At 41.2% G+C, this 288,358-nt stretch overlaps 1 protein-coding gene across 1 annotated transcript; it reads left to right on the forward strand.

Annotated features, from left to right (window-relative positions):
* Window positions 1–5,036: 5,036 nt before the first annotated feature.
* Window positions 5,037–229,645, forward strand: ZC3H7B (zinc finger CCCH-type containing 7B). The gene is made up of 23 exons (XM_053721231.1): window positions 5,037–5,188; window positions 17,760–17,820; window positions 17,902–17,941; window positions 18,455–18,652; window positions 35,262–35,420; window positions 35,501–35,581; window positions 36,662–36,721; window positions 38,677–38,719; window positions 51,029–51,207; window positions 57,779–58,025; window positions 65,756–65,802; window positions 70,159–70,291; window positions 70,582–70,743; window positions 150,543–150,742; window positions 152,364–152,464; window positions 194,601–194,782; window positions 194,972–195,039; window positions 197,450–197,592; window positions 197,715–197,820; window positions 211,175–211,283; window positions 211,994–212,127; window positions 225,657–225,820; window positions 227,782–229,645. Exons 2-23 carry the CDS (start codon window positions 17,768–17,770, stop codon window positions 227,972–227,974), a joined length of 2,802 nt encoding a protein of 933 aa, XP_053577206.1. The 5' UTR covers window positions 5,037–5,188; window positions 17,760–17,767; the 3' UTR covers window positions 227,975–229,645.
* Window positions 229,646–288,358: the final 58,713 nt, after the last annotated feature.

Here is a 288,358-nt window from a genome sequence, read left to right on the forward strand (position 1 = left end):
TTACTATCCTGCTGGCTATATATTACACATTACACTACTAATCCACTGGCTATATATTACACAACACATTACTAGCCCGCTGGCTATATATTACACATTACTTTACTAGTCCACTGGCTATATATTACACATTACATTACTAGCCTGCTTGCTATATATTACACATTACTAGCCCGCTGGCTATATATTACACATTACATTACCAGCCCGCTGGTTATATATTACACATTACATTACTAGTCCGCTTGCTATATATTACACATTACATTACTAGCCCACTAGCTATATATTACACATTACATTACTAGCCCGCTTGCTATATATTACACATTACATTACTAGTCCACTGGTTATATATTACACATTACATTACTAGCCAGCTTGCTATATATTACACATTACATTACTAGCCCGCTGGCTATATATTACACCTTACTTTACCAGCCCGCTGGTTATATATTACACATTACATTACTAGCCCGCTGGTTATATATTACACATTACATTACCAGCCCACTGGTTATATATTACACATTATATGACTAGCCCACTGGCTATATATTACACATTACATGACTAGCCCACTGGCTATATATTACACATTACATTACTAGCCTGCTGGCTATATATTACACATTACATTACTAGCCCGCTGGTTATATATTACACATTACATTACTAGCCTGCTGGCTATATATTACACATTACATTACTAGCCTGCTGGCTATATATTACACATTACATTACTAGCCCGCTGGTTATATATTACACATTACATTACTAGCCCGCTGGCTATATATTACACATTACATTACTAGCCTGCTGGCTATATATTACACATTACATGACTAGCCCACTGGCTATATATTACACATTACATTACTAGCCCACTGGCTATATATTACACATTACATTACTAGCCTGCTGGCTATATATTACACATTACATTACTAGCCCGCTGGTTATATATTACACATTACATTACTAGCCTGCTGGCTATATATTACACATTACATTACTAGCCTGCTGGCTATATATTACACATTACATTACTAGCCCGCTGGTTATATATTACACATTACATTACTAGCCAGCTGGCTATATATTACACATTACATTACTAGCCTGCTGGCTATATATTACACATTACATTACTAGCCAGCTGGCTATATATTACACATTACATTACTAGCCTGCTGGCTATATATTACACATTACATTACTAGCCCACTGGCTATATATTACACATTACATTACATTACTAGCGTGCTGGCCATATATTACACATTACATTACTAGCCCGCTGGCTATATATTATACATTACTAGCCCGCTGGCTTTATATTACACATTACATGACTAGCCGCTGGCTATATATTACACATTACATTACTAGCCCGCTGGCTATATATTACACATTACATGAATAGCCCTCTGATTATATATTACACATTACATTACTAGCCCGTTGGCTATATATTACACATTACATTACTAGCCCACTGATTATATATTACACATTACATTACTAGCCTGCTGGCTATATATTACACATTACATTACTAGCCTGCTGGCTATATATTACACATTACAATACTAGCCCGCTGGTTATATATTAAACATTACATGACCAGCCCACTGGGAGATGATGGCATTAATGATGCTAGGGAAAATGGAGTGCCAGCTAAAAGAAAGGGGAATTAGTGTGGCGAGGGGGTGCTTAGGGAAGTGGGGTGCTAGCCGCATAAGGGGGCATTAGTGAGGCAGAGGGGGGTGCCAGGAGAACTGGAATGTCATGAAAAGAAAAGGGGCATTAGTTGGATAAAAACTGCAAGAGGAAGTAGATTGTCACAAGAGGAAGCTGACAGGGCAAGTCTAGTGTCAGCAGTAAGGGGGGCATAAAGTGTGCCAGGGAACTGTGGTGTAAGTGGTAGAGTGGCTGCCAGGGCAAGTCTAGTGTCAGCAGTAAGGGGGGCATAAAGTGTGCCAGGGAACTGTGGTGTAAGTGGTAGAGTGGCTGCCAGGGCAAGTCTAGTGTCAGCAGTAAGGGGGGCATAAAGTGTGCCAGGGAACTGTGATGTAAGTGGTAGAGGGGCTGCCAGGGCAAGTCTAGTGTCAGCAGTAAGGGGGCATAAAGTGTGCCAGGGAACTGTGGTGTAAGTGGTAGAGGGGCTGCCAGGGCAAGTCTAGTGTCAGCAGTAAGGGGGCATAAAGTGTGCCAGGGAACTGTGGTGTAAGTGGTAGAGGGGCTGCCAGGGCAAGTCTAGTGTCAGCAGTAAGGGGGGCATAAAGTGTGCCAGGGAACTGTGATGTAAGTGGTAGAGGGGCTGCCAGGGCAAGTCTAGTGTCAGCAGTAAGGGGGGCATAAAGTGTGCCAGGGAACTGTGGTGTAAGTGGTAGAGGGGGCTGCCAGGGCAAGTCTAGTGTCAGCAGTAAGGGGGGCATAAAGTGTGCCAGGGAACTGTGGTGTAAGTGGTAGAGGGGCTGCCAGGGCAAGTCTAGTGTCAGCAGTAAGGGGGGCATAAAGTGTGCCAGGGAACTGTGGTGTAAGTGGTAGAGGGGCTGCCAGGGCAAGTCTAGTGTCAGCAGTAAGGGGGGCATAAAGTGTGCCAGGGAACTGTGGTGTAAGTGGTAGAGGGGCTGCCAGGGCAAGTCTAGTGTCAGCAGTAAGGGGGGCATAAAGTGTGCCAGGGAACTGTGGTGTAAGTGGTAGAGGGGCTGCCAGGGCAAGTCTAGTGTCAGCAGTAAGGGGGGCATAAAGTGTGCCAGGGAACTGTGATGTAAGTGGTAGAGGGGCTGCCAGGGCAAGTCTAGTGTCAGCAGTAAGGGGGGCATAAAGTGTGCCAGGGAACTGTGGTGTAAGTGGTAGAGGGGCTGCCAGGGCAAGTCTAGTGTCAGCAGTAAGGGGGGCATAAAGTGTGCCAGGGAACTGTGGTGTAAGTGGTAGAGGGGCTGCCAGGGCAAGTCTAGTGTCAGCAGTAAGGGGGGCATAAAGTGTGCCAGGGAACTGTGGTGTAAGTGGTAGAGGGGGCTGCCAGGGCAAGTCTAGTGTCAGCAGTAAGGGGGGCATAATGCTTGCAAGGGAACTGTGGTGTAAGTGGTAGAGGGGCTGCCAGGGCAAGTCTAGTGTCAGCAGTAAGGGGGGCATAAAGTGTGCCAGGGAACTGTGGTGTAAGTGGTAGAGGGGGCTGCCAGGGCAAGTCTAGTGTCAGCAGTAAGGGGGGCATAAAGTGTGCCAGGGAACTGTGGTGTAAGTGGTAGAGGGGCTGCCAGGGCAAGTCTAGTGTCAGCAGTAAGGGGGGCATAAAGTGTGCCAGGGCACTATGGTGTAAGTGGTAGAGGGGGCTGCCAGGGCAAGTCTAGTGTCAGCAGTAAGGGGGGGGGGGCAGAAATTGCTTGCAAGGGAACTGTGGTGTAAGTGGTAGAGGGGCTGCCAGGGCAAGTCTAGTGTCAGCAGTAAGGGGGGCATAAAGTGTGCCAGGGAACTATGGTGTAAGTGGTAGAGGGGGCTGCCAGGGCAAGTCTAGTGTCAGCAGTAAGGGGGCATAAAATGTGCAGGGAACTGTGATGTAAGTGGTAGAGGGGGCTGCCAGGGCAAGTCTAGTGTCAGCAGTAAGGGGGGCATAAAGTGTGCCAGGGCACTATGGTGTAAGTGGTAGAGGGGGCTGCCAGGGCAAGTCTAGTGTCAGCAGTAAGGGGGGGCAGAATGCTTGCAAGGGAACTGTGGTGTAAGTGGTAGAGGGGCTGACAGGGCAAGTCTAGTGTCAGCAGTAAGGGGGGCATAAAGTGTGCCAGGGAACTGTGGTGTAAGTGGTAAAGTTGCTGCCAGGGCAAGTCTAGTGTCAGCAGTAAGGGGGGCATAAAGTGTGCCAGGGAACTGTGGAGTAAGTGGTAAAGTTGCTGCCAGGCCAAGTCTAGTGTAAGCAGTAAGGGGGCATAAAGTGTGCCAGGGAACTGTGGTGTAAGTGGTAGAGGGGCTGCCAGGGCAAGTCTAGTGTCAGCAGTAAGGGGGCATAAAGTGTGCCAGGGAACTGTGGTGTAAGTGGTAAAGTGGCTGCCAGGGCAAGTCTAGTGTCAGCAGTAAGGGGGGCATAAAGCTTGCCAGGGAACTGTGGTGTAAGTGGTAGAGGGGGCTGCCAGGGCAAGTCTAGTGTCAGCAGTAAGGGGGCATAAAGTGTGCCAGGGAACTGTGGTGTAAGTGGTAGAGGGGCTGCCAGGGCAAATCTAGTGTCAGCAGTAAGGGGGGCATAAAGTGTGCCAGGGACTGTTGTGTAAGTGGTAGAGGGGCTGCCAGGGCAAGTCTAGTGTCAGCAGTAAGGGGGGCATAAAGTGTGCCAGGGAACTGTAGTGTAAGTGGTAGAGGGGCTGCCAGGGCAAATCTAGTGTCAGCAGTAAGGGGGGCATAAAGTGTGCCAGGGAACTGTGGTGTAAGTGGTAAAGTGGCTGCCAGGGCAAGTCTAGTGTCAGCAGTAAGGGGGGCATAAAGTGTGCCAGGGAACTGTAGTGTAAGTGGTAGAGGGGCTGCCAGGGCAAATCTAGTGTCAGCAGTAAGGGGGGCATAAAGTGTGCCAGGGAACTGTGGTGTAAGTGGTAGAGGGGCTGCCAGGGCAAGTCTAGTGTCAGCAGTAAGGGGGGCATAAAGTGTGCCAGGGCACTATGGTGTAAGTGGTAGAGGGGGCTGCCAGGGCAAGTCTAGTTTCAGCAGTAAGGGGGGGGGGCAGAAATTGCTTGCAAGGGAACTGTGGTGTAAGTGGTAGAGGGGGCTGCCAGGGCAAATCTAGTGTCAGCAGTAAGGGGGGCATAAAGCTTGCCAGGGGAACTGTGATATAAGTAGCAGAGGGGCTGCCAGGGCAAGTCTAGTATCAGCAGTTAGGTGGGCAGAATGCTTGCCAGGGGAACTTATGTACATGGCAGAGGGGCTGTCAAGAGTGAAGCTGCCAGGGGAGGAGGAGGAGGAGGAGGAAGTGTCAGGATGTCTCTCTAGGACCCATCAGCAGGAGCTTGAGATGAAGGAGGAGCCTCTCTGTTTCTCTGCTCTGCCCTGTCTGAGACCTGGAAGCGAAAGTAAAAGCTGCACACATGGGAGGAAACTGCAGCTAAGCAACATATGTGAGGTTAGCCAGGCTGCCAGCTACCCTCTACCGGCTGCCTATGTGTCCCCTGCCAGCAGGGCCACAGCACTCACCAGGGTAAGGTGTGGGATGATGCCAGTGCTGCATGTAGCAGTCAGTAAGGGGATGGCATGGTGGTGATGCCAATGTTGTAAATAGTAAGGGACTGGCATGGTAAAGATGCCAATGTTGTAAATATTAAGGGGCTGGCATGGAGGAGATGCCAGTGCTTCGGGTAGTACACCGTGTGAGACTGTTATAAGAGTGATAACAGTACTAAAGTAGCTGATGCCTGTGCTGCAGATAGCACAAAATGAGATGCTGGCATGGAGCTGAAGATAGTTCTGCAGGTAGCACAAAATGAGATGCTGGCATGGAGCTGAAGATAGTTCTGCAGGTAGCACAAAATGAGATGCTGGCATGGGGCTGAAGATAGTTCTGCAGGTAGCACAAAATGAGATGCTGGCATGGAGCTGAAGATAGTTCTGCAGGTAGCACAAAATGAGATGCTGGCATGGGGCTGAAGATAGTTCTGCAGGTAGCACAAAATGAGATGCTGGCATGGGGCTGATGTCAGTGATGTAGGTAGTACACAGGGGGTGGCATGGTGCTGATGCCAGTGCTGTAGGTAGTACACAGTGAGAGGCTGGCATGGTGTTAATGTCAGTGCTGAAGGTAGTACACAGGGGGTGGCATGGTGCTAATGCCAGTGCTGTAGGTAGTACAAAGTGAGAGGCTGGCATGTTGCTGATGCCAGTGCTGTAGGTAGTACACAGTGAGAGGCTGGCATGGTGCTGATGTCAGTGCTGTAGGTAGCACACAGTGAGAGGCTGGCATGGTGCTGATGTCATGTTGTAGGTAGCACACAGTGAGAGGCTGGCATGGTGCTGATGTCATGTTGTAGGTAGTACACAGTGAGAGGCTGGCATGGTGCTGATGCCAGTGCTGAAGTAGCACACAGTGAGGGGCTGGAATGAGGCTGATGCCAGTCATATCGCATGGGTACTACTGTATATATTGCTATAGAGAGAGTAACGTTATATAGAGGAGGAACAAGTTATAGGCTGCGTGTTCCGGTCGGTGAGCTCGTCTCCTGGCGGCGCTTGCTTTGTCCGGCTAGGGCGACAGCTGTCCCGCATGAACTGGTCACGCAAGTCCGCGGATGTGTAGGCCGCTATTAGCACTTTGACCGACATAGGAACTTGTGAAATTAGCAACAGAAATACAGACTTGTCTCCGGCTCACTAATACCGTGAGAATAGAACCCATTTACTTTTCTTAATCTGACAATGTGTTATTATACTGTGAAGAACACGGAAACAGCGGGTTATTTTAGTCAGGTTGTCTTATAGAACATGCTCTGTCTGTCACATATACATTACCCTATAGATATTGTCTATATAGTTCTGTGTATAAAACTGTCACCTCTGCTGTTGTCTAGTAACAAAGTGATAAATGTGTATTTACTTATGTGCACAAGGCTATACCCCCCCCCCCTACTAACTGTAATGTCTGCAAATCATAGATAAACTTATACCCCCCCCCCTACTAACTGTAATGTCTGCAAATCATAGATATAACTAATACCCCCCCTGCTAACTGTAATGTCTGCAAATCATAGATAAACTTATTCCCCCCCCCCCCCCTACTAACTGTAATGTCTGCTAATCATAGATAAAACTAATACCCCCCTACTAACTGTAATGTCTGCTAATCATAGATAAAACTAATACCCCCCTACTAACTGTAATGTCTACAAATCATAGATAAAACTAATACCCCCCCTACTAACAGTAATGTCTACAAATCATAGATAAAACTATTACCCCCCTACTAACAGTAATGTCTGCTAATCATAGATAAAACTAATACCCCCCTACTAACTGTAATGTCTGCTAATCATAGATAAAACTAATACCCACCCTACTAACAGTAATGTCTACAAATCATAGATAAAACTATTACCCCCCTACTAACAGTAATGTCTGCTAATCATAGATAAAACTAATACCCCCCTACTAACTGTAATGTCTGCTAATCATAGATAAAACTAATACCCCCTACTAACTGTAATGTATGCTAATCATAGATAAAACTAATACCCCCCCTACTAACTGTAATGTCTGCTAATCATAGATACAACTAATACCCCCCCTACTACTAACTGTAATGTCTACAAATCATAAATACAACTAATACCCCCCTACTACTAACTGTAATGTCTACAAATCATAGATACAACTAATACCCCCCCTACTACTAACTGTAATGTCTACAAATCATAGATACAACTAATACCCCCCTACTAACTGTAATGTCTACAAATCATAGATAAAACTAATACCCCCCCCTACTAACAGTAATGTCTACAAATCATAGATAAAACTATTACCCCCCTACTAACTGTAATGTCTGCTAATCATAGATAAAACTAATACCCCCCTACTAACAGTAATGTCTACAAATCATAGATAAAACTATTACCCCCCCTACTAACAGTAATGTCTGCTAATCATAGATAAAACTAATACCCCCCTACTAACTGTAATGTCTGCTAATCATAGATAAAACTAATACCCCCTACTAACTGTAATGTATGCTAATCATAGATAAAACTAATACCCCCCCTACTAACTGTAATGTCTGCTAATCATAGATAAAACTATTACCCCCCCCTACTAACAGTAATGTCTGCTAATCATAGATAGAACTAATACCCCCCCTACTAACTGTAATGTCTGCTAATCATAGATGCAACTAATACCCCCCCTACTAACTGTAATGTCTACAAATCATAGATAAAACTAATACCCCCCTACTAACTGTAATGTCTGCTAATCATAGATAAAACTAATACCCCCTACTAACTGTAATGTATGCTAATCATAGATAAAACTAATACCCCCCCTACTAACTGTTTAATGTCTGCTAATCATAGATAGAACTAATACCCCCCTACTAACTGTAATGTCTGCTAATCATAGATACAACTAATACCCCCCCTACTAACACTAATGTCTGCAAATCATAGATAAAACTAATACCCCCCCTACTAACTGTAATGTCTGCTAATCATAGATACAACTAATACCCCCCTACTAACACTAATGTCTGCAAATCATAGATTAAACTAATACCCCCCTACTACTAACTGTAATGTCTGCTAATCATAGATACAACTAATACCCCCCTTCTAACTGTAATGTCTGCTAATCATAGATACAACTAATACCCCCCCCTACTACTAACTAATGTCTGCTAATCATAGATACAACTAATACCCCCCCTACTAACACTAATGTCTGCAAATCATAGATAAAACTAATACCCCCCCCCCCTACTAACTGTAATGTCTGCAAATCATAGATAAAACTAATACCCCCCCCCCTACTAACTGTAATGTCTGCAAATCATAAATAAAACTAATAGCCCTGCTACTAACTGTAATGTCTGCAAATCATAGATAAAACTATTAGCCTTCAGAAGGTACAAAGATTGTTTAGCCCTTTGCGTACAGTTAGATAACAAAGTTATTATAAATGGCCTAAATTCTTATTAGTCGATGCACAGTGTACACATTTAGCCCTGTGTATTGTGTACATGTTACTATGGCTATTTAGACTACTTAATCCATGTAACAGAAATACATTCATGTCTCTTGAAAATCTATCTCTCTGTCTCTCCCTATGTTTTGTTTAAAATCGCTGCTCCATCTGAATCAAGGAAGAAAAATGTTGGGTTTCATGTCCTTTTAAATCAGGTTGGGACATACTTTGGTCAAGTGACCAAATAGAATGTCCTGCTACCCAGCAGGCTTTACCAGTGGGAAAGGTTAGTTACACGTTCGTTTTGCCAGCAAGAGTCTGAGTCTTTGAGAGAATTAGATGTATCATTTATAGTATTTAATTTAACACCTTAAGGACCGGGCATTTAAAGGGACATATGCACTCATTTTTTCTTTGCATAAATGTTTTGTAGATGATCTATTTATAAAGCCCATGAAGTTGTTTTTTTTCTTAAAAATGTATAGTTTTGCTTATTTTTAAAGAACATTGCTCCGTTTTTCAGACTCCTAACCAAGCCCCAAAGTTTTATGAGAATACCATCAGCTACCTACTCCAGCTTGCTCCTGTTTGTGTAAAGGGTCTTTTCATATGCAAAAGAAGGGGGGGGGGAGGGTCTTATTTGCCACTTGCAGTGCGTTTTCCAGCTACCTTTTCAACAGAGCTAAACTGAGAGCTTCTAAGTAAGTTTTTAAACTGTTTTATACTGGATTTTTATATCAGTATCTGTGCATCTTATTCTTTATAGTAGTGTCTATTACATGCAGTTATATGAAAATGAGTGTATACTGTCCCTTTAAGACAAAAACTTCCCAAAAAGATCAGAGCATTTTTGCCATCACTACATTTAAACAGAAATATAGCCTTTTTAATATCTACCTATCAAAACTATATATATATATATATATATATATATATATATATATATATATATATAGTTTTGATAGGTAGATATAAAAAAGGCTCTATTTCTGTTTAAATGTAGTGATGGCAAAAATGCTCTGATCTTTTTGGGAAGTTTTTGTCTTAAAGGGACAGTATACACTCATTTTCATATAACTGCATGTAATAGACAATACTATAAAGAATAAGATGGCATTTAGCATTTAGTTTCTCACTGAAATTATTTACAAACAGCTTGTGCAATCATGGCACAAATGGTTGTAAATGCTTCTATGGGATCCCCTTTGTACAGAAATATCAGACATATATGGCTTTGGCATTGCTTTTTGGCAATTAGAAGGCCGCTAAATGCCACTGCGCACCACACTTGTATTTATGCCCAGCAGTGAAGGGGTTAATTAGGTAGCTTGTAGGGTTCATTTTAGCTTTAGTGTAGAGATCAGCCTCTCACCTGATCTCTCCCTAACCCCCCTCAAACAGCTCTCTTCCCTCCCACACCTTACAATTGTTTGTAAATAATTTCAGTGAGAAACCTAAAATTATGAAAAAGTTAACGGTTTTTTTAATTTGATCGCATTTGGCGGTGAGATGGTGGCATGAAATATACCAAAATGGACCTAGATCAATACTTTGGGTTGTCTACTAAAAATATATATATAAAATAGCATAATCTCAGAGTGAACTCAGAGTGGACTGCCTTAAGGGCATAACGACCCGCGTCGTACAGGGTACGTCGCTGGTGGTTAAGGGATAGGAAAGTCAAAACAAAATGATATGCTCTATCTAAATCATGCAAATGTAAAAACACTTTTAAATGAACTTCTATTTTCAAATGTGCTTTGTTTTGTTGAAAATGAATATGCATATATCCTACGATAGTGGGAGCTGCTGCTGATTGGTGCCTGCACACATTTGTGTCTTGTGATTGGCTAGCTAGATGTATTCATCTTGCTGCCAGTAGTGCAATGCTGTTCCTTCAGCAAAGGATAACAAGAGAATGAATCAAATTTTGATAATAGAAGTAAATTAGAAAGTTGTTTAAAATCGTATGTTCTATCCGAATCACAAAAGAAAATGTTGGGGTTTTCTGTACCTTTAGTGACTTATTTATTTAAAATAATAACCCTAAATAGAGCCTTATAGAACCCGGGCAGTAGATTGTACCAGTGGATGCTGTTTGTAAGAGAATTTGAAAAAAACTCTCTTACGTTTGGCTCAAAAAGAAAGCTGGAATCTACTGAATGGTATAAAAAGGTATCATTTAAAGGGATAGTCAAGTCAAAACTAAACTTTCATGATTCAGATAGAGCAGCAATTTTAAGTAACTTTCTAATTTACTCCTATTATCATTTTTTTCTAAGTTCTTTTGATATCTTTATTTGAATGTAAGCATAGGAGCAGGCCCATTTTTGGTTCAGAACCTGGGTAGCGCTTGCTGATTGGTGGCTTCATTCAGACACCAATCAAAAAGTGCTACCCAGGTGCTGAACCAAAATAGGCCTGCTCCTAAGCTTACATTCTTGCTTTTTCAAATAAAGATACCAAGAGAACAAAAAAAATTGATAATAGGAGTAAATTACAAAGTTGCTTAAAATTGCTGCTCTATCTGAATCAGGAAAGTTTCATTTTGACTAGACTATCCCTTTAAGAGGAGTGTCTGGGAAAAGGAGTTTAGAGGCATCTTGTAAAGAACAGTGTCATTTTGGGAACATAGACAGTTCATAGATCAAATAGAACAAGTGATTTTTAAGAGACTTTTTTTCATTTTTTTTTTAGTTATAAAATGTATTTTTCTTTGATATCCTTTGTTGAAAAGCATACCTAGGTAGGCTTATCAGCAGCAGAGCACTACTGGGAACAAGATGCTGATTGGTGGCTACACACATAGGCTTCTTGTCATTGACTCACCTGATGTGCCCAGCTATATCCAACTAGTGCATTGCTGCTCTGGAGATTACTCTTTGTAGGTGTTAAACACATAATTAGAGCATGCATATAGCACATGACAGTGTTTTAGTTTTGTGACAATATGTCACAGCCCACTTTAAAGAATGTGTTGAAAAGAAACGTTACTGAAAAATGTAGGATTTTTTAGAAAATACATTAGTGGGTTTTTATTGTGTTGGGCATCAAATTTACATAGTAGAAACAAGGACGTTAAAGGGGCATTAACTCAAAAATGATCATCTATGTCAAGTAACAGCTATTTAAATTCAAACAAATATACTAATATTAGTTGTGTTAACACCTGTTAATGTTCATTGACCCATAAGTACTTCCTACTAATGTTCAATTAGCACTAAGTGCCTGTCAGCCAATGAGCATTAGCAGGAAATGCCTGTCAGCCAATGAGCATTAGCAGGAAGTGCCTGTCAGCCAATGAGCATTAGCAGGAAGTGCCTGTCAGCCAATGAGCATTAGCAGGAAGTGCCTGTCAGCCAGTGAGCATTAGCAGGAAGTGCCTGTCAGCCAGTGAGCATTAGCAGGAAGTGCCTGTCAGCCAGTGAGCATTAGCAGGAAGTGTCTGTCAGCCATTGAGCATTAAAGTGATGGTATAATCAATTTTTCTTCATGGGCCAGGTCGTATGCTTACATTCCTGCTTTTTCAAATAAAGTTACCAAGAAAATTTGACAATAGGAGTAAATTAGAAAGGTGCTTACAATTGCTGCTCTATCTGGATCATGAAAGAAAAAATTTAGGTTCAGTACCCCTTTAATTCATCCATTCTAATTAAGATACACTATAACTTTTTAATATATCAATGAAATTCTAATAACCCATCCATTTTAAAGTAGTTTTATTTTGTTTTGTTTTTTTGTGAGCTAACTGCTTGAACTGTTCTCCAGTCAGCACTCTAGCCACAAAATAGAATTGTGCGAATGCTGTATGGCATGAGTGCCGATTGGAGAACAGTTCAAACTCACAGCCAATGAGCATTAACTGCAAGTACCAGCCAGCCAATGCGCATTAACTGCAAGTACCAGCCAGCCAATGAGCATTAACTGCAAGTACCAGCCAGCCAATGAGCATTAACTGCAAGTACCAGCCAGCCAATGAGCATTAACTGCAAGTACCAGCCAGCCAATGAGCATTTACTGCAAGTACCAGCCAGCCAATGAGCATTTACTGCAAGTTCCAGCCAGCCAATGAGCATTTACTGCAAGTTCCAGCCAGCCAATGAGCATTAAATGCAAGTACCTGCCAGCCAATGAGCATTAAATGCTAGTACCTGTCAGCCAATGAGTATTATTACCATAATGTAAACAACTGATACAGCTTTAATAGTTTTAATTTAAATACAAAGCTTTTACTTAACTTTTTAAATGAAAATAAATCACATTTAGAATGTCTGAGTTGTGCATGTTGCTATTACGTTTTGTTTTTTTCTAAATAAGTTGTTGACTCAGGTAGTGTTGCAGTAGCCCATGGGCACCGCTGGCCATTTTTCTTGTATGCCACCTTAGGCAAACATGCCCAGCTTCACCATGTCTGGTCTGCGGGCGCATTCTCTTACAGGGGACCCTTTTGGTTAAGTGATGTAACTTTAAAATACACTTCATATGCTCCTTATATTTTTGTGTTCAGATACACTTGACTGTTCCATTCAGCCAATCAGAAACTGTACTGGGAAATGTATCAACTTTGCTTTAATTAGATCTCTAGTTTGGGTTGAAAATGTGTTCTAGAGGGGCATCCCCAGACTAAGGAGGTTGACAAGGAAGAAGGTGGAAGTTAAATTGTGCCTATGGGTACCAGCGGTGGTAATTGTGGTCCTTTATTAGTCACATCACTTTTTAGAATACCATAATTATAAAATAGATTTTTAGGGATCAAATTAGCTCATTTGATCTTAAAGGGACAGTATACACTCATTTTCATATAACTGCATGTAATAGACACTACTATAAAGAATAAGATGCACAGATACTGATATAAAAATCCATTATAAAACTATTTAAAAACTTACTTAGAAGCTGTCAGTTTAGCTCTGTTGAAAAGGCAGTTGTAAAGCCCACTGCAAGTGGGAAATTAGACCCTCCCCCTCCCCCTTCTTTTGCATATGAAAAGACCCTTTACACAAACAGGAGCAAGCTGGAGTAGGTAGCTGACGGTATTCACATAAAACTTTAGGGCTTGGTTAGGAGTCTGGAAATCAGAGCAATGTTATTTAAAAATAAGCAAAACTATACATTGAAAAAAAAAAAAAAAAAAAACTTTTATGGGCTATATAAATACATCATCTGCAAAACATTTATGCAAAGAAAAAATGAGTGTATAATGTCCCTTTAACTGAAAGGGATATAAAAGTAGAAAAAGAAAGTACTAATATTTAAGGGCATTTTATTCCACTATTGCTTTACCCCTGCAAAGAGATTGAACACTTAGTTAAAGGGAACTCACTGAACCCAAATTTTTTTCTTTCGTGATTTAGATAGAGCATCAAATTTTAAGCAACTTTCTAATTTACTGCTATTATCAAATTTTCTTCATGCAAGAATTTAAGTTTAGATGCCGGCCCATTTTTGGTGAACAACCTGGGTTGTCCTTGCTGATTGGTGGATAAATTCACCCACCAATAAACAAGTGCTGTCCAGAGGTCTGAACCCCCCAAAAAACTTAGATGCCTTCTTTTTCAAATAAAGATAGCAAGAGAACGAAGAAAAATTGATAATAGGAGTAAATTAGAAAGTTGCTTAAAATGTCATGCTCTATCTGAATCACAAAAGAAAAAATGTGGGTTCAGTATCCCTTTAAAGTCAGTTCCAAAAGAGCAATGTACTATTGGGAGCTAGCTGAATACATCTAGTGAGCGAATGACAAGAGGCAAATGTATGTTTTCACCCATCACCAGCTTGCTTGCTTCCAGTCGTGTAGCATATGTACATATTCTTTTTTCAACAAAGGATACCAAGTGTACAAAGCAAAATTGAAAATAGAAGTACATTTAAAGGGACACTGAACCCAAAAAATGTCTTTCATGATTAAAGCAGAGAATACAATTTTAAACAACATTCCAATTTACTTCTATTATCTAATTTGCTTCATTCTTTAGATATCCATTGTTGAAGAAATAACAATGCACATGGGTGAGCCAATCACATGAGGCATCTATGTGTAGCAACCAATCAGCAGCTACGGAGCCTATCTAGATATGCTTTTCTGCAAAGTATATCAAGAGAATGAAGCAAATTAGACAATAGAAGTAAATTAGAAAGTTGTTTAAAATTGCATGCTCTTTCTAAATCATGAAAGAAAAAATTTGAGTTTCATGTACCTTTAAAAGTTTGCTCTGTCTGAACCTTTAAAGTTTAATTTGGACTCTTCTATCCCTTTAAATGAGCAATGCACAGCCGCTTCTGTTTAGCACACTGCCGATGAGCTATCTGGTAAGGCTCATACACATAGCTGGCATTCACCAGCTGTATCTCACTCGGCACACCTGATGCACCATCTTTGTATTTTAGCCCTTTGATGGCTTTTACCAGGGCTTGAACAATATATGCAAAAACTAGGACCCAGCAAAATAATCTAGGTGACGGCTATTTTGTGGGAGATTTTGCAATGAAGAAGCTTGTATATCAGGGGCGTATTTAGGTTTTGTGCTGCCCTAGGCACTCAAAATTCTGCTGCCCACCCCACCCCAGGTTTAAGGCCATTTTTTAGACATAATATTTTTGGGGCAGGGTGTAAAAAATAAAAAAAATGTCTTTTTAAGTAGATGTTCACCAGGGCTTGCATTCACTCTGGTCACACACACACACACACATATATATATTAAGACAATATTTTGCAAGTCAGATGATTAAAGTGTTTATATCAGAAAAAAGTATCCTTCACTGTATGATAGTTTGTCAGTAGGTAGTTGTTTAACCTTAAACATCTTTTTTGGTGATTGACAGTTATTTAAGCAAAATATCTGCTTGGATAAATATGTAATGAATATACAAACTGGCCTTTAGTGCTTCTTTTGGACTCATAATTATATATATATATATATATATATATATATATATATACATCATACAAGCATCTAAGCTTCTTCTTGGCAATAGAGCACGCACGTTTAAAGAAAAATCCCATTTACTTCTATTATCAATTTTACTTTGTTGTTTTGGTATTATTTGTTGAAAAGCATATCTAGGTTAGCTCAGAAGTTTGCATGTGTCTTGAACACTATATTGCAGCAGTTCCTTTAGCAATTTTTATACTTTATAACATTTGATTAGCATTATACACTCTGGCATTAAAGGGACACTGAACCCAAATTATTTACTCCTATTATCAATTTTTGGACAGCACTTTTTTATTGGTGGATGAGGTTGTTCACCAAAAATGGTCCGGCATCTAAACTTACATTCTTGCATTTCAAATAAAGATACCAAGAGAATGAAGAATATTTGATAATATGAGTAAATTAGAAAGTTGCTTAAAATGTCATGCTCTATCTGAATCACAAAATAAAAAATTTGGGTTCAGTGTCCCTTTTAACCCTTTGGGTGCTAAGCACTTTCCCACCTGGGTGCTAAGCACATTTGATGGTTTTTTAATTTTACATTTTTAATTTTTTTTATTTTTTTTTACTTTTTTTATTTTCATTTCAGATCCCCAAGACTTATACCATTGGAAAGGTGGTTAGGTGATTACCTTTCCAACGGTGGGTCTTGGGGGTCTGTAGCTGCTTAGATGCCTGAGATACAGGCTTCTAAGCAGCATGCCCCCTTTCCCTATATTGTTCATTGTCTTTTTTTACATAAAGTTGCGTGGTGACGTAATTACGCAAAACGGGAAGCCACAGCGATGCCTGTCACTCTACAGGCACGATCGCCGGGGTAGGAGCGGGTGGGGGCCCCCAGCTCTCCCTCAAGGTGAGAGAGTGCTAGCGACGGCTCTGATCCGTCGTTGGCACCTGAGTGAGAAACCCTACGATGTCTCAGAGCCATCGTTAGTACTCAAGGGGTTAATGTCATTTTTTGCCAACTATTATAATCATCTAAATATTAAGGAGTTGGGTAGATATTAGGAGCTGTGAGTTCCTGGCTTAACCCTTAAAGGAACATAAAACCCCAAAAAAATGATTTCGTGATTCAGATAGAACATACAATTTTAAACGACTTTCCAATTTACTTCTATGATCACATTTGCTTCATTCTCTTGGTATCCTTTGTTGAAGGAGCAGCAATGCTCTACTGGGAGCTAGCTGAGCACATCATGTGAGGCTTTTATAATTGCATGCTCTCTATGAATTATGAAAGTTTAAAGGGACAGTAAACCTTAAAAATAATGTTATATAATTCTGCACATAGTGCAGAATTATATAACATTATATATGTGCAGAATTATATAACATTATATTAGCGCAAACGCTGTAAAACCTAACATTCCCTTATAATTTTTAAAAGAAACGGCTGTTTTACAGACCCGCTCTCTGTGATCTTCTGAGCGGGTCTGTTTGTTTTACACAGCGCATCGGGCCAGCTGTATAGTCACAGCCCGGCCTGACCGCGCCATTATACTAAGCGCAGCTCGCTCCTGCTGTCAGACAGAGCAGGAGTGAGCTGCGCTTAGCATAATGGCGCGGTCGGGCCGGGCTGTGACTATACAGCTGGCCCGATGCGCTGTGTAAAACAAACAGACCCGCTCAGAAGATCAGAGAGCGGGTCTGTAAAACAGCCGTTTCTTTTAAAAATTATAAGGGAATATTAGGTTCTACAGTGTTTGCACTAATATAATGTTATATAATTCTGCACTATGTGCAGAATTATATAACATTATTTTTAAGGTTTACTGTCCCTTTAATATTGATTTAGTGTCCTTTTTAAGAAGATTTTGTCTGTGTAAATGTGATGACGTTTAATATATGAAAGATAATATTAATAAAAAAAGATTCTATTGAGGTTATGAAAAATAATGTATGAGAAGGAGAGTCTGGTGGTCTAGTTTTGCTTTGTAGGTAATATTTATTAGTTGCATTCACGCGGCAATGAAATAAGAGCAGATCCCACATTATTAGAAGACCTTGACATTCCATTTTTATGCCAAGAAGACTCCTTAAAGCACCAACATTGTGATTAAAATAGGAGCGTCCCTGAGCTGTCCTTTTAGATTGTCACAATTCCAGAGGAAGCGTAAACCTTGCGTGACACGGCACTGTATAATCTTCCTGTATTTATTTTTTGTAAAGGTGTTCGTATGGCGAGACAAAAAAGAATAGAAGATATCGAGAAAGGATTGCAGTTTATTCAGTAAGTGATTCACATTTTGTATGAATAATAGAACAAGGGCCGACCTCACTGTGTCTCATGCGTCCCTCGTTCATTTCGCAGGTCCACCATCCCTTTCCATGGAAGTCAAACTGATTATGAGGTATGTTTGCTTAACGACGCCTGCTCAATTCCATATGGAGCATAATTTAATGCACGTTTCTGACCTGATTTGTTTTGCTTTTCTTAGCAACCATAGTTCTTGAAAAGACCACAAGTTTAAAAAAAAAAAAAAAAGAATAAAATCTCTTGCTTCTATTTTAACATATTGTCTAATAGAGATGGCTGCATTTTTAAAAAAAATAAAATAAAAAATGGTATAAATATAGTTAGGAATCGTGACTTCTGTGTCCTTTTCAACCTTAGTATTTTAAAGTTTTACCAGGAATAAACAACCATGAATTAACCCCTTGACTGTCTAAATAGCTCTGCAACACAATATGTAGCATCACATGGCTGCCTTCTATGGCAAACAAGAGGTTAAACTAAGACATGTAATGCATGTTGCCTCTGTTGTAGACCTGAGAAAAAAATAGTTTGGTGCAGACCCTTGTTTCTGTACAGCGAGACCTGAGGGCTTGTTCGTTAATTTGTCTCTTTTTTTTTTTTCCCCCAGAACTTTCTGCAGGATCTAGTCAGGAACCTGTTTGCAGAAGGAAATGACCTGTATCGGGATGGCAACCCCAAGCTGGCATTGGGGCAATACACTGAGGGACTTACAGTGGCAGAGTATGCTGCCTCTGAAGACCTGATTATCAACCAGGAACTGCTGTGTAAACTTTATGTTAACCGCTCCTGCTGCTATTACTCAATGGTGAGTGGACTTGCGAGCTGGGGCAGCCACAGTAAAGCTTTTATTAGCAAGTTTGTTGTCTACGAGTGCCCCTTAATCATTTTCCATCTCTGTATGACCAAGTCTTGAACCATTTATGTAAGAGCATGCTTATATTTATTTTCAGAATGTCACAATTCTCAGAGTTGAACCTCATTTGCCATTTACCAGCCCATTCTTCTAGCTTTTAAAAATCCCCTTGCACAGCAACTATATCCTGACCTAATCACCTTCCACAATTGAATATCATCTTTAAAGATATTAATGTTACTCTAAATGACTGCACCAATACTGAAGCTTGAGGGACCCCACTTTAGATAAATTTGCTACAACACTTTACTCACTGATTTCTTCTACAAGATATGACGAGTCCACGGATTTCATCCTTACTTGTGGGATTTATCCTCCTGCTAACAGGAAGTGGCAAAGAGTACCACAGCAGAGCTGTATATATAGCTCCTCCCTCCTCTCCACCCCCAGTCATTCTCTTTGCCTGTGTTAGTAATAGGAAAAGGTAAAGTGAGGTGTTAGTTTTAGATTCTTCAATCAAGAAGTTTTTTATTTTAAAATGGTACCGGTGAGTACTATTTTCCTCAGGGAGAAATGGATAAAGACTGAAGACATTTTTCTGCCCTGAGGTTGATGATCTTAGCAGATGTTACTAAGATCCATTCTGGTTCCCACAGAGTTTCTGAAGTTAGTGCAAGAAAAATCTTCAGTGTGGAGAACGGTGTCATGCTTTAAGCAACATTGAGGTATGTTCAGTCTTTTATTTCTGAGGAGACTTGTTATATCAGAATTGGCTGACATTTGTTTCCCTGCAAAGGAAGGGGTAAGCAGTAGACCTATATGAAACTGAGGGTGTTACTGAAAGGCCTATTTGTTTTTTTATACATATTGTTATTTACTTTGGCAATATTTATATTGGGGCTTGACACTGGGAGAGGCAGCTTGTTTTATGTATTTTTATTATTCAGGGCTGCAGTTTTATGTTTTGAGATCGTATGTACTGGGGACCACATGGCTTTATTCAAACCGCTTCCCATGCGGTTAGTCAGTTTGTAGATGCGATGTCCATGATGGGCGGGGCCTATTTCACGCGCTCAGACGCGCAGTTTCCTCTCACTAGGAAGGCAGCAGGCATCGTCTCCGGTGGGGCCTAAAGTTATTTTCCAGTCACCGGATCGTTGTTGAGTCTAATTTTAGTACCCTGAGGGCAGGTAGGCGCCACAGCAGGGCTGTGGTGAGGTGCAGGGGCTGTTTTCATTATTTAAGTATATTTTTTGATTAAAAATGTCTCCTTAAAGGGTGATTTCACTTTTGCTCCTAGGGTGCAATAATTTTTGGAAAAATTAAACTGTTATTTACAATTGTTTAGCGATAAGAACGTTTTTAGGGCAGTTTGAAAAAAAAAATGGTTGCGCGTTTTATTTCTTAAAGGCGCAGTACGTTTTTTTGCAAAAAGGTTTTTTTGAATCAAATAAGGAGATTTATGACTATTGTGGCTATTGCTAGTCTGTTACATGTCTGAACTTGAGGAAACTCCTTGTTCTATGTGTTTAGAAGCCATTGTGGAACCCCCTCTTACTTTGTGTACCTCTTGTACTGAAAGGGCCTTACAATGTAAAAAGCATATTTTATGTGAAGAAAGTGTGCCTAAGGATGATTCTCAGTCTGAAGAGATTCAGGATATGCCATCTAATTCTCCCCAAGTGTCACAACCATTATCGCCCATGCAAGCGACGCCTAGTTCCTCAAATGCATCTAATTCTTTTACTCTGCAGGCTATGGCTGCAGTTATGTCAACTACCCTTACAGAGGTATTATCTAAGTTACCAGTGTTACAGGGTAAATGCAGTAGGACAGGAATTAATGTGAATACTGAGTCCTCTGATGCTTCGTTGGCTATTTCCGATATGCCCTCACAGGGATCTGAGTTGGGGGTCAGGGAAATTTTGTCTGAGGGAGAACTTTCGGACCCTGGAAGTATGTTACCTCAGACAGATTCAGACTTTATGTCCTTTAAATTTAAGCTAGATCACCTCCGCCTGTTACTTCGGGAGGTATTGGCGACTCTGGATAACTGTGACCCTATTATGGTTCCACCAGAGAAATTGTGTAAAATGGACAAATATCTAGAAGTACCCACTTACACTGATGTTTTTCCGGTTCCTAAGAGAATTTCAGAGATTATTAAGGAGTAGGATAGACCGGGTATTCCGTTTTCCCCCCCTCCTAATTTTAAGAAAATGTATCCCATTTCAGACACCATTCGGGACTCTTGGCAGACTGTCCCTAAGGTGGAGGGAGCTATATCTACCCTGGCTAAACGTACAACTATTCCTATTGAGGACAGTTGTGCCTTCAAAGACCCTATGGATAAAAAATTAGAGGGTCTTCTAAAGAAGTTATTTATTCATCAGGGTTTCCTTTTACAACCAACAGCCTGCATTGTTCCAGTGACTACTGCAGCGGCTTTCTGGTTTGATGCCTTGGAAGAGTCTCTTAAAGTTGAGACCCCCTTAGAGGATATTTTAGATATAATTAAGGCTCTCAAGCTAGCTAATTCTTTTGTCACAGATGCCGCCTTTCAAATTGCTAAATTGGCGGCTAAAAATGCAGGATTTGCCATTTTGGCGCGAAGAGCGTTATGGCTAAAATCGTGGTCTGCTGATGTGTCATCTAAGTCAAAGCTCTTGGCTATTCCTTTCAAGGGTAAGACCCTATTCAGGCCTGAGCTGAAGGAAATCATTTCTGACATTACTGGAGGTAAAGGTCATGCTGTACCTCAGGATAAGTCTGTTAAGAATAGGGGTAAACAAAATAATTTTCGTTCCTTTCGGAACTTTAAAGGAGTACCCTCTTCTTCCTCTTACTTCACAAAGCAGGAAGGGAATTTTGCTCAGGCTAAGTCCATCTGGAGACCCGACCAGGCTTGGAACAAGGGTAAGCAACCCAAAAAGCCCGCTGCTGTTACCAAGACAGCATGAAGGAGCGGCCCCTGATCCAGGACCGGATCTAGTAGGGGGTAGACTGTCTCTCTTTGCACAGGCTTGGGCAAGAGATGTTCAGGACCCCTGGGCACTGGAAATTGTGAACCACGGGTATCAACTGGAATTCAAGGGATTTCTCCCAAGGGGGAGATTTCTTCTTTCAAGATTGTCTGTAGACCAGATAAAAAGAGAGGCGTTCTTAAATTGTATAAAAGACCTCTCTATTATGGGAATAATTCGTCCCGTTCCAATACTGGAACAGGGGCAGGGGTTTTACTCAAATCTCTTTGTGGTTCCCAAAAAAGAGGGAACTTTCAGACCCATTTTAGATATCAAGAGTCTAAACAAGTTTCTCAGAGTTCCATCGTTTAAGATGGAAACTATCTGAACAATTTTACCAATGATCCAGGAGGGTCAATATGTGACTACCGTGGACTTGAAGGATGCATACCTTCATATTCCTATTCACAAGGATCATCGTCAATACCTAAGGTTTGCCTTTCTGGACAAACATTTTTAGTTCATGGCTCTTCCCTTCGGGTTGGCCACAGCACCCAGGATCTTCACAAAGGTTATAGGGTCCCTTCTGGCGGTTCTCAGGCCGCGGTGTATAGCAGTGGCGCCTTATCTAGACGATATCTTGATTCAGTCGTCGACTTATCATCTAACAAAGTCTCATACAGACACAGTGTTATCCTTTCTGAGAACTCACGGTTGGAAAGTGAATCTAGAAAAGAGTCCCTCAGACAAGGGTTCCCTTCCTAGGAACGCTGATAGATTCTGTAGCAATGAAGATTTTTCTGACGGAGGTCAGAAAGTCAAAAATTCTAAATACTTGTCGAACCCTTCAGTCCAATCCTCAGCCATCAGTGGCCCAGTGTATGGAGGTAATTGGATTGATGGTGGCAGCAATGGACATCATTCCATTTGCTCGGTTTCATCTCAGGCCACTGCAACTGTGCATGCTCGGTCAGTGGAATGGGGACTAAACAAATTTGTCTCCTCTGTTAATTCTGGATCAAGAGACCAGAAACTCTCTTCTTTGGTGGTTGTCGCCGGATCATCTGTCCCAAGGGACGTGTTTCCGCAGACCCTCATGGGTGATAGTGACAACGGACGCCAGTCTTCTAGGCTGGGGTGCAGTCTGTAATTTCCTGAGAGCTCAGGGTGTATGGACTCAGTTGGAGACTCTACTTCCAATCAACATTCTGGAATTGAGAGCAATTTTCAATGCGCTTCAGGCGTGGCCTCAGTTGGCTTCGGCCAAATTCATCAGGTTCCAGTCGGACAACATCACGACTGTGGCTTACATCAATCATCGGGGAGGAACGAGGAGTTCCTTAGCGATGTCAGAAGTATCCAAGATAATTCAATGGGCGGAGACCCACTCTTGTTATCTGTCAGCAATCTATATCCCAGGAGTGGACAACTGGAAAGCGGATTATTTAAGCCGTCATGCTTTTCATCTGGGGGAGTGGGAACTCCATTCGGAAGTATTTGCCTCTCTGATTCTTCGATGGGGCAAACCGGAGTTGGATCTGATGGCGTCTCGACAGAATGCCAAGCTCCCAAGATACGGCTCCAGGTTGAGAGATCCTCAGGCCAAACTAATAGATGTCTTGGCAGTGCCTTGGACGTTCAACCTGGCTTATGTGTTTCCACCGTTTCCTCTCCTTCCCCGGGTGATTGCTCGGATCAAACAGGAGAGAGCTTCAGTAATTCTAATTGCGCCTGCATGCCACGCAGGACTTGGTATGCAGATCTAGTGGACATGTCCTCTCTGCCTCCGTGGAAACTCCCAGTGAGACAGGACCTTCTCATTCAAGGTCCTTTCCATCATCCAAATCTAATTTCTCTGTAGCTGACTGCTTGGAGATTGAACGCTTGATTTTATCTAAGCGGGGTTTCTCTGATGTGGTCATTGATACATTGATTCAGGCACGTAAGCCTGTCACTAGAAAGATTTATCATAAGATATGGCGTAAATATCTTTTCTTCTGTTATGTGTGATCAGTCCACGGGTCATCATTACTTCTGGGATATAACTCCTCCCCAACAGGAAATGCAAGAGGATTCACCCAGCAGAGCTGCATATAGCTCCTCCCCTCTACGTCACTCCCAGTCATTCTCTTGCACCCAACGACTAGATAGGATGTGTGAGAGGACTATGGTGATTATACTTAGTTTTTATAACTTCAATCAAAAGTTTGTTATTTTACAATAGCACCGGAGCGTGTTGTTGCCTCTCTGGCAGAGTTTGAAGAAGAATCTACCAGAGTTTTTACTATGATTTTAACCGGAGTAGTTAAGATCATATTGCTGTTTCTCGGCCATCTGAGGGAGGTAAAAGCTTCAGATCAGGGGACAGCGGGCAGATGAATCTGCATTGAGGTATGTAGCAGTTTTTATTTTCTGAATGGAATTGATGAGAAAATCCTGCCATACCGTTATAATGACATGTATGTATACTCTACACTTCAGTATTCTGGGGATGGTATTTCACCGGAATTACTCTGTTAAAAGTACACTAAACCTTTTAATAGGTATTTATCATGTTAAACGTTTTTGCTGGAATGTAGAATCGTTTGCATTTCTGAGGTACTGAGTGAATAAATACTTGGGCATTATTTTTCCACTTGGCAGTTACTTGTTTTAATTGTGACAGTTTCGTTTCTCTCTCACTGCTGTGTGTGAGGGGGAGGGGCCGTTTTTGGCGCTCTTTTGCTACGCATCAAAAATTTCCAGTCAGTTACTCTTGTATTTCCTGCATGATCCGGTTCATCTCTAACAGAACTCAGGGGTCTTCAAACTTCTTTGGAGGGAGGTAGATTCTCTCAGCAGAGCTGTGAGACTTATATATTGACTGTGATTAAAAAACGTTGCTCTGTAATTTTTATTTTCAAATTTAATTATTGTTAATTTACTAATGGGAACAAACCTTTGCTAAAAGTTGTGTTGTTTTTAAGGATTGAGACTATAACTGTTTTTCAGTTCATTATTTCAACTGTCATTTAATCGTTTAGTGCTTCTTGAAGGCACAGTACGTTTTTGTTAAATAAGATTGTAACCAAGTTGCAAGTTTATTGCTAGTGTGTTAAACATGTCTGACTCAGAGGAAGATACCTGTGTCATTTGTTCCAATGCCAAGGTGGAGCCCAATAGAAATTTATGTACTAACTGTATTGATGCTACTTTAAATAAAAGCCAATCTGTACAATTTGAACAAATTTCACCAAACAGCGAGGGGAGAGTTATGCCGACTAACTCGCCTCACGTGGCAGTACCTGCATCTCCCGCCCGGGAGGTGCGTGATATTATGGCGCCTAGTACATCTGGGCGGCCATTACAGATAACATTACAAGATATGGCTACTGTTATGACTGAAGTTTTGGCTAAATTACCAGAACTAAGAGGCAAGCGTGATCACTCTGGGGTGAGAACAGAGTGCGCTGATAATACTAGGGCCATGTCTGATACTGCGTCACAGCTTGCAGAGCATGAGGACGGAGAGCTTCATTCTGTGGGTGACGGTTCTGATCCAAACAGATTGGATTCAGATATTTCAAACTTTAAATTTAAATTGGAAAACCTCCGTGTATTACTAGGGGAGGTTTTAGCGGCTCTTAATGATTGTAACACTGTTGCAATACCAGAGAAATTGTGTAGGTTGGATAAATACTTTGCGGTACCGGCGAGTACTGACGTTTTTCCTATACCTAAGAGACTAACTGAAATTGTTACTAAGGAGTGGGATAGACCCGGTGTGCCGTTCTCACCCCCTCCAATATTTAGAAAGATGTTTCCAATAGACGCCACCACACGGGACTTATGGCAAACGGTCCCTAAGGTGGAGGGAGCAGTTTCTACTTTAGCTAAGCGTACCACTATCCCGGTGGAGGATAGCTGTGCTTTTTCAGATCCAATGGATAAAAAATTAGAGGGTTACCTTAAGAAAATGTTTGTTCAACAAGGTTTTATATTGCAACCCCTTGCATGCATCGCGCCGATTACGGCTGCGGCAGCATTTTGGATTGAGTCTCTGGAAGAGAACCTTAGTTCATCTACGCTGGACGACATTACGGACAGGCTTAGAGTCCTTAAACTAGCTAATTCATTCATTTCGGAGGCCGTAGTACATTTAACCAAACTTACGGCTAAGAACTCAGGATTCGCCATTCAGGCACGTAGAGCGCTGTGGCTAAAATCCTGGTCAGCTGATGTAACTTCTAAGTCCAAATTACTTAATATTCCTTTCAAGGGGCAAACTTTATTTGGGCCCGGTTTGAAAGAAATTATCGCTGACATTACAGGAGGTAAGGGCCACGCCCTGCCTCAAGACAAAGCCAAAGCTAAGGCTAGACAGTCTAATTTTCGTCCCTTTCGGAATTTCAAAACAGGAGCAGCATCAACTTCCACTGCACCAAAACAGGAAGGAGCTGTTGCTCGTTACAGACAAGGCTGGAAACCTAACCAGTCCTGGAACAAGGGCAAGCAGGCCAGGAAACCTGCTGCTGCCCCAAAGACAGCATGAACCGGGGGCCCCCGATCCGGGACCGGGTCTAGTGGGGGGCAGACTCTCTCTTTTCGCCCAGGCTTGGGCAAGAGATGTTCAGGATCCCTGGGCGCTAGAGATCATATCTCAGGGATACCTTCTAGACTTCAAATTCTCTCCCCCAAGAGGGAGATTTCATCTGTCAAGGTTGTCAACAAACCAGATAAAGAAAGAAGCGTTTCTACGCTGTGTACAAGATCTGTTATTAATGGGAGTGATCCATCCGGTTCCGCGGTCGGAACAAGGACAAGGGTTTTACTCAAACCTGTTTGTGGTTCCCAAAAAAGAGGGAACTTTCAGGCCAATCTTGGATTTAAAGATCCTAAACAAATTCCCTAAGAGTTCCATCGTTCAAAATGGAAACTATTCGGACAATCTTACCCATGATCCAAAAGGGTCAGTACATGACCACAGTGGATTTAAAGGATGCTTACCTTCACATACCGATTCACAAAGATCATTACCGGTATCTAAGGTTTGCCTTCTTAGACAGGCATTACCAGTTTGTAGCTCTTCCATTCGGATTGGCTACGGCTCCAAGAATCTTCACAAAGGTTCTGGGTGCCCTTCTGGCGGTACTAAGACCGCGAGGAATTTCGGTAGCTCCGTACCTAGACGACATTCTGATACAAGCTTCAAGCTTTCAAACTGCCAAGTCTCATACAGAGTTAGTTCTGGCATTTCTAAGGTCGCATGGATGGAAAGTGAACGAAAAGAAGAGTTCTCTTTTTCCTCTCACAAGAGTTCCATTCTTGGGGACTCTTATAGATTCTGTAGAAATGAAGATTTATCTGACAGAAGACAGATTAACAAAGCTTCTAAATGCATGCCGTGTCCTTCATTCCATTCAACTCCCGTCAGTAGCTCAATGCATGGAGGTGATCGGCTTAATGGTAGCAGCAATGGACATAGTTCCCTTTGCACGTCTACATCTCAGACCGCTGCAATTGTGCATGCTGAGTCAGTGGAATGGGGATTACTCAGACTTGTCCCCTACTCTGAATCTGGATCAAGAGACCAGAAACTCTCTTCTATGGTGGCTTTCTCGGCCACATCTGTCCAGGGGGATGCCATTCAGCAGGCCGGACTGGACAATTGTAACAACAGACGCCAGCCTACTAGGTTGGGGCGCTGTCTGGAATTCTCTGAAGGCTCAGGGACAATGGAATCAGGAGGAAAGTCTCCTGCCAATAAACATTCTGGAATTGAGAGCAGTTCTCCATGCCCTTCTGGCTTGGCCCCAGTTAAAAACTCGGGGGTTCATCAGGTTTCAGTCGGACAACATCACGACGGTAGCTTACATCAACCATCAAGGAGGGACAAGAAGCTCCCTAGCAATGATGGAAGTATCAAAGATAATTCGCTGGGCAGAGTCTCACTCTTGCCACCTGTCAGCAATCCACATCCCGGGAGTGGAGAACTGGGAGGCGGATTTCTTGAGTCGCCAGACTTTTCATCCGGGGGAGTGGGAACTTCATCCGGAGGTCTTTGCCCAAATACTTCGACGTTGGGGCAAACCAGAGATAGATCTCATGGCGTCTCGCCAGAACGCCAAACTTCCTCACTACGGGTCCAGATCCAGGGATCCGGGAGCGGTTCTGATAGATGCTTTGACAGCACCTTGGAACTTCGGGATGGCTTATGTGTTTCCACCCTTCCCGCTGCTTCCTCGATTGATTGCCAAAATCAAACAGGAGAGAGCATCAGTGATTCTAATAGCGCCTGCATGGCCACGCAGGACTTGGTATGCAGATCTAGTGGACATGTCATCCTGTCCACCTTGGTCTCTACCTCTAAGACAGGACCTTCTGATACAGGGTCCATTCAAACATCAAAATCTAACTTCTCTGAAGCTGACTGCTTGGAAATTGAACGCTTGATTTTATCAAAACGTGGTTTTTCTGAGTCGGTTATTGATACCCTGATACAGGCTAGGAAGCCTGTTACCAGAAGGATTTACCATAAGATATGGCGTAAATACCTATACTGGTGCGAATCCAAAGGTTACTCCTGGAGTAAGGTTAGGATTCCTAGGATAATGTCCTTTCTACAAGAAGGTTTAGAAAAGGGTTTATCGGCTAGCTCATTAAAGGGACAGATCTCAGCTCTGTCCATCTTGTTACACAGGCGTCTGTCAGAAAATCCAGACGTCCAGGCCTTTTGTCAGGCTTTAGCTAGGATCAAGCCTGTGTTTAAAGCTGTTGCTCCGCCATGGAGTTTAAACTTAGTTCTTAACGTTTTACAGGGTGTTCCGTTTGAACCCCTTCATTCCATTGATATAAAATTGTTATCTTGGAAAGTTCTGTTTTTAATGGCTATTTCCTCGGCTCGAAGAGTCTCTGAGTTATCAGCCTTACATTGTGATTCTCCTTATCTGATCTTTCACTCAGACAAGGTAGTTCTGCGTACTAAACCTGGGTTCTTACCTAAGGTAGTCACTAACAGGAATATCAATCAAGAGATTGTTGTTCCATCCTTGTGTCCAAATCCTTCTTCAAAGAAGGAACGTCTTCTACACAATCTGGATGTAGTTCGTGCCCTCAAGTTCTACTTGCAGGCAACTAAAGATTTTCGCCAAACTTCTTCCCTGTTTGTCGTTTATTCTGGACAGAGGAGAGGTCAAAAAGCTTCTGCTACCTCTCTCTCCTTTTGGCTTCGTAGCATAATACGTTTAGCCTATGAGACTGCTGGACAGCAGCCTCCTGAAAGAATTACAGCTCATTCCACTAGAGCTGTAGCTTCCACTTGGGCCTTTAAGAATGAGGCCTCTGTTGAACAGATTTGCAAGGCTGCAACTTGGTCTTCGCTTCATACTTTTTCCAAATTTTACAAATTTGACACTTTTGCTTCTTCGGAGGCTATTTTTGGGAGAAAGGTTCTTCAGGCAGTGGTTCCTTCTGTATAATGAGCCTGCCTATCCCTCCCGTCATCCGTGTACTTTTGCTTTGGTATTGGTATCCCAGAAGTAATGATGACCCGTGGACTGATCACACATAACAGAAGAAAACATAATTTATGCTTACCTGATAAATTCCTTTCTTCTGTTGTGTGATCAGTCCACGGCCCGCCCTGTTTTAAGGCAGGTAAATATCTTTTAAATTATACTCCAGTCACCACTTCACCCTTGGTTTCTCCTTTCTCGTTGATTCTTGGTCGAATGACTGGGAGTGACGTAGAGGGGAGGAGCTATATGCAGCTCTGCTGGGTGAATCCTCTTGCATTTCCTGTTGGGGAGGAGTTATATCCCAGAAGTAATGATGACCCGTGGACTGATCACACAACAGAAGAAAGGAATTTATCAGGTAAGCATAAATTATGTTTTTTGGTGTGAATCCAATGGTTACTCATGGAGTAAGGTTAGGATTCCTAGGATTCTGTCTTTTCTCCAAGAAGGATTGGAGAAAGGGTTATCAGCAAGTTCCTTAAAGGGACCGATTTCTGCCTTGTTAATTTTGCTTAACAAACGTTTGGCTGATGTTCCAGACGTTTAGTCTTTTTGTCAGGCTCTAACCAGAATGAAGCCTGTATTTAGACCAATTGCTCCACCTTGGATTTTGAATTTAGTTCTTAGTGTTCTTCAAGGGGTTCCGTTTGAACCCATGCATTCCATAGATATTAAGTTGTTATCTTGGAAAGATTTATTTTTGGTTGCTATTTCTTCTGCTCGGAGAGTTTCAAAGCTTTCAGCGTTACAATGGGACTCGCCTTATCTTTTTTTCCATTCTGATAAGGTGGTTTTGCGTACCAAACCTGGGTCCTCCCTAAGGTTGTTTTGAATAAGAATATTAATCAGGAAATTGTTGTTCCTTCTTTATGCCCTAATCTTTCTTCTAAGAAGGAGCGTCTGTTGCATAACTTAGACGTGGTCCATGCCCTGAAGTTTTACTTGCAGGCAACTAAGGATTTCCGTCAATCATCTTCATTATTCATTGTTTATTCTGGAAAGTGTAGGGGTCAGAAAGCTATGGCTACCTCTCTTTCTTTTTGGCTGAAGAGTATCATCCGTCTGACATATGAGACTGCTGGACAGCAGCCTCCTGAATGAATTACGGCTCATTCTTCTAGGGCTGTGGCTTACCCATGGGCATTTTAAAAACGATGCTTCTGTTGAACAGATTTGCAAGGCTGCGATTTGGTCGTCTCTTCACACTTTTTCCAAATTTTCCAAATTTGATACTTTTGCTTCTTCCGAGGCTGGTTTTGGGAGAAAGGTTCTTCAAGCAGTGGTGCCTTCTGTTTAGGTTCCTGTCTTGTCCCTCTCTTTCATCAGTGTCCTGTAGCTTTGGTATTGTATCCCACAAGTAAGGATGAAATCCGTGGACTCGTCATATCTTGTAGAAGAAAAGTAAATTCATGCTTACCTGATAAATTAATTTCTTCTACGATATGATGAGTCCACGGCCCACCCTTTTATTTTAAGACAGATTTAGGTTATATTTATTTTTTGTAAACTTCAGTCACCTCTGTACCTTTAGCTTTTCCTTTCTCTTTCTAACTTCGGTCGAATGACTGGGGGTGGAGAGGAGGGAGGAGCTATATACAGCTCTGCTGTGGTGCTCTTTGCCACTTCCTGTTAGCAGTAAGGATGAAATCCGTGGACTTGTCATATCGTAGAAGAAATTAATTTATCAGGTAAGCATAAATTTACTTTTTAAACCATTTGTATATCTAGGAGCTAATATCACCCGTTATGTGTCTCTTTTAAAAGTCTTTGCAAAATCCAAGATGTTTTGAATACAAAAAGGAAAAACGATGGCACTACTAGGGTTGTTGCCCTAAACTGTTATAAACAATAGAACCGCGTATTGTGTAAAAAGGTATGGAACGCAGTAGGGCGGGTGCTGTACATAGGAAAGGAGAGAAACAAGTGGCAGATTCAGTTTGGAACTGAACAAGGATGTACTATTAGCACTCAACAAACCATTCTTGCTAAAAAATATATGTGAGAACAGCAGATACGTATCAAAAGTCTGATTAAGGACAAATTAAAACTCAACTTTTTTATTCTAAGTTATAATAAAAACAGGTGAACACAGAATGAAGAAAATGACCTAAAAATTAAAAACACAGTAACGTGAAGTCCACCGGGCCTCAGAGATATATCAAAATTAGAGTAGCATATGGAGAAAACCCAGAATCTCTGGGTCTCGGGTCAGGACCCCAAAGGTAAAGCAAATGTACAAGTAACCTGGGGAGTGTTCCGTCCAGAATAATACAGTCAAAGACGGGAGAATATATATATTCACTCAAAATGAGGTGCACAAAAACAAGGTACCAAGCGACAGATGAGAGTATACTCTCAGAGGACCACACTCAAGGGTGCTAGACGTGTATTATGTGAAGATCTAGAAATGGTGCTACCAGGTTGAGAGTCCACGCACATTGTCACAGATATATTCATTTACTCCCCCACCCTCTTTATCATTTTTATTGAAAAGTTGCCACATTTGTCACAAATTGATGTCTTGACATTATTACATTTTCCCCTCCATCACACTACACCGTTCCTTTCATGGATACACATTTCTCTGTTAATGTAATTCGTTTGGTACGTTTTCCTTTCCCGGTTGTGGTGCCGATATTTGTAGATGATATTCATTCCATCTCTATTTCCCTTGCACACAGTCTAGCTGATTGGGACTGCACCCGATTAACAATGATCCACTGTCATCTGTATAAATTCCTTTAGTGGATAAGGTTTAGATGGAGAAACATAGATCACGTATGCTTAATGATCCGAAATTCACACTTTGATATGTTTCAATCATCTACCTTACTTCTAAGTAGGAATCACTTTTAGATACATTAACTGTCGTCCTTCGGAACTGTAATATTGCTCCAACATTTTATCTCCAGCACAGTATTACCTTCTATATTAGTCACGAACCTGTATCTTTCATATTAGCTCTGTGCTTTAGGAAGGGGAATATTTATTATATCCTGCTAGGACGATGGCACAGTACAAATCTTTGCGCATTGTACTTGATATGACTTACTAATGTTAGGTTGTCATGACAACATTCCTTACTAGGCTTTTCATTTACGTAACAGCCGTGCCCCTCTGCTTGACCTATCAATGTTGAGCATGTATTCCACCTATGGTTGTGATCTCTCACTACGACACATCCCACTTTTCAGCCTATAATAGTCTGAAGTTTAGGCGGCCACCCCACCTTTGAAAAAGCCAAGTGCGAAACATGTTAGGGGGAGTAGAGACTTAACCGTCTCGCTCTGTTTGTTTTAATCTAGCAGTAACGGTCCTTGGGCTAACTATATATTATACTTAATAGAGTTGCTCTATATGTAATTTAAAATTGGATATTTATTTTGTTGACGGCTATCGTATTTTACTTGCCGTATTTAGCACGATAGTATACTTTAATTGTAAACCGGTTTTCCCGGTATTGGGGTGATACAACAGCAATATGCTGAACGGTTATAATCATACAGCTTAATGAGGCATAACTTAAAACGATTATACCCTATGATTGTATCTATCTAGCACAATACCTGGTACCTGTAGATGGTTATAACACTTTTAATAAAGGGTACATATAGAGGGTACTGCTCTAAGATACCTCAATGGGATTTATCAACTGGTGGCCAAATATTCAACAGATTATATCCGCTTAACTATTGATTAGTGCATTGTGAGGGGAAACTCAGGACGGGTTATAGCCTACATGTATTTATCAATATCAGCATTTAATGAGTAACCGTACCACAGTACTCTCAAAGGATATAGCTCATAACGATTATACAATACGTTTGTATTTATCTAGTGTATCATCCGTTATCCGTGGAGTACTAAAATACTACTAATATATGATACATACGTTTGTATTTATCTAGTGTATCATCCGTTATCAATGGAGTGCTAAAATACTACTAATATATGATACATACAGAAGGTACCATTCTCAGACAGAATAATTGGCTACACTAATCAGTGGCTAATATTAAAGTGACCACATCCGCTTAAATACCTGACTATTGGAGTGTGAAGGGAAACTCAGGACGGGCCTCTACCTAGATACATTTGTTACTATTAGCATTTAATTATCGACCGCAGTGCAGCGCCCACAATTGGCGCTTCCCAGCACACAAGTAAAAGCACACTGACTATTTATGTCACTTTATTCAACGGGTTATATCCATACTTTTCCAACAATTTGACCCCGCTTCTCAGCTAACACAGCGATATATGAATAGAATTTCTACTAATCTACTGCATCAGACTGTGTTTTATAAACGCATTATCAGAAAATCCAAATAACAGTATGTGCGCTTGTTTCTGAGTCACCCATTTTTAGTATCATTACAGTTGGTTGTGCATATCCTATATAGGATTATATTACTGAAGTATCTGAATAACGTCTGTGTATTAATGGTATAATTCGAATACACTTCAGGATTTTAGTCCGCGGAGTGCACTAAGACCATTTATTATTAATATATTGGCTCCCTTTCAAGACACTCTAGTACTATTTCTAGCGTAAATATATTCTATGTATCTACATGACCACCCAACCATTCATATGAAGTAATCCCCGGCTTGTACAGAACCTGTTTATTATGTATATACACTTGTACCATATATAGTTAAGTGTATTTTTGTTACTAATAAATGCTATCCTGGTAATTGATGTGCAGGACACCGTAGCACTCTAGAGGTTTATCTGTATATAGGTAATCTAACCTTAGGTGCTGGACGCTACATTAGCCAGCCTAACCTTTGACACATTCAGAACGCAGGGCACCAGATCCATTAATGAATGTTGGATTTCTCACTCAGCAGCACATTTCAAGATCCCTATATATACTATAGATCCAAGCCCCTCAAGTGTAGCCTTCTGCAAGTATACTCTCATTTGCTTTTTTGCACTGTGTCATTGTAACGTACATCTCACTCATTTTGACAATCTATGAGCAAGACGTTATAGTACTCCAGAGGCATATTCGCTTATAGTTAATTGTGTTTAGAGGCTGGACACCTCATTAGCCAGCCTAACCTCTAACAGACTTAAAATATTGGGCACTAGATCCATTAATGGATACTGGACTCTCAACCTGGTAGCACCATTTCTAGATCTTCACATAATACACGTCTAGCACCCTTGAGTGTGGTCCTCAGAGTATACTCTCATCTGTCGCTTGGTACCTTGTTTTTGTGCACCTCATTTTGAGTGAATATATATATTCTCCCGTCTTTGACTGTATTATTCTGGACGGAACACTCCCCAGTTACTTGTACATTTGCTTTACCTTTGGGGTCCTGACCCGAGACCCCGAGATTCTGGGTTTTCTCCATATGCTACTCTAATTTTGATATATCTCTGAGGCCCGGTGGACTTCACGTTACTGTGTTTTTAATTTTTAGGTCATTTTCTTCATTCTGTGTTCACCTGTTTTTATTATAACTTAGAATAAAAGTTGAGTTTTAATTTGTCCTTAATCAGACTTTTGATACGTATCTGCTGTTCTCACATATATTTTTTAGCAAGAATGGTTTGTTGAGTGCTAATAGTACATCCTTGTTCAGTTCCAAACTGAATCTGCCACAAAATGTGTCTGTATTTATGTACCTATGCGCTTCCTCATGGAAGGTAAATCAATTGATTTTGCATTAATCTATTTTTCATACCATGCAGATTGTCACTTATGATTTTGTTTTGATAAATATAATCCTCCGCTGCCTAACTTCCTCTTCAGAACTACTTATGTCATGCATACTGGTGTGTCCACTCCACTTCTGTTCTAAATACAAACAGTAATTGGTGGCTAAACATATATACTGTTGTTGATTGTCTCGCCAGATGTATTCAGCTAGATGTAGTAAGCACTGCTGCTCTGGAGATGGCTTTAACTATGTGTTTAACTCTGATGCAATAATAAATGCTCTAACACATTAAAAGTATTTACTTGTATATATCCCTTTAAAGTCCACATAACTATTAGTAATTGTATATAAAGCTAGCTACGATAGCACACCATTCACGTTCAGTACAGACCTTATGCTATGTAATTTGGGATTATTTACAAACAGAGACTGTTCGAGAAAACGCTTGAAGACTGTGATAAAGCTCTTGGCTTGGACAAGGACAACATGAGAGCGTTGTACCGAAAAGCTAAAACTCTAGAGCAGCTCGGGAAGTATCAGGATGCCTACGACTGCATTAGCCACAGGCTACTAGCCCTGGTGCAGGTACTTATAATGTGCATTGCAAATCTGTTCTTACTCACTGACGGAAATAATAATCTGCTGCTGTTTCATCGTATATGCAGGATGAGAATGTTACAGAGTTGGCGCAGGAATTGGTGCAGAAACTGGGGTTGAAGCAGCGCAAGGCGTACAAAAGGCCGCAGGTATTGGGAGCTGGCGCCAGGATTTGTCTGACCTTAAAGGGACAGTAAACTGTGAGACTGTAATATAAAATGTCTAATTACAAACACTCTGTAATATACGTATAATATTTATCCCCCCACCCCCCTTTCCTGTAATTTATGGCTGAAAATTGAAAGAGCACATGACAGCTTCACAAGCCACATATCTGTCCCTGATTTGTAGTTTATCTTTTCTACTGATGCCAAACAGAGATTTTGTTAACATAATGGATGTGGCAATCTCAGATAAGGCAAAGTGGTGAGTGGAGTCTGACTATTGAATAACAATTGCAGCAAACAAGTTGTTACAGGTACAAATCCCCAATTCCAGACTTTCACAGATATATATATTTATTAAAGCAACAATGGTTATCTTTCTGATTTAAAGTCCTGTACTATCTTTTTGATGGTACTTTGTGTGCAAAATTATTAAATGACATTACGTGACCTTAAAGGGACATGAAACCCAATATTTTTCTTTCATGATTCAGATAGAGCACAACATTTTAAACGGCTTTCCAATGTATTATCAAATTTGCTTCATTCTTTATGCATCCTTTGTTGAAGAAATAGCAATGCACACTGGTGAGTCAATCACACAAGGCTTCTATGTGAAGCTACCAATCAGCAGCTACTAAGCCTATTTAGATATGCTTTTCAACAAAGGATATCAAGTGAATGAAGCAAATTAGATAATAGAAGTAAATTGCAAAGTTGTTTTAAATTGCATGCTCCATCTGAATCATGAAAGAAATAAAAAAATTGGGTTTCATTTCCCTTTAAGGTTACATGTACGACATAAGATATTGTTGTTTACCGCATATCCAGCTGTCACATTTTAAAGATGCAAAATACAAATATTCTAAAGTTCCAACCTTATCCGGTCCCAAGCAGTTTGGGTAAAGAAATTTGTACCTGTGCTCTGTTCAGACCCTGCTGATATGGTAATCTATTGAAGGACTAATTACAAGGGGATTATTGTCGTGCACATGCCTGAACTCTTGTGCACTCTCTTACGGTGTCATTGCTACTGTAGTAAAAAGAATGTGTGCTTCTTTACAGCAAGAGCTAGAAGCTATTGGGATAATCAGTAACGGAACCTCAACATCTGGAGGAAGCCAGGTAACATTTCCCTGTCACAATGAATGTGCAACAGTCATTTGTTGTTTAGTAATACAGTACTAGCTTGTTGTGAGGTCAGCTCCTGCCCAGCCCGTGCCATTTACTGTTCATAACCTACTGCAGCATCATACGTCATGTTCACAAAATCACATTTAAAGGGGCAGTCTAGTCAAAATTAAACTTTCATGATTCAGATAGGGCAGTAATTTTAAAAAAACTTTCCAATTCCCTTTTATCGCCAAATTAGCTTTGTTCTCTTGGTATTCTTTGTTGAAAGCTAAACCTAGGTAGGATCATATGCTAATTTATAATCCCTTGAAGGCCGCCTCTTATCTTAGTACATTTTGACAATTTGTCACAGCTAGATAGCGCTAGTTAATGTGTGCCCTGTAGATAACGTTGTGCTCACTTGTGTGGAGTTATTTGAGTCAGCACTGATTGGCTAAAATGCAAGTCTGTAAAAAGCACTGAGATAAGGAGCAGTCTGCAGAGGGTTAGATGCAAGGTTATCACAAAGGTAAAAAATAAATTAATATAACTGAGATAAGGAGCAGTCTGCAGAGGCTTAGATACAGGGTAATCACAGGGGTAAAAAGTATATTAATATAACTGAGATAACGGGCAGTCTGCAGAGGTTTAAATACAAGGTAATCACAGAGGTAAAAAGTATATTAATATAACTGAGATAAGGGGGCAGTCTGCATAGGCTTAGATACAAGGTAATCACAGAGGTAAAAAGTATATTAATATAACTGAGATAAAGGGCAATCTGCAGAGGCTTAGATACAGGGTAATCACGGGTAAAAAGTATATTAATATAACTGAGATAAGGGGCAGTCTGCAGATGGTTAGATACAAGGTAATCACAGAGGTAAAAAGTATATTAATATAACTGAGATAAGGAGCAGTCTGCAGAGGCTTAGATAGAGGGTAATCGCCGAGGTAAAAAGTATATTGATATAACTGAGATAAGGAGCAGTCTGCAGAGGCTTAGATACAGGGTAATCACAGAGGTAAAAAGTATATTAATATAACTGAGATAAGGAGCTGTCTGCAGAGGCTTAGATACAGGGTAATCACAGAGGTAAAAAGTATATTAATATAACTGAGATAAGGGGCAGTCTGCAGAGGCTTAGATACAAGGTGATCACAGAGGTAAAAAGTATAGTAATATAACTGAGATAAGGGGGCAGTCTGCAGAGGCTTAGATACAAGGTAATCACAGAGGTAAAAAGTATATTAATATAACTGAGATAAAGAGATAAAAAGTATATTAATATAACTGTGTTGGTTGTGCAAAACTGAGGAATGGGTAATAACGGGATTATCTGTCTTTACACATAACAATTCTGGAGTAGACTGTCCCTTTAAGATCTTAATTTGGTCCTTTTATAAAATACTGACATAGTGGTGTCAATGTAATATTTAGTAACTGTAAAATATCACCACGTTATTACCACAATGTTCGTGTCGTCAGTCAGACTTTCCTCTTCCCAGTCTGTGCCTTTTGTAAGCCGATGTCCTCCTGTGATACTATGTGCTGTGCAATGTGGTACAAATCTGTCAGTTAATCTTGTCATATTTCTTTTGTCACCCTCTTCATGCCGTAGACTGTCACAGGGTCAGGTCTGTCAGTGCGTATATAGGTACATGCATTTGTAGTGTTTTGTTTTTTTAAGTTTGGGAAAGTGAGTTAGAAAAAGTGTCTATAAACTGTGTAAATGAGGATACAAACGCTACCTATCCAGATATGCTGAGTAACTTGCAAGTGTCGTGCGCTGTATGCATAATATTGTTGCAAACCTTTGCCAGTAAAGTCACACAGTTTTAAAGATCACGCAATTTTATTCTGCTTTGTGTAGCGGCTGTGCGTAGCTCTACAGACCCGCTGCTAAATCTTAAATGTGTTTGTGAATAGAGGGCGAAGATGTCATTTGCTTCTTTTTCTTTTCCAGGCTTCGTCTAACAGCTTGGGGACCTTGGACGACATTGAATCAGGTTATTGTGCTATTTGTAATCTGCTACCAATGTCTTTACCCACCTGTTTTGAAGTTGAATTAACTTTCCTGCCTGGGTCATTACAAAATGATTACAATGTTTCATACTCAATAGGAAGTTATTTGACATATTTCCTTTAAGATTAAAGGGACAGTAAAGTAACAATTAAACTTTCATGGTTCAGATAGAACTTACAATTTTAAACCACTTTCCAATTTACTTCTATTATCAAATGTGCTTTGTTTTATTGGCATCCTTTGTTGAAGACTAAAGCTAGGTTAGCTGATTGGAACATAGGAGCGTTCACATGTTTATAGCAGTCTATGGCAGCAGTGTTTGTAACTATGTATCACATTGCTATAAATAGTGTTGCAAACACTGCTGCCAGAAAGCTAGATACACATGCACGCTCCTGAACTCCCATAGGATAACTTTAACAAAGGATACCAAAAGAGCTAAGCAAAATTGATAATAGAAGTAAATCTGTTTTAAATGGAATGCTCTATCTAATCAATTTAATTTTGACTTCACTGTCCCTTTAAGTCTGTGATGCCGACAGAACCGCTTGCGAAATCATATGTATCCCTTGTGTTTCCTGTAGCAGATCCTTAAATAACTTGTGTCTTTCTCTGAGCTGCGTGTCATGAGTTGATGCTTATACACAGTGCACCAGCTGCAAATGGCAGGTTAAACACAAAGTAGTTTTATTTAAAGCAACAGTCAACACCAACATTGTTATTGTTTAAAAAGATAGATAACGCCTTTACTATCCTCAGCTTTGCACAAGCAACATTGTTATATTAATTAGCTTTATAACCTTTACACCTCTAAATGTCTTCCTGTTTCAAAGCCACCACAGACAGCCTCTTATCACATGCTTTTTTCTTTTTAAAGACACGATGAGTCCACGGATTTCATCCTTACTTGTGGGATTTCACCTCCTGGTCAGCAGGAGGAGGCAAAGAGCACCACAGCAGAGCTGTTAAATAGCTCCTCCCTTCCTTCCCACTCCAGTCATTCTCTTTGCCTGTGTTAGTAAGATAGGAGATGGCAAAGTGAGGTGTAAAGATTCTTCAATCAAGAGTTTATTATTTTTAAAGTAGTGCCAGTGAGTGCTACTTTGTTCTGGGGTGTAGCCTAGACCTGATCAGCCTCTACAGTAGAGCATTTGGTGGCTTTAAAGCAATGGGAACTTGTGGGACATAATTCTCACTGCGCCTCCTATACATGTTTGCTGCCCTAATACAGATAGCCTAAGCACATTTTAACTGAGGTTAATTTTAGTCCACAGTGCTATGGGAGGGAGAGGACCGTCATGCTGGACGGTCATGCTGTCGCACAGCATTCAAGCTAAGTGCTAACTTTATTATTTCTGGGGACATCATTCTCTCAGAAGAAAGTGAGCACTGCATTACATTCAATCACAGGGCAAGGACATTGCTTTATTGATGTACATAGCGATGTCATTTTTAACACTATTAATAATTTATTGGATTGTTCTGCACAACAGAAATAAAATGTTCTTTTAAAATTTAAGGAGACGGTAACATTTTTTTCGGTGTAAATTTTATTAAATGAATTGCGGCTGTTTATTTGTTATTTCATCCTTGTGACGTAGGATGGTACAAAAACACACAAAAATTAGTTACTTTAAGATTTAAAGAGACAGTAACATTTTTGTTCTGTGTTCGTTATCATAAATGCATTTTAGCTGCTTATTTGTTTATTCATCCCTTGTGACTGAGGATGAAACAAACACACACGAGAATAGAGTTCCTTTTCAGATTTAAAGGCACAGTATTGTTTTCCTTTGTGAACAAATTATTAAAATGTATTCAAATTTATTTTCTCTGGCCTAGATTTAGAGTTCGGCGGTAGCCGTCAAAACCAGCGTTAGAGGCTCCTAACGCTGGTTTTGGGCGCCCGCTGGTATTTGGAGTCAGTGATTAAAGGGTCTAACGCTCACTTTACAGCCGCGACTTTTCCATACCGCAGATCCCCCTACGCCATTTGCGTAGCCTATCTTTTCAATGGGATCTTCCTAACGCCGGTATTTAGAGTCGTTTCTGCAGTGAGCGTTAGAGCTCTAACGACAAGATTCCAGCCGCCTGAAAATAGCAGGAGTTAAGAGCTTTCTGGCTAACGCCGGTTTATAAAGCTCTTAACTACTGTACCCTAAAGTACACTAACACCCATAAACTACCTATGTACCCCTAAACCGAGGTCCCCCCACATCGCCGCCACTCGATTAAAATTTTTAACCCCTAATCTGCCGACCGCCACCTACGTTATACTTATGTACCCCTAATCTGCTGCCCCTAACACCGCCGACCCCTGTATTATATCTATTAACCCCCTAACTTGCCCCCCACAACGTCGCCGCAAGCTACTTAAAATAATTAACCCCTAATCTTCCGACCGCAAATCGCCGCCACCTACGTTATCCCTATGTACCCCTAATCTGCTACCCCTAACATCGCCGACCCCTATGTTATATTTATTAACCCCTAATCTGCCCCCCACAACGTCGCCGACACCTACCTACACTTATTAACCCCTAATCTGCCGAGCGGACCTGAGCGCTACTATAATAAAGTTATTAACCCCTAATCCGCCTCACTAACCCTATCATAAATAGTATTAACCCCTAATCTGCCCTCCCTAACATCGCCGACACCTACCTTCAATTATTAACCCCTAATCTGCCGACCGGAGCTCACCGCTATTCTAATAAATGTATTAACCCCTAAAGCTAAGTCTAACCCTAACACTAACACCCCCCCTAAGTTAAATATAATTTTTATCTAACGAAATAAATTAACTCTTATTAAATAAATAATTCCTATTTAAAGCTAAATACTTACCTGTAAAATACATCCTAATATAGCTACAATATAAATTATAATTATAGCTATTTTAGGATTAATATTTATTTTACAGGCAACTTTGTAATTATTTTAACCAGGTACAATAGCTATTAAATAGTTAAGAACTATTTAATAGTTACCTAGTTAAAATAATTACAAATTTACCTGTAAAATAAATCCTAACCTAAGATATAATTAAACCTAACACTACCCTATCAATAAAATAATTAAATAAACTACCTACAATTACCTACAATTAACCTAACACTACACTATCAATAAATTAATTAAACACAATTGCTACAAATAAATAAAATTAAATAAACTATCTAAAGTACAAAAAATAAAAAAGAACTAAGTTACAGAAAATAATAAAATATTTACAAACATAAGAAAAATATTACAACAATTTTAAACTAATTACACCTACTCTAAGCCCCCTAATAAAATAACAAAGCCCCCCAAAATAAAAAATTCCCTACCCTATTCTAAAATACAAATATTACAAGCTCTTTTACCTTACCAGCCCTGAACAGGGCCCTTTGCGGGGCATGCCCCAAGAATTTCAGCTCTTTTGCCTGTAAAAAAAAACATACAATACCCCCCCCCCAACATTACAACCCACCACCCACATACCCCTAATCTAACCCAAACCCCCCTTAAATAAACCTAACACTACCCCCCTGATGATCTTCCTACCTTGTCTTCACCATGCCAGGTTCACCGATCCGTCCTGGCTCCAAGATCTTCATCCAACCCAAGCGGGGGCTAGACATCCACTGAAGAAGTCCAGAAGAGGGTCCAAAGTCTTCCTCCTATCCGGCAAGAAGAGGACATCCGGACCGGCAAACATCTTCTCCAAGCGGCATCTTCTATCTTCTTCCATCCGATGACGACCGGCTCCATCTTGAAGACCTCCAGCGCGGATCCATCCTCTTCTTCCGACGACTAGACGACGAATGACGGTTCCTTTAAGGGACGTCATCCAAGATGGCGTCCCTCGAATTCCGATTGGCTGATAGGATTCTATCAGCCAATCGGAATTAAGGTAGGAATTTTCTGATTGGCTGATGGAATCAGCCAATCAGAATCAAGTTCAATCCGATTGGCTGATCCAATCAGCCAATCAGATTGAGCTCGCATTCTATTGGCTGTTCCGATCAGCCAATAGAATGCGAGCTCAATCTGATTGGCTGATTGGATCAGCCAATCGGATTGAACTATATTCTGATTGGCTGATTCCATCAGCCAATCAGAAAATTCCTACCTTAATTCCGATTGGCTGATAGAATCCTATCAGCCAATTGGAATTCGAGGGACGCCATCTTGGATGACGTCCCTTAAAGGAACCGTCATTCGTCGTCTAGTCGTCGGAAGAAGAGGATGGATCCGCGCTGGAGGTCTTCAAGATGGAGCCGGTCGTCATCGGATGGAAGAAGATAGAAGATGCCGCTTGGAGAAGATGTTTGCCGGTCCGGATGTCCTCTTCTTGCCGGATAGGAGGAAGACTTTGGACCCTCTTCTGGACTTCTTCAGTGGATGTCTAGCCCCCGCTTGGGTTGGATGAAGATCTTGGAGCCAGGACGGATCGGTGAACCTGGCATGGTGAAGACAAGGTAGGAAGATCATCAGGGGGGTAGTGTTAGGTTTATTTAAGGGGGGTTTGGGTTAGATTAGGGGTATGTGGGTGGTGGGTTGTAATGTTGGGGGGGGGGTATTGTATGTTTTTTTTTACAGGCAAAAGAGCTGACATTCTTGGGGCATGCCCCGCAAAGGGCCCTGTTCAGGGCTGGTAAGGTAAAAGAGCTTGTAATATTTGTATTTTAGAATAGGGTAGGGAATTTTTTATTTTGGGGGGCTTTGTTATTTTATTAGGGGGCTTAGAGTAGGTGTAATTAGTTTAAAATTGTTGTAATATTTTTCTTATGTTTGTAAATATTTTATTATTTTCTGTAACTTAGTTCTTTTTTATTTTTTGTACTTTAGATAGTTTATTTAATTTTATTTATTTGTAGCAATTGTGTTTAATTAATTTATTGATAGTGTAGTGTTAGGTTAATTGTAGGTAATTGTAGGTAGTTTATTTAATTATTTTATTGATAGGGTAGTGTTAGGTTTAATTATATCTTAGGTTAGGATTTATTTTACAGGTAAATTTGTTATTATTTTAACTAGGTAACTATTAAATAGTTCTTAACTATTTAATAGCTATTGTACCTGGTTAAAATAATTACAAAGTTGCCTGTAAAATAAATATTAATCCTAAAATAGCTATAATATAATTATAATTTATATTGTAGCTATATTAGGATTTATTTTACAGGTAAGTATTTAGCTTTAAATAGGAATCATTTATTTAATAAGAGTTAATTTATTTCGTTAGATAAAAATTATATTTAACTTAGGGGGGGTGTTAGTGTTAGGGTTAGACTTAGCTTTAGGGGTTAATACATTTATTAGAATAGCGGTGAGCTCCGGTCGGCAGATTAGGGGTTAATAATTGAAGGTAGGTGTCGGCGATGTTAGGGAGGGCAGATTAGGGGTTAATACTATTTATGATAGGGTTAGTGAGGCGGATTAGGGGTTAATAACTTTATTATAGTAGCGCTCAGGTCCGCTCGGCAGATTAGGGGTTAATAAGTGTAGGCAGGTGTCGGCGACGTTGTGGGGGGCAGATTAGGGGTTAATAAATATAACATAGGGGTCGGCGATGTTAGGGCAGCAGATTAGGGGTACATAGGGATAACGTAGGTGGCGGCGGTTTACGGAGCGGCAGATTAGGGGTTAAAAGTGTAATGCAGGGGTCAGCGATAGCGGGGGCGGCAGATTAGGAGTTAATAAGTGTAAGGTTAGGGGTGTTTAGACTCGGGGTACATGTTAGGGTGTTAGGTGCAGACTTAGGAGGTGTTTCCCCATAGGAAACAATGGGGCTGCGTTAGGAGCTGAACGCTGCTTTTTTGCAGGTGTTAGGTTTTTTTTCAGCTCAAACAGCCCCATTGTTTCCTATGGGAGAATCGTGCACGAGCACGTTTTTGATGCCGGCCGCGTCCGTAAGCAACTCTGGTATCGAGAGTTGCATTTGCGGTAAAAATGCTCTACGCTCCTTTTTTGGAGCCTAACGCAGCATTTGTTTGAACTCTCGATACCAGAGTTAAATTTATGGTGCGGCCAGAAAAAAAACCCGCGGAGCGTTAACAGCCCTTTTACCGCCGAACTCTAAATCTAGGCCTCTGTTTGAATCTACTCCCTCTATGACGATTGCTGTTTGGGAGTCTGTTAACAATGGCCACACATTTCTCCTATAGTTTCCGTCGAAATTTTATGGCCCACATGCAGTGCCCTGCGTTCCTGCACACTCCATTCTATATTTTCCACAAGGTGTAAGCATTGCTAGATGAATTGCTATCCTAAAGAGTTTCTCCATGTTACTGAGAATCTCAGTTTCAGATGGAATGGTACCTTAGGCATTCCCTATGTTTACAAGAATGTTTCCCATAGCCGACTCAGCTAAGGAGGCTGAACGACATTCCTTAGGGGGGAAGGAGTAGTTGCAACTATCCCTACGAGAAGTTCTTTACCCTTAGAGGATAGTCCTATGGAATGGGACACCAGGGTTTATAATGGCAACCATCTGTGTACTTTGCTACCGTCGCTAGTACAATGGCATATTGGCTTGATGTGTTGTCTGATGCTATAGTCAGTAGCTTCCCTGGATAAAATCCGGGACTGGAGAAAGGTTTTCATATGGCTGATTCCTTTATTTCAATTTCTTCCCTTCCAGTTCTTAAACTGGGAGCATAGGTGGCTCTGTTCTGGTTCTTGGGACCTTATGGTTAGAGCCTTGTTTTACGGATATATGTTCTAAAACTAAGATTTTGGTGGTTCCTGGCCAGGAGCAAACTTTGTTGAGACCTGGCTTGACGATAATTACAAAAGAAAAAAAACAAAAAAAAACACATAGCCTGCTGTTGAAATCAAAGACAGCATGGAGAACATGCCCCGGTCCGGAATTGGATCTTGTGGGGGCTGACTCTCAGTTTTTCACTCAAGTTTGGTTTCAAGCTTAAATGTTTTCCTCTCAGAGGCAGTTTCTGCTTTCAAACTTGTCTGAAGATCAGACAAAAGGAGAGTCGTCCATACGCTGTGTGGGAGACCTCTCAGACCTGGGAGTGATGGTTCCAGTTTTAATACTGGTACAGGATCTGGGGTTACCGATCAGGTTGTGGTTCTCGTAAAACGGGAATCCTCAGACCATTTTTTTAAGAAGGGTACTGTCCTTCGGGATGGACACTATTAATTTGTGCCATTCCTCCCTTAATCCTAGAGGGTCATTTTAGGACAACGGTGGATTAAGTACAAGTGCCTTCATGTGCCGTTCACCAGAATCATCTCAAGTTTTAGGGTTTTATTTACTGGACAAACACTTTCTATTCGGGGTCCTTTCGTTCTTGCCATAGTTCCGAGTTCTTACGGAGACTCTGGGATCGCTATTGGCGGTGCTTCAGTTAGGGGACATTGCAATGGCGCCCTATCTGGCTAATGTCCTTTTCCCAGCGTAATCCTTGTAACAAGCAGGATTTACACGGACATGGTGTTATACTTCCCGTGATCTCATGAGTGGAAGGTGTCTTTGGACGAGTGTTCCTTAGTCCCAAGCACATGGGTAGTTTTTCTTAGGAATCATGACTAATTCCATATCAATGAAGGTTTTTCTGACTAAGGTCAGGAAATTAAATTCTATCAATTCTGGCCTAGACCTTCAGTCCACTTCTCGGCTTTCAGTGGCTTAGTACATAGGAGTAGTCGGACTGCTGGTGACGGCAAGGGACAATAGCCGGACAGGTAGCTCAGCATGCTACGGCGCTGTGGCTGAACTCTGTAACAACCCAAGGGTTGCAGGTTCAATCTCCTGTGAGGTCTACTCTACCTTTCGTCCTTCCAGGGTTGATCAACTGAGCAGTGTCTTGTGACCCTTACAATTCCGTTTGTTAGTTCCACTTCAGGTCTATGCAGTTAAGCATACTCAAGCAATGGAAAGGAGGCTATGCGGATTTGTCTCCTCAGTTAGTCTCTGGATTACCTATTCCAGGGAATTTGATTTAGCTGAGTGTGGACTCTGGCAGAGTCTGTTCTTTTTATAGACTTCCTGGAACTAAGAGCGAGCTCAAGGCTCTTCTGGTCTGGCCTCAGTTGGCTTCGGCCCAGTTTCATCTTTGTTCAGACGGACAATATGTTAACGCCAGGGTGGAACGAGGTGTTCCTTAACCAGGGCTAAGGTGGCCAAGATTATCAAGTGGCAGAGGCTCATTCTTGCTGTCTGTCAGCGGTCCATATCCCAGGGGTGGACACTTGGGAAGCGGATTTTCTGAGTAGACAGACCTTTCATCCGGGAGAGTGGGAACTCCATCCGGGAATATTCTCCAACCTGATTTTCAAATGGGGTCGGCTGGAGTTGGATCTCATGGCTTCTTGTCAGAATGCCAGGCTTCTGGGATACGGGTCCAGGTCTAGGGCCCCCAGTCCGAGCTGATAGCTACCTTGACAGTTTCTTTGGTCCTTCAGCCTAGTATATCTACTTCCCCCGTTTGTGCTTCTTCCCGGGTGATCATATCGTATGGGAGGAGGCATCAGTGATCCTCCTCGCTTCTGCGTGGCCTCACAGGATTTGGTATGCTGATCCGGTGAACATGTCATCTCTGCAACCTGGACACTTCTGTTGAGGAAGGACCTCTTATTCAGGGTCTCTTCTTCCACCCAAGTCTAGTTTTTCTGAAGCTGATTGCTTGGAGATTGGATGCTTGATCCTATACAAGCGAGGTTTCTCTGATTCGGTCATAGATACCTTAATTCAGGCATGTAAGCCTGTAACTAGGAAGATTTACCATAATATGGGGCATAAATATCTTTATGGTGTGAATCCAAGGGTTGCTCATGGAGTAGAGTTAGGATTCCCAGTATTTTGTCTTTTCTCCAAGAAGGATTGGAGAAGGGTTTATCAGTGAGTTCCCTAAAGGGTCAGATCTGTTTTATCTATTTTGTTACACAAGCGTCTGGCAAATGTCCCAGACGTTCAATCCTTTTGTCAGGCTCTGATTTGAGTCAGGCCTGTGTTTAAACCACTTGCTCCTCCATGGAGTTTGAATTTAGATCTTAAAAGTTCTTCAAGGGGTTCCGTTGAACCTATGCATTCCATAGATATTAAGTTGTTATCTTAGAAAGTTTTATTTTTGTTGCCATTTCTTCTGCTCGATGAGTATCTGAGCTTTCGGCATTAGAGTATAATTTGCCTTCCTTTATTTTTCATTAGGATAAGGTGGTGTTATGTACTAAACTTGATTTTCTTCCTAAGGTTGTTTCAGACAAGAACATTAATTAGGAGATTGTTGTTCCTTCCTTGTGTCTTAATTTTTATTCTCAGAAGGAACGTCTTCTGCACATTTTGGACATAGTCCGTGTTTTCAAATGTTTTTTTTTTTCAAGCGACTAAGGACTTTTATCAATCGTCTTCTCTGTTTGACATTTTTTAAGAGAACGTAAGGGTCAGAAAGCTACGGCTACCTCTTTCCTTTTGGTTGAAGAGTGTCATCTGTTTTTGCATATGAGCTTGCTGGACAGCAGCCTCCTGAAAGAGTTACGGTTCATTCCACCAGGGCTGTTGCTTCCTCATGGACATTCTAAAATGATGCTTCAGTTGAGCAGATTTGCAAGGCTGCAACTTGGTCTTCTCTTCAAACCTTTTTCTAAATTTTACAAATTTGGTACCTTTGCCTCGGCTGAGGCTGTTTTTGGGAGAAAGGTTCTTCAAGCAGTGGTGCCTTCCGTTTAGGTTCCCTGTCTTATCCCTCCCTTTTCATCCGTGTACTATAGCTTTGGTATTGTATCCCACAAGTAAGGATGAAATCCGTGGACTCATCGTGTCTTTAAAAAGAAAATTAAATTTATGCTTACCTGATAAATCTGTTTCTTTTTAGACACGATGAGTCCACGGCCCGCCCTGTTCTATGAGACAGGTTATTATTTTTTTGTGAAACTTCAGACACCTCTGCACTTGGCTTTTCCTTTCTCTTCCTAACTTCGGTCGAATGACTGGAGTGGGAGGGAAGGGAGGAGCTATATATACAGCTCTGCTGTGGTGCTCTTTGCACAAGTAAGGATGAAATCCGTGGACTCATCGTATCTAAAAAGAAACAAATTTATCAGGTAAGCATAATTATTTTTTTTTCTATTCGCTTTTCACAGCAGGGGACTGCTAGTTCATGTGAGCCATATAGATAACATTGTGCTCATGCCCGTGGGTTGTGTCAGACACAGCACTGATTGACTAAAATGAAAGTCAATAGATAATAAATAAATAGTCATGTGATCAGGTGGCAGTCTGCAGAGCCTTAGATACAAGGTAATTACAGAGGTAAAAAGTATATTAATATAACAGTGCTGTTTATGCAAAACTGGAGAATCGGTAATAAAGTGATTATCTGTCTTTTTAAACAATAAAAACATTTGAGTTGACTGTCCCTTTAATACACAAATGCTTACACAGTTACACTGCCCTATTCTAGTCTGCACTATCACACACATGTATAAACATTTTACACACATATATAAACAGGCGCACAGTGTCACACACGTGTATAAACATATCACACACAGTGTCACACACATGTATAAACATATCACACACATGTATAAACATATCACACACAGTGTCACACACGTATAAACATATCACACACAGTGTCACACACGTACAAACATATCACACACATGTATAAACATATCACACACATGTATAAACATATCACACACATGTATAAACATATCACACACATGTATAAACATATCACACACATGTATAAACATATCACACACAGTGTCACACACGTATAAACATATCACACACGTATAAACATATCACGCACAGTGTCACACACGTATAAACATATCACGCACAGTGTCACACACGTACAAACATATCACACACATGTATAAACATATCACACACGTATAAACATATCACGCACAGTGTCACACACGTATAAACATATCACGCACAGTGTCACACACGTACAAACATATCACACACATGTATAAACATATCACACACGTATAAACATATCACACACGTATAAACATATCACACACGTATAAACATATCACGCACAGTGTCACACACGTATAAACATATCACGCACAGTGTCACACACGTATAAACATATCACACGTATAAACATATCACGCACAGTGTCACACACGTATAAACATATCACACACGTATAAACATATCACGCACAGTGTCACACACGTATAAACATATCACACACAGTGTCACACACATGTATTAACAGGCATATGCAGAGTCACACACATGTATAAACGGGCACACGCACTTTCTGGCACAGCCTGTTTAGTTGCACAAGACATACATCTATGTTTCTATCTGTGCAGATTTACCCCAGGACCCCCGACTCTTCCCATCCTCCCCTGGCAGGGGGAGTTGACTGTCCCTTTAATACACAAATGCTTACACAGTTACACTGCCCTATTCTAGTCTGCACTATCACACACATGTATAAACATTTTACACACATATATAAACAGGCGCACAGTGTCACACACGTGTATAAACATATCACACACAGTGTCACACACATGTATAAACATATCACACACATGTATAAACATATCACACACAGTGTCACACACGTATAAACATATCACACACAGTGTCACACACGTACAAACATATCACACACATGTATAAACATATCACACACATGTATAAACATATCACACACATGTATAAACATATCACACACAGTGTCACACACGTATAAACATATCACACACGTATAAACATATCACGCACAGTGTCACACACGTATAAACATATCACACACGTATAAACATATCACGCACAGTGTCACACACGTACAAACATATCACACACATGTATAAACATATCACACACGTATAAACATATCACGCACAGTGTCACACACGTATAAACATATCACGCACAGTGTCACACACGTACAAACATATCACACACATGTATAAACATATCACACACGTATAAACATATCACGCACAGTGTCACACACGTATAAACATATCACACACGTATAAACATATCACACACGTATAAACATATCACGCACAGTGTCACACACGTATAAACATATCACGCACAGTGTCACACATGTATAAACATATCACACGTATAAACATATCACGCACAGTGTCACACACGTATAAACATATCACACACGTATAAACATATCACGCACAGTGTCACACACGTATAAACATATCACACACAGTGTCACACACATGTATTAACAGGCATATGCAGAGTCACACACATGTATAAACGGGCACACGCACTTTCTGGCACAGCCTGTTTAGTTGCACAAGACATACATCTATGTTTCTATCTGTGCAGATTTACCCCAGGACCCCCGACTCTTCCCATCCTCCCCTGGCAGCGACTGTCTCAGTGATGGGCTGGGTACAGCTCTGTCACCTACTCCTGTGGGCTACCCCATGGCAGCAAACAACCTGAACGACTTTGACTGTGAAATCCTCGATGATGAGCTCGATACCTTACTAGACTCAAAAATGGTGAGAACTGTTTGTTGCTACCGTTGTGACACTGCAAATATAGCCATTATTTTTCTCGGGTGCAGATGTTGGCTACGGTACCATAAAATACAGGGACATTGGCTAAAGTTACCGGCAAATTATCACTGAGGTTCACTATCAAATAAAAACATATTGTGAAACGTGCATTTAAAAACGTTCTATAGTGTGTATGAAAGAGTCCGCAAAATAAATTTAGTGAAAGGATCTGTTTATAAATGTAACATACCTATGAGAGCTTGTCATGATCTTGCTTGTCAATTTATTAAAGGGACAGTGCACTGTAAAATTGTTTTTATGTTAATGTATTTGCAATGATTTGTTATACCAGCTGTATAAAATGTATGAGAAATTGCATCTTCAGGTTTATTTGTGTATATGAAATTGCTGGTTTTGTGCTTTTAAACAACAGCCTATTACAATGGGTTGAGCTTCAGGTAATATCAGATCTCATTATGTTATCACTTTTTGTACACACACACTTGCTTCCTTATCTTATATCTGTTTGGAAAATTAAAGCTCAATACATAGAGACAACAATGGGGAAATTATCATGTTATTACTTAACTATCCTGCACCCCACTGGGAGTGTCATTTCTTTTGCTGGCTGTGTTTACGTAGGCTATTCAATAGCTGAGACTCCAGTATCAAAACTTTCAGTATAGGTTGGGAACCCATAAGCTAAATCAGCTATTTCAAAGGCCAAAATAGGGATAAAGGGGCTACTTGTAAACAATTTAATACACTCCAGCAGGTAAAATGGATTATTGGGAACAATTTAAACGGGAGAACGGGTGAACTGTCGCTTTAAGAGAAGGAACGTGTTTAAAAAACAAAACAAAAATAAACTAAATACATTTTGAAATTCACTCTTAAAGTGAAGCAAAGAGAATTATTGACAACGTCCCTATAGTTTTCCTTAGATCCTACTGCAACTTGAAACTCGCTGGACTTTTGTACTAAAGAATGCCATATTTGTTATTATGTGTGTGTAATATCAGACAGGCTTTCTTTGCAATACATTTCGCTGTATAATGTGCCTGAACAAGTTCATCCAAATTGCACCATTAACATACATGTTCCTATTTATTTAGATTATTCAGACAGAGTTTAAATATTACTTCACAAGTATAGGAAATATATATCGAAGATAATGTTTGTTACAGATTTTCTTTCTATTATATTTATATAGATTATTGTAGATACACAGATTTGCGCACTGCTCCGGGAGAAAAAAGCCGCAATATTAGATTAAAAAATGCCATCTTTATTTTAAAAATCCTAATAAAACAAATCTTGGATCACAGCCTCCACACTGTCAGAAGCTTTTCATCCCCCCGCTACACTTGTTTACTGATGACGCATTTCACAGTCCACTGCACTAGTTTACTGATATGATGCAGTTTCATGCCCCCACTACACTTGTTTACTAATATGACACGCTTCATGCCCCCACTGCACTTGTTTACTGATATGACGCGTTTCATGGCCCACTGCACTAGTTTACTGATATGACGCGTTTCATGGCCCACTGCATTTGTTTACTGATATGACGCGTTTCATGTCCCACTGCACTTGTTTACTGATATGACGTGTTTCATGCCCCCACTGCACCTAATCACTGATATAATGAGATGTTATAAACTTGAAGTATCACAAACTAATCATCTATAGATAAGCCTGCAAATTATTATCTTGGTACAAACAGAAGTAAAAATAATATATGAATACGTGAAGTAAATTGTTCATCTCACATCAATGTGGAAACTGAGGGTTTGATGATTCTCTGTTCTTCTCAGGAGCTGCAGTGCGTGTGGCTTCTGAGCTGGACATGTGTTTAACACCTTTGCTGTGGTTAAACACCTATTAAGTTTGGGTCCTCAATGTCAAAAATTAAATGCTCTAAAATGTTACATTTGAATATCACTTTAAAGAACCATTAAATACAGTAGAATTGTATAGTCCACAAATGCATAATAAAAAGACAATGCAAAAGTACTTTTATTTTCCTTCCCTCTGCATCATGTGACAGCCATCAGCCAATCACAAAATGCATATACAAATATAGTGTGTACTCTTGCACATGCTCAGTAGGAGCTGCTGCCGCAGTTTGTGTATAAAAAATATTGTGCACATTTTGATAATGGAAGTGAAATAGAAAGTTGTTTAAAAAGTTTGTGCTTTATTTGAATCATGACCGTTTCATTTTGCAAAATACACACAAGTTCCAATTTTATTTCTGTTCTCAAATTGTGCACAGTCTTTTTATATTTATGCTTTCTGAGGCACCTACTGAGCATGTGCAAGACTTCACAGTGTATATGAGTCTTTGATTGGCTAACAGTTGTCACATGATACAAGATATAAGGGAATGAAAGAGAACTGACATTTGTCAGAAAAAAATCTACTGCTCATTTGTAAAGTAAATTCTATTGCATTATCTCTTTATTACACTTTTGTAGATTATGCCATTCTACTTTCTATTAAAGGGACATTAAACACATTGAGATGGTAATATACAATGATAAATCGAACATATAAAATAAAATCTGCAATTTTACTTTCATTATTTATTTTGTCCCCTTTTCCTGTAATTCCATTCTGAAATTGTGAGCTTTTCAGTTTCTGTTAGAAATGGAAGTGCAGAACACTGTTATATACCACACAGCCATTGGCTGCTCACTCTAGTGACCTATTTATAGCTGTCCCTAATTGGCCACAGCAGAGAAGGTAACCTAAGTTACAACATGGCAGCTCCCATTGTTTTATAGACACTAAAACTTTACACTTATTTTGTCACTAAACAACTAATGAAACTTAAAAAACACATCTACATGTTATTCTCAGAATAATCTTTTCTTTCAATACATCATTCTATCTAGCGTTTATTTAGTGTTTAAAGGGACACTGAACCCAAAAAAAATTTTCATGATTCAGATAGAGCATGAAATTTTAAGCAACTTTCTAATTTACTCCTATTATCAATTTCTCTTCGTTCTCTTGCTATCTTTATTTTAAAAGCAGGAATGTAAAGCTTAGCAGCCAGCCCATTTTAGGTTCAGCACCATGGATAGTGCTTGCTTATTGGAGGCTTACATTTACTCACCAATAAGCAAGCATAACCTCTCAACAAAAAATGGGCTGGCTCCTATGCATCACATTCCTGCTTTTTAAATAAAGATAGCAAGAGAACAAAGAAAAAATTGACAACAGGAGTAAATTAGAACGTTGCTTAAAATTGCATGCTCTATCTGAATTCTGAAAGAAAAAAATTGGGTTTAGTTTCCCTTTAATGTCCCTTTAAAGCTATTGCACATATCATCATTTAAAACTTTGTGTTTAAGTAGAATGCAGGAAAATAATGTCCCAAACAGACTGTAGATGAATATCTTTTTATTTTCTGTTCCACCACTGCACATTGACATGTAATGAAAGGCACATTCTATTTTATTACAGCATTTTATTTGCTATTCCTTTTCTATTTATTTGTCCCTTTTTTAAATACAAAGCTGAGTTCCTGTGCTACTCCAGATGAGGCTATAGGTGGTTAGCCAATATGGAGCCGGCATACACACGTATGGTCCAATCGCTGGCTCTAGCCTCATGTGGAGCAGAAAAAGGTTCCAATAGTGCAGCATTTACTATGTGTTTAAATCCTATTAAAGGTTTAAGCACTTAGTCAAGGAAGGATTTAAAAAAAAAAAAAAAAAATACTGTAACAATATTTAAAGCATTTATTTTACATGATTGTTGCTTTAAGTGCACCTTTATGTCTAAAACTGTTTTGGGAATATAGTTTTTTTTCCATCCTTTTGGTTCGGTTTGCTTTTGTTCTGTAATTTTCCCTTTAATGATCTGTTTTATTTATTTTCAGTGTATACGGTGTACCATTTAAAGGGACATACATATCCAAAAAGAGAATTCTGTGATGTGTCAGTTATTTGCAAGCAAAAGTGCAGTAATAAAATGTTCTATGTTTTTTTTTTTTTAAAGGGACAGTAACATCAAAATTAAACTTTCATGATTTAGACAGAGCATGTCATTTTAAAGGGACATTCCAGCCAAAATTGGAATCCACATGGATGCATTTCAGCTTTGAATATAAGCATTTGTCTAATATACATGTATTTGTATTCTAAAAAAAAGATATAGCTGTTTCAAAAGTGTATGCACCGTGCACCAGCATTTTAAACACAGCACTTGCTCAGAGCCTGAGGTACTTGTACATCTGGTAATGACTCAATTTGTTACTTGCTGACCTTATACAAGCCCCACTGGTGATCTGAACTGCTGTAGTATTTAAAATGCTGGTGTACTGAGAATATCTAGGTATTCTTCACATGCACGTGCAGAGAAAAATGTTATCACTAAAACAGTGATAAGTTTTACTAGAAACATTTTGCCAATACATTTATACTGTAAATATGCTTCTATTCAAAGATGTTATTCATCTATGTGCATTTAAATTTGACCGGAATATCCCTTTTAATAAATTTCCAATTTACGTATATTATTTAAATTACATCAGTCTCTTGGTATAATTTGTTGAAAAGCATAACTAGGTAGGTTTAGGAAGAGCAAAGCATTACTGGGAGCTAGCTGCCCATATATGCCTCATATCATCGGTTTACCAAATGTGCTCAGCTAGCTCCCAGTAGTGCATTGCTGCTCCTTCAACAAATGATACACATTTATTTAAAGTCATCTCCAGAGCAGCAATTCACTTGTGGGAGTTAGTGGATCACATCTGGTGAGCCAATAACAAGAGGCATATGTGTGTAGCTAGCTCCCAGTTGTGCATTGAGCCTACCTAGGTATGCTTTTCAGAAAAAAAAATCATTCATAAAACAAGTAATTCGTAAAGTCTCTTAAAATTGCTGCTCTGTCTGATTCACGAATGTTTAACTGTTAAAGGGACAGTCTACACTTTAGTCACCTTAAAGTCTTACTTTAGATTAAGCTGCACATAGCCCCCTGCACCCTTTCTATATCCTGCAGCAGGAACAGTAGAAAAGTTATTTTAAAATGATTATTGTTTCTGGTCACTTTGAAATGGCTGCCAAGCTCCACCCACTGATGACATCACAATTTGGGCTGCATTAAAGGCTTCACTAGTTACAAAAGACTCACTAGTTAGATTCAACAGACTGTCAGTGCTATTCAGCAGAGTGCCTAGATGCATGATGTCATCAGTGGGCGGTGCTTGGCAGCCATTTCAAAGTGACCAGAAACAATATTCATTTTAAAATAACTTTTCTACTGTTCCTGCTGCATAATATAGAAAGGTGCAGGAGGTTATTTGCTGCTTAATCTAAAGTAAGACTTTAAGGTGACTAAGGTGTAGACTGTCCCTTTAAGCTTTTTTATTAATGCTTTGCATCTCCTTTTAATTCTGCAATGTGTTGCTGTTTTACATAGTTTAAAGGGATAGGACATTTATAATTAACCTTGCATGATTCAGACAGAGCCGGTCATTTTAATATGCTTTTAAATTCACTTCTATTTTCAGATGTGTTTTGTTCTCTTGGTATTCCTTGTTGAAAAAGAATACGCAGATATCCTACACTAGTGGGAGCTGCTGCTGATTGGTGCCTGCACATATTTGTCTCTTGCGATTGGCTAACTAGATTTGTTCAGCTAGCTACCAGTAGAGCAATGTTGTTTTTTTAGCAAAGGGTAACAAGAGAATGAAGCACATTTTATAATACAAGTACATTTAAAAGTTGTTTAACATTGTATATTGCATGTCCTTTAAAGGGATATGAAAACTAAACATTTTCTTTTATAAATCAGATAGAGAATACAATTGTAACCACCTTTCGAATGTACTTCTATGATCAATTTTCCTTCATTCTCTTGGTATCCTTTATTGAAGTAGCAGCAATGCACTACTGGGAGCTAGCTGAACACATCTATAAGCCAATGACAACAGGCATATATGTGCAGCCACCAATCGGCAGCCAGCTCCTAGGTCTACCTAGATATGCTTTTCAGCAAAAGGGTACCAACAGAACTAAGCAAATTAGATAATAGTAAAAAAAAAAAAGTAAATTGGAAAATTGTTTAAATTTATATGCTCTATCTGAATTATGAGAGAATTTTTTTGGGCTTCATGTCCCTTTTAAAAAAAAATGATTATAAATATTTTGGAAATGTATTTGGCACTTATGTAGGTCCCAGTGCTATTGTGGTTCTTGTTACATCTCCAGAGGTTTTAGCTATCTGTGCTCAGCCGCTGTGTGCTTGTTTAAAGGGATACTAAACCCAAATGTTTTCTTTAATGATTCAGATAGAATCATTAAAATAAGCCGGTTCCTAAGCTTACATTCCTGCTTTTTAAATAAAGATACCAAGAGAGCGAAGAAAAAATTATAATAGGAGTAAATTAGAAAGTTGCTTAAAATTTCTGCTCTGTCTGAAGAAACATTTGGGTTAAGTGTCCCTTTTAATAGCGTCTTGTGTAAATTTAGCTACAGAAGGAAAATAACCTTTTCCCCCTTTACCATTACTTGTAGCCTGTGTGTGTAACGCTCCGGTATATTCTCGCTTACAGTTACAGACAAACATTGCAGCCAGCACAGTGCCTCAGCTGATACCAGTATTCCCCACTGGTGCTCCCTTGCTCGTACCCCTGAGTGTGAGTGGGCTTCCTGCTCCTTCCCCGCTACCCCCTGCCTCCTTTGGTTTGGATTCCCGGATGCTTTCAGGCCACCCTCCAAAGCCAGCCTACAAGCCACTCGTGTTAGCGGAACCGCGCCTCGACACACTGGATAGTTTTGAGAGCAGCTTGGACCTAATTGGTAATGAGGGGTGCGGTAGGTCGGCATTCTGAGCTTAGTGTAGAGGGAAAACATTGTTAACAAAAATGCATCAGTATCATCTACTTAAATAGACAGTCTGATGCAATAAAGTGCTATCCAAATATATAGAGCACCTTACCAACATGTGCACGACTGGGATACGGTTACTGCATCCACCCTTGCATTGCAATCAAATGTCCAAGATTATTCCCACAGCACCACGGAATGTATCAAAGTTTTATTGGAACATACAGGTCCAGGCCATAACCAGCAACGTTAAGGTTCAATCACCCTTAACCCCTTAAGGACTGGGCATTTCAGACTAAAATTTCCCCAAAAGACCAGAGCATTTTTAGCATTTTTGCCATCACTACATTTAAACAGAGAAAGAGCATTTTTTTTATTAGACAACCCAAAGTATTGATCTAGGCCCATTTTGTTATATTTCATGCCACTATTTCACAGCCAAATGCGATCAAATAAAAAAAAAAAGTTAACTTTTTCACAAATTTTAGGTTTCTCACTGAAAATTATTTACATAGCACTTGTGCAATTATGGCACAAATGGTTCTAAACGCTTCTCTGGGATCCTTTGTTCAGAAATAACAGACATAGATGGCTTTGCCATTGCCTTTTGATAATTAGAAGGCCGCTAATTGTTCTATTATTCCCGCCAGTGAAGGGGTTAATTAGGTAGCTTGTAAGGTTAATTTTACCTTTAGTGTAGAGATTACCCACTCGCCTGACACTTCCCACCTCCTGATCCCTCTCAAACATCTCTTCCCCCCCACCTTAAGTACTGGCAGACAGTCTGCCAGTATGTAGTTTTAGACCTTTTTTTTAATTTATTTTTATTTTTTATTATTATTTTTCTTCAGTGTAGGATTACCCCCTTACCTTCCAAACTTCCTGATCCCTGCCAAAAAGCTCTCTAACCCTCCCCGTTCTAACTAATTTCTGCCATCTTAGGTACTGGCAGCTGTCAGTAAGCTCTGGGTGTATAGGAAGAGGTATTGTCAGCAGGTAAGGTCAGTAGGTGCTGGGTGTATAGGAAGAAGTATTAGCAGTAGGTAAGGTCAGTAGGTGCTGGGTGTATAGGAAGAGGTCTTAGCAGCAGGTAAGGTCAGTATGTGCTGGCTGTATAGGAAGAGGTATTAGCAGCAGGTAAGGTCAGTAGGTGCTGGGTGTATAGGAAGAGGTATTAGCAGCAGGTAAGGTCAGTAGGTGCTGGGTGTATAGGAAGAAGTATTAGCAGTAGGTAAGGTCAGTAGGTGCTGGGTGTATAGGAAGAGGTATTAGCAGCAGGTAAGGTCAGTAGGTGCTGGGTGTATAGGAAGAGGAATTAGCAGTAGGTAAGGTCAGTAGGTGCTGGGTGTATAGGAAGAGGTATTAGCAGCAGGTAAGGTCAGTAGGTGCTGGGTGTATAGGAAGAGGTATTAGCAGTAGGTAAGGTCAGTAGGTGCTGGGTGTATAGGAAGAGGTATTAGCAACAGGTAAGGTCAGTAGGTGCTGGGTGTATAGGAAGAGGTATTAGCAGCAGATAAGGTAAGTAGGTGCTGGGTGTATAGGAAGAGTTATTAGCAGCAGGTAAGGTCAGTAGGTGCTGGGTGTATAGGAAGAGGTATTAGCAGCAGGTAAGGTCAGTAGGTGCTGGGTGTATAGGAAGAGGTATTAGCAGCAGGTAAGGTCAGTAGGTGCTGGGTGTATAGGATGAGGTATTAGCAGCAGATAAGGTAAGTAGGTGCTGGGTGTATAGGAAGAGTTATTAGCAGTAGGTAAGGTCAGTAGGTGCTGGGTGTATAGGAAGAGGTATTAGCAGTAGGTAAGGTCAGTAGGTGCTGGGTGTATAGGAAGAGGTATTAGCAGCAGGTAAGGTCAGTAGGTGCTGGGTGTATAGGAAGAGGTATTAGCAGCAGGTAAGGTCAGTAGGTGCTGGGTGTATAGGAAGAGGTATTAGCAGCAGGTAAGGTCAGTAGGTGCTGGGTGTATAGGAAGAGGTATTAGCAGCAGGTAAGGTCAGTAGGTGCTGGGTGTATAGGAAGAGGTATTAGCAGCAGGTAAGGTCAGTAGGATGCTGGGTGTATAGGATAAGGTATTAGCAGCAGGTAAGGTCAGTAGGTGCTGGGTATATAGGAAGAGGAATTAGCAGCAGGTAAGGTCAGTATATGCTGGGTGTATAGGAAGAGGTATTAGCAGTAGGTAAGGTCAGTAGGTGCTGGGTGTATAGGAAGAGGAATTAGCAGCAGGTAAGGTCAGTAAGTGCTGGGTGTATAGGAAGAGGTATTAGCAGCAGGTAAGGTCAGTAGGTGCTAGGTGTATATAAAGAGGTATTAGCAGTAGGTAAGGTCAGTAGGTGCTGGGTGTATAGGAAGAGGTATTAGCAGCAGGTAAGGTCAGTAGGTACTGGGTGTATAGGAAGAGGTATTAGCAGCAGGTAAGGTCAGTAGGTGCTGGGTGTATAAGAAGAGGTATTAGCAGCAGGTAAGGTCAGTAGGTACTGGGTGTATAGGATGAGGTATTAGCAGCAGGTAAGGTCAGTAGGTGCTGGGTGTATAAGAAGAGGTATTAGCAGCAGGTAAGGTCAGTAGGTACTGGGTGTTTAGGAAGAGGTATTAGCAGTAGGTAAGGTCAGTAGGTGCTGGGTGTATAGGAAGAGGTATTAGCAGTAGGTAAGGTCAGTAGGTGCTGGGTGTATAGGAAGAGGTATTAGCAGCAGGTAAGGTCAGTAGGTGCTGGGTGTATAGGAAGAGGTATTAGCAGTAGGTAAGGTCAGTAGGTGCTGGGTGTATAGGAAGAGGTATTAGCACCAGGTAAGGTCAGTAAGTGCTGGGTGTATAGGAAGAGGTATTAGCAGCAGGTAAGGTCAGTAGGTGTTGGTTGTATAGGAAGAGGTATTAGCAGTAGGTAAGGTCAGTAGGTGCTGGGTGTATAGGATGAGGTATTAGCAGCAGATAAGGTAAGTAGGTGCTGGGTGTATAGGAAGAGTTATTAGCAGCAGGTAAGGTCAGTAGGTGCTGGGTGTATAGGAAGAGGTATTAGCAGCAGGTAAGGTCAGTAGGTGCTGGGTGTATAGGAAGAGGTATTAGCAGCAGGTAAGGTCAGTAGGTGCTGGGTGTATAGGATGAGGTATTAGCAGCAGATAAGGTAAGTAGGTGCTGGGTGTATAGGAAGAGTTATTAGCAGTAGGTAAGGTCAGTAGGTGCTGGGTGTATAGGAAGAGGTATTAGCAGTAGGTAAGGTCAGTAGGTGCTGGGTGTATAGGAAGAGGTATTAGCAGCAGGTAAGGTCAGTAAGTGCTGGGTGCATAGGAAGAGGTATTAGCAGCAGGTAAGGTCAGTAGGTGCTGGGTGTATAGGAAGAGGTATTATCAGTAGGTAAGGTCAGTAGGTGCTGGGTGTATAGGAAGAGGTATTAGCAGTAGGTAAGGTCAGTAGGTGCTGGGTGTATAGGAAGAGGTATTAGCACCAGGTAAGGTCAGTAAGTGCTGGGTGTATAGGAAGAGGTATTAGCAGCAGGTAAGGTCAGTAGGTGCTGGGTGTATAGGAAGAGGTATTAGCAGTAGGTAAGGTCAGTAGGTACTGGGTGTATAGGAAGAGGTATTAGCAGCAGGTAAGGTCAGTAGGTGCTGGGTGTATAGGAAGAGGTATTAGCAGCAGGTAAGGTCAATAGGTGCTGGGTGTATAGGAAGAGGTATTAGCAGTAGGTAAGGTCAGTAGGTGCTGGGTGTATAGGAAGAGGTATTAGCAGCAGGTAAGGTCAGTAAGTGCTGGGTGCATAGGAAGAGGTATTAGCAGCAGGTAAGGTCAGTAGGTGCTGGGTGTATAGGAAGAGGTATTATCAGTAGGTAAGGTCAGTAGGTGCTGGGTGTATAGGAAGAGGTATTAGCAGTAGGTAAGGTCAGTAGGTGCTGGGTGTATAGGAAGAGGTATTAGCACCAGGTAAGGTCAGTAAGTGCTGGGTGTATAGGAAGAGGTATTAGCAGCAGGTAAGGTCAGTAGGTGTTGGGTGTATAGGAAGAGGTATTAGCAGTAGGTAAGGTTAGTAGGTGCTGGGTGTTTAGGAAGAGGTATTAGCAGCAGGTAAGATCAGTAGGTGCTGGGTGTATAGGAAGAGGTATTAGCAGCATGTAAGGTCAGTAGGTGTTGGGTGTATAGGAAGAGGTATTAGCAGTAGGTAAGGTCAGTAAGTGCTGGGTGTATAGGAAGAGGTATTAGCAGCAGGTAAGGTCAATAGGTGCTGGGTGTATAGGAAGAGGTATTAGCAGCAGGTAAGGTCAGTAGGTGCTGGGTATATAAGATTAGGTATTATCAGTAGGTGCTGGGTGTATAGGAAGAGGTATTAGCAGCAGGTAAGGTCAGTAGGTGCTGGGTGTATAGGAAGAGGTATTAGCAGTAGGTAAGGTCAGTAAGTGCTGGGTGTATAGGAAGAGGTATTAGCAGCAGGTAAGGTCAGTAGGTGCTGGGTGTATAGGAAGAGGTATTATCAGTAGGTAAGGTCAGTAGGTGCTGGGTGTATAGGAAGAGGTATTATCAGTAGGTAAGGTCAGTAGGTGCTGGGTGTATAGGAAGAGGTATTATCAGTAGGTAAGGTCAGTAGGTGCTGGGTGTATAGGAAGAGGTATTAGCAGTAGGGAAGGTGAGTAGGTGCTGGGTGTATAGGAAGAGGTATTAGCAGCAGGTAAGGTCAGTAGGTACTGGGTGTATAGGAAGAGGTATTAGCAGCAGGTAAGGTCAGTAGGTGCTGGTTGTATAGGAAGAGGTATTAGCAGCAGGTAAGGTCAGTAGGTGCTGGGTGTATAGGAAGAGGTATTAGCAGTAGGTAAGGTCAGTAGGTGCTGGGTGTATAGGAAGAGGTATTAGCAGTAGGTAAGGTCAGTAGGTGCTGGCTGTATAGGAAGAGGTATTACCAGTAGGTAAGGTCAGTAGGTGCTGGGTGTATAGGAAGAGGTATTAGCAGCAGGTAAGGTCAGTAAGTGCTGGGTGCATAGGAAGAGGTATTAGCAGCAGGTAAGGTCAGTAGGTGCTGGGTGTATAGGAAGAGGTATTATCAGTAGGTAAGGTCAGTAGGTGCTGGGTGTATAGGAAGAGGTATTAGCAGTAGGTAAGGTCAGTAGGTGCTGGGTGTATAGGAAGAGGTATTAGCACCAGGTAAGGTCAGTAAGTGCTGGGTGTATAGGAAGAGGTATTAGCAGCAGGTAAGGTCAGTAGGTGCTGGGTGTATAGGAAGAGGTATTAGCAGTAGGTAAGGTCAGTAGGTACTGGGTGTATAGGAAGAGGTATTAGCAGCAGGTAAGGTCAGTAGGTGCTGGGTGTATAGGAAGAGGTATTAGCAGCAGGTAAGGTCAATAGGTGCTGGGTGTATAGGAAGAGGTATTAGCAGTAGGTAAGGTCAGTAGGTGCTGGGTGTATAGGAAGAGGTATTAGCAGCAGGTAAGGTCAGTAAGTGCTGGGTGTATAGGAAGAGGTATTAGCAGCAGGTAAGGTCAGTAGGTGCTGGGTGTATAGGAAGAGGTATTATCAGTAGGTAAGGTCAGTAGGTGCTGGGTGTATAGGAAGAGGTATTAGCAGTAGGTAAGGTCAGTAGGTGCTGGGTGTATAGGAAGAGGTATTAGCAGCAGGTAAGGTCAGTAAGTGCTGGGTGTATAGGAAGAGGTATTAGCAGCAGGTAAGGTCAGTAGGTGTTGGGTGTATAGGAAGAGGTATTAGCAGTAGGTAAGGTTAGTAGGTGCTGGGTGTTTAGGAAGAGGTATTAGCAGCAGGTAAGATCAGTAGGTGCTGGGTGTATAGGAAGAGGTATTAGCAGCATGTAAGGTCAGTAGGTGTTGGGTGTATAGGAAGAGGTATTAGCAGTAGGTAAGGTCAGTAAGTGCTGGGTGTATAGGAAGAGGTATTAGCAGCAGGTAAGGTCAATAGGTGCTGGGTGTATAGGAAGAGGTATTAGCAGCAGGTAAGGTCAGTAGGTGCTGGGTATATAAGATTAGGTATTATCAGTAGGTGCTGGGTGTATAGGAAGAGGTATTAGCAGCAGGTAAGGTCAGTAGGTGCTGGGTGTATAGGAAGAGGTATTAGCAGTAGGTAAGGTCAGTAAGTGCTGGGTGTATAGGAAGAGGTATTAGCAGCAGGTAAGGTCAGTAGGTGCTGGGTGTATAGGAAGAGGTATTATCAGTAGGTAAGGTCAGTAGGTGCTGGGTGTATAGGAAGAGGTATTATCAGTAGGTAAGGTCAGTAGGTGCTGGGTGTATAGGAAGAGGTATTATCAGTAGGTAAGGTCAGTAGGTGCTGGGTGTATAGGAAGAGGTATTAGCAGTAGGGAAGGTGAGTAGGTGCTGGGTGTATAGGAAGAGGTATTAGCAGCAGGTAAGGTCAGTAGGTACTGGGTGTATAGGAAGAGGTATTAGCAGCAGGTAAGGTCAGTAGGTGCTGGTTGTATAGGAAGAGGTATTAGCAGCAGGTAAGGTCAGTAGGTGCTGGGTGTATAGGAAGAGGTATTAGCAGTAGGTAAGGTCAGTAGGTGCTGGGTGTATAGGAAGAGGTATTAGCAGTAGGTAAGGTCAGTAGGTGCTGGCTGTATAGGAAGAGGTATTACCAGTAGGTAAGGTCAGTAGGTGCTGGGTGTTTAGGAAGAGGTATTAGCAGTAGGTAAGGTCAGTAGGTGCTGGGTGTATAGGAAGAGGTATTAGCTGCCGGTAAGGTCTGTAGGGTGCTGGGTGTATAGGAAGAGGAATTAGCAGCAGGCAAGGTCAGTAGGTGCTGGGTGTATAGGAAGAGGAATTAGCAGTAGGTAAGGTCAGTAGGTGTTGGGTGTATAGGAAGAGTTATTAGCAGTAGGTAAGGTCAGTAGGTGCTGGGTGTATAGGAAGATGTATTAGCAGTAGGTAAGGTCAGTAGGTGCTGGGTGTATAGGAAGAGGTATTAGCAGCAGGTAAGGTCAGTAGGTGCTGGGTGTATAGGAAGAGGTATTAGCAGTAGGTAAGGTCAGTAGGTGCTGGGTGTATAGGAAGAGGTATTAGCAGTAGGTAAGGTCAGTAGGCGCTGGGTGTATAGGGAGAAGTATTAGCAGCAGGTATTTTCTATTTAATTAAATCCCTCTCCCTGACGCTTTCTGCATTGATTATTTTCTGTAGTGTAGCGGTCCCACCCGCCTCCATCCTAATGCTCCCACACCACCAACGATCGGCACAACCGCTACCGAATGCAGAGAGGGACACTTGTTTGGCATGCAGAAATAACACAATCTACTGCTACTGTTAGCGAGATCGTGACAGACAGAGGTCCAGGACAGCACTGGTCGTTAAGGGGTTAATCATGTCATGATTAAGGGTGGTTGAACCTCAACGTTACTTGTTATGGACCTGTATGTTTCAATAAAACTTTGATACATTCCATGGTGCTGTGGGAATATTATTGTGCAAAAATAGTGCTCCCTGCAAAATTAGTTTTTAACCCTTGCAAAGTCTCGCTAGGAAGCCTCTATACATTTTAGCTTCTCAGCAGGATACTAACATTTAGCTAATTAAGAGACATACACATGTATCAGCCAATCACTGATGGCCGTTGGTGAATTACACTATTAGTCCCATTAATGATTAACAGCTAATCTGTAAGTGTAAATATCACTGTATATCTTTACTTAGAAACGGCTAAGTTTAAAATTAAAAAACAATTATTGGACTTTATAGGGAAAAAGTGGATTTAAAGATTTGTTTTTATTTTTCTCTTGTATTTATGTAGATCACAATCTGTCTGAGTTGTCATCTACAGTAGCCCCGAAACATAAGGTGAGTTGTGTGTGGTCTGATTCGCTTGTAGATTGTGAAGGTTACACAGCTTGGTCTGAATTAGTGAACTCCAGAAGGGCAATACATTACTGTGTATAGGAAGAGGTATTAGCAAAAGGTAAGGTCAGTAGGTGCTGGGTGTTTATAGGATAAGGTATTAGCAAAAGGTAAGGTCAGTAGGTGCTGGGTGTATAGGAAGAGGTATTAGCAGCAGGTAAGGTCAGTAGGTACTGGGTGTATAGGAAGAGGTATTAGCAGTAGGTAAGGTAAGTAGGTGCTGGGTGTATAGGAAGAGGTATTAGCAGCAGGTAAGGTCAGTAGGTACTGGGTGTATAGGAAGAGGTATTAGCAGCAGGTAAGGTCAGTAGGTACTGGGTGTATAGGAAGAGGTATTAGCAGCAGGTAAGGTCAGTAGGTACTGGGTGTATAGGAAGAGGTATTAGCAGTAGGTAAGGTAAGTAGGTGCTGGGTGTATAGGAAGAGGTATTAGCAGCAGGTAAGGTCAGTAGGTGCTGGGTGTATAGGAAGAGGTATTAGCAGTAGGTAAGGTCAGTAGGTGCTGGGTGTATAGGAAGAGGTATTATCAGTAGGTAAGGTCAGTAGGTGCTGGGGGTATAGGAAGAGGTATTAGCAGCAGGTAAGGTCAGTATGTGCTGGCTGTATAGGAAGAGGTATTAGCAGTAGGTAAGGTCAGTAGGTGCTGGGTGTATAGGAAGAGGTATTAGCAGCAGGTAAGGTCAGTAGGTGCTGGGTGTATAGGAAGAGGTATTAGCAGCAGGTAAGGTCAGTAGGTGCTGGGTGTATAGGAAGAGGTATTATCAGTAGGTAAGGTCAGTAGGTACTGGGTGTATAGGAAGAGATATTAGCAGCAGGTAAGGTCAGTAGATGCGGGGTGTATAGGAAGAGGTATTAGCAGCAGGTAAGGTCAGTAGGTGCTGAGTGCATAGGAAGAGGTATTAGCAGCAGGTAAGGTCAGTAGGTGCTGGGTGTATAGGAAGAGGTATTAGCAGCAGGTAAGGTCAGTAGGTGCTGGGTATATGGGAAGAGGTATTAGCAGCAGGTAAGGTCAGTAGGTGCTGGGTATATGGGAAGAGGTATTAGCAGCAGGTAAGGTCAGTAGGTGCTGGGTATATGGGAAGAGGTATTAGCAGCAGGTAAGGTCAGTAGGTGTTGGGTGTATAGGAAGAGGTATTAGCAGCAGGTAAGGTCAGTAGGTGCTGGGTGTATAGGAAGAGGTATTAGCAGCAGGTAAGGTCAGTAGGTGCTGGGTGTATAGGAAGAGGTATTAGCAAAAGGTAAGGTCAGTAGGTGCTGGGTGTATAGGAAGAGGTATTAGCAGCAGGTAAGGTCAGTAGGTGCTGGGTGTATAGGAAGAGGTATTAGCAGCAGGTAAGGTCAGTAGGTGCTGGGTGTATAGGAAGAGGTATTAGCAGCAGGTAAGGTCAGTAGGTGCTGGGTGTATAGGAAGAGGTATTAGCAGCAGGTAAGGTCAGTAGGTGCTGGGTGTATAGGAAGAGGTATTAGCAACAGGTAAGGTCAGTAGGTGGTGGGTGTATAGGAAGAGGTATTAGCAGCAGGTAAGGTCAGTAGGTGCTGGGTGTATAGGAAGAGGTATTAGCTGCCGATAAGGTCTGTAGGGTGCTGGGTGTATAGGAAGAGGAATTAGCAGCAGGCAAGGTCAGTAGGTGTTGGGTGTATAGGAAGAGGTATTAGCAGCAGGTAAGGTCAGTAGGTGCTGGGTGTATAGGAAGAGGTATTAGCAGCAGGTAAGGTCAGTAGGTGCTGGGTGTATAGGAAGAGGTATTAGCAGCAGGTAAGGTCAGTAAGTGCTGGGTGCATAGGAAGAGGTATTAGCAGCAGGTAAGGTCAGTAGGTGCTGGGTGTATAGGAAGAGGTATTAGCAGCAGGTAAGGTCAGTAGGTGCTGGGTGTATAGGAAGAGGTATTAGCAGCAGGTAAGGTCAGTAAGTGCTGGGTGTATAGGAAGAGGTATTCGCAGCAGGTAAGGTCAGTAGGTGCTGGGTGTATAGGAAGAGGTATTAGCAGTAGGTAAGGTCAGTAGGTACTGGGTGTATAGGAAGAGGTATTATCAGTAGGTAAGGTCAGTAAGTGCTGGGTGCATAGGAAGAGGTATTAGCAGCAGGTAAGGTCAGTAGGTGCTGGGTGTATAGGAAGAGGTATTAGCAGCAGGTAAGGTCAGTAGGGTACTGGGTGTATAGGAAGAGGTATTAGCAGCAGGTAAGGTCAGTAGGTGCTGGGTGTATAGGAAGAGGTATTAGCAGCAGGTATGGTCCGTAAGTGCTGGGTGCATAGGAAGAGGTATTAGCAGCAGGTAAGGTCAGTAAGTGCTGGGTGCATAGGAAGAGGTATTAGCAGCAGGTAAGGTCAGTAGGTACTGGGTGCATAGGAAGAGGTATTAGCAGTAGGTAAGGTCAGTAGGTGCTGGGTGTATAGGAAGAGGTATTATCAGTAGGTAAGGTCAGTAGGTACTGGGTGTATTGGAAGAGGTATTAGCAGCAGGTAAGGTCAGTAGGTGCTGGGTGTATAGGAAGAGGTATTGGCAGCAGGTAAGTTCAGTAGGGTGCTGGGTGTATAGGAAGAGGTATTAGCAGCAGGTAAGGTCAGTAGGTGCTGGGTGTATAGGAAGAGGTATTAGCAGCAGGTAAGGTCAGTATATGCTGGGTGTATAGGAAGAGGTATTAGCAGCAGGTAAGGTCATTAGGTGCTGGGTGTATAGGAAGAGGTATTAGCAGCAGGTAAGGTCAGTAGGTGCTGGGTGTATAGGAAGAGGTATTAGCAGCAGGTAAGGTCAGTAGGTGCTGGGTGTATAGGAAGAGGTATTAGCAGTAGGTAAGGTCAATAGGTGCTGGGTGTATAGGAAGAGGTATTACCAGTAGGTAAGGTCAGTAGGTGCTGGGTGTATAGGAAGAGGTATTACCAGTAGGTAAGGTCAGTAGGTGTTGGGTGTATAGGATGAGGTATTAGCAGTAGGTAAGGTCAATAGGTGCTGGGTGTATAGGAAAAGGTATTAGCAGCAGGTAAGGTCAGTAGGTGCTGGGTGTATAGGATAAGGTATTAGCAGCCGGTAAGGTCAGTCAGTAGGTGCTGGCTGTATAGGAAGAGGTATTAGCAGCAGGTAAGGTCAGTAGGTGCTGGGTGTATAGGAAGAGGTATTAGCAGCAGGTAAGGTCAGTAGGTGCTGGGTGTATAGGAAGAGGTATTAGCAGCAGGTAAGGTCAGTAGGTGCTGGGTGTATAGGAAGAGGTATTAGCAGCAGGTAAGGTCAGTAGGTGCTGGGTGTATAGGAAGAGGTATTAGCAGCAGGTAAGGTCAGTAGGTGCTGGGTGTATAGGAAGAGGTATTAGCAGCAGGTAAGGTCAGTAGGTGCTGGGTGTATAGGAAGAGGTATTAGCAGCAGGTAAGGTCAGTAGGTGCTGGGTGTATAGGAAAAGGTATTAGCAGCAGGTAAGGTCAGTAGGTACTGGGTGTATAGGAAGAGGTATTAGCAGCAGGTAAGGTCAGTAGGTGATGGGTGTATAGGAAGAGGTATTAGCAGCAGGTAAGGTCAGTAGGTGCTGGGTGTATAGGAAAAGGTATTAGCAGCAGGTAAGGTCAGTAGGTACTGGGTGTATAGGAAGAGGTATTAGCAGAAGGTAAGGTCAGTAGGTGCTGGGTGTATAGGAGAAGGTATTAGCAGCAGGTAAGGTCAGTAGATGCGGGGTGTATAGGAAGAGGTATTAGCAGCAGGTAAGGTCAGTAGGTGCTGGGTGTATAGGAAGAGGTATTAGCAGCAGGTAAGGTCAGTAGGTGCTGGGTGTATAGGAAGAGGCATTACCAGTAGGTAAGGTCAGTAGGTGCTGGCTGTATAGGAAGAGGTATTAGCAGTAGGTAAGGTTAGTAGGTGTTGGGTGCATAGGAAGAGGTATTAGCAGCAGGTAAGGTCAGTAGGTGCTGGGTGCATAGGAAGAGGTATTAGCAGAAGGTGAGGTCAGCAGGTGCTGGGTATATGGGAAGAGGTATTAGCAGCAGGTAAGGTCAGTAGGTGCTGGGTGTATAGGAAGAGGTATTAGCAGCAGGTAAGGTCAGTAGGTGCTGGGTGCATAGGAAGAGGTATTAGCAGAAGGTGAGGTCAGTAGGTGCTGGGTATATGGGAAGAGGTATTAGCAGTATTTCTTCTTCTGTCCAATTTAGATTGTAAGCTCTTTGTTACAGCTGCCTTCCATGTTTTGCTTATAATACTGAGTCCTCATATGGTTAATCAAACATACACCCTTTGCTCTGTTGTCCACCCATGCACATTCATGGCTAAAGGCAAAAAAATAATAATCTGACACTGCCTTTTATTTCTGTTCTACAGATGGGCACAAACAATTTGCTTACTCACAAGCCAGATGTGCACACTGGAGCTCCGCAGATGGCTGTACCAAATAACCCTCTGGCACAAACCTACGATTTCAAACTGGCATGCCCGCAGTGCTATGTGAGGACGGGTAAGTGTCTGTCATATGATTTGCTGCCCCCAACCTATTACATAACAGAACTAATAGTATATATACGAGTGCGATAACCGAAATATACGAGTGCCACAACCGAAATATACGAGTGCCACAACCGAAATATACGAGTGCCGCAACCGAAATATACGAGTGCGATAACCGAAATATACAAATGCGATAACAAAAATATTATATTGGATGGAACTATTTTCAGTGTCTTTGACAACGGGGTAAAAGTACAAGCAATTGATTGTTTTTCCTTTGTTTAACCCTTCTCTCTCCAGGTGTCAAGGTTCTTGATTTCGCACACAAGGAGCGAGTAGAGCACAACTGTAAGGGGGTGTTTTTGCTGGCGCGTATGAAGAACTCGGAGAATAAGACCTGGCTCCGTATTCGTCAGAGGCCCATGAAAGTGAATTTTACAGGACCTTACATTTTATGTAAAGGTAAAGCAGAAAGTCACGTCCTAAAAGGGCAGTAAACACTTATTGGTTTTGTTTAAAGGAATATTGTGCTGTTTAATTTTCTCCTGTGCATTTCCATTGATCCATTTTACCTGCTGGAGTGTATTAAAGGACCATTAAATACCTTTATTAACAAATATATAATAACAAGACAACACAATAGCACTAGATTTAAAACGAGTTGTAGATTTCTTTTTAAAGACACGATGAGTCCACGGATCATAATCCTTGTGGGATATTCACCTCCTGGTCAGCAGGAGGAGGCAAAGAGCACCACAGCAGAGCTGTTAAATATCACCTCCCTTCCCTCCCACTCCAGTCATTCTCTTTGCCTACGTTAGTGATAGGAAGAGGTAAAGTGAGGTGTTAGTATAGATTCTTCAATCAAGAGTTTTTTATTTTTAAAGTAGTACAAGATTGTGCTGCTTTGTTCCATATCAGTCTCTTCAGTAGAGCGCTTGGTGGCTTTAGAGCAATGGGAACTTGTGGGACATAATTCTCACTGCGCCTCCCATACATTTATGCTGCCCTTATCCTGATGGCCTAAGCAAGTACTTACTTAGGCCTTATCATTTTCCTCAGGGCTATAGGAGGGAGAGGACCTCTTAAACCTGTTGGGCTGTCCTGCTGTCGGATAGCATTAAGGTAAGTGCAGACTGTTTATTCTGGGGAATAACTACAAGACTCAGAAGAAAGTGGGCACTTCAATTATACCTTTAATATATATAAGGCAAATGGAGCCTTTGACATGGGACTTTAGGCTCTCTATGTATGGAGGGTGCTTTTTTATTGCAGTTTATGTACAGGCACTGGGGCTGGGAGTAAAGCTTGTCACTATCGTTATTTTTTTATTGAAAATAAAGCCGGTCGGGCTGTGTAGATGTTAACGCCCACGATGGGCGGGCCAGCATTTTGCGCGCTTCACACTTCCTTAGAGGATTACGCTGCGCAGTTTCATCTAGTCTGGCATCCGGAGACGTTCCGGTTTAGCTTTGGGGTTAATCATCTCTCAGACTTGCAGGACAGTGACGTCTTATCATCGCTCTAGAACCGCATGGTTTTTCAGGCTGAATAAGCAAGCGGTTGTTAGCGCTCCAGAGTCTTTTTCTTCTGCACCACTGGGACATTGCAGTGAGACCAGTCGCAGGTAGGCGCCTCAGCAGAGCTGCTGAGGCGTAGAGGTGTCTGATTGTTGGTTAAAAACGTTTTCATACATCTAAAAGTGATACGTTTTTGTTTTAAGCAGGAAAATAGTTTGCATTTACAATTTAAAGGCACAGTATCCTGTTATACATTCAGGATTTCTAAGTACTCTGTTTAAAATTTGGCTTTCATTTTACAACTCTGTTTTTTCCACATGCAGTAAAAAAGGTTCAGTTTTAAAATTTAAAGTGCCAGTAAAAAAAATTTTGTATTAAAAATTGTACTTTCTTTTTGCTCATTACATTATTGTTTGTTCTCTAAAATCGATTTATAAGCTATGCAAAATGTTACTTGTGCCATGTGTTTGGATGCCAATGTGGAACCTCCAGTTCCTTTTTGTCCCTCATGTATTGAGGGCTTTAAGCTATAGAGAGAAAAATTTTCATGAACAAAATTTTTCAAAGGCGGATGCTTCTCAGGAGTCTAATGATGAGATTCAGAGTATGCCGCAGCTTTCTCCCCAAGCGTCCCAATCTTTAACGCCCGCTCAAGCAGTGCCCTGTACTTCTACTCTAGCTCCTGCTGGAGTTTCTTTAATAGACATAGCTGCACTTATGTCTGACACAATTTCTGATGCGTTGTCTGCCTTTCCTATGCTACAAGGCAAACGTAAGAGGAAAGACAACCATGTTGTCAGTGAGGTTTCTGATGCTATGGTGGCGATCTCTGATCTACCCTCCCAGGGAACTGAGATGGAGGGCATAGAGGTTCTATCGGAAGGCGAAATTTCAGACTCAGGGAGTTCCTTACCTTTGACTGATTCAGAGGTTGTCTCTTTCTTTCAGGTTTAAACTAGAACACCTCCGCCTGTTACTCAGGGGGGTTTTGGTTACTTTAGACGACTGTGATTCCACGGTAGTGGTCGCTCCTGAGAAATCGAGTAAATTGGACAGATATTTCGAAGTTCCTTCTTACTCAGATGTTTTTCCAGTTCCTAAGCGAGCTTCGGAGATTGTTTCTAAGGAATGGGAGAGACCAGGTATTCGCTTCTCTCCTCCTATTTTCAAAAAGATGTTTCCTATAGCTGATGCTATCAGGGAAGCTTGGCAAACGGTTCCTAAGGTGGAAGGGGCTATTTCCACCTTGGCCAAACCAACTACTATTCCTATTGAGGATAGTTGTGCTTTTAAAGACCCCATGGACAAGAAGTTGGAGGGTCTACTGAAAAAGATTTATGTTCACCAAGGTCTGCTATTATAACCGGCTGCGTACATTGCTACTGTCACCAGTGCGGCAGCTTATTGGTTTGATGCTCTGTCCGAGTCTCTTAAGACTGAGACTTCTTTAGAGGAGATCCAAGATAGGATTAAAGCTATGAAATTAGCCAATGCTTTTATTACGGATGCTTCTCTGCAAATTACTAAATTGGCAGCTAAGAGTTCAGGGTTCTCTATCCTAGCCCGCAGAGCCTTATGGTTAAAACCTTGGTTTGCGGACGTATCATCTAAGTCTAAGCTTCTAGCAATTCCTTACAAGGGAAAGACCTTGTTTGGACCTGGCCTGAAGGAAATTATCTTGGATATCATGGGAGGTAAGGGTCATCTCCTTCCTCAAGATAAGAGAAGTAAACAAAAAGGACGACAAAGTAATTTTTCGTTCCTTTCGAAATTTCAAGGGCAATTCCTTCTCTTCCTCCTCTAAACAGGAAGGAAACTATTCACAGTCTAAGCCTACTTGGAGACCCAACCAGTCTTGGAACAAGGGTAAACAATCCAAGAAACCTGTTGCTGAATCCAAGTCAGCATGAAGGGTTTGCCCCCAATCCGGGACCGGATCTAGTAGGGGGCAGACTTTCTTTTTTCGTTCAGGCTTGGTTACGGGACGTTCAGGATCCCTGGGCTATAGAAATAGTGTCTCAGGGATATAAACTGGAGTTAAAAAATTTCCTCCCCGAGGAAGATTTCTTCTTTCAAGATTATCTGCAGACCAGATAAAAAAAGAGGCGTTCTTGCATTGTGTAAGAGACCTCTCCTCCCTGGGAGTAATTTTTCCCGTTCCTGTACAGGAACACGGGCAGGGTTTTTATTTAAATCTGTTTGTAGTTCCCAAAAAGGAGGGAACTTTCAGACCTATCTTAGACCTCAAAAGTCTAAACAAGTTTCTCAGAGTTCCATCTTTCAAGATGGAAACTATCCGTACCATTCTTACATTGATCCAGGAGGGTCAATTTATGACGATAGTGGACTTAAAGGATGCATATCTACATGTTCCTATCCACAGAGATCATCACAAGTTCCTAAGGTTTGCCTTTCTGGACAAACATTTTCAATTCGTGGCTCTTCCTTTCGGACTGGCCACGGCACCCAGAATTTACACAAAGGTTCTGGGGTCTCTGCTGGCAGTTCTAAGACCGCGGGGCATTGCGGTGGTGCCTTATCTGGACGATATTCTAATCCAGGCACCATCTTGTCAACAAGCAAGGTCTCATACCCACATTGTGCTATCCTTCCTGAGAACTCACGGGTGGAAGGTAAATCTGGAAAAGAGTTGCTTAATCCCGAAGACAAGGGTGACTTTCTTGGGAACTCTAATCGATTCTATATCTATGAGGATTTTTCTGACAGAGGTCAGAAAATCGAAGATTCTAGATACCTGTCGAGCCCTTCAGTCCAACCCTCGGCCGTCAGTGGCTCAGTGCATGGAAGTAATCGGACTGATAGTGGCGGCAATGGACATCATACCGTTTGCCCGGTTTCACCTAAGGCCTCTGCAGTTAAACATGCTCAGGCAGTGGAATGGAGATTATGCAGATTTGTCTCCTCGAATAACACTGGAAAAGGAGACAAGGGACTCTCTTCAATGGTGGTTGTCTCTGGATCATCTATCCCAGGGGACCTGCTTTCGCAGACCTTCCTGGGTGATTGTGACAACAGACGCCAGCCTTTTAGGATGGGGAGCTGTCTGAGGTTCCCTAAAGGCTCAGGGAGTATGGACTCAGGCAGAGTCTGTTCTTCCGATAAACATCCTGGAACTAAGAGCGATCTTCAATGCTCTTCTGGCCTGGCCTCAGTTGGCTTCAGCCCAGTTTATCAGATTCCAGTCGGACAACATAACGACAGTGGCTTACATCAATCATCAGGGAGGAACGAGGAGTTCCTTACCGATGACCTAGGTAGCCAAGATAATCCGGTGGGCGGAGGCCCATTCTTGCCATCTGTCAGCGATCCACATCCCAGGGGTGGACACTGGAAGGCGGACTTTCTGAGCAGGCAAACTTTTCATCCGAGAGAGTGGGAATTCCATTCGGAAGTATTCTCCAACCTGATTATCAAATGGGGTCGGCCGGAGTTAGATCTCATGGCATCTCGTCAGAATACCAAGCTCCCGAGATACGGGTCGAGGTCCAGGGATCCCCAGGCGGAACTGATAGATGCTCTGGCAGTTCCTTGGTCAGCCTAGCATATCTATTTCCCCCCGTTTGCACTTCTTCCTCGGGTCATTGCTTGAATCAAACAGGAGAAGGCATCAGTGATCCTAATTGCCCCTGCGTGGCCTCGCAGGATTTGGTATGCCGATCTAGTTGACATGTCATCCCTGCCACCTTGGAGACTTCCATTGAGGAAGGATCTTCTCATTCAAGGGCCCTTCCTTCACCCAAATCTAGTTTCTCTGAAGCTGACTGCTTGGAGATTGAACGCTTAATCCTCTCCAAGCGGGGTTTTTCTGATTCGGTCATAGAGACCTTGATTCAGGCGTGTAAGCCTGTAACTAGAAAGATTTACCATAAGATATGGCGTAAATATCTCTATTGGTGTGAATCCAAGGGCTACTCATGGAGTAGAGTTAGGATTCCAAGAATTTTGTCTTTTCTCCAAGAAGGTTTGGAGAAGGGTTTATCGACAAGTTTCCTAAAGGGTCAGATCTCTGCCTTATCTATTTTGTTACACAAACGTCTGGCAGATGTCCCAGATGTTCAATCTTTTTGTCAGGCCTTGGTTAGGATCAGGCCTGTGTTCAAACCAGTTACTCCTCCATGGAGTCTGAATTTAGTTCTTAAAGTTCTTCAAGCGGCTCCATTTGAGCCTATGCATTCCTTAGATGTTAATGGGACATGAGAGCCAATTTTTTTCTTTCGTGATTTAGAAAGAGCATGTCATTTTAAACAACTTTCTAATTTACTTCTAATATCTAATTTGCTTCATTCTCTTGATATCACTTGCTGAAAAGCATATCTAGATATGCTAAGTAGCTGCTGATTGGTTGCTGCACCTAGAGGCCTTGTGTGATTGGTTCACACATGTGCATTGATATTTCTTCAACAAAGGATATCTAAAGAATTGAGCAAATTAGATAATAGAAGTAAATTGGAAAGTTGTTTAAAATTGCATGCCCTATCTGAATCATGAAAGTTTAATTTTGACTAGACTGTCCCTTTAAGTTGTTATCTTGGAAAGTTTTATTTCTTTTTTTTTTTTTTTTTTTTTTTATTGAGGTAATGAAATCAGGCTTACAAAACAGTAAACAAATATACAGAGCAAGTTGCGATACAACACAAAAAGCAGAGTATACATTCCAACCTAGTATCTTGTTAACTGTGCAGCTTAGGAAAGAAACAATCAACTGATAATGATAGTAGCATTAATTCAAAGTGCCTGGACACAGGGAAACCTTCCAAATTGATCTTATAAGGCCACTCTTGGGCCTCAAATGTTTAAAGTTACCATATATAGAAGAAGGTGTAATGAAGTGAGGAGACCGCTTTTGGGTCCCCTTGTGAAAACCTCGGTTTTTATAAAGGAGAAAAGGATTCATATACTTGTAGGATGTCATTGCAAATAGCTATAAGTAAAGGAAGATGCAATACATATCTTAGGGGAATTAATAGGCAAGCATCCAAAAACTAACTACCAACTGAGGGATCTATTTTAAAATAAGGTGGATAAAATGGCAGCAAGTCTAGGGAATTGAAAAGGAGATTATACACTTTAGAGTATTAGTGATAGGGAATGCTTGAGGTATCAATTGTATACTGTCGAAGTAGAGGGGGAGAATCTTAATGGTCTTGGGGCCCATTTATGAGCACTCGTAAGCAGATATCTAAAACCATGTATAGAGTTACATTTCTCTAAGTAAAACACACAAAATAGAACATATATTCCCCTAAAGTGAAAAAAAAAAACCCAAAAAAACCCAGGGATACTAGCATAGTAAATTCTAGAAACATGAGCGCCAAAATGCAGGAAAACATTTGCAGCAGAGAGTCAGTATCACTCTATACATAGAATGAGTAACAGGCATGTTGTGAGTGCAAAAGGGACTTTCACACTTAGATCCATACTCAACATCATATTACATAGTTCACGGAAACAGACCCAAGAGAATATAAAAAAAAATGTATGGTGCACTAAAGATTATCCCAGGCAAACTGCCTCCCTAACGTATTCAAAATGAAGTCCTGAACAAAACAGCAGCTCTATATAATAAAATTCTTATATGATATAAACTCATACTGGTACTTGTACTTATTGGCTCCATATGCTAAAGTTTATAGTGTATGAAACGTCTCTGTAGTAAATTAATGGTTATAAAGGAGACATCGGAGCCTGAAGTATAATATAGATTGCCCAAGGCCTGTTGTATAATCGTTGCATTTGCTCAGTTCCAAACGATACTGGGAGGCAAATCAAATGGTTCTCACAGACCTCCCAGCTGCTAAAAAGACGCATATTTGGGGTATAGCACCTTACCCCACACCGGTATCACAGAACGGACTCTGCCTGCAGATCAATCCCAGCTCGTGGTCCAGCTCCAACGGCGAAGCTGCAACCCCTCTGTACAAACTGCTGAAGGCTCCAGATCCCCCAGGGTCCCAGTTCACCTGTGCCGAGACGGGAAAAATCACTCTGTAAATCTTCTCCGCAGCATAAGCAGGCTCAGTTGGGGTCAGGTCTCTGCCGTAAGGCTGCACGGCTGTATAAGTGGCCCCATTTAAGTTGTAGAATACACTCGGATCACGATCTTTACCCTGCTGGGGTTTCCCCTTCCATTCCCGAAGAGTTAAGGATTCAGTGGGCAGTATGTGTCGGAGCTCCAAATTACCGCCACCTTCTACTTTATTGCCGACAAAAGGGTTCTGAGGAACCACGGAAGGCAAAGTGGGATCAGAGTTGCCGAATTCCGACCTACGGGTCTCTTTAGGCAGCCCTTGAAATGTGACAAAGTAGAGCACTGATTTTTGAGCTCTCATTCCGAGCGCTATTGTCAGGTACAGCTCCGTGTTCACTCCGGAGCCCGGAGTCAAGATGAGTAGCAGATGTTACTTCCAGGTAGCTGTGTTTTTCGTAGTTTATTTCCTTTCCCCATGTGAGCACAGTTTCTGGCGTCTTTGATGTAGTTGGTATAGGCTCAGGGGTACAAACACTATCCCAGTTTCTGGCGAGATGTTCAGAGATGCATTGGAGTTGAATTTCTAAGAGTCCAGCGATAATAGCTACTAATGATTCTTCTCCACTATCCATTCTGAATTTATATACGAGTAGCTTGTTCTTTCTAACTCGATATGTGGTAGACTATAAAATAGCTTGCATCGTAGAGTGCTGGCAGCTTAACAGTGGCGCAGCAATTTTGAGGATAAGTGAGGCTTCAAAGATAGGGGAAGGCCTCAGATAAAAAAGTCCGGTACTGAGGGCTAGGTGGCCACACCACGGTCCAAAACCCTATCCTTTGGGTCAGGGTGTCTTCAGTCACGCTTCTCCACCAATTTAGCAGACCTAACACTTAGGTTTCAATCTGAATCTGGATAGAAATGATAAATAAGTCAGGAGCTGAAGCTCAGTGCGACCAGTAAGATGGCCGCCGCCCGGAAATCCCCTGGAAAGTTTTATTTCTTGTTGCTATTTCTTCAGCTCGAAGAGTGTCTGAGCTTTCAGCGTTGCAATACAATTCGCCTTACCTTATTTTCCATTCAGATAAGGTAGTTTTACGTACTAAACTAGGATTCCTTCCTAAGGTTGTTTCAGACAGGAACATTAATCAGGAGATTGTTGTTCCTTCCTTGTGTCCTAATACTTCTCAGAAGGAACGTCTTCTGCACAATTTGGACGTAGTCCGTGCGTTAAAATTTTTACTTACAAGCGACTAAGGACTTTCGTCAGTCTTCTTCTCCGTTTATAATTTTCTCTGGAAAACGTAAGGGTCAGAAAGCTATGGCTACCTCTTTCTTTTTGGCTGAAGAGTATCATCCGTTTTGCATATGAGACTGCTGCACAGCAGCCTCCTGAAAGAGTTACGGCTCATTCCACTAGGGCTGTTGCTTCCTCATAAGCATTCAAAAATGAAGCTTCTGTAGAACAGATTTGCAAGGCTGCAACTTGGTCTTCTCTTCACACTTTTTCTAAATTTTATAAATTTGATACCTTTGCCTCGGCTGAGGCTGCTTTTGGTAGAAAGGTTCTTCAAGCAGTGGTGCCTTCCGTTTAGGTTCCCTGTCTTGTCCATCCCTTATCATTCGTGTACTCTAGCTTTGGTATTGTATCCCACAAGTAAGGATGATGATCCGTGGACTCATTGTTTCTTTAAAAAGAAAAGAAAATGTATGCTTACCTGATAAATTTGTTTCTTTTTAGACACAATGTGTCCACTGCCCGCCTTGTTATTTTAAGACAGGTTGTTAATTTTTGTAAACTTCAGACACCTCTGCACCCTTGGCTTTTCCTTTATCTTCCTAACTTCGGTCAAATGACTGGAGTGGGAGGGAAGGGAGGAGCTATTTAACAGCTCTGCTGTGGTGCTCTTTGCCTCCTCCTTCTGACCAGGAGGTGAATATCCCACAAGTAAGGATGATGATCCATGGACTCATCGTGTCTAAAAAGAAACAAATTTATCAGGTAAGCATAAATTTTCTTTTTTGCTTCTAACTAATTTGAAAATTTGCTTCCGTTTCCCTTCCCCTGGTACCATGCCTTCAACGAATCAGACACATACGCTCTGAACTGCTACACATGCTCAGTAGGAGCTGGGTAACTCAGAAAGTGTGCAGGCTTTATCTGACTCATGATGAAAGTTTATTTACTTTTTATATATATATATATATATATATATATATTTCTTTATTTAAAGTGAAGGTAAACTTTGATGAATGAAAGCCCGTTTTTAAAAATACTAATAAAAACGGGCGCTTTCATTCATCAAAGTTTACAAATCTGCCGTTTTGATTAAAAACTTAACTTTTTTTCTTTTCACAGCCAGAGCATCTTCCCCCACCTAGAGATCCTCTATTCACACGTCAGCAATGACTAATCCGGCTTCCTCTAATCACAGCATGGCCTCAGGCAATAACCACCCTGGGGGGGGAAGCCGTGATTGGAGGAAGCCGGATTAGTCATTGCTGATGTGTGAAGAGAGGATTTCCAGGAGGGGGAAGCTGCTGTAGCTGTGAAAAGAAGCAAAGGTAAGTTTTTAATCAAAACGGCTGCTTTGTAAACTTTGATGAATGAAAGTGCCCCTGTTTTTAATAGTATTTTTAAAAAACGGGCTATCATTCACTAAAGTTTACCTTCACTTTAAGAAGCACACAGGAAATACACATCGATCCTTCATAGTCAGAAGTCATAAGCTAAATATACAGTGTGCAGTTCTTTGCCATTTCTACTAAGAAAGTACCAAAAATACAGAGTATAAACGTACTAAGTTTTGTAATATTAGAAGTAAAACACAAAATACAATACACAGAAAAATCACACAAACAAAAATAATAAAACAGGGAGGTTGTGTATCGTTTTTAATAGCCACTCTGCAGAGAGAGAAAAATGAGATTTGTACATCGTAGGCCACTCCTTACCTCTAGATATTGATTCTTTATGTGTCCGTACATTATTTCACATGAAGATATTCTGTCATAATAAATGTGCTGTTATGAAATGGGGGCAAAACTCTTTTGCACATACCACTGGGTAAGCTTAAAAGGTATGGTTCCCACTTCATTACAATTTGTTTTAATTCTGCTTTCACATCTGCTTGTTCCTTTCATAGTTGAGATTCTATAGAAGCCAACGAGGAGGAAAAGGGGAGGGGCTATTATTTATCCACAACAGAGTTTTTTAGCCAGAAGAATTTCTAGATAGACAAAATTGCAGGACTTTAAGTTTTAGATTTCTTGTGCCATATATAAAAAATGATCTAGTGACAGCAGGCTCCTATATTTACAGATTCTCAGGTTCGCTTTTCTGGACAAGCATTACCAGTTTGTGGCTCTTCCCTTCGGCTTAGCCACTGCTCCAAGAATTTTCACAAAGGTGCTAGGGTCCCTCTTGGCGGTTCTAAGACCGCGGGGCATAGCAGTGGCGCCTTACCTAGACGACATCTTAATTCAGGCGCTGTCTTTCCAAAGAGCCAAGTCTCACACGGAGATTGTATTGGCCTTTCTGAGGTCTCATGGGTGGAAGGTGAACATCAAAAAAGAGTTCTCTTTCCCCTCTCACAAGGGTTCCCTTCCTAGGGACTCTGATAGACTCGGTAGAAATGAAAATATTTCTGACGGAGGTCAGAAAATTAAAACTCTTAACTACTTGCCGAGCTCTTCATTCCATTCCCCGGCCATCTGTAGCTCAGTGCATGGAGACAATCGGATTAATGGTAGCAGCAATGGACATAGTCCCTTTTGCTTGGATACACCTCAGACCACTGCAACTATGCATGCTCAAACAGTGGAATGGGGATTATGCAGATTTGTCTCCTCAAATTCAGTTGGACCAGGAGACCAGAGATTCTCTTCTCTGGTGGTTGTCTCAGGATCACCTGTCTCAGGGAATATGTTTCCGCAGGCCAGAGTGGATCATTGTAACGACCGACGCCAGTCTGTTAGGCTGGGGTGCGGTCTGGGACTCCCTGAAAGCTCAGGGCTTATGGTCTCGGGAAGAAACTCTTCTCCCGATGAACATTCTGGAACTGAGGGCGATATTCAACGCTCTTCAGGCATGGCCTCAACTAGCTGTGGCCAAATTCATCAGATTTCAGTCGGACAACATCACGACTGTAGCTTACGTCAATCAGGGGGGAACAAAGAGTTCCCTAGCGATGAAGTAACCAAAATTAATCAGGTGGGCGGAGGATCACTCCTGACATCTCTCAGCAATTCACATCCCAGGAGTAGACAACTGGGAGGCGGATTTCCTAAGTCGTCAGACTTTTCACCCGGGGGAGTGGGAACTCCACCCGGAGGTATTTGCCCAGCTGACTCAGCTATGGGGCACTCCAGAGTTGGATCTGATGGCGTCCCGTCAGAACACCAAACTTCCTCTCTACGGGTCCAGGTCCCGGGATCCCAAGGCGGTATTGATAGATGCGCAGCGCCTTGGTCCTTCAATCTGGCTTATGTTTTTTCACCGTTTCCCCTTCTCCCTCGTCTGGTCGCCAGAATCAAGCAGGAGAAGGCTTCGGTGATTCTGATAGCGCCTTCGTGGCCACGCAGGACTTGGTATGCAGACCTAGTGGACATGTCATCTGTCCCACCATGGACACTGCCAATGAGGCAGGATCTTCTAATACAGGGTCCGTTCAAGCATCCAAATCTAATTTCTCTGCGTCTGACTGCTTGGAGATTGAACGCTTAATTCTATCAAAGCGTGGTTTCTCTGAGTCAGTTATAGATACTCTGATTCAGGCTAGAAAGCCTGTCACCAGGAAAATCTACCATAAGATATGGCGGAAATATCTTTGTTGGTGTGAATCCAAGGGTTACTCATGGAGTAAGATTAGGATTCCCAGGATATTGTCTTTCCTCCAAGAAGGATTGGAGAAAGGATTGTCAGCTAGTTCCTTAAAAGGACAGATATCTGCTCTATCTATCCTTTTACACAAGCGTCTGGCAGAGGTACCAGACGTTCAAGCGTTTGCTCAGGCTTTAGTCAGAATCAAGCCTGTCTATAAATCTGTGGCTCCGCCATGGAGTCTAAATCTAGTTCTTTCAGTTCTTCAAGGGGTTCCGTTTGAACCTTTACATTCCATAGATATTAAGTTGTTTTCTTGGAAAGTTTTGTTTTTGGTAGCTATCTCTTCTGCTCGAAGAGTCTCAGAATTATCTGCCTTACAGTGTGATTCACCTTACCTGGTGTTCCACGCGGATAAGGTAGTTTTGCGTACCAAACCTGGTTTTCTTCCTAAAGTTGTTTCTAACAAGAATATTAACCAGGAAATAGTTGTTCCTTCTCTGTGTCCTAATCCTTCTTCGAAGAAGGAACGTCTGTTACACAATCTTGATGTAGTTCGTGCTTTAAAGTTCTATTTACAAGCAACTAAGGATTTCAGACAAACATCTTCCTTGTTTGTTATCTATTCTGGTAAGAGGAGAGGTCAGAAAGCGACTGCTACCTCTCTTTCCTTTTGGCTGAAAAGCATCATCCGTTTGGTCTATGAGACTGCTGGCCAGCAGCCTCCTGAAACTATTACTGCTCATTCTACCAGAGCAGTGGCTTCCACATGGGCTTTTAAAAATGAGGCTTCTGTTGAACAGATTTGTAAGGCAGCGATTTGGTCTTCACTGCATACTTTTTCCAAATTTTACAAATTCTATACTTTTGCTTCTTCGGAGGCTATTTTTGGGAGAAAGGTTTTGCAAGCAGTGGTGCCTTCCGTTTAAGGTACCTGTCTTGTTCCCTCCCTTCATCCGTGTCCTAAAGCTTTGGTATTGGTATCCCACAAGTAAGGATGAATCCGTGGACTGGATACACCTTACAAGAGAAAACAGAATTTATGCTTACCTGATAAATTACTTTCTCTTGTGGTGTATCCAGTCCACGGCCCGCCCTGGCAATTAAGTCAGGTAAAATTTTTTGTTTAAACTACAGTCACCACTGCACCCTATGGTTTCTCCTTTTTATTCCTAACCTTTGGTCGAATTACTGGGGGGTGGAGCTAGAGGGGGAGCTATATGGACAGCTCTGCTGTGTGCTCTCTTTGCCACTTACTGTAGGGAAGGAGAATATCCCACAAGTAAAGGATGAATCCGTGGACTGGATACACCACAAGAGAAAGTAATTTATCAGGTAAGCATAAATTCTGTTTTTCATTCGGATAAGGTAGTTAGGGTTTCTCCCTAAAGTGGTTTCAGATCGGAACATTAATCAGGAGATTGTTGTTCCTTCCTTGTGTCCTAACCCTTCTTCTCAGAAGGAACATCTGCTGCAGAATCTGGACATGGTGCGTGCATTGAAATTCTATTTACAGGCGACTAAGGATTTTCGTCAGTCTTCTGCTCTGTTTGTGGTTTTCTCTGGAAAATGTAAGGGGCAGAAAGCTATGGCTACTTCTCTTTCTTTGTGGCTGGAGAGTATCATTTGCTTAGCCTATGAAACTGCTGGACAGCAGCCTCCTGAAAGCGTTACGGCTCATTCTACGAGGGCTGTTTCCTCTTGCTGGGCTTTCAAAAATGAAGCTTCTGTGGAACAGATTTGCAAGGCTGCAACTTGGTCCTCTCTTCACACTTTTTCTAAATTCTATAAATTTGATACTTTTGCCTCGGCTGAGGCTTCTTTTTGAGAGAAAGGTTCTTCAAGCAGTGGTGCCTTCCGTTTAGGTTCCCTGTCTTGTCCCTCCCTTATCATCTGTGTCCTCTAGCTTGGGTATCGATTCCCAATAGTAATTAGATGATCCGTGGATTCACCATGTCATTAGAAAGAAAACAAAATTTATACTTACCTGATAAATGTATTTATTTCTTGACACGGTGAGTCCACGGCCCGCCCTGTTTTCTTAAGGACAGGGTTTTTTTTGTTATAAACTTCAGACACCTCTGCACCTTGTTGCTTCCTTTCTTTTGCTTCGGTCGAATGACTGGGGTTGGAGGGAAGGGAGGTGATATTTAACAGCTTTGCTGTGGTGCTCTTTGCCACCTACTGCTGGGCAGGAGTGATATTCCCAATAGTAATTAGATGATCGGTGGACTCACTGTGTCAAGAAATAAATAAATTTATCAGGTAAGCATAAATTTAGTTTTTTCTCCATAGAAGATCTGAGGAGAACTAATGATACATTTCTCCAGTCAGATTACTATCTTCTCCTTATTTATCACTAAAAATAAGCAACTATTCTCCATGTCAATCATATATAAACCAATAGAAATCTTTATACATCCTTCCTAGTAGCTTGTTAACACCCCTCTTCAGCAAACTTTCATATAAGAAAATAGATCTACATTTTCATTGTTTTTGTGCTTCAATTTTAGCGCTTTTTTATATCTTATTTTTATGCCTCAATAGATATAATTTTTGTGCTCTGTTATATATTATTTTGGCGCTCCATTATATATTTTTTTTCACTCCATCATAAATTTATTATTGCACTCCAATAACCATTATTATTGTGCTTTGTTATAGATAATTTTTGCACCTTGTAGAGCCCTTTTTTGTGTGTAACTGCTTTTACAACTGGTAGAGAATAGATTTCTAATGCTGTTCTCCACTGTGGCTATGGAGAACTTTAATGCAGGAACTTGCAGGAGAACTTTCAGTCCTCCACAGGAGAATATAAACGATAAATTTGTAAGTAGGAGAATTACTGTTGGGAATATCACTCCTGGCCAGTAGGAGGAGGCAAAGAGCACCACAGCAAAGCTGTTAAGTATCACTTCCCTTACCCACAACCCCCAGTCATTCTCTTTGCCTCTTGTGCAAGGAGGAGGTGAAGTAATTGGGTAATTACATTTTTTGTTTTGAAGTCAGAGCAGGCTTGCTCTGATCTTTCATTGTAGTCTGGATCTAGCCATACTCCACGTTAGTCTCTTCAGTAGGGCAGTGGTGGCTTTAAAGCAGTTAGGAACTTGTGAGGTGTGCCTTGCTGAGTTTTCCTAACATGTTGCTTCCCTGGTATAGAAAGCCTGAGTAGGTTTACTCTAGTCTTTCTTTGTTTCACAGGTCTCTGTGAGGAGTGGCATCCATTCATGCCGGGTGAGCTGTCCTCCAGCCGGTGCTTGGTCTTCTATGTTTGGGGGGACATGCAATTTTTAAAGGTTTTCTACTGCATTATTCTGGGACATATGTATCCTTACCCTCAGTTTCAATTCACAACATGATGGACTGGCGGATATAATAAAATAAAATATTGTGATAATACTAGCTAGTGCAAATATTTATACTAATATAAGGGACGTTTTTACGGTATGGCGATCTTGAAACCATTTACATGGTTTACATCCACTTACATACTGGAATGTGAATAATACGGGTTATATAGTACATGATCAGACAGATCATAGGCGATTGTTATATACTTCTTTTCTGAGTTTAAAATTCATATTAGGATTAGTTGATTTGTAGACATTTGTCTCATCAGTAGCAATCGTAAATAGAACAATAAATGAAATGTCATCGTTCCCATGGATGTTTGATAACCAATTGGATTATACCTTGCTCACACACCTCTAACTGTTAGGACGCAAACGGCCATGATTGGAGATTCACGTGGTTGGTCCCGCATTACATGATATGATTGGTTCCTGAGTTGGAAGTAAAGTGCTTTTTAAAGGGGTGGCACCCGGGCCTCGGTTTTTCCTGCCACATTGAAAAAGGCTGATATTACAGCCGAAACGCGTTTGTGTAAATTGTAGCACCACGGTGCACACATATTGGTTTTACTGTAGCTGTCTGTTATCGCTGTCACCTGAAGCCGAGGGAGCTGTTATCGGCCAGGAAACAGGGGGATAATGTGGCTCAGTAGTTCTTTGGGTACATTATTATATTGATTAAGCGTCAATTTTTTAAAAAAATTATTATTAAAAATTCAATTTTTTAGTTACTATTAGTAGGAATGAGTGCTTAATAAACCCAACCTTTGAGGTTCTCTTACCTCCCCTGTTTTGCTACATATATATCCTGAGACAGGATATCATAGGCAGGACGCAGGCACTTATTTTGACTTTAGGAGACTAGGGTTTAATACTTTTTGGAAGTATCCCTGACTTTAGCTCAACATTTATTTTTTAATGTGCATGATTTTTAGGCTATGCTTAGATAGAGGTACATTGTTCCTCTGATAATTCTAATAGCTGATACAGCACAGAGCGCTTTTGCAGTATCTGGACAGTCTCCTAGCATATTCATCAGAGTCCTAGAGGTTCTGACAGTTATTAATGCTTTTTTATTGAGAGCTTTCTTAAAGAACGGCACATCTGTTTTTTTATTATTCTAGACAAGGTATACGAATAAGGGGAAGAAGCGATTAAGCGGGAGAGTGTAAGATTTTTAGCGAGTGTTGCTGACAGTGTGAAATGCGCAGTTAACTTTAGTTGCGCGCTTTTTCTGTGGGCTATGATTGCTCCCGCCCTCTTCTTCCCTCAGTATGACGGATAAGCGCCATTTGCTTCAGTATGGAGCGATGTTCTAAACACAGCATGTGACACGCCCTCCTTTTGTTTCTCCGTTGCAACAGAGCTATATATCCGTAGATGTGTGTATGTGTCGTGCTACGGAGCTCTGGTTTATATTCGTTAGTTACTGGGTGCTGACTTATACGGTCCTAATATATTTTGGTGACAGTCAGAAAGCGTTATAGATTTTACAAATGTTGTTCAATCTAAAATTATTACCAAGCTTTGTATACTACTCACTCATGAAGTTTTGTCCACTAATGTTAGTGGTAATATTCTTTTAATTATAGGTTTGTTTTCTTTCAAACCTATGTTTAGGGGCATTGTTTCCATTCCTCAATATATGTTTCTCCTGATGTGTCTCATACCCTCCCCACTGTTATATAAATATTAAATACCAGGATGTGGGTGACTCAGGATTATTCTGGACTGTTATGTCCTGTAGCATTTTTTGCTCGTCATAATTGTGCTGCATGACTTTTAGGTGAGCTCATGTCTCTTAGGATGATACTGTTTTTGACTATGCAACAATTTTTCTCCTTTTATATCCCAAGCCTTAATGGCGTCACATAAAGTGCCCTGCGGTTCCTCTCAATCTCCAGGAGGAGTGTTTTGCATTCAGAATTTGAGTTCAGGTATCCTCTACGGCATCTGCGGCTTGGTCTGTTTTTCCTTTTTGAAGGGAAAGTGCAAGAGGACTTTTATAATTCAGAATTTGAGGGTTTCTGTTCCACGTTTGGCTACACAGGTCCCTCTCATAGGCTGGAGTGGAGAATTCGATAGTTCTGAGGGTTAAATCTCAGACCTGGACAGTATAATTCCTTCATCTGAGGTTGAAGTTGTTTACTTCAGATTTAAGCTTGAACGGAAAGGAGGTGCTGTGGCATTATCTGCTTTTTCTTTCTTAAAGGGAAATCGCTAGAGGAAATTTAATTATCCAGATAGCTCCGCTTGCTACTATCATATTGCCTTCCTTATAGTCTAGATAAGGAGGATAGTCGGTAGCATCTGAGGATTAAATCTCCGTTTCGGACAGCATAATTCCTTCATCTGGTGCTGAAGTAGTTCTTTTCAAAATCAATCCTGAACTCCTTTTTATTTAGGAAGTGTTGGCTACTTGGTAAACTTCGACTCTCCTGTCGTTGTTAATCCTCATGTTTCTAGTGAATTTTATATACTAGGATTTATTTGTAAAAATGTTCTTGTTCTCGACCGTGTTAGGAGAATTTTCTCAGGTATGGGAGAAGTCAAGGATCCCTTTTCCCCTTCTCCTGTTTGTAACAAGCTGTCTCCTTTAAATATCATGGTGCTTAAAGTAGGGGGGCCATTGATATTCTGGTCAAGAGAACTTCAATCCTTATATTAGGATAGATGTTCGTATAAGAACATTTTATGGACAAGTACGGCATCCTTTTGGTGCAACGCCTTGTCTGATTCCATTTTGGTGGACTCCATGTGGAGATTAATGTCAGAGAGGCTGTTAGGCCAATTTTTTATTTCAGTTGCTGCTTTTCGTTCCTTTGTAACTCAGCCAGTCTTCCCAGGTTGAGAAGACTTGTCCTGTATTGGCTTAGAGGTCCCCTCTGGAGTGACCGCTCAGCTCACCTAGGCCCTGCCTGCATTGTTTGTGGCTAGTGGTGGTGTTGTCACCAAGGAGGCCTGTGGCGTCACAGAGGTCCTTTTGTAAAGGAGAAGTCTTCCCCTTTATTTTCCAAACAGAAGCAGTCCAAGTCCTCTTGGATACCCAGTCAGGCTTGAATTAATTCAAGAAAACCGCAGCTAACTTTCATTTAGCATGAAGATTAGCCCCAGAACCAGGATTAGATTCTGGAGGGGGCAGTCTATCTCAGTTTTTCTCTTGTCTGGATACGAGTTTCATAGATCCCTAGGGGATGTAGATTTAGTATCCCAAGGTTATGAATTGATATCAACTCCTTTCCAGGAGTAGATTTCTCTTCTCAAGTTTATCTGTAGCCCAGATAAAAAGAGAGGAGTTCTTGAAATGTGTTCAAAATCTTCCTCCCTGGGAAGAATTGTTCCAGTTTAGGAACAGGGTTTAGCTTCTTTTCCATTCTGTTCCAAATACTTTTCGTCCTAATTTAGACATGACCTGTTTAAATAAGTTTCTCTGAGTACCGTCCTTCAAGATGGAGACTATTCGCTCCATTCTTCCTTGGTTCAGGAGGGTCAGTTTATAACGGCCTTAGACCTTGAAGATGCGTACCCTCAGTTTCTCATTCAAAGGGATCATCTCAGATTTCTGAGTTTTGCTTTCCGGTGAACTTTTTCAGTTGGTGGGCCAACATGTCTTTGCATCAGCTCCCAAAATTTTCTCAAGGTTTTCTGGGTCGCAATTCAGTTCTGGGATTGCAGTAGCATCCCTCCTGGACATCCTATGGGTTCAGGCGCCATCCTTCTACAAACAACATCTCATCTGAGGTTTTTGTTGTCTTTCTTCGGTCCACAAATGGAAGTGGAACTGGAAAAGAGCTCCCTTGTCCCAGCTACATGGGTATTCTGCTTAGGAATTATTTTTGATCCTTCAATTAAGTATTTTCTGTCGGAGGTCAGGAAGGCCAAAATCCTTCCTCTTGCCTCCTTTTTTTTCTGTCCACTGTTCGGCCTCAGTGACTCAGTTTCCGATTACGTTAGAGAGTTCAACAGTTCTGCATGCTCAGTCATGTGAATGGGGCTGTTGACAAGAGTCTTTTTTCCGTGGTGGTTTTAGCAGTATCTTTGGCCTCAGGACTTACGCTTTGGAGGCCTTCCCAGGCGTTGTTGGCCGCGGACACCAGCCTGCTGGTCTGGGAAGGTGTCTGGGACTTGTGGAGACCCACCGGGGAATTAGCTCAAAATGGTAGAACGCTCGCTTATCAGGTGAGAGGTTGCAGGATCGCTGTCCGAATTCTAATGCAGGGACTTTGGTCCTGGGAGAAGTCTGTTCTCCCCTTCATCTGTTGGAGTTGATAACGATTTACAATACTCTGATGGTTTGACCTCAGTTGTCTTATGCCCCTTTTATTGGGTTCTACTCAGACAACATAGTCTCTGTGGCTTACACCAACTTCCAGGAAGGAACTCTAGTTCTTTAGTCACATAGGAAGTGATTTTTAGATTTTTTCTGTTGGTGAGTGCTCTCAGTTATTGGCCATTTGCCATCCACTTTTCTGGAATGGACAATTGGGAAACGGATGTGTTCTCCAGGTTATCTACCGAATGGGGGTTACCTGATTTGGTTCTGATGGGGTCTCGTCAGAACACAAAGTTCCCAAATTCAGATTAATATCCTCCTTCTCTGTTTGTTCTCCTTCCGCGAGATTTATCGTTTGGAACTAGTAGGAGAGAGCATTGAGTTTCTCCTAACTCCTGCGTGGCCTTGCAGGATCAGGTAGGTGGATCTGGTAGAGATGTCGTCTCTACCTCTGTGGAAACTTACGCTGAGGAAGGATCTTCTGCTTCAGGGGGTCTTTCCTTCATCCCAATAAGTCAGTTGTTCCCTTGGAGCCCTAACCTTGTTCTTAAAGTTTTTCTTCAGGCTCCGTTTGAGCCTATACATTACATAGATATTAAGTTGTTATTTTGGAAAGTTTAATTTCTTCTGCTCGGAGGGTTTTCGAACTCTCAGCTTTGCAGTGTGGTTTTTCTTATCTCGTATTTCTGGCAGATAAGGCAGTTCTTCGTATTAAGTTTGGTTTTATTCTTAAAGGGACAGTCTACACCAGAATTTTTATTGTTTTAAAAGATAGATAATCCCTTTATTACCCAGTCCCCAGTTTTGCATAACCAACACAGTTATAATAATATACTTTTAACCTCTGTGATTATCTTGTATCTAAGCCTCTGCAAACTGCCCCTTTTTTCAGTTCTTTTGACAGACTTGCAGTCTAGCCAATCAGTGATGGCTCCCAGATAACTTCACGTGCACAAACACAGTGTTATCTATATGAAATACGTGAACTAACACCCTCTAGTGGTGAAAAACTGTTAAAATGCAATCTGAAAGAGGTGGCCTTCAAGGTCTAAGAAATTAGCATATGAACCTCCTAGGTTAAGCTTTCAACTAAGAATACCAAGAGAACAAAGCAAAATTGGTGATAAAAGTAAATTGGAAAATTGTTTAAAATTACATGCTCTATCTAAATCATGAAAGTTTATTTTGGCCTAGACTGTCCCTTTAAGGTTGTTTCGGACAAAGATTTTAATCAAGGGCTTGTTGTTCCTTCTCTCTGTCTTAATCTTTCTTCTCATAAAGAATATCTGTTGCACAACTTAGATGTTGTGCGGGGCATTAGGTTTTTTTTCTACAGGATACAAAGGACTTTCGTCAGTCTTTTGTATTATTTGTTGTTTTTCTGGTGTTTTCTTCTTGGGCCTTCAAGAAAGAGGCCTCTGTCGAATGGATTTGTAAGGCGGCCCTTGGCCTTCTTTGCTTTCTTTTTCTAAAGTCTATAAATTTAATACTTTTGCCTTGTCTGAGGTTTCTGTTGGGTGAAGGGGTCTTGCAGCAGTGGTACCTTCTGTTTAAGTTACCTATCTTGTCCCTCCTGTATCATCTGTGTCCTCTAGCTTGGGTATTGATTCCCAACAGTAATTAATGATGATCAGTGGACTCACAGTGTCATTAGTAAGAAAACAAAATTTATGCTTACCTGATAAATGTATTTCTTTCTTAACACAGTCCACGGCCCTCCCTGTTTTTCAAAAAGTTTTTTTTTGTATAAACCTCAGGCACCTCTGCACCTTGTGTTATTTCCCTTCTCTCCTTTTCCTTCAGTCGAATAACTGGGGGTTGTGGGTAAGGAAAGTGATACTTAACAGCTTTGCTGTGGTGCTCTTTGCTGCCTCCTGCTGGCCAGGAGTAATATTCCCAACAGTAATTAATGATGATTAGTGGACTCACCGTGTCAAGAAATAAATAAATTTATCAGGTAAGCATAAATTTTTGTTTTTTTGGAGAACATGTAATCTCCAAGGAGAGTGAGAACAGAGTAGGAGAAGTTTACAGTCGAACTTGCCCAATTTTAGGCGTATTTTTGAATGATAAATAGGGGAATTATGTCTCATGAGAACTTTTACATCAAGAATTTACTTTATCTTCATACCGCAGCAAACAAATCTGGAGTTGTTAGCTGAATTTTTTTTTTTTTTTTAAATAATTTTTTTATTGAGGTAAGAAATAATAACTACAAAACAGAGAATGTGTCCAGGCACGGCACATAAGTGATACGTATAAATATACATGTCTCACATAGAAAGGAAATTTGAACTAAAATATTAAAGTCTCTGTGTTACAATTGTTGTCACTGTATTCACACAGCAATATTACTGTATATCTATAAATGAGAACCATAGTCATATAATAAAACACGTTCAATTGCAGAGGATAACTGCGAAAATGAGTTATAACACTACTTCTGAGACCATGAGCTTAAATTGTAGATTAGTTTATAGTGAACAAGGGTGACTGGGACACATAACAATGAAACCTCGATTTTTTATATAATATAGCAAATGATCCCTACATTGATATAAGAGGTATTCTATGATCTTGTAACTGCTTAATGTAGGGAGTTGGCTTTTTGTCTGGCCTCTCTTGGGCCAGATTGTATAGAGGGGGAATTCAGCGGGCAAGAGCCGCTCTGCATAAGGGGGAGGAAAATAAAGGGGGGGCGGAGCCTTTTAAGATAGCTATATAGTGAGCCTGAGTTTCCAAAAATTTTAGATTAGATGAGGATAGTATACATAATTTGGGGAGAATTCTAATTAGTGTCATGAGTGCATAGGTATACAGGGAAAGTCTGCTTGGGGCATGTGTCTTTGAAATGTGAGGTGAGATAGCTATTACTGTGTATCGTTCATGACAAAGGATCGAATAAGGTCTGAGGGGAAGACAGAGGTATATCCTAGATGTATATGTTGGAAAGAATGGTAAAATGACACAAAATGCACTAATTAGGGAGACTAATGAGGGGGGACTTGGCTAACATTGACAACAAGTCTACAGTATGGTAGGGTTACACGTGTCATTAGTGTGTACCGTCAGACAAATAGTTATAGAATGTAAATATAAAACTTGAGGACACAGATATATCACTGTAGGTTCATGGGAAGGGTGTGTAAAAGGATAAACCTAAGGAGTCTATACAGTAGTGGTAACATGAGTAAAACCCAGAAGCCTAGGGATTGGTTTACATGGGATGTTTTCATGCAGTTTTTAAGTGGGTACAAATTAGGGGAGACAGGGCTAGATACTCTGAGGAAAACTAGAACCTCGTATGAGTTGATGAAAAAGTGGTTACCATATAGATGACACAGCTAAGGGTGTCACATACAGATTCAAACCCATAGTTATTATATTAGTAGACTCCTATCCATTAGTTAAATATTATTTCTTATGAGATGACTTATAGTAATATAGATACAAAACAGACCCCATCGAGGGTTTAATATACGTGTATCAACTTGTAAACAAACTGGCTGTATCTACTAAAAATCAAAGGGAACTACAGTAATCTATTGTGTAATAGCACTTAATCTATTCCAAGTCTCGCATTCGAGATTGTTAGGCCCTAGAAAGAGAGATGTAACTGGGTCAGCTAAAGTTATCCCCATGAGGATCATTAGAGCAGACTGCGCCGCTAAGACACGTAGTTGTGTAACAATGAGGGGGGTGCAGAGAGAGTTCTAAGGGACAATAGGATCACATATTTTCTTGTCTCTGAATTTATATCTGCGTGGCAAGGGATTGCGTAGAAGAAAGGCTGTGTGAGGCAGGTTGTGTACATGCTAGGGAGAACATTGTAAAGTAGGCACAATAGATAAGTTAACCTGAGGGAGTTCAGGATTAGTTATGTAAACTAAAGGTATATTGGGGGAAAACACTCCGCACAACTAAGGACTGAGATTAAAATTAAGCTGGGAGCTAGATAATGGTGCTTAGGGAAGCTAATGGAATACCACAATGCTAGGCTGAAACACAAAAGCAATCGTTAGCTGAATTTTAATAGCAACTTTAATGCGTACAGAATAAAAACAACTTTAGCTTTAACGTGCTCTTTACCTCAACCTTTGAAAAACTTTTTTTGAAGGCTCTGTCTTAACTTAATGTTGTATTCCTCTGATAGTTTGCCAACTATCCACCAGGCTTTGCATGGCCGGTTGTTCATAATGCGGTTGGGTTTTTTTTATACAGTGAAATAACCCGCAAACTCTGAAGAAATATCTGCCGAGTCTGTATTAAAACCTCTCTCCGACTGATAGTTGTAATTATGGATTTTGGTGTGTTCATTTTAACCGCTTTGGCTGAAAATGTTCCTGCTTTATTACCATATTGGTAAAAGGGCCCCTGTCTATGTGCATTAAACATAACCTCCTGATGGTGAAATGTGTCACATTCTTGTTTCTGGGCATAATATAGTTGTCTGATAGCTGCAGTCAGTCATTAGATATGCGTTATAAGCCTCTGTCAACCGTACTATAAACTAAGTGGAGTTATGTATACGACTTTTATTATTATGGTAAGTGAATGAGCTGATCTGGCCCCACATGACCGCCTTTGACGCATGCCAAAAAAAGACCCATATTGTGTCTTTGCTGTATATTACGCCTATTGCGTCTTAAGGCCCTGTTGGAATTTAATATGACTTGAATTTGTCGAGATTCACCAGGCCCTTTGTGGCGGTCCTTGTGGGGTTGGTTGAAGAAACAACCAAGTGGGGACATGACCTGAGAGTGTCACCTGAGAGATGCCCATCAGGGAGATACTGGAATTCAAAGAGGGCTAGGTCAGAAAATAGTCTATCCTAGATAAGGTGTAGGAGGATTTAGATTAACATGTATAGTCCCTATTGAGGGGATAAAGAGCTTGCCACAAATCCGTTATTCTCAAAGTCATTTTAAATTCTTTAATTTCTAGAAGAATAAACATAATGTTTTCTAGACAAAGGATCTCTGTAACGGTTCATAGGTAGAGCCCGGGCTAGATAAATCACCTCCCAGCAATAAAGGAGCAGATTAGTATTCAGGGTTTTAGCTTGTAATTCCTGTCAGAAGCTGCAACCCATTTGGTCCCTAGATGTTACCCAGGGTGTTTGCAAGGTTAGCTATTGTTATTTGTGCAATTATATATCTATTAAGGGCTCATATAAAGTAACAGGAAGACCCTTCCTCACCAATATTTCCACCCACGTTTTCTGCCCTCTGTCCGAGAGTATAATACCTTTTTCTTTCTTATGACACGGTGAGTCCACAGATCATCCTCAATTACTGTTGGGAATATCACTCCTGGCCAGCAGGAGGAGGCAAAGAGCACCACAGCAGAGCTGTTAAGTATCCCTTCCCACAAAACCCAGTCATTCTCTTTGCCTCTCGTGCAAGGAGGAGGTGAAGTAATTAGGTGTCCTGATTAAGATTCTTCTATCAAGATTTTTTTTATTTTTAAGATGGCAGGATTGCTCTGATCTTCCATCACAATTTGGGTATAGCTGTACTCCACTTTATTCTCTTCAGCAGGGCTGTGGTAGCTTTAAAGCAGTTAGGAACTTGTAAAGTGGGCCTTGCTGCATTTTCCTAATATGTTGCTGCCCTGGTTTAGAAAGCCTGAGTAAGTTTACTCTGTCTTCCTTTTTTACACAGGTCTCTGTGAGGAGCGGCATCCTCTCATACTTTGTAAGTCGTCTGACTGCCGGATGGCTAGAATGCAAGTAAGTGCCTTTTGTTCCTCTGGGGCTAGAAGGCTGGCACTGAAGGGGTTAAGGCTCCCTGCTATTCAATTTGGGACTCAAAATCCTTCAGGGGTAAGGGTTTTTACGGCAGAGAGCAGGGCACTGATGCATGTGTTACAGAGACTAGGGGTTAATATCCTTCAGGGCAGGAAGGAGTTAACCCTCTATTACGGGTTCAGTATTGTTAGCTTTTTATTTTATGTTAAGACAACTATGTTGTATAAAATCCGCATAGTAGGAAGAACTTGTATGGCGATGAGGACATTTTTCAGCTGCCTAGTTTGCAGAGCGAGATTGTCTGCTCTGGGTTCATATGACTTCACAGATCTTTTATTTTTTTTTATTTATTATTGTGAACCGGTTTCGGCTGTGCCATGTAGCGTGAAACACGCTCCATTCTTTGTTTATCTAGGTCTTCGCATTTTTCTTCAGTAGTAATGCAGAGTGGCGCCATTTATTTTTCCTCTGGGTCCGACCAAGTGACCCCACCTTCTTTTCTCAATACGGAACGGCGCCATATTGCAGTAATAACAGTTTTTTTCTGAACAGCGACTTTTTTCAGGTGCAAGCCCAATAGCAAAGGAAGCTAGAGAGGGCTAAGTCACTTTATTATTAAGATTGTGATGTTTTACTTTCCAAAATGTGTGCCCAAAGTCGGTTATCTTCTGTAATTCCACCGCACATTACATTAGAGCGTGTATTAACCAGAGTTGTGACTCTTGTTCCACTGGCATGTTTCAGTAAAAGCATTTGTATGTCTGAGAGCAAGCACGTTATTCTGAACCTTTCCTGCATCATGTCCTACATGTGCATCCGTGCATTATGGGTTTACTCTATCTGTAATCACAATGGGCATTTGTTTATGTTGGATTTTCTTCACCTAAGGAAATTCTATTTTAATTTCTGTGAATAATTTTCCTTTGCTAGTATGGAACAGAGCTCTCACATCATTTTTATTTTTTTTTAATCATATCCGTCTGGTCATCCAGACATTCAAACATAAAGAAGAGAGAGTATTCTCCATAACAAAATCATAGGAAAACAAAAAGAAACATATAGGTCAAATAAAGGAGATAAATCTCCAAATCAAAGTCTAGAGTTGGTAATCATTCTTAAAGTGACAGTGTCAGTTTAAATATTTTAAATAAAAATTATTTTAGCCTCATGTCTCCCTGAATGCTGCTGCTTAGGCTATGCCACAGCTTTCTCCTCAATCGGACAAGCCTTTCTTTCATGTAATTAGCAAGAGTCCATGAGCTAGTGACGTATGGGATATACATTCCTACCAGGAGGGGCAAAGTTTCCCAAACCTCAAAATGCCTATAAATACACCCCTCACCACACCCACAATTCAGTTTTACAAACTTTGCCTCCGATGGAGGTGGTGAAGTAAGTTTGTGCTAGATTCTACGTTGATATGCGCTCCGCAGCAAGTTGGAGCCCGGTTTTCCTCTCAGCGTGCAGTGAATGTCAGAGGGATGTGAGGAGAGTATTGCCTATTTGAATGCAGTGATCTCCTTCTACGGGGTCTATTTCATAGGTTCTCTGTTATCGGTCGTAGAGATTCATCTCTTACCTCCCTTTTCAGATCGACGATATACTCTTATATATACCATTACCTCTGCTGATTCTCGTTTCAGTACTGGTTTGGCTATCTGCTATATGTAGATGAGTGTCCTGGGGTAAGTAAGTCTTATTTTCTGTGACACTCCAAGCTATGGTTGGGCACTTTGTTTATAAAGTTCTAAATATATGTATTCAAACATTTATTTGCCTTGACTCAGAATGTTCAACTTTCCTTATTTTCAGACAGTCAGTTTCATATTTGGGATAATGCATTTTGATTTAACCATTTTTTCTTACCTTAAAATTTGACTTTTTCCCTGTGGGCTGTTAGGCTCGCGGGGGCTGAAAATGCTTCATTTTATTGCGTCATTCTTGGCGCGGACTTTTTTGTCGCAAAAATTCTATTTCCGTTTCCGGCGTCATACGTGTCGCCGGAAGTTGCGTCATTTTTTGACGTTATTTCGCGCCAAAAATGTCGGCGTTCTGGATGTGGCGTCATTTTTGGCGCCAAAAAGCATTTAGGCGCCAAATAATGTGGGCGTCTTATTTGGCGCGAGAAAATATGGGCGTCGCTTTTGTCTCCACATTATTTAAGTCTCATTTTTTATTGCTTCTGGTTGCTAGAAGCTTGTTCTTTGGCATTTTTTCCCATTCCTGAAACTGTCATTTAAGGAATTTGATCAATTTTGCTTTATATATATGTTGTTTTTTCTCTTACATATTGCAAGATGTCTCACGTTGCATCTGAGTCAGAAGATACTACAGGAAAATCGCTGTCAAGTGCTGAATCTACCAAAGCTAAGTGTATCTGCTGTAAACTTTTGGTAGCTATTTCTCCAGCTGTTGTTTGTATTGATTGTCATGACAAACTTGTTAAAGCAGATAATATTTCCTTTAGTAAAGTACCATTGCCTGTTGCAGTTCCCTCAACATCTAAGGTGCAGAATGTTCCTGATAATATAAGAGATTTTGTTTCTGAATCCATAAAGAAGGCTATGTCTGTTATTTCTCCTTCTAGTAAACATAAAAAATCTTTTAAAACTTCTCTCCCTACAGATGAATTTTTAAATGAACATCATCATTCTGATTCTGATGACTCCTCTGGTTCAGAGGATTCTGTCTCTGAGGTTGATGCTGATAAATCTTCATATTTATTTAAAATGGAATTTATTCGTTCTTTACTTAAAGAAGTTCTAATTGCTTTAGAAATAGAGGATTCTGGTCCTCTTGATACTAATTCTAAACGTTTGGATAAGGTATTTAAAGCTCCTGTGGTTATTCCAGAAGTTTTTCCTGTTCCTAATGCTATTTCTGCAGTAATTTCCAAAGAATGGGATAAATTGGGTAATTCATTTACTCCTTCTAAACGTTTTAAGCATTTATATCCTGTGCCGTCTGACAGATTAGAATTTTGGGACAAAATCCCTAAGGTTGATGGGGCTATTTCTACCCTTGCTAAACGTACTACTATTCCTACGTCAGATGGTACTTCGTTTAAGGATCCTCTAGATAGGAAAATTGAGTCCTTTCTAAGAAAAGCTTATCTGTGTTCAGGTAATCTTCTTAGACCTGCTATATCTTTGGCTGATGTTGCTGCAGCTTCAACTTTTTGGTTGGAAACTTTAGCGCAACAAGTAACACATCGTGATTCTCATGACATTATTATTCTTCTTCAGCATGCTAATAATTTTATCTGTGATGCCATTTTTGATATTATCAGAGTTGATGTCAGGTTTATGTCTCTAGCTATTTTAGCTAGAAGAGCTTTATGGCTTAAAACTTGGAATGCTGATATGGCTTCTAAATCTACTTTACTTTCTATTTCTTTCCAGGGTAACAAATTATTTGGTTCTCAGTTGGATTCCATCATTTCAACTGTTACTGGTGGGAAAGGAACTTTTTTACCACAGGATAAAAAATCTAAAGGTAAAAGCAAGGCTGATAATCGTTTTCGTTCCTTTCGTTTCAACAAAGAACAAAAGCCTGATCCTTCATCCTCAGGAGCAGTTTCAGTTTGGAAACCATCTCCAGTCTGGAATAAATCCAAGCCAGCTAGAAAGGCAAAGCCTGCTTCTAAGTCCACATGAAGGTGCGGCCCTCATTCCAGCTCAGCTGGTAGGGGGCAGGTTACGTTTTTTCAAGGAAATTTGGATCAATTCTGTTCACAATCTTTGGATTCAGAACATTGTTTCAGAAGGGTACAGAATTGGTTTCAAGATGAGACCTCCTGCAAAGAGATTTTTTCTTTCCCGTGTCCCAGTAAATCCAGTAAAAGCTCAAGCATTTCTGAAATGTGTTTCAGATCTAGAGTTGACTGGAGTAATTATGCCAGTTCCAGTTCAGGAACAGGGGATGGGGTTTTATTCAAATCTCTTCATTGTACCGAAGAAGGAGAATTCCTTCAGACCAGTTCTGGATCTAAAAATATTGAATCGTTATGTAAGGATACCAACGTTCAAAATGGTAACTGTAAGGACTATCTTGCCTTTTGTTCAGCAAGGGAATTATATGTCCACAATAGATTTACAGGATGCATATCTGCATATTCCGATTCATCCAGATCATCATCAGTTCCTGAGATTCTCTTTTCTGGACAAGCATTACCAGTTTGTGGCTCTGCCGTTTGGCCTAGCTACAGCTCCAAGAATTTTTACAAAGGTTCTCGGTGCCCTTCTGTCTGTAATCAGAGAACAGGGTATTGTGGTATTTCCTTATTTGGACGATATCTTGGTACTTGCTCAGTCTTTACATTTAGCAGAATCTCATACGAATCGACTTGTGTTGTTTCTTCAAGATCATGGTTGGAGGATCAATTTACCAAAAAGTTCTTTGATTCCTCAGACAAGGGTAACCTTTCTGGGTTTCCAGATGGATTCAGTGTCCATGACTCTGTCTTTAACAGACAAGAGACGTCTAAAATTGATTGCAGCTTGTCGAAACCTTCAGTCACAATCATTCCCTTTGGTAGCCTTATGCATGGAAATTCTAGGTCTTATGACTGCTGCATCGGACGCGATCCCCTTTGCTCGTTTTCACATGCGACCTCTTCAGCTCTGTATGCTGAAGCAATGGTGCAAGGATTACACGAAGATATCTCAAACAATATCTTTAAAACCGATTGTTCGACACTCTCTAACATGGTGGACAGATCACCATCGTTTAATTCAGGGGGCTTCTTTTGTGCTTCCGACCTGGACTGTAATTTCAACAGATGCAAGTCTCACGGGTTGGGGAGCTGTGTGGGGATCTCTGACGGCACAGGGAGTTTGGGAATCTCAGGAGGTGAGATTACCTATCAATATCTTGGAACTCCGTGCAATTTTCAGAGCTCTTCAGTTTTGGCCTCTTCTGAAGAGAGAATCGTTCATTTGTTTTCAGACAGACAATGTCACAACTGTGGCATACATCAATCATCAAGGAGGGACTCACAGTCCTCTGGCTATGAAAGAAGTATCTCGAATTTTGGTTTGGCCGGAATCCAGCTCCTGTCTAATCTCTGCGGTTCATATCCCAGGTGTAGACAATTGGGAAGCGGATTATCTCAGTCGCCAAACGTTGCATCCGGGCGAATGGTCTCTTCACCCAGAGGTATTTCTTCACATTGTTCAAATGTGGGAATTTCCAGAAATAGATCTGATGGCGTCCCATCTAAACAAGAAACTTCCCAGGTATCTGTCCAGATCCCGGGATCCTCAGGCGGAGGCAGTGGATGCATTATCACTTCCTTGGAAGTATCATCCTGCCTATATCTTTCCGCCTCTAGTTCTTCTTCCAAGAGTAATCTCCAAGATTCTGAAGGAATGCTCGTTTGTTCTGCTGGTAGCTCCGGCATGGCCTCACAGGTTTTGGTATGCGGATCTTGTCCGGATGGCCTCTTGCCAACCGTGGACTCTTCCGTTAAGACCAGACCTTCTGTCACAAGGTCCTTTTTTCCATCAGGATCTGAAATCCTTAAATTTAAAGGTATGGAGATTGAACGCTTGATTCTTGGTCAAAGAGGTTTCTCTGACTCCGTGATTAATACTATGTTACAGGCTCGTAAATCTGTATCTCGAGAGATATATTATAGAGTCTGGAAGACTTATATTTCTTGGTGTCTTTCTCATCATTTTTCTTGGCATTCTTTTAGAATACCGAGAATTTTACAGTTTCTTCAGGATGGTTTAGATAAGGGTTTGTCCGCAAGTTCTTTGAAAGGACAAATCTCTGCTCTTTCTGTTCTTTTTCACAGAAAGATTGCTATTCTTCCTGATATTCATTGTTTTGTACAAGCTTTGGTTCGTATAAAACCTGTCATTAAGTCAATTTCTCCTCCTTGGAGTTTGAATTTGGTTCTGGGAGCTCTTCAAGCTCCTCCGTTTGAACCTATGCATTCATTGGACATTAAATTACTTTCTTGGAAAGTTTTGTTCCTTTTGGCCATCTCTTCTGCCAGAAGAGTTTCTGAATTATCTGCTCTTTCTTGTGAGTCTCCTTTTCTGATTTTTCATCAGGATAAGGCGGTGTTGCGAACTTCTTTTGAATTTTTACCTAAAGTTGTGAATTCCAACAACATTAGTAGAGAAATTGTGGTTCCTTCATTATGTCCTAATCCTAAGAATTCTAAGGAGAAATCGTTGCATTCTTTGGATGTTGTTAGAGCGTTGAAATATTATGTTGAAGCTACGAAATCTTTCCGTAAGACTTCTAGTCTATTTGTTATCTTTTCCGGTTCTAGAAAAGGCCAGAAAGCTTCTGCCATTTCTTTGGCATCTTGGTTGAAATCTTTAATTCATCTTACCTATGTTGAGTCGGGTAAAATTCCGCCTCAGAGAATTACAGCTCATTCTACTAGGTCAGTTTCTACTTCCTGGGCGTTTAGGAATGAAGCTTCGGTTGACCAGATCTGCAAAGCAGCAACTTGGTCCTCTTTGCATACTTTTACTAAATTCTACCATTTTGATGTATTTTCTTCTTCTGAAGCAGTTTTTGGTAGAAAAGTACTTCAGGCAGCGGTTTCAGTTTGAATCTTCTGCTTATGTTTTTCGTTAAACTTTATTTTGGGTGTGGACTTTTTTCAGCAGGAATTGGCTGTCTTTATTTTATCCCTCCCTCTCTAGTGACTCTTGTGTGGAAAGATCCACATCTTGGGTAGTCATTATCCCATACGTCACTAGCTCATGGACTCTTGCTAATTACATGAAAGAAAACATAATTTATGTAAGAACTTACCTGATAAATTCATTTCTTTCATATTAGCAAGAGTCCATGAGGCCCGCCCTTTTTTTGTGGTGGTTATGATTTTGTATAAAGCACAATTATTCCAATTCCTTATTTTATATGCTTTCGCACTTTTTTATCACCCCACTTCTTGGCTATTCGTTAAACTGAATTGTGGGTGTGGTGAGGGGTGTATTTATAGGCATTTTGAGGTTTGGGAAACTTTGCTCCTCCTGGTAGGAATGTATATCCCATACGTCACTAGCTCATGGACTCTTGCTAATATGAAAGAAATGAATTTATCAGGTAAGTTCTTACATAAATTATGTTTTTTTATGGAGTCACATGCAGTGCCCTGCGGTTTATCTCAATCTCCTGGAGGAGTTATTTGCATGCAGAATTGTCTGCCCAGGTGTCTTTTGGCATCTGTGGCTTTATCTGCTTTTCCTATCTTTAAGGGTTTCTGCTCCGCTTGTGGCTGCTACACATTTTGTCCTTCTTATAGTTTTATGAGCAGGATAGTCGGTAGCATCTGAGGGTTAAACCTCCGATTTGGACAGTGTAATTCCTTCATCTGGTACTGAAGTAGTTCTCTTCAGATTCAAGCCGGAAATCCTTTTTGTTTAGGAGGGGTTGGCTACTTCGTAAACTTCGACTCTCCTGTCGTCGTCGTCCTCTAGAATCTAGTGAATTTTATATTTACTAGGATTTATTTGTAAACATTTTCCGGTTTTTTACTTTATTAAGAGAGTTTTCTTAGAGATGGGGGATGTCAAGGATTACCCCTTCACCTGTCTGTAATAGCTGTCTCCTTTTAATATCATGGTGCAGCCATTGCTATTCTGGTTAGAGACCTTCAATCCTTAGGATAGGGGTTCGTTTACAAACTTTTATGGACAAGTGCAGCTTCTTTTTGGAAAACTTTGTTTGATTCCATTTTGGAGGACTCCATAAGGAGATTAATAACAGAAAGGCTGTTAGACCAATATTTTTTTTCTGTTGCTGCTTTTCGTTCCTTTGTACTTCAGGAGAAGTCTTTCCCTTTGTTTTCCAAGCAGGAGCAGTCCAAGTTCTCTTGGATATCCAGTCAGTCTTGGATGAAGGGGAAGTTAAGTAAAGAAAACTGCAGCTAACTATCATTCAGCATGAAGGTTCGCTCCAGAACAGTATTGGATCCTGTGGGGGGCAGTCTCTCAGTTTTTTCTCTTGCCTAGATACTAGATGTCCTAGATCCCTAAGGGGCTGTAGGTATATAGTGTCCCAAGGTTACGAATTCTCCTTTCCAGGAGTAGGTTCTTCCTCTCATGTTTCTTTGTAGCCCAGATAAAGAGAGAGGCGTTCTTGAAATGTGTTCAGAATCTTCCTCCCTTGGAGGGATTGTTACAGTTTAGGAACAGAATCTAGTTTCTTTTCCATTCTGTCCCAACTACCTTTCGTCCTAATTTAGGCATGAAATGTTTAAATATGTTTCTCGGAGTACCGTCTTTCAAGATGGAGACTCTTCGCTCCATTCTTCCTTGGTGCTAGAGGGTCAGTTTATAACGGCCTTAGATCTAAAGGATGCGTATCCTCAGTTTCCCATTCAAAGGGATCATCTCAGATTTCTGAGTTTTGCTTTCCGGCTGAATTTTTTTCAGTTTGTGGGCCAATAATGGCTTTGCACAAGCTCCCAGAGTTTTCTTAAAATTCTGGACCGCTATCGGTTCCGTGATTGCAGTGACGTCCTAATGGTCCAGTCACCATATTTCGACAAACAAGATCTCATTGGAGGTTTTTCGTTTTTTCTTTGTTCCACGGATGGAAGTGGATATGGAAAGAGCTCCCTTGTCCCAGCTGCATGGGTATTCTACTTAGGAATTATTGTTGATCCTTTCAAGGAAGTTTTTTCTGTCGGAGGTCAAGAAAGCCAAATTCCTTCCTCTTGTCTCCTTCTGTCCACTGTTTGACCTCAGTGACTCAGTGCCAGATTCCGTTTGAGAGCTCAGCAGTTCTGCATGCTCAGTCAGTGGAATGGGGATTATCCGGATGTCTTGGAGTATCTAGATCTATCTGCGGTCACCAGCCTGCTGGGCTGGGGAAGTGTCTGGGACTCGAGAACTCGCCGGGGAATTAGCTCAAATGGTAGAGTGCTCGCTTATCATGCGAGATGTAGAGGGTTCGCTGCCCGCATTATAACGCAGGGACTTTGGTCCTGGGAGAAGTTTGCTCTCCCCTTCATTTTTGAGGCTGATAGTGACTTTCAATGCTCTGATGGTTTAACCTCAGTTGTTTTTAGCCCATATTCTCGGGTAAAATACAGACAACATAGCCTTTGTGACTTTCATCACCTTCTAAGGAGGAACTTTAGTTCCTTAGTCACGTAGGAAGTGTTTCAGATTTTTCTCTTGTTAAGTGTATCCAGTCCACGGATCATCCATTACTTGTGGGATATTCTCCTTCCCAACAGGAAGTTGCAAGAGGATCACCCACAGCAGAGCTGCTATATAGCTCCTCCCCTCACTGCCATATCCAGTCATTCTCTTGCAACTCTCAACTAAGATGGAGGTCGTAAGAGGACTGTGGTGTTTTATACTTAGTTTATTTCTTCAATCAAAAGTTTGTTATTTCTTTCATGTAATTAGCAAGAGTCCATGAGCTAGTGACGTATGGGATATACATTCCTACCAGGAGGGGCAAAGTTTCCCAAACCTCAAAATGCCTATAAATACACCCCTCACCACACCCACAATTCAGTTTTACAAACTTTGCCTCCGATGGAGGTGGTGAAGTAAGTTTGTGCTAGATTCTACGTTGATATGCGCTCCGCAGCAAGTTGGAGCCCGGTTTTCCTCTCAGCGTGCAGTGAATGTCAGAGGGATGTGAGGAGAGTATTGCCTATTTGAATGCAGTGATCTCCTTCTAAGGGGTCTATTTCATAGGTTCTCTGTTATCGGTCGTAGAGATTCATCTCTTACCTCCCTTTTCAGATCGACGATATACTCTTATATATACCATTACCTCTGCTGATTCTCGTTTCAGTACTGGTTTGGCTATCTGCTATATGTGGATGAGTGTCCTGGGGTAAGTAAGTCTTATTTTCTGTGACACTCCAAGCTATGGTTGGGCACTTTGTTTATAAAGTTCTAAATATATGTATTCAAACATTTATTTGCCTTGACTCAGAATGTTCAACTTTCCTTATTTTCAGACAGTCAGTTTCATATTTGGGATAATGCATTTTGATTTGACCATTTTTTCTTACCTTAAAATTTGACTTTTTCCCTGTGGGCTGTTAGGCTCGCGGGGGCTGAAAATGCTTCATTTTATTGCGTCATTCTTGGCGCGGACTTTTTTGGCGCAAAAATTCTATTTCCGTTTCCGGCGTCATACGTGTCGCCGGAAGTTGCGTCATTCTTTGACGTTATTTCGCGCCAAAAATGTTGGCGTTCCGGATGTCATTTTTGGCGCCAAAAAGCATTTAGGCGCCAAATAATGTGGGCGTCTTATTTGGCGCGAAAAAATATGGGCGTCACTTTTGTCTCCACATTATTTAAGTCTCATTTTTTATTGCTTCTGGTTGCTAGAAGCTTGTTCTTTGGCATTCTTTCCCATTCCTGAAACTGTCATTTAAGGAATTTGATCAATTTTGCTTTATATGTTGTTTTTTCTCTTACATATTGCAAGATGTCTCACGTTGCATCTGAGCCAGAAGATACTACAGGAAAATCGCTGTCAAGTGCTGAATCTACCAAAGCTAAGTGTATCTGCTGTAAACTTTTGGTAGCTATTTCTCCAGCTGTTGTTTGTATTGATTGTCATGACAAACTTGTTAAAGCAGATAATATTTCCTTTAGTAAAGTACCATTGCCTGTTGCAGTTCCCTCAACATCTAAGGTGCAGAATGTTCCTGATAATATAAGAGATTTTGTTTCTGAATCCATAAAGAAGGCTATGTCTGTTATTTCTCCTTCTAGTAAACGTAAAAAATCTTTTAAAACTTCTCTCCCTACAGATGAATTTTTAAATGAACATCATCATTCTGATTCTGATGACTCCTCTGGTTCAGAGGATTCTGTCTCTGAGGTTGATGCTGATAAATCTTCATATTTATTTAAAATGGAATTTATTCGTTCTTTACTTAAAGAAGTCCTAATTGCTTTAGAAATTGAGGATTCTGGTCCTCTTGATACTAATTCTAAACGTTTAGATAAGGTATTTAAAGCTCCTGTGGTTATTCCAGAAGTTTTTCCTGTTCCTAATGCTATTTCTGCAGTAATTTCCAAAGAATGGGATAATTTGGGTAATTCATTTACTCCTTCTAAACGTTTTAAGCAATTATATCCTGTGCCGTCTGACAGATTAGAATTTTGGGACAAGATCCCTAAAGTTGATGGGGCTATTTCTACCCTTGCTAAACGTACTACTATTCCTACGTCAGATGGTACTTCGTTTAAGGATCCTCTAGATAGGAAAATGGAGTCCTTTCTAAGAAAAGCTTATCTGTGTTCAGGTAATCTTCTTAGACCTGCTATATCTTTGGCTGATGTTGCTGCAGCTTCAACTTTTTGGTTGGAAACTTTAGCGCAACAAGTAACACATCGTGATTCTCATGATATTATTATTCTTCTTCAGCATGCTAATAATTTTATCTGTGATGCCATTTTTGATATTATCAGAGTTGATGTCAGGTTTATGTCTCTAGCTATTTTAGCTAGAAGAGCTTTATGGCTTAAAACTTGGAATGCTGATATGGCTTCTAAATCAACTTTACTTTCCATTTCTTTCCAGGGTAACAAATTATTTGGTTCTCAGTTGGATTCCATTATTTCAACTGTTACTGGTGGGAAAGGAACTTTTTTACCACAGGATAAAAAATCTAAAGGTAAAAACAGGGCTAATAATCGTTTTCGTTCCTTTCGTTTCAACAAAGAACAAAAGCCTGATCCTTCATCCTCAGGAGCAGTTTCAGTTTGGAGACCATCTCCAGTCTGGAATAAATCCAAGCCAGCTAGAAAGGCAAAGCCTGCTTCTGAGTCCACATGAAGGTGCGGCCCTCATTCCAGCTCAGCTGGTAGGGGGCAGGTTACGTTTTTTCAAGGAAATTTGGATCAATTCTGTTCACAATCTTTGGATTCAGAGCATTGTTTCAGAAGGGTACAGAATTGGTTTCAAGTTGAGACCTCCTGCAAAGAGATTTTTTCTTTCCCGTGTCCCAGTAAATCCAGTAAAAGCTCAAGCATTTCTGAAATGTGTTTCAGATCTAGAGTTGACTGGAGTAATTATGCCAGTTCCAGTTCCGGAACAGGGGATGGGGTTTTATTCAAATCTCTTCATTGTACCAAAGAAGGAGAATTCTTTCAGACCAGTTCTGGATCTAAAAATATTGAATCGTTATGTAAGGATACCAACGTTCAAGATGGTAACTGTAAGGACTATCTTACCTTTTGTTCAGCAAGGGAATTATATGTCCACGATAGATTTACAGGATGCATATCTGCATATTCCGATTCATCCAGATCATTATCAGTTCCTGAGATTCTCGTTTCTGGACAAGCATTACCAATTTGTGGCTCTGCCGTTTGGCCTAGCTACAGCTCCAAGAATTTTTACAAAGGTTCTCGGTGCCCTGCTGTCTGTAATCAGAGAACAGGGTATTGTGGTATTTCCTTATTTGGACGATATCTTGGTACTTGCTCAGTCTTTACATTTAGCAGAATCTCATACGAATCGACTTGTGTTGTTTCTTCAAGATCATGGTTGGAGGATCAATTTACCAAAAAGTTCTTTGATTCCTCAGACAAGGGTAACCTTTCTGGGTTTCCAGATGGATTCAGTGTCCATGACTCTGTCTTTAACAGACAAGAGACGTCTAAAGTTGATTACAGCTTGTCGAAACCTTCAGTCACAATCATTCCCTTCGGTAGCCTTATGCATGGAAATTCTAGGTCTTATGACTGCTGCATCGGACGCGATCCCCTTTGCTCGTTTTCACATGCGACCTCTTCAGCTCTGTATGCTGAAGCAATGGTGCAAGGATTACACGAAGATATCTCAATTAATATCTTTAAAACCGATTGTTCGACACTCTCTAACATGGTGGACAGATCACCATCGTTTAATTCAGGGGGCTTCTTTTGTGCTTCCGACCTGGACTGTAATTTCAACAGATGCAAGTCTCACAGGTTGGGGAGCTGTGTGGGGATCTCTGACGGCACAAGGAGTTTGGGAATCTCAGGAGGTGAGATTACCGATCAATATTTTGGAACTCCGTGCAATTTTCAGAGCTCTTCAGTTTTGGCCTCTTCTGAAGAGAGAATCGTTCATTTGTTTTCAGACAGACAATGTCACAACTGTGGCATACATCAATCATCAAGGAGGGACTCACAGTCCTCTGGCTATGAAAGAAGTATCTCGAATCTTGGTTTGGGCGGAATCCAGCTCCTGTCTAATCTCTGCGGTTCATATCCCAGGTGTAGACAATTGGGAAGCGGATTATCTCAGTCGCCAAACGTTGCATCCGGGCGAATGGTCTCTTCACCCAGAGGTATTTCTTCAGATTGTTCAAATGTGGGAACTTCCAGAAATAGATCTGATGGCGTCCCATCTAAACAAGAAACTTCCCAGGTATCTGTCCAGATCCCGGGATCCTCAGGCGGAGGCAGTGGATGCATTATCACTTCCTTGGAAGTATCATCCTGCCTATATCTTTCCGCCTCTAGTTCTTCTTCCAAGAGTAATCTCCAAGATTCTGAAGGATTGCTCGTTTGTTCTGCTGGTAGCTCCGGCATGGCCTCACAGGTTTTGGTATGCGGATCTTGTCCGGATGGCCTCTTGCCAACCGTGGACTCTTCCGTTAAGACCAGACCTTCTGTCACAAGGCCCTTTTTTCCATCAGGATCTGAAATCCTTAAATTTAAAGGTATGGAGATTGAACGCTTGATTCTTGGTCAAAGAGGTTTCTCTGACTCCGTGATTAATACTATGTTACAGGCTCGTAAATCTGTATCTCGAGAGATATATTATAGAGTCTGGAAGACTTATATTTCTTGGTGTCTTTCTCATCATTTTTCTTGGCATTCTTTTAGAATACCGAGAATTTTACAGTTTCTTCAGGATGGTTTAGATAAGGGTTTGTCCGCAAGTTCTTTGAAAGGACAAATCTCTGCTCTTTCTGTTCTTTTTCACAGAAAGATTGCTATTCTTCCTGATATTCATTGTTTTGTACAAGCTTTGGTTCGTATAAAACCTGTCATTAAGTCAATTTCTCCTCCTTGGAGTTTGAATTTGGTTCTGGGAGCTCTTCAAGCTCCTCCGTTTGAACCTATGCATTCATTGGACATTAAATTACTTTCTTGGAAAGTTTTGTTCCTTTTGGCCATCTCTTCTGCTAGAAGAGTTTCTGAATTATCTGCTCTTTCTTGTGAGTCTCCTTTTCTGATTTTTCATCAGGATAAGGCGGTGTTGCGAACTTCTTTTGAATTTTTACCTAAAGTTGTGAATTCCAACAACATTAGTAGAGAAATTGTGGTTCCTTCATTATGTCCTAATCCTAAGAATTCTAAGGAGAAATCGTTGCATTCTTTGGATGTTGTTAGAGCTTTGAAATATTATGTTGAAGCTACGAAATCTTTCCGTAAGACTTCTAGTCTATTTGTTATCTTTTCCGGTTCTAGGAAAGGCCAGAAAGCTTCTGCCATTTCTTTGGCATCTTGGTTGAAATCTTTAATTCATCTTGCCTATGTTGAGTCGGGTAAAATTCCGCCTCAGAGAATTACAGCTCATTCTACTAGGTCAGTATCTACTTCCTGGGCGTTTAGGAATGAAGCTTCGGTTGACCAGATCTGCAAAGCAGCAACTTGGTCCTCTTTGCATACTTTTACTAAATTCTACCATTTTGATGTATTTTCTTCTTCTGAAGCAGTTTTTGGTAGAAAAGTACTTCAGGCAGCGGTTTCAGTTTGAATCTTCTGCTTATGTTTTTCGTTAAACTTTATTTTGGGTGTGGATTATTTTCAGCAGGAATTGGCTGTCTTTATTTTATCCCTCCCTCTCTAGTGACTCTTGTGTGGAAAGATCCACATCTTGGGTAGTCATTATCCCATACGTCACTAGCTCATGGACTCTTGCTAATTACATGAAAGAAAACATAATTTATGTAAGAACTTACCTGATAAATTCATTTCTTTCATATTAGCAAGAGTCCATGAGGCCCGCCCTTTTTTTGTGGTGGTTATGATTTTGTATAAAGCACAATTATTCCAATTCCTTATTTTATATGCTTTCGCACTTTTTTATCACCCCACTTCTTGGCTATTCGTTAAACTGAATTGTGGGTGTGGTGAGGGGTGTATTTATAGGCATTTTGAGGTTTGGGAAACTTTGCCCCTCCTGGTAGGAATGTATATCCCATACGTCACTAGCTCATGGACTCTTGCTAATATGAAAGAAATGAATTTATCAGGTAAGTTCTTACATAAATTATGTTTTTTAAATGGTACCGGAGTGTACTGTTTATCTCAGGCAGTACAGGGAGTGCAGAATTATTAGGCAAGTTGTATTTTTGAGGATTAATTTTATTATTGAACAACAACCATGTTCTCAATGAACCCAAAAAACTCATTAATATCAAAGCTGAATAGTTTTGGAAGTAGTTTTTAGTTTGTTTTTAGTTATAGCTATTTTAGGGGGATATCTGTGTGTGCAGGTGACTATTACTGTGCATAATTATTAGGCAACTTAACAAAAAACAAATATATACCCATTTCAATTATTTATTTTTACCAGTGAAACCAATATAGCATCTCAACATTCACAAATATACTTTTCTGACATTCAAAAACAAATCAGTGACCAATATAGCCACCTTTCTTTGCAAGGACACTCAAAAGCCTGCCATCCATGGATTCTGTCAGTGTTTTGATCTGTTCACCATCAACATTGCGTGCAGCAGCAACCACAGCCTCCCAGACACTGTTTAGAGAGGTGTACTGTTTTCCCTCCTTGTAAATCTCACATTTGATGATGGACCACAGGTTCTCAATGGGGTTCAGATCAGGTGAACAAGGAGGCCATGTCATTAGATTTTCTTCTTTTATACCCTTTCTTGCCAGCCACGCTGTGGAGTACTTGGACGCGTGTGATGGAGCATTGTCCTGCATAAAAATAATTTTTTTCTTGAAGGATGCAGACTTCTTCCTGTACCACTGCTTGAAGAAGGTGTCTTCCAGAAACTGGCAGTAGGACTGGGAGTTGAGCTTGACTCCATCCTCAACCCGAAAAGGCCCCACAAGCTCATCTTTGATGATACCAGCCCAAACCAGTACTCCACCTCCACCTTGCTGGCGTTTGAGTCGGACTGGAGCTCTCTGCCCTTTACCAATCCAGCCACGGGCCCATCCATCTGGCCCATCAAGACTCACTCTCATTTCATCAGTCCATAAAACCTTAGAAAAATCAGTCTTGAGATATTTCTTGGCCCAGTCTTGACGTTTCAGCTTGTGTGTCTTGTTCAGTGGTGGTCGTCTTTCAGCCTTTCTTACCTTGGCCATGTCTCTGAGTATTGCACACCTTGTGCTTTTGGGCACTCCAGTGATGTTGCAGCTCTGAAATATGGCCAAACTGGTGGCAAGTGGCATCTTGGCAGCTGCACGCTTGACTTTTCTCAGTTCATGGGCAGTTATTTTGCGCCTTGGTTTTTCCACACGCTTCTTGCGACCCTGTTGACTATTTTGAATGAAACGCATGATTGTTCGATGATCACGCTTCAGAAGCTTTGCAATTTTAAGAGTGCTGCATCCCTCTGCAAGATATCTCACTATTTTTGACTTTTCTGAGCCTGTCAAGTCCTTCTTTTGACCCATTTTGCCAAAGGAAAGGAAGTTGCCTAATAATTATGCACACCTGATATAGGGTGTTGATGTCATTAGACCACACCCCTTCTCATTACAGAGATGCACATCACCTAATATGCTTAATTGGTAGTAGGCTTTCGAGCCTATACAGCTTGGAGTAAGACAACATGCATAAAGAGGATGATGTGGTCAAAATACTCATTTGCCTAATAATTCTGCACTCCCTGTATTTAGAAGAAGAATCTGCCTGCGTTTTCTATGATCTTAGCAGAAGTAACTAAGATCCTTTGCTGTTCTCACATATTCTGAGGAGTGAGGTAACTTCAGAGGGGGAATAGCGTGCAGGTTTTCCTGCAATAAGGTATGTGCAGTTAAAATACTTTTCTAGGGATGGAATTTGCTAAAAAATGCTGCTGATACCGAAGTAATGTAAGTAAAGCCTTAAATGCAGTGATAGCGACTGGTATCAGGCTTATTAATAGAGATACATACTCTTATAAAAGTGTATTTTAAAACGTTTGCTGGCATGTTTAATCATTTTTTACATATGTTTGGTGATAAAACTTATTGGGGCCTAGTTTTTTCCACATGGCTGGCTTGAATTTTGCCTAGAAACAGTTCCCTGAGGCTTCCCACTGTTGTAATATGAGTGGGAGGGGCCTATTTTGGCATTTTTTTGCACAGCAAAAATTACAGACACAGACATCCAGCTTCTTCCTGCATGATCCAGGACTTCTCTGAAGGGCTCAAAAGGCTTCAAAAGTCGTATTGAGGGAGGTAAAAAGCCACAGTAGAGCTGTGGCAGTTGTTGTGACTGTTTAAAAAACGTTTTTGTCATTTGTTATTCCGTTTTTGGTATTAAGGGGTTAATCATCCATTTGCAAGTGGGTGCAATGCTCTGCTAACTTATTACATACACTGTAAAAATTTCGTTAGGGTAACTGCATTTTTTCACTGTTATTTCAAAATTTGGGAAAATTTGTGTTTCTTAAAGGCGCAGTAACGTTTTTTATATTGCTTGTAAACTTGTTTTAAAGTGTTTTCCAAGCTTGCTAGTCTCATTGCTAGTCTGTTTAAACACGTCTGACACAGAGGAACCTACTTGTTCATTATGTTTGAAAGCCATGGTGGAGCCCCATAGGAGAATGTGTACTAAATGTATTGATTTCACCTTAAACAGTAAAGATCAGTCTTTATCTATAAAAGAATTATCACCAGAGGGTTCTGTCGAGGGGGAAGTTATGCCGACTAACTCTCCCCACGTGTCAGACCCTTCGCCTCCTGCTCAGGGGACGCACGCTAATATGGCGCCAATTACATCAGGGACGCCCATAGCGATTACCTTGCAGGACATGGCTGCAATCATGAATAATACCCTGTCAGAGGTATTATCTAGATTGCCTGAATTAAGAGGCAAGCGCGATAGCTCTGGGGTTAGGAGAGATACAGAGCGCGCAAATGCTGTTAGAGCCATGTCTGATACTGCGTCACAGTATGCAGAACATGAGGACGGAGAGCTTCAGTCTGTGGGTGACATCTCTGACTCGGGGAAACCTGATTCAGAGATTTCTAATTTTAAATTTAAGCTTGAGAACCTCTGTGTATTGCTTGGGGAGGTATTAGCTGCTCTGAATGACTGTAACACAGTTGCAATTCCAGAGAATTTGTGTAGGCTTGATAGATACTATGCGGTGCCGGTGTGTACTGACGTTTTTCCTATACCTAAAAGGCTTACAGAAATTATTAGCAAGGAGTGGGATAGACCCGGTGTGCCCTTTTCCCCACCTCCTATATTTAGAAAAATGTTTCCAATAGACGCCACTACACGGGACTTATGGCAGACGGTCCCTAAAGTGGAGGGAGCAGTTTCTACTTTAGCAAAGCGTACCACTATCCCGGTTGAGGACAGTTGTGCTTTTTCAGATCCAATGGATAAAAAATTGGAGGGTTACCTTAAGAAAATGTTTATTCAACAAGGTTTTATTTTACAGCCCCTTGCATGCATTGCGCCTGTCACTGCTGCGGCGGCATTCTGGTTTGAGGCCCTGGAAGAGGCCATCCAGACAGCTCCATTGAATGAAATTATTGACAAGCTTAGAACGCTTAAGCTAGCTAACTCATTTGTTTCTGATGCCATTGTTCATTTGACTAAACTAACGGCTAAGAATTCCGGATTCGCCATCCAGGCGCGTAGGGCGCTATGGCTTAAATCCTGGTCAGCTGACGTGACTTCAAAGTCTAAATTACTCAACATTCCTTTCAAGGGGCAGACCTTATTCGGGCCTGGCTTGAAGGAAATTATTGTTGACATTACTGGAGGCAAGGGTCATACCCTTCCCCAGGACAGGGCCAAATCAAAGGCCAAACAGTCTAATTTTCGTGCCTTTCGAAATTTCAAGGCAGGAGCAGCATCAACTTCCTCTGCTTCAAAACAAGAGGGAACTGTTGCTCATTCCAGACAGGCCTGGAAACCTAACCAGTCCTGGAACAAGGGCAAGCAGGCCAGAAAGCCTGCTACTGCCCCCAAGACAGCATGAAGGAACGGCCCCCTATCCGGAAACGGATCTAGTGGGGGGCAGACTTTCTCTCTTCGCCCAGGCGTGGGCAAGAGATGTTCAGGATCCCTGGGCGTTGGAGATCATATCTCAGGGATATCTTCTGGACTTCAAAGCTTCTCCTCCACAAGGGAGATTTCATCTTTCAAGGTTATCAGCAAACCAGATAAAGAAAGAGGCATTCCTAAGCTGTGTGCAAGACCTCCTAGTAATGGGAGTGATCCATCCAGTTCCGCGGACGGAACAAGGACAGGGATTTTATTCAAATCTGTTTGTGGTTCCTAAGAAAGAGGGAACCTTCAGACCAATCTTGGATCTAAAGATCTTAAACAAATTCCTCAGAGTTCCATCGTTCAAAATGGAAACTATTCGGATCATCCTACCCATGATCCAAGCGGGTCAGTACATGACCACAGTGGACTTAAAGGATGCCTACCTTCACATACCGATTCACAAAGATCATCATCGGTTCCTAAGGTTTGCCATTCTAGACAGGCATTACCAATTTGTAGCTCTTCCCTTCGGGTTGGCCACTGCCCTGAGAATTTTTACTTAAGGTTACTTAAGGTTCTGGGCTCACTTCTGGCGGTTCTAAGACCGCGAGGCATAGCGGTGGCTCCGTATCTAGACGACATCCTGATACAGGCGTCAAGCTTTCAAATTACCAAGTCTCATACAGAGATAGTTCTGGCATTTCTGAGGTCGCATGGGTGGAAAGTGAACGTGGAAAAGAGTTCTCTGTTACCACTCACAAGAGTCTCCTTCCTAGGGACTCTTATAGATTCTGTAGAGATGAAAATTTACCTGACGGAGTCCAGGTTATCAAAACTTGTAAATGCTTGCCGTGTCCTTCATTCCATTCCACGCCCGTCAGTGGCTCAGTGCATGGAAGTAATCGGCTTAATGGTAGCGGCAATGGACATAGTGCCATTTGCGCGCCTGCATCTCAGACCGCTGCAATTATGCATGCTAAGTCAGTGGAATGGGGATTACTCAGATTTGTCCCCTCTACTAAATCTGGATCAAGAGACCAGAGATTCTCTTCTCTGGTGGCTTTCTCTGGTCCATCTGTCCAAGGGTATGACCTTTCGCAGGCCAGATTGGACGATTGTAACAACAGATGCCAGCCTTCTAGGTTGGGGCGTAGTCTGGAACTCCCTGAAGGCTCAGGGATCGTGGACTCAGGAGGAGAAACTCCTCCCAATAAATATTCTGGAGTTAAGAGCAATATTCAATGCTCTTCTAGCTTGGCCTCAGTTAGCAACACTGAGGTTCATCAGATTTCAATCGGACATCATCACGACTGTGGCTTACATCAACCATCAAGGGGGAACCAGGAGTTCCCTAGCGATGTTAGAAGTCTCAAAGATAATTCGCTGGGCAGAGTCTCACTCTTGCCACCTGTCAGCGATCCACATCCCAGGCGTAGAGAACTGGGAGGCGGATTTTCTAAGTCGTCAGACTTTTCATCCTGGGGAGTGGGAACTCCATCCGGAGGTGTTTACTCAACTGGTCCATCGTTGGGGCAAACCAGAACTGGATCTCATGGCGTCTCGCCAGAACGCCAAGCTTCCTTGTTACGGATCCAGGTCCAGGGATCCGGGAGCAACGCTGATAGATGCTCTAGCAGCTCCTTGGTTCTTCAACCTGGCCTATGTGTTTCCACCGTTTCCTCTGCTCCCTCGACTGATTGCCAAAATCAAACAGGAGAGAGCATCAGTGATTCTGATAGCGCCTGCGTGGCCACGCAGGACCTGGTATGCAGACCTAGTGGACATGTCATCTCTTCCACCATGGACTCTGCCTCTTAGGCAGGACCTTCTAATACAAGGTCCTTTCAATCATCCAAATCTAATTTCTCTGAGACTGACTGCATGGAGATTGAACGCTTGATTCTATCAAGGCGTGGCTTCTCCGAGTCAGTCATTGATACCTTAATACAGGCTCGGAAGCCTGTCACCAGGAAAATCTACCATAAGATATGGCGTAAATATCTTTATTGGTGTGAATCCAAGAGTTACTCATGGAGTAAGGTTAGGATTCCTAGGATATTGTCCTTTCTCCAAGAGGGTTTGGACAAAGGCTTATCAGCTAGTTCTTTAAAAGGACAGATCTCTGCTCTGTCTATTCATTTGCAGAAGTTCCAGACGTCCAGGCATTTTGTCAGGCTTTGGTTAGGATTAAGCCTGTGTTTAAAACTGTTGCTCCCCCGTGGAGCTTAAACTTGGTTCTTAAAGTTCTTCAGGGAGTTCCGTTTGAACCCCTTCATTCCATTGATATTAAACTTTTATCTTGGAAAGTTCTGTTTTTGATGGCTATTTCCTCGGCTCGAAGAGTCTCTGAGTTATCTGCCTTACATTGTGATTCTCCTTATCTGATTTTTCATTCAGAAAAAGGTAGTTCTGCGTAGCAAACCTGGGTTTTTACCTAAGGTGGTTTCTGACAGGAATATCAATCAAGAGATTGTTGTTCCATCATTGTGTCCTAATCCTTCTTCAAAGAAGGAACGTCTTTTACATAATCTGGACGTAGTCCGTGCCTTGAACTTTTACTTACAGGCTACTAAAGATTTTCGTCAAACATCTGCCCTGTTTGTCGTTTACTCTGGACAGAGGAGAGGTCAAAAAGCTTCGACAACCTCTCTCTCCTTTTGGCTTCGGAGCATAATACACTTAGCCTATGAGACTGCTGGACAGCAGCCCCCTGAAAGGATTACAGCTCATTCTACTAGAGCTGTGGCTTCAACCTGGGCCTTTAAACATGAGGCCTCTGTTGAACAGATTTGCAAGGCTGCGACTTGGTCTTCGCTTCACACCTTTTCAAAATTTTACAAATTTGACACTTTTGCTTCTTCGGAGGCTGTTTTTGGGAGAAAGGTTCTACAGGCAGTGGTTCCTTCCGTTTAAGTTCCTGCCTTGTCTCTCCCATCATCCGTGTACTTTAGCTTTGGTATTGGTATCCCACAAGTAATGGATGATCCGTGGACTGGATACACTTAACAAGAGAAAACATAATTTATGCTTACCTGATAAATTTATTTCTCTTGTAGTGTATCCAGTCCACGGCCCGCCCTGTCCTTTTAAGGCAGGTCTAAATTTTAATTAAACTACAGTCAACACTGCACCCTATGGTTTCTCCTTTCTCGTCTTGTTTCGGTCGAATGACTGGATATGGCAGTGAGGGGAGGAGCTATATAGCAGCTCTGCTGTGGGTGATCCTCTTGCAACTTCCTGTTGGGAAGGAGAATATCCCACAAGTAATGGATGATCCGTGGACTGGATACACTACAAGAGAAATAAATTTATCAGGTAAGCATAAATTATGTTTTTTCTGTGGGTAGGTGCTCACAGTTATTGTCCGTCTGCCATCCACATTTCTGTAGTGGACAACTGGGACGCGGCATTCTGAGCAGACTTCTCATCCCGGGGAAGTGGGAACTCCGGGAGCGTTCTCCAGGTTATCTCCCAAATGGGGGTTTCCAGAATTGGTTCTGCTAGGGTCTCGTCAGAACCCAAAATCCCAAGTTCAGTTCGAGGTCAAGAGATCCTCAAGCCTTCTAATAGATGTTCTGGCAGTTCCTTGGAACTTCAGGTTGACATATCCTCCTATGTTTGTTCTCCTTCCGCGAGTCATCATTCGGTTTAAGTAGGAGAGAGCATTGGGTTTCTACTAGCTCCTGCGTGGTCTTGCAGGATCTGGTAGGTGGATCTAGTAGAGATGTCCTCTCTATCTCCGTGGAGACTTCCGCTGGGGAAGGATCTTCTGCCTCAGGGGTCCTTCCGTCATCCAAATATCATTTCTCTAAACTGTCTGCTTTAAGATTGTTCTCTTGTTTTTAGCTAATCGTGGGTCTTTCAAATCAGTTCTTAAGACCACGATTCAGGGTCGAAAGCCTATCCCTAGAAAAATTTTATATAAAATATGACAGGACCCCAAGGATCTTCTCTTTTATCCAGCTAGACCTTGAGAAGGGATTATTTGTTAGTACCCTCAAGGGTCAGTTTTCGGCGCTTGCCATTCTGCTGCTGAAGCATCTGGCGGACGTGCCGGATGTACAATCACATTTTCAGGTCCTGGTCAGAATCAGGACTGTGTTTAAGTCGGTGCTCCTTATGAGCCTTAACCTTGTTCTTAAAGTTTTTCAGCAGGCTCAGTTTGAGCCTATACTCTTCATAGATATTAAGTGTTATCTTGGAGAGTTTTGTTCTTCTTCTGCTCTGAGGGTTTCTGAACTCTCAGCTTTGCAGTGTGATTTCCTTATCTCGTATTTCGGAAGATAAGGCAGTTCTTTGAACAAAGTTGGTTTTCTTCCTAAGGTTGTTTCAGACAGAGATTTTAGTCAGGAACTCATTGTTCCTTTTCTCTGTCCTACTCTTTCTTCTCATAAAGATCGTCGGGTGCACAACTTAGATGTTGTGCGGGACCTTAAATTTTCTCTACAGGCTACAAGGGACTTTTGTCAGTCTCCTGTATTGTTTGTTGTTTTTCTGGTTAGACATATAGGCCAGTAAGCTTACGCCACTTCTCTTCTCTCTGGTTGGGAAGTGTTATCGTAGGGCTTATGAGCCTGCTGGAGGGAATTACAGCTCTCTCCACTGGGGCTGTGTTTTCTTCTTGGGCCTTCAAGAAAGAGGCCTCTGTGGAACAGATTTGTGAGACGGCGACTTGGCCTTGCTCACTTTTTCTAAAGTCTATTGATTTGCTCTTTTGCCTCAACTGAGGTTTCTTTTGGGAGAAAGGGTCTTCAAGCAGTGGTGCCTTCTGGTTAGGTTACCTGTCTGGTCCATCTCGTATCATCTGTGTCCTCTGGCTTGGGTATTGTTTCCCAACAGTAATTGAGGATGATCCGTGGACTCACTGTGTCATTAGAAAGAAAACAAAATGTATGCTTACCTGGTAAATGTATTTCTTTCTTGATATGGTGAGTCCAGCCTGCCCTGGTTTTCAGACAAGTTTTTTTTATTAAAAAACTTCAGGCACCTCTGCACCTTGTGTTATTTCCTTTCTCTCCTTTTCCTTCGGTCGGATGACTGGGGTTTGTGGGAAGGGAAGTGAATCTTAACAGCTCTGCTGTGGTGCTCTTTGCCTCCTCCTGTTGGCCAGGAGTGATATTCCCAACAGTAATTGAGGATGATCCGTGGACTCACCGTGTCAAGAAATAAATACATTTATCAGGTTAGCATAAATTTTGTTTTTAATTCTGATTTCAATTACTTAATTTACCTTTATTTTGTGATATAAAATGATTTATTTTGCCTGTTGAAACTGCCACATATACTGAACATTTCAGTACTGCAGTATTGCCTATAGAAAAGCTATGTAAACAAGGGCCAGCAGCAGACCTCCCAGTGGTGGGGTTGGAGAGAGAGAAAATCAAGCCCATTTTAAAGTGTGTTTCTACAGCTGCTTGGAATATAATGAACTCTTCCCAGCTACTTGTTTCAGTTGAAACAAATGCCACAAATGGCCAAGGTTTGAGCTAATTTAGAGGCTAGGTTTATAGCTTTATTTGCACTGATATTTGTGTGTTGCACCTTTACTCTAAAAACTCTAAGTGACAAATGTCTGCACTTCCCTAGAGTACATTGTTCATTTAACAATTTATTATGCAAAAATATTTCTGTCATATTTTACTGATGCTATTTCATATTCGAACATTGATGCTATTTCAATCCCATCAGAAGTGTGTGATAATTGCCTCTATCTATCTATCTATCGATCTATCTATCTATCTATCTATCTATCTATCTATATCTATCTTTTTATTTATCTATCTCCTATCTATATATGTATCTATCTATTTATCCATCTATCCTCTATCTATTTATCTATGTGTCTATCTGTATCTATCCATCTGTATCTATCTATTTATCTAAAGTATCTATCTATATGTATCTATATGTGTGTGTGTATATGTATATATATATATATTTATATTTATATAATATTAATACAGTATATTATTTTACTACTATTGTTATAATTGCCAACAACCACTGGAGGGCAATGTTCCCTTTATAGCAGTCAGAATAAAACTTTCATGATTCAGATAGGGCAGCAATTTTAATCAACTTTCCCATTTACTTTTATCATCAAATTTGCTTTGTTCTCTTGGTATTCTTTGCTGAAAGCTAAACCTAGGTAGGCTCATATGTTCATTGAAGCTCTTGAAGGTCGCCTCTTATCTGAATGCATTTTGACAGTTTTTTCCACAGCTATACAGTGCTTGTTCATGTGTGTCATATAGATAAACATTGTGCTCACTCCCATGGAGTTATTTATGAGTCAGCACTAATTGGCTAGAATGCAAGTCTGTAAAACAAACTAAGATAAAGGGGTAGTCTGCAGAGGCTTAGATGCAAGGTAATCACAGAGGTAAAAAGTATATTAATATAACTGAGATAAGGAGCAGTCTGCAGAGGCTTAGATACAAGGCAATCACAGAGGTAAAAAGTATATTAATATAACTGAGATAAGGGACAGTCTGCAGAGGCTTAGATACAAAATAATCACAAAGGTAAAAAGTATATTAATATAACTAAGATAAGGAGCAGTCTGCAGAGGCTTAGATACAAGGTAATTTCAGAGGTAAAAAGTGTATTAATATAACTGAAATAAGGAACAGTCTGCAGAGGATTAGACACAGGGTAATCAGAGGTAAAAAAGTATATTAATATAACTGCGATAAGGGGGCAGTCTGCAGAGGCTTAGATACAAGGTAATCATAGAGGTAAAAAGTGTATTAATATAACTGTGATGGTTATACAAAACTAGGGAATGGGTAATAAAGGGATTATCTCTCTTTTTAAACAATGACAATTTGGGAGTAGACTGCCCCTTTAACCCCTTCGATGCGTTTGACAAGGTGTTCTCGCACATCGCCAAACGCTTTTTTCAGCGATCCCTCTCACCACAGGACAGGGATCGTTGGCGGCTTAATGGGAGTGCTGGTGATGTCACCACCTATACATTTGGTGTTGTCACAAAGGGACAGAACTAGGAAGCTCAGTGTAGCTGCTAGGGAGCTGGATGGGGGAGGTTATTCAATGCCCTCAATCTTCACTCCCATAGCAGCTACAAACCTCCAAGACCCTAATTTAAAAGGGAATCCTCTGCTTTTACTTTTCAATTTAATAAAGTAGAAAACACTTGGGAATTTGCTTGTCAATGGCTCATTATATGTGCAATAAAAAAATGTGTAGAGACCCCTAATAAAGTTTCTTTCTTTCATGTAATTAGCTAGAGTCCATGAGCTATTGACGTATGGGATATACATTCCTACCAGGAGGGGCAAAGTTTCCCAAACCTCAAAATGCCTACAAATACACCCCTCACCACACCCACAAATCAGTTTTACAAACTTTGCCTCCTATGGAGGTGGTGAAGTAAGTTTGTGCTAGATTCTACGTTGATATGCGCTCCGCAGCAGGTTGGAGCCTGGTTTTCCTCTCAGCGTGCAGTGAATGTCAGAGGGATGTGAGGAGAGTATTGCCTATTTGAATTCAATGATCTCCTTCTACGGGGTCTATTTCATAGGTTCTCTGTTATCGGTCGTAGAGATTCATCTCTTACCTCCCTTTTCAGATCGACGATATACTCTTATATATATACCATTACCTCTGCTGATCTTCGTTTCAGTACTGGTTTGGCTTTCTACAACATGTAGATGAGTGTCCTGGGGTAAGTAAGTCTTATTTTCTGTGACACTCTAAGCTATGGTTGGGCACTTTTTTATAAAGTTCTAAATATATGTATTCAAACATTTATTTGCCTTGACTCAGGATGTTTAACATTCCTTATTTCAGACAGTCAGTTTCATATTTGGGATAATGCATTTGAATCAATCATTTTTTTCTTACCTTAAAATTTGACTTTTTCACTGTGGGCTGTTAGGCTCGCGGGGGCTGAAAATGCTTCATTTTATTGCGTCATTCTTGGCGCGGACTTTTTTGGCGCAAAATTTTTTTTCTGTTTCCGGCGTCATACGTGTCGCCGGAAGTTGCGTCATTTTTGACGTTCTTTTGCGCCAAAAGTGTTGGTGTTCCGGATGTGGCGTCATTTTTGGCGCCAAATAATGTGGGCGTCTTATTGGGCGCTAAAAAAATATGGGCGTCTCTTTTGTCTCCACATTATTTAAGTCTCATTATTTATTGCTTCTGGTTGCTAGAAGCTTGTTCACTGGCATTTTTTCCCATTCCTGAAACTCTCATTTAAGGAATTTGATCAATTTTGCTTTATATGTTGTTTTTTCTTTTACATATTGCAAGATGTCCCACGTTGCAACTGAGTCAGAAGATACTTCTGGAAAATCGCTGCCTGGTGCTGGAGCTACCAAAGCTAAGTGTATCTGCTGTAAACTTTTGGTAGCTGTTCCTCCAGCTGTTGTTTGTATTGCATGTCATGACAAACTTATTAATGCAGATAATATTTCCTTTAGTAAAGTTCCATTACCTGTTGCTGTTCCGTCAACATCTAATACTCAGAGTGTTCCTGATAACATAAGAGATTTTGTTTCTAAATCCATTAAGAAGGCTATGTCTGTTATTCCTCCTTCTAGTATGCATAAAAAGTCTTTTAAAACTTCTCATTGTTCAGATGAATTTTTAAATGAACATCATCATTCTGATTCTGATAATTGTTCTTCTGGTTCAGAGGATTCTGTCTCAGAGGTTGATGCTGATAAAGCTTCATATTTATTTAAAATGGAATTTATTCGTTCTTTACTTAAAGAAGTCCTAATTGCTTTAGAAATTGAGGATTCTGGTCCTCTTGATACTAAATCTAAACGTTTAGATAAGGTTTTTAAATCTCCTGTAGTTATTCCAGAAGTTCTTCCTGTTCCTGGTGCTATTTCTGAAGTAATTTCCAGAGAGTGGAATAATTTGGGTAATTCATTTACTCCTTCTAAACGTTTTAAGCAATTATATCCTGTGCCATCTGACAGATTAGAGTTTTGGGACAAAATCCCTAAGGTTGATGGGGCTGTCTCTACTCTTGCTAAGCGTACTACTATTCCTACGGCAGATGGTACTTCCTTTAAGGATCCTTTAGATAGGAAAATTGAATCCTTTCTAAGAAAAGCTTATTTGTGTTCAGGTAATCTTCTTAGACCTGCTATATCATTGGCTGATGTTGCTGCAGCTTCAACTTTTTGGTTGGAAGCTTTAGCGCAACAAGTAACAGATCATAATTCTCATAGCATTATTCTTCTTCTTCAACATGCTAATAATTTTATTTGTGATGCCATCTTTGATATCATTAGAGTTGATGTCAGGTATATGTCTCTAGCTATTTTAGCTAGAAGAGCTTTATGGCTTAAAACTTGGAATGCTGATATGTCTTCTAAGTCTACTCTGCTTTCCCTTTCTTTCCAGGGTAATAAATTATTTGGTTCTCAGTTGGACTCTATTATCTCAACTGTTACTGGAGGGAAAGGAACTTTTTTTACCACAGGATAAAAAATCTAAAGGTAAATTCAGGTCTAATAATCGTTTTCGTTCCTTTCGTCACAACAAGGAACAAATGCCTGATCCTTCATCCTCAGCAGCGGTTTCAGTTTGGAAACCATCTCCAGTCTGGAATAAATCCAAGCCTTTTAGAAAATCAAAGCCAGCTCCTAAGTCCACATGAAGGTGCGGCCCTCATTCCAGCTCAGCTGGTAGGGGGCAGATTACGTTTTTTCAAAGAAATTTGGATCAATTCCGTTCACAATCTTTGGATTCAGAACATTATTTCAGAAGGGTACAGAATTGGTTTCAAGATAAGACCTCCTGCAAAGAGATTTTTTTCTTTCCCGTGTCCCAGTAAATCCAGCGAAGGCTCAAGCATTTCTGAAATGTGTTTCAGATCTAGAGTTAGCTGGAGTAATTATGCCAGTTCCAGTTCTGGAACAGGGGATGGGGTTTTATTCAAATCTCTTCATTGTACCAAAGAAGGAGAATTCCTTCAGACCAGTTCTGGATCTAAAAAATATTGAATCGTTATGTAAGGATACCAACATTCAAAATGGTAACTGTAAGGACTGTCCTGCCTTTTGTTCAGCAAGGGCATTATATGTCTACAATAGATTTACAGGATGCATATCTGCATATTCCGATTCATCCAGATCACTATCAGTTTCTGAGATTCTCTTTCCTAGACAAGCATTACCAGTTTGTGGCTCTGCCGTTTGGCCTAGCAACAGCTCCAAGAATTTTTACAAAGGTTCTCGGTGCCCTTCTGTCTGTAATCAGAGAACAGGGTATTGTGGTATTTCCTTATTTGGACGATATCTTGGTACTTGCTCAGTCTTTACATTTAGCAGAATCTCATACGTATCGACTTGTGTTGTTTCTTCAAGATCATGGTTGGAGGATCAATTTACCAAAAAGTTCATTGATTCCTCAGACAAGGGTAACCTTTTTGGGTTTCCAGATAGATTCAGTGTCCATGACTCTATCTTTGACAGACAAGAGACGTCTAAAATTGATATCAGCTTGTCGAAACCTTCAGTCACAATCATTCCCTTCGGTAGCCTTATGCATGGAAATTCTAGGTCTTATGACTGCTGCATCGGACGCGATCCCCTTTGCTCGTTTTCACATGCGACCTCTTCAGCTCTGTATGCTGAACCAATGGTGCAGGGATTACACAAAGATATCTCAAATAATATCTTTAAAACCGATTGTACGACACTCTCTGACGTGGTGGACAGATCACCATCGTTTAGTTCAGGGGGCTTCTTTTGTTCTTCCGACCTGGACTGTAATTTCAACAGATGCAAGTCTTACAGGTTGGGGAGCTGTGTGGGGGTCTCTGACGGCATTAGGGGTTTGGGAATCTCAGGAGGTGAGATTACCGATCAATATTTTGGAACTCCGTGCAATTTTCAGAGCTCTTCAGTTTTGGCCTCTTCTAAAGAGAGAATCGTTCATTTGTTTTCAGACAGACAATGTTGCATCTGTGGCATACATCAATCATCAAGGAGGGACTCACAGTCCTCTAGCTATGAAAGAAGTATCTCGAATTCTGGTTTGGGCGGAATCCAGCTCCTGTCTAGTTTCTGCGGTCCATATCCCAGGCATAGACAATTGGGAAGCGGATTATCTCAGTCGCCAAACGTTGCATCCGGGCGAATGGTCTCTTCACCCAGAGGTATTTCTTCAGATTGTTCAAATGTGGGGTCTTCCAGAAATAGATCTGATGGCCTCTTATCTAAACAAGAAACTTCCCTGGTATCTGTCCAGATCCAGGGATCCTCAAGCGGAAGCAGTGGATGCATTGTCACTTCCTTGGAAGTATCATCCTGCCTATATCTTTCCGCCTCTAGTTCTTCTTCCAAGAGTGATCTCCAAGATTCTGAAGGAATGCTCGTTTGTTCTGCTGGTAGCTCCAGCATGGCCTCACAGGTTTTGGTATGCGGATCTTGTCCAGATGGCTTCTTGCCAACCGTGGACTCTTCCGTTAAGACCAGACCTTTTGTCGCAAGGTCCTATTTTCCATCAGGATCTCAAATACTTAAATTTAAAGGTATGGAGATTGAACGCTTGATTCTTAGTCAAAGAGGTTTCTCTGACTCTGTGATTAATACTATGTTACAGGCTCGTAAATCTGTATCTAGGGAGATATATTATAGAGTCTGGAAGACTTATATTTCTTGGTGTCTTTCTCATCATTTTTCCTGGCATTCTTTTAGAATTCCGAGAATTTTACAGTTTCTTCAGGATGGTTTGGATAAAGGTTTGTCTGCAAGTTCCTTGAAAGGACAAATCTCTGCTCTTTCTGTTCTTTTTCACAGAAAGATTGCTAATCTTCCTGATATTCATTGTTTTGTACAAGCTTTGGTTCGTATAAAACCTGTCATTAAGTCAATTTCTCCTCCTTGGAGTTTGAATTTGGTTCTGAGGGCTCTTCAAGCTCCTCCGTTTGAACCTATGCATTCATTGGACATTAAATTACTTTCTTGGAAAGTTTTGTTCCTTTTGGCCATCTCTTCTGTCAGAAGAGTTTCTGAATTATCTGCTCTTTCTTGTGAATCTCCTTTTCTGATTTTTCACCAGGATATTGCGGTGTTACGAACTTCTTTTGAATTTTTTCCTAAGGTTGTGAATTCCAACAACATTAGTAGAGAAATTGTGGTTCCTTCATTATGTCCTAATCCTAAGAATTCTAAGGAGAAATCATTGCATTCTTTGGATGTAGTTAGAGCTTTGAAATATTATGTTGAAGCTACTAAGACTTTCCGAAAGACTTCTAGTCTATTTGTTATCTTTTCCGGTTCCAGGAAAGGTCAGAAGGCCTCTGCCATTTCTTTGGCATCTTGGTTGAAATCTTTAATTCATCATGCTTATGTCGAGTCGGGTAAAACTCCGCCTCAAAGGATTACAGCTCATTCTACTAGGTCAGTTTCTACTTCCTGGGCGTTTAGGAATGAAGCTTCGGTTGATCAGATTTGCAAAGCAGCAACTTGGTCTTCTTTGCATACTTTTACTAAATTCTACCATTTTGATGTGTTTTCTTCTTCTGAAGCTGTTTTTGGTAGAAAAGTACTTCAGGCAGCTGTTTCAGTTTGAATCTTCTGCTTATATTTTCAGTTTTTTTCATTATAAAATTTAAATTATTTTGGGTGTGGATTATTTTTCAGCGGAATTGGCTGTCTTTATTTTATCCCTCCCTCTCTAGTGACTCTTGCGTGGAAAGATCCACATCTTGGGTAGTCATTATCCCATACGTCACTAGCTCATGGACTCTTGCTAATTACATGAAAGAAAACATAATTTATGTAAGAACTTACCTGATAAATTCCTTTCTTTCATATTAGCAAGAGTCCATGAGGCCCACCCTTTTTGTGGTGGTTATGATTTTTTTATAAAGCACAATTATTCCAATTCCTTATTTTTTATGCTTTCGCACTTTTTTCTTATCACCCCACTTCTTGGCTATTCGTTAAACTGATTTGTGGGTGTGGTGAGGGGTGTATTTGTAGGCATTTTGAGGTTTGGGAAAACTTTGCCCCTCCTGGTAGGAATGTATATCCCATACGTCACTAGCTCATGGACTCTTGCTAATATGAAAGAAAGGAATTTATCAGGTAAGTTCTTACATAAATTATGTTTTTCTAGTAGGCAAGTCCCTATCTTAACAAGAATATGAATTGTGTCTGTATAGTCAGGCGATCACTGTGGTAACAGTATAGTCAAGCAATGACTGAGGTAACAGTATAGTCAGGGGATCACTGCTGCGGTAACAGTATAGTCAGGGGATGAATTCTGCGGTAACAGTATAGTCAGGTGACTACTGCGGTAACAGTATAGTCGGGATCACTGCTGCGGTTACAGTATAGTCAGGGGATCACTGCTGCGGTTACAGTATAGTCAGGGGATCACTGCTGCGGTAACAGTATAGTCAGGGGATCACTGCTGCGGTAACAGTATAGTCAGGGGATCACTGCAGCGGTAGGATCACTGCAGCGGTAACAGTATAGTCAGTGGATCACTGCTGCGGTAACAGTATAGTCAGGGGATCACTGCAGCGGTAGGATCACTGCAGCGGTAACGGTATAGTCATGGGACCACTGTGGTAACAATGGGGTCTCTCTAATCTATATTAAAAACCCCAAATGCCTGTATGGTCCCCTATTTCGCATATGACTACCCTTGGTGACAATTTAGTAAGGTGATCACAGTAACAGTAGTGGTCACTGGGCTATTTTCAGTATAATTTACTAAAATCAAAGGAAAAATTATAAAAAAAAAATTGCAGTTTTTGCTGCAGCTCTCTCATATTCCATGAATTATAAATTTAATGGTATTTCCATCTAAAGGGGAGGAGAGTCCATGGCTTCATTCATTACTATTGGGAATTAAGAACCTGGCTGCCAGGAGGAGACAAAGACACCCCAGCCAAAGGCTTAATTACCTCCCCCACTTCCCTCATCCCCCAGTCATTCTTTGCCTTTCGTCACAGGAGGATGGCAGAGGAGTGCCGGAGTTTCGGAGTAGTCTCTTATGGAGGGTAGTACTCTTCGCATTGGGACTGGAGTTTTAAATAGTCCTCTCAGTGAGTGCCTCGGCGAAAGTTAGAGTCCGGAGATGCAGGGAGAGTCTTTCTGCGAAACCTTATTTCGCTCCATAAGCAATCAGCGTTGACAAGTTTCGCTGCGTGCTTTCTTCACTCAATTCCATGTCAGGAGCGAGGCAACTAACCTGTCACACTTGAAGGTCCGTGTTTCTATTCCACGGCGTAGATTCTGGTAAGATTGTTTAATTTTTTATTAATAATGATAACATAGAAGACAGGGTCACAGTGTGGCACCTTTTTATCTTTACAGAATCAAGGGTTAATATTCCTGGAAGGGGGATTATTGAACAGGGGGGTTTATACATGATATTGTTTATTGTGTAATTGCTGCGTTATGTGCGAGATGAGGCCCTGGCAATGTCTGGAACTTTCAGGTTACTTGCAGGAATTTTGCGCTGCCATTATTGGCACGTTTTTCCCTAGTGGAGGGGCGGCCCCCGACCTGTCTCCGGATCACGTAGGGGGCAGATTATCTCTATTCTCAGACGCATGGTTGCAGGAAGTTCAGGACCCTTGGGTTCTAGAAGTTGTTTCCCAGGGTTAGAGGATAGGGTTCAGATCCCATCCGCCCGAGGGCAGATTTCTCCTGTCAAACCTGTCTTCAAGACCAGAGAAGAGAGAGGCCTTTCTAGAGTGTGTGAGAGATCTCGCCTCTCTCGGGTTATCGTACCAGTACCCCTAGCAGAAAGGGCTCTGGGGTACTATTCTAACCTTTTTGTGGTTCCAAAGAAGGAGGGCACGTTCCGCACGATTCTGGACCTAAAGTGTTTAAACAAGTTTTTGAGTGTTCCATCGTTCAAAATGGAAACGATCAGATCTATTCTGCCCCTAGTTCAAGAGGGACAGTTCATGACAACTGTAGACTTGAAGGATGCTTTCCTTCATGTGCCAATTCACAGGGACCACTTCAGGTTCTTAAGATTTGCGTTTCTGGACCAACACTTCCAGTTTGTGGCCCTTCCTTTTGGTCTGGCGACGGCCCTGAGAGTCTTCACAAAGGTTCTGGGGGCACTGCTTGCAGTGGCCAGATCCAGGGGCATTGCCGTGGCACCTTATCTGGACGACATCCTAGTTCAGGCACCATCGCTCAGCCTCGCAGAGGATCATACGAGGGCTGCTGTTCTTTTGCTCCAATCTCATGTTTGGAAGATCAACTCAGGAAAGATTTCCCTGGTTCCCAGCAACAGGGTGGAGTTCCTGGGCACGATAATAGACTCTATGTCCAGGAAGATATTTCTCACAGATCAGCAACGCAGGAAGCTTGCGTCTCATGGTTTCAAGCATAGATGTCGTCCTATTCGAAAGGTTCCGTCTCAGGCCTCCACAATTGTGCATGTTGAGACAGTGGAACGGCGATCATTCAGATCTATCACAGCTGATATCCATGGATACTCGGACTCGGAACAACCTCTCTTGGTGGATTCGTCTGGAGCAACTATCCATGGGGACATCCTTCTTGAGACCATTCTGGGAGATTGTGACCACGGACGCCAGTCTGACAGCATGGGGAGCTGTTTGGGGTGCCAGGATGGTACAAGCAAAGTGGTCCAGGGAGGAGTCTCTCCTTCTGATCAACATCCTGGAACTACAAGCAATTTACAATGCTCTGAAGGCATGGCCTTCTCTGGGTTCGGTCAGTTTCATCATATTCCAGACCGACAACATTACCTTGGTAGCTTACATCAACCATTAGGGGGGTACGAGGATCTTCCTCCCAATGAGGGAGGTGTCTCGGATTCTAGAATGGGCGGAGTCCCATTACTGCTCGCTCTCTGCAATTCACATTCCAGGTGTGGACAACTGGGCAGCAGACTTTCTCAGCTGACAATCCTTCCATCCTGGGGAATGGTCTCTCCACCCCGAGGTGTTTGCAGAGATTTGTCTCAGATGGGGAACACCGAAGATAGATCTCATGGTGTCCAAACTCAATTGCAAGCTACCTCGATACGGGTTGAGGTCCCTGGATCCCCAGGCAGAGCTGATAGATGCCTTAGTGGTTCCTTGGGCATTCAGCCTAGCTTACATTTTTCCACCGTTACCACTTCTACCTCGCGTAGTTGCACGCATCAAACAGGAGTGGGCCCTGGCCATTCTTATTGCTCCTTTGTGGCTGCGGAGGACGTGGTTTGCGGATCTGGTGGGGATGTCATCCACTCCGCCGTGGAGATTTGCTGTCACAGGGCCCCTTTCAACATCGAAATCTAGATTCTCTGAGGCTGACTGCGTGGAGATTTAACGCCTAGTCTTATCCAAGAGACGCTTTTCTGAAAGTGTAATTAATTCAGACAAGGAAGCCAGTCACTTGTCGCATCTACCATAAGGTGTGGAGGACTTACTTGTCCTGGTGTGAGAAGCATGGATATCCTGTCCTTTCTCCAAGATGGTTTGGAGAAAGGTCTTGCCGCTAGTTCCTTAAAGGGACAGATTTCGGCATTATCAGTTTTGTTGCATAGGAGACTCGCTGAACTCCCTGACATTCAATCTTTTGTTCAGGCTCTGTCTAGAATCAGGCCTGACTTTAGACAGTCGGCTCCGCCTTGGAGCTTAAACTTAGTCCTTAAGGTTTTGCAGAGCGTTCCGTTTGAACCTATGCATTCAATAGACATTAAGATTTTGTCCTGGAAGGTTCTCTTCCTGTTGGCTATTGCATCGGCACGCAAAATATCTGAACTAGATGCCTTGCAATGTGATCCTCCTTATCTGGTGTTTCATGCGGATAAGGCTGTATTTCGCACCGGTTTGGGGTTTCTTCCCAAGGTGGTGTCTAACCGTAACATCAATCGGGAAATAGTGATTCCTTCTTTGTGTCCTAACCCTTCTTCTTCAAAGGAGAGGTTACTTCATAACCTGGATGATGTTCGTGCCTTGAAGTTCTATCTTCAGGCTACAAGGGATTTCAGACAGTCTACATCTCTTTTTGTGGTGTATTCTGGGAAGCGCAAGGGGCAAAGGGCCTCTGCTACTTCTTTGTCTTTTTGGTTGAGGAGCTTGATTCGCTTGGCTTATGAGACAGCGGGACATAAGCCTCCTCAGAGGATCACAGCTCATTCAACTAGTGCTGTAGCTTCGTCTTGGGCCTTCAAGAATGAGGCCTCTATGGAGCAAATTTGTAAGGCGGCTACCTGTTCCTCCTTACACACTTTTACAAAGTTTTACAAGTTTGACGCTTTTGCTTCTGCAGAAGCTGTTTTTTGGAGAAAGGTTTTACAGGCTGTGGTGCCCTTAGATAAGGGTCCGCCTTTTACCCTCCCGGTTTCATTCAGTGTCCTCTTGAGCTTGGGTATATGTTCCCAATAGTAATGAATGAAGCCGTGGACTCCACGGCTCCCGCCCGTATCTCCGTTGGGCGGCCCTAAATTTATTCATATTCTGGCACCTTTTTTACCCTGATATTTCTCTTACTGTTCCTGGTTCCCTCAACAGAATGACTGGGGGATGAGGGAAGTGGGGTAAGTATTTAAGCCTTTGGCTGGGGTGTCTTTGTCTCCTCCTGGTGGCCAGGTTCTTAATCCCCAATAGTAATGAATGAAGCCGTGGACTCTCCTCCCCTCGATGGAAACAAAATTATTAGGTAAGCATAATTTATGTTATTGTGAATCTGCTGAAAAAGACAATATATCGTTTATGTGGGTCACTCACTGAAATCTGACTTACAATAGTGTTTAAATCTAGGTAGCAAAAATCTCAAAATTGTCTCAAAACTAGGGTGAAACCCCCAAAAATTATTTTGTGACTAAGTTTCCAATTTACTTATGTCGTCAAGTTTGCTTCGTTCCCATGATATTCTGTGTTGAAGAGATACCTAGGTAGCATCTGGAGCACTACATGACAGGAGATAGTGCTACCCTCTAGTGCTCTTGTAAAGGGATAACATTTTAGCAAAACTGCTGCCATATAGTGCTCCAGAAATGGGCCGGCTCCTGAGCTTATGTCCCTGCAATTCAACAAAAGATACCAAGAGAGCGAAGAAAAAATGATAATTATAGTAAATTTGAAAGTTGTTTAAATTTGTTCTCTATCTGAATCATGAAAGACAAATTTTGGGTTTCATATCCTTTTAAAGGGACAGTAAACATCTTGAGCTTTGTATATAAAATGTTTCGTTTTGCATAATGTGACCACTTTACAATATACTTTCATTATTTATTTTGCCCCCTTAAATTGAGCAATTTCTAATTCTCAGACCTTGAAATGCCCCTCTTTACTTCTCAAGGCTAACCCTGATACATACTGTTCAAACTGGCTTTATCAGATAACTGCAAAACCATTTGCTTTTATACGAACTTTGTGACACTGACACGCCTTGTTGTCTGCCGACTAAAACTGACACTGGCCCCTCCATGTAGGGAAAATAGTTGGTGAAGTTCCTCTATTGAGAAATAATTGTAAATGTTTTATTTGTCGTCTTATTGCGAGGTATGTACAGCGGTTGTCTTTTATGTACATCTGTTGTGGTACATTTGTTCTACCTTCAGTTTGTTAATAAAGTTTGTCAGAAAAAAGGATGTTAATTAGTTTTAAAAATGTTGACTTGTCTGATATGATGTTCTGTAGCAACGTAACAGAAATGTCTTGTAATTACAGGCTGCTCACTGTATCTTTAAAGGATTTCAGTGTCAGATGAGCAAATATCATTTTTGTCTCGCAATCTTTACACTAGAGGACATTTTCTAAAAAAAAATTGGGCTTAATAGGGATGAGGCAAATATGTGTGAAATTGTTCACCTAAGGTAACTTGTATTGTATAGAAAATACCTGCAAGATTTCCACATTGCTATATCACGGAACGCCTATATCTATCTTTAGAATGTAGTACGATGACCATTGTTAATTAAAAACATTACAAAAAACAGATTCACATTAATAATAAACCTATTAGAGCTGGGGCATTATGGGTATATTATACTATACTGTAAAATGTTTTTAGAAACATAATTACCACTATGGGATATTGATATTTCCCAGAACAAAGTGGTACCATTTACACTAGTGGGCTTTAAAAAGTTTGCACTCAGTAAATTATTATTTTTTTTTATTAATAAAAAGACCAGATTTCTAACATTGAATCTATTGAGCAGGTGCAGTCGCGCCAATCTGTGAGATCTCACTGTACACAACTGGTTTACTTGCAAGATCGCACTCGTACTGTACCAGATAATCTTTGCATAAAAATGTTCTTTTGATTAATAAAGCTATAGTGAAGTCATATAATCTGTTGTAATGGAACATGACAGTTCTATAAGAAAATGCTCTAATTCATTGGAGCATTTTCTAATTGCGCTATTGCTCGTTTATGCCAATGTGTTTAGGGGTTAAACACATAGTTAAAGTAGCATGCTAGTTAAAATGATAGGATTTGATATAGGACAAACCATTGTATGTAAATAGTAAAAATCTAGATTACTATTCTTATAGAAATGATCTCTCTATCTTGGTAGAGAGCATGCAGTAGATTCAGGAGCGTACTCAGATCTAAGGCTGTGAATCTGCCAATCTACAACGTTTCGAGGCCATGCACCTTTGCTGTTTAGCAACAGTATTAACTTGTATTTGCTGACCCCTAACTAATGTAGCCAGTTAACCCTTGTAAATAGATTTGGGGTGGGTACTAGACTTTTCAGTAGGACTGTACACGCATATAAACTTTCGTGACATTGATTCTTAGTTTTGTTTTTAGATTATGTTTTGTTTTTTCGCAATAGACGATATTATATAATCACCAAGGTGTATGCCAAGATAAACTCGGCTTTAATGCATTATTTAACATAATTTCCTGGAAATACATTCAGGAAGCCCTGAGGTCATGTAGGAGTGGTGTGAAGATATAATAGATTTGCCTTCATTACAAGTTATTCTGGCTTAATTAATTTTACCCCTGATTTGATACAAACCAAATACGCTTTGACATCTGGAAAGGTCCGCTAAGGCTAATGTAGTGTGTGTGTGCTGTTGTGTTATTCTAAAGGGATGTAATAGCGCACTGCCCCCGCTAAGGCTAATGTAGAATGGTGCACATGAGCTGTTGTGTTATTCTAAAGGGATGTAATAGCACACTGCCCCCGCTAAGGCTAATGTAGAATGGTGTGCATGCGCTGTTGTGTTAGACTAAAGGGATGTAATAGCGCACTGCCCCCCGCTAAGGCTAATGTAGAATGGTGCACATGCGCTGTTGTATTAGACTAAATGGATATAATAGCGCACTGCCCCCGCTAAGGCTAATGTAGAATGGTGCACATGCGCTGTTGTGCTAGTCTAAAAGGATGTAATAGCACACTACCCCCGCTAAGGCTAATGTAGAATGGTACACATGCGCTGTTGTGTTAGTCTAAAGGGATGTTGTAGCACACTGCCCCGTTAAGGCTAATGTAGAATGGTGCACATGAGCTGTTGTGTTAGTCTAAAGGGATGTAATAGCGCACTGCCCCCGATAAGGCTAATGTAGAATGGTGTGCATGCGCTGTTGTGTTAGTCTTAAGGGATGTAATAGCTCACTGCCTCCGCTAAGGCTAATGTAGAATGGTGCGTATGCGCTGTTGTTAGTCTAAAGGGATGTAATAGCGCACTGCCCCCGCTAAGGCTAATGTAGAATGGTGCACATGCGCTGTTGTGTTAGACTAAAGGGATGTTGTAGCACACTGCCCCCGCTAAGGCTAATGTAGAATGGTGCACATGCGCTGTTGTGTTAGTCTAAAGGGATGTAATAGCGCACTGCCCCCGCTAAGGCTAATGTAGAATGGTGCACATGCGCTGTTGTGTTAGTCTAAAGGGATGTAATAGCGCACTACCCCCGCTACGGCTAATGTAGAATGGTGCACATGCGCTGTTGTGTTAGACTAAAGGGATGTTGTAGCACACTGCCCCCGCTAAGGCTAATGTAGAACGGTGCACATGCGCTGTTGTGTTAGTCTAAAGGGATGTAATAGTGCACTTCCCCCGCTAAGGCTAATGTAGAATGGCGCACATGCGCTGTTGTGTTAGTCTAAAGGGGTGTAATAGCGCACTGCCCCCGCTAAGGCTAATGTAGAATGTAGCGCATGCACTGTTGTGTTAGTCTAAAGTGATGTAATAGGGCACTGCCCCCGCTAAGGCTAATGTAGAATGGAGAGCATGCGCTGTTGTGTTAGTCTAAAGGGATGTAATAGCGCACTGCCCAAGCTAAGGCTAATGTAGAATGGTTCCCATGCGCTGCTGTGTTAGTCTAAAGGGATGTAATAGCGCACTGCCCCCGCTAAGGCTAATGTAGAATGGAGCGCATGCGCTGTTGTGTTAGTCTAAAGCAGTGTTTTTCAACCAGTGTGCCGTGGCACACTAGTGTGCCGTGAGAGATCCTCAGGTGTGCCACGGCAGACTGACAACAGTGTGACATATTTTTTAAACTTTGCTTGTTTTTTACTCCCAGTGCAGAGGTAGTTTGTAGGAGGCATGGCATAACAGCACAGTACATACAGTATGTGTGTGTTTGTGTGTGTATGTGTATATATATATGCTGTATTAGGCTACAATGTGTGATTTTTTTTTTTAAATTTTGGGATGGTGGTGTGCCACAGGATTTTTTTATGTAAAAAAGTGTGCCACGGCAAAAAAAAGGTTAAAAATCACTGGTCTAAAGGGATGTAATAGCGAACTGCCCCGCTAAGGCTAATGTAGAATGGAGCGCATGCGCTGTTGTGTTAGTCTAAAGGGATGTTGTAGAGCACTGCCCCCGCTAAGGCTAATATAGAATGGTGCACATGCGCTGTTCTGTTAGACTAAAGGGATATTATAGCGCACTGCCCCCGCTAAGGCTAATGTAGAATGGTGCTCATGCGTTTTTGTATTAGACTAAAAGGATATAATAGCGCACTGCCCCCGCTAAGGCTAATGTAGAATGGTGCACTTGCGCTGTTGTATTAGACTAAAGGGATATAATAGTGCACTGCCCCCGCTAAGGCTAATGTAGAATGGTGCACATGCGCTGTTATGCTAGTCTAAAAGGATGTAATAGCACACTGCCCCCGCTAAGGCTAATGTAGAATGGTGCACATGCGCTGTTATGCTAGTCTAAAAGGATGTAATAGCACACTGCCCCCGCTAAGGCTAATGTAGAATGGTGCACATGCGCTGCCGTGCTAGTCTAAAAGGATGTAATAGCACACTGCCCCCGCTAAGGCTAATGTAGAATGGTGCACATGCGCTGCTGTGCTAGTCTAAAAGGATGTAATAGCACACTGCCCCCGCTAAGGCTAATGTAGAATGGTGCACATGCGCTGTTGTGTTAGACTAAAGGGATGTAATAGCGCACTGCCCCCCAATAAGGCTAATGTAGAATGGTACACATGCGCTGTTGTGTTAGTCTAAAGGGATGTTGTAGCACACTGCCCCGCTAAGGCTAATGTAGAATGGTGCACATGCGCTGTTGTGTTAGACTAAAGGGATGTAATAGCGCACTGCCCCCGCTAAAGCTAATGTAGAATGGTGCACATGCGCTGTTGTGTTAGTCTAAAGGGATGCGATAGCGCACTGCCCCCGCTAAGGCTAATGTAGAATGGAGCGCATGCGCTGTTGTGTTAGTCTAAAGGGATGTAATAGCGCACTGCCCCCGCTAAGGCTAATGTAGAATGGTGCGCATGCGCTGTTGTGTTAGTCTAAAGGGATGTTGTAGAGCACTGCCCCCGCTAAGGCTAATGTAGAATGGAGCGCATGCGCTGTTGTGTTAGTCTAAAGGGATGTAATAGCGCACTGCCCCCGCTAAGGCTAATGTAGAATGTACGTATGCGTTGTTGTGTTAGTCTAAAGGGATGTAATAGTGTACTGCCCCTGCTAAGGCTAATGTAGAATGGTGCACATGCGCTGTTGTGTTAGACTAAAGGGATGTAATAGCGCACTGCCTCCGCTAACCTATGGGAAGTTGGCACCCCATGTTTGTAAAAACTGAATTAAAATATACCATTCGTTTGTGCTGCGTTTGTGCTGATTTGTGCCGCAAAAAACAACGTTTGTGCCGGTTTGGTTTAGGAGATATTGCACATTATTTTTTAATGAAACCCCGCCCACTTTACACCCCATGTTATGCAATTTTAAAAACAAATATACCATTTGTTTGTGCTGCGTTTGTGCCGGTTTGGTTTAGGAGATATAGCGCATTATATTTGCTGAAACTCCGGGCACTTTGCACCCCATGTTATGCAATTTTAAAAACAAATATACCATTTGTTTGTGCTACGTTTGTGCTGATTTGTGCTGCAAAAACGAACGTTTGTGCTGTTTTGGTTTCGGAGATATAGAGCATTATTTTTTATGAAACCCTGCCCACTTTACACCCCATGTTATTCAATTTTAAAAACAAATATACCATTTGTTTGTGCTGCGTTTGTGCTGGTTTGTGCCACAAAAACGAATGTTTGTGCCGGTTTGGTTTCGGAGATATAGCGCATTATATTTGCGAAAACTCCGCCCACTTTGCACCCCATGTTATGCAATTTTAAAAACAAATATACCATTTGTTTGTGCTGTGTTTGTGCTGATTTGTGCAGCAAAATGAACGTTTGTGCCGTTTTGGTTTCGGAGATATAGTGCATTATTTTTTTATGAAACCCTGCCCACTTTGCACCCCGTTATTCAATTTTAAAAACAAATATACCGATTGTTTGTGCTGTGTTTGTGCTGATTTGTGCCGCAAAAACGAATATAGAACACCAGTGATTAAAGGGACATTATACACTCATTTTTTCTTTGCATAAATGTTTTGTAGATGATCTATTTATATAGCCCATAAAGTTGTTGTTTTTTATTTAAAAAACTGATAGTTTTTGCTTATTCTTAAATAACATTGCTCTGATTTTGAGACTCCTAACCAAGCCCCAAAGTTTTAGGAGAATACCGAAGTATACCTACTCCACCTTGCTTCTGTTTGTGTAAAGGGTCTTTTGATATGCAAAGGAAGGGGAGGGGGAGTGTCTGATATTTCCCACTTGCAATGGGGGCTCCAGTAACCTTTTAAACAGAGCTAAACTGGAAGCTTCTAAGTAAGTTTTTAAATGATTTTATACCGGATTTTTATATCAGTATCTGTGCATTTTATTCTTTATAATAGTGTCTATTACATGCAGTTATATGAAAATTGGTGTATACTGTCCCTTTAACACTGCACCAGAAAGTAAAATGTAAGAGGATTAATATTGCACCAGAGAGGTTAATGTGGCATTTACAGGGCCAGATTTATAATGAGGCAGAGTAGGCATGTGCCCACAGGCTCCCTCCATAGAGGGGAGCCATGCCTAATTGCTGGTGTTCTGTCAATTAATTCAACAGAACACCGGTAACAACAAGGAGGGTGCGCTCTATATAGAACACTATTCAGAGCGCACCTCCTTCTTTTCTCCAACATAGGTGTGTCCGGTCCACGGCGTCATCCTTACTTGTGGGATATTCTCCTCCCCAACAGGAAATGGCAAAGAGCCCAGCAAAGCTGGTCACATGATCCCTCCTAGGCTCCGCCTACCCCAGTCATTCTCTTTGCCGTTGTACAGGCAACATCTCCACGGAGATGGCTTAGAGTTTTTTAGTGTTTAACTGTAGTTTTTATTATTCAATCAAGAGTTTGTTATTTTCAAATAGTGCTGGTATGTACTATTTACTCAGAAACAGAAAAGAGATGAAGATTTCTGTTTGTATGAGGAAAATGATTTTAGCAACCGTCACTAAAATCCATGGCTGTTCCACACAGGACTGTTGAGAGCAATTAACTTCAGTTGGGGGAACAGTGAGCAGTCTCTTGCTGCTTGAGGTATGACACATTCTAACAAGACGATGTAATGCTGGAAGCTGTCATTTTCCCTATGGGATCCGGTAAGCCATGTTTATTACGATCGTAAATAAGGGCTTCACAAGGGCTTATTAAGACTGTAGACTTTTTCTGGGCTAAATCGATTCATTATTAACACATATTTAGCCTTGAGGAATCATTTTATCTGGGTATTTTGATATAATAATATCGGCAGGCACTGTTTTAGACACCTTATTCTTTAGGGGCTTTCCCTAATCATAGGCAGAGCCTCATTTTCGCGCCGGTGTTGCGCACTTGTTTTTGAGAGGCATGGCATGCAGTCGCATGTGAGAGGAGCTCTGATACTTAGAAAAGACTTTCTGAAGGCGTCATTTGGTATCGTATTCCCCTTTGGGCTTGGTTGGGTCTCAGCAAAGCAGATACCAGGGACTGTAAAGGGGTTAAAGTTCAAAACGGCTCCGGTTCCGTTATTTTAAGGGTTAAAGCTTCCAAATTTGGTGTGCAATACTTTTAAGGCTTTAAGACACTGTGGTGAAAATTTGGTGAATTTTGAACAATTCCTTCATGTTTTTTCGCAATTGCAGTAATAAAATGTGTTCAGTTTAAAATTTAAAGTGACAGTAACGGTTTTATTTTAAAACGTTTTTTGTACTTTGTTATCAAGTTTATGCCTGTTTAACATGTCTGAACTACCAGATAGACTGTGTTCTGAATGTGGGGAAGCCAGAATTCCTATTCATTTAAATAAATGTGATTTATGTGATAATGACAATGATGCCCAAGATGATTCCTCAAGTGAGGGGAGTAAGCATGGTACTGCATCATTCCCTCCTTCGTCTACACGAGTCTTGCCCACTCAGGAGGCCCCTAGTACATCTAGCGCGCCAATACTCCTTACTATGCAACAATTAACGGCTGTAATGGATAATTCTGTCAAAAACATTTTAGCCAAAATGAACACTTATCAGCGTAAGCGCGGCTGCTCTGTTTTAGATACTGAAGAGCATGACGACGCTGATAATAATATTTCTGAAGGGCCCCTAACCCAGTCTGATGGGGCCAGGGAGGTTTTGTCTGAGGGAGAAATTACTGATTCAGGGAACATTTCTCAACAGGCTGAACCTGATGTGATTGCATTTAAATTTAAGTTGGAACATCTCCGCATTCTGCTTAAGGAGGTATTATCCACTCTGGATGATTGTGACAAGTTGGTCATTCCAGAGAAACTATGTAAAATGGACAAGTTCCTAGAGGTGCCGGGGCTCCCAGAAGCTTTTCCTATACCCAAGCGGGTGGCGGACATTGTTAATAAAGAATGGGAAAGGCCCGGTATTCCTTTCGTCCCTCCCCCCATATTTAAAAAATTGTTTCCTATGGTCGACCCCAGAAAGGACTTATGGCAGACAGTCCCCAAGGTCGAGGGAGCGGTTTCCACTTTAAACAAACGCACCACTATACCCATAGAGGATAGTTGTGCTTTCAAAGATCCTATGGATAAAAAATTAGAAGGTTTGCTTAAAAAGATGTTTGTTCAGCAAGGTTACCTTCTACAACCAATTTCATGCATTGTCCCTGTCGCTACAGCCGCATGTTTCTGGTTCGATGATCTGATAAAGGCGGTCGATAGTGATTCTCCTCCTTTTGAGGAGATTATGGACAGAATCAATGCTCTCAAATTGGCTAATTCTTTCACCCTAGACGCCACTTTGCAATTGGCTAGGTTAGCGGCTAAGAATTCTGGGTTTGCTATTGTGGCGCGCAGAGCGCTTTGGTTGAAATCTTGGTCGGCTGATGCGTCTTCCAAGAACAAGCTACTTAACATTCCTTTCAAGGGGAAAACGCTGTTTGGCCCTGACTTGAAAGAGATTATCTCTGATATCACTGGGGGTAAGGGCCACGCCCTTCCTCAGGATCGGCCTTTCAAGGCAAAAAATAAACCTAATTTTCGTCCCTTTCGTAGAAACGGACCAGCCCAAGGTGCTACGTCCTCTAAGCAAGAGGGTAATACTTCTCAAGCCAAGCCAGCTTGGAGACCAATGCAAGGCTGGAACAAGGGAAAGCAGGCCAAGAAACCTGCCACTGCTACCAAGACAGCATGAAATGTTGGCCCCCGATCCGGGACCGGATCTGGTGGGGGGCAGACTCTCTCTCTTCGCTCAGGCTTGGGCAAGAGATGTTCTGGATCCTTGGGCGCTAGAAATAGTCTCCCAAGGTTATCTTCTGGAATTCAAGGGACTTCCCCCAAGGGGGAGGTTCCACAGGTCTCAGTTGTCTTCAGACCACATAAAAAGACAGGCATTCTTACATTGTGTAGAAGACCTGTTAAAAATGGGAGTGATTCATCCTGTTCCATTAAGAGAACAAGGGATGGGGTTCTACTCCAATCTGTTCATAGTTCCCAAAAAAGAGGGAACGTTCAGACCAATCTTAGATCTCAAGATCTTAAACAAGTTTCTCAAGGTTCCATCGTTCAAGATGGAAACCATTCGAACTATTCTTCCTTCCATCCAGGAAGGTCAATTCATGACCACGGTGGATTTAAAGGATGCGTATCTACATATTCCTATCCACAAGGAACATCATCGGTTCCTAAGGTTCGCATTCCTGGACAAACATTACCAGTTCGTGGCGCTTCCTTTCGGATTAGCCACTGCTCCAAGGATTTTCACAAAGGTACTAGGGTCCCTTCTAGCTGTGCTAAGACCAAGGGGCATTGCTGTAGTACCTTACTTGGACGACATTCTGATTCAAGCGTCGTCCCTTCCTCAAGCAAAGGCTCACACGGACATTGTCCTGGCCTTTCTCAGATCTCACGGATGGAAAGTGAACGTGGAAAAGAGTTCTCTATCCCCGTCAACAAGGGTTCCCTTCTTGGGAACAATAATAGACTCCTTAGAAATGAGGATTTTTCTGACAGAGGCCAGAAAAACAAAACTTCTAGACTCTTGTCGGATACTTCATTCCGTTCCTCTTCCTTCCATAGCTCAGTGCATGGAAGTGATCGGGTTGATGGTAGCGGCAATGGACATAGTTCCTTTTGCGCGCATTCATCTAAGACCATTACAACTGTGCATGCTCAGTCAGTGGAATGGGGACTATACAGACTTGTCTCCGAAGATACAAGTAAATCAGAGGACCAGAGACTCACTCCGTTGGTGGCTGTCCCTGGACAACCTGTCACAAGGGATGACATTCCGCAGACCAGAGTGGGTCATTGTCACGACCGACGCCAGTCTGATGGGCTGGGGCGCGGTCTGGGGATCCCTGAAAGCTCAGGGTCTTTGGTCTCGGGAAGAATCTCTTCTACCGATAAATATTCTGGAACTGAGAGCGATATTCAATGCTCTCAAGGCTTGGCCTCAGCTAGCGAGGGCCAAGTTCATACGGTTTCAATCAGACAACATGACAACTGTTGCGTACATCAACCATCAGGGGGGAACAAGGAGTTCCCTAGCGATGGAAGAAGTGACCAAAATCATTCTATGGGCGGAGTCTCACTCCTGCCACCTGTCTGCTATCCACATCCCAGGAGTGGAAAATTGGGAAGCGGATTTTCTGAGTCGTCAGACATTGCATCCGGGGGAGTGGGAACTCCATCCGGAAATCTTTGCCCAAGTCACTCAGCTGTGGGGCATTCCAGACATGGATCTGATGGCCTCTCGTCAGAACTTCAAAGTTCCTTGCTACGGGTCCAGATCCAGGGATCCCAAGGCGGCTCTAGTGGATGCACTAGTAGCACCTTGGACCTTCAAACTAGCTTATGTGTTCCCGCCGTTTCCTCTCATCCCCAGGCTGGTAGCCAGGATCAATCAGGAGAGGGCGTCGGTGATCTTGATAGCTCCTGCGTGGCCACGCAGGACTTGGTATGCAGATCTGGTGAATATGTCATCGGCTCCACCTTGGAAGCTACCTTTGAGACGAGACCTTCTTGTTCAGGGTCCGTTCGAACATCCGAATCTGGTTTCACTCCAGCTGACTGCTTGGAGATTGAACGCTTGATTTTATCGAAGCGAGGGTTCTGAGATTCTGTTATCGATACTCTTGTTCAGGCCAGAAAGCCTGTAACTAGAAAGATTTACCACAAAATTTGGAAAAAATATATCTGTTGGTGTGAATCTAAAGGATTCCCTTGGGACAAGGTTAAGATTCCTAGGATTCTATCCTTCCTTCAAGAAGGATTGGAAAAAGGATTATCTGCAAGTTCCCTGAAGGGACAGATTTCTGCCTTGTCGGTGTTACTTCACAAAAAACTGGCTGCTGTGCCAGATGTTCAAGCTTTTGTTCAGGCTCTGGTTAGAATTAAGCCTGTTTACAAACCTTTGACTCCTCCTTGGAGTCTCAATTTAGTTCTTTCAGTTCTTCAGGGGGTTCCGTTTGAACCTTTGCATTCCGTTGATATTAAGTTATTATCTTGGAAAGTTTTGTTTTTAGTTGCAATTTCTTCTGCCAGAAGAGTTTCAGAATTATCTGCTCTGCAGTGTTCTCCTCCTTATCTGGTGTTCCACGCAGATAAGGTGGTTTTACGTACTAAACCTGGCTTTCTTCCAAAAGTTGTTTCTAACAAAAACATTAACCAGGAGATTATCGTACCTTCTCTGTGTCCGAAACCAGTTTCAAAGAAGGAACGTTTGTTGCACAATTTGGATGTTGTTCGCGCTCTAAAATTCTATTTAGATGCTACAAAGGATTTTAGACAAACATCTTCCTTGTTTGTTGTTTATTCCGGTAAAAGGAGAGGTCAAAAAGCAACTTCTACCTCTCTCTCTTTTTGGATTAAAAGCATCATCAGATTGGCTTACGAGACTGCCGGACGGCAGCCTCCCGAAAGAATCACAGCTCATTCCACTAGGGCTGTGGCTTCCACATGGGCCTTCAAGAACGAGGCTTCTGTTGATCAGATATGTAGGGCAGCGACTTGGTCTTCACTGCACACTTTTACCAAATTTTACAAGTTTGATACTTTTGCTTCTTCTGAGGCTATTTTTGGGAGAAAGGTTTTGCAAGCCGTGGTGCCTTCCATTTAGGTGACCTGATTTGCTCCCTCCCTTCATCCGTGTCCTAAAGCTTTGGTATTGGTTCCCACAAGTAAGGATGACGCCGTGGACCGGACACACCTATGTTGGAGAAAACAGAATTTATGTTTACCTGATAAATTACTTTCTCCAACGGTGTGTCCGGTCCACGGCCCGCCCTGGTTTTTTTAATCAGGTCTGATAATTTATTTTCTTTAACTACAGTCACCACGGTACCATATGGTTTCTCCTATGCAAATATTCCTCCTTAACGTCGGTCGAATGACTGGGGTAGGCGGAGCCTAGGAGGGATCATGTGACCAGCTTTGCTGGGCTCTTTGCCATTTCCTGTTGGGGAGGAGAATATCCCACAAGTAAGGATGACGCCGTGGACCGGACACACCGTTGGAGAAAGTAATTTATCAGGTAAACATAAATTCTGTTTTCCATGACCGGCGGCTTCCGTGGGGGCAGAGAGGGACCTCGGTGTAGGCTGCCTATTAAAAAGTCTGTCCAGCACAGGCAGGCGTTTCATTGGCACCACGGAAGCCGCCGGTAACAGAAATCAAAGGGGATGCTCTCTGTTTAGTGCACTCTGTACCTATGGGCGCCCGAAATGTAAATCCGGCCCTGGGCATTAAAGGATTAACATGGTAACATACCGGTTTATACGGCATACATGGGGTTATTGAAGAGTAATGGATTGGAAGAAGCCCAAACCATAGCTTAAAGGGACACTGAACCCAATTTTTTTCTTTCGTGTTGCAATTTTAAGCAACTTTCTAATTTACTCCTATTATCAATTTTTCTTTATTCTCTTTCTATTTTTATTTGAAAAAGAAGGCATCTAAGCTTTTTTTGGGTTCAGAACTCTGGATAGCACTTTTTTATTGGTGGATGAATATATCCACCAATCAGCAAGGACAACCCAGGTTGTTTACCAAAAATGGTCCGGCATCTAAACTTACATTCTTGCATTTCAAATAAAGATTCCAAGAGAATGAATAAAATTTGATAATAGGAGTAAAGTTGCTTACAATTTCATGCTCTATCTGAATCACAAAAGAAAAATTTGGGTTCAGTGTCCCTTTAAAGGGATATGAAACCCACATTTTTTCTTTCATGATTTAGAAAGCGCATGCAATTGTACACAACTTTCCAATTTACTTCTATCATCTAATTTGCTTAATTTTCTTGATATTCTTTGCTGAAAAACATATCTAGGTATGCTCAGTAGCTGCTGATTGGTAGATGCACAGATGCCTCCTGTGATTGGCTCACCCATGTGTATTGCTATTTCTTCAAAAAAGGATATCTAAAGAATGAAGCAAATTAGATAGAAGTAAACTGGAATGTTATTTAAAATTGTATTCTCTTCTTAAATCATGAAAGAAAATGTTTGGGTTTAGTGTCCCTTTAAGTAATTTAACTGCAAAGTGAATAAGTAAAAACCCACTACTTAATTGAAAAAGGAAATTTTCAATTAAATTGCAGTAAAGCCCTCTTCAACCCCATTAGGCCTAATAAACCTTTAGCCAATTTAACTTCTTTGTTGCCATATTAATCGCCTGTAATGTCATGTTAACCACAGACAGCCCAATATTAACTTGCTTGGATTTAACAAGCGCTTAAAAGAACTCAAGCAAGTTTTCTTTTATAAGTCCATTTTTTTTTTAGTCGCTTTTTTTTTTTTTTTTAAACATTTAGGGGGGCATTACATTCCTGGCGATGGGGAAAAAATTGTCTCACTAGTTTTCTATGCAGCGTAACTAGACTGTTGCGCTGAGCAGCTACACTGCTGCGCTGCATAGAAAACTGAAACAGTTTTTTTTTCCAGTTGCCAGGGATGTAATCTCCCCCATATGTTCTTAAATATTTTTTTCTGGTGTGGAAGTCACATCTGTTCTTTTGTATAACCCAAAGTTTTATAATTCTATTTGTACTTACAAACATTTTTGTTGTGATAATACTTTTGAATCAAACAGTATATGTACACATAATGCACAATATCTCCAAAATCAAACCAGAACAAACGTTTATTTTTGCGGCACAAATCAGCACAAACGCAGCACAAACAAATGGTATATTTGTTTTTAAAATCGAATAACATGGGGTGCAAAGTGGGCGTAGTTTCAGCAAAAATAATGCGTTATATCTCCGAAACCAAACCGGCACAAACGTTTGTTTTTGTGGCACAAACCAGCACAAACGCAGCACAAACAAATGGTATATTTGTTTTTAAAATCGAATAACATGGGGTGCAAAGTGGGCGGGGTTCATAAAAATAATGCGCTATATCTCTGAAATGGTACAAACGTTAGTTTTTGTGGCACAAATCAGCACAAACGCAGCACAAACGAATGGTATATTTGTTTTTAAAATTGCATAACATGGGGTGCAAAGTGGGCGGAGTTTCAGCAAAAATAATGCGTTATATCTCCGAAACCAAACCGGCACAAACGTTTGTTTTTGTGGCACAAACCAGCACAAACGCAGCACAAACAAATGGTATATTTGTTTTTAAAATTGCATAACATGGGGTGCAAAGTGGGCGGGGTTCATAAAAATAATGCGCTATATCTCCGAAACCAAAATGGCACAAACGTTCGTTTTTGCGGCACAAACAAATGGTACATTTGTTTTTAAAATTGCATAACATGGGGTGCAAAGTGGGCGGGGTTCATAAAAATAATGTGCAATATCTCCTAAACCAAACCGGCGGTTTTTGCAGCACAAATCAGCACAAACGTAGCACAAACGAATGGTATATTTTAATTCAGTTTTTACAAACATGGGGTGCCAACTTCACATAGGTCCTCCGCTAAGGCTAATGTAGAATGGTGCACATGCGCTGTTGTGTTAGTCTAAAGGGATGTAATAGCGCACTTCCCCCGCTAAGGATATTGTAGAATGGTGCACATGCGCTGTTGTGTTAGTCTAAAGTGATGTAATAGCGCACTGCCCCCGCTAAGGCTAATGTAGAATGGGGCGCATGCGCTGTTGTGTTAGTCTAAAGGGATGTAATAGCGCACTGCCCCCGCTAAGGCTAATGTAGAATGGAGCACACGCGCTGTTGTGTTAGTCTAAAGGGATGTAATAGCGCACTGCCCCCGCTAAAGCTAGTGTAGAATGGTGCACATGCGCTGTTGTGTTAGTCTAAAGTTATGTAATAGCGCACTGCCCCCGCTAAGGCTAATGTAGAATGGTGTGCATGCGCTGTTGTGTTAGTCTAAAGGGATGTAATAGCGCACTGCCCCCGCTAAAGCTAGTGTAGAATGGTGCACATGCGCTGTTGTGTTAGACTAAATGGATGTTGTAGCACACTGCCCCCGCTAAGGCTAATGTAGAATGGGGCTGGCGGAGAACACCTATAATGACTGTGTTCTAATCTTGGTGTTAGTAGTTCAAGGGGATCCCCCAAAGAAGATGGTCCGGAATGACAATGTGGGTTTAATTATTAAGAGAACATTAAGGAAGGAGCTCTATACCATCGTGGGCTTTTATTTGTGACCAAATAAGACTGGGGATATAACGGCACCATTCAGAAACATTAACATTTATATCTTTGGATTTACAATAATTAAACCCACATTGTCATTCCGGACCATCTTCTTTGGGGGATCCCATTGAACTACTAACACCAAGATTAGAACACAGTCATTATAGGTGTTCTCCGCCAGCTCCATTTGATTTGGGGAATCTGAGGGGTTATGTATAGTGTGTATGTTTAACCGGTTTTACTTTATTTTATGTATGATTGATTGTTATATGGATTGTTTGTGTCAACCTTTTATGCATTGACTTATTAAATATCACATCTGTGTTTTACTAATTATTGTCACTTGATCATTGATTGCACTTTGATACTGATTTATGTCACTTTGATTTTTCACTTGGATAAATTGTTTTTATATATATATATATATATATATATATATATATATACGTAGATATTTTCCTTTATTTTTAATTATCACCGATTTTTTTATCACAGATTTTGCACATAAAACGTATCCCTTAAGGGTCATTGGAATTTTGGATTTTTAATTTTTTGAATGTTTTAACTGGTCACGATACAGTGAATTTTACATTTATTTACATTTATTTATATCTATATATCCTACGGCTCTATAGCGCCTCCTATATCCACTGATTTTACATTATTAATTCTCTATTGTCTAGGGAGGAGACAATAATCTTTAGTGAGGCTAAGTAGGTTTTTGGTCTAGCGCTATACCCTATCCGTATCTGTCTAATGTAGAATGGAGTGCATGCTCTGTTGTGTTAGTTTAAAGGGATGTTGTAGAGCACTGCCCCCGCTAAGGCTAATGTAGAATGGTGCACATGCGCTGTTCTGTTAGACTAAAGGGATATTGTAGCGCACTGCTCCCGCTAAGACTAATGTGGAACGATGTGCTGTTGTGTTAGTGTAAAGGAATATTGTATCACGCACTGCCCCCTGAAGATCTGAAGAAAAATGTCACATTGTAGGTGGCCAGATAGAAGTTATTGTTTTTTTTTTTTAATGTCCTATACCCTGTGATTTTGTCAGAATCTGTTAGAGAGTTAAAGGTACACTAAACCCAATACAATAGCATAACCAATAAATTCGTAATAAACAGACAATGCAAAATTACTTTGTTGGAATTTCAAATGAACAGTAGATTTTTTTTTTCTGACATGTCAAATTTAGTTTACATTTTCCTTCCTAATGCATCATGTGACAGCCATCAGCCAATCACAAAATACATATTATATATGTATATTCTGTGAATTCTTGCACATGCTCAGTAGGGGCTGGTGTCTCAGAAAGTGTGCATATAAAAAGTATTATGCAGGGGCTTAGGTTGGACAGGGGCGTTGCTTAGGTAGGACAGGGGCGTTGCTTAGGTTGGACAGGGGCGTTGCTTAGGTTGGACAGGGGCGTTGCTTAGGTTGGACAGGGGCGTTGCTTAGGTTGGACAGGGGCGTTCCCTGGGTGTGTCTGAAGTATATACTGACATCACTATACAGTGGAGGCAAAAATTGTGGAGACTTTTTGAAAATGTAGTTTACTTGGCCAAAAGGGAAAGGAATAGGAAAAGGTCCAATTCTTTACTTGTTCTCTGCAATTTCTTGTATGTATAACATTTTGAAGTCTCACCAACCCCCCCGCCCCCCACCCCCTTCTTTTAGATTAACATGTTTTTTTAATAATGAACATGAACATTTTTTTTTCTCTGTACTTTCCTTTTTTTTGCTTTTAATGAAAGGGACTGGTCCTCTATAATTTTCAGACATATGTAACAAATAACACAAATTTGTTTTACATTCGTCCGAATACGCATCTATATAGAAATACAAATTTTCACTCTAAAAAAGGGACTTGTGATGTATTCTTTATCAAATGTTTTGTTTAGTTATCTGTAACTGTATATTCTTTGTTTTGTTTTTTCAATTTGCTTGAATATACAATTGTGCATTGCTAAACATAACAATGTACTTGCTTTTCACTCACTCTAGTCCTCAATATAACTGTAGCCGCTTAGGTAATGAGTTTGTTACCTAATTAGTGTATTTTCATGGTCCGCAGATATCCAGAGCCGGCAGGACTGTAAGTACGGGGAGCACTGCACCTTTGCATATTATCAGGAAGAGATTGATGTGTGGAATGAGGAGCGGAAGGGACGACTACACCGGGACCAGCTCTTCCAGTCCCAGGGGGTGGTGAAGCCGGGGAGTATTGCACAGCTTCTTCAAGAGCAGAAGGGCTTTTTTACTTTCTTATGCCAGGTACCCAGGGGCACTGAGAAGAATGCGGAGGGTGGTTCCTAGGAAAGCAGTGATGTGTGTAGTTGGTGATCTCTTAATTCATTTGCATGAAATGTCATTGTTTGTACTGTATAAGAGGGGATCCAGCTGTGGTGTATGTGCTGTATAAGGGGGGATCCAGCTGTGGTGTATGTGCTGTATAAGGGGGGGATCTGGCCGGGGTGTATGTGCTGTATAAGGGGGGATCCAGCTGTGGTGTATGTGCTGTATAAGGGGGGATCCAGCTGTGGTGTATGTGCTGTATAAGGGGGGGATCTGGCCGGGGTGTATGTGCTGTATAAGGGGGGATCCAGCTGTGGTGTATGTGCTGTATGAGGGGGAATCCAGCTGTGGTGTATGTGCTGTATAAGGGGGGATCCAGCTGTGGTGTATGTGCTGTATAAGGGGGGATCCAGCTGTGGTGTATGTGCTGTATAAGGGGGGATACAGCTGTGGTGTATGTGCTGTATAAGGGGGGGATCTGGCCGGGGTGTATGTGCTGTATAAGGGGGGATCCAGCTGTGGTGTATGTGCTGTATAAGAGGGGATCCAGCTGTGGTGTATGTGCTGTATAAGAGGGGATCCAGCTGTGGTGTATGTGCTGTATAAGTGGGAATCCAGCTGTGGTGTATGTGCTGTATAAGGGGGGATCCAGCTGTGGTGTGTTTGCTGTATAAGGGGGGATCCAGCTGTGGTGTATGTGCTGTATAAGGGGGGATCCGGCTGTGGTGTATGTGCTGTATAAGGGGGGATCCGGCTGTGGTGTATGTGCTGTATAAGGGGGGATCCGGCTGTGGTGTATGTGCTATATAAGGGGGGATCTGGCTGTGGTGTATGTGCTGTATAAGGGGGGATCTGGCTGTGGTGTATGTGCTGTATAAGGGGGGATCTGGCTGTGGTGTATGTGCTGTATAAGGGGGGATCTGGCTGTGGTGTATGTGCTGTATAAGGGGGGATCTGGCTGTGGTGTATGTGCTGTATAAGGGGGGATCCGGCTGTGGTGTATGTGCTGTATAAGGGGGGATCTGGCTGTGGTGTATGTGCTGTATAAGGGGGGATCTGGCTGTGGTGTATGTGCTGTATAAGGGGGGATCTGGCTGTGGTGTATGTGCTGTATAAGGGGGGATCCGGCTGTGGTGTATGTGCTGTATAAGGGGGGATCCGGCTGTGGTGTATGTGCTGTATAAGGGGGGATCCGGCTGTGGTGTATGTGCTGTATAAGGGGGGATCTGGCTGTGGTGTATGTGCTGTATAAGGGAGGGGATCCAGCTGTGGTGTATGTGCTGTATAAGGGGGGATCTGGCCGGGGTGTATGTGCTGTATAAGGGGGGGGATCCAGCTGTGGTGTATGTGCTGTATAAGGGGGGATCTGGCCGGGGTGTATGTGTTGTATAAGGGGGGTGTCCCTTAGTTGCACTTACAGACGTAAGCAGTTGCAGAAGCACTTAGATAATGAGTAAGAGGGAAAGGATCAGGTCAGACAGAAATGTTACAATATTTGAAGCACTTTTCTCCGTTTTCTGTTGTGTTGATTTTATTGCAAAAGAGCGATGTAAACACACATTATTCACACAATTGTCTCTGCTTTTTTTTTTTTTAATAGTTGTGTTTTGACAGCAAACCTCGGGTCATCAGTATGAGAAGTCAAGAAAAGCCAAACGTCTGCACAAACGCGTCTGCCCAGCACAGCTTCCCTGACAACAAGTAAGTGACTTCTACTGGCCACCAGTGCAAAGTGCTATCCTCTCCTGTGCGCAGCAAGCATAACTGAGTACCAGCAAGACTGCAGACGAGTCTCTCTCTCTCTCTCTCTCTCTCTCTCTCTCTTCCTGGTCTTGATCCTGCACATAGCTGCTGTGACACGCCCTTGTGTACCTCTGCCCGGCCTCGCTCTTCCAAATCTCTTCCCAGCCTCACTCTTGTGCGCCTCGCCCTTGCCCGCCCTCGCCTACCTCTGCCTGGCCTCGCTCTTGTGCGCCTCTGCCTGGCTTCGTTATTGCGCACCTCTGCTGTGTCTCGTCCTTGCCCACCTCTTCCCAACCTCGCTTTTGTGCGCCTCTGCCTTACCCATCTCTGCCTGGCTTTGTTCCTGAACACTTTTGGTCAGCCCCTCCCCAACATGTACATCAGCCCCCCGCACACAGCCTTCCTCGTGTGAATTTCAGTTTATTCTGCATATTCTAATGTGTTATGAATGTCCTCAAATTAAATTACTGACCCTTTGTGCCCTGAAACTTTGCTTTTGAGAATTATTAATAACAAGTTTTTGATGTAGTCAGTCCTGAGCTTTTGTAACCTTTGTGTTCCTGTGATTCATTGTTGGCAGCGATCATTTATTTCCTGTAATAGCCGGCTTTACTTTTAATGTTTAGATTTCTGGAGGGGACACACATTGTGTGATGTTTATTGTCTGATGATTTAGCAGCTCACCAGTCTTACATACAGATGGAAAGCTATGTATTTTATACCAGCAGCTTTATGTAGACTGGAGAAAACATTGTAGTGTTGCCAAAGCACATAAGTGCATCCCCCATATCAAATCGCATAAGCGCACCCCCCATGTCAAAGTGCATAAGCGCACCCCCATGTCAAAGTGCATAAGCGCACCCCCATGTCAAAGTGCATAAGCGCACCCCCATGTCAAAGTGCATAAGCGCACCCCCATGTCAAAGTGCATAAGCGCACCCCCATGTCAAAGTGCATAAGCGCACCCCCATGTCAAAGTGCATAAGCTCACCCCCATGTCAAAGTGCATAAGCGCACCCCCCCATGTCAAAGTGCTTAAGTGCACCCCCCATGTCAAAGTGCATAAGCGCTCCCCCCCATATCCAAGTGCATAAGCGCACCCCCCATATCAAAGTGCATAAGCGCACCCCCCCCCATGTCAAAGCGCATAAGCGCACCCCCCATGTCAAAGACCTTAAGCGCAAACCTCCATGTCAAAGGGCATAAGTGCACCCCCCCATGTCAAATTGCATAAGCGCACCCCCCATGTCAAAGCACATAAGTGCACCCCCCCATCTAAGTGCACCCCGATGTCAAAGAACATAAGCGCAACCCTCCCATGTCAAAGCACATAAACACATATATGTGTGTGTGTGTGTGTTTACACTGTATATATGTATGCGTGTATATGTGTGTTTGTGTATATGTGTGTATATATATATATATATATATATATATATATAATTTCCTAAGATATGGTGAGTCCGTAGCTTGATTAAACTGTTGGGAATATCACTCCTGGCCAGCAGGAGGAGGCAAAGAGCACCACAGTTAAACTGCTAAGTATCACTCCCTTACCCACAACTCCCAGTCATTCTCTTTGCCTTCTGTGCATGGAGAAGGTGAAGTTTAGGTGTCTGGAAACAAAAATTGATTTTATCTACAAGCAAGTTTTGGGGTATAGCCTTATTCCACGTCATTCCTTGCAGTCGGGTAGTGGTGGCTTTAAAGCAGTTAGGAACTTGTAAAAAGGTACTTACTGCGTTTTCCTAACAATTGCTACCCTAATTTAGAAAGCCAGAGTTGGCTACTCTGTTATTTCTTTTTCAAAGGTCTCTGTGAAGAACTGTGTCTTCTCATACCTTGTAACTGTCTACATGCCAGACAGCGGAGCAGGTAAGTGCTTTTTCTTCCAGTTGGGGCGACCATGCACTTAACAAATTAAAAGACACTGCTTTTTTATTGGGACATAGATAATCCTGTTGTATGGGTTACACTGGGGCATGAAGCAGGCACTGTAGAATGTGTGAGACTAACATTTAAACTCTTAAAAATAAATGGTAAAATGTTTTTATTAGGCTTTATTTTCTGACACACATTTACTTGATAAAACAATTCAAGTTTAAACTGAAAGTAAGGCTGAATTTTCTATCTCAGCAGCTTATTCATTTCCCCTTTGCTTTAAAATAAAACAATGCAACATTATAAACTGTCCGGTTTGAAAAAACGGTTATTTCAGGTATTTTTAGTGCCTCTCTGTGTCGCAGCAGTAATTTGAGCTCGGCAGTTGCGGTCACATGATCGGCTTCACTTCATAACGTTTCTGAGGAAAAAGTTGTTTTTCTCCATTTCTGTTTGATCCGGTCTTAATTGGTAGTGGTAAGGCACCTCCGTAATTGAGGTGTGGGGTTGCTCGAGGGATATTTTGGAAGTTTATTTGATGTTTATTAAATGTTTTTTTCTTTTTAAAGACACGATGAGTCCACGGATCATCATCCTTACTTGTGGGATATTCACCTCCTGGTCAGCAGGAGGAGGTAAAGAACACCACAGCAGAGCTGTTAAATAGCTCCTCCCCTCCCTCCCACTCCAGTCATTCTCTTTGCCTACGTTAGTGATAGGAAGAGGTAAAGTGAGGTGTTAGAAAAGGCATTAATATCTCTATTGGTGTGAATCCAAGGACTTCTCATTGAGTAGAGTTAGGATTCCCCGAATTTTGTCTTTCTCCTGTTAAGTGTAGTCAGTCCACGGGTCATCCATTACTTATGGGATTATATCTCCTCCCTAACAGGAAGTGCAAGAGGATCACCCAAGCAGAGCTGCTATATAGCTCCTCCCCTCTACGTCATACCCAGTCATTCTCTTGCACCTAACTAATAGATAGGACGTGTGAGAGGACTGTGGTTGTTAAACTTAGTTTTTATTTCTTCAAGAATCTACCTGAGTTTGTGTATGATCTTAGCGGTCGTAACTAAGATCCACTTGCTGTTCTCGGCCATTCTGAGGAGTGAGGTAACTTCAGAACAGGGATATCAGGCAGGGTTCACCTGCAAGGAGGTATGTTGCAGTATATTATTTTCTAAGGAATGGAATTGACTGAGAAAATACTGCTGATACCGATGTAATGTAAGTGCAGCCTTAAATGCAGTAGTAGCGACTGGTATCAGGCTGATATGTATGTATGTTTACACTGAGGTATTTCTGGGGAATGGAACTTCACTAAGAAAATACTGTATATATTTAAGTAATATTTGAGCCTCCACTGCAGTGAAAGCGACTAGCAGCAGGCTTATTAATAACATTTCATAATTTTATTTTTAAAACGTTTACTGGCATGTTAATCGTTTTTTTCTGAGGTACTTGGTGATAAAACTTTATGGGCATGATTTTTACCACATGGCTGTCGTTTGTTTCTGAATAAAATCAGTTTACTGAGCTTCCCCACTGTTGTATTATGAGTGGGAGGGGCCTATTTTAGCGCTTTATTGCGCAGTAAAAATTCAGTCACAGTCTTCCTATTTCTTCCTCCATGATCCAGGACGTCTCTACAGAGCCCAGGGGTCTCCAAAACTAGTTTTGAGGGAGGTAATCACTCACAGCAGACCTGTGAGAGTGTGTTTTGACTGTGATAAAAACGTTAATATTAAATTGTTATCCGTTTTTGGGTACTAAGGGGTTAATCATCCATTTGCTGGTGGGTGCAATCCTTTGCTAACTTAATGCATTTACTGTGAAAATTTGGTTGCTATAACTAATTTGGTTCATTGTTATTTCAACTGTGACAGTTTTTTGTGCTTCTTAAAGACACAGTAACGTTTTTTATATTGCTTGTAAATTTATTTGAAAAGTATTTTCCAAGCTTGCTAGTCTCATTGCTAGTCTGTTTAAACATGTCTGACACAGATGAATCTCTTTGTTCAATATGTTTAAAGGCCAATGTGGAGCCCAATAGAAATTTGTGTACTAATTGCATTGATGCTACTTTAAATAAAAGCCAATCTGTACATGTAAAGAAAATTTCACCAGACAACGAGGGGGAAGTTATGCCGACTAACTCTCCTCACGTGTCAGTACCTTCGCCTCCCGCTCAGGAGGTGCGTGATATTGTGGCGCCAAGTACATCAGGGCAGCCCATACAAATCACTTTGCAAGACATGGCTAATGTTATGACTGAAGTACTATCTAAATTGCCAGAATTTAGGGGTAAACGCGATCACTCTGGGGTAAGAACAGAGTGTGCTGATAATAATAGAGCCATGTCTGATACTGCATCACAATTTGCAGAACATGAGGACGGAGAGCTTCATTCTGTGGGTGACGGATCTGATCCAAGTAAACTGGACTCAGACATTTCAAATTTTAAATTTAAGCTTGAGAACCTCCGTGTATTACTAGGGGAGGTATTAGCGGCTCTGAATGATTGTAACACGGTTGCAATTCCAGAGAAAATATGTAGGCTGGATAAATATTTTGCGGTACCGGCGTGTACTGACGTTTTTCCTATACCTAAAAGGCTTACAGAAATTGTTAACAAGGAGTGGGATAGACCCGGTGTGCCTTTTTCACCCCCTCCTATATTTAGAAAAATGTTTCCAATAGACGCCACCACACGGGACTTATGGCAGACGGTCCCTAAGGTGGAGGGAGCAGTTTCTACTCTGGCTAAGCGCACCACTATCCCGGTGGAGGATAGCTGTGCTTTTTCAGATCCAATGGATAAAAAGTTAGAGGGTTACCTTAAGAAAATGTTTGTTCAGCAAGGTTTTATATTACAACCCCTTGCATGCATTGCGCCTGTCACGGCTGCGGCGGCATTCTGGTTTGAGTCTCTGGAAGAGACCCTTAGCTCAACTCCATTGGATGAGATTATAGACAAGCTTAAAGTCCTTAAGCTAGCTAATTCATTTATTTCTGATGCCGTAGTACACTTAACTAAACTTACGGCTAAGAACTCCGGATTCGCCATTCAAGCGCGTAGAGCGCTGTGGCTTAAATCCTGGTCAGCCGATGTGACTTCTAAATCTACATTGCTTAACATCCCTTTCAAAGGGCAGACATTATTCGGGCCCGGTTTGAAAGAAATTATCGCTGACATTACTGGAGGTAAGGGCCATGCCCTGCCTCAAGACAGGGCCAAACCAAGGGCTAAACAGTCTAATTTTCGTGCCTTTCGTAACTTCAAGGCAGGAGCAGCATCAACTTCCTCCGCTCCAAGACAGGAAGGAACTGTTGCTCGCTACAGACAGGGCTGGAAACCTAACCAGTCCTGGAACAAGGGCAAGCAGGCCAGAAAACCTGCTGCTGCCCCTAAGACAGCATGAAGTGAGGGCCCCCGATCCGGAAACGGATCTAGTGGGGGGCAGACTTTCTCTCTTCGCCCAGGCTTGGGCAAGAGATGTCCAGGATCCCTGGGCGTTAGAGATCATATCTCAGGGATATCTTCTGGACTTCAAAGCTTCTCCTCCAAAAGGGAGATTTCATCTTTCAAGGTTGTCAGCAAACCAGATAAAGAAAGAGGCGTTTCTACGCTGTGTACAAGACCTTTTACTAATGGGAGTGATCCACCCAGTTCCGCGGTCGGAACACGGACAAGGGTTTTACTCAAATCTGTTTGTGGTTCCCAAAAAAGAGGGAACCTTCAGACCAATCTTGGACTTAAAGATCCTAAACAAATTCCTAAGAGTTCCATCGTTCAAAATGGAAACTATTTGGACCATCTTACCTATGATCCAAAAGGGTCAGTACATGACCACAGTGGATTTAAAGGATGCCTACCTTCACATACCAATTCACAAGGATCATTACCGGTATCTAAGGTTTGCCTTCCTAAACAGGCATTACCAGTTTGTAGCTCTTCCCTTCGGGTTAGCTACAGCTCCAAGAATCTTTACAAAGGTTCTGGGCTCTCTTCTGGCGGTACTAAGACCGCGAGGAATAGCGGTAGCTCCGTACCTAGACGACATTCTGATACAAGCGTCAAGTTTCCAAACTGCCAAGTCTCATACAGAGTTAGTTCTGGCATTTCTAAGGTCGCATGGGTGGAAGGTGAACGTAGAAAAGAGTTCTCTATTGCCACTCACAAGTGAGGACAGGTTCTCAAAACTTCTAAATGCTTGCCGTGTCCTTCATTCCATTCAACACCCGTCAGTGGCTCAAAGCATGGAGGTAATCGGCTTAATGGTAGCGGCAATGGACATAGTACCTTTTGCACGCCTGCATCTCAGACCGCTGCAATTGTGCATGCTAAGTCAGTGGAATGGGGATTACTCAGATTTGTCCCCTATGCTAAATCTGGATCAAGAGACCAGAGATTCTCTTCTATGGTGGCTTTCTCGGCCACATCTGTCCAGGGGGATGCCCTTCAGCAGGCCAGATTGGACGATTGTAACAACAGACGCCAGCCTGCTAGTTTGGGGCGCTGTCTGGAATTCCCTGAAGGCTCAGGGATCATGGACTCAGGAGGAGAGACTCCTTCCAATAAACATTCTGGAATTAAGAGCAGTTTTCAATGCCCTTCTGGCTTGGCCTCAGTTAGCAACTCTGAGGTTCATCAGGTTTCAGTCGGACAACATCACGACTGTGGCTTACATCAACCATCAGGGAGGGACAAGGAGTTCCCTAGCGATGATGGAAGTCTCAAAGATAATTCGCTGGGCAGAGTCTCACTCTTGCCACCTGTCAGCGATCCACATCCCAGGCGTGGAGAACTGGGAGGCGGATTTCCTAAGTCGCCAGACTTTTCATCCGGGGGAGTGGGAACTTCATCCGGAGGTGTTTGCCCAACTGCTTCAGCATTGGGGCAAACCAGATCTGGATCTCATGGCGTCTCGCCAGAACGCCAAGCTTCCTTGTTACGGATCCAGGTCCAGGGACCCGGGAGCGGTACTGATAGATGCTCTGACAGCACCTTGGGTTTTCAACATGGCTTATGTGTTTCCACCCTTCCCGATGCTTCCTCGATTGATTGCCAGGATCAAACAGGAGAGAGCATCGATGATTCTAATAGCGCCTGCGTGGCCACGCAGGACCTGGTATGCAGATCTAGTGGACATGTCGTCCTGTCCACCTTGGTCTCTGCCTCTGAGACAGGACCTTCTGATTCAGGGTCCTTTCAAACATCCAAATCTAATTTCTCTGAGGCTGACTGCATGGAGATTGAACGCTTGATTCTATCAAAGCGGGGATTCTCGGAGTCAGTGATTGATACCTTAATACAGGCTAGGAAACCTGTTACCAGGAAAATTTACCATAAAATATGGCGTAAATACTTATATTGGTGCGAATCCAAGAGTTACTCATGGAGTAAGGTTAGGATTCCTAGGATATTGTCTTTTCTACAAGAAGGTTTAGAAAAGGGTTTATCTGCTAGTTCGTTAAAGGGACAGATCTCAGCTCTGTCTATCCTTTTACACAAACGTCTGTCAGAAGTTCCAGACGTTCAGGCCTTTTGTCAGGCTTTGGCTAGGATTAAGCCTGTGTTTAAGACTGTTGCTCCGCCGTGGAGCTTAAACTTAGTTCTTAACGTTCTGCAAGGTGTTCCGTTTGAACCCCTTCATTCCATTGATATCAAGCTGTTATCTTGGAAAGTTCTGTTTTTAATGGCTATTTCCTCGGCTCGAAGAGTCTCTGAGTTATCGGCCTTACATTGTGATTCTCCTTATCTGATTTTTCATTCAGACAAGGTAGTTCTGCGTACTAAACCTGGGTTCTTACCTAAGGTAGTCTCTAACAGGAATATCAATCAAGAGATTGTTGTTCCATCATTGTGCCCTAACCCTTCTTCAAAGAAGGAACGACTTCTGCACAATCTGGACGTCGTCCGTGCCCTGAAATTTTATTTGCAGGCAACTAAGGATTTTCGTCAAACTTCTTCCCTGTTTGTCGTTTATTCTGGACATAGGAGAGGTCAAAAAGCTTCGGCTACCTCTCTCTCTTTTTGGCTTCGTAGCATAATACGTTTAGCATATGAGACTGCTGGACAGCAGCCTCCTGAAAGGATTACAGCTCATTCTACTAGAGCTGTGGCTTCCACTTGGGCCTTTAAGAATGAGGCCTCTGTTGAACAGATTTGCAAGGCTGCAACTTGGTCTTCACTTCATACTTTTTCACAATTTTACAAATTTGACACTTTTGCTTCTTCGGAGGCTGTTTTTGGGAGAAAGGTTCTACAGGCAGTGGTTCCTTCCGTGTAAAGATCCTGCCTTTCCCTCCCGTCATCCGTGTACTTTTAGCTTTGGTATTGGTATCCCATAAGTAATGGATGACCCGTGGACTGACTACACTTAACAGGAGAAAACATAATTTATGCTTACCTGATAAATTCCTTTCTCCTGTAGTGTAGTCAGTCCACGGCCCGCCCTGTTGTTTACGGCAGGTCTAAAAAAATTTAACTTAAACTCCAGTCACCACTGCACCCTATAGTTTCTCCTTTCTCGTTTGGTTTCGGTCGAATGACTGGGTATGACGTAGAGGGGAGGAGCTATATAGCAGCTCTGCTTGGGTGATCCTCTTGCACTTCCTGTTAGGGAGGAGATATAATCCCATAAGTAATGGATGACCCGTGGACTGACTACACTACAAGAGAAAGGAATTTATCAGGTAAGCATAAATTATGTTTTTCTCCAAGAGGGTTTGGAGAAGGGTTTATCGACGAGTTCCCTAAAGGGTCAGATCTCTGCCTTATCTATTTTGTTACACAAACATCTGGAAGATGTTCCAGATGTACAATCTTTTTGTCAGGCCTTGGTTAGGATCAGGCCTGTGTTCAAACCCGTTACTCCTCCATGGAGTCTGAATTTAGTTCTTAAAGTTCTTCAAGGGGCTCCGTTTGAGCCTATGCATTGCTTAGATATTAAGTTGTTATCTTGGAAAGTTTTATTTCTTTCATGTAATTGGCAAGAGTCCATGAGCTAGTGATGTATGGGATATACAATCCTACCAGGAGGGGCAAAGTTTCCCAAACCTCAAAATGCCTATAAATACACCACACCCACAATTCAGTTTTTACAAACTTTGCCTCCTATGTAGGTGGTGAAGTAAAGTTTGTGCTTAAGATTTCTGCGTTGACATGCGCTTCTCAGCATTGTTGAAGCCCGATTCCTCTCAGAGTACAGCGAATGTCAGAGGGATGTGAATGGAGTATCACCTATTGAATGCAACGATTTCCCTAACGGGGGTCTATTTCATAGGTTCTCTGTTATCGGTCGTAGAGATTCATCTCCTACCTCCCTTTTCAGATCGACGATATACTCTCTTATACCATTACCTCTACTGATAACTGTTTTAGTACTGGTTTGGCTATCTGCTTTATGTGGATGGGTGTCTTTTAGTAAGTATGTTTTTATTACTTAAGACACTCCAGCTATGGTTTGGCACTTTATGCATTTATATAAAGTTCTAAATATATGTATTGTACTTATATTTGCCATGAGTCAGGTTCATGTATTTCCTTCTGCAGACTGTCAGTTTCATATTTGGGGAAAATAAACATTTTAAGAAATATTTTTCTTACCTGGGTTTAGTCTTTTTTTCTAAATTGACTACTTTTTCTCAAATTGCGGGCGGTATTAGGCCCGCGGGTGCGACAAATGCTAGACTTTATTGTGTCATTTTTGGCACAAGATTTTTTTGGCGCGAAAAGTACGTCCGTTGACTCAACTTCGTCATTTCCGGCGTTGTAGTTGACGCCTAAGCCTTACACACGGTTGCGTCGTTAGTGTGTCATTTCCGGATATTGTTGGCGCGAAAAAATGTTCAGTTACGTTGTGCGGCATACTTGGCGCCAAATTTTTTCATTATTTTAATACCCCATTGATGTTTGCCTCTTGCCTTTTTCTATGTCAGAGGGATATGCTATTTGCATTTTTTTCCCATTCCTGAAACTGTCATATAAGGAAATTGATAATTTTGCTTTATATGTTTTTTCTTTTACATTTTGCAAGATGTCTCAATCTGATCCTGCCTCAGAAGTATCTGTTGGAACTTTGCTGCCTGACATCGGTTCTACCAAAGCTAAGTGCATTTGTTGTAAGATTGTGGAAATTATTTCTCCGAATGTCATTTGTAATAGTTGTCATGATAAACTTTTACATGCATATAGTGTGTCTATCAGTAATAGTACATTGCCAGATGCAGTTCCTACAACTTCTAATGTACATGATATACCTATGAATTTTAAAGAATTTGTTACTGATTCTATTCAGAAGGCTTTGTCTGCATTTCCACCTTCTAATAAACGTAAAAGGTCTTTTGAAACTTCTCATTCAGTTGATGAAATTTCAAATGACCGACAACATAATAATTTATTCTCCTCTGATGAGGATCTATCTGATACAGAAGATCCTTCCTCAGATATTGACACTGACAAATCTACTTATTTATTTAAAATAGAGTATATGTGTTGTTTATTAAAAGAAGTGTTAATTACTTTGGATATTGAGGAAACCAGTCCTCTTGACATTAAGTCTAATAAACGTTTAAATGCTGTTTTTAAACCTCCTGTGGTTACTCCAGGGTTTTTTCCTATTCCTGATGCTATTTCTGATATGATTTCTAAGGAATGGAATAAGCCAGGTACTTCTTTTATTCCTTCTTCAAGGTTTAAAAAATTGTATCCTTTACCAGCAAATTCTATAGAGTTTTGGGAAAAAGTCCCCAAAGTTGATGGGGCTATTTCTACTCTTGCTAAACGTACCACTATTCCTATGGAAGATAGTACTTCCTTTAAGGATCCTTTAGATAGGAAGCTTGAATCTTATCTAAGGAAAGTCTATTTATATTCAGGTCATCTTCTCAGACCTGCAATTTCTTTGGCTGATGTTGCGGCTGCATCAACTTTTTGGTTGGAGAATTTAGCGCAACAAGAATTGGATTCTGACATATCTAGCATTATTCGCTTGCTGCAATATGCTAATCATTTTATTTATGATGCCATTTTTGATGTTATCAAAATTGATGTTAGATCCATGTCTTTAGCTATTTTAGCTAGAGGAGCTTTGTGGCTTAAATCTTGGAATGCTGATATGACATCTAAGTCTAGATTACTATCGCTTTCTTTCCAAGGTAATAATTTATTCGGTTCTCGTTTGGATTCTATTATTTCAACTGTTACTGGGGGAAAGTGAGTTTTTTGCCTCAGGATAAAAAACCTACAGGTAAATCTAAGGCTTCTAACCATTTTCGTTCATTTTGTCAGAATAAGGAACAAAAATCTAACCCCTCCTCCAAGGAATCTGCTTCCAATTGGAAGCTTTCCTCAAATTGGAATAAATCCAAGCCATTTAAGAAACCAAAATCAGCCCCTAAGCCCACATGAAGGTGTGGCCCTCATTGCAGCTCAGCTGGTAGGGGGCAGATTAAGGTTTTTCAAGGATTTTTGGATAAATTCTGTCCAAAATCAATGGATTTAGAGCATTGTCTCTCAAGGGTATCGAATAGGTTTCAGAGTAAGACCTCCTGTGAGAAGATTTTTTTTCTCTCATGGATCCCAGCAAATCCAGTAAAAGCTCAGGCTTTCCTGAAGTGTGGTTCATACCTGGAGTTTTCAGGCGTAATCATGCTGGTTCCTTTTCAGGAACAAGGTCTGGGGCTTTATTCAAATCTATTCATTGTCCCAAAGAAGGAAAATTCATTCAGACCAGTTATGGATCTGAAAATTCTGAATCGTTATGTAAGAGTACCAACTTTCAAGATGGTGACTATAAGGACTATTCTGACTTTTGTTCAGCAAGGACATTATATGTCTACAATAGACTTACAGGATGCATACCTTCATATTCCGATTCATCCAGAACATTATCAGTTCCTGAGATTCTCTTTTCTAGACAAGCATTACCAATTTGTTGCTCTTCTGTTTGGTCTAGCAACAGGTCCAAGAATCGTTTCAAAGGTTCTAGGTGCCCTACTCTCTGTAATCAGAGAACAGGGTATTGTGGTGTTTCCTTATTTGGACAATGTCTTGGTACTAGCTCAGTCTTTACGTTCTGCAGAATCTCACACGAATCAACTAGTGTTGTTTCTTCGAAAACATGATTGGAGGATCAATTTACCAAAAAGTATCTTGATTCCTCAGACAAGGGTCACCTTTTTAGGCTTCCAGATAGATTCAGTGTCCATGACTCTGTCTCTAACTGACCAGAGACGTTTGAAATTGGTCGCAGCCTGTCGGCACCTTCAGTCTCAGTCATTCCCTTCAGTGTGTTTTCTCAGATTATTCAGATGTGGGGTCTTCCAGTGATGGATCTAATGGCCTCTCATCTAAACAAGAAACTTCCCAGATACCTCTCCAGCTCCAGGGATGCTCAGGCGGAAGCAGTGGATGCATTGACACTTCCTTGGTGTTATCAACCTGCTTACATCTTTCCGCCTCTAGTTCTTCTTCCAAGAGTGATCTCCAAAATCATCATGGAACAATCGTTTGTGTTGCTTGTGGCTCCAGCATGGCCTCACAGGTTTTGGTATGCGGATCTTGTTCGGATGTCCAGTTGCCAACCTTGGCCACTTCCGTTAAGGCAGGACCTACTGTCTTAAGGTCCATTTTTCCATCAGGATCTCAAATCATTAAATTTGAAGGTATGGAAATTGAACGCTTAGTGCTAAGTCATAGAGGTTTCTCTGACTCAGTGATTAATACTATGTTACACGCTCGTAAATCTGTCTCTAGAAAGATTTATTATCGAGTTTGGAAGACTTACATTTCATGGTGTTCTTCTCATAAATTCTATTGGCATTCTTTTAGAATTCCTAGAATTTTACAGTTTCTTCAGGATGGTTTGGATAAAGGTTTGTCTGCAAGTTCCTTGAAGGGACAAATCTCTGCTCTTTCGGTTTTATTTCACAGAAAGATTGCTAAACTTCCTGATATTCACTGTTTTGTACAGGCTTTAGTTCGTATTAAACCTGTCATTAAATCAATTTCTCCTCCTTGGAGTCTTAATTTGGTTTTGAAGGCTTTGCAGTCTCCTCCATTTGAGCCTATGCATTCTTTGGACATTTAAATACTTTTTTGGAAAGTGTTGTTCCTTTTGGCTATCTCTTCTGCTAGAAGAGTTTCTGAGCTAGCTGCTCTGTCTTGTGAGTCTCCTTTTCTGATTTTTCATCAGGATAAGGCGGTTTTGCGGACTTCATTTCAATTTTTACCTAAAGTTGTGAATTCTAACAACATTAGTAGAGAAATTGTTGACCCTTCCTTGTGTCCAAATCCTAAGAATTCTTTGGAAATATCCTTACATTCTTTGGATGTGGTAAGAGCTTTGAAATATTATGTTGAAGCTTCTAAAGATTTCAGGAAGACTTCCAGTCTATTTGTTTTATTTCTTTCATGTAATTAGCAAGAGTCCATGAGCTATTGACGTATGGGATATACATTCCTACCAGGAGGGGCAAAGTTTCCCAAACCTCAAAATGCCTACAAATACACCCCTCACCACACACACAAATCAGTTTTACAAACTTTGCCTCCTATGGAGGTGGTGAAGTAAGTTTGTGCTAGATTCTACGTTGATATGCACTCCGCAGCAGGTTGGAGCCCGGTTTTCCTCTCAGCGTGCAGTGAATGTCAGAGGGATGTGAGGAGAGTATTGCCTATTTGAATTCAATGATCTCCTTCTACGGGGTCTATTTCATTGGTTCTCTGTTATCGGTCGTAGAGATTCATCTCTTACCTCCCTTTTCAGATCGACGATATACTCTTATATGTACCATTACCTCTACTGATTCTCGTTTCAGTACTGGTTTGGCTTTCTACTACATGTAGATGAGTGTCCTGGGGTAAGTAAGTCTTATTTTCTGTGACACTCTACGCTATGGTTGGGCACTTTTATATAAAGTTCTAAATATATGTATTCAAACATTTATTTGCCTTGACTCAGGATGTTCAAACATTCCTTATTTCAGACAGTCAGTTTCATATTTGGGATAATGCATATGAATAAATCGATTTTTTTCTTACCTTAAAATTTGACTTTTTTCCCTGTGGGCTGTTAGGCTTGCGGGGGCTGAAAATGCTTCATTTTATTGCGTCATTCTTGGCGCAGACTTTTTTGGCGCAAAAAAAATTTCTGTTTCCGGCGTCATACGTGTCGCCGGAAGTTGCGTCATTTTTTAAGTTTTTTGCGCCAAAAGTGTCGGCGTTCCGGATGTGGCGTCATTTTTGTAAAAAATATGGGCGTCACTATTGTCTCCACATTATTTAAGTCTCATTATTTATTGCTTCTGGTTGCTAGAAGCTTGTTCACTGGCATTTTTTCCCATTCCTGAAACTGTCATTTAAGGAATTTGATCAATTTTGCTTTATATGTTGTTTTTTCTATTACATATTGCAAGATGTCCCAGATTGACACTGAGTCAGAAGATACTTCTGGAAAAACGCTGCCTGGTGCTGGATCTACCAAAGTTAAGTGTATCTGCTGTAAACTTATGGTATCTGTTCCTCCAGCTGTTGTTTGTAATGAATGTCATGACAAACGTGTTAATGCAGATAATATTTATTTTAGTAATGTTACATTACCTGTTGCTGTTCCGTCAACATCTAATACTCAGAGTGTTCCTGTTAACATAAGAGATTGTTTCTTAATCCATTAAGAAGGCTATGTCTGTTATTCCTCCTTCTAGTAAACGTAAAAGGTCTTTTAAAACTTCTCATTTTTCAGATGAATTTCTAAATGAACATCATCATTCTGATTCTGATAATGGTTCCTCTGGTTCAGAGGATTCTGTCTCAGAGGTTGATGCTGATAAATCTTCATATTTATTCAAAATGGAATTTATTCGTTCTTTACTTAAATAAGTTTTAATTGCATTAGAAATAGAGGATTCTGGTCCTCTTGATACTAAATCTAAACGTTTAAATAAGGTTTTTAAATCTCCTGTAGTTATTCCAGAAGTTTTTCCTGTCCCTGATGCTATTTCTGAAGTAATCTCCAGGGAATGGAATAATTTGGGTAATTCATTTACTCCTTCTAAACGTTTTAAGCAATTATATCCTGTGCCATCTGACAGATTAGAGTTTTGGGACAAAATCCCTAAAGTTGATGGGGCTATCTCTACTCTTGCTAAACGTACTACTATTCCTACGGCAGATAGTACTTCCTTTAAGGATCCTTTAGATAGGAAGATTGAATCCTTTCTAAGAAAAGCTTACTGATGTTCAGGTAATCTTCTTAGACCTGCTATATCTTTAGCGGATGTTGCTGCAGCTTCAACTTTTTGGTTAGAAGCTTTAGCGCAACAAGTAACAGATCATAATTCTCATAGCATTGTTAATCTTCTTCAACATGCTAATAACTTTATTTGTGATGCCATCTTTGATATCATTAGAGTTGATGTCAGGTATATGTCTCTAGCTATTTTAGCTAGAAGAGCTTTATGGCTTAAAACTTGGAATGCTGATATGTCTTCTAAGTCAACGTTGCTTTCCCTTTCTTTCCAGGGTAATAAATTATTTGGTTCTCAGTTGGATTCTATTATCTCAACTGTTACTGGAGGGAAAGGAACTTTTTTACCACAGGATAAAAAATCTAAAGGTAAATTTAGGTCTAATAATCGTTTTCGTTCCTTTCATCACAATAAGGAACAAAAGCCTGATCCTTCACCCACAGGAGCGGTATCAGTTTGGAAACCATCTCCAGTCTGGAATAAATCCAAGCCTTTTAGAAAACCAAAGCCAGCTCCCAAGTCCACATGAAGGTGCGGCCCTCATTCCAGCCCAGCTGGTAGGGGGCAGATTTCGATTTTTCAAAGAAATTTGGATCAATTCAATTCACAATCTTTGGATTCAGAACATTGTTTCAGAAGGGTACAGAATTGGCTTCAAGATAAGGCCTCCTGCAAAGAGATTTTTTCTTTCCCGTGTCCCAGTAAATCCAGCGAAAGCTCAAGCATTTCTGAAATGTGTTTCAGATCTAGAGTTGGCTGGAGTAATTATGCCAGTTCCAGTTCTGGAACAGGGGCTGGAGTTTTATTCAAATCTCTTCATTGTACCAAAGAAGGAGAATTCCTTCAGACCAGTTCTGGATCTAAAAATATTGAATCGTTATGTAAGGATACCAACATTCAAAATGGTAACTATAAGGACTATCCTGCCTTTTGTTCAGCAAGGGCATTATATGTCCACAATAGATTTACAGGATTCATATCTGCATATTCCGATTCATCCAGATCACTATCAGTTTCTGAGATTCTCTTTCCTAGACAAGCATTACCAGTTTGTGGCTCTGCCGTTTGGCCTAGCAACAGCTCCAAGAATTTTTACAAAGTTTCTCGGTGCCCTTCTGTCTGTAATCAGAGAACAGGGTATTGTGGTATTTCCTTATTTGGACGATATCTTGGTACTTGCTCAGTCTTCACATTTAGCAGAATCTCATACGAATCGACTTGTGTTTTTTCTTCAAAATCATGGTTGGAGGATCAATTTACCGAAAAGTTCATTGATTCCTCAGACAAGGGTAACCTTTTTAGGTTTCCAGATATATTCAGTGTCCATGACTCTGTCTCTGACAGACAAGAGACGTCTAAAATTGATCTCAGCTTGTTGAAACCTTCAATCACAATCATTCCCTTCGGTAGCCTTATGCATGGAAATTCTAGGTCTTATGACTGCTGCATCGGACGCGATCCCCTTTGCTCGTTTTCACATGCGACCTCTTCAGCTCTGTATGCTGAACCAGTGGTGCAGGGATTACACAAAGATATCTCAATTAATATCTTTAAAACCGATTGTACGACACTCTCTGACGTGGTGGACAGATCACCATCGTTTAGTTCAGGGGGCTTCTTTTGTTCTTCCGACCTGGACTGTAATTTCAACAGATGCAAGTCTGACAGGTTGGGGAGCTGTTTGGGGGTCTCTGACAGCACAAGTGGTTTGGGAATCTCAGGAGGTGAGATTACCTATCAATATTTTGGAACTCCGTGCAATTTTCAGAGCTCTTCAGTCATGGCCTCTTCTAAAGAGAGAATCGTTCATTTGTTTTCAGACAGACAATGTCACAACTGTGGCATACATCAATCATCAAGGAGGGACTCACAGTCCTCTGGCTATGAAAGAAGTATCTCGAATACTGGTATGGGCGGAATCCAGCTCCTGTCTAGTTTCTGCGGTTCATATCCCAGGTATAGACAATTGGGAAGCGGATTATCTCAGTCGCCAAACGTTACATCCGGGCGAATGGTCTCTTCACCCAGAGGTATTTCTTCAGATTGTTCAAATGTGGGGACTTCCAGAAATAGATCTGATGGCTTCTCATCTAAACAAGAAACTTCCCAGGTATCTGTCCAGATCCAGGGATCCTCAGGCGGAAGCAGTGGATTCATTGTCGCTTCCTTGGAAGTATCATCCTGCCTATATCTTTCCGCCTCTAGTTCTTCTTCCAAGAGTAATCTCCAAGATTCTGAAGGAATGCTTGTTTGTTCTGCTGGTGGCTCCAGCATGGCCTCACAGGTTTTGGTATGCGGATCTTGTCCGGATGGCCTCTTGCCAACCGTGGACTCTACCGTTAAGACCAGACCTTCTGTCGCAAGGTCCTTTTTTCCATCAGGATCTCAAATCCTTAAATTTAAAGGTATGGAGATTGAACGCTTGATTCTTAGTCAAAGAGGTTTCTCTGACTCTGTGATTAATACTATGTTACAGGCTCGTAAATCTGTATCTAGAAAGATATATTATAGAGTCTGGAAGACTTACATTTCTTGGTGTCTTTCTCATCAATTTTCCTGGCATTCTTTTAGAATTCCGAGAATTTTACAGTTTCTTCAGGATGGTTTGGATAAAGGTTTGTCTGCAAGTTCCTTGAAAGGACAAATCTCTGCTCTTTCTGTTCTTTTTCACAGAAAGATTGCTAATCTTCCTGATATTCATTGTTTTGTACAAGCTTTGGTTCGTATAAAACCTGTCATTAAGTCAATCTCTCCTCCTTGGAGTTTGAATTTGGTTCTGGGGGCTCTTCAAGCTCCTCCGTTTGAACCTATGCATTCATTGGACATTAAATTACTTTCTTGGAAAGTTTTGTTTCTTTTGGCCATCTCTTCTGCTAGAAGAGTTTCTGAATTATCTGCTCTTTCTTGTGAGTCTCCTTTTCTGATTTTTCATCAGGATAAGGCGGTGTTGCGAACTTCTTTTAAATTTTTACCTAAGGTTGTGAATTCTAACAACATTAGTAGAGAAATTGTGGTTCCTTCATTGTGTCCTAATCCTAAGAATTCTAAGGAGAGATCATTGCATTCTTTGGATGTAGTTAGAGCTTTGAAATATTATGTTGAAGCTACTAAGAATTTCCGAAAGACTTCTAGTCTATTTGTTATTTTTTCCGGTTCTAGGAAAGGTCAGAAGGCCTCTGCCATTTCTTTGGCATCTTGGTTAAAATCTTTAATTCATCATGCTTATGTCGAGTCGGGTAAAACTCCGCCTCAAAGGATTACAGCTCATTCTACTAGGTCAGTTTCTACTTCCTGGGCGTTTAGGAATGAAGCTTCGGTTGATCAGATTTGCAAAGCAGCAACTTGGTTATAATTTCAGTTTTTTTCATTATAAGATTTAAACTTTATTTTGGGTGTGGATTATTTTCAGCGGAATTGGCTGTCTTTATTTTATCCCTCCCTCTCTAGTGACTCTTGCGTGGAAGATCCACATCTTGGGTAGTCATTATCCCATACGTCACTAGCTCATGGACTCTTGCTAATTACATGAAAGAAAACATAATTTATGTAAGAACTTACCTGATAAATTCATTTCTTTCATATTAGCAAGAGTCCATGAGGCCCACCCTTTTTGTGGTGGTTTTGATTTTTTTGTATAAAGCACAATTATTCCAATTCCTTATTTTTTATGCTTTCGCACTTTTTTCTTATCACCCCACTTCTTGGCTATTCGTTAAACTGATTTGTGGGTGTGGTGAGGGGTGTATTTGTAGGAATTTTGAGGTTTGGGAAACTTTGCCCCTCCTGGTAGGAATGTATATCCCATACGTCACTAGCTCATGGACTCTTGCTAATATGAAAGAAATGAATTTATCAGGTAAGTTCTTACATAAATTATGTTTTTCTGGTCCTAAGAAAGATCAGAAGGCTTCTGCTATTTCCTTGGTTTCTTGGTTAAAGCTTTTGATTCATCAAGATTATTTGGAGTCGGGTAAGACTCCGCCGCAGAGAATTACAGCTCATTCTACTAGGTCAGTCTCCACTTCATGGGCTTTTAAGAATGAAGCTTCAGTTGATCAGATTTGCAAAGCGGCAACTTGGTCCTCTTTGCATACATTTACTAAGTTCTACCGTTTTTATGTATTTGCTTCTTCAGAAGCAGTTTTTGGTAGAAAAGTTCTTCAGGCAGCTGTTTCAGTTTGATTCTTCTGTTGATGTTTTAAGTTTTTCTTGTTATTTAAAGATTAAACTTATACTTTGGGTTGTGGATTATTTTTTTCAGCGGAAAATGGCTGTTTTTATTTTTATTCCTCCCTCTCTAGTGACTCTTGCATGGAGTTCCACATCTTGGGTATTGCTATCCCATACGTCACTAGCTCATGGACTCTTACCAATAACATGAAAGAAAACATAATTTATGTAAGAACTTACCTGATAAATTAATTTCTCTCATATTGGCAAGAGTCCATGAGGCCCACCCTTTTTTATGGTGGTTATGATTTTTTGTATAAAGCACAATTATTTCCAAATTCCTTTGATGCTTTTTACTCCTTTCTTTTTCACCCCACTACTTGGCTATTCGTTAAACTGAATTGTGGATGTGGTGAGGGGTGTATTTATAGGCATTTTGAGGTTTGGGAAACTTTGCCTCTCCTTGTAGGATTGTATATCCCATACGTCACTAGCTCATGGACTCTTGCCAATATGAAAGAAATTAATTTATCAGGTAAGTTCTTACATAAATTATGTTTTCTTGTTGCTATTTCTTCAGCTCGAAGAGTGTCTGAGCTCTTGGCATTGCAATACAATTTGCCTTACCTTATTTTCCATTCTGATAAGGTAGTTTTACTTCCTAAACTAGGGTTTCTTCCTAAGGTTGTTTCAGACAGGAATATTAATCAGTAGATTGTTGTTCCTTTCTTGTGTCCTAATCCTTCTTCTCAGAAGGAGCGTCTTCTGCACAATTTGGACGTAGTACGTGCTTTAAAATTTTACTTACAAGAGACTAGGGACTTTCGTCTTCCTCTCTGTTTGTAATTTTCTCTGGAAAACGTAAGGGTCAGAAAGCTACGGCTTCCTCTCTTTCTTTTTGGCTGAAGAGTATCATCCGTTTTGCATATGAGACTGCTGGACAGCAGCCTCCTAATAGAGTTACTGCTCATTCCACTAGGGCTGTTGCTTCCTCATGGGCATTCAAAAATGAAGCTTCTGTAGAACAGATTTGCAAGGCTGCAACTTGGTCTTCTCTCCACACTTTTTCTAAATTTGATACTTTTGCCTCGGCTGAGGCTGCTTTTGGGAGAAAGGTTCTTCAAGCAGTGGTGCCTTCCGTTTAGGTTCCCTGTCTTGTCCCTCCCTTATCATCCGTGTACTCTAGCTTTGGTATTGTATCCCACAAGTAAGGATGATGCTTACCTGATAAATTTGATTCTTTTTAGACACGAGTCCACGGCCCTCCCTGTTCTTTTAAGACAGGTTGTTATTTTTTGTAAACTTCAGACACCTCTGCACCTTGGCTTTTCCTTTCTCTTCCTAACTTGGGTCGAATGACTGGAGTGGGAGGGAGGGGAGGAGCTATTTTACAGCTGTGGTGCTCTTTGCCTCCTCCTACTGACCAGGAGGTGAATATCCCACAAGTAAGGATGATGATCCATGGACTCATCGTGTCTAAAAAGAAACTAATTTATCAGGTAAGCATACATTTTCTTTTTCTTAACTTTTCTCACATAATTTTAGCTGGGGATCAATCCTAATTTGGGATAAAATTTAAAGTGCATTTTTTCCTAGCTTATTTTAATTGAATATTAAAATCTTGTGAAACCATAAATAAACTTGTACAGATAAGTTTCAAACATGTCTGATATGGAGCAAGAGTCTGCTCTCATGAATTCATGCTTATTATGTTTAGATGCACAAATTGCAGCTCCTATACAATTTTGTTCTTCATGTGTCAAGAAAACATTTTTTGAGCCAAATGTCTCTCAGTATGATGCTGTTAAAATAATACCTCAGCTTTCTCCTGCTACGTCCCAAGCCTCAATGGTGTCATATGCAGTGTGTGTGTGTCTATATATATATATATATATATATATATATATATATATATATTTGCATACAGAAGAGAGAAGCGCTCTTCTGTATGCAAAATAATAGGCCGAAACGATCGTCTGAGGTTTCAAGTTCCTCGTTCAAAGGAGAATTGCCTGGTATTTCGGGACTGGACTGACCTTCACTGGTGGGATCAGACTGATATGCTTCAGGATATTTTTCCAAAAGGCACACTGGTCAAAAAGAGGCCGCTCCAGGTGGTAGATCGCCAGAGAACTAGCTGATGAGCTGTTGTTCGTTCCTGTTAGAGCTCTTCTCTCTCTGTATGTATGTATGTATATATATATATATATATATATATATATATACTGTGTATGTGTGTGTGTGTATATATATATATATATATATATATATATATATACTGTGTATGTGTGTGTGTGTATATATATATATATATATATATATATATGTGTGTGTGAACAATTCGTTATTTCATTAGTGGTCATTTAAAACATATACCAAAAGGGACTATTTTCTCAAGTACAACTCACCTGTGGGCTTTGCTTTGAGGTATGTTGCAAGTGTGTTTCTGTTATGTCCCTTTAAATGTGGTGCATTTGAAATGAGTTCTACTTTGCACAAACATCTTCACATGTGAACCATGTCTAATGAGAACAGGGAAGGGGCACATTTGTACCTCACTCAGCTCTTTATTATATTTGTGCAGTAAAGATAAAGCAACATACAACAGTATCACAGTGTAGTGCTGCGTCATACACATCTATAAGGTCAGAGAGACAAGTTGGGGGTAAAGGAGACGGGCTCCTGGGGGCCCTGACATTTTACTTATTTTTTGTGATGCTGTTTGTGTAAGAGAAGACACTGAGTGGAACGTTATTGTCACCATTGGATGACTTTGTAGATGTGGGGTTTTTTAATACAAAATCTCTTATAAAGTGACATGTTCTAGTAATCACAACATTGTCTACCTCATGCTAAGTGTTTAAACACACACCCTAGGTACGCTGCCATGCTGGATCTCATCAGGGCTCTGTTTATGATTGGTGGCTATGTGTGAGGGCTGCATTTGATAAGACTAAGGGTAAATCTAAAGCTTCTAACCATTCGACTAAATAAGGAACAGAAACCTATTCCTTCCCCCAAGGAATATGTTTCCAATTGGAAATTTTCTTCAAATTGGATTAAATCCAAGCCTTTTAAGGAACCAAAGCCAGCCCCTAAGTCCGCATGTAGGTGCGGCCCTCATTCCAGCTCAGCTGGTAGGGGGCAGATTAAGATTTCTCAGGGATACCAAATAGGATTCAGAGTAAGACCTCCTGTGAGAAGATATTTTCTCTCACGCATTCCAGCAAATCCAGTAAAGGCTCAGGCTTTCCTGAAGTGTGTTTTAGACCTGGAGTTTCAGGGGTAATCATGCCAGTTCCATTTCAGGAACAGGGTTTGGGGTTTTATTCAAATCTATTCATTGTCCCAAAGAAAGAAAATTCTTTCAGGCCAGTTCTGAGATTCTCTTTTCTAGACGAGCTTTACCAATTTGTCGCTCTTCCTTTTGGCCTAGCGACAGCTCTAAGAATCTTTTCTAAGGTTCTTGATGCCCTACTCTCTGTAATCAGAGAGCAGGGTATTGTGGTGTTTCTTTTTTAAATTAATATTTTTATTGAGAATATAAAACTTACAGATTTCCACAGAGAGAGTGCAAAACAGGAAAATGTACACAACAGATCACATATTCAAAGTTATTCACATATTACAATATGAACAATAATAGTAAGTAACAACAACAACAAGAGGTATAGGCATTGGGAAGGGACTTACAGTGTCTAGAAGTAGTTACAAATGACCACTCATTATCTATAATATTCTCCTTTTTCTCCCTTTTTTAAATTGTTTTATAGGTGTTTAATAGATGTAAGATGTAACCCCTAGTTGCTATTATCAATGCATATGAAGATTGAATCCCCATAAGGAAATTAATGGCCACTTTTGAGCCCTCAACATTAGTATGCATTGAAGGGGACACTTTATACATAGTAAATACATAGGACCACTCTTGGTAAAATATAAACAAAGTATTTTCTAAGTAATATAGCAAAAACATGGGCATAAAGTTTTGGTTACAGCCACTGTCTATTAATATTAAAGATAACCATGCTACCAGCAAGCGCTGTAAGTAAAAATAGCCTCCTCTCTAGCAAACTTATAGCTTATTAATGTAGACATTGTATATATTGGCAAAACAATAAAACTAAGCTAGCAATAGGAGGGAGTATAGGGTATATTCGGACAACAATTTGATAAATTCCCCTATCAGGGGAGTTACACTCTGGATAGGAACCTTAAGTCTTTAAGTAATGCAGAAGGGTACTATTAACTATTTACTGGGGTATTACAGGGTGACTGCCTTCCCACTAAAAATGATTCCCCATTAGGACCTATGGTAAGTGCTATATAGGTAAAACAGGCATCAGTGACCCTTGTTTGTGCAGAGGCTGTAGAGAGCAGACATCCCTATTAATAAAGCACCTAAGCCCAATGGAGCATCTGTTTTTTGTTCCACTAATAACAAATAAAAAAAAAATAAAAAAAAATTAGGGGGGCCTCTAAATGTGTACATATTCCAGGAAATTACTGTACCCTATAAACCAATCTGTTATATACAAATACAGCTGATACAAGGGTTTTACATAAAGCTTACCTCTACCTCCCATAATGGCTAGAGAAAAAAAAAAGAAAAAAACAGAATTTATGCTTACCTGATAAATTACTTTCTCCAACGGTGTGTCCGGTCCACGGCGTCATCCTTACTTGTGGGAATATCTCTTCCCCAACAGGAAATGGCAAAGAGTCCCAGCAAAAGCTGGCCATATAGTCCCTCCTAGGCTCCGCCCACCCCAGTCATTCGACCGACGGACAGGAGGAAAAAACAGGAGAAACTATAGGGTGCCGTGGTGAATGTAGTTAGAGAAAATAATTCATCAAACCTGATTAAAAAACCAGGGCGGGCCGTGGACCGGACACACCGTTGGAGAAAGTAATTTATCAGGTAAGCATAAATTCTGTTTTCTCCAACATTGGTGTGTCCGGTCCACGGCGTCATCCTTACTTGTGGGAACCAATACCAAAGCTTTAGGACACGGATGAAGGGAGGGAGCAAATCAGGTTACCTAAACGGAAGGCACCACGGCTTGCAAAACCTTTCTCCCAAAAATAGCCTCCGAAGAAGCAAAAGTATCAAATTTGGCAAAAGTGTGCAGTGAAGACCAAGTCGCTGCCTTACATATATGATCAACAGAAGCCTCGTTCTTGAAGGCCCATGTGGAAGCCACAGCCCTAGTAGAGTGAGCTGTGATTCTTTCAGGGGGCTGCCGTCCGGCAGTCTCGTAAGCCAATCGGATGATGCTTTTAAGCCAAAAGGAAAGAGAGGTAGAAGTCGCTTTTTGACCTCTCCTCTTACCAGAATAGACGACAAACAGAGAAGATGTTTGTCTGAAATCCTTTGTAGCTTCTAAATAGAATTTTAGAGCACGGACTACGTCCAAATTGTGCAACAAACGTTCCTTCTTTGAAACTGGATTCGGACACAAAGAAGGTACAACTATCTCCTGGTTAATATTTTTGTTAGAAACAACCTTTGGAAGAAAACCAGGCTTAGTACGCAAAACCACCTTATCTGCATGGAACACCAGATAGGGTGGAGAACACTGCAAAGCAGATAACTCAGAAACTCTTCTAGCAGAAGAAATGGCAACCAAAAACAAAACTTTCCAAGATAACAACTTAATATCTATGGAATGTAGAGGTTCAAACGGAACCCCTTGAAGAACTGAAAGAACTAGATTTAAACTCCAGGGAGGAGTCAAAGGTCTGTAAACAGGCTTGATCCTAACCAGAGCCTGAACAAATGCTTGAACATCTGGCACAGCTGCCAGTCGTTTGTATAATAAGACAGATAAAGCAGAAATCTGTCCCTTTAGAGAACTCGCTGATAATCCTTTATCCAAACCTTCTTGTAGAAAGGAAAGGATCTTAGGAATTTTGGCCTTATTCCATAAGAATCCCTTGGATTCACACCAGCAGATATATCTTTTCCATATTTTATGGTAAATTTTTCTAGTTACCGGTTTTCTGGCTTGAACTAGAGTATCTATCACAGAATCTGAAAACCCACGCTTTGATAGAATCAAGCGTTCAATTTCCAAGCCGTCAGCTGGAGGGAGACCAGATTTGGATGTTCGAATGGACCCTGAACAAGAAGATCCTGTCTCAGAGGTAGCTTCCATGGTGGAACCGATGACATATTCACCAGGTCTGCATACCAAGTCCTGCGTGGCCACGCAGGAGCTATCAAAATCACCGGAGCCCTCTCCTGCTTGATCCTGGCTACCAGCCTGGGAATGAGAGGAAACGGTGGAAACACATAGGCTAGGTTGAAGGTCCAAGGCGCTACTAATGCATCCACTAGAGTCGCCTTGGGATTCCTGGATCTGGACCCGTAGCAAGGAACCTTGAAGTTCTGACGAGACGCCATCAGATCCATGTGTGGAATGCCCCATAATTGAGTCAACTGGGCAAAGATCTCCGGGTGGAGTTCCCACTCCCCCGGATGGAAAGTCTGACAACTCAGGTAATCCGCTTCCCAGTTTTCCACACCTGGGATGTGGATCGCAGATAGGTGGCAGGAGTGATCCTCCGCCCATTGTATTATTTTGGTCACTTCTTTCATCGCCAGGGAACTCCTTGTTCCCCCCTGATGATTGATATAAGCAACAGTCATTATGTTGTCTGATTGGAATCTTATGAATCTGGCCTTTGCTAGCTGAGGCCAAGCCCTGAGAGCATTGAATATCGCTCTCAGTTCCAGAATGTTTATCGGGAGAAGAGACTCTTCCCGAGACCATGGTCCCTGAGCTTTCAGGGATTCCCAGACCGCGCCCCAGCCCACTAGACTGGCGTCGGTCGTGACGATGACCCACTCTGGTCTGCGGAAGCTCATTCCCTTGGATAGGTGGTCCAGGGTTAGCCACCAACGGAGTGAATCTCTGGTCTTCTGATCTACTTGAGTCACTGGAGACAAGTCTGTATAGTCCCCATTCCACTGTTTGAGCATGCACAGTTGTAATGGTCTTAGATGAATTCGTGCAAAAGGAACTATGTCCATTGCTGCAACCATCAACCCTACTACTTCCATGCATTGAGCTATGGAAGGACGAGGAATAAAATGAAGAACTTGACAAGTGTTTAGAAGTTTTGACTTTCTGACTTCTGTCAGGAAAATCCTCATTTCTAAAGAATCTATTATTGTTCCCAAGAAAGGAACTCTTGTCGATGGAGACAGGGAATTTTTTTCTATGTTCACCTTCCATCCGTGAGATCTGAGAAAGGCCAGAACGATGTCTGTATGAGCCTTTGCCTTTGAAAGAGACGACGCTTGTATTAGAATGTCGTCCAAGTATGGTACTACTGCAATGCCCCTCGGTCTTAGAACCGCTAGAAGGGACCCGAGTACCTTTGTGAAAATCCTTGGAGCAGTGGCTAACCCGAATGGGAGGGCCACAAACTGGTAATGTTTGTCCAGAAAGGCGAACCTTAGGAACTGATTATGTTCTTTGTGGATAGGGATATGTAGATACGCATCCTTTAGATCCACGGTAGTCATAAATTGACTTTCCTGGATTGTAGGTAGAATCGTTCGAATGGTTTCCATTTTGAACGAAGGTACTCTGAGAAATTTGTTTAGGATTTTTAAATCCAGAATTGGTCTGAAGGTTCCCTCTTTTTTGGGAACTATGAACAGATTTGAGTAAAAACCCATTCCTTGTTCCGCCATTGGAACTGGGTGTATCACTCCCATCTTTAACAGGTCTTCTACACAATGTAAGAATGCCTGTCTCTTTATTTGGTTTGAGGATAAGTGAGATATGTGGAACCTTCCCCTTGGGGGTAGTTCCTTGAATTCCAGGAGATAACCCTGAGAAACTATTTCTAGCGTCCTGAACATCTCTTGCCCAAGCCTGAGCAAAGAGAGAGAGTCTGCCCCCTACTAGATCCGGTCCCGGATCGGAGGCTACTCCTTCATGCTGTTTTGTTAGCAGCAGCAGGCTTCTTGGCCTGCTTACCCTTGTTCCAGCCTTGCATGGGTTTCCAGGCTGGTTTGGTTTGTGAAGCGTTACTCTCTTGTTTAGAGGATGCAGTTAGAGGTCGGCCCGTTCCTGAAATTGCGAAAGGAACGAAAATTAGACTTATTCTTGGCTTTGAAAGGTCTATCTTGTGGAAGGGCGTGGCCCTTTCCCCCAGTGATGTCAGAAATAATCTCTTTCAATTCTGGCCCAAAGAGAGTTTTACCCTTGAAGGGGATATTAAATAATTTTGTCTTGGAAGATACGTCCGCTGACCAAGACTTTAGCCAAAGCGCTCTGTGCGCCACAATTGCAAACCCTGAATTTTTCGCCGCTAATCTAGCTAATTGCAAAGCGGCATCTAAAATAAAAGAATTAGCCAACTTGAGTGCGTGAACTCTGTCCATAACCTCCTCATACGGAGTCTCTCTACTGAGCGACTTTTCCAGTTCCTCGAACCAGAACCACGCTGCTGTAGTGACAGGAACAATGCACGAAATGGGTTGCAGGAGGTAACCTTGCTGTACAAAAATCTTTTTAAGCAAACCCTCCAATTTTTTATCCATAGGATCTTTGAAAGCACAATTATCCTCGATAGGGATAGTAGTGCGTTTGTTTAAAGTAGAAACTGCCCCCTCGACCTTAGGGACTGTCTGCCATAAGTCCTTTCTGGGGTCGACCATAGGAAATAATTTTTTAAATATAGGAGGGGGGACAAAAGGTATGCCGGGCCTCTCCCACTCCTTATTTACTATGTCCGCCAACCGCTTGGGTATAGGAAAAGCGTCGGGGTGCACCGGAACCTCTAGGAACTTGTCCACCTTGCATAATTTTTCTGGAATGACCAAGTTGTCACAATCATCCAGAGTAGATAACACCTCCTTAAGCAGTGCGCGGAGATGCTCTAATTTAAATTTAAATGTCACAACATCAGGTTCAGCCTGTTGAGAAATTCTACCTGAATCTGAAATTTCCCCATCTGACAAAACCTCCCTCATGGCCCCTTCAGATTGGTGTGAGGGTATGACAGAGCAATTATCATCAGTGCCCTCCTGCTCTTCAGTGTTTAAAACAGAGCAATCACGCTTTCTCTGATATGTAGGCATTTTGGATAAAATATTTGCTATGGAGTTATCCATTACAGCCGTCAATTGTTGCATGGTAATAAGCATTAGCGCGCTAGAAGTACTAGGGGCCTCCTGCGTGGGCAAAACTGGTGTAGACACAGAAGGAGATGATGTAGAACCATGTCTACTCCCTTCATCTGAGGAATCATCTTGGTCAATTTCATTATCTGTGGCAGTACTGTCCTTACTTTGTTTGGACGCTATGGCACAATTATCACACAATTTTGAAGGGGGAGACACATTGGCTTTCATACATATAGAACATAGCTTATCTGAAGGAGCAGACATGTTAAACAGGCTTAAACTTGTCAATAAAGTACAAAACGTTACTGTCACTTTAAATTTTAAACAGTGCACACTTTATTACTGAATATGTGAAAAAGTATGAAGGAATTATTAAAAAATTACCAAATTTTCACCACAGTGTCTTAAAGCATTCAAGGTATTGCACACCAATTTTCAAAGCTTTAACCCTTAAATTAAAGAAACCGGAGCCGGTTACAGTTTTAACCCCTCTACAGTCCCAGCTACAGCCTTTGCTGCGACTTTACCAAACCCAGAAGGGAATACGATACCAAATGAAGCCTTCTAGGAAGTTTTCCAACTACTTTGGGATCCTCACACATGCATCTGCATGTCTGCTCTCAAAAGTAACTGCGCAGTAATGGCGCGAAAATGAGGCTCAGCCTACAACAGGGAAGGCCCTTCCTGACTGGAAAGGTGTCTAACACAGTGCCTGACGTTAAAAAACGTTCCCCAAGCTTATAAGTGTGAATTACAAGCATAAACATGTGTAAAATGCCCAAATAAAGCAATCGATTTTGCCCATAAAAGTGTCTACCAGTTTTATAGCCCATAATAAGCCCTTTATTCTGTTTGAGACTAAGAAAATGGCTTACCGGTCCCCATGAGGGGAAATGACAGCCTTCCAGCATTACACAGTCTTGTTAGAAATATGGCTAGTCATACCTTAAGCAGAAAAAGTCTGCTAACTGTTTCCCCCAACTGAAGTTACTTCATCTCAACAGTCCTATGTGGAAACAGCATTCGATTTTAGTTACTGTCTGCTAAAATCATCTTCCTCTTACAAACAGATTCTTCATCTATTTCTGTTTCAGAGTAAATAGTACATACCAGCACTATTTTAAAATAACAAACTCTTGATAGTAGAATAAAAAACTACAACTAAAACACCACATACTCTTAACCATCTCCGTGGAGATGTTGCCTGTGCAACGGCAAAGAGAATGACTGGGGTGGGCGGAGCCTAGGAGGGACTATATAGCCAGCTTTTGCTGGGACTCTTTGACATTTCCTGTTGGGGAAGAGATATTCCCACAAGTACGGATGACGCCGTGGACCGGACACACCAATGTTGGAGAAAGAAAACCAAGCAGCAGGGACAAGGAGGTCATAGAACCTATATAACTGATACACCTGCTTAGAGAGTAATAAGCTTCGTTCCTGCCTAACTTCAACTATTAACAAAAAGAAGTGTAAAAACTATAATGAAAGATACAAAGGCATACATTGATGAAACTGTGGGAAGACAATGACCGCCCACCCTTTTGATATTAACAGGCACCACATCTAAGGCTATAAGGGAATAAGCTGTTTCCTTTTGTTTCCCCTGTAATAAAGTATGCTACTAGAGGGGCAAATGAATTATGTCTGTGAAATAATGTCCAGCGGCCCCCCACAAACTTAAGTACCCTTTGTGCTGCACAGTAGATTTATATCTTTCCGATAAGTTCTTAGCTGATGCCCAATCTGCAGTAACTCACTCCGCTTTTCCTGACAGAGCTGGCGTCTGCTATGCTGGTCGGTGTACGGACAAACGCTGTCATATTCTGGGCGAGGGCCAATCTGTAGAAGTAGTTGCGGACTGTCTTCTTTGTGAGAGGTGTTAGCCACAGTGGGACATTATTGTTCCGGTCGGGTCCATATGATAGTGCCGTAACTCCCTGCTCCTTTTCACTCCACGCTGGCATATGGCGTAATCCGGCTGGCGGGACCACGATCTCGGACAGTATAATTTCTGCAATCAGCAACGTCATGCTCTCATGCGGCGGCACCACCACACAATCATCGGGAAGGTCCATTGCCGCATTACGCCATGGAAGGCAGAGAGATGTGTGCGTGCGGTGTGGAGACTCCGTGGTCGAGGCCTCCCTGCTCTGCAGCGGAGGGGTAATCAGTGGGTCAGCGGTAGCTCCGTAAGTAGCTGGAGCTGGGGTCTGCTGGTGGGCCTCTCTATCTTTTAAGGATATGTGATTACCTTCAGGTAGGACTTCGGCTCCCTCCGTTATGTTCCCTTTAGCTCCATCAGTCCAGAGATCTCGCTCTTCTGTAACTGGGTATTTACACACAAGTTCCCCTGCTACTTGCCTATGTGTTTGCTGGCTCTTAGGTTCTGTCTCAAAGGCCTCACACAGGCGTTGCTCGATGGACCAGAAATTTTCTTGTAGGAGCTGTAAGATCTCTGATGCACATAGGTATAACAACATTGTAAATTGTGTAATACAACCTTAATCTTGGATTGCGATATAAGAGTTGTGGGTTAAGGCTGCGCACTAAAGGCACAGCTAGTTGTGGGGACAGTCTGAGTCTTCTGTTATAGGAAAAGACCTCAAAATAAAAAGTCCGGTACTGAGGGCAGTGATGCCCAGCCACCATCCAGAGCCCTATATCTGGATTGCGGACCTCTTCAGACAAGCCTCTCTACAAATTTAAGCAGGTTATTGCCCAAAATATGTTGTTAAATAAAAGAACACTTGAGAGAACTTGAGGAGCTGAAGCTCAGTGCGACCTGCAAGATGGCCGCCGCCCGGTGTCCCCATTGTGGTGTTTCTTTATTTGGACAATTTCTTGGTATAAGCTCAGTCTTTATATTCTGCAGAATCTTACACAAATCAACTAGTGTTGTTTCTTCGGAAACATGGTTGGAGGATCAATTTACTAAAAAGTTCTTTGATTCCTCAGACAAGGGTCACCTTTTTAGGTTTCCAGATAGATTCAGTGTCCATGACTCTGTCTGTAACAGACAAGAGACGTTTTGAATTGGTTGCAGCCTGTCACAACCTTCAGTCTCAGTCATTCCCTTCAGTAGCTATTTGCATTGAAGTTTTAGGTCTCATGACTTTAGCATCGGACGCGATCCTCTTTTGCTCGTTTTCATATGAGACCTCTCCAGCTTTGTGTGCTGAACCAATGGTGCAGGGTTTTTTCAAGGATATCACAATTAATATCCTTAAATCCCAATGTTCGACTATCTCTGACTTGGTGGTTAAATCACCATTGTATAGTTCTAGGGGCCTCTTTTGTTCATCCAACCTGGACTGTGATCTCAACAGATGCAAGTCTTTCAGGTTGGGGAGTTGTTTGGGGATCTCTGACAGTGCAAGGGGTTTGGAAATCTCAAGAGGCGAGATTACCAATCAATATTTTCAGGGCTCTTCAGATTTGGCCTCTGTTGAAGAGAGAACTATTCATTTGTTTTCAGACAGACATCACAACTGTGGCATTTGTCAATCATCAGGATGGGACTCACAGTCCTTAAGTTATGAAAGAAGTATCCCGGATACTTGCTTGGGCGGATTCCAGCTCCTGTCTAATTTCTGTGGTTCATATCCCTGGTATAGACAATTGGGAAGCGGATTATTTCAGCCGTCAGACTTTACATCCGGGGGAGTAGTCCCTCCATCCAGATGTGTTTTCTTAGGTTGTTCAGATGTGGGGTCTTTCAGAAATAGATCTGAAGGCTTCTCATCTAAACAAGAAACTTCCCAGGTATCTGTCCAGGTCCAGGGATCCTCAGGCGGAAGCAGTGGATGCGTTGACACTTCCTTGGTGTTATGAACCTGTTTATATTTTTCCCGCCTTTAGTTTTTCTTCCAAGAGTGATCTTCAAAATCATCATGGAGCAATCGTTTGTGCTGCTGGTGGCTCCAGCATGGCATCACAGGTTTTGGTATGCGGATCTTGTTCGGATATCCAGTTGCCAACCTTGGCCACTTCCATTAAGGCCGGACCTTCTGTTTCAAGGTCTGTTTTTTTCCATCAGGATTTCAAATCTTTAAATCTGAAGGTATGGAAATTGAACACTTAGTGCTTAGTCATAGAGGTTTCTCTGACTTTGTGATTAATACTATGTTGCAGTCTCGTAATTCTGTTTCTAGATTTATTATCGAGTTTGGAAGACTTACATTTCTTGGTGTTTCTCTAATAAATTCTCTTGGCATTCTTTTAGAATTCCTAGAATTTTACAGTTTCTTCAGGATAGTTTGGATAAGGGTTTGTCTGCAAGTTCCTTGAAGGGACAAATCTCTGCTCTGTTTTATTTCACAGGAAGATTGCTAAGTTTCCTGATATTCACTGTTTTGTTCAGGTTTTGGTTCATATCAAGCCTGTCATTAAATCAATCTCTCCTTCTTGGAGTTTTAATTTGGTTTTAAGGCTTTACAGGCTCCTCCATTTGAGCCTATGCATTCTTTGGACATTTAAATACTTTCTTTTAAAGTGTTGTTTCTTTTGGCCATCTCTTCTGCTAGAAGAGTTTCTGAATTATTTGCTCTCTTGTGAATCTCCTTTCTGATTTCTCATCAGGATAAGGCAGTTTTGCGAACATCATTTAATTTCTTAGCTAAGGTTGTGAATTCTAACAACATTATTAGAGAAATTGTTGTCCTTTCCTTGTGTCCTAATCCTAAGAATTCTTTGAGAGATCCTTACATTCTTTGGATGTGGTGAGAGCTCTGAAATATTATGTTGAAGCTACTAAAGATTTCAGGAAGACTTCTAGTCTATTTGTTATCCTTTCTGGTTCCAGGAAAGCTCAGAAGGATTCTGCAGTTTCTTTGGCATCGTGGTTAAAGCTTTTGACTCATCACGCTTATTTGGAGTCGGGTCAGGCCCCGCCTCAGAGGATTACAGCTCATTCTACTAGATCAGTCTCCACTTTGTGGGCTTTTAAGAATGAAGCTTCAGTTATTCAGATTTGCAAAACAGCAACTTGATCTTCTTTGCATACATTTACTAAATTCTACCATTTTGATTTATTTGCTTCTTCGAAAGCAGTTTTTGGTAGAAAAGTTCTTCAGGCAGCTGTTTCAGTTTGATTTTTCTGCTTATGATTTAAGTTTTAAACTTATATTTGGGTTTTGAATTATTTTTTTTAAGCGAAATGGCTGTTTTTATTTTATCCCTCCCTCTCTAGTGACTCTTGCGTGGAGTTCCATTTCTTGGGTATTGATATCCCATATGTCACTAGCTCATGGACTCTTGCCAATTACATGAAAGAAAACATAATTTATGTAAGAACATACCTGATAAATTAATTTCTTTCATATTGGCAAGAGTCCATGAGGCCCACTCTTTTTATGATGGTTATGATTTTTTGTATAAAGCACAATTATTTCCAAATTCCTTTGATGCTTTTTACTCCTTTCTTTTTCACCCCACTATTTGGCTATTCGTTAAACTGAATTGTGGGTGTGGTGAGGGGTGTATTTATAGGCATTTTGAGGTTTGGGAAACTTTGCCCCTCCTGGTAGGATTGTATATCCCATACGTCACTAGCTCATGGACTCTTGCCAATATGAAAGAAATTAATTTATCAGGTAAGTTCTTACATAAATTATGTTTTTTATTTGTGTTTAATCCTTTTTGTTTGAGAATTAGAGTATTGTATTTTACATTAATGTTTCCTTTCATGGAAAGGGTGCGATGAGAAGATCAGAGAATGCTGCTTTAAAACCTTGCAGGGCAGGCTCGTATGAGATAAATCACCCCCACATACATAGTTTAGGGTGATTGACAGGCCTTACTCTTGAGCAATTGGTCCCTCTAGAGCAGGGGGCGAAGTTGCAGGCAGAGCATGTACAGTATCCGTGGCAAAGACAGGCAGAAAGGTTCCCTAGTCAGGAACACATTAGTACATTGGGCCCTATGTACCGTGGGGCAAAAAAATATTTAGTCAGCCACCAATTGTCAAGTTCTCCCACTTAAGAAGATGAGAGAGGCCTGTAATTTTCATCATAGGTATACCTCAACTATGAGAGACAAAATGTGGAAACAAATCCAGACAATCACATTGTCTGATTTTGAAAGAATTTATTTGCAAATTATGGTGGAAAATAAGTATTTGGTCAATATCAAAATTTCATCTCAATACTTTGTTATATATCCTTTGTTGGCAATGACAGAGGTCAAACGCTTTCTATAAGTCTTCACAAGGTTGTCACACACTGTTGCTGGTATGTTGGCCCATTCCTGCATGCAGATCTCCTAGAGCAATGATGTTTTGGGGCTGTCGCTGGGCAACACGGACTTTCAACTCCCAACAAAGGTTTTCTATGGGGTTGAGATTTGGAGACTGGCTAGGCCACTCCAGGACCTTGAAATGCTTCTTACGAAGCCATTCCTTCATTGCCGGGCGGGGTGTTTGGGATCATTGTCATGCTGAAACACCCAGCCACGTTTCATCTTCAATGCCCTTGTTTGCACTCAAAATCTCATGATACATGGCCCCATTCATTCTTTCATGTAAACGGATCAGTTGTCCTGTTCCCTTTGCAGAGAAACAGCCCCAAAGCATGATGTTGCCACCCCCATGCTTCACAGTAGGTATGGTGTTCTTTGGTTGCAACTCAGCATTCTCTCTCCTCCAAACATGATCAGTTGTTTTTCTTCCAAACAGTTCTACTGTGGTTTCATCTGACCATATGACATTCTTCCAATCCGCTTCTGGATCATCCAAATGCTCTCTAGCATACTTCAGACGGGCCCGGACATGTACTGGCTTAAGCAGGGGGACACGTCTGGCACTGCAGGATCTGAGTCCCTGGCGGCGTAGTGTGTTACTGATGGTAGCCTTTGTTACGTTGGTCCCAGCTCTCTGCAGTTCATTCACTAGGTCCCCCCGTGTGGTTCTGGGATGTTTGCTCACCGTTCTTGTGATCATTTTGACCCCACTGGGTGAGATCTTGCGTGGAGCCCCAGATCGAGGGAGATTATCAGTGGTCTTGTATGTCTTCCATTTTCTAATTATTGCTCCCACAGTTGATTTCTTCACACCAAGATGCTTGCCTATTGCAGATTCAGTCTTCCCAGCCTGGTGCAGGTCTACAATTTTGTTTCTAGTGTCCTTAGACAGCTCTTTGGTCTTCACCATAGTGGAGTTTGGAGTGTGACTGTTTGAGGTTGTGGACAGGTGTCTTTTATACTGATAACAAATTCAAACAGGTGCCATTAATACAGGTAATGAGTGGAGGACAGAGGAGCCTCTTAAAGAAGAAGATGCAGGTTTGTGAGAGACAGAAATCTTGCTTGTTTGTAGGTGACCAAATACTTATTTCTTTCATGTAATTAGCAAGAGTCCATGAGCTAGTGACGTATGGGATATACATTCCTACCAGGAGGGGCAAAGTTTCCCAAACCTCAAAATGCCTATAAATACACCCCTCACCACACCCACAAATCAGTTTTTACAAACTTTGCCTCCCATGGAGGTGGTGAAGTAAGTTTGTGCTAGATTCTTCGTTGATATGCGCTTCGCAGCAGGCTGGAGCCCGGTTTTCCTCTCAGTGTGCAGTGAATGTCAGAGGGATGTGAAGAGAGTATTGCCTATTTGAATTCAATGATCTCCTTCTACGGGGTCTATTTCATAGGTTCTCTGTTATCGGTCGTAGAGATTCATCTCTTACCTCCCTTTTCAGATCGACGATATACTCTTATATATACCATTACCTCTACTGATTCTCATTTCAGTACTGGTTTGGCTTTCTACTACATGTAGATGAGTGTCCTGGGGTAAGTAAGTCTTATTTTTGTGACACTCTAAGCTATGGTTGGGCACTTTTATATAAAGTTATAAATATATGTGTTTAAACATTTATTTGCCTTGATTCAGGATGTTCAACATTCCTTATTTCAGACAGTCAGTTTCATTATTTGGGATAATGCATATGAACAATCAATTTTTCTTACCTTAAAATTTGAATTTTTTTCCTGTGGGCTGTTAGGCTCGCGGGGACTGAAAATGCTTCTTTTTATTGCGTCTTTTTTGGCGCAAAAAATTTCTTTGTCATTTCCGCCGTCATACTTGTCGTCGCCGGAAGTTGCGTCATTTTTTTTTTACGTTTTTGCGCCAAAAATGTCGGCGTCACCGGATGTTGCGTCATTTTTGGCGCTTAAAGCATTTAGGCGCCAAATAATGTGGGCGTCTTTTTTGGCGCTAAAAAATTTGGGCGTCATTATTGTCTCCACATTATTTAAGTCTCATTGTTTATTTGCTTCTGGTTGCTAGAAGCTTGTTCATTGGCATTTTTTCCCATTCCTGAAACTGTCATTTAAGGAATTTGATCAATTTTGCTTTATATGTTGTTTTTTCTATTACATATTGCAAGATGTCTCAGATTGACCCTGAATCAGAAGATACTTCTGGAAAATTGCTGCCTGATGTTGGATCTACCAAAGTTAAGTGTATTTGTTGTAAACTTGTGGTAACTGTTCCTCCGGCTGTTGTTTGTAATGAATGTCATGACAAACTTGTTAATGCAGATATTTCCTTTAGTAATGTTCCATTACCTGTTGCTGTTCCATCAACATCTAATATTCAGGGTGTTCCTGTTAACATAAGAGATTTTGTTTCTAAATCTATTAAGAAGGCTATGTCTGTTATTCTCCTTCCAGTAAACGTAAACGGCCTTTTAAAACTTCTCATGTTTCAGATGAATTTTTAAATGAACATCATCATTCTGATTCTGTTTCTGATAATGATTTTTCTGGTTCAGAGGATTCTGTTTCAGAGATTGATACTGATAAATCTTCATATTTATTTAAAATGGAATTTATTCGTTCTTTACTTAAAGAAGTCTTAATTGGATTAGAAATAGAGGAATCTGGTCCTCTTGATACTATATCTAAACGTTTGAATACGGTTTTTAAACCTCCTGTAGTTTTTCCGGAAGTTTTTCCCGTCCCTGATGCTATTTCTGAAGTAATTTCCAGGGAATGGAATAATTTGGGTAATTCATTTACTCCTTCTTAAGCAATTATATCCTGTGCCATCTGACAGATTAGAGTTTTGGGACAAAATCCCTAAGGTTGATGGGGCTATCTCTACTCTTGCTAAACGTACTACTATTCCTACGGCAGATAGTACTTCCTTTAAGGATCCTTTAGATAGGAAAATTGAATCCTTTCTAAGAAAAGCTTACTTATGTTCAGGTAATCTTCTTAGACCTGCTATATCTTTGGCGGATGTTGCTGCAGCTTCAACTTTCTAGTTGGAAGCCTTAGTAACAGATCATAGTACTCATAGCATTGTTAATCTTCTTCAACATGCTAATAACTTTATTTGTGATGCCATCTTTGATATCATTAGGGTTGATGTCAGGTATATGTCTTTAGCTATTTTAGCTAGAAGAGCTTTATGGCTTAAAACTTGGAATGCTGATATGTCTTCTAAGTCAACTTTGCTTTCCCTTTCTTTCCAGGGTAATAAATTGTTTGGTTCACAGTTGGATTCTATTATTTCAACTGTTACTGGGGGGGAAAGGAACTTTTTTACCTCAAGATAAAAAATCTAAAGGTAAATTTAGGTCTGCTAATCGTTTTCGTTCCTTTCGTCACAATAAGGAACAAAAGCCTGATCCTTCCCCTACAGGAGCGGTATCAGTTTGGAAACCATCTCCAGTCTGGAATAAATCCAAGCCTTTTAGAAAGCCAAAGCCAGCTCCCAAGTCCACATGAAGGTGCGGCCCTCATTCCAGCCCAGCTGGTAGGGGGCAGATTACGATTTTTCAAAGAAATTTGGATCAATTCAATTCACAATCTTTGGATTCAGAATATTGTTTCACAATGGTACAGAATAGGCTTCAAGATAAGGCCTCCTGCAAGAAGATTTTTTCTTTCCCGTATCCCAATAAATCCAGTGAAGGCTCAAGCATTTCTGAAATGTGTTTCAGATCTAGAGTTGGCTGGAGTAATTGTGCCAGTTCCAGTTTTGGGACAGGGGCTGGGGTTTTACTCAAATCTCTTCATTGTACCAAAGAAGGAGAAATCCTTCAGACCAGTTCTGGATTTAAAAATATTGAATCGTTATGTAAGGATACCAACATTCAAAATGGTAACTATAAGGACTATTCTGCCTTTTGTTCAGCAAGGGCATTATATGTCCACAATAGATTTACAAGATGCATATCTGCATATTCCGATTCATCCAGATCACTATCAGTTTCTGAGATTCTCTTTTCTAGACAAGCATTACCATTTTGTGGCTCTGCCGTTTAGCCTAGCAACAGCTCCAAGGATTTTTACAAAGGTTCTCGGTGCCCTTCTATCTGTAATCAGAGAACAGGGTATTGTGGTATTTCCTTATTTGGACGATATCTTGGTACTTGCTCAGTCTTCACATTTAGCAGAATCTCATACGAATCGACTTGTATCGTTTCTTAGAGAACATGGTTGGAGGATCAATTTACCAAAGAGTTTGTTGATTCCTCAGACAAGGGTAACCTTTTTAGGTTTCCAGATAGATTCAGTGTCCATGACTCTGTCACTGACGTACAAGAGACGTCTGAAATTGGTTTCAGCTTGTCGAAACCTTCAGTCTCAATCATTCCCTTCGGTAGCCTTATGCATGGAAATTCTAGGTCTTATGACTGCTGCATCGGACGCGATCCCCTTTGCTCGTTTTCACATGCGACCTCTTCAGCTCTGTATGCTGAACCAGTGGTGCAGGGATTGTACAAAGATATCTCAATTAATATCTTTAAAACCGATTGTACGACACTCATCATCATCGTTTAGTTCAGGGGGCTTCTTTTGTTCTTCCGACCTGGACTGTGATCTCAACAGATGCAAGTCTGACAGGTTGGGGAGCTGTATGGGGGTCTCTGACAGCACAAGGGGTTTGGGAATCTCAGGAGGCGAGATTACCAATCAACATTTTGGAACTCAGTGCGATTTTCAGAGCTCTTCAGTCGTGGCCTCTTCTAAAGAGAGAGTCGTTCATTTGTTTTCAGACGGACAATGTCACAACCGTGGCATATGTCAATCATCAAGGAGGGACTCACAGTCCTCTGGCTATGAAAGAAGTATCTTGAATACTTGTATGGGCGGAATCCAGGTCCTGTCTAATTTCTGCGGTTCATATCCCAGGTATAGACAATTGGGAAGCGGATTATCTCAGTCGCCAAACATTACATCCGGGCGAATGGTCTCTTCACCCAGAGGTATTTCATCAGATTGTTCAAATGTGGGGACTTCAAGAAATAGATCTGATGGGTTCTCATCTAAACAAGAAGCTTCCCAGGTATCTGTCCAGATCCAGGGATCCTCAGGCGGAAGCAGTGGATGCATTGTCACTTCCTTGGAAGTATCATCCTGCCTATATCTTTCCGCCTCTAGTTCTTCCAAGAGTGATTTCCAAGATTCTAAAGGAGCGTTCGTTTGTTCTGCTGGTGGCTCCAGCATGGCCTCACAGGTTTTGGTATGCGGATCTTGTCCGGATGGCTATTTGCCAACCGTGGACTCTTCCGTTAAGACCAGACCTTCTATCGCAAGGTCCTTTTTTCCATCAGGATCTCAAATCCTTAAATTTGAAGGTATGGAGATTGAATGCTTGATTCTCAGTCATAGAGGTTTCTCTGACTCCGTAATTAATACTATGTTACAGGCTTGTAAATCTGTATCTAGGAAGATATATTATCGAGTCTGGAAGACTTACATTTCTTGGTGTTCTTCTCATCATTTTTCTTGGCATTCTTTTAGAATTCCTAGAATTTTACAGTTTCTTCAGGATGGTTTGGATAAAGGTTTGTCTGCAAGTTCCTTGAAAGGACAAATCTCTGCTCTTTCTGTTCTTTTTCACAGAAAGATTGCTAATCTTCCTGATATTCATTGTTTTGTACAGGCTTTGGTTCGTATAAAACCTGTCATTAAGTCAATTTCTCCTCCTTGGAGTTTGAATTTGGTTCTGGGGGCTCTTCAAGCTCCTCCGTTTGAACCTATGCATTCATTGGACATTAAATTACTTTCTTGGAAAGTTTTGTTTCTTTTGGCCATCTCTTCTGCTAGAAGAGTTTCTGAATTATCTGCTCTTTCTTGTGAGTCTCCTTTTCTGATTTTTCATCAGGATAAGGCGGTGTTGCGAACTTCATTTAAATTTTTACCTAAGGTTGTGAATTCTAACAACATTAGTAGAGAAATTGTGGTTCCTTCATTGTGTCCTAATCCTAAGAACTCTAAGGAAAGATCGTTGCATTCTTTGGATGTAGTTAGAGCTTTGAAATATTATGTTGAAGCTACTAAAGATTTCCGAAAGACTTCTAGTCTATTTGTTATCTTTTCTGGTTCTAGGAAAGGTCAGAAGGCTTCTGCCATTTCTTTGGCATCTTGGTTAAAGTCTTTGATTCATCATGCTTATGTTGAGTCGGGTAGAACTCCGCCTCAAAGGATTACAGCTCATTCGACTAGGTCAGTCTCTACTTCCTGGGCATTTAGGAACGAAGCTTCGGTTGATCAGATTTGCAAAGCAGCAACTTGGTCTTCTTTGCATACTTTTACTAAATTCTACCATTTTGATGTGTTTTCTTCTTCTGAAGCAGTCTTTGGTAGAAAAGTACTTCAGGCAGCTGTTTCAGTTTGATTCTTCTGCTTATAATTTCAGTTTTTTTCATTATAAGATTTAAACTTTGTTTTGGGGTGTGGATTATTTTTCAGCGGAATTGGCTGTCTTTATTTTATCCCTCCCTCTCTAGTGAATCTTGCGTGGAGATCCACATCTTGGGTATTCATTATCCCATACGTCACTAGCTCATGGACTCTTGCTAATTACATGAAAGAAAACATAATTTATGTAAGAACTTACCTGATAAATTCATTTCTTTCATATTAGCAAGAGTCCATGAGGCCCACCCTTTTTTGAGGTGATTAGGATTTTTTTGTATAAAGCACAATTATTCCAATTCCTTATTTTTTATGCTTTCGCACTTTTTTCTTATCACCCCACTTCTTGGCTATTCGTTAAACTGATTTGTGGGTGTGGTGAGGGGTGTATTTATAGGCATTTTGAGGTTTGGGAAACTTTGCCCCTCCTGGTAGGAATGTATATCCCATACGTCACTAGCTCATGGACTCTTGCTAATATGAAAGAAATGAATTTATCAGGTAAGTTCTTACATAAATTATGTTTTTCCACCATAATATGCAAATAAATTCTTTCCAAATCAGACAATGTGTTGTCTGGATTTGTTTCCACATTTTGTCTCTCATAGTTGAGGTGTACCTATGATGAAAATTACAGGCCTCTCTCATCTTCTTAAGTGGGAGAACTTGCACAATTGGTGGCTGACTAAATACTTTTTGCCCCACTGTATACTTTGTGGAAATGCTTGGGTAAGGTAGTAGGGTGATCCAGAACCACTAAAAATGTTCAAATATTTGCTAACTCATTGGTTTAGCTGGCCACTCTGGCAGTAAATGTGTTAACCCTTACCTAAGCAAAATGTGAATAGCGCTGTTTGCATTATCAGAACTTTTACATTTATTATTTTGAGTTACAATTCCAGTTGTGAGAGCTGAATAGTACATCTAATGGAGTTTACCCTATACTGTTAGATCTAATGCATTTAACCGCCCTTGTATTGTTATTCTTTTCTGCTGCAGGTGCCTGGTGCATGTGCTGAATGCCAGCACTGTCCGATATTGCAAGATTCGCCACAACCATGCGCGGTTTCAGATGGACATTTGCCGCCATGAAGTGCGGTACGGATGCCTTCAGGAGGACACATGCAATTTCGCTCACAGTCACGTAGAGCTCTCCGTCTGGATGCTGCAGCGACAGTCAGGTATCTTCTCATGGGTTAATCTGCGGGATACCTTGTAATTGAATGGGTGGAGGGTGGATTCCGTTGCACACAGTGTGCTGCGGCTTTTTGTGTCATCTTGTACTAAGGCGTTCTCTGGCTTGATAAACCTTACCTATGTCTGAATCCCACATCTAACACGTCTCTCTCTCTCTCTCTGTCTCTTCGCAGGCATCTCCCATGAGGATATTGTGAAAGAATCAGAGAAAATCTGGAAGGTGTTTGAACCAAAAAGCAAGGTATATGCACCCAGTGAAACGAAGGGTATGAGGGCAGTACCGCTGATTTTAATCAATCACTGCGACTTCCCCAGCATATGTGTTCTGCTAATACATAACACTTTTACTCTGTGCAAGATAATTTGGTGCAAACATGAGCTAAAAGAAAACACTACACCCTGATAGGACCTCATTACTCATTATACAAATGTGTACAAATAAAGGGTAGCAGAGGACAGATTGAGACGAGGCAGTGGCCTGTCTAGTTGGGGTGATCTTAGTTGAGACATTGTGCTGGGTCTGTTGGTTACGCAGCACATAAGTCATTTCAGTTCATGAACAGATGTGTCAGGAGCCTTGCTCTCTGGCAGCGAAGAGGTTAGCCGCGGTGTGTTCTTGTCCTGCAGGCGCTTGCGAGGTGTGAAGTTTTATCTGTGAAGGTGTGAAAGAGACTTCATGTCTGCAGGGTAGGGCGAAGCTGTGCTGTTCCCAGACTGTAGAACATTCCTGGGCTGTGGTAGGCAGGTGATTAACCTCTTCCCTGCCTGTCTAAAAGCAGTCACCTTAATTAAATTTATATGGCTCATATGAAATCTACTTATATATCTGCCTTTATCTCGCAATATTCAATACTCAATGGTCCTCTCTCTCCAACACCCCTTTAGTTCTGTTGCCTTCTACTTGTTTTCCTTTATCTATTGATACCTACTTCTTCTCTTTCCAGTTTAGCACTGACTTGCAGAATATGGCTGTAGGCAGCGGGTTCTGCTGTTTACAGAACCATATTCTTCTTGTGAAAGTGCAACACACAGATCTGGATTTGCACAGAAATCTGGCACCAAAAAGAGCCAAATGCTGCTACCTGCAGCCATATTCTGCATCTGTTGTGCACAAAATATATACTGACTTATTCTTCTGCATTCTTATTGTCTCTCCTCTTATTCCCTCTTCCCCTGTCTCCCTCTCCCCCTCCATTCCTCTCTCGTGTCTCTCTCTTCCCTCCATTCCTCTCTCGTGTCTCTCTCCCCACCATTCCTCTCTCGTGCCTCTCTCTCCCCTCCATTCCTCTCGTGTGTCTCTCTCTCCCCTCCATTCCTCTCTTGTGTCTCTCTCTCCCCTCCATACCTCTCTTGTGTCTCTCTCTCCCCTCCATACCTCTCTCGTGTCTCTCCCCTCCATTCCTCCCTCGTCTCTCTCTCTCTCCCCTCCATTCCTCCCTCGTCTCTCTCTCCCCTCCATTCCTCCCTCGTCTCTCTCTCCCCTCCATTCCTCCCTCGTCTCTCTCTCCCCTCCATTCCTCCCTTGTCTCTCTCTCTCCCCTCCATTCCTCCCTCGTGTCTCTCTCCCCTCCATTATTCCTTCGTCTCTCTCCATTCCTCCCTCGTCTCTCCCCTCCATTACTCCCTCGTCTCTCTCTCTATCTCTCCCCTCCATTCCTCCCTCATCTCTCTCTCTCCCCTCCATTCCTCCCTCATCTCTCTCTCCCCTCCATTCATCCCCTGTCTCTCTTGCCCCTCCATTCCTCCCTCATCTCTCTCTCCCCTCCATTCCTCCCCCGTCTCTCTCTCCCCTCCATTCCTCCCCCGTCTCTCTCTCCCCTCCATTCCTCCCCCGTCTCTCTCTCCCCTCCATTCCTCCCCCGTCTCTCTCTCCCCTCCATTCCTCCCCCGTCTCTCTCCCTCCCCTACATTCCTCCCTCGTCTCTCTCCCTCCCCTCCATTCCTCCCTCGTCTCTCTCCCTCCCCTCCATTCCTCCCTCGTCTCTCTCTCCCCTCTATTCCTCCCCCGTCTCTCTCTCCCCTCTATTCCTCCCTCGTCTCTCTCTCCCCTCCATTCCTCCCCGTCTCTCTCTCTCCCCTCCATTCCTCCCTCGTCTCTCTCTCCCCTCTATTCCTCCCTCGTCTCTCTCTCCCCTCCATTCCTACCTCGCGTCTCTCTCCCCTCCATTCCTCCCTCGTCTCTCTCCCCTCCATTCCTCCCTCGTCTCTCTCTCCTTTACATTTCTCCCTCGTCTCTCTCTCCCCTCCATTCCTCCCTCGTCTCTCTCTCCCCTCCATTCCTCCCTCGTTTCTCTCTCCCCTCCATTCCTCCCTCGTCTCTCTCCTCCGTTCCACATTTTCACTCACTCCTGGACTAATGCTGTACACCCTTAGTGTAAAATAAATACACTGGAAATGTGTAAACAACAATGCACCTTCATACCACGTCCATATGGGCAGAGTTGCGATTGGATGACAAAAGTCCTTTTGTTCTAGGGAAAAAAGTAAATCATTAAAAAATAAAAAATATATAAAAAAGCTGTATTATTTATTGCAAAATACTACACAGATTTGTGCAGGTTTGTGTTTAACACTCTCTGCTTTAATGCACATTCAAATTTGTCCTGCGGTTTCAATCACACAGCTCACATCTTTTTGTGTGTATCTTCCAGGCGTCCAAGTCTTTATCGCATCAGTCCCAGCCAAAGTCACTGGACATGAAGATGAAGTTTGTCTGCGGTCAGTGTTTGCATAACGGGAGGGAGATAGAGGCAGACAAAGATGGCAAATACTGTACAGCCAAAGCCAGACACAGGTATCCGCTTAACTCCTTCCCTGTCAAGAAGAAATATTGTGTTCCACAGCTTACAGTCCCCAAGTCACTAGTATGTCTCTATATGCACAAATCCAAACGCCATTTTCTCTGTTTTCCTCTAGCTGGACAAAAGACAAACGTGTTCTGCTCGCAATGTCCAAGGCAAAGAAAAAATGGGTTCCCATTAGACCCCTGCCCTCCATTCGTAATTTCCCACAGCAATATGATGTAAGTTGGAAAACAAAATAACTCTAAATACTTGGTACCTTTAAAAAAAAAAATGCTCTTAAAGGGATACTTAACTACAGAATTTTTATTGTTTAAAAGATAGATAACCCCTTTATTACCCATTCCCCAGTTTTGCATAACCAACACAGTTATATAAATACACTTTTTATCTCTGTGATTACTTTGTATCTAATCCTCTGCAGACTGCCCCCTTATTTCAGTTCTTTTGACAGACTTGCATTTTTGTCAATCAGTGCTGACTCCTAGGTAAATACACAGGAGTGATCACAATGTTATCTATATGTTATCTAAGTTCCAGTGAGTCTTAGAAGAAAGGGAATAAAAATTATATTATGAAGGTGACATCTAGAATAGACTTCTGAGCAGTAACTTAGTCTTGAGTATAACGGCACAATATAAAACCCACTGGATTCCTGGGCACTCTTAACCATTTCATCCAATTTAACATGTTTTTCTTTAAAACCAAAAAATTAAAATGAATACGTGTGAAAAAGGTATCGCCACATAGGAAACAAGGACTGCGCATCCACAGACTGCAAATTAGTCTTACAGTCGTTCAATTTAAATCTCCGTATACACAATAAGTAACAGCCTCTTGGTGCGACATATGCTTCCATCTCATTCAATGTATCTTTCTAGGAAATGTGTTAAATATATATATACTTGTATAGATACACACTAGAAACCAGATGTTTTTGTTTTATTAGTGCAGCATAGGAGTTGTTATAGAGCCCGTATGTCTCTTACTGGCTTATTTAGAAAACTATGGTACCCCTCATGTGATAGACGCAATTCCCCTCTTTTAAATGAGGGGGTCAAACCCCATCTAGTTTTTAGATCATCAGTGTTGAAATAGTGATCCCTGACCCAAGTGCAATCCCTTCCAGTATATGATGAGGGGGGCAGTTTCAGAATCCCAGTTCATCCCGATAAAACACAGAGAGCCACCTCTTTGCAATGTTTGGTCTTAGATACCTGTCACTAGCCGATTGCCATAAACAGGTAGGAGGAGATTGCCATAGGAATGTCACTAATGTCAACATTAACCTGTCAGGATTCAGATAGAGCGCACAATTTTAAACAACTTTCCAATTTACTTCCATTATCTAAATATGCACAATATATTTTGATGCACACTTTTTGGGACACCAGCTCCTACTGAGCATGTGCAAGAATTCACAGAATATACATTTGTGCATTTTGTAATTGGCTGATGGCTGTCACATGATACCGTGGGAAGGAAGATGAAGCTAATTTTTAAAATGCCAGTAAGAAATCTAGCATGTACGATAAAGAAATATTGCACCTGTGCTAATTTGTGTTCATATTACAAGTTAAAAGGAAATGAGACTGCACAAACGCAAACTAAATTTGCGCTCATCGGGTTAGCGTGACTAAAGACCTGGTGTAAAGTTGCACTAAATACAACATAAATACATTCAAAATACATATATACACGTATACACACACATAAATATATATTTATATATATATATATATATATATATATAATATACACACACAGAATTTATCACACTTTGGAGCCCTTTCCATTCAAATACCTTTAAACAGGAAATATAATTTTAATCAATATGTTTTAGTGTGTATGTACTGCAAGTATTTTACATTCCAATGTTCTTTACATAGGGAAAATGTTCTTTGTATTTTTAAATATATATTATTGTGTGTGTGTGTGTGTGTGTGTGTGTGTGTATATATATATATATATATATATATATATATATATATATATATATATATACAGTTGTGCTCATAAGTTTACATACCCTGGCAGAATTTATGATTTCTTGGCCATTTTTCAGGGAATATGAATGATAACACAAAAATATTTCTTTCACTCATGTGTAGTGTTTGGCTGAAGCCATTTATTATCAATCAACTGTGTTTACTCTTTTTAAATCATAATGACAACAGAATGACCCAAATCAAAAGTTTACATACCCTGGTGATTTTGGCCTGATAACATGCACACAAGTTGACACAAAGGGGTTTGAATGGCTATTAAAGGTAACCATCCTCATCTGTGATCTGTTTGCTTGTAATTAGTGTGTGTGTATAAAAGGTCAACGAGTTTCTGGACTCCTGACAGACCCTTGCATCTTTCATCCAGTGCTGCACTGACGTTTCTGGATTCTGAGTCATGGAGAAAACAAAAGAATTGTCAAAAGATTTGCGGGAAAAGGTAGTTGAACTGTATAAAACAGGAAAGGGATATAAAAAGATATCCAAGGAATTGAGAATGCAAATCAGCAGTGTTCAAACTCTAATCAAGAAGTGGAAAATGAGGGGTTCTGTTGAAACCAAACCACGGTCAGGTAGACCAACTAAAATTTCAGCCACAACTGCCAGGAAAATTGTTCAGGATGCAAAGACAAACCCACAAATAACTTCAGGTGAAACACAGGACGTGGTGTGGCTGTTTCAAGATGTACAATAAGGAGGCACTTGAAGAAAGATGGGCTGCATGGTCGAGTCGCCAGAAGAAAGCTATTACTACTTAAATGCCACAAAGTATCCTGCTTACAATACGCCAAACAGCACAGAGACAAGCCTCAAACCTTCTGGCACAAAGTCATTTGGAGTGATGAGACCAAAATTGAGCTTTTTGGCCACAACCTATGATGAAAGGTACACCATTCCTGCTGTGAAACACGGAGGTGGATCGCTGATGTTTTGGGGATGTGTGAGCTAAAAAGGCACAGGAAATTTGGTCAGAATTGATGGCAAGATGAATGCAGTATGTTATCAAACAGAACCCCTCATTTTCCACTTCTTGATTAGAGTTTGAACACTGCTGATTTGCATTCTCAATTCCTTGGATATCTTTTTATATGCCTTTCCTGTTTTATATAGTTCAACTACCTTTTCCCGCAGATCCTTTGACAATTCTTTTGCTTTCCCCATGACTCAAAATCCAGAAATGTCAGTGCAGCACTGAATGAAAGATGCAAGGGTCTATCAGGAGTCCAGAAACTCATTGACCTTTTATACAGACACACTAATTATAAGCAAACAGATCACAGGTGAGGATGGTTACCTTTAATAGCCTTTCAAATCCCTTTGTGTCAACATGTGTGCATGTTATCAGGCCAAAATCGCCAGGGTATGTAAACTTTTGATCAGGGTCATTTGGGTAGTTTCTGTTGTCATTATGATTTAAAAAGAGTAAACACAGTTGATTGATAATAAATGGCTTCAGCCAAACACTAACCATGAGTGAAAGAAAAGTTTTTGTGTTATCATTCATATTCTCTGAAACATGGTCAAGAAATGATAAATTATGCCAGGGTATGTAAACTTATAAGCACAACTGTGTGTATATATATATATATATATATATTTTAATTTTCTCTTGTAAGATGTATCGAGTCCACGGATTCATCCTTACTTGTGGGATATTCTCCTCCCCTACAGGAAGTGGCAGAGAGAGCACCCACAGCAGAGCTGCCTATATAGCTCCCCCCTTAGCTCCACCCCCCAGTCATTCTCTCTGCCTGCTTAACTGCTAGGAAGGGCAAAGAGGAGTGTGGTGACAAAAATGTTAGGTTTTTATTTTCTCAAGCAAAAGTTTTTTTTTTTTTGTTTTTTTTTTTAATTGAATTTTTATTAAGGATAAATAAATGGTTACAGGCATGAAATCAGTTCACATTCTCATAGGTACACAAAAGCAAAGAGAAAAGCAAGGTAGAGCATGTCTTCTCAATATGAACCTGTCAGTTACATAATAATGAACAAACAAAATCCTCTTTTTTTTTTTTTTTTTTTTTTTTTTTTTTTAACCCCTTGTATATACAAAACAGACCACTCTTGGGTCCAATGAAAAATAACTTGAGTGGTTAAATCAAAGGGTAATATATGAAATGTGTCCCAAAAGGACTGTACCAACATTCTTAAAGTTGAATAACACAATAGTAAGGAAGCCATAATTATTGACATTCTAGAGGGGGCAGCTAGGAGGTTCTCAGATGCAAATATCACTAGTGATATAAAACAGCACCATACGGTCATAGGAAACCATCTTAATAGGGAAGCATTGATACAAACAGACTGGGGCATATGAATTTTCTCAGGCTATATGTGTAGAAGCCATTGTAATATAGTTTAGGTTTATAAAAGGGGCTATTGTCTACTTATATAAGGACTTAGATATACTTTAAATATACTTGTGGCACACTGCTCTAGCTAATTGCAATTCAGGCTTTAAACTGGTGCAGTCTTTACTACTAGACTGTATTAAAACAGCAGTGTAATAACGCGCCAAAGGATGCTGCATATAATCTGACTCAATTAGGAAGGGCAGGTTGAAGTGGTGCGAGTCAATCTAACAGCGCTTTGGGGTATATGTTAAAGTAACCTGCAGTAGTCTAATTAAAACATACATTTAAAGAGAGCAAAGGTCCTATACACAGTGCCTAATACAAGCGAACATTCTGACAATTTGCATATGTGGATACTCGATTGACTATGTGGGTGCAACAGACAACCATTAACTTAATAGTGAATTAAGAAAACTAGTCAAAAACAATAGGAAAAAGAATCCCATAATACTTTAACTTATGGAACAGAGCAAATATAGCCCTGATTAAAGAGGCTTAGATAACATTCAGGAGCATAATGAACAAAATGTTCTATAACCACTAAGTATGTCACAAATAGAGTCTTCATATTTATAGTAGTGAAAACAGCTGACTAGTGTACATTCAGCCCCGCTCCAATAAAGGTATCATTCAATGGCGATGGATGCTCACCACACCAAAACTCTAGATCTGTAGCCTCAGACCCAAAGTGCAAGTTAGTCTTTGCCACCTTTTTAGCCCACTCCATGCCTATCTTTTTGGGGAACTCTCACTTGGGCAGGGAAACCCGAATGTAAAAATCGCCACTCAAGTGTGGCTCGTTGCCGCGATCGTCTCATTCTCTTCGGGCCAAAACTGTCATGAGCAGTAAGTATTTCATCCCCTGTGGAGTAGATGTAACACTCAATCTGTGGGCTGATCGCCAGTAAATGCACGTTGTTAGCAGGGTCCCAGCCTCCCTGGGACATCAGGAGCTCAGCAGACGGTATCGATTCAACTCTGGTCATACCGGTAAGTGCGACATGCTGGAAGACCTGGAGCTGTCTATATAGCGGAGCCTCGGTCGGGTATAAAACTGTGAGACCGTGTTTCTCCTCTACCGCTTGTTCCGGCCTAACAGTGGACTGTTTTGGCTGATCATGGGAGGTCTGAAGTAAGTCCGCAGTATGGGAGGCCTGCTGATCGTCTTTCACATCACAATTGTGAGGGGCCAAAGGAGACGAATGCCTGGGCTCCAAATATTCACCACTCCTATGCAGTTTCTCGTTCAAAACGTTACACCCGTTGTATATAACTTTCCGGGTTGAGCTACAGGCTTCTTGAAGCCTTTCTGTGAAGGCCGCCTGGTGAGCTTCCAGGAGTGCGCTGATTTCCTGTAGAACTGTCTCCATCGCCGCCATTGCTGAGACTAGCTCCGTTTTCAGGCTCCTAGTTAAAAATGCTGAAGTGGTGTTTAGGGAAAGGAAAGAGTGAGGGCAACAGTATTATGCTGCTAGTAACCCAGAATCAAGAGGATCCCGGGGGGGGTCATAAGTGCGGCAACCTTGACAACATAGATTAACTGAGTCACAATGTAGGCCTGCTTGCCATGCTGTCAGCTTCCATGCAGTCTAGCTGAAGAGCATAGGAAGATCCGTTTATACAATATTGTCTCACCAACACCTCTTGGCAAACTTCAGGGCCCCTTAGGTAAAGTGCCAGACACAAAAGTTATATGTTTTAAGGAGAATGTTATAGTTAAATCCAAGTAGGAGTCAGGAGCTCTTCATATACACGTCCTTCCGCAACAGCTGTAGGCTCCGCCTCCCCCCCCCCCCCCTTTTTTTTTTTTTTTTTTTTTTTAAATGGTACCGGTGTGTACTATTTACTCTCTGGCAGAAAAGGGATGAAGATTTCTGCAAGGAGGATGATGATCTTAGCATTTTGTAACTAAGATCCACTGCTGTTCTCACAAGGGCTGAAGAGTACAGGAAAACTTCAGTTGGGGGAACAGTTTGCAGGCTAAACTGCATTAAGGTATGTTCTTGGATAGGAATTTCAGCTTGCATGAAGGGCTAATTAGTTACTGGTGACACTGTTTGGTAAAAACATTTTTGTTTATTCAGTGAATGATGCAATTATAACGTTTTTTTGAAGGGACTAAAGGGGTCATTGTGGCTTGTTTTTGAGTTTTCTAACCCACATGGTTAATTTAGAGGCACTCTAGTGTTTGTCTGTTAGGCCTCAAAACATTGAGTGAGGTGGGAGGGGCCTATTTTCGTGCCTCAGTTGTGCAGTTTCTTTTCCTCTGAGACCTCTAACTGCTTCTCCAGAGGTTCCTGTCGTGTTTGAGGGCTGTAAAAGAAGTTTTTTTCCCCACAAATTGTTCTGAAGGGCAGGTAGGAGCCACAGCAGAACTGTGGCAAAGTGCTGAAAGTCTTTTTTACTGGTTTTGATGTTTTTTCAATCCGGTTTTGCCATTAAGGGGTTAATTGTTTATTTGCATAGCTGTGCAAAGTTACTAAGGCTATATGATACTACTGTAAAAATTTTGTTATGTTTACTGCTTTTTTACACTGTTTTGCAGAATTTGTGCATCTTTTTTTCTCTTAAAGCCACAGTACCGTTTTATTTCTAAGTGTTATTTACTTTGATTACAGTGTTTTCCAAGATTGCTTGTTACATTACTAGCCTGTTTAACATGTCTGACACCAAGGAAAATCCTTGTTCAATATGTTTGGAAGCCATTGTGGTACCCCCTCTTAGAATGTTTCCCAATTGTACTGATATGTCCATAAACTATAAAGAACATATATTAGCACTTAAAAATAGAGTAATAGATGATTCTCAGTCAGAAGTAAATGAGGGTTTAGCATCTAGCTCTCCCCAAGTGTCACAACCAGTAACGCCCGCACAAGTGACGCCAAGTACCTCTAGTGCGTCGAATTCATTTATTTTACAAGACATGGCCACAGTTATGAATACAACCCTCACAGAGGTTTTATCCTGACTGCCTGGTTTTCAAGGAAAGCGGGACAGCTCTGGGTTCAGGAAAAATGCTGAGCAGTCTGACGCTTTAGTAGCCGTATCTGATATGCCCTCACAATTCTCTGAGGTAGGGGTGAGGGATTTGTTATCTGAGGGAGAAATTTCTGATTCAGGAAAGACGCTTCCTCAGACAGATTCTGATATGACGGCCTTTAAATTTAAGCTTGAACACCTCCGCTTATTGCTCAGGGAGGTATTAGCGGCTCTAGATGATTGTGACCCTATAGTGGTCCCTGAGAAATTGTGTAAGATGGATAAATACTTAGAGGTTCCTGTTTACACTGATGGGTTTTTTTTTCCAGTCCCTAAGAGGATTGTGAATATTATTGCTAAGGAGTGGGATAGACCAGGTATTCCGTTCATTCCCCCTCCTGTTTTTAAGAAAATGTTTCCCATATCTGACACCATGCGGGACTCGTGGCAGACAGTTCCTAAGGTGGAGGGAGCTATTTCTAGTCTGTCTAAGCGTACAACTATACCTATTGAAGTCAGTTGTGCTTTCAAAGATCCTCCGGATAAAAAATTAGAGGGTCTCCTGAAGAAAATTTTTGTTCATCAAGGTTTTCTTCTTCAACCTATTGCGTGCATTGTTCCTGCAACTACTGCAGCTGCTTTCTGGTTTGAGGCTCTAGAAGAGGCTCTTCAGATGGAGACTCCATTAGAAGAAATTTTGGACAGAATTAAGGCCCTTAAATTGGCTAATTCTTTTATTACAGATGCCGCTTTTCAACTGGCTAAATTAGCGGCAAAGAATTCAGGTTTTGCAATTTTAGCACGCAGGGCGTTATGGCTTAAATCCTGGTCTGCTGATGTGTCATCTAAAACTAAACTTTTGAACATCCCTTTCAAAGGAAAGACCCTATTCAGGCCTGAACTGAAAGAGATTATTTCAGACATCACTGGAGGGAAAGGTCATGCCCTCCCTCAGGATAGATCAAATAAGATGAGGACCAAACAAAATAATTTTCGTTCCTTTTGGAATTTCAAGAGTGGTCCCGCTTCAGCTTCCTCTGCTGCAAAGCAAGAGGGGAATTTTGCCCAATCCAAGTCAGTCTGGAGACCTAACCAGGCTTGGAACAAGGGTAAACAGGCCAAGAAGCCTGCAGCTGCCTCTTAGACAGCATGAAGGGGTAGCCCCCGATCCAGGACCGAATCTAGTAGGGGGCAGACTCTCTCTCTTCGCTCAGGCTTGGGCAAGAGATGTTCACGATCCCTGGGTTTTAGAAATTGTGTCCCAGGGATATTTTCTGGAATTCAAAGGCTCTCTTCCAAGGGGGACTTTTCACATTTCTCGATTGTCTGTAAACAGACAAAGAGAGAGGCGTTCTTACGCTGTGTAGAAGACCTACATACCATGGGGGTGATCCGCCCAGTCCCAAAAGAGGAACAGGGGCTAGGTTTTTACTCAAACCTGTTTGTGGTTTCCAAAAAAGAGGGAACTTTCAGATCAATCTTGGATCTCAACATTCTAAACAAGTTCCTCAAAGTTCCATCATTCAAGATGGAGACTATTCAGTCTATTCTACCTCTGATCCAGGAGGGTCAATATATGACCACCGTGGACTTAAAGGATGCGTATCTACACATCCCTATTCACAGAACTTTCACAAGGGTGCTAGGGTCCCTTCTGGCGGTTCTACGACCACAGGGCATAGCAGTGGCGCCTTATCTAGATGACATCTTATTTCAGGCGTCAACTTTCCAGCTATCCAAGTCTCACACGGACATCGTGTTGGCTTTTCTGAGATCTCATGGGTGGACGGTGAACATAAAAAAGAGTTCTCTCTTCCCTCTTATAAGAGTTTCCTTCCTAGGGACTCTGATAGACTCGGTAGAAATGAAAATATTTCTGATGGCGGTCAGAAAATCAAAGCTCTTAACCACTTGCCGAGCTATTCATTCCATTCCTCGGCCATCAGTGGCTCAGTATATGGAGGTAATCGGACTCATGGTAGCGGCAATGGACATAGTTCCTTTTGCCCGCCTACACCTCAGAACACTACATTTATGCATGATCAAACAGTCAAATGGGGATTATGCAGATTTGTCTCCTCAACTGCATCTGGACCAAGAGACCAGAGATTCTCTTCTCTGGTGGTTGTCTCAGGACCACCTGTCTCAGGGAATGTGTTTCCTCAGGCCAGAGTGGCTCATTGTAACAACAGATACCAGCCTGCTAGGCTGGGATGCAGTCTGGAACTCCCTGAAAGCACAGGGCTTATGGTCTCGGGAGGAATCTCTTCTCCCGATAAATATTCTAGAACTGAGAGCGATATTCAATGCGCTTCAGGCGAGGCCTCAGCTTGCTGCGGCCAAATTCATCAGGTCTCAGTCGGACAACATCATGACTGTAGCTTATATCAATCATCAAGCAGGAACAAGGAGTTCTCTAGCGATGATGGAGGTAACCAAAATAATCCGATGGGCAGAGGATCACTCTTGCCATCTCTCAGCAATCCACATCCCAGGAGTAGAGAACTGGGAGGCGGATTTCCTAAGTCGTTAGACTTTTCATCTGGGGGAGTGGGAACTCCATCCGGAGGTATTTGCCCAGCTGATTCAGCTATGGGGCACACCAGAATTGGATCTGATGGCGTCCCGTCAGAATGCCAAACTTTCTCGTTACGGGTCCAGGTCCCGGGATCCCAAGGCGGTACTGATAGATGCTCTAGCAGTGCCTTGGTCCTTCAATCTGGCCTATGTATTTCCTCTCCTTCTACGTCTGGTTGCCAGAATAAAGCAAGAGAGAGCTTCAGTGATTCTGATAGCACCTGCGTGGCCACGCAGGACTTGGTATGCAGACCTAGTGGACATGTCCTTGGTTCTACCATGGACTCTGCCAATGAGGCAGGACCTTCTAATCCAAGGTCTGTTCACGCATCCAAATCTAATTTCTCTGCGTCTGACTGTTTGGAGATTGAACGCCTGATTCTATCAAAGCGTGGTTTCTCTGAGTCGGTCATTGATACCCTGATTCAGGCTAGAAAGCCTGTCACCAGGAAGATCTATCATAAGATTTGGCGCAAATATCTTTATTGGTGTGAATCCAAAGGTTACTCGTGGAGTAAGATTAGGATTCCTAGAATATTGTCTTTTCTCCAAGAAGGTTTGGAGAAGGGATTATCAGCTAGTTCCTTATAAGGACAAATATCTGCTTTGTCTATTCTTCTACACAAACGTCTGGCAGATGTCCCAGACGTTCGAGCATTTAGTCAGGCTTTGGTCAGAATCAAGCCTGTATTTAAACGTGTTGCTCCGCCATGGAGCCTAAATTTAGTTCTTAAAGTTCTTCAAGGGGTTCCGTTTGAACCTATGCATTCCATGGATATTAAGCTTCTATCTTGGAAAGTTTTGTTTTTAGTAGCTATCTCTTCGGCTCGAAGAGTTTCTGAGCTATATGCTTTACAGTGTGATTCCCCTTATCTTATTTTCCATGCAGATAAGGTGGTTTTGCGTACCAAACCTGGGTTTCTTCCTAAGGTTGTTTCTTATAAGAATATCAATCAAGAGATTGTTGTTCCTTCACTGTGTCCTAATCCTTCTTCAAAGAAGGAAGGTCTGTTGCACAATCTGGATGTGGTTCATGCTTTAAAGTTCTACTTACAAGCAACTAAAGATTTCCGTCAAACATCTTCATTGTTTGTTGTTTATTCTGGTAAGCGGAGAGGTCAGAAGGCTACGGCTACCTCTCTTTCCTTTTGGCTGAAAAGCATCATCCGTTTGGCTTATGAGACTGCTGGCCAGCAGTCTCCTGAAAAATTACTGCTCATTCTACTAGAGCTGTGGCTTCCACATGGCTTTTAAAAATGAGGCTTCTGTTAAACAGATTTGTAATGCGGCGACTTGGTCTTCGTTTCATACTTTTTCCAAATTTTACAAATTTGATACTTTTGCTTCTTCGGAGGCTATTTTTGGGAGAAAGGTTCTACAAGCAGTGGTGCCTTCCGTTTAAGGTCCCTGTCTTGTCCCTCCCTTCATCCGTGTCCTAAAGCTTTGGTATTGGTATCCCACAAGTAAGGATGAATCCGTGGACTCGATACATCTTACAAGAGAAAACATAATTTATGCTTACCTGATAAATTTATTTCTCTTGTGATGTATCGAGTCCACGGCCCGCCCTGTTTATTAAGACAGACATATATATTTTTATTTTAAAACTTTCAGTCACCACTGCACCCTATAGTTTCTCCTGTTTCTTCCTACCCTTCGGTCGAATGACTGGGGGGTGGAGCTAAGGGGGGAGCTATATAGGCAGCTCTGCTGTGGGTGCTCTCTCTGCCACTTCCTGTAAGGGAGGAGAATATCCCACAAGTAAGGATGAATCCGTGGACTCGATACATCACAAGAGAAATAAATTTATCAGGTAAGCATAAATTATGTTTTTTTAAATAAATAAACAATTTTTCGATGTGAAGTGCACTTGGTTAAACGCGGTTGGGTTAGCGCACAAGTGATAGGTGTTAGGTTTTTTTTTTCTGATTTGCTCTCTCTATGTCTATGGGGAGAAGCAGTTAAGGCGGTCACAATATCTGAAGCCTAACAGTTAGTGTGCGTTGACTTTCGCTTGCACAAAAATTTAACTTACAACTTGTAATACGCGTCCTAACCCACACAAGTTAAAAGTTTTCTTCTGGCGATGTTTGCGCATGATCGAAAGAATAGCGTGCCACTTGTAATCTGGCCCTAAGAGTTTATTACATTGTCTATTTATTAGGCATTTACTGATTATGTATTCTACTGTGTTTAGCGGCCCTTTAAATGGACATGGAATTCAAAATTTTTACTTTCCTGATTCAGACAGAACATGTCGTTTTAAAATCATATCTAGGTAGGCTTAGGAGCAGCAATGCATTACTGGGAGCTAGCTGCATTACTGGGAGCTAGCTGCTTCTCCAGATGTCTTCAGACAGCTCCCAGTAGTGCATAGCTGCTCCTTCAAAAATGGATACCAAGAGAATGAAGCAAATTGTATAAAATAAGTAAATTGGAAAGCTATTTGAAATCACATGCTCGATTAAATCATGAAAAATGTTGGGTTTCATGTCCCTTTAAGCCTCATATTTTAGTGGAGTGGTTCTGTATCTATCCAGCTGTTTGTCATAACAATGAGAAATACCTCACCGCCATGGCTCTATTTATGGGTTTAGTACCCCTGACAATAAACATATATCACGAGACCCACAGGTCATTTAAATAAAGGGTTTTATGTCTGTCACTAGTCTTATTTTGTTATCTTGTGTTAGAGAAACATTGGAAGAACTGGGTTAAAAAGATATTTTGTGAAATACTCTCTAGGATGAGTTTTGGAACAAATATACTGTGTGTGTGTGTGTGTGTGTATATATATATATATATATATATATATATCAGCACTGCAGAATCTGTTGGTGCTATACAAACAACTGATAATAAATAGTATTAATGTATATATTTATTTATTTAGTTGCTGCAGTGATAAGATTAGACAGGGGTTTGACATTGTCAATATAATTAATTAATTCATTTTCTTTCATGATACAGATAGAGCAGCAATTTTAAGCAACTTTCTAATTTACTCCTATTATCAATTTGTCTTCGTTCTCTTGCTATCTTTATTTGAAAAAGCCATCTACGCTAAGGAGCCAGCAAATTTTTGGTTCAGAAACCCTGGACAGCACTTGTTTATGGATGGGTGCATTTAGCTACCAATCTGCAAGCACAACCCAGGTTGTGAACCAAAAATGGGCCGGCTTCTAAACTTACATTCTTGCCTTTCAAATAAAGATAGCAAGAGAATGAAGAAAATGTATAATAGGAGTAAATTAGAAAGTTGCTTAAAATTGCTGGTCTGTCTGAATCGTGAAAAAAAAAAAAATTTGGGTTCAGTGTCCCTTTAAACCACCTCTCTGTAAAATCAGTTGTGTGTAGTTTTATCTAATAATGATATTGTTAAGCATTTAGACATACTCATTCTCTGCATAAATTGCAAGATAATACATTTTATCTACTGATTTTTAATTAATAATTGAACAATATAGACATAAAATCTAGAGGCATTTAATCCTAGGTAATTTCCGTTCTGCCTCTTTGTTGTCACTTGTATTGTAGACCTTATGGCTGTACTTAGTCTGCAACATACAGGCAGACTGAGGAAAGCTTGTGTGTATACGTAGCTTTAGACACGCATAACGATGCAGAAATAACCATCGCTTTACCTGCACCCCCCACAGATCTGTGTTCATGTACAGAACAAGAAGAAATGTCAGTACATAGGGAACTGCACATTCGCTCATAGCACAGAAGAGAAAGACGTCTGGACATTCATGAAGGAGAACAAAGGTCAGTGCATGTCAGATTGACAAGAATTCCAACATCTCCCCATAGAGTGTCTCAGGAAGTCTACAGCCCTGTTTGTTTTGTGCCTGATATTGCGCTGACGCCATTCACACTCAGTACATACATTCGTTGTTATTATTAGCATCTATTTATAAATAAAAGAAGATGTGAGTATTTATAATCAGTAGAACATGGGTTTTGCCCCATAGTAAAAGTTGTCCATAGTCTTTTTTTTTTTTTTTTTTTTTGTTAAATCGTGACCATAAATCAATAGTGCTCATAAGGTAGATCAGAATCTGCCAGTACCTCACAAGAGTTCTATGTGATTTCCCCATAACCTTTCAGCCAATAGTGACATTCTGGGCAAATAAAAGGGGGTTTAAGCGCAAAAATATTAGTCTGTGTATTAAACGAAGCTCACTTTTTTATAAGCAAGCTCAGATTTTCTTATGCTAGCAAATGCTTAAGTAGATGACGCTGAAGAATATCACAAAAAGTAGCCCCTGTCCCTTTAGAGTATGGGCACCCATGACATGAAATATTCCCTCCTGTACGATATTGTAGGGCACAACCGCAAGACTGCATACTACATAAAAGGATTTTGTCTGAAATTAAAATGCTACACAATTTGTGTTCAGTGTTGCAGTGTCTGTTTGACTGTGTCTGTAACAAGGGCAGAAGCCGCTCAACCTCATATTCTCTTTTTCCGCCAGTACTTGACCTGCAGCAGGTCTTTGAGTTGTCTCAGAAGAACAATGTCCAGGAGACTGCTGGGAAAGGCGCAGCGGCTCCACAGAAAGAGACAGACAAGCAGATCCTGATGCCAACAGACTACGCAGACCTCCTGGTAATTATATGAGCCACTACGCGCAAACAAGACAAAAACACAGAAAAAGAACTCGTAAAAATATTACTAATACATTGTAAACACAACTAGGGCTGCAACTAACGATTATTTTCATAATCGCTTCAACGGCCGATTATTTTTTTAGATTAATCGACTAAAAAAATAAAAAATAATTTTTCCTATATTTAAAATAAAATCCACATACTGAGTGTTACACATATAAACCTTCTGACTAAAACTTTACATTAACACAACTGTTTATGAAAATTTTTCTGCTGCTTAAAAATGAGACAATTAAGCAAAACAAAACTCAACCTGTTTCAAAAAAGGTAGAACTAGAAAGAGGTAGATTATCACTGTTAATAACATTCTGTTATTCACTCTTTCAGAAACTTTGCATTGAAATACAACAATGTCACCATATCCACATGCTCCTAGCTGAGGCTGGCTCTCTTTTTGCAGCTATTTTTTTTTTTTCTAGAGGTACTCAGATGGTGTTGAGGTGCTTGAATATCTATATGCAATGATAATTAACCAGCTTAAAGGTTAGGGAATAAATATATAGTCCTCTCTTAAAATAAGAGATATATACTTATAGGGGTTGAATTTGGTACATATTACAATTAATTAAAAATATATATATAGAAAAAGAAAAGTAAAAGCGCTAAGGACTATATATCAATAACAGAACAAAGCCTTACACAGTTATCTATACAGTACATATAATCAGCAATAGCAAGCAATACGCTAATAATTGTACAAACAGGTAATAGTGAGATCAATTCAAATAATAACTCCAATCAATATAGGGCTAGGTATAAATAACAAGCTCAGCACTATATACAAAGCATAGTCCCAAATCACCTGATTTAATATAAACAATACAAATGATGACTCCTGTTATTTCTGGGCTGCACTTAACAGGAGTAGCTGTAAACTTAGTGTCCTGAAAAAGTGAAAAGTAAACGTCTGTAGACGTCCGTTAGGCTAAGGAGATAACCATAAAACACAACACCATGTGCAGGAGCTCATTGGAGTGAAGCAGCTGCTGCCATGTGCAGAACAACTAATTGCAAACCAACTAATCGATCATGAGATTAGTTGACAACTATTTCTTTCATGTAATTAGCAAGAGTCCATGAGCTAGTGACATATGAGATATACATTCCTACCAGGAGGGGCAAAGTTTCCCAAACCTCAAAATGCCTATAAATACACCCCTCACCACACCCACAAATCAGTTTTACAAACTTTGCCTCCTATGGAGGTGGTGAAGTAAGTTTGTGCTAGATTCTACGTTGATATGCGCTCCGCAGCAGGCTGGAGCCCGGTTTTGCTCTCAGCGTGCAGTGAATGTCAGAGGGATGTGAGGAGAGTATTGCCTATTTGAATTCAATGATCTCCTTCTACGGGGTCTATTTCATAGGTTCTCTGTTATCGGTCGTAGAGATTCATCTCTTACCTCCCTTTTCAGATCGACGATATACTCTTATATATACCATTACCTCTACTGATTCTCGTTTCAGTACTGGTTTGGCTTTCTACTACTTGTAGATGAGTGTCCTGGGGTAAGTAAGTCTTATTTTCTGTGACACTCTAAGCTATGGTTGGGCACTTTTATATAAAGTTCTAAATATATGTATTCAAACATTTATTTGCCTTGATTCAGGATGTTCAACGTTCCTTATTTCAGACAGTCGGTTTCATATTTGGGATAATGCATATGAATTAATAATTTTTTTCTTACCTTAAAATTTGACTTTTTCCCTGTGGGCTATTAGGCTCGCGGGGGCTGAAAATGCTTCATTTTATTGCGTCATTCTTGGCGCAGACTTTTTTGGCGCAAATTTTTTTTCCTGTTTCCGGCGTCATACGTGTCGCCGGAAGTTGCGTCATTTTTTTGACGTTTTTTTGCGCCAAAAGTGTCGGCGTTCCGGATGTGGCGTCATTTTTGGCGCCAAAAGCATTTAGGCGCCAAATAATGTGGGTGTCTTTTTTGGCGCTAAAAAATATGGGCGTCACTATTGTCTCCACATTATTTAAGTCTCATTAATTATTGCTTCTGGTTGCTAGAAGCTTGTTCACTAGCATTTTTTGATCAATTTTGCTTTATATGTTGTTTTTTCTATTACATATTGCAAGATGTCTGCGAGTAACCCTGAGTCAGAAGCCACTTCTGGAAAAATGCTTAACTGAGTTTCAGTTCTACCAAAGCTAAGTTCATTTATTTTAAAATGTTATAAATGTTTATCTTTAGCTATGGTTTGTAATAAGTTATTATGATATACTTTTACATGCAGATTCCATTAGTATTTATGTTTTATACATTTCCATTCTTAAGTACAAGAAATGTTTAGAAGATTTATAAGAAATAATTTTTCTGATTAAGGCTTTGTCTGACTTCGTGCCTTCTAATACAATTTTTAGGTCTTTTTTCACTTCTTTTTTAATTATTGAAGTTTCAAATTACCAACAACATACTGATTTATCCTTCTCTGATGATGTTTTTTTCTCTTTCAGAAATTCTCTTCATCAGATATTGACACTAACAAATCTACTTTTTTATAATTTTTTTATTTAAGTACATTTGTTCTTTGTTGAAGAGGTGTTGATTATTTTGGATATTAAGGTAACTAGTTCTTTAAGACTAGCTGACACTATTTCTGCCTTTTTTTCTTCTGTGATTTCAGAGGTTTTCTTTCCAATTCCCCATACTAGGGAATGGAATAGGCTGAGAATTCTCTTTTATTCCTTCTTCAAGGTTTTAAACTATATTCTTTGCCAGCAGTTAAATTCAATTTGGAGGGTTCTCCAATTTATTGGGGCTATCTCTACTCCTACTAATTATGCTATTGTTTCTATAGCAAAATAATATTTATTTTCCTTTATATAGTTGTATCTTATTTATGGAAAATTATTTAGTTTCAGGTACTTTTCTTGGTCCTGTGATATTGCAATTGCTTCTTTTTTTCTGTTACTTTAAGATCAAGTATCAGATTATGATTTATTTTAGCATTGTTAAAGGGACAACATTTACTAGACTAGGTGCTGTTGCATTTTGTCTTGTTGTTTTGCATTTTGCAAGTCCTCTGTTTTGACTGGTCCTTTAAACTGGACTATCATGCTAATGATTTCATTTGTGTCTTCATTTTATTGAATATATTCGCAAATGAGGGTTAATCTATGTCTTTAGCTATTTTAGCTAGAAGAATTTTGTGTTTTTTAAAAAAAAAAAAAAAAAAAACGAAAATCCATATTTCTCTTGTTAAGTGTGTTCAGTCCACGGGTCATCCATTACTTATGGGATATATTCTCCTTCCCAACAGGAAGTTGCAAGAGGATCACCCAAGCAGAGCTGCTATATAGCTCCTCCCCTCACATGTCATATCCAGTCATTCTCTTGCAACCCTCAACAAAGAAGGAGGTCGCGAGAGGAGCTGGAGTTTTTACTTAACTATTAACTATTCTTCAATCAAAAGTTTGTTATTTTAAATGGCACCGGAGTGTGCTGTTTTTCTATCTCAGGCAGGATTTGGAAGAAGAAACTGCCTGCGTTTTTTATCTATGATCTTAGCAGGCGTAACTAAGATCCACTGGCTGTTCTCGACATTCTGAGGAGTGGGGTAACTTCAGACTGGAAATAGCATGCAGGGTCCTCCGCAAATGAGGTATGTGCGGTACTTTATTTTCTGGGAATGGAATTGACTAAGAAAATACTGCTGTTACCGTATGATGTAAGTACAGCCTTAAATGCAGTAGTAGCAACTGGTATCAGGCTGATAAATGTATGCGCAGTCGAGTTATATTCTAGGGACTAGAATTTGACTGAGAAAATACTGTTAACACTGAAATAATACTTAAGCCTTCTCTGCAGTGGTAGCGACTGGTAGCAGGCTTAGTGATAGCTTTGCATGACATTGAAAAATGTTGTTTTTTAATAAAACGTTTACTGGCATGTTATTCGTTTTTTGTGAGGTACTTTGGTGATAAATAGCTTTGGGCATGATTTTTTCCACATGGCTAACATATTTTTCTGCATGGAAACCGTTATATCAGGGCTCCCACTGTTGTGATTGGAGTGGGAGGGCCCTTGTTTTAGCGCCTTGTTGCGCAGTTAAAATTATTGCACAGTCTTTCTGCTTCTTCCTCCTTGATCCAGGACGTCTCTAGAGAGCTCAGGGTTCTGCAAATTTCATTTGTGAGGGAGGTAATCAGTCACAGCAGATCTGTGACAGTGTGCTGACTGTGATTAAAAGCGTTAAATCTTGCTTGATATCTGTTTTGGGTATCGAGGGGTTAATCATCCTTTTGCTAATGGGTGCAATCCTCTGCTAATAGTACACTTCTTGTTAAGAATTGTTTAATTATATCTGTATTTTTGAAGCGCTGCAGCGTTTTTTATATTGCTTGTAAAACTTATTGAAAGTGATTTCCAAGCTTGTTAGTTTTATTGCTAAGTCTGTTTTAAACATGTCTGATTCAGAGGAAACTGTTTGTTCATCATGTTCAAAAGCCAATGTGGAGCCCAATAGAACGATGTGTACCAATTGTATTGATATTGCTTTGAATAAAAGTCAATCTGTACCGATAAAGAAGCTATCACCAGACAACGAGGGGGAAGTTATGCCGCCTAACTCTCCTCACGTGTCAGTACCTGCGCCTCCCGCTCGGGAGATGCGTAGGATTGAGACACCTAGTACATCTAGGCCCTTACAAATCACTTTACATGATATGGCTAATGTTATGAATGAAGTATTATATAATATGCCCGAATTAAGGGGCAAACGCGATAGCTCTGGGTTAAGGACAGAGCGCGCTGATGACACGAGAGCCATGTCTGATACTTTGTCACAACTTGCAGAACATGAGGACGGTGAGCTTCATTCTGTCGGTGACGGTTCTGATTCGGGGAGACCGGATTCAGAAATTTCAAATTTTAAATTTAAGCTTGAGAACCTCCGTGTGTTACTAGGGGAGGTATTAGCGGCTCTGAATGATTGCGACACGGTGGCAATTCCAGAGAAATTGTGTAGGTTGGATAGATTCTATGCGGTACCGGTGTGTACTGACATTTTTCCTATACCAAAAAGACTTACAGAAATTATCAGTAAGGAGTGGGATAGACCCGGTGTGCCTTTTTCCCCTCCCCCGATATTTAGAAAAATGTTCCCTATAGACGCCACCACACGAGACTTATGGCAGACGGTCCCTAAGGTGGAGGGAGCAGTTTCTACGTTAGCCAAGCGTACCACTATCCCGGTGGAGGATAGCTGTGCTTTCTCAGATCCAATGGATAAAAAATTAGAGGGTTATCTTAAGAAAATGTTTGTTCAACAGGGTTTTATATTGCAGCCTCTTGCATGCATTGCGCCTGTCACGGCTGCAGCTGCATTCTGGTTTGAGTCTCTGGAAGAGGCGATTCGCACAGAGCCGTTGGATGAGGCCTTGAGCAAAGTTAGAACCCTTAAGCAAGCTAATGCGTTTGTTTCAGATGCCGTAGTACATCTAACCAAACTTACAGCTAAAAATTCCGGATTCGCCATACAGGCGCGCAGAGCGCTCTGGCTTAAATCCTGGTCAGCGGATGTAACTTCCAAGTCTAAACTACTTAACATTCCTTTCAAAGGGCAGACCTTATTCGGGCCCGGCTTGAAGGAAATTATTGCTGACATTACGGGAGGTAAGGGCCACGCCCTTCCTCAGGACAGGGCCAAACCAAAGGCCAAACAGTCTAATTTTCGTGCCTTTCGTAACTTCAAGGCAGGAGCAGCATCGACTTCCTCCGCTCCAAAACAGGAAGGAACTACTGCTCGTTACAGACAAGGTTGGAAAGGCAACCAGTCATGGAACAAGGGCAAGCAGGCCAGAAAGCCTACTCCCGCCCCTAAGACAGCATGAAGTCAGGGCCCCCTATCCAGAGACGGATTTAGTGGGGGGCAGACTTTCTCTCTTTGCCCAGGCTTGGGCAAGAGATGTGCAGGATCCCTGGACGTTAAAGATTATATCTCAGGGATACCTTCTGGATTTCAAATCCTCTCCTCCACAAGGGAGGTTCCATCTTTCGAGGTTATCGACAAACCTAGTAAAGAGAGAGGCATTTCTACAATGTGTACAAGACCTCTTAATCATGGGGGTGATCCACTCAATTCCGCGATCGGAACAGGGACAAGGATTTTACTCAAATCTATTTGTGGTTCCCAAAAAAGAGGGAACCTTCAGACCAATCTTGGATTTAAAGATCTTAAACAAATTCCTAAGGGTACCATCGTTCAAGATGGAAACCATTCGAACCATCCTACCCATGATCCAAGAGGGTCAATATATGACCACAGTGGACTTAAAGGATGCTTACCTTCATATACCGATTCACAAAGATCATTATCGGTACCTGAGGTTTGCCTTTCTAGACAGGCATTACCAGTTTGTGGCTCTTCCCTTCGGGTTAGCCACGGCCCCGAGAATTTTTACGAAGGTTCTTGGCTCACTTCTGGCGGTACTAAGACCACGAGGCATAGCGGTGGCTCCGTACCTAGACGACATTCTGATACAAGCGTCAAGTTTTCAGAATGCAAAGTCTCATACAGAGATAGTTCTAGCATTTCTGAGGTCGCATGGGTGGAAAGTGAACGTGGAAAAGAGTTCTCTGTTACCACTCACAAGGGTCCCTTTTCTAGGGACTCTTATAGATTCTGTAGAGATGAAGATTTACCTGACGGAGTCCAGGTTATCAAAGATTCTCAATGCTTGCCGTGTCCTTCATTCCATTCCAAGCCCATCGGTAGCTCAGTGCATGGAGGTAATCGGCTTAATGGTAGCGACAATGGACATAGTGCCATTTGCGCGCCTGCATCTCAGACCGCTGCAACTATGCATGCTCAGTCAATGGAACAGGGATTACTCAGATCTGTCCCCTTTGCTAAATCTGGACCAGGAGACCAGAGATTCGCTTCTCTGATGGTTGTCGCCGGTTCATCTGTCCAAAGGAATGACCTTTTGCAGGCCGGATTGGACGATTGTAACAACGGATGCCAGCCTTCTAGGCTGGGGAGCAGTCTGGAATTCCCTGAAGGCTCAGGGATCGTGGACTCAGGAGGAGAAACTCCTCCCAATAAACATTCTAGAATTAAGAGCAATATTCAATGCTCTTCTGGCTTGGCCTCAGTTAGCAAAGCTGAGGTTCATCAGATTTCAGTCGGACAATATCACGACTGTGGCTTACATCAATCATCAAGGGGGAACCAGGAGTTCCCTAGCGATGTTGGAAGTCTCGAAGATAATTCGCTGGGCAGAGTCTCACTCTTGCCACCTGTCAGCGATTCACATTCCAGGCGTAGAGAACTGGGAGGCGGATTTCCTAAGTCGCCAGACTTTTCATCCGGGAGAGTGGGAACTTGACCCGGAGGTATTTGCTCAACTGATTCGTCGTTGGGGCAAACCGGATCTGGATCTCATGGCATCTCGCCAGAACGCGAAGCTTCCTTGTTACGGATCCAGGTCCAGGGACCCGGGAGCGGTGCTGGTAGATGCATTAGCAGCCCCTTGGGTTTTCAACATAGCTTATGTGTTTCCACCATTTCCGTTGCTACCTCGGCTGATTGCCAGGATCAAACAGGAGAGGGCATCGGTAATTCTGATAGCGCCTGCGTGGCCACGCAGGACCTGGTATGCAGACCTAGTGGACATGTCGTCCTGTCCACCATGGTCTCTTCCTCTGAGGCAGGACCTTCTAATTCAGGGTCCTTTCAACCATCCAAACCTAATTTCTCTGAGGCTGACTGCCTGGAAATTGAACGCTTGATTCTATCAAAGCGTGGGTTTTCGGATTCGGTTATTGATACCTTAATACAGGCTCGGAAACCTGTGACAAGAAAAATTTACCATAAAATATGGCGTAAATATTTATATTGGTGCGAATCCAAGAGTTACTCATGGAGTAAGGTTAGGATTCCTAGGATATTAGCTTTTCTACAAGAGGGTTTAGAAAAGGGTTTATCCGCTAGTTCGCTGAAGGGACAGATTTCAGCTCTGTCTATTCTTTTACACAAACGTCTGGCGGAGCATCCAGACGTCCAGGCCTTTTGTCAGGCCTTGGCTAGAATTAAGCCTGTGTTTAAAGCTGTTGCTCCTCCGTGGAGCTTAAACTTGGTTCTTAAAGTTCTTTAGGGTGTTCCATTTGAACCCCTTCATTCCATTGATATTAAGCTTTTATCTTGGAAAGTTTTGTTTTTGATGGCTATTTCCTCGGCTCGAAGAGTCTCTGAGTTATCTGCCTTACATTGTGATTCTCCTTATCTGATCTTTCATTCAGATAAGGTAGTTCTGCGTACTAAACCTGGGTTTTTACCTAAGGTTGTTTCTAACAGGAATATCAATCAAGAGATTGTTGTTCCATCATTATGTCCTTATCCTTCTTCAAAGTAGGAACGTCTTTTGCATAATCTAGACATGGTCCGTGCTCTGAAGTTCTACTTACAGGCAACTATGGATTTTAGACAAACTTCTTCTCTGTTTGTCGTTTACTCTGGACAGAGGAGAGGTCAAAAGGCTTCGGCTACCTCTCTCTCTTTTTGGCTTCGTAGCATAATACGTTTAGCCTATGAGACTGCTGGACAGCAGCCTCCTGAAAGAATTACAGCTCAATCCACTAGAGCTGTGGCTTCCACCTGGGCCTTTAAGACTGAGGCCTCTGTTGAACAGATTTGCAAGGCTGCAACTTGGTCTTCACTTCATACTTTTTCCAAATTTTACAAATTTGACACTTTCGCTTCTTCGGAGGCTGGTTTTGGGAGAAAGGTTCTACAGGCAGTGGTTCCTTCTGTTTAATGTTCCTGCCTTGTCCCTCCCATCATCCGTGTACGTAGCTTTGGTATTGGTATCCCATAAGTAATGGATGACCCGTGGACTGAACACACTTAACAAGAGAAAACATAATTTATGCTTACCTGATAAATTTATTTCTCTTGTAGTGTGTTCAGTCCACGGCCCGCCCTGTCTTTTTTTAAGGCAGGTTCTAAATTTTAAAATTATAACTCCAGTAACCACTGCACCTTATAGTTTCTCCTTTCTCGTCTTGTTTCGGTCGAATGACTGGATATGACATGTGAGGGGAGGAGCTATATAGCAGCTCTGCTTGGGTGATCCTCTTGCAACTTCCTGTTGGGAAGGAGAATATATCCCATAAGTAATGGATGACCCGTGGACTGAACACACTACAAGAGAAATAAATTTATCAGGTAAGCATAAATTATGTTTTCTTTTGTTCTAAGATAAATCAATTATTTGTTTTATAATTGGATTCAATTCTTAACTGTTACTCTGGGCTTCAAGATTGAGTTCTAAGACTAAACTTTAAGCTTATACTAGTTTGGTTGTTCTTATTAAGGAACGAATTCCTGAGTTCTTTCCCAAGTAACATGTTTATAATAGGGGTTCGAAATCAGCTCCCTAATATTGCGATGTACGTGCCGTATTCCAGCTTGGCTGGTAAAGGGCAGGTTAAGACTTCTTTGAAATTTATTTGGTTCTATTCTGTCCAAATTTCTTTGATTTTATTCCAGTAAGGCTAACACTTTCTTTAAGTGTGTTTCTGTCCTATATATTTTGGATACTGTTGTAGCATGGCTGGGTACCCATGGGGTTCAAGCGCTGCTCAGACCTGGAATCTTCTGGGGTATTTCTTCCAGCTCCTTTTTTAGGAACTGGGTTTTGGAGTTTTATTCAAACTATTCTGCCTTTTTATGGTCACTGATAGCATTATTTGTTTTCATTAGATACAATAAATGCATATTTTTCATTTTTCTGTTTTCATTCAGATTATTTCCCGAGGATGCGGAATCTCATATGATTCACTTGCTCGTCAGGACATAGAGGATCTTTTTTTCAAAAGTTCTTGATTCCTCACGTAAGGGTCACCTTTTTTAGGTTTCCAGATGGTTTATGTCACTGTCTTTGTCTCTATCGGACAAGGGACAATTTGTATTGGGTTCCGTCTGTCGGTACCTTTAGTCTCTATTTTTTCCTTCAGTTGCTATATATGCATAGAAGTTTTAACAGCATTGGATTCAATTCCCTTTGCTCATTTTCAATGGAAAGATCCTTTCCAGCCTTTTATGAGTGTTGTTTCTTCAAGAACATGGTTGGAGGATCAATTAACCAATCAGTTTGTTGATTCCTCAGACAAGAGTAACCTTTTTTTTTTTTTTAGGTTTCCAGTAAGATTCAGTGTCCATGATCTCTGTTGGACAAGAGACGTCTGAATTTGGTTTCAGCTTATCGAAACCTTCAGTCTCAATCATTCCCTTCGGTAGCCTTATGCATGGAAATTCTAGGTTCTTATGACTGCTGCATTGGACGTGTTCCCCTTTGCTCATTTTTACATGCGACCTCTTCAGCTCTGTATGCTGAACCAGTGGTGCAAGGATTATACAAAGATATCTCATTTAATATCTTTAAAACCGATTGTTCGACACCCTCTGACGTGGTACAGACCACCATCATTTAGTTCAGGGGGCTTCTTTTGTTCTTCCAACCTGGACTGTGATCTCAACAGATGCAAGTCTGACAGGTTGGGGAGCTGTATGGGGGTTTCTGACAGCACAAGGGGTTTGGGAATCTCGGGAGGTGAGATTTCCAATCAACATTTTGGAACTCCGTGCAATTTTCAGAGCTCTTCAGTCATGGCCTCTTCTAAAGAGAGTCGTTCATTTGTTTACAGACGGACAATGTCACAAGTGTGGCATATGTCAATCATCAAGAGGGACTCACAGTCCTCTGGCTATAAAGGAAGTATCTCGAATACTTGTATGGGCGAAATCCAGCCCCTGTCTAATTTCTGCGGTTCATATCCCAGGTATAGACAATTGGGAAGCGGATTATCTCAGTCGCCAAATGCTACATCCGGGCGAATGGTCTCTTCACCCAGAGGTATTTCTTCAGATTGTTCAAATATGGGGACTTCCAGAAATAGATCTGATGGCTTCTCATCTAAACAAGAAGCTTCCCAGGTATCTGTCCAGATCCAGGGATCCTCAGGCGGAAGCAGTGAATGCATTGTCACTTCCTTGGAAATATCATCCTGCTATATCTTTCCGCCTCTAGTTCTTCTTTCAAGAGTGATTTCCAAAATTCTAAAGGAGCGTTCGTTTATTCTGCTGGTGGCTCCAGCATGGCCTCACAGGTTTTGGTATGCGGATCTTGTCCGGATGGCTCCTTGCCATCTGTGGACTCTTCCGTTAAGACCAGACCTTCTATCAAGGTCCTTTTTTTCCATCAGGATCTCAAATCCTTAAATTGAAAGTATGGAGATTGAACGCTTGATTCTCAGTCATAGAGGTTTTCTCTGACTCCGTAATTAATACTATGTTGCAGGCTCGTAAATCTGTATCTAGGATGATATATTATCGAGTCTGGAAGACTTGCATTTTTTGGTGTTTTTCTCATCATTTTTCTTGGCATTCTTTTTGAATTCCTAGAATTTTACAGTTTCTTCAGGATAGTTTGGATAAGTTTTGTCTGCAAGTTCCTTAAAAGGACAAATCTTTGCTCTTTCTGTTCTTTTTTCACAGAAAGATTGCTAGTTTTCCTGATTTTTATTGTTTTGTACAAGCTTTGGTTCGTATAAAACTTGTTATTAAGTCAATTTCTCCTCCTTGGAGTTTGAATTTGGTTCTGGGGGCTCTTCAAGCTCCTCCGTTTGAACCTATGCATTCTCTGGACATTAAATTACTTTCTTGGAAAGTTTTGTTCTTTTGGCCATCTCTTCTGCTAGAAGAGTTTCTGAATTATCTGCTCTTTCTTGTGAGTCTCCTTTTCTGATTTTTCATCAGGATAAGGCGGTGTTGCGAACTTCTTTTAAATTTTTACCTAAGGTTGTGAATTCTAACAACATTAGTAGAGATATTGTAGTTCCTTCATTTTGTCCTAATCCTAAGAATTCTAAGGAGAGATCACTGCATTCTTTGGATGTAGTTAGAGCTTTGAAATATTATGTTGAAGCTACTAAGATTTTCCGAAAGACTTCTAGTCTTTTTGTTATCTTTTCCAGTTCTAGGAAAGGTCAGAAGGCCTCTGCCTTTTCTTTGGCATCTTGGTTGAAATCTTTAATTCATCATGCTTATGTCGAGTCGGGTACACTCTGCCTCAAAGGATTACAGCTCAATCTACTAGGTCAGTTTCTACTTCCTGGGCGTTTAGGAATGAAGCTTCGGTTGATCAGATTTGCAAAGCAGCAACTTGATCTTCTTTGCATATTTTTACTAAATTCTACCATTTTGATGTGTTTTCTTCTTCTGAAGCAGTTTTTGGTAGAAAAATACTTCAGGCAGCTGTTTCAGTTTGATTCTTCTGCTTATAATTTCAGTTTTTTTTCATTATAAGATTTAAACTTTGTTTTGGGTGTGGATTATTTTCAGTGGAATTGGCTGTCTTTATTTTATCCCTCCCTCTCTAGTGACTCTTGCGTGGAAGATCCACATCTTGGGTAGTCATTATCCCATACGTCACTAGCTCATGGACTCTTGCTAATTACATGAAAGAAAACATAATTTATGTAAGAACTTACCTGATAAATTCATTTCTTTCATATTAGCAAGAGTCCATGAGGCCCACCCTTTTTATGGTGGTTATGATTTTTTTGTATAAAGCACAATTATTCCAATTCCTTATTTTTTATTCTTTCGCACTTTTTTCTTATCACCCCACTTCTTGGCTATTCGTTAAACTGATTTGTGGGTGTGGTGAGGGGTGTATTTATAGGCATTTGAGGTTTGGGAATCTTTGCCCCCTCCTGGTAGGAATGTATATCCCATACGTCACTAGCTCATGGACTCTTGCTAATATGAAAGAAATGAATTTATCAGGTAAGTTCTTACATAAATTATGTTTTTCATATATATATATAATATTGATTAGTTGTTGCAGCTCTAAACACAACTTAGCATAATAAGGTCATTCATTTTTGTCTGCTTTTTCTGTAATTTACTTCTGAAAATTGTGTTTTTTTCCTTTGTCTCCAGAGAAGCTAAACCCCTGCAAAATGTTACGCAGTGACTGCTTGATCAGTGCAGGAGATCTTTTTATATGTCTCCCTATTTGACCAAAGCAAAGAAGATAAGCTGAACATACTTGAACCGATCAAGCAGTGTGTCCCTAAACAACAGTTTATAAGCTTATAAAACAATTATTTTGTATGCAGACATACACCCATGTAAAGAATATGTTTAATGTTCCTTTTAAGCTGCACAAGTAGGTGTACGTGCACATACTAACTAAATCAGGTCTTAGGAGCTTGTTCAGTCGGTTTTTATTTGTGTGCATATAAGGGCATGAGCTGGCACAGTTATTGCAGAGGGTTTCCTATGAAGAGCTTAAAATAGAGGGAAGGAGATGTTGCGGTGATAACTTAGAACGTGATAAGCCACCTAATGTCATGCTGAAAATATACCCAACACTTTACAGGCTCTTGCTTTCTGATATAACGACACATTGGCGCAGAGCTGTAGTAATGTTGGTCTCCCCCCTGTGCCCCCTAGGACTGCCTGCACTGCTACCTATGTGGCAAGAACAGCAACAGTGAGCGACAATGGCAGAAGCACATCCAGTCAGAAAAGCACAAAGAGCGAGTGTTCACATCTGAGAGTGAGGACAGTACGTGGAAGTTCCGTTTCCCTGCAGGAGAATTCCAGCTCTGTGACAGGTGAGGGTTGTGACGATTCCTGGAGTGGTGGAGAGCAGAGAGAAATCCTGACACTCAAGAATGGAGACATAAGTGAGCTTTAGTGAATCAGATGCATACAATAACATAGGGACTGGTGAGGCTCAAGGGATCCTTAGTGAATCAGCTACATACAATAACATAGGGACTTTTGAGGTTCAAGGGATCCTTAGTGAATCAGCTACATACAATAACATAGGGACTGGTGAGGCTCAAGGGATCCTTAGTGAATCAGCTACATACAATAACATAGGGACTGGTGAGGCTCAAGGGATCCTTAGTGAATCAGCTACATACAATAACATAGGGACTTTTGAGGTTCAAGGGATCCTTAGTGAATCAGCTACATACAGTAACATAGGGACTGGTGAGGCTCAAGGGATCCTTAGTGAATCAGCTACATAGAATAACATTGGGACAGGTGAGGCTCAAGGGATCCTTAGTGAATCAGCTACATACAATAACATAGGGACTGGTGAGGCTCAAGGGATCCTTAGTGAATCAGCTACATACAATAACATAGGGACTGGTGAGGCTCAAGGGATCCTTAGTGAATCAGCTACATAGAATAACATTGGGACAGGTGAGGCTCAAGGAATCCTTATTGAATCAGCTACATACAATAACATAGGGACAGGTGAGGCTCAAGGGATCCTTAGTGAATCAGCTACATACAATAACATAGGGACTGGTGAGGCTCAAGGGATCCTTAGTGAATCAGCTACATACAATAACATAGGGACTGGTGAGGCTCAAGGGATCCTTAGTGAATCAGCTACATACAATAACATAAGGACTGGTGAGGCACAAGGGATCCTTAGTGAATCAGCTACATACAATAACATTGGGACTGGTGAGGCTCAAGGGATCCTTAGTGAATCAGCTACATACAATAACATTGGGACTGGTGAGGCTCAAGGGATCCTTAGTGAATCAGCTACATACAATAACATAGGGACTTTTGAGGTTCAAGGGATCCTTAGTGAATCAGCTACATACAATAACATAGGGACTGGTGAGGCTCAAGGGATCCTTAGTGAATCAGCTACATAGAATAACATTGGGACAGGTGAGGCTCAAGGGATCCTTAGTGAATCAGCTACATACAATAACATAGGGACTGGTGAGGCTCAAGGGATCCTTAGTGAATCAGCTACATACAATAACATAGGGACTGGTGAGGCTCAAGGGATCCTTAGTGAATCAGCTACATAGAATAACATTGGGACAGGTGAGGCTCAAGGAATCCTTATTGAATCAGCTACATACAATAACATAGGGACAGGTGAGGCTCAAGGGATCCTTAGTGAATCAGCTACATACAATAACATAGGGACTGGTGAGGCTCAAGGGATCCTTAGTGAATCAGCTACATACAATAACATAGGGACTGGTGAGGCTCAAGGGATCCTTAGTGAATCAGCTACATACAATAACATAAGGACTGGTGAGGCACAAGGGATCCTTAGTGAATCAGCTACATACAATAACATAGGGACAGGTGAGGCTGGAGGGAGCTTTAAAGGATCGGCTACATACAATAACATAGGGACTGGTGAGGCTGGAGGGAGCTTTAAATGATCGGCTACATACAATAACATAGGGACAGGGAGAGAAAGGATTGCAGGGAGGCGCAGAGGGTATGGGGAGCAGGGAAAGAGAAAGAGACCCGGGGGAGTTGTAGAGGGAGAGTAAGGGGCACAGAGGGAAAAGGGAGCAGAGCGGGGCAATAGAGAGACTCAGGGGAGATGCAGAGGGAGTGAACCAGAAAGATGGGAAGGGAAGCAGGGATATGTAGAGTAAGGGAAAGGGGCGCAGGTAGGCACAGAGGGTAATGGAAGCAGGTTGGCTCAGGGAGAGAAAGAGACCCAGGGAGAAGCAGAAGGAGAGACAGGGATCTAAAATACCCAGGTGTAAACCTTTATTTCTGCTTCTTCCCCCAGTTTTAAAGAATCCCAGAGCTGCCCCCATGAGGACAATTGTCCCTTTGCTCACAGCCAGGAGGAGCTGGATGAATGGTTGGAGAGGAGAGAGCTCCTACGGCAGAAGGTTTTTAAAGCTCGCAAGGACATGCTGCTAGAGCCCACCGATACAGACTTCGGCAAATACAGCTTCTTATTGAAGGACATAGTGTGAGGGGTACGCATGAGAACGAATGGAAGAAGTGCTGATGATCACCTTTCCATGGGGTCTAAAAGACATGCAGTCCACTGCTACAGAGCTGGGCATCCTTCTGTCATGGCACATCTTTGGACTTTCTTAACCTTAGACAATTAACTAATTATATGTGTTTTTAAAGCACCAATCCAGCCTCTTCAATTTTGTTTGAATGTTGAAAACCAACCCCTTGGCTGCCAGAGAGAGCATTCTGTTGTCCCTTTCTGGCTATCAAGTGGTTAAAGGAACTCATAACAAGGAAAAATCCATAGAAATATGGTACAAACCCATGTTATAAGTGAAAGCAAACACTCTCCTTGACATTTTTTTTTAGATAGCATTTATCTTCCTTGTTCAAAAAATTCCAGCCTAAAAGAATGTTAAACTTTCTTTACGATAAAGGGAATAATTCTTCATAAAATTGCTTATATTGGGGGACGGTCATCAAGTCGGCAGCAGCATAAAGTTATTCCACTCATTACGTTTAGAAAAATTTGCATTGCTAATTGAAGTAAAAAATACAGTATAATCCTAGTGTTATATTAGCTGCCAAAAATCATACTATATCAGGCGTGTGAATTAAACATGATTAATTAAAGACTGCTCCTATCCAAGTTCTAGGTAACTACCGTTCAACGCGCGTTTTTTACACACTGGTTTGATAGTGAATGTATCTAATAGTATTCTGTACACTACCAAAATGAATTACAATTATCATTTTTAATGAATGTGACGTTATTGTGGGTATGTACAACTTGCAAGCCTCATTAGCAAGGTTTATTGACAATGAAATGCTGAGCGAAGCCTTTGATTGCAAGTTGTCGAAAATGCATTTCCCGCATGAAATTGGGGAGCATGATCAAAAATAAGTATAGTCACTTAAAAAATGTTATATTCTGCATCTCTTAGGTCATTTCCATACTTTTAAAAAATATATTTGGTAGGTACTGTTTTATGACCTGATATATTTCAGTATTCTGTAGTTTTACTGTATCTTTATATTGGAAATGATACTTTGATAGTATTTAATCCTCTGCCCAAATGTCCCGGCATATTCCCTAAAATATAATATATGGTGCTCACACCCTGGAGAATATTGCATTGATGTTATGTAAATTATGTTAAAAAAAAATCTTGTTTTCATTATTTTGCCTTTTGTTTGCCAGAGAGGGATGCAATATATGGAATTTACCGGAGCTCATTCTGGCACAGAAGGGGATAATACATTTGAGGTTACTGGACAAAATTTGGCAGCTTGAACCTTTCAAATTAAAGGGACATGTTAATGCAGAAATAAAAAGCTCCGACTTATTAGAGCATGTATTTATTTGCATTAGTGTCCCTTTTCTAACTATGTGTTTAACGCCGGTGAGAGCCACAACACATTACAGCTTCTGAGCTGGACTTGGCTGAAGAGCCAATCAGGAGCAGCATACATATGTATTCTCCAATCATTGACCAAGCTAGCAAGGGGGTCGTTTTGACATTTAGACAATGTTATTGATCTGTCATGTATTTGGTATGCACAAGACTGAAATTGATTATTTTCTATACAGTATATTGTTTGCGTCCTGAAATAAGATATGCAATCATAGGTGACCCATCCTACGAGAATTAACCAATAAATCATAGCATTGTTGAAAAAATGAACTTGAATTACATTTCAAATATGTATCCTTGTTTGAGAAAAAACAAAATTCTGCTTTATTTTGTTATGCACAAAAAAAAAATCTTAACAGATGCAAATGTACCTGCCCCTCAGTGAAGGGATAATCTGTGTTTCTTCTTAAAGACACAATGAGTCCACGGATCATCTTCATTACTTATGGATATTCACTTCCTTGTCAGCAGGAAGAGACAAAGAGCACCACAGCAGAGCTGTTAAATAGCTCCTCCCTTTCCTCCCACTCCAGTCATTCTCTTTGCCTACGTTAGTGATAGGAAGCAGGTAAAGTGAGGTGTTAGTTTAGATTCTATAATCAAGAGTTTTTTGTTTTATGGGTAGTGCCAGAGAGTGCTACTTTGTTCTGGGGTGTAGCCTAATCCATATCTGTATCTACAGTAGAGCTCTGGTGAGCTATGGGAACTTGTGGGACATAATTCTCACTGTTCCTCCCATTTTCAGCTGCCCCATATCCTTCAGCCTGAGATTACTGACTCAGCATTGCTTATCTCTCAGGCCAATGTGAGGGAGAGGACCTCTCAAGCTTGGGAACTGCCCTACTGCCAGGCAGTGTTTGAGGTAAGTGCTGCCTTTTTCTGGGATCTAAGGAGTCTCAGTGTTTGTTTCATTAGCACTACGGTGCATAAGGGGTTAATGGTAAACCTTACTTTTGTGGGGACAGTTTCAGACTTTCAGAAAAGAAGTCTTACTTGAGCAGTGATTAGGTGCAGGCACTGGGGCTGGAGTTATGTTGCTATTTTTATTTTCACTATAATGGAGGGCTCTGGTGGTTTCACTTTAGTTTTTTCCCTGAGAGGGAAGCAGAGACTTGCAGCACGCCCACAAAGGGCGGGACTTCCTGTTTTTTGGACCCTCTGCTTGTAGCACTATTTCCAAGCAGTTGCAGGTCTTCAGATGTGCTGTACTGGAGTTTATCTGGGCTAGAGCAGCATGTAGAACACTTTTCATGCGCTTTTAGCACAGATGCGGTCCTAGTTCGGTTTTTCTGGCAGGTTGCAGTAACGGATCATTTCTACAAGGGATCCGGTAGCATTGGTTAAGGTAGGAGCACCTCAGCAGGTTGCTGTGGTGCAGAGGTTTAATTACTGCTTACATTTTCTAACCGTTTTGTAACTACAGCAAAATTAGAAGTTTGTCAAGAGAAAGAAAAACTGTTTAAATTTAAAGAGACAGTAACGGTTTTTGATCATTTTATTTTATTGTTATTCCCAGTATTTTTTCTGCTCAATACCAATATTTTATGTGAAAAAATGGACCAAGATGAGGTGCAAGCTGTTACATGTGCTTTATGTCTTGATGCAAATGTTGAACCACCAATTCCTTTCTGTCCTACATGTATTGAAAGTGAATTTTAGGGATAACATTTCTGCTGAGCCAATCTCCTCTCAGACAGATGTTATCCAAGAGTCCTCTGACGAGGGTTAATTTTTGCAGCAACTTTCTCCCCAAGTGTCCCAAAAATTATCGCCCTCACCAGCAGTTCCCTGCACGTTTACTGTAGTTCCTTCTGGAATTTCACTACAGGACATAGCTTCTCTTATGTCTACTACTATCTCTGATGCTCTGTCTGCCTTTCCAATGTTGCAGGGCCATCGCAAGAGAAGGTCCATTTCTGCAGTTAGCGAGGTTTCTGATGCTGTGGTAGCTATCTCAGAAGTCTCTTCTCACAGATCTGAGGAAGAGGTTCCTGCTCTGGCATCTGAAGGAGAAATCTCTGCTTCGGAGGAGGTGTTACCTTTGACCGACTCAGAAGTGGTATCTTTCAGGTTTAAACTGGAACATCTTCGTCTCTTACTTAGAGAGGTTTTAATTACCCTAGATGATAGTGACTCCACAGTGATGGTTGTCCCCCCAAAGTCTAGCACATTAGACAGATATTATGAGGTACCTTCCTTTACAGATGTTTTTCCAGTTCCTAAGAAGGCCTCTGAAATTATTAATAGAGAATGGGAGAGACCTGGTATTCCTTTCTCTCCTTCTCCTATTTTCAAGAAGATGTTTCCTATAGCTGACTCAGTTAAAGAGGTTTGGCAAACTGTTCCTAAGGTAGAATGAGCTGCTTCAACCTTGGCTAAGAGAACTACTATCCCTATAGAGGATAGCTGTGCTTTTATAGATCCGATGGACAAAAAATTAGAGGGTCTACTCAAGAAAATATGTTCACCAGGGTATGCAGTAGCAACCGGCGGTCTGTGTAACTACCGTCAAGAATGCGGCAGCCTACTGGTTTGATGCTCTGGCTGATGCCCTCAGGCAAAAAACTCCCTTGGACGAGATCCAGGACAGGATAAAGGCTCTTAAGCTAGCTAATGCCTTTATCTCGGATTCCACCCTTCAAGTTATTAAGTTGGGGGCCAAAATTTCAAGTTTCTCTATCTTGGCTCGCAGGGCCTTATGCCTGAAACCTTGGTCTGCGGACGTTTCATCTAAGTCAAAGCTTCTAGCTGTCCCTTACAAGGGGAAGACCCTGTTTGGTCCTGAGCTGAAAGAGATTATTTCTGCCATTACGGGAGGTAAGGGTCACCTTCTCCCTCAGGAAAAAAAGATTAGGCAGAAAGGAAGACAAAGTAATTTCCGTTCCTTTTGCAACTTCAAGGGATTCTCTTCCTCTTCTCCCTCAACTAAGCAGGAACAAGCTAAATCTAATTGGAGACCCGCCCAATCTTGGAATAAGGGTAAGCAATCCAAGAAGGCGGCCAATGACTCCAAGATAGCATGAAGGTTTTGCCCCTGATCCGGGACAAATGGATCTGGTAGGGGGCAGACTTTCTTTTTTCGCTCAAGCCTGGGTTCAGGACGTTCAGGATCCCTGGGCTATAGAAATAGTGTCTCAGGTATACAAGCTGGAGTTCAAAATTTGTCCTCCCAGGGGCAGGTTTCTAATTTCAAGGTTATCTGTAGACCAGACAAAAAGATAGGCGTTCTTGCATTGTGTAGAAGACCTCTTAGCTCTGGGAGTGATCGTTCCAATTCCACCTCAAGATCAAGGTATGGGATTCTATTCCAATCTGTTTGTGGCTCCCAAGAAGGAAGGAACCTTCAGACCAATTCTAGACCTCAAGAGTCTAAACAAGTTAACAAGTTTCTCAGAGTGCCATCCTTCAGGATGGAAACTATTCGTTCCATCCTTCCCTTGATCCAGGAGAGTCAGTTTATGACAACAGTAGATTTAAAGGACGCATACCTGCATGTTCCCATTCACAGGGATCATCACAGGTTCTTAAGGTTTGCCTTTCTAGACAAACATTTCCAGTTTGTGGCTCTTCCTTTCAGTCTTGCCACGGCTCCCAGAATCTTCACAAAGGTCTCTTCTTGGGGTGCTTCGTTCAAGAGGCATTGCGGTGTCGCTGTATCTGGACGATATCCTAGTTCAGGTGCCGTCCTTTCAGCTAGCAAAATCACACACGGACCTGGTAGTGGCTTTCCTAAGGTCACACGGGGGGAAGGTGAATCTAGAAAAGAGCTCTTTAGTTCCTCATACAAGAGTGACCTTTCTAGGGACCATCATCTCTGTCTATGAAGATTTTTCTGACAGAAGTCAGGAAATTAAAGATTATCGATACCTGTCGAGCTCTCAAATCTTCTCCTCGTCCTTCTGTGGTCCAGTGCATGGAGTTCATAGGTCTGATGGTAGCGGCAATGGACATTGTCCTGTTTGCTCGCTTTCATCTCAGAGCTCTGCAGTTGGAGATGCTCAAACAATGGAACGGAGCTTATTTGGACTTGTCCCCTCGACTTCTATTGGCACAGGAGACAGGGGAGTCTTTTCTTTGATGGTTGTGTCTAGATCATCTCTCCCAGGAAACATGTTTTCGCAGACCATCCTGGGAGATTGTGACAACAGATGCCTTCAGGGGTGGGGAGCAGTTTGGGGCTCCCTAAGGGCTCAGGGGATATGGTTTCAGACAGTCTCTTTTACCCATAAACATTCTGGAACTGAGAGCGATCTACAATGCTCTCCTGACCTGGCCTCAGCTAGGTTCAGTTTATCGGATTCCAGATGGACAACATAACGTCAGTGGCCTACATCAACCATCAGGGAGGAACAAGGAGTTCCTTGACGATGACAGAGGTTTTCAAAATAATTCAGTGGGCGGAGGCCCATTCTTGTTGTCTGTCGGCAATCCACATCCCAGGGGTGGACAACTGGGAGGCGGATTTTCTGAGCAGACAGACCTTTCATCCGGGGGAGTGGGAACTTCATCCGGACGTGTTCTCCCGTCTGATCCTCAAATAGGGGCAGCCGGAGTTGGATCTCATGGCATCCAGGCAGAATGCCAAACTTCCCAGGTACGGGTCGAGATCCTCAGGTGGAGCTGATAGATGTTTTGGCGGCCCCTTGGTCCTTCAACCTAACCTATCCGTTTCCTCAGTTTGCTCTCCTTCTGCGAGTGATTGTCCGGATCAAACAGGAATGGGCTTCAGTGATTCTCATAGCACCGGCCTGGCCTCACAGGATCTGGTATGCAGTCTCTACCTCCTTGGAGGCTTCCGCTTCGAAAGGACCTTGTGATTCAGGGACCCTTCCATCATCCAAATCTAGATACTCTGAAGCTGACTGCTTGGAGATTGAACAGTTGATTCTAGCTAAGCGAGGTTTCTCTGACTCAGTCATAGACATTTTGATTCAGACTCGTAAGCCTGTCACTAGAAAGATTTATCACAAGATTTGGCGTAAATACCTTTATTGGTGTGAATCCAAGGGCTACTCCTGGAGTAGAGTTAGGATTCCTAGGATTTTATCTTTTCTCCAGGAAGGATTGGAGAAAGGATTATCTACAAGTTCTTTAAAGGGTCAAATTTCAGCATTATCTATCCTGTTACACAAGCGTCTAGCTGATGTCCCTAATGTTCAGTCTTTTTGTCAGGCCTTAACCAGAATTAGGCCTGTGTTTAGACCAGTTACTCCTCCATGGAGTCTTAATTTAGTTCTCAAGGTTCTTCAAGGGTTTCCGTTTGAACCTATGCATTTTTTAGATATCAAGTTGTTATCTTGGAAGGTTTTATTTTTGTTAGCGATTTCTTCTGCTCGTAGAGTGTCTGAGCTTTCAGCATTACAACGTGAGCCCCCTTACCTTATATTTCATGCGGATAAGGTTGTCTTACGTACAAAATTTGGATTTCTTCCCAAGGTTGTTTCTGATCGGAACATTAATCAGGAAATTGTTGTACCTTCCTTGTGTCCTAATCCTCCTAAGAAGGAGAGGCTCTTACACAATTTGGATGTAGTTCGTGCTTTAAAGTTTTATTTACAGGCAAATAAAGACTTTTGCCAGTTTTCCTCTTTGTTTGTGGTATTTTCAGGCAAACGTAGGGGACAGAAAGCTATGGCTGTTTCTCTTTCTTTTTGGCTGAAGAGTATTATACGTTTGGCTTACGAAACTGCTGGACAGCAGCCTCCTGAGAGGATTACGGCTCATTCCACTTGGGCGGTTGCTTCCTCATGGGCATTCAAAAATGAAGCTTCTGTGGAACAGATTTGCAAGGCTGCAACTTGGTCTTCTCTTCACACTTTTTACAACATTTTGCAAATTTGATACTTTTGCCTTGGCTGAGGCGGTTTTGGGAGAAAGGTTCTTCATGCAGTGGTGCCTTCCGTTTAGGTATACTGTCTTGTCCCTCCCGTATCATCCGTGTACTCTAGCTTGGGTATTGGATCCCATAAGTAATGAAGATGATCCGTGGACTCATTGTGTCTTTAAGAAGAAAAGAAAATGTATGCTTACCTGATAAATGTATTTTTTCTTAGACACGATGAGTCCACAGCCCGCCCTGTCATTTTTAGACAGGATGTTTTTTATTGTAAACTTCAGTCACCTCTGCACCTTGGCTTTTGCTTTCTCTTCCTAACTTTGGTCAAATGACTGGAATTGGAGGGAAGGGAGGAGCTATTTAACAGCTCTGCTGTGGTGCTCTTTGCCTCTTCCTGCTGACCAGGAAGTGAATATCCCATAAGTAATGAAGATGATCCGTGGACTCATTGTGTCTAAAAATAAATACATTTATCAGGTAAGCATAAATTTTCTTTTTTTATGGGTTTATCCTGGTGAGATTCTATTTATGTAGTTATTTTGCTCAACACAGGTGACTGTAAAGAAGGGCATCAGCTCATGTTATTACGTGCTGTAGAAGTATTAGAGATAAATGTGACTTTTCCTCTGTTACGTTTTATAGCTCCTGTTACTGCTTACTTCCCTCCTAGACATACATTTCTTTTATACAGGTGGTGAGAGACCACGATCCATTAATCCTGGGATCTATTCTTCCCTACCACTAGAAGGAGGCAAAGATTCCCAAACATATATATATGTGTGTTATTTGATATTTCTGCTTTATTATTTATTATCGGTTACTTTAAAACTGTTAATATGTTTATTTTTAACCGCGTCATTTTTTCACACGTGTACATTCTTCCTGATGGGAAAGAGTCCACAGTCGCATTCATTACTTATGGGAAATAAGAACCTGGCCACCTGGAGGAGGCAAAGACCCACCAGCCAAAGGCTTAAATACTCCTCCTGGAGGGCCTGGGCGAAAGTTAGAGTCCGGAGATGCAGTGGGAACTTCCCCTGCCACACCATCCCGAATCTCGTTATAACTGCTCCTTTCAGCACTTGGCGTTGTCGAACTTCGCTTTGCTACCTGCTGTCTTCTCTCGAGTCCATGATGGAGGCGCTGCTACTATTTGTGACACGGCGTAGATTCCGGTAAGATCGTTTCATTTTATTACATTGTCTGTAATGTGATATATTATGACAGTATAGTATGGGCCTTGTTGAGGCACCTTCAGTACAGATCTTGGAATCAAGGGATATTTCCTCCTTAGGGTCAATTGGTGAATGGGGAAGGGGTCTCTTATCATGTTTCTTATGTGATTCAACATGCATTGAGTATGTGTGTACAGGCTCTGAAGCTGAGACATGTAGCGTTACTCTATGCGGTGCATAGTTTTTTTTTCTCAAGGCTTGTGATTGCACGGCCCAAGACTAAAAACCTTTGGGTTATGGGTATATGCCTGTTTGTTTAGACTTGCTTATCCTTTATTGTTGTCCTAGTTTTGCTGCCTTTCGGTGGTACGCTTTTTGGATTTTGCAGGCATCTGCTGACTGTGTGTGTTTACGCTTGGGCGGGGTTTCTCCCCTTCCGCATTCGTGACCAGGTGGCGACGGAGGAAAGAGTCTGCTCTGCTGAGATCTGGTCATAGGAGGTGGTGAGTGCCCCAGCCATTGTTTGCCGGGACCCTCGGGCTCGGAGGACCTTGGGTCTACTGAGCCATCGGCCTCTGGGGGCTCTTTTCCTCAGGAGGCGCCTTCCCAATCGCACACTCCTTTTGCTTTCGCAGGTGACCCTGACTTTGATGTCTCCTTCGTGCAGGGTGGATTGTTTCCCCCAGAGATGGCAGGACATTTACGTTTTAATATTTTATTGGCGCTGATTCATCTGCAAGATCCCGAGGGTTCCTTGCAGTTATGTGCCTATCCAGGGTGTTCAGACTGTGAATGGCACTATAATATCCCCCCCCCCCCCCAGGGGTGATTGTTCCCCCATGTTGTTCCTTTCGTTATAGGATTGTGCGGCTGCGTGTCCTACTACAACGTCTTTTTGGTTTATTGGGGGATCCTTTCTTTTATCGTCCGGGGACTTCTCAGTTCTCGCACGGTTCTTCTGAATAGATGAGGGGTGTGATCTTATCTCCGGTCTGTCTATTATGAGCTTTCCCAACCTCCTTTTCTGAGGGTTCCGGTCTCCTGCGGAGACATAGTTCCTTCTGGGCGGATGCCTTTGGGTGCCTTTGTTTATTTTATCCGAGTCGGATTTAATTACTTTATATTTTTTTCCTACGGGAATTCTGGGATTGTTTGGATTTAGTTCTTCCACGGATGTCGTTACCGGATTCGTTGGGAGTTTGTTGTGTGCACTGTTAGTGAGGCATGTTGCGCCTGGCTGGTCAGGGGGGACCTACTGGTTCACTTGTTTTTGTTGTTTGTTTTTATACACTACACTTTACATCGCGACCTTCAGGTTTGGATGTAGCAGCGCTTGGGCTGGCCGTGTCAGTCTGCTCCAGAGACATGGACCGGTGGGGTTCCACTGCGTCCCTTCGCATCCCTGGCCTGAGGGGTGAGCTCCTCGTTGCTGCGTGTGGTTCTGGCCTTTTGGGCTGCCTTTGGTGGTTCTTCTAGAGACTAGGTGCCGTTGGGTGGCTAGTATAGGTCTGGTCATGCTGAGGTGGCTGCTTACTCCTACCTCTGCTTCGGGAGCTTTTGATGCTCTGATGGGATCTTGAATGTTGCAGCTCACCCTGGTTTTCTCCGGTGTTGTCACTGGTATTTCGGTTGTTTTAGCCACCCCTTAGGGGTCAGGAACCAAGGTGAGCTCAGTCCTCTGAATCTCGTGCCTCGTGACTGCAGGTCCGGGGTTTTTCTTCTTGGACTCGGGATGCGTGTTTTATCGCAGTATATATCCCGTGTCCTTCTTTGCTTGCTGTTCAAGGTCTTCCTTTTCTCCTGTTAAGTGTGGTTACCTTAAGAAAATGTTTGTTCAACAAGGTTTTATATTGCAACCTCTTGCATGTATTGCGCCTGTCACGGCTGCAGCAGCATTTTGGTTTGAGTCTCTGGAAGAGACACTTCAATCATCTACACTAGATGAGATTACACACAAACTTAAAGCCCTTAAGTTAGCTAACTCATTTATTTCAGATGCCGTAGTACATTTAACTAAACTTACGGCTAAGAATTCCGGATTTGCCATTCAGGCACGCAGAGCACTGTGGCTAAAATCCTGGTCAGCTGATGTTACTTCTAAATCTAAATTGCTTAATATACCTTTCAAAGGGCAAACCTTATTCGGGCCCGGGTTGAAAGAGATTATCGCTGACATTACAGGAGGTAAAGGCCATGCCCTGCCTCAGGACAAAGCCAAACCTAGGGCTAGACAGTCTAATTTTCGTTCCTTTCGTAATTTCAAAGCAGGAACAGCATCAACTTCCTCTGCACCAAAACAGGAAGGAGCTGTTGCTCGCTACAGACAAGGCTGGAAACCTAACCAGTCCTGGAACAAGGGCAAGCAGGCCAGGAAACCTGCTGCTGCCCCTAAGACAGCATGAATCGAGGGCCCCCGATCCGGGACCGGATCTAGTAGGAGGCAGACTTTCTCTCTTCGCCCAGGCTTGGGCAAGAGATGTTCAGGATCCCTGGGCGTTAGAGATCATATCTCAGGGATACCTTCTGGACTTCAAATCCTCTCCCCCAAGAGGGAGATTTCATCTGTCAAGGTTGTCAACAAACCAAATAAAGAAAGAAGCGTTCCTACGCTGCGTACAAGATCTTTTATTAATGGGAGTGATCCATCCAGTTCCGCGGTCGGAACAAGGACAAGGGTTTTACTCAAATCTGTTTGTAGTTCCCAAAAAAGAGGGAACTTTCAGGCCAATCTTGGATTTAAAGATCCTAAACAAATTCCTAAGAGTTCCATCGTTCAAGATGGAAACTATTCGAACAATTTTGCCCATGATCCAAGAGGGTCAGTACATGACCACAGTGGATTTTAAGGATGCTTACCTTCACATACCGATTCACAGAAATCATTACCGGTATCTAAGGTTTGCCTTTCTAGACAGGCATTACCAGTTTGTAGCTCTTCCATTCGGATTGGCTACGGCTCCAAGAATCTTCACAAAGGTTCTGGGTACTCTTCTGGCGGTACTAAGACCGCGAGGAATTTCGGTAGCTCCGTACCTAGACGACATTCTGATACAAGCTTCAAGCTTTCAAACTGCCAAGTCTCATACAGAGTTAGTACTGGCATTTCTAAGGTCGCATGGATGGAAGGTGAACGAAAAGAAGAGTTCTCTCTTTCCACTCACAAGAGTTCCCTTCTTGGGGACTCTGATAGATTCTGTAGAAATGAAGATTTACCTGACAGAAGACAGGTTAACAAAGCTTCAAAATGCATGCCGTGTCCTTCATTCCATTCAACACCCGTCAGTAGCTCAATGCATGGAGGTGATTGGCTTAATGGTAGCGGCAATGGACATAGTACCTTTTGCACGCCTACATCTCAGACCGCTGCAATTGTGCATGCTAAGTCAGTGGAATGGGGATTACTCAGATTTGTCCCCCACTCTGAATCTGAATCGAGACCAGAAATTCTCTTCTATGGTGGCTTTATCGGCCACACCTGTCCAGGGGGATGCCATTCAGCAGGCCAGACTGGACAATTGTAACAACAGACGCCAGCCTACTAGGTTGGGGCGCTGTCTGGAATTCTCTGAAGGCTCAGGGACTATGGAATCAGGAGGAGAGTCTCCTTCCAATAAACATTCTGGAATTGAGAGCAGTTCTCAATGCCCTTCTGGCTTGGCCCCAGTTAACAACTCGGGGGTTCATCAGGTTTCAGTCGGACAACATCACGACTGTAGCTTACATCAACCATCAGGGAGGGACAAGAAGCTCCCTAGCAATGATGGAAGTATCAAAGATAATTCGCTGGGCAGAGTCTCACTCTTGCCACCTGTCTGCAATCCACATCCCGGGAGTGGAGAACTGGGAGGCGGATTTCTTAAGTCGTCAGACTTTTCATCCGGGGGAGTGGGAACTTCATCCGGAGGTCTTTGCCCAGATACTTCGACGTTGGGGCAAACCAGAGATAGATCTCATGGCGTCTCGTCAGAACGCCAAGCTTCCTCGCTACGGGTCCAGATCCAGGGATCCGGGAGCGGTTTTGATAGATGCTTTGACAGCACCTTGGACCTTCGGGATGGCTTATGTGTTTCCACCCTTCCCGATGCTTCCTCGATTGATTGCCAGAATCAAACAGGAGAGAGCATCAGTGATTCTAATAGCACCTGCATGGCCACGCAGGACTTGGTATGCAGATCTAGTGGACATGTCATCCTGTCCGCCTTGGTCTCTACCTCTGAAACAGGACCTTCTGATCCAGGGTCCATTCAAACATCAAAATCTAACTTCTCTGAAGCTGACTGCTTGGAAATTGAACGCTTGATTTTATCAAAACGTGGGTTTTCTGAGCCAGTTGTTGATACCTTAATACAGGCTAGGAAGCCTGTTACCAGAAGGATTTACCATAAAATATGGCGTAAATACTTATATTGGTGCGAATCCAAGAGTTACTCATGGAGTAAGGTTAGGATTCCAAGGATATTGTCTTTTCTACAAGAAGGTTTAGAAAAGGGGTTATCCGCTAGTTCTTTAAAGGGACAGATTTCAGCTCTGTCCATTCTTTTACACAAACGTCTGTCAGAAGTTCCGGACGTTCAAGCTTTTTGTCAGGCTTTAGCTAGGATCAAGCCTGTGTTTAAAACTGTTGCTCCGCCATGGAGTTTGAACTTAGTTCTTAATGTTTTACAGGGTGTTCCGTTTGAACCCCTTCATTCCATTGATATCAAGTTGTTATCTTGGAAAGTTCTGTTTTTAATGGCTATTTCCTCGGCTCGAAGAGTCTCTGAGTTATCTGCCTTACATTGTGATTCTCCTTGTCTGATTTTTCATTCAGACAAGGTAGTTCTGCGTACTAAACCTGGGTTCCTACCTAAGGTGGTCACTAACAGGAATATCAATCAAGAGATTGTTGTTCCATCTTTGTGTCCTAATCCTTCCTCGAAGAAGGAACGTCTGCTACACAATCTAGATGTAGTCCGTGCCCTGAAATTTTATCTACAGGCAACTAAGGATTTTCGTCAAACGTCTTCCCTGTTTGTCGTTTATTCTGGTCAGAGGAGAGGTCAAAAAGCTTCGGCTACCTCTCTTTTTGGCTTCGTAGCATAATATGATTAGCCTATGAGACTGCTGGACAGCAGCCTCCTGAAAGAATTACAGCTCATTCTACTAGAGCTGTGGCTTCCACTTGGGCCTTTAAGAATGAGGCTTCTGTTGAACAGATTTGCAAGGCTGCAACTTGGTCTTCTCTTCATACTTTTTCCAAATTTTACAAATTTGACACTTTTGCTTCTTCGGAGGCTGTTTTTGGGAGAAAGGTTCTTCAGGCAGTGGTTCCCTCCGTATAAAGAGCCTGCCTGTCCCTCCCGTCATCCGTGTACTTTTGCTTTGGTATTGGTATCCCAGAAGTAATGATGACCCGTGGACTGACCACACTTAACAGGAGAAAACAAAATTTATGCTTACCTGATAAATTCATTTCTCCTGTAGTGTGGTCAGTCCACGGCCCGCCCTGTTTTTTATGGCAGGCTAAAAAATTTTTTGGATTATACTCCAGTCACCACTACACCCTTGGGCTTCTCCTTTCTCGTTGGTCCTTTGGTCGAATGACTGGAGGTGACGTAGAGGGGAGGAGCTATATAGCAGCTCTGCTGGGTGAATCCTCTTGCACTTCCTGTAGGGGAGGAGATAATATCCCAGAAGTAATGATGACCCGTGGACTGACCACACTACAGGAGAAATGAATTTATCAGGTAAGCATAAATTTTGTTTTCCTCAATGTGTTAGTCTGCTAGCGTGTTGGTCCGGTTTGGGGCGTGGGGCCTCGGGTCCTAACTATTGGAATCTGACCCCTTCTTCTCGGATCTCAGCATAGGTTTGGGAGGGGTTTCTAGGGTTCTGTCAGTCCAAGTTCTGGCTATCCTTGTCCCTGTTATCCCCTTGGGTGTTAGGGGTTGGGTTAAATGTTCTCCTTGGGGAGCTTGAAACTGTTGGCGGATTTTGTACCTGTGGTGAGGTCAGGCTTCTGCTCCTTCCTTTCTTAGGGGTTATTTGCCCTATTGTCCTCCTTAGGTCTAGTATTTGACTCTAGCCTGCTTGAGCTTTCCCTTTCTTGTCTGCATTTTGCAGACCTTTGCTCAGCACATGGTGGGTGCACGTTTGTTGCCTTGCTGCTGTTGTGGGGGTTTGAGAGGCTGTCTCTCATAGATCTAATTCCTTTTTTGTTGGGCTCTGGATAGTCTGTCTTGACTTTTCTCCTATGGCCTGTGGCAGACTCCCCTGGCGGGGGGGGTGCCTTTTGGGTCTGTCGTCCTCTCTGCTCTTTAGGGCGTTCAGTGCGTGTGCATTCATCGGTAGATGGTTTAGGTGTCTTGGGACATGTCTCACGGTCTTTTCATCTGGGGGACTCTGGTTCCCCGTGGAAGGAAGGGTCATGTTGGTACTTAGTGTTTTTCGGAGAATCCATCCTGTTAGCTCGGATGCTCGACTTAGATCTAGCCATCTATGGATCTTTCAGTTCGAGCTTCGATTCCATCTGGTTTAAATACATTTATGTTGCCTTGTGGGCTTGCCCTTTTGGGATTCCGTGTTCTCCGGTTTGTGGGAATTATCCCTGGGTTATGGTCGTTTTTTCTTCAACGTGTGCCTGGTTGTTGTTTTTTTATGGTGCCGCCCATCCTGGTCGACATTTTGGTTCAGGCACCATATTTTCAATTGGCAAGCTTTTATACAGAGATCTTGTTGTCTTTTCTACTTTTACACAGATGGTGGATCTGGAAAAGAATTCCCTTGTTCCAGCTACAAGGGTAGTTTTCTTAGGGACCATAATAGATTCTCTATCTATGAAAATGTTTCTAACGGAGGTCAGAAAATCCTAAATTCTTTTCTCTTGCCTCACTCTGCAGTCTACTGTTCGGCCAGCAGTAGCTCAATGTATGGAGGTAATTGGTCTGATGGTTGCTTCCATGGACATCATTCTCTTTGCTCGATTCCATTTGAGAGCTCTGCAGTTATACATGCTTAGACAACGGAATGGGGACAATTCGGATCTGTCTCAGAGGATAGATCTAGATCAGTGAACTAGAGACTCTTCCGTGGGGAATTTCTCAGGAGCATCTGTCTAAGGGCACGTACTTCAGGAGACCTTCCTGGGTGATTGTGACTACGGACGCCAGCCTGCTGGTCTGGGGAGCAGTCTGGGACTCGTTAGTAGCGCAAGGACTATGGTCTCGGGAGGAGTCTGCTCTTCCCATAAACATCATGGAGTTGAGAGCGATTTACAATGCTCTGATGGCTTGGCCTCAGTTGTCCTTAGCCCGGTATCAGGTTCCAGTCGGACAATATCACCTCAGTGGTTTACGTCAACCACCAGGGAGGAACTCAGAATTCCTCACCTATGAAGGAGGTGGCTCGCATTGTTCAGTGGGCGGAAGCTCACAATTGCTGTCTGCCATCCACATTCCAGTAGTGGACAACTGGGAGGCAGACTTTCTGAGCAGACAGACTTTTCTTCCCGGGGAGTGGGCTCTCCATCCGGAGGTGTTCTCCAGGTTAACCCTCAAATTGGGGGTACCGGAGTTGGATCTGATGGCAGAACATCAAGCTTCCAAGGTACGGTTCAAGGTCTAGAGACCCACAGCCTGCCCTGATAGATGCTCTGGCGGTTGCTTGGGATTTCAGTCTAGCATACTTGTTTCCTCCGTTTGCTCTCCTTCCATGAGTCATTGCTCGTATCAAACAGGAGAGTGCATCAGTAATTCTAATAGCCCCTACATGGCCTCGCAGGACCTGGTATGCAGACCTAGTGAAGATGTCTACTCTTCCACATTGGATGAAGGACCTTCCACCTAAGTGTCCTTTCCTTCATCCAAATCTTGTTTCTCTGAAGCTGATTGCTTGGAGATTGAACACTTAGTTCTGTCTAAGCGTGGTTTTCTGAATCTGTCCTTGAGACCATGATTCAGGCTCACAAGCAGGTACTAGTCAGATTAACAGTAGGTATGGCGTAATTACCTTTTCCATCTTAATATGAGGAGAGTCCATGGCTTCATTCATTCCTTACTTGTGGGAATACAAAACCTGGCCACCAGGAGAAGGCAAAGACACCCCAGCCAAAGGCTTAAATACCTCTCCCACTCCCCTCATCACCCAGTCATTCTTTGCCGTTTGTCACAGGAGGATGGCAGAGAAGTGTCTGAAGATCCTGAGTAGTCTCTTAAGAAGGGTAGTACTCTTGGGTATGGGACTGGAGTCTTAAGTAGTCTTGTCAGCCTCTCAGTGAGAGCATTGACGAATGTTAGGGTCTGGAGATGCAGATAGAGTCTTTCTGCAAAACCATCCAGACTCGTATTAACAACTCCTAAGCAATCAGTGTTGATGAGTTTCATTGCCTGCTTCTATCACTCAAGTCCATGTCAGGTGCGATGCTACAAGACTGTCAAACTCGAGAGGCTGTGTGTCTGTTCCACGGCGATGATCCCGGTAAGATCGTTTAATTTTATTTCATATGACAACATAAGATGACAGGGTCACAGTGTGACTCCTTTATCTGTATGGAATCAAGGGTTAATATCTCCGGAAGGAGATTATTGAACAGGGGGGGTTTATACATGATTTGCTTTATTATGTTTTTATGCTGCAACATGTGTGAGATGAGACTCTGGTAGATGTGGGAACATTACGGTTTTATTTTGTTTTTGGTTAACTGTGCAGCCTGTTAGTTTGGCGCGCTTTTCTTCCTGCAGCTGGGGCGGCCCTACATGGCACCGGGTGTGGCCTCATTAACTTTCTCTTTCCTGACTGCGCGGTTTACATGAAAAGAAGCGGTTTCTCTGTGGGGCCTGGGTCATAGGAGGGGGTCATAGGAGGTGGTGAGTGCCCCGACCATCTGTTCAATGTCTTTTATTGGCTCTTAACAGCCTTTTATTGTATTGTATTTTATTCATGGTCCATGTGACCGTGTGTCGCCTCATTAACTTTCTCTTTCCTGACTGCGCGGTTTACATGAAAAGAAGCGGTTTCTCTGTGGGGCCTGGGTCATAGGAGGGGGTCATAGGAGGTGGTGAGTGCCCCGACCATCTGTTCAATGTCTTTTATTGGCTCTTAACAGCCTTTTATTGTATTGTATTTTATTCATGGATCCATGCTCTTTTTAATCAATGTATTAATTTTTTTTACTAGGCTAATGATCATTAATAAATACTGTTATATATTGTCACATTACTGTTAAACATTGTCATAGACTGTTAAAGCCTTTTTAGCTATTTAGTGCATACTCTCTTCCTCCCCCTTTTGTATTTTGCTTATTGATAGTCTGCTAGGGGACTTTCCTGAGAGTAAGCTTAAGGCTGCACCACCTGCGCTCAGTTTACTCCATTTTTTTTCACTATGCTCAATTATGTTCCACATGCCTTGATAAAGTAGTTATATCTAAAAAGTCAAATATGTTTAGTACCGCTGAGCCGTCCACCTCTGAGAGTTCTCCGTCCCGCGAGGTACCTTCCCTGCAATCATCTCTTACTACACATGCAGCTCCCAATTGCACTGCTAATCCTCCTTTGGGAGGGGCCCTCTGCTTTACCTCGCCCTGCTAAGTGCAAGCGAAAGGTTAAATACTGCTATCCTTCCCAGGGGTCATCTACCAACTTGTTGGATTTATCTGATACTAGATTATCCGCTGATGAAGACGCCTCTGATACTTCAGAGAAAGCTCTTTCTGGGTCGGAATCGGCTGCCTCTAAACCTCTGGCTGCGGAGGAACCAGACTTTAGATTTAGGATAGAGCACTTACGCTTTCCGTTAAAGGAAGTGTTGGCTATGTTAGAGGTTACGGAACCTAAGTTACCCGAGGAACCTTCTATTTCTAAGCTTGATAAGGTTTATGAGGACAGGGTGGTACCACAGACTTTCCCGTAAAGATGGCAAATATTTTTAAGAATGAATGGGAAAGACTTGGATCCTCTTTTTCCCCTTCTTTTAAGAAATTGTTCATGTTTCCTGACTCTCAATTGGAGTTGTGGGAGTCTGTCCCTAAGGTGGATGGAGCTATCTTCGCGCTTGCTAAGCACACCACTATCCCTCTTGAAGATAGTTCATCGTTTAAGGAGCCCATGGATAAGAAAATAGAAACTGTTAAGAAAGATGTTTTAGCACACAGGGTATTTATTTCAGCCTGCAGCGGCGGTGGCTGGATCCGCTACCTATTGGTGTGACTCTCTGTTGGAGATGATCGAGGTGGAAACTCCCCTCAATGAAATCCAGGAAATAATTGGTTTATCTGTGATGCAAGCATGCAGATTATTCGCTTGAATGCCAAGATATCAGGTTTTTCTGTTCTAGCCCGTAGGGTTCTGTGGCTGAAGTCTTGGTCTGCTGACATGACTTCAAAATCTAGATTGCTTTCCCTTCCATTTAAGGGGAAGATTCTTTTCGATCCAGGTCTGGACTCTATCATAGCCATGGTCACTGGGGGCAAGGGTGCCTTTCTACCGCAGGATAAGAAAAATAAGCCTAAAGGACAGGGTGCTAATTTTCGTCCCTTTCATTCTGATAAATCCCAATGCCAGCAGCCCTCTGTGAAGCCTGATCAGTCCAAGGGAACTTGGAAACCATCTCAATCTTGGAATAAATCCAAGCAGAACAAGAAGCCCGACAAAACAAAATCGGCATGAAGGGGCGGCCCCTGATCCGTCGCTGAATCGTGTTGGGGGCAGACTATCTCTTTTGTGGAGACTTGGCTGGGAGACGTGCAAGACCCTTGGGTTCTAGAGGTCATTGCTCAGGGTTACAGGATAGGTTTCAAATCTCATCCACCCAGGGGCAGATTCCTCTTATCAAACCTGTCTTCAAGACCAGAAAAACTAGATGCTTTTCTAGGGTGTGTGAGGGATCTCTTCTCCCTAGGAGTAATTGTGCCAGTACCTCTTCATCCTTACTTGTGGGATATTATCCTCCTGCTAACAGGAAGTGGCAAAGAGCACCACAGCAGAGCTGTATATATAGCTCCTCCCTTCTCTCCACCCCCAGTCATTCTCTTTGCCTATACTAAGTAATAGGAAGAGGTAAAGTGAAAGAGGTGATAAAATGTTCTTCAAGGGGTTCTGTTTAAACCTATGCATTCCATAGATATTAAGCTTTTATCTTAGAAAGTTTTGTTTTAGTTGCTATCTCTTCTGCTCGAAGAGTTTCTGAGCTTTCTGCATTACAATGCGACTCGCCTTATATTCCATTCTGATAAGGTGGTTTTGCGTACTAAACCTGGATTCCTTTTTAAGGTTGTTTCTAATAAGAATATTAATCAGGAAATTGTTGTTCCTTCTCTATGTCCTAATTCTCCTTCTAAGAAGGAGCGTCTGTTACATAATCTGGAAGTGGTTCGCGCCTTGAAGTTTTACATACAAGCGACCAAGGATTTCTGTCAAACATCTTCTCTATTTGTTGTTTATTCTGGAAAGCGTAGGGGTCAAAAAGCTACAGCTACCTCTCTTTCTTTTTGGCTGAAAAGCATCATCCGTTTGGCATACGAGACTGCTGGACAGCAGCCTCCTGAAAAGATTACAGCTCATTCTACTAGAGCGGTGGCTTCCACATGGGCCTTTAAAAACAATGCTTCTGTTGAACAGATTTGTAAGGCTGCGACTTGGTCCTCCCTTCATACCTTTTCCAAATTTTACAAATTTGATACATTTGCTTCTTCTGAGGCTGTCTTTGGGAGAAAAGTTCTTCAAGCAGTGGTGCCTTCTGTTTAGGTATCTGTCTTGTCCCTCCCGTTCATCCGTGTCCTGTAGCTTTGGTATTGTATCCCACAAGTAAGGCTGAATCCGTGGACTCGTCGTATCTAGTAGAAGAAAAGGAAATTTGTGCTTACCTGATAAATTGATTTCTTCTACGATACGAGTCCACGGCCCTCCCTGTCAATTTAAGACAGATTATATTTTTGTGTTCAAAACTTCAGTCACCTCTGCACCTTTTAGCTTTTCTTTTCTCTTTCTATACCTTCGGTCGAATGACTGGGGGTGGAGAGAAGGGAGGAGCTATATATACATCTACTGTGGTGCTCTTTGCCACTTCCTGTTAGCAGGAGGATAATATCCCACAAGTAAGGATGAATCCGTGGACTCGACGTATCGTAGAAGAAATCAATTTATCAGGTAAGCATAAATTTCCTTTTTGTGGTCCCACAGAAGGAGGGTACATTTTGCCTGATTCTAGACCTAAAGTGCTTAAACAAGTTTCTGTCGGTCCCATCGTTCAAGATGGAGACGATAAGGTCTATATTCTGCACTTAGTTCAAAAGGGACAGTTCATGACCACGATAGACTTGAAGGATGCTGGTTTGCAGTTTTTCTTGGAGTTCCGGTTCCGGTGGGAGGAGCTAACGCTGCACGAGGAGAGCTGTGTGCTGGCGTTGGGAGGTCGAGTCAACCAGAAACCCTGCTTGCCAGCCCGTTGTTGCAGGCTGTCTGCCTGCACCCGGAGTATAGGTGCACAGCACGGACTTACCGGAACAAGCTGAGTGGCTCAGTTGCTGGAGCCAGACACGCAGCACTGCTGCTTTTACTTTTGGCCACTGGCTGGGAGGCCCGCTGCCGGCAACGGATCAAGACGCTGTTTGCAAAGCTGCCTCTGACCCAGAGTTGCAAGGCGGGGAGCTGACAAGCTCAGTGGCCCTGTTTTTGGATCAAGTGGAAGAACTCGCCTCCATGATCTCCCGGGTTGCAGGAGTCTGAATACCCGGACGTAGTCCTAACAACTACCTGGTAAAGATTCTTGGGAAACCATAGAGGGGACACCTGGAAAAAACATTTTTTTTCCTGCAGCAGTGATTCACTTGATTGCTTTATCTTTCTGGGTGCTACCCGACCGACAGACTGTAAGTAGAAACCCAGGTCCCTATAAACGAGACTGTTGCTGAGAGGGAGAAATAAGGGAAATAAAGAGAGGAAGTAAAAGGAAAATAAAAAGCCCTCAATATATATATATTCAGAGACGCTTTGCTGTATAAACCCCTCACCAAAAGCTCTCTACTGTAAATCAGAGCAAGGGAAGGGGAAAGGAATCATTAAGAAAAGAAAAAAACCTAGGGGAGGAGAAAAAGGAAAGAAGAGCAAAAGGAAAGAAGGGAAAAGGAAAAAAAATAAAAAAAAGGGGGTGCATATTTGGTCCCTACAAATGTAAAGGACTAGTTTTCTGCAGTATTTCTTTGAGACTACAAGTGCTGAACTTTTCAAGATCATGTTCTTTTCAAACAATTCTCAGAAATGCTAATATTACTGTAATCGCATGATTAACAATTTGTGGATATATTTCTTTAAAATGTTAATGCAGTAAAGATTGATATGGTCCTAGAGAGGATTTGTAACGTGGTTGCAGAAAGTTGCTAACAGACTGTTCATGTAAATCTTGCATACTGATCCATATATTACTATATTATTATTAGCCTTTTTACAACACTCAGCTGTAATAAATTAGTAAGTAACCCAGATATTACCCCCCTTGGTCGCAGATTTAACTGGGTGTTGTTTGATTAGTCCTCTGCAGCACTCTATATTATATCTTTGAGAATATACTGTTAGATAATAGCAGCTAAAAGTAAAGGAGCTGATTGAGAGTTTTGGCTATATGATTGGGTTCTTTAAATTTTGCACACTAGTATAATTGAGTTATACTGTTTGTTGACATGTTTGGTTAGGAAAATTTATTTTTCACTTTTTTCTTCTTATTTATTAAGCTCACTTGCACATTTGTAATTTATATGTAAGGGCGGAGATAAATTGCCTTCACTGCACTACTTACACCTGTCACTGTATTATTGGAACCTCTTGATTTTTTTTGTTTTTTTTCTCAGGTTCCCCTTTGCCACTTTTTTTTTTTTTTTTTCTCTTTTCTCACACACACTTGTATTAAAAGCACATGGACAAATATATTTCCAATATCAAAACAAACTCTCCAAGCATGCCTCCTAAACAGAAAGATAAGAAAGTACGCACTTCGGATGTGCATACAGATACTGCTAGTGAGTAAATATTGAATAAAATAGATACCCAACCATTAGTAACCCAGATGTCGGACCTTTTTTTGCCGCAATTTGAGTTGTTAAAGACTCAGATGACTAATATAATGTCAGAACTTAAGCAATTCTCTAATGGACTTGTAGAGGTAGAAAATAGGGTATCGGCAAGTGAGGATATATTATATAAGCAAGAACAAGATATAGAGGAGAATACCAAAACGCTGAAAATGTTGCAAGCAAAAGTACATGAATTAGAAGATCGCTCGCGGCGAAACAATATTAAAATAATTGGTCTCCCCGATAACGGGGATTATCTAGATTTAATTCACTTTGCTAGTACTTTGCTCCCCCTAGCTGTTGGAATTGTACAAAAAGATCTACCAATGCCAGTAGAAAGGGCACACAGATTGGGCCCAATTAGGGACTCCACTAGAGATAAAAATTACAATAGACCGGTGATGGTCAAATATCTTAACTACCAAGATAAGATGAATATCTTAAAATTCTACAGAAAAATGGATAATTTACATATTGGTCAAAGTAAAATATTAATATTTCAAGACTACTCTAGTGAGACGGCTTCTAAAAGAAAAGAGTTAGCACCATATTGCACTAAACTGATTAATGCTGGCCTAAAGGCCAGATTAGTCTATCCGGCAAAAATTATTATTGAGGAACAAGATGGTAAATGTATCTTGAGTAATACGATAGAAGCTAGGGAATTCTGTAAAAATAAAAAAATAGCTTGACAACATTTTAGGCATTGAATTGCCAAACTATAAATATACATGAGTTACATGATCTCTCTTTCCTTTTTTTTCAAAGTTTCTATTAACCTGTTGAGGCTAAAAGTATTGAACTGTTTGTGTAAAGTTCATATTAGTAGTTGGTCCACAGCTCAGAGGGCCCACGGGCTGCTGTGTGTTTTTTTGTGTTTTTAGTATTATTTTTGTTCTTTGTTTTAATATCTTCCCTTTTTTTTTTTTCCTCTCTCTTGTCCTCTCCTCCCTTCTTTCTCCCCCTTCTATTGTCTACCTCCTCCAGTGCTCCAATGTTGATAAGATATAACTTGATATTTTTACATTTAGTATTACAATATAATGGCAGATAAACTTAAATACCTTTCCTGGAATGTTGGCGGAGTAACAACTCCTAGCAAAAGGAAAATAATTATTAGGCAACTCGCTAGATATAAACCAGATGTTGTCTGGTTGCAGGAGACGCACTTAAAGAAAGTAGAGATGGAGAAATTTAGGTGTAAATGGATAGGAGAGGTTATTGCCTCAGATTGCCACAGGAGGAGGAGGGGTGTTGCTTTCCTCATTAATAAAAATTTACAATACAACATCCAGAACATTCAAATTGATCCACAGGACAGGTGGATAATTTTACATATAGAGATTGCTGGAGTTGCATATGTGCTCGCTAATATTTATCGGCCCAATAATGTAGACCAGGTTTTTGGGACAAAGTTATTATTAAATTATCTTCGGACCTAGACCAGAAGATCATAGTGGCAGGCGATTTTAACTTAACGGCTATGTCTGCTCTGGATAGATTTTCACCTAAACAATCCACTCCTTCGCCCCAAAAAAATCGTATATTCCGTCAGATCTGTAAAATTCTTAAGCTTCATGACATTTGGCGCATCCAACATCCCGATACCAAAACATATACGTGCGAGTCTAAATCCCATAGATCCTTTTCCCGGATAGATTTTTTTTTTTAATTTCTAGTTCCCTTCTTAAAGTTAGAACTAAGGCTCAGATAAATGAGATTGTGATCACAGACCACGCTATAATTTCTCTGGAAATGGAATTTCGCCCCCCCTTGGTAGGAGTAACAAATAATTTCTACTTTCCGAAACAACTAATAAATAACATGCCATTCCAGTACTGGCTACGACATAAATGGCAAGAATATAGTTCTGATAACTGTCTTTATTTAGACAAACCTGAAATTTTTTGGGAAGCCGCCAAGGCCTTTTTTAGAGGGCAGATTAAAGCCTATATGATTATAGCCAAAAAGAAGTACAAAGCACGTGAATTGCAACTAGCAAACACTGTCACAAACACATATAGAAAATATGTAAATACTCCGCAAAAAAAATTATGGGATAAATATAATTTAGCTAGACAAGATAGGGATCTTTTTCTAAAATCTAAATTGTCCAATGAAGAAATGCGAATGAATGCCATTTTTTCTGGTCATTATGGTAAATCCACTAAATATCTTGCCAGACTTGACAAAGTTAGAAAGAAGAACAATATGATTGAGCAGATTGTAGTTGGAGATAAGAACTATACTATATCAGAAGATATCAAGAGTGTATTTTTTAACTTCTATCAAAAGATTTATGCAGGGAAAACCATAGATGTAGAGGATAACACGAGGTTCTGGAATAATATCAAATGTCCAGTAATCTCTTCTGAGGAGATTGAAACACTAAATCTCCCTATAACAATAGCTGAAGTCATTAAAGCTATAGAAGAATCCAAACTTGGTAAGGCTCCAGGTCCAGACCAGCTACCTGTCGAATTTTACAGATTGCTCAAACTCGAGATAGCTCCCACCCTGACCACGTTGTATAACGAGTATTTCATTAAAAAAAAGCCTATGTCTAGATTCTTCTCAGCGTCAGTCATCACTCTGTTACTTAAAAAGAATAAAGAGCCAACAGACCCGGGCTCATATAGACCAATTTCTCTATTAAACGTAGATTATAAATTACTTACTAATATCATTGCCAATAGACTTAAAAACGTTCTACAGGGAATTATCCATACAGATCAAACAGGTTTTATGATAGGTAGATCCCCTACAAAAAATATTCGTAGAACATACATGATTCTAGAATACTTTTGGAACAAACTGCACAGGGATAAAGAAAGTTGCAAGCAGGACTTTGCTTTGGTGATGATTGACGCTGAGAAGGCCTTTGACTCTATCATATGGCAACATCTTTATAATTCTTTGTATAACTTTGGCTTTTCTGGGAATATAATACACTTTGTCAAATCTATATATAATTTTCCTATTTCGTCTATTCTGATCAATGGTAGCCAAACTCCGTACTTTAAATTAGAAAAAGGGACACGACAGGGATGCCCTCTCTCCCCTCTCCTGTTCAATATCTCCATAGAACCCTTGGCAATTTATCTTAGACAGGAACTGTCGGGAATAAAGTTTGGATTGCAATCGAATTGTGTTCTTTCGCTTTATGCCGATGATCTGCTATTATATCTTAAAGACACTAAAAGAAGTATACCTAAAGCACTTAAAATTTTAGAACAGTTCAGTCTAATCTCCGGCTACAAGGTGAATGCTCTTAAATCAGAGATATTATGGATTCACAAACACAAGGAGAGCTTTACGCAGCATAACTTCAGAGAAGTAGAAAGTTTTAGATATTTAGGGATACAATTGCACAAGGACCCTAAGCTATGGTACAAACTTAATTATACTGTTTTTTTCTCTAATATTACCTCCAAATTTCATCGTTGGAGTCTTTTCCCAATCTCAGTAACTGCTAAGACTATGCTCATTAAATCTATACTCTTTCCCCAATTACTATATATTATGAATAATTTGCCGTTATTTATTCCGGATAAGGATATTAAGCTATTTAACCGAGCTTGTGCGAATCTCATCTGGAATAAAGGTAGACACATGCTCTCTATTAGAAAGCTTTGCCAAGCTAAGGAGTTTGGAGGCCTAGCGCTACCGGATATTAAGTCATATAATATAGCTATTCTCGCACGGTTTGGAGTAGATTGGTTACTTTCCTCCGATTATCTGACAAACAGTAAATCAGAGGAAAATCTCATAAAGCCCTTCTCTATTATAGCGGCCCTACACTGCCCTCACACGCGACTCCCTGAGAAAATTAAAATATTGACCAGTATATATAATGTTGTTAAAGCATGGCAGCAATTCTGCTGTCAACTTAAGATTAATTTTCATTTATCTTCTTTTCTCCCAATTAGAGGCAACCCGGAGTTCCAGCCTGGACTCCAAAATGCAATATTTAGAGGGTGGGCCAGTAAGGGCCTAACTCTGATAGCACAGCTACTAGATGATGGTCTTGGGGTGCGTACCTTTGAGAGTAGAGCTATGCAGTATAATCTTTCGAACAAATCCTTCTATGCCTATCTTCAGATACGGCATTTTATACAGGAAAAAGTACAGCTGGGGCCTTGGCATGGGAAATATGACAGACTCAGCGATTATATTAACTTATACAGTCAGGGGAATCATTCAATTTCACTACTTTATAAAATTTTGCTTGCAAAACAGGGCCAGTTAATTCTGGATCTATGTCTAGTATATTGGATCAAGTATTTTGATTGGCTGGATGTTGAAACAATTAGCAGAAGTATTAAGTGGGTGAACAATGCTCTCCTTCCCTCCTCCTGGAAAGAATCTCATTTAAAACTCCTTAATAATGCTTATATTTCACCCAAAAGGCTTATATGCTGGTCCCTAGAAACGCAAGGACAGTGTTATAAATCTCACTTTCCTGCAGCAGACTTACTTCACTGTTTTTGGTTTTGTCCGAAAATAAATCAATTATGGTGTAAGGTAAATCATTGGTTAAATAAAAACACAAAGGAGAATCTAGTGCTCAACCCAAGAAGCATAGTGTTTTTAGTATTGGATGTAGCATCCCATGATTTAGTTAACACTGTTATTCTTATAGTTTGGAACTTAATTTTGAAGAACTGGAAAAACAATAAATCTCCTCTTTTCAGTATATTCTTAAACTTGGTGAAAACTCAAATTATGTTTGAGCAATACAATATATACAGTACATCTGATAAACAAATTCAAAGCTTCTTTAACAAATGGCTAAAAATTATAAAGTCTTACCCTCTCCCCACACAATATATACTTACTAAACTATTCCATAAATCCACTTACTTCGAAGGTCTAATCTTACGTGACATTTTTCCAGTAGCATGCTATTAATAAGGGGAGGGAGTGGGAGGAGATGGAGGAGTAGAGGGGACATCTTTATTTCCTTTTTTTTCCCTTGTTTCCCCTTTTTTTTTTTTTTTTTTTTTATAGGATTTTGATAGAGAAATGATGTTAGTAATGTTTCAAAAAATTAAAAGATCTTTTTTAGGTCTAGTACCTCAGTTATCGTTAAGATATAATTAAGTGTGCCTCAGTAATTTTATACATTGCTTGGAAGCATATATGCTGTTTTTTTGTTTTGTTTTTTTTTTTGTTTTGTTTTTTTTTGTTGTTGTTTAGTTTGAAAAAGCTAAAATAAGAGAGTTTGGGTATTAATCAAGCAAGAAGAGTTTTGATGTCTGAGCGGGCTAAGCATAGGCTGTAACTAAATGTATTACTATCATAGATCTCAGTGATGGGCAACTTAATACCTGCCGTGAAGACATCTTACCTTGTATCACTATATTTAATTTTGAACTATGTACATGTAACTATTAATATGTTGTGAACCTGAACTCTCTGCAATAATAAAAATATATATAAAAAAAAAAAAGACTTGAAGGATGCTTACCTTCATGTGCCAATACACAAGGATCACTTCAAGTTCTTAGGGTTCACTTTTGTGGACCAGCACTTCCAGTTTGTAGCTCTTCATTTTGGTCTGGCTCCCAGAGTCTTTACGAAGGTTCTAGGGGTTCTGCTCGCTGTGGCGAGATCCAGAGGTATTGCAGTAGCGCCTTATTTGGACAACATCTTGGTCCAGGCTCCGTTCTACCGGCTGGCAGAAGACCCATTGAAGAGCTCTTCTACTTCAATCTCATGGATGGAAGATAAACTTAGGAAAAAGCTCTCTGGTCCCCAGTAACAGAGTGGAATTCCTGGGCATGATAATAGATTCCATATCCATGAAGATATTCCTTACAGACCAGAGACGTTGCAAAATTACTTCCAATTGTTTTGCCCTCCAGGCCTCCTTAAGGCCATCTGTGGCCCAGTGTATGGAGGTAATTGGGCTCATGGTGTCCAGCATAGATGTCATTCAATTCGCCAGGTTCCATCTCAGACCTCTTCAGTTGTGCATGCTGAGGAAATGGAACAGCGATCACTCGGATCTATCCCAACAGATTTTTCTGGACAACCGGTCGAGAGAATCTCTCTCTTGGTGGCTCTTTCCAGATCGCCTGTCCCAGGGGACATCCTTCTTGAGACCATCCTGGGAGATTGTGACTACGGACGCAAGTCTATCAGGATGGGTTGCTGTTTGGGTTGCCAGGAAGGCACAGAGCCGGTGGACTCGAGAGGAATCTCTTCTCCTGATCAACATTTTTGAACTTCTACGCTCTGAAGGCTTGGCCTCTTCTGGGTTCGTCCTAGTTTATCAGATTCCAATAGGGCAACATTACCTCGGTGGCTTACATCCTCCATCAGGGGGGAACAAGAAGCTCCCTAGCCATGAGGGAAGTATCTCGGATTCTGGATTGGGCAGAGGCCCACAACTGCTCGCTGTCAGCGATCTACATTCCGGGTGTGGACAACTGGGAAGTGGACTTTCTCAGCAGACAATCGTTTCATTCGGAGGAATGGTCTCTCCATCCCAAGGTTTTTACGGAGATTTGTAACAGATGGGGGACGCCGGAAATAGATCTCATGGCGTCCAGACTCAATACCAAGCTACCCAGATACTGGTCCAGGAATCCACAGGCAGAGCCGATAGATGTCTTAGCAGTGCCCTGAGGGTTCAACCTAGTTTACATTTTTCCACCGTTACCACTTCTACCTCGGGTAGTGGCCCGCATTAAGCAGGAGCAAGCTTCGACTATTCTAATTGCTCTATCGTGGCCGCGAAGGATGTGGTTTGCGGACCTGGTGGGGATGTCATCATCGCCTTCATGGAGGTTACCTTATCGCAGAGATCTGCTGTCACAGGGTCCCTTTGTTCATCAAAATCTAGATTCTCTGAGGCTGACTGCGTGGGGATTGAATGCTTAGTCCTAGCCAAGAGAGGGTTTACTGAGAGAATGATTGATACTCTCATTCCAGCTAGAAAGCCGGTCCCTGTTGCATCTATCATAAGGCGTGGAGTACCTACTTATTCTGGTGTGAAGAATGTGGATTCCCCTGGCATAAGGTCAAGGTATCCAGGATTCTTTCCTTTCTTCAAGACGGTTTGGAGAAGGGACTTGCCGCTAGTTCCTTAAAGGGACAGATTTAGGCTCTATCTGTGTTATTAGACAAGAGGCTAAGCTAAGCTTCCTGATATACAGTCTTTTGTTCAGGCTCTGTCCAGAATCAGGCCTGTGTTTAGACACTCCACTCCTCCTTGGAGTTTAACTTTGGTTCTTAAGGTTTTGCAGAGGACTCCGTTTGAGCCCATGCATTTGGTTGACATTAAATTAGTGTCTTGGAAGGTTCTTTTTCATCTGGCTATTGCTTCGGCCCGCAGAGTCTCTCAGATGGCGGCCTTGTAATGTGAGCCTCCTTACCTAGTTTTGCATGTTGATAAGACTGTTCTTCGCACTGGGTTTGGTTTTCTCCCTAAGGTTGTGTCTGATTGCAACATCAATCAGGAGATCTTGGTTCCTTCCTTGTGTCCTAATCCTTCTTCTTTGAAGGAATGATTACGTCATAATTTGGATGTGGTTCGGGCTTTGAAATTCTATCTTCAGGCTACGAAGGATTTTAGACAGACTTCGGCATTGTTTGTTGTCTATTCTGGGAAGCGCAGAGGGCAAAAGGATTCTTCCACTCCCCTATCTTTATGGTTGAGGAGCATTATCTGCTTAGCATATGAAACAGCGGGACATAAGCCTCCTCAGAGGATTACAGCGTATTCAACTAAAGCTGTGGCTTCTTCTTGGGCCTTCAAGAATGAGGCCTCTATAGAGCAGATTTGTAGAGCAGCTACCTGGTCCTCCCTACATACTGTTTTTAAGTTTTTTACAAATTTGACGTTTTCGCTTCGGCTGATGCAGCTTTTGGGAGAAAGATTTTGCAGGCTGTGGTGCCCTCAGAATAGGGTCTGCCTCTCTTTTACCCTCCCGTTTTCATTCAGTGTCCTCTAGAGTTTGTGTATATGTTTCCCACAAGTAAGGAATGAAGCCGTGGACTCTCCTCATATTAAGATGGAAAACATAAATTATGCTTACCAGATAATTTCCTTTCCATCTGTATGAGGAGAGTTCATAGCCCGCGCCCATTTTCTCCATTGGGCGGACCAAAGTTTTTTTTGTTCTTCTGGCACCATTTATACCCTGATATTTCTCCTACTGTTCCATGTTCCCTCGGCAGAATGACTGGGGGATGAGGGGAATGGGGGAGGTATTTAAGCCTTTTGCTGGGGTGTCTTTGCTTCCTCCTGGTGGCCAGGTTCTGTATTCCCACAAGTAAGGAATGAAGCTGTGGACTCATACAGATGGAAAGGAAATTATCTTATGCAATAAATGTATTGTTTTCATGCATTCTGACCATTACTACTACTGCTCTTGCTTCAACTGGTATTTTTGCTCCTTCTGTTTGTTACTTAAAGGAATAATATATTACTTCTGGAATTATGAACTTTATTCAAAACAACAGTGCTGAAATGTTTGTGGCTATGTATCTTTCAACTTAGCGTGAAAGGTCAGTTCAGAATTTACCATCTACTAGTTCCCAGCCTCCTAAAGTTAATGTTACTAGTTATGAGGCTCCTGTGTTCTCAGAACGTGTAGGTTTTTTTCTTTGTTTAAGAATCTTACTCTGATAATTTTACTGACAATTTGTTTTCTTTTTATGTTAAGCATATTTATTCTCCTTTTTAAGGGATTTTTTTAAATTTATTTCTTACTTTAGAGGTTACGTGATCCTAAAGTAGATGGGGATATACCAGTTAAATGTTGTATACTGTTTAATCCATTGGTGTGTTTCATGTCCCTGTTGCAGTTTCTGAGATTATATCCAGAAATTAGACTAAGGTTTAAAGGGACACTCAAGTCAAAATTAAACTTTAATGATTCAGATACAACAGCAATTTTAAACAACTTTCCAATTTACTTTCAGCAACAAAATGTACAGTCTTTTTATATTTACACTTTTTGAGTCACCAGCTCTTACTGAGCATGTGCAAGAATTCACAGAATATATGTATATATGCATTTGTGATTGGCTGGTGGCTGTCACATGATACAAGGGGAGTGGAAATAGACATAACTTTGACATTTGTCAGAAAAAAATCTACTCATTGGAAATTCAGACTAAATGATATTGCATTGCCTTTTTATCATGCATTTGTTTGTATGCAAATCTACTGTATTTACTGGTCCTTTAAGAATTTTTATCCTTTTCCAGCTTCTATTATTGAACTTTTAGAAACTAGTCTCAAAATGGTTGAGGACATTTTTACTCTGGCTATATGTTCTAGCATTCCTTTGGAAGATAGTTCCTCCTTTATAGTCCCTTTAGATAGGAAGTTAATTTACTTCCTTAGGAGGGCTTATTTGTTATATTTTCAGTCCAGTGATATCTATTGCTGATGTAGCTGTTACTTGATCTTTGTCTTTCTGGGCAGTTTTGTTTTAATTCTGCCAGTAACATTTTTTTTTTGAAACCTCTTATGTTGTATAAATGTGTAGAAGCTTTCTTTTGTTGTCACTTATTAATGCTAGAGTATGTCTTTAGCTGTTCTTTCTAGAAGCTTTCTAGAATGCTGACATGATTTCTAATTCCAGATTTTTATCTCTTTCTTTACAGAGAAATATTTTATTTTGTTCTAGTTTTCCATTATTTCTACAATGTCTGGGGTTAAGGAGTTCTTCCTCAAGACTAGTCCAAGAGTATAATTTAGGATCAGATTTGTGTTTTGTCCCTTTCATCAAAACAGGGCTCTGTTCAGAGTTCTTCTGGTTCAGTCTGGAAATAATAGAATGGTTTTTGCTTCATGTTTCAGTGCTTTTACTGGATTTGAGCACTATACATTCTGCTTGCTAGGGAATGCTGACAGGGTAAGTGCCCATTAGTTGAATTTGAACAGGTCTAAGCAGTTTAAGATCTTATCCCCCATACAAGTTTGCATGTAGGTGCAGCCCTTGATCGCAAAGCTTTGGTATGGGGTAGGTTACTCCTTTTTCAAAAAGCTTGGTTTTAGTCTGTTACGATTCCTTGAATTCTTATTATAGTCTCAAGGATATTGTATAGGTTTCAGATCAAGGCCTCCCAAGGGAGGGGTTTTTTCTGTTCTATGTTCCTATGAACTGTTGGCTCAGGTAGATGGGTTCTCCAACCTATTAATTGCTCAATAAGTAGGAATGAACTTTTAGATCTATTCTGATCTAGAAACTTTGAACAATTTTCTCAAGTTCCTACTTTCGAAATGGAAGCCATTTAGTTTTTTATATGAGGTCAGTTTATGTCTTTAATACATTTTAAGGATTCTTACCTTTATGTTCTTATTTTTAGGAACATCATCGGTTTCTGAAATTTGCTTTTTTTGGACAAGCTATTTCAGTTTGTTGCTCTTCCATTTGGTCTGGCTACAGCTTTCAGAATATTCTCTTATTTTCCTGATACCCTCTTATCTGTAATCAGTTTTCAGGGTATTGCAGTTTCCTGGCTTGGATAATGTATTGATTCAAGTTCCATCTTTCCATTCAGCAGTTTTTCCCTCCTGCAGACTTGGTTGGAAATTCATTTTTTCCAAACAGTTTACTGGGTCCTCAGATAAAGGTTACTTTTCTGTAGGTTTTATAGTTTCAGTTTCTATGAGACTTTCTTTGGCAGAGCAAAGATGGTTGAAGTTGGGTTTTGCCTGTTAGAACCTTCAGTCTCTGTTTTTGGCTTTGGTTGCTATTCCATTTGCTCGCTTCCATATGAGGTCCTCTTCAGCTTTGTAGTTTTTCCAATGATACAGGGACCTCTCTCAGTTGTTTCTGAGGACTCATTTACATTCCAGAACACGTCTGTTTATGTCTTGGTAGATACGTTATTAGCGCTTTATGCAGGGTGCTTCTTTTGTCTGCAATCTCTACAGACGCAAGTTTTTATTCAGGATGGGGGCCGTCTGGGAGTCTCAGAAGGCATATGGAGTTTGGTTTCCTCAGGAGGCGAGGTTACCTGTTGATGTTTTAAAATTCTGTGCAATATTCAGGTCCCTTCAGAGTTGACCTCTATTGAAAGGATTTTTTTTTTGTCTGTTACAGCTGTAGCTTATGTTTATCATCAGGGGTGACTAACAATTTCCTAGTTATGAGGATAGTGTATACCTCTTTCTTGGAGTTCATGTTCCAGGACTGTATAATTGGAAAGCAGTTTTTTCTCTGTGCAAAATGTTTATATATAAACATGTACCTTGTAATGTGATCTAGAGATCAGTTTTTGATCGGAGGAGATAAGACCATCCAGAGCTGAGATATTCGGGCCTATTTATCAAGCTCCGTATAGAGCTTGATGCCCCGTGTTTCTGGCGAGTCTTCAGGCTCGCCAGAAGCACAAGTTAAGAAGCAGCAGTCTAAATACCACTCCTCCATAACCTGTCCGCCTGCTCTGAGGCGACGGGTAGACATCGCCGAAAATCAACCCGATCCAAAATGATCGGGTTGATTGACACCCCTGCTGGCGGCCGATTGGCCGCAAATCTGCAGGGGCCGGTGTTGCACCAGCAGTTCACAAGAATTGCTGGTGCAATGATAAATGCCGACAGTGTATCGGATCATGTCCACTCGCACGTTAATAAATAGGCCCCATTGAGGTTTCCGTAAACATCTGAATAACAAAAATTTGTTGTGCGCAATGACACAAAGATGGCTGCTGTGGTTAAACCAAGTAAAGGAAAAAAAATCTATAGAGGTAATAACTCGAAAAAATAAAAGTTGTCAAGCAATTAACTTTAAAATTATTGGACCACTTCAGATGGACTGCCCTTGCCTAGTTTTCCTGTATTTTTCTCCTGAGAATAGTGTTTTTATATCTCCCCCAGAGATGATGCTGTGCATACTGCCGTATCCAGTAGTATAACCCTGCAACATGCTACACAGCAATTGCTTAATCAGTGCAAGAGCGTCTTTATATACATCCCTAGCTGGCTACAACAGAGAAGATAATATAAAGTTTTTTTTCTACAAGGGATGTGACCCTGCTGCTAAAAATAATGCCAATGACAGTAAAAAACATTTATTGCGCATGCAGATATTTTGCAATGCGGTTATTCATTGCTTATGTATACAGTGTATATGTAAAACAAATAATTCCACTGAGCTAAAATCAAGATGCGTCAATGCATGCTCTACTCCGGAAATGCTTAAAGTGAGTAAACGGGCTGTCAGTTTCCATCAACTTTAATAAAGCATGCCTAATGTTTTCATTAACGCACATTATTCCGCATCATGTGGTTCGTTTTGTCTTTAACATCTTGTTCAGTTTTCGGGTTTCTTCTGCTTTTGTTTTATCACTAAACTTTTGTAGAGAAATTGAATAATAAAACAGGCCTGGAAGTATTTTGCATATATCACTTGGTAATAAATGGCATCACATTGCAGAGCCCATGTTTATTATACAGCATTTGCAGAGATGAAGAAGTTACTACCTTCAGATTCCATAGTTGCCAACATTTCCATAAAATTTCCAGGGACTTTGCAGCAGAGCAAGCAAGTTCCCAGAGTATTGACGACCTACTGTTCAACTGCTTCACCCGCTCCGTTCTGCGATCAAAACACACCTATTTGATAGTAATGTATAATTGGAGGGCGCTCTAGCGGAGTGTTATTAAATAAGTGAAAACTAGAAAAATAAAATTTTGAATGTAATATTAAATCCAATGGAGTGAATAACACAGTGTGCTGAATAGCTACAGAGTGTATATGATACAATCACAAACTTTCATTAAATCAATACATCTATTATTTCTTAACCAATGATTAAAGTGTATACAAAGTGTGCTGAATAGCTACAGGGTGCCCAATATCTGAATAAGAAACAATTCCTCAAAAATGGCAGATGATAAACTATTTTGTGATTAGAATAGGATCAAAAAAGAAGATATTTAGACGGTGTACAATTGCATAATATTTATTAATATACCGTGCATATGCATGGGTTAAAAATTAAACTGAAATCCTAGTACCTAGTAGCGATGGTACCATACACGTATGGTTACTGTACTGTCTATGTTACTCCTAGGTTACGATTTACTTTACCATATCACACAAATAAAGTTGCAGTTATTTATGTCTACCTAGGTATGCTTTTCAACAATGGAAACCAAGAGAACAAAGTAAATATGATAATAGAAGTAAATTAGAATAGTGTTGAAAATGGTATATTCTATCTGAATCATGAAAATTTAAAGGGACACTAAACCCATTTTTTTCAGCAGGCGCTATCAAGGATGCTGAACCAAAAATGTGCCGGCTCCTAAGCTTTACATTCCTGGTTTTCAATAAAGATAGCAAGAGAACGAAGAAAAAATGATAATAGGAATAAATTAGAAAGTTTTTTAAAATTGCTGCTATATCTGAATTATGAAACAAAAAAAATTGGGTTTAGTGTCCCTTTAAATTTTGACTTTAAATACAAGCTATAATAAGCACTGTAACTAAATTATCTAAGGCAGACATCCTCAAACTTGGCTGAGCATCATGGGAAATGTAGTTCCAAAACCTCTGGAGGGCCAATTTTGATGATGTCTGCTCTAAGGTATTGCTATTGCAAACATGTGTTTGAAAGTGACTTTCTCTAAATGATTTTCTATGTAACTTTTATGTGTGTCTTAGATTAACCATGTGCATTTGGTATTCTTATATGGCAGCAAGAAACGCATTTGACTCTTTTTAGAGCCAGATTTTTTTATGTTAAAGGGACACTCAAGTCAAAATTAAACTTTCATGATTCAGATAGAGCAGCAATTTTAAACATCTTTCCAATTTTCTTCCATTAACAAAATGTGCACAGTCTTTAAATATTTACACTTTTTGAGTCACCAGCTCCTACTGAGCATGTGCAAGAATTCACAGAATATATGTTTATGCATTTGTGATTGGCTGATGGATGTCACATGTTATGAGGAGTGGTGGAAATAGACAACAAATTTGTCAGATAAAAATCTACTACTCATTTGAAGTTCAGACTAAGGCCTCTAGTTATCAAGCCGTCAACCTCAAATACGCTGGAATTCTGCAGCGTATTTGTGGCGAGGCTGATTCGCCTAAGTTATCAAGCCCTTTACACCGGCAAAAGTAGAATTTTGTGACGTAAGCTTCGATCCGCCGGACTCAGTCCGACACAGATCGATTCTTACGTCCCTCCAGATGTTCCGCACACAAGGTCGGCACAATCTGACTACTTTTGGGAGTTATCAAAAAACTAGCGGGTACGCTCAGCACTTTTCCGGCCCAGTGTACCTGGTTTTCAATCCGCCACCATGGAGGCGGCGGATCCCATAGGAATCAATGGGAGTCTGACCATAGCGAAAGTTCATGTTCGCTGCTGCCCGACATCCTATGGGAATTGTCTGCACCTAACACCCTAACATGTACCCCGAGTCTAAACACCCCTAATCTGTCCCCCCCCCCAAACCGCTGCAACTAAATAAAGTTATTACCCCTCAAACCGCCGCTCCCGGAGCCCACCGCCACTCTAATAAACTGATTAACCCCTAAACCGCCACTCCTGGACCCCGCCGCCACTCTAATAAACTGATTAACCCCTAAACCGCCGCTCCTGGACCCCGCCACCACTATAATAAATATGTTAACCCCTAAACCGCCGCTCCCGGACTCCGCCGCCACTATAATAAATATGTTAACCCCTAAACAGCCAATCGGAATTAAGGTAGGAAAAATCTGATTGGCTGATTGAATGAGTTAATCAGATTGAAGTTCAATCGGATTGGCTGATCCAATCAGCCAATCAGATTGAGCTAGCATTCTATTGGCTGTCCCTCGAATTCCGATTGGCTGATAGGATTCTATCAGCCAATCGGAATTAAGGTAGGAAAAATCTGATTGGCTGATTGAATCAGCCAATCAGATTGAAGTTCAATCGGATTGGCTGATCCAATCAGCCAATCAGATTGAGCTAGCATTCTATTGGCTGTCCCTCGAATTCCGATTGGCTGATAGGATTCTATCAGCCAATCGGAATTAAGGTAGGAAAAATCTGATTGGCTGATTGAATCAGCCAATCAGATTGAAGTTCAATCGGATTGGCTGATCCAATCAGCCAATCAGATTGAGCTCGCATTCTATTGGCTGATCGGAACAGCCAATAGAATCTGAGCTCAATCTGATTGGCTGATTGGATCAGCCAATCGGATTGAACTTGAATCTGATTGGCTGATTCAATCAGCCAATCAGATTTTTCCTACCTTAATTCCGATTGGCTGATAGAATCCTATCAGCCAATCGGAATTCGAGGGACGCCATCTTGGATGACGTCATTTAAAGGAACCTTCATTCGGACTTAGGACGTCGTTAGAAGAGGATGGATCCGCGTCGGCTGCTTCAAGATGGTCCCGCTCCGCGCCGGATGGAAGAAGATAGAAGATGCCTCTTGGATGAAGATGTTTGCCGATCCGGATCTCCTCTTCTTGCCGGATAGGATGAAGACTTCGGACCCTCTTCTGGACCTCTTCTTGCCGGATAGGATGAAGACTTCGGACACTGTTCTGGACGGATCGGTGATACTCAGCGTGGTGAAGACAAGGTAGGAAGATCTTCAGGAGCTTAGTGTTAGGTTTTTTAAGGGGGGTTTGGGTTAGATTAGGGGTATGTTGGTGGTGGGTTGTAATGTTGGGGGGGGGTATTGTTGGGGGGGTATTGTATGTTTATTTAAATGCAAAAGAGCTGTTTTCTTTGGGGCATGCCCCGCAAAAGGCCCTTTTAAGGGCTGGTAAGGTAAAAGAGCTGTAAATTTTTTATTTTAGAATAGGGTAGGGCATTTTTTTATTTTGGGGGGCTTTGTTATTTTTTTAGGGGGCTTACAGTAGGTGTAATTAGTTTAAAATTCTTGTAATCTTTTATTTTTTGTAATTTAGTGTTTGTTTGTTTTTGTAATTTAGTGTTTGTTTGTTTTTGTAATTTAGTTTAGTTGATTTAATTGTAGATAATTTATTTAATTAATTTATTGATAGTGTAGTGTTAGGTTTAATTGTAACTTAGGTTAGGATTTATTTTACAGGTAATTTTGTAATTATTTTAACTAGGTAACTATTAAATAGTTATTAACTATTTAATAGCTATTGTACCTGGTTAAAATAAATACAAAGTTGCCTGTAAAATAAATATTAATCCTAAAATAGCTACAATATAATTATTCATTATATTGTAGCTATATTAGGGTTTATTTTACAGGTAAGTATTTAGTTTTAAATAGGATTAATTTAGTTAATAAGATTTATTTTATTTCGTTAGATTTAAATTATATTTAATTTAGGGGGGTGTTAGTGTTAGGGTTAGACTTAGCTTTAGGGGTTAATACATTTATTAGAGTAGCGGCGAGGTCCGGTCGGCAGATTAGGGGTTAATAATTGTAGGTAGGTAGCGGTGACGTTGGGGGGGGGCAGATTAGGGGGTAATAAATGTTATGTAGGGGTCGGCGATGTTAGGGGCAGCAGATTAGGGGTACATAGGGATAATGTAGGTTGCGGCGGTGTGCGGTCGGCAGATTAGGGGTTAAAAAAAATTTAATAGAGTGGCGGCAATGTCGGGGGGCCTCGGTTTAGGGGTGCATAGGTAGTTTATGGGTGTTAGTGTACTTTAGAGCACAGTAGTTAAGAGCTTTATGAACCGGCGTTAGCCCAGAAAGCTCTTAACTCCTGGCTTTTCTCTGCGGCTGGAGTCTTGTCTTTAGATTTCTAACGCTCACTTCAGCCAAGACTCTAAATACCAGCGTTAGAAAGATCCCATTGAAAAGATAGGATACGCAATTGACGTAAGGGGATCTGCGGCTGGAAAGTGAGCGTTAGACCCTTTCCTGACTGACTCTAAATACCAGCGGGCGGCCAAAACCAGCGTTAGGACCCCCTAACGCTGGTTTTGACGGCTAATGCAGAACTCTAAATCTAGGCGTGTATTTGCACAAATAAATAAATCCAGCCCAGAAGAGAGTCAAAAGCCGCCATACACAGCTATATTTAGTATTCTTTATAACAGTGAATCCCGAATGTACAAACCTAGCTTACATGTTTGTACACAAATACATGGCCTCTCACTCACGTACAATAAATACTCCTACTCTTACAAAATCTAAAGAAATCATGTTTATGCTATTGACTTTGTACTGGTGACAAAAGGGTTAATGTAATCATTAAATCTGCACTTCTCTGATGTCTGAACACGACTTTAATCAGTCGGCAGGATCTTTCTGGTGATTTAAAGAAATGGCAAATATATTAATTTTGTGTTGTGTAATTTTATTAGTGAGTCAGTGAGATATGAGTCGTATCCTGATCTGACCTTGCAGCCTATTGCGTAATAAAATATATCAGAGATAATTAAACGGTTGGGATTGTTCTCTAAACTTGTTTGCTTTGTTCTTTTTTTAATAAGGGAAGTTGACATTTGACAGATTTCGTAGAAATGTGAATAAGCAGTTTAGTAAATACAGCTCGTCCAATGCTAATGAGATACAGATTAGCTTAATAGGATACACAAGTGTGAAGAGATGTGTTTTTGTATTTTATTACTGCACTGTTTATTGTATATAACTATTTGCAAAGTCACTGCAATGCAGTACTGGTTGCTAGCAGAGCACATTTGGTGAGCCAATGACAAAAGGCATATGTGTGTGAAGCCACCAATCAACAGCTAGCTCCCAGTAGTGCATTGCTGCTTGTGAGCCTAAAAAGCTATATTTTTCAAAAATGGCTAAGGGGAAGAAAGACAATTTGATACAGTTTAAGTTATAAGTGAAAAAGTCTCTTAAAGGGACAGTAAACACCAAAAAATATTATTGTTTAAAAAGAACGCTAATCCCTTTATTTACCGTTCCCCAGTTTTGCACAATCAACACTGTTATATTATTAGACTTTTTACCTCTGTGATTACCCTGTATCTAAGTCTGTGCAGACTGCTCCTTATCTCAGTTATATTAATATACTTTTTACCTCTGTGATTATCTTGTATCTAAGCCTCTGCAGACTGCTCCTTATCTCAGTTATATTAATATACTTTCTACCTCTGTGATTACCTTGTATCTAACCCTCTGCAGACTGCTCCTTATCTCCGTTATATTAATATACTTTTTACCTCTGTGATTACCTTGTATCTAAGCCTCTGCAGACTGCTCCTTATCTCAGTTATATTAATATACTTTTTACCTCTGTGATTACCCTGTATCTAAGCCTCTGCAGACTGCTCCTTATCTCAGTTATATTAATATACTTTTTACCTCTGTGATTACCTTGTATCTAACCCTCTGCAGACTCCCCCTTATCTCAGTTATATTAATATACTTTTTACCTCTGTGATTACTTTGTATCTAAGCCTCTGCAGACTGCCCCTTATCTCAGTTATATTAATATACTTTTTACCTCTGTGATTACCCTGTATCTAAGCCTCTGCACACTGCTCCTTATCTCAGTTATATTAATATACTTTTTACCTCTGTGATTACCTTGTATCTAAGCCTCTGCAGACTGCCTCCTTATCTCGGAACTTTTGACAGACTTGCATTTCAGGCAATTAGTGCTGACTCTTAAATAACTCCACGTGCATGAGCACAATCTTATTTAATATGAAACACATGAAATAACACCCTCTAGCGGTGAAAAACTGTAAAATGCATTCAGATGAGAGGCGGCCATCTAGGGCTTTTAAATTAGCATATGAGCCATATCTTTTAACTAAGAATACCAAGAGAACAAAGCAAATTTCATGATAAAAGTAAATTAGTTGTTTAAAATTACTGCCCTATCTGAATCCTATTACTGCCCTATCTGAATCCTATTACTTCCCTATCTGAATCCTATTACTGCCCTATCTGAATCCTATTACTGCCCTATCTGAATCCTATTACTGCCCTATCTGAATGCTATTACTGCCCTATCTGAATGCTATTACTGCCCTATCTGAATCCTATTACTGCCCTATCTGAATCCTATTACTGCTCTATCTGAATCCTATTACTGCCCTATCTGAATCCTATTACTGCCCTATGTGAATCATATTACTGCCCTATGTGAATCCTATTACTGCCCTATCTGAATCCTATTACTGCCCTATCTGAATCATATTACTGCCCTATCTGAATGCTATTACTGCCCTATCTGAATCATATTACTGCCCTATCTGAATGCTATTACTGCCCTATCTGAATCCTATTACTGCCCTATGTGAATCATATTACTGCCCTATGTGAATCCTATTACTGCCCTATCTGAATCCTATTACTGCCCTATCTGAATCATATTACTGCCCTATCTGAATGCTATTACTGCCCTATCTGAATCATATTACTGCCCTATCTGAATGCTATTACTGCCCTATCTGAATCATATTACTGCCCTATCTGAATGCTATTACTGCCCTATCTGAATCATATTACTGCCCTATCTGAATCCTATTACTGCCCTATCTGAATCCTATTACTGCCCTATCTGAATCATATCACTTCCCTATCTGAATCCTATTACTTCCCTATCTGAATCATATTACTGCCCTATCTGAATGCTATTACTGCCCTATCTGAATCATATTACTGCCCTATCTGAATCATATCACTGCCCTATCTGAATCCTATTACTGCCCTATCTGAATCCTATTACTGCCCTATCTGAATCCTATTACTGCCCTATCTAAATCCTATTACTGCCCTATCTGAATCCTATTACTGCCCTATCTGAATGCTATTACTGCCCTATCTGAATCATATTACTGCCCTATATGAATCATATCACTGCCCTATCTGAATCCTATTACTGCCCTATCTGAATCATATCACTGCCCTATCTGAATCCTATTACTGCCCTATCTGAATCCTATTACTGCCCTTTCTGAATCCTATTACTGCCCTATCTGAATCATATTACTGCCCTATCTGAATCATATTACTGCCCTATCTGAATCATATTACTGCCCTATCTGAATGCTATTACTGCCCTATCTGAATGCTATTACTGCCCTATCTGAATCATATTACTGCCCTATCTGAATGCTATTACTGCCCTATCTGAATCCTATTACTGCCCTATCTGAATCCTATTACTGCCCTATCTGAATCATATTACTGCCCTATCTGAATGCTATTACTGCCCTATCTGAATCATATTACTGCCCTATCTGAATCCTATTACTGCCCTATCTGAATCCTATTACTGCCCTATCTGAATCCTATCACTGCCCTATCTGAATCATATCACTGCCCTATCTGAATCCTATTACTGCCCTATCTGAATTATATTACTGCCCTATCTGAATCATATTACTGCCCTATCTGAATCATATTACTGCCCTATCTGAATCATATCGCTGCCCTATCTGAATCCTATTAATGCCCTATCTGAATCATATTACTGCCCTATCTGAATCATATTACTGCCCTATCTGAATCCTATTACTGCCCTATCTGAATCATATCACTGCCCTATCTGAATCCTATTACTGCCCTATCTGAATCCTATTACTGCCCTATCTGAATGCTATTACTGCCCTATCTGAATCATATTACTGCCCTATCTGAATCATATCACTGCCCTATCTGAATCCTATTACTGCCCTATCTGAATTATATTACTGCCCTATCTGAATCCTATTACTGCCCTATCTGAATCCTATTACTGCCCTATCTGAATCATATCACTGCCCTATCTGAATCCTATTACTTCCCTATCTGAATCATATTACTGCCCTATCTGAATCATATTACTGCCCTATCTGAATCATATCACTGCCCTATCTGAATCCTATTAATGCCCTATCTGAATCATATTACTGCCCTATCTGAATCATATCACTGCCCTATCTGAATGCTATTACTGCCCTATCTGAATCATATTACTGCCCTATCTGAATCATATCACTGCCCTATCTGAATGCTATTACTGCCCTATCTGAATCCTATTACTTCCCTATCTGAATCATATTACTGCCCTATCTGAATGCTATTACTGCCCTATCTGAATCATATTACTGCCCTATCTGAATCATATCACTGCCCTATCTGAATCCTATTAATGCCCTATCTGAATTATATTACTGTCCTATCTGAATTATATTACTGCCCTATCTGAATCATGACCGTTTAATTTGGACTTTACTATCTCTTTAAAATTGCTACTCTGTCTGATCCTGGAAAGTGTAATTTTGATTCTAATCAGCCTGAGCTGCAGTAGCCTATGGGCTGGATTTATCAAGATCTTCCCTCCCCTTTGCAGGTTCGCAGTCCCACTGCTGCCCACTAGAGGAGAAGCTGGGCGGACAGGGGCTATTATGTATGCCCCTCTGTCCGCTCGTGGATGATATATATAATCTGTGTGCAGTATGTAGGTGCTTGTGTATTCTCCTTGTATATTCTGCTTGTATATTCAGTGTGTTTTCTATATGATCTGGTATTCTCCTATCTCTGCTCTCTCTCTGATGTTGCCTGTCGCCCATTTCCCATCTCAGACCACCATCTGCTCACCTTTAATCTTAATATACAGACTAAACCTACTTCCCCCTCTCGCCCCCGCAACTGTAGAAATCTGCACACTGTGGATCATCCCCAACTCTCCAACCTTATTCTAATATGACTCCCCCACACTTCCACAATATCTTGCCCTGACCTTGCTATAACCCACTATAACCATACTCTCCTCTGCACTTGACACTCTCGCTCCTCCCCAAATTCGCAAAGCCCCACGTCATCAGCTCCAGCACTGGCACTCCCAGTAACCACGCCACCTACAAAAATGCTCCCGCACTGCTGAACGTGCCTGGAAGAAATCCCGCTCTGAACCTGATTTTATGTACTATAAGTTCATTCTTCACTCTTACACCTCTGCCCTTCACTTAGCTAAGCAAACCTACTTCTCTTATATCCACTCACTCCTCAAACCCTGAAAGACTCTTTTCCATTTGCAACTCTCTCCTCTACCCACCTGCACCACCCCCCTCATCTGTGTTCAGTGCTCAAGACCTGGTTAACTACTTTTTCAATAAAACTTACTATCTGAAGAACACATCCCAACAGAAGTCTGCAATCTCCAAACTTCACTTCCAGTCACCCCCTCTGCCACTCTCTACACCCTCCTCCCAACCACTGAGAGTGAAGTTGCTTCCCTTTTGTCTTCTTCACACCTCACTACCTGCCCAATAGACCCTATTCCTTCACATCTAATACCTTCTCTTTTTCCCACCCTCCCTCCGGCTCTTACCCACATATTCAACCTATCCCTTTCTACCGGCTCATTCCCTGCCTCTTTCAAACATGCACAAGTCACCCCCATCCTCAAAAAACCCTCCCTTGACCCTAACTCTCCTGCAAACTACTGCCCCATATCACTGCTCCCGTTAGCTTAAAAATTCCTTGAAATCCTTTCGATTGCCTAACCCACTTTCTGTCCTCCAATTCACTGCTCGAACCCCTGCAATCTGGCTTCCATCCCCAACACTCAACTGAGACTGCCCTCACCAAGGTTGCTAAAAACAAAGGCTACTACTCCATACTCATCTTACTTGACCTCTGCTGACTTTGACACTGTTGACCATCCCCTTCTTCCACAGACTCTCAGCTCTCTTGGGCTCTGTGGCACTGCCCTCTCCTGGATTCACTCATATCTCTCTTAACAGATCCTTCTCCGTCTCTTTTGCTGGTGAGGCTCTGTCCTGGGTCCTCTACTCTTCTCTATTTACACTTCTTCACTGGGTAAACTTATCAACAGCTATGGCTTCAACTATTACCTCTATGCTGATGATACCCAGATCTACCTTTCCACCCCTGCACTCTATCTTTCTGTCAATTCTCACATCAGCGAATGCTTATCTGGCATTTCCTCCTGGATGGCCTGTCACCACCTAAAAATAAACATGTCCAAGACAGAACTACTTTTAATCCCCCCTCTAACTCTACTCCAGTTTCTAATTTTTCTATCACTGTTGGCGGCACCACTATCTCCCCATCACCCCAAGTCTGCTGCCTCAGAGTAACACTTGACTCAAATCTGTCGTTCATTCCCCACATCCAATTGCTCTCTTCATCCTGCCGCAACCACCTACGGAATATCTCCAAAATTCATCCTTTTCTGAGTGCTGAAACTACTAAACAGCTAATCCACTCCCTGGTAATTTCCCGACTTGACTACTGTAATAACCTACTAACTGGCCTCCCTCTCTCCCGCCTCTCTCCCCTTCATTCCATCCTAAATGCCTCGGCTAGGCTAATCCACCTCTCCCGAAGCTCTGTATCTGCTGCACCCCTCTGTGAGTCCCTTCACTGGCTCCCCATTCACAGCAGAATTCAATTCAAAATTCTCACCCAGACCTACAAAGCCCTCACCAATGCTACCCCACCCTACCTGTCCTCACTCATCAGCAAATATACTCCAGCCCACCCCCTAAGATACAACAATGACCTGCTCCTCATGTCTTCAACCATCACCTCCTCTAATTCTAGACTACCGGACTTCTCTCGTGCGGCACCAACCCTCTGGGACGCACGTCCTCGAGCTGTCAGACTTTCCCCAAAACTCTCCTCCTTTAAATGTTCCCTAAAGACCTTTTTGCTCAGGGAAACTTATCATCCGACTCATTAACAAATTAACTTCACTTACCTAACAGTTGCCCTCATCTATCCTCTCACTAATATTCTCACCTTTCCAGTCCCCACCTCCTGTTTCCCACCCTCCTACCCATCTAGATTCCCATGGGAATAGGGCCCTCAATTCCCCCTGTATTTGTCTGTAAAATGTTGTCTTTTATTGTATTGTTTCTCCTTTGTACTTTTATCCTTTTACCCATGGACAGCGCTGCGGAATCTGTTGGCGCTTTATAAATAAAGAATAATAATAATAATAGGTGACATCTTGCTTGGAAGTCACAAGTATTGCACTTCCTGGTCAGTACAGGGATGGTGGAAACTACCTGTTTCTTTCATGTAATTAGCAAGAGTCCATGAGCTAGTGACGTATGGGATATACATTCCTACCAGGAGGGGCAAAGTTTCCCAAACCTCAAAATGCCTACAAATACACCCCTCACCACACCCACAATTCAGTTTTACAAACTTTGCCTCCGATGGAGGTGGTGAAGTAAGTTTGTGCTAGATTCTACGTTGATATGCGCTCCGCAGCAAGTTGGAGCCCGGTTTTCCTCTCAGCGTGCAGTGAATGTCAGAGGGATGTGAGGAGAGTATTGCCTATTTGAATGCAGTGATCTCCTTCTAAGGGGTCTATTTCATAGGTTCTCTGTTATCGGTCGTAGAGATTCATCTCTTACCTCCCTTTTCAGATCGACGATATACTCTTATATATACCATTACCTCTGCTGATTCTCGTTTCAGTACTGGTTTGGCTTTCTACAAACATGTAGATGAGTGTCCTGGGGTAAGTAAATCTTATTTTTTGTGACACTCCTAGCTATGGTTGGGCACTTTGTTTATAAAGTTCTAAATATATGTATTCAAACATTTATTTGCCTTGACTCAGAATGTTCAACTTTCCTTATTTTTCAGACAGTCAGTTTCATATTTGGGATAATGCATTTTAATTTAACATTTTTCTTACCTTAAATTTGACTTTTTCCCTGTGGGCTGTTAGGCTCGCGGGGGCTGAAAATGCTTCATTTTATTGCGTCATTTTTGGCGCGGACTTTTTTGGCGCAAAAATTCTATTTCCGTTTCCGGCGTCATACGTGTTGCCGGAAGTTGCGTCATTTTTTTGACGTTATTTTGCGCCAAAAATGTCGACGTTCCGGATGTGGCGTCATTTTTGGCGCCAAAAAGCATTTAGGCGCCAAATAATGTGGGCGTCTTATTTGGCGCGAAAAAATATGGGCGTCACTCTTGTCTCCACATTATTTAAGTCTCATTTTTTATTGCTTCTGGTTGCTAGAAGCTTGTTCTTTGGCATTTTTTCCCATTCCTGAAACTGTCATTTAAGGAATTTGATCAATTTTGCTTTATATATATGTTGTTTTTTCTCTTACATATTGCAAGATGTCTCACGTTGCATCTGAGTCAGAAGATACTACAGGAAAATCGCTGTCAAGTGCTGAATCTACCAAAGCTAAGTGTATCTGCTGTAAACTTTTGGTAGCTATTTCTCCAGCTGTTGTTTGTATTGATTGTCATGACAAACTTGTTAAAGCAGATAATATTTCCTTTAGTAAAGTACCATTGCCTGTTGCAGTTCCTTCAACATCTAAGGTGCAGAATGTTCCTGATAATATAAGAGATTTTGTTTCTGAATCCATAAAGAAGGCTATGTCTGTTATTTCTCCTTCTAGTAAACATAAAAAAATCTTTTAAAACTTCTCTCCCTACAGATGAATTTTTAACTGAACATCATCATTCTGATTCTGATGATTCCTCTGGTTCAGAGGATTCTGTCTCAGAGGTTGATGCTGATAAATCTTCATATTTATTTAAAATGGAATTTATTCGTTCTTTGCTTAAAGAAGTCCTAATTGCTTTAGAAATAGAGGATTCTGGTCCTCTTGATACTAAATCTAAACGTTTAAATAAGGTTTTTAAAACTCCTGTAGTTATTCCAGAAGTTTTTCCTGTCCCTGATGCTATTTCTGCAGTAATTTCCAAAGAATGGGATAATTTGGGTAATTCATTTACTCCTTCTAAACGTTTTAAGCAATTATATCCTGTGCCGCCTGACAGATTAGAATTTTGGGACAAGATCCCTAAAGTTGATGGGGCTATTTCTACCCTTGCTAAACGTACTACTATTCCTACGTCAGATGGTACTTCGTTTAAGGATCCTCTAGATAGGAAAATGGAGTCCTTTCTAAGAAAAGCTTATCTGTGTTCAGGTAATCTTCTTAGACCTGCTATATCTTTGGCTGATGTTGCTGCAGCTTCAACTTTTTGGTTGGAAACTTTAGCGCAACAAGTAACACATCGTGATTCTCATGATATTATTATTCTTCTTCAGCATGCTAATAATTTTATCTGTGATGCCATTTTTGATATTATCAGAGTTGATGTCAGGTTTATGTCTCTAGCTATTTTAGCTAGAAGAGCTTTATGGCTTAAAACTTGGAATGCTGATATGGCTTCTAAATCAACTTTACTTTCCATTTCTTTCCAGGGTAACAAATTATTTGGTTCTCAGTTGGATTCCATTATTTCAACTGTTACTGGTGGGAAAGGAACTTTTTTACCACAGGATAAAAAATCTAAAGGTAAAAACAGGGCTAATAATCGTTTTCGTTCCTTTCGTTTCAACAAAAAACAAAAGCCTGATCCTTCATCCTCAGGAGCAGTTTCAGTTTGGAGACCATCTCCAGTCTGGAATAAATCCAAGCCAGCTAGAAAGGCAAAGCCTGCTTCTAAGTCCACATGAAGGTGCGGCCCTCATTCCAGCTCAGCTGGTAGGGGGCAGGTTACGTTTTTTCAAGGAAATTTGGATCAATTCTGTTCACAATCTTTGGATTCAGAGCATTGTTTCAGAAGGGTACAGAATTGGTTTCAAGTTGAGACCTCCTGCAAAGAGATTTTTTCTTTCCCGTGTCCCAGCAAATCCAGTAAAAGCTCAAGCATTTCTGAAATGTGTTTCAGATCTAGAGTTGACTGGAGTAATTATGCCAGTTCCAGTTCCGGAACAGGGGATGGGGTTTTATTCAAATCTTTTCATTGTACCAAAGAAGGAGAATTCCTTCAGACCAGTTCTGGATCTAAAAATATTGAATCGTTATGTAAGGATACCAACGTTCAAGATGGTAACTGTAAGGACTATCTTACCTTTTGTTCAGCAAGGGAATTATATGTCCACAATAGATTTACAGGATGCATATCTGCATATTCCGATTCATCCAGATCACTATCAGTTTCTGAGATTCTCTTTCCTAGACAAGCATTACCAGTTTGTGGCTCTGCCGTTTGGCCTAGCTACAGCTCCAAGAATTTTTACAAAGGTTCTCGGTGCCCTGCTGTCTGTAATCAGAGAACAGGGTATTGTGGTATTTCCTTATTTGGACGATATCTTGGTACTTGCTCAGTCTTTACATTTAGCAGAATCTCATACGAATCGACTTGTGTTGTTTCTTCAAGATCATGGTTGGAGGATCAATTTACCAAAAAGTTCTTTGATTCCTCAGACAAAGGTAACCTTTCTGGGTTTCCAGATGGATTCAGTGTCCATGACTCTGTCTTTAACAGACAAGAGACGTTTAAAATTGATTACAGCTTGTCGAAACCTTCAGTCACAATCATTCCCTTCGGTAGCCTTATGCATGGAAATTCTAGGTCTTATGACTGCTGCATCGGACGCGATCCCCTTTGCTCGTTTTCACATGCGACCTCTTCAGCTCTGTATGCTGAAGCAATGGTGCAAGGATTACACGAAGATATCTCAATTAATATCTTTAAAACCGATTGTTCGACACTCTCTAACATGGTGGACAGATCACCATCGTTTAATTCAGGGGGCTTCTTTTGTGCTTCCGACCTGGACTGTAATTTCAACAGATGCAAGTCTCACAGGTTGGGGAGCTGTGTGGGGATCTCTGACGGCACAAGGAGTTTGGGAATCTCAGGAGGTGAGATTACCGATCAATATTTTGGAACTCCGTGCAATTTTCAGAGCTCTTCAGTTTTGGCCTCTTCTGAAGAGAGAATCGTTCATTTGTTTTCAGACAGACAATGTCACAACTGTGGCATACATCAATCATCAAGGAGGGACTCACAGTCCTCTGGCTATGAAAGAAGTATCTCGAATTTTGGTTTGGGCGGAATCCAGCTCCTGTCTAATCTCTGCGGTTCATATTCCAGGTGTAGACAATTGGGAAGCGGATTATCTCAGTCGCCAAACGTTGCATCCGGGCGAATGGTCTCTTCACCCAAAGGTATTTCTTCAGATTGTTCAAATGTGGGAACTTCCAGAAATAGATCTGATGGCGTCCCATCTAAACAAGAAACTTCCCAGGTATCTGTCCAGATCCCGGGATCCTCAGGCGGAGGCAGTGGATGCATTATCACTTCCTTGGAAGTATCTTCCTGCCTATATCTTTCCGCCTCTAGTTCTTCTTCCAAGAGTAATCTCCAAGATTCTGAAGGAATGCTCGTTTGTTCTGCTGGTAGCTCCGGCATGGCCTCACAGGTTTTGGTATGCGGATCTTGTCCGGATGGCCTCTTGCCAACCGTGGACTCTTCCGTTAAGACCAGACCTTCTGTCACAAGGTCCTTTTTTCCATCAGGATCTGAAATCCTTAAATTTAAAGGTATGGAGATTGAACGCTTGATTCTTGGTCAAAGAGGTTTCTCTGACTCTGTGATTAATACTATGTTACAGGCTCGTAAATCTGTATCTCGAGAGATATATTATAGAGTCTGGAAGACTTATATTTCTTGGTGTCTTTCTCATCATTTTTCCTGGCATTCTTTTAGAATACCGAGAATTTTACAGTTCCTTCAGGATGGTTTAGATAAGGGTTTGTCCGCAAGTTCTTTGAAAGGACAAATCTCTGCTCTTTCTGTTCTTTTTCACAGAAAGATTGCTATTCTTCCTGATATTCATTGTTTTGTACAAGCTTTGGTTCGTATAAAACCTGTCATTAAGTCAATTTCTCCTCCTTGGAGTTTGAATTTGGTTCTGGGAGCTCTTCAAGCTCCTCCGTTTGAACCTATGCATTCATTGGACATTAAATTACTTTCTTGGAAAGTTTTGTTCCTTTTGGCCATCTCTTCTGCCAGAAGAGTTTCTGAATTATCTGCTCTTTCTTGTGAGTCTCCTTTTCTGATTTTTCATCAGGATAAGGCGGTGTTGCGAACTTCTTTTGAATTTTTACCTAAAGTTGTGAATTCCAACAACATTAGTAGAGAAATTGTGGTTCCTTCATTATGTCCTAATCCTAAGAATTCTAAGGAGAAATTGTTGCATTCTTTGGATGTTGTTAGAGCTTTGAAATATTATGTTGAAGCTACGAAATCTTTTCGTAAGACTTCTAGTCTATTTGTTATCTTTTCCGGTTCTAGAAAAGGCCAGAAAGCTTCTGCCATTTCTTTGGCATCTTGGTTGAAATCTTTAATTCATCTTGCCTATGTTGAGTCGGGTAAAACTCCGCCTCAGAGAATTACAGCTCATTCTACTAGGTCAGTTTATACTTCCTGGGCGTTTAGGAATGAAGCTACGGTTGACCAGATCTGCAAAGCAGCGACTTGGTCCTCTTTGCATACTTTTACTAAATTCTACCATTTTGATGTATTTTCTTCTTCTGAAGCAGTTTTTGGTAGAAAAGTACTTCAGGCAGCGGTTTCAGTTTGAATCTTCTGCTTATGTTTTTCGTTAAACTTTATTTTGGGTGTGGATTATTTTCAGCAGGAATTGGCTGTCTTTATTTTATCCCTCCCTCTCTAGTGACTCTTGTGTGGAAAGATCCACTTCTTGGGTAGTCATTATCCCATACGTCACTAGCTCATGGACTCTTGCTAATTACATGAAAGAAAACATAATTTATGTAAGAACTTACCTGATAAATTCATTTCTTTCATATTAGCAAGAGTCCATGAGGCCCGCCCTTTTTTTGTGGTGGTTATGATTTTGTATAAAGCACAATTATTCCAATTCCTTATTTTATATGCTTTCGCACTTTTTTTCTTATCACCCCACTTCTTGGCTATTCGTTAAACTGAATTGTGGGTGTGGTGAGGGGTGTATTTGTAGGCATTTTGAGGTTTGGGAAACTTTGCCCCTCCTGGTAGGAATGTATATCCCATACGTCACTAGCTCATGGACTCTTGCTAATATGAAAGAAATGAATTTATCAGGTAAGTTCTTACATAAATTATGTTATATTCCACTCCCGCTTGGCTCACTGGGCACATTCTACTCCTGAGCTGCAATACTTTACCTATGTGTTTAACCTCTAAACTACACACTCATATTGAATATACTGTAATGTTTGCACATTTTAAAAAAATGTTATAATTAATTTGTTTATTGAAGTTTAAAAAACGTTCAGCAGTGTTACATAAAAGCTGTAAGTGGTTTTGAGTTCTGGGCATTCATTTAAAAAAATCTAAATAATTTTCTCCCTCCCAGTTTCTTTATACTATTTGCAGTTTCGGTCACATTTTTGTTTTTCTTTCAGGCAAATTAAATATCAGCAACTAAACATGTTCAAATATTTTATGCGTGAAAGAAAAGCTTATGTTAGAGCAGTTATAATTAATTTTGAAACTACAAGGCAGTACATGTTTGATTGGATTACAGTCGTCTCCTGGTATATGTTCCAGTATTTCACACGATCAAAGAAAGAAAGTTCAGCTCATAATTAGTATTACTATTTACTGCACTATTGTTAGAGTCATTGTAGTGAAAAAATACATGACCCTGCAAATCTATGTGTTTAACCTCTGCAAAGAGGATAAATGCATAGGTAAAGTACCAATCAGGAGCACTGGTCCCGAGCACAACCAATGAGCTGAACCAATCATCAGAACGAGATGCACAGCTGGGTCATGTGATTTGCAATGCTGGTTGGTTCAGCAACATGGTGGATAGTAATAAAGTTATATGCTCTAGCGCAGACTTCCTCAAACTTGGCCCTCCAGAGGTTTTGGAACTACATTTTCCATAATGCTCAGCCAGCATATCAGCATCATGGGAAATGTAGTTTCAAAACCTCTGGAGGGCCAGGTTTGAGGATGTCTGCTCTAGCAAATCAGCACATGTCATTTTTTCTTTCAAAATCGCCATTAAAGAGACAAAACAGTGTTAATATTTAATACAATTACTGCAATTTAACTTTCGACTATTAGAAAACAAAAGATGGGACTTAACGAGTCCTATAGAAAGACAGGGAATACAGCACTCTTTTTATATGTCAATAAACACTTATTTTATTTAGTTCATACAGTTCCAGGCTCCTGAACTGAATAGAAAAGCGTAAACAGGTGTAGCAAAAAGATATTTCACATACATGCACTTCTCAAAAACACCCAGAGCAGTCACCCCTTATATATGCACATACATACACTTCTCAAAAACACCCATAGCAGTCACCCCTTATACATGCACATACATACACTTCTCAAAAACACCCATAGCAGTCACCCCTTATACATGCACATACATACACTTCTCAAAAACACCCAGAGCAGTCACCCCTTATACATGCACATACATACACTTCTCAAAAACACCCAGAGCAGTCACCCCTTATACATGCACATACATACACTTCTCAAAAACACCCAGAGCAGTCACCCCTTATACATGCACATACATACACTTCTCAAAAACACCCAGAGCAGTCACCCCTTATACATGCACATACATACACTTCTCAAAAACACCCAGAGCAGTCATTCCTTATACATGCACATACATACACTTCTCAAAAACACCCAGAGCAGTCACTCCTTATACATGCACATACATACATTTCTCAAAAACACCCAGAGCAGTCACTCCTTATACATGCACATACATACATTTCTCAAAAACACCCAGAGCAGTCACTCCTTATTCATGCACATACATACACTTCTCAAAAACACCCAGAGCAGTCACTCCATATACATGCACATACATAAACTTCTCAAAAACACCCAGAGCAGTCACTCCTTATACATGCACATACATACACTTCTCAAAAACACCCAGAGCAGTCACTCCTTATACATGCACATACATACACTTCTCAAAAACACCCAGAGCAGTTATTTCTTATACATGCACATACATACACTTCTCAAAAACACCCAGAGCAGTCACTCCTTATACATGCACATACATACACTTCTCAAAAACACCCAGAGCAGTCACTCCTTATACATACACATACATACACTTCTCAAAAGCACCCAGAGCAGTCACTCTTTATACATGCACATACATACACTTCTCAAAAACACCCAGAGCAGTCACTCCTTATACATGCACATACATACACTTCTCAAAAACACCCAGAGCAGTCACTCCTTATTCATGCACATACATACACTTCTCAAAAACACCCAGAGCAGTCACTCCTTATACATGCACATACATACACTTCTCAAAAACACCCAGAGCAGTCACTCCTTATACATGCACACACATACACTTCTCAAAAACACCCAGAGCAGTCACCCCTTATACATGCACATTCATACACTTCTCAAAAACACCCAGAGCAGTCACTCCTTATACATGCGCCTACATACACTTCTCAAAAACACCCAGAGCAGTCACTCCTTATACATGCACATACATACACTTCTCAAAAACACCCAGAGCAGTCACTCCATATACATGCATATACATACACTTTTCAAAAACACCCAGAGCAGTCACTTCTTATAAATACACATACATACACTTCTCAAAAACACCCAGAGTAGTCACTCCTTATACATGCACATACATACACTTCTCAAAAACACCCAGAGTAGTCACCACTTATACATGCACATGCATACACTTCTCAAAAACACCCAGAGCAGTCATTCCTTATACATGCACATACATACACTTCTCAAAAACACCCAGAGCAGTCATTCTTTATACATGCACATACATACACTTCTCAAAAACACCCAGAGCAGTCACTCCTTATACATGCACATACATACACTTCTCAAAAACACCCAGAGCAGTCACTCCTTATACATGCACATACATACACTTCTCAAAAACACCCAGAGCAGTCACTCCTTATGTATGTGCATGTATATGGAGTGACTGCTCTGGGTGTTTTTGAGAAGTGTATGTATGTGCATGTATATGGAGTGACTGCTCTGGGTGTTTTTGAGAAGTGTATGTATGTGTATGTATATGGAGTGACTGCTCTGGGTGTTTTTGAGAAGTGTATGTATGTGCATGTATAAGGAATGACTGCTCTGGGTGTTTTTGAGAAGTGTATGTATGTGAAATATCTTTTTGCTACACCTGTTTACGCTTTTCTATTCAGTTCAGGAGCCTGAAACTGTATGAACTAAATAAAATAAGTGTTTATTGACATGTAAAAAGAGTGCTGTGTTCCCTGTCTTTCTATAGGACTCATTAAGAGGTTTACGTCCCATCTTTTCTTTTCTAATAGTCTAGAGTTAATATTTTGTTTATGGGTCTGCACCAATCTAAAGGTTATCAAGCCTGTACATTTAAAAACACTGAAGAATACAAAACCTATATAATAAAGTGCAATTTAACTACTGCACAATCACATATTGGTAACTGTGGGTTTGGCTACTCCTGAGATAGGCACTGCTAATAACCAATCAGGAGAGGCATACTCACGTAGCTGCCAATCACTGGCCTACTCAACTTTGCAGATCTAGTGAGAAATAAAATGTGCCCAGTCCCATTTGTTGAGGATAAACACATAGTTGCACACAAACATTTGTGCAATAATACAATTCTTTAATAAACTAGTGAATTTTATTATGGCACCGGTGTGTCCCAATAAGATTACAGAGACACAGAAAGTTTTCTCCTGTCTTAGCAGCCAACCACAATCTTATGGCTGGAATGTCAGAGCGTTATATATCTTACATCCATGACATCCCCACATGGGAGTGTTGTGATTGATTAGTGACTTCTATGACATTCTGGCTATAAGATCAGGTTTAGGGATAGTGTGAACCCTTTGGGTGCTTGAGAAGTTACAGTGGATTGCATTTCTCTCTGGCTCCCAAGGGGTTAATGGGAGTGTGTCCATGCTGATAACATTGTCTTCAGGGCCAAATTACAAACAAGAGAGACTGTAGTACTCAAAAGACCCAGTATAAATATTTTGGAGATGTCCAACAGCTGCTATTGGACATATACTTTTCAAAGTCAAGAAGGTCTGTGCCTAGGGCAGCAGAATTTAGTGTGAGTAGTACAGTGTGCATTAGGCCTAAATACACCACTGGGTTTCAGGAGCAGCAGATTTTGCAGTGCCTAGGGCAGCATAAGACCTATATACATTGCTGGGTTGGGGGTTCCAGGGGCAGCAGATTTACCAGTGCCTAGGGCAGCATAAGACCTATATACACTGCTGGATTGGGTGGTTCAGGGGCAGCAGATCTACCAGTGCCTAGGGCAGTATAAGACCTATATGCATTTCTGGGTTGTGGGTTTCAGGGCAGCAGATATACCAGTGCCTAGGGCAGCATAAGACCTATATACATTGCTGGGGGTTCAGGGAAAGCAGATCTACCAGTGCCTAGGGCAGCATAAGACCTATATACATTGCTGGGTTGGGGGGTTTCAGGGGCAGCAGATTTACCAGTGCCTAGGGCAGCATAAGACCTATATACATTGCTGGGTTGGGGGTTCAGGGGCAGCAGATCTACCAGTGCCTAGGGCAGCATAAGACCTATATACATTGCTGGGTTGAGAGGTTCAGGGGCAGCAGATCTACCAGTGCATAGGGCAGCATAAGACCTATATACATTGCTGGGTTGTGGGTTCCAGGGGCAGCAGCTCTACCAGTGCCTAGGGCAGCATAAGACCTATATACATTGCTGGGTTGGGGGGTTCAGGGGCAGCAGATCTACCAGTGCCTAGGGCAAAATAAGACCTATATACATTGCTGGGTTGAGGGGTTCAGGGGCAGCAGATCTACCAGAGCCTAGGGCAGCATAAGACCTATATACATTGCTGGGTTGGGGGGTTCAGGGGCAGCAGATCTACCAGTGCCTAGGGTAGCATAATACCTATATACATTGCTGGGTTGGGTGGTTCAGGGGAAGCAGATCTAACAGTGCCTAGGGCAGCATAAGACCTATATACATTGCTGGGTTGGGGGGTTCAGGGGCAGCAGATCTATCAGTGCTTAGAGCAGCATAAAAACTATATACATTTTTTGTCACTGTTAAAATTACTGATGAGGTGACTTCTAAAAAAAACACCTTTTTTATTTATTAAAAAAGTTAAAAAATAAAGTTTAAATCAATTATTCTTTTTTTAACATCTTATGCTACAAAATTTTGTTTCAGGTTGATGAGATACATAAGTAAAAGTATAAGCAGATTCAATATCAACATCACTATCAACATTCAAAAATTTAGCATTATAAGCAATTGAAAAACACTTAAATATTTAATCAGGAATAGGAGTGTAACAATGTAGCTCTCTGCAGAAAAGGAGAAAAAAAACAATTAAAAAATATATATATTAAAATAAAGAGAAATATATATATATTGAAATAAAGAGAAATAAAAAATATATATTAAAATAAAGAGAAATAAATATATATATATATATTAAAATAAAGAGAAATAATATATATATATATATATATATATATATATATATATATATATATATATATATATTAAAATAAAGAGAAATACAAAAATATATTTTAAAATAAAGAGAAATAAATATATATATATATATTAAAATAAAGAGAAATAAAATATATATATATATTAAAATAAAGAGAAATACAAAAAATATATTTTAAAATATAGAGAAATAAAAAAATATATATATTAAAATAAAGAGAAATATATATATATATATATATATATATTAAAATAAAGAGAAAGAAAAAATATATATATTAAAATAAAGAGAAATAATATATATATATATATTAAAATAAAGAAAAATAAATATATATATATATATATATATTAAAATAAAGGGAAATAAATATATATATATTTATATATTAAAATAAAGAGAAATAAAAAATCTATATTAAAATAAAGAGAAATAAAATATATATATATATATATATTAAAATAAAGAGAAATAATATATATATATATATATATATATATATATATATATATATATTAAAATAAAGAGAAATAAAAATAAATATATATTAAAATAAAGAGAAATAAAAAATCTATATTAAAATAAAGAGAAATAATAATCCTGTCCTATAGAGCGCCCATGAAACATAAGGTTATGGGAGAGAGTTCCCGTTAATTTCACAAAACCTCAATAACAGGGGTGGGCTGACTTACTGGGCAATCAGTCACTTACCAAGGTCCCGTAGGGGGAGGGGCTCATTCGACCCCTTGATGCTCACTGTCAGAGGCCGATGCAGATGTGCTGTTATTGTGAGCATGCGCATTTGCAATATTTACTTGCAGCTGCAGCTGTCATCTATCAAACGGCTCTGCAACACACCTTATTTTGCACAGGGGGCCGAGTGTGTTGTCAGTTCACCCCTGCTTAAAAAGGACATGAAAGTTTAAATTTATTTATTTTTCTGATTCAGATAGAAGATACAATTTTAAACTTTCCGATTTACTTCTATTATCAAATTTGCTTCATTTTCAGTGAGCCAATGACAAGAGGCATATATGTCAACCCCCAATCAGCAGCTAGATCCCAATAGTGTATTGTTGATCATCCTTATCCAACCAAGGTAGGTTTTTCAACAAAGGATACCAATAGAAAAGAAAATTTGATAATACAAGTAAACTGGAATGTTCTTTAGAACTGAATGTTCTATCTGAATCACCAAAGCACTCCATTTAGATACAGTCACTGTCTTCCTAATCTCTACGCCACTCATCATCTCTCGAAAGAAAGGGGCAACTGCCAATGAAAACTATAAAACTTGTACATAAATTAAATGTGATCATTTATGTCTGCAATAACCAGTAATTTAAAAAGGCAAAAAATTAAACATTCATGATATAGAGCATAACATTTTAAACAACTTTTCAATTTAGTTCTATCATCAAATGTGCTTTTATCTCTTGGTATTCTTTGTTGAAGAGTAAACCTAGGTAGGCTGATAGGAGCATGTATGTATCTTTTGCAGTGTTAGTAACTATGTATAACATTTCTATACACATTGTTGCAAGCATTACTAATAAAGACAAAAATAAAATTCAAAACCTTTCTATTATAACTACTTGGAGCTATGTCGATACATTTATATACAATCTTAAGATTATGTAATATAGCTTCCATATCTGACTTTGATAACATAAATATATATTTTAAATTATATATTTATGTTTAAAATAATAAAAAGAACAAGAAAAAAGCAGTTAAAATTCTATACAATAATAAAAAATAATAGGCATTTTACATGAGAATACATATTATTTTAACATTGTATAGCAATGTAATGCTACGCTAAACAATTAACCCCTTATGTGCCCTCACTCCCAGAGCAACCTAACCCTGCTAGACTATTAACCTCCAATCTACCATTAACCCCTCCCTAACCTATTAACCCCTAAACTGCCACAACCCCCCCAACGCAAACTGCCCCTACACTACTTAACTACCTAACAGCTAACAACCCCCCAGAACACTAACCTAGCACCCCCTAAGTTACAGGGGAAAAAAACACTAAAATTAAACACACAAAAAAACCACTAGCAAAAATAAAAAAAACTCCAAGCCATTATGCTTATCCTTAAACTAAAGTCTTTTTAAAAAAGCCCGCCCAAAAATAATAATAATATATCATTTCAGATTATGAGGCCTATTTAACAAAGGTCTGGCGGACCTGATCCGACAGTGCGGATCAGGTCCAACAGACCTCTCTGAATGCGGAGAGCAATACGCTCTCCGTATTCAGCATTGCACCAGCAGCTCTTGTGAGAGATCTCACAAAGCATCAGAGGGATCTCATTGCTAAAAGGTATCAGTCAGGAGAAGGGTACAAAAGAATTTCCAAGGCATTAGATATACCATGGAACCCAGTGAAGACAGTCATCATCAAGTGGAGAAAATATGGTGCAACAGGGACATTACCAAGAGCTGGGCGTCCCTCCAAAATTGATGAAGAGATAAGAAAACTGGTCTGGGAGGCTGCCAAGAGGTCTACAGCAATATTAAAGGAGCTGCAGGAATATCTGACAAGTACTGGCTGTGTGGTACATGTGACAACAATCTCCCATATTCTTCATATGTCTGGGCTATGTGGTAGAGTCGCAAGACGAAGCCTTTTCTTACCAAGAAAAACATCCAAGCCTGGCTAAATTTTGCAAAAACACATCTGAAGTCTCCCAAAAGCATGTGTCAAAAGGTG

Source organism: Bombina bombina, chromosome 7 (assembly GCF_027579735.1).
Source record: "Bombina bombina isolate aBomBom1 chromosome 7, aBomBom1.pri, whole genome shotgun sequence".
NCBI lineage: Eukaryota > Metazoa > Chordata > Amphibia > Anura > Bombinatoridae > Bombina > Bombina bombina.

What these genes read in the sequence shown, in the direction of transcription:
- ZC3H7B (XM_053721231.1), top strand. Translation starts at nt 17,768, where the DNA reads ATGGCGAGACAAAAAAGAATAGAAGATATCGAGAAAGGATTGCAGTTT. An exon ending in CCTGCTGCTATTACTCAATG is followed by an intron (nt 18,653 to 35,261) that starts GTGAGTGGACTT and finishes ATTTACAAACAG; the next exon opens with AGACTGTTCGAGAAAACGCT. An exon ending in CCTTACTAGACTCAAAAATG is followed by an intron (nt 51,208 to 57,778) that starts GTGAGAACTGTT and finishes TCTCGCTTACAG; the next exon opens with TTACAGACAAACATTGCAGC.